Below are 287,087 nucleotides of genomic sequence, written 5' to 3'. Positions count from 1 at the left end.
ACAACTTGTCGTGTTTGGAGGAAAAAGAATACTGAGTTGCATCCATCAAACACCATACCTACTGTAAAGCATGGTGGTGGAAACATCATGCTTTGGGGCTGTTTCTCTGCAAAGGGGCCAGGACGACTGATCCGGGTACATGAAAGAATGAATGGGGCCATGTATCGTGAGATTTTGAGTGCAAACCTCCTTCCATCAGCAAGGGCATTGAAGATGAAACGTGGCTGGGTCTTTCAACATGACAATGATCCAAAGCACACTGCCAGGGCAACGAAGGAGTGGCTTCGTAAGAAGCATTTCAAGGTCCTGGAGTGGCCTAGCCAGTCTCCAGATCTCAACCCTATAGAAAACCTTTGGAGGGAGTTGAAAGTCCGTGTTGCCAAGCGAAAAGCCAAAAACATCACTGCTCTAGAGGAGATCTGCATGGAGGAATGGGCCAACATACCAACAACAGTGTGTGGCAACCTTGTGAAGACTTACAGAAAACGTTTGACCTCTGTCATTGCCAACAAAGGATGTATCACAAAGTATTGAGATGAAATTTTGTTTCTGACCAAATACTTATTTTCCACCATAATATGCAAATAAAATGAAAAAAAACAGACAATGTGATTTTCTGGATTTTTTTTCCTCAGTTTGTCTCCCATAGTTGAGGTCTACCTATGATGTAAATTACAGATGCCTCTCATCTTTTTAAGTGGTGGAACTTGCACTATTGCTGACTGACTAAATACTTTTTTTCCCCACTGTATGTATGAATGGGGGAATATGAGCAATGTTCTGGAAAAGGTGAAGGCCAAAATGTTTTCTGTTACATTTTGCACTGATGAGGAATGGATGGAAGAAGTGATCACTGTGGTCTGGGCTGAATGGGAAAGAAAAGCGATAATGAAGGAAAACGATCAGTTAGAACATTACTGGTGAATATCTGCACACTATACCTCTCTGACCTTTCCCGGCGCCTGCATACTGCAGTACTTTACTGTGCCCTCAACAGGGCAGATAAAGTACGCCTGCGCAGGAGCTGAGGGAGAAGCAAGGAGGAGGACACCATCGGTAGAAGATGGGAGGCGCCGGACCGCAACGCCCACCACACCCGCCCCCCCGGTGAGTATAAAATAACGGGTTTTTCTTTCAGGTTTCATCGGGGGCTTATCTACAGCATTACAGAATGCTGTAGATAAGCCTCTGATGGCGGTGGCCGCAGTTTATAGGCTGAAAATGGGGTGACAGATTCCCTTTAAGCCACTTAAACATTTTGGCAGTATGCTTCAGGTCATTGTCCATTTTTGAAACCCATCTCCACCCAAGGTTTAACTTCCTAGCTGTCTTGAGATGTTGCTTCAGTATTGCCACATAATCTGCTCAGGATGCCATCTATTTTGTGAATAACCCCACAACATGATGCTGCCACCCCCGTGTTTCACAGTTGGGATGTGTTCTCAGGCTTCCAAGCTAACGATGGTCATTATTACCAAAAAGTTAAATTTTAGTTTCATCAGACCACAGGACATGTCTCCAAAAATTAAGGTCTTTGTTCCTGTGTGCATTTGCAAACATTTAATCTGTTTTTTTATGTTTCTTTTGGAGTAATAGCTTCTTCCTGGCAGAGTGGCCAGGGGGCTGGCTGGCAAATTTTGACTTGGGGTGGCAATCCCAAAGCAGTAGCCCTCGAGTTGCGTAGGCGGCTAATTTTCAGCCTGCTTATCTTTGCATTAAAGCAGCAGAGGTAAAAGGCTTTTAATATAATGGTGGCTGGTACACAGAAATGTTAACTGAATGGAGCCTACCACATAGATACAGGAACAGAACCAAGCTTACTGCATAAATATGGTGTCAGAACCAAAACTACTACATAAATACAGGAACAGAAAGGAGAAGAATCAAGTTTACTAAACAGATATGTGAACAAAAACAAACTTCCTACACGAGAACAGAACCGAGCTTAGTACATCAATAAGGAGGCAGAACCACGCTTACTACATAGATACAGCAACAGAACCAAGCTTGCTACATACTGTAGGTTTCGAGACAGAACCAAGCTTACTGCATAAATATGGTACCAAAAACTGATTACTAAGTAAAGTACGGAAGCAGCCAAGCTTACTGCACAGAGACAGGAACAGAACCAAGCTTACAACAGAGATACAGTACCAGAAATGTTCTTACTACAAAGGTATAGGATCAAAACCAAGCTGACTATAGAGAAATAGGGATATAACACAATTTTAGAATACAAACTAGAAATTGCATGCTATTCTCATAGTTCTGCCATATTCATCAAACAGCAAGTTATGTTGACAAAAACTGAATACTACAAGTCTTTTAGAACATCACCTTTAAAAAAAAACAAATCCCTCAAATATACTCATTTAGTTTTAGGACATTGTTTGGAATCGGCTGTTTTTACACCCTTTGTCAAATTAACGCTCGATATACAGCTTAACGTCACAAAATCACGCCAACCTGTTTCTCTTCTGCGTGTCTCAATTGAAACAATGAGAGAAGTCGAAGAGAAAACTGGTGGCATGTGATTATTTCTATGCAATTAGCATATGGACCTGTAATGTAATGAGCTCAGAGTGTGAAAACAGCCGAATCCCAAGACCATGTTCACATGTTGAGTATTTGAGGTTTTTTTACCTCCGTATTTATAAGCCAAAACCAGGAGTGGGTGATAAATGCAGAATTGATGTTTCTATTATACTTTTCCTCTGTTCCACTCCTTGTTTTGGCTTACAAATACTGATGTAAAAAAAACTCACCAAATACTGGATGTGGCTTAATATTGTGCAATGTACTGTTAGAAGGCAGAGTGAAATCCTACAACTGTACTGTACAGGGTAACTTGTCATCTTGAGAAACGCTAGTTATCTGCTGATATGGGGTCAATCTGCAGGTAAAGAGTGGTTTAGTTGCTTTCTGGAAAAGCGTTAGCTACAGGGAGAAAATAGGCATTAGACCTTCCGGTAATTATGTTTCCAGGAGTCTGTCCTGACAACACCAGGGAGGATGTCCTTCGCCTCCTTGCAGGGACAGAAAGAGCACACAAGAGGTTAAAAACAGTCTACCCACATTCCCTCAGTGTTTTTTCCAAGTACCACACCGTGGATGATGCAACTGAACTCTTTATTTACAGAATTAAATTTACAACATATGACATAATTAATTTGGGAAGGGAACGATCCGTGCTGTCACGATGGACTTCTGGAAACATAATTACCGGTAGGTCTAATGCCTATTTTCCAGGATGTCCCTCCTGACAGCACCAGGGAGAATACCAAAGTATCCCCTTAGGGTGGGATGACTGCTTGGAGGACCATTCTCCCGAAAGCAGTCTGGTGGTTAGACAATACGTCTAATTTGTAATGTTTACAGAATGTGTCCAACCTGGACCAGGTTGGGGCCTTACAGATTTGGTTTACCGAAGCCCCTGCCCTTTCTGCCCAGGAAACTGATAACGCTCGTGTTGAGTGGGCTTTCAACCCTTCTGGGGGAAAAAACCCCTGAGACACATAGGCCAAACTGATTAGCGATGTTATCCATCTCGCGATGGAGGTTTTTGGGGCCTTCCTCCCTTTATTTTTTCCCCCAAAGAGTAAAAATAGGTTATGGTCCTGTCCAACCCTGCGTGGCCTTGATGTAATCAATAACTGCCTGGCGTAAGTCTAATTTGTGCAGGGCCCTTTATCATTTGAAGGGTTCTCTCAAAAGGAAGGCAAGATTATCTCCTGGTTTAGGTTTTGGACTGAAGCAACTTTTGGCAAAAAGGTTGGGTCTAATCTCATGATTATTATTATTACTTATTTATATAGCGCCATTAATTCCATGGTGCTGTATATGGGAAGGGGGGTTACATACAAAGTTATAGATATCATTAACAGTAAACAAATTTACAATGACGGACTGGTACAGAGGGGAGAGGACCCTGTCCTTGCGGACTTGCGTTCTGCGGGATAGTGGGGAAGAGACAGAAGGTCGGGGGTGCAGCAGCTCTGGTGGTGATGAGGCGGCAGCTCAGGCGGTGGTGAGGCGGTAGAATGGTCATCGCAGGCTGTAAGCTTTCCTGAAAAGATGGGTTTTCAGGTTCCGTTTGAAGGATCCGAGGGTGGTGGATAATCGGATGTGTTGAGGCATGGTATTCCAGAGGATAGGGGATATTCAGGAGAAATCTTGGAGGTGGTTGTGTGAGGAACGAATAAGTGTGGAGGAGAGTAGGAGGTCTTGGGAGGATCGAAGATTACGTGAAGGAAAATATTGGAAGATTAGTTCAGAGATATAGGGAGGGGAAAGGTTGTGGATGGCTCTGTAGGTTAGTGTTAGTAGTTTGAATTGAATTTGTTGGGGAATTGGGAGCCAATGGAGGGATTTGCGGAAGGGAGAGACGGGAGTGGCGAGGAGAGGTGGATTAGTCGGGCAGCAAAATTGAGGACAGACTGGAGTGGTGTAAGAGAGTTAGCAGGGAGGCCACATAGGAGAGTGTTGCAGTAGTCAAGGCGGGAGATGATGAGGGCATGTACAAGAGTTTTAGTAGATTGAGGACTGAGGAAGGGACGGATTCTGGAAATATGTTTGAGTTGGAGGTGGCAAGAGTTTGGACGTGTGGTTTGAAGGACAGGGCAGAGTCGAGAGTTGCTCCGAGGCAGCGGATTTCAGGTGCGGGAGAGAGCGTGATGCCGTTTACCATAATAGATAGATCGGGTAGGGAAGATACGTGAGATGGAGGAAAGATAATGAGTTCATTTTTGTCTAAGTTGAGTTTTAGGAAGCAAGAGGTGAAAAAGGAGGATATGGCTGATAGACACTCCAGGATTCTGGACAGCAGAGAGGTGACATCTGGGCCAGAGAGGTAGATCTGAGTGTCATCTGCATACAGGTGGTACTGGAATCCATGGGACTTTATGAGTTGTCCTAGGCCAAGAGTATAGATGGAAAATAGGAGGGGCCCCAAGACAGAGCCGTGGGGGACTCCAACAGAGAGGGGATGGGATGAGGAGGTAGTGTGGGAGTGGGAAACGCTAAATGTGTGGCCAGAAAGGTATGAGGAAATCCAGGACAGGGCAAGGTCTTTTATGACAAGGGAAGAAAGAATCTGTAGCAGTAGGCAGTGGTCAACTGTGTCAAAGGCAGAGGACAGGTCAAGAAGGAGGATGGAGAACTGTCTGTTAGCTTTGGCTGTGAGTAAGTCATTAGTAATTTTGGTCAGGGCACTTTCAGTGGCGTGGCGGGGGCAGAAGCCAGATTGCAGGATGTCAAGGAGGGAGTTAGATGAGAGGTGGGTGTAAAGTTGAGCATGGACATGCTGTTTGAGTTTGGAAGCAAACGGGAGTAGTGATATGGGGCGATAGCTGGGCATAGCAGTTGGGTCAAGGTTTGATTTTTTGAGGATGGGTGTTATGGTGGCATGTTTGAAGGCAGAGGGGAAGGTAGCAGAAGTTAGGGATAGGTTGAAGAGATGGGATAGGGCTGGAATGATCATGTTAGTGAGGTTGACGAGCAAGTGGGAAGGGATTATTCGATCCTTCCAGATTCGGAGATATGGATCTCAGATTGATAGCACCTGTATCTCGCTTATCCGTTTCGCTGTGGTGATCGCTACTAAGAATGCTACCTTCATGGTTCGATGTGATATGGGCATCTCCTGGCTCTGGGTAAAGGGATCTGAGGAAAGAGACCGCAGGACAAGACTAAGATCCCATGGGGGGGACTGACCTGATTGTGGGACGTAACCTCTGAATTGCCCTGATAAATCTTATTACCCAGGGATGGGAAGCCAAGGAAGGAGCTTAGTGCTGAGATCTGGACCTTCAGCGTGCTAGGCCTAAGTCTTTTATTAAAGCCTGCCTGAAGGAAATCTAGTATTTTTGGGATGTCTGGTTTTCCTTCCGCTGAGTCGGGCCTGCCACACTCTAGACAGAATCTTTTCCAAATTTTGTGGTATGTTGCAGAGGTTATGGGCTTTCTGCTGGGCTGAATAGTCGATATGACCTGGTCTGACAGGCCTCGAGCCCTCAGGATCTGCCGTTCAGGATCCAGGCTGTCAGGTGAAGTCTTCCTGGGTCTTGGTGAAAGACCGGCCCTTGGTGAATGATGTCTTCCCTCTGTGGAAGCAGGACTGGTCGATCCTCTGCCATAATCCCCAGGAGTGGAAACCAGCTCCTTTTCGGCCAATAAGGTGCTATCAGTAGTACTCTTGCCTGATCTTCCTGAGGATGGCTGAAATGAGAGCTATCGGGGAAAATGCGTAGGAAAGAGCCTGCCCCCACTTCTGGCTGAGAGCGTCTACCCCTTCTGGATTGTCCAACGGATTCAAAGAAAAAAGCCTGTACGTCTTGGCATTTTTCCTGTTTGCAAAGAGGTCTATGTGCGGTCTTCCCCAGTGCTGGCATAGGTTCTGGAAGATCTGTGTTCAGCTCCCACTCCGTGGGACAGCTCTTCTGCCTGCTTAAATAATCTGCCACTGTATTTTGGGATCCTTCGAGGTGGACGGCTGTTACTGATGGAAACGTCTTCTCTGCCCAGGAAAAAAATCTTCTTTGACAGGTCCTGGAGTCTCCGATGCCTTGTTCCCCCTTGATGCCGCAGGAAGGACACCTCAGTCACATTGTCCAATAGAATCTTGACGTGTTGGTTTTTTAGTCGATCTTGATTTTTTCTTGGGGCCTCCCATGTGGCGTAAAGTTCCTTGTAGTTGGAGGAAGTGGACCGCATGTTTGCTGGCCATTCCCCCTGAAGAATTCTGCCTTCTAGATGTGCTCCCCAGCCCCATTTGCTGGCGTCTATGGTGAATACGACGCATGGGGAGGTGATCCAGGAGACACCCTTCCTCAGGTTTTCTTGCTGCATCCACCACCCCAGGGATCTTACTGCTGGAGACAAGGATATCTTCCTGTCTAGGGAGGCCTGGTTATGATCGCAGGCGGCAAGTACCTCTTTTTGAAGGGTTCTTGAATGAAAATGTGCCCATCGGACACAAGGGATGCAGGATGTCATGAGGCACAAACAGTGCATTGCTACTCTGATAGAGACGCGGCCTCTTTGAAGTTCCTTCATGCTGTCTCGTATCTTCGTCTGTTTCTCTGGTGGTAAGAAGGAGGTTCTGCTTCTGGTGTCCAGTAGTACTCCCAAAAAAAATTTCATATTTTTTTAAGGCACCAAGTCAAATTTTTCTTTGTTTATGATCCAGCCCAGGAACTCTAGAACCTCTATTGTCTTCTCCTTGTGCCGCTGCAGTTTCTCTGTTGATCTTGCCACCAGGAGGAAATCGTCCAGATATGGAATGATTATTCCCTGATTTCTTAGGAATGCTACCACCTCCACGAATAGCTTCGTAAAGACTCGAGGCGCCGAGGCCAGACCAATCGGAAGACACTGGAATTGAAAGTGGCAGGTCCGATTCTGAAGTCTTACTGCAAATCTCAGGAATCTCTGATGTTGGTGAACTGGTACCTGATAGTAGGCATTTTTCAGGTCCAGGGTACACATCAGGGCATTTTTGTCTATCAGATGGACTGTGGATCTGATCAACTCCATTCGAAATCTTTTGTACGTAACCCAGGCGTTTAAGGGTTTTAAATTTATAATGGTACGGGATTCTCCGGATGGTTTCGTGATGGCAAAGAGGAACGAATAGTGGCCTGCCCCAATTTCTGCCTGAGGAACTGGAATTATCACGCCGGAGTTTGCCAGGTCCGTTACGTCTACCCACATCTGGGAGTCGTCTTTTATTCTGAGGGGGAAATGGACCTTTCGGGGGAGGGGATGAAAATTCTATTTGGTAACCCTCTGCTATTATTCTCAGTACCCACTGATCTCTTGTGATTCGACACCACTGGTCCCTAGGTTTCTTTTCCTCTGGGAACCCCTTCGTTATATCGGATGCTTTTTCTAATATATCGTCTAATGCTGGGCCAAAAACTCTTAACCCGGAGAAGGGAAGGGCACAGCTTGTTTTTACAGGCTCCGTCCCCTGTCCAGGTCTTTAATCAGACTTTTTAACCTCTTGTGTGCTCTTCCTGTCCCTGCAAGGAGGTGAAGGACGTCCTCCATGGTGCTGTCAGGAGGGACGTCCTGGAAAATTAAATTTTACTCTCCCTGCTGCCACTCATTTCCTGTCATAGCATCTGTGCAAGGAGAAGTTGCAGTCACTGCTCACTACAAAGTAATAACATCCCTGCACTTTGTGACGTCTTCCAAGGAGCCCAACCTCAAGCTGGGCTTCATAGAATGGCCAACATGGCAGCAACACATGGCCACACATCAGCATCCTGGAACTGTGTCACAGTGGGCTGATGGGAGCTGGTGAGTGTGTCCATCGACCATCGCATCTAAATGCCGCCGTCAGTGATTGACAGGAGCATTTAAATACTTAAAACAGCAGCAATCAAGGCGAGCTCTGATCACTGCAGACGCCGGCTGTGTACTGCTGCCAACATCTGCCTGATATGACTCTCCACTCTACTCTCAAGATCACATCTCACCACCTGTGCACTCGACCCGATCCCATCCCACTTCATCCCAAACCTCACCACAGTCTTCATCCCAACCCTAACCCATCTCTTCAACCTATCACTAACAACTGGTGTTTTCCCCTCAAGCTTTAAACATGCCTCCATCACACCTATCCTCAAAAAGCCCTCTCTTGACCCATCCTCTGTATCTAGCTATCGCCCTATATCACTTCTCCCATACGCCTCCAAGCTACTGGAACAACACGTCTACCTTGAACTGTCCTCCCATCTCTCTTCTTGCTCCCTCTTCGACCGCTTACAATCTGGCTTCCGGTCACACCACTCCACTGAAACTGCCCTTACTAAGGTCACCAATGACCTCTTAACTGCCAAGAGCAAGCGACACTACTCTGTCCTCCTCCTCCTGGACCTGTCGGCTGCCTTTGACACAGTGGACCATTCCCTATTATTACAGACCCTCTCATCCCTCGGCATCACAGACTTGGCCCTCTCCTGGATCTCATCATACCTAACAGACCGGACATTCAGCGTCTCCCACTCACACACCACCTCCTCACCTCGCCCCCTATCTGTCGGAGTCCCACAAGGTTCAGTCCTAGGGCCCCTGCTGTTCTCTATTTACACCTTTGGCCTGGGACAGCTCATAGAATCTCATGGCTTTCAGTATCATCTTTATGCTGATGACACACAGATCTACATCTCTGGACCAGATATCACCTCCCTACTAACCAGAATCCCTCAATGTCTGTCCACTATTTCATCCTTCTTCTCCACTAGATATCTGAAACTCAACATGGACAAAACAGAATTCATCATCTTTCCCCCATCTCACGTGACCCCCCCTACGAACCTATCAATTACAGTAAATGACTGCCCACTCTCCCCAGTCCCACAAGCCCGCTGCCTCGGAGTAATCCTTGATGCTGATCTCTCCTTCAAACCACATATCCAAACCCTTTCCACTTCCTGCCGACTTCAACTCAAAAATATTTCACGCATCCGTTCATTCCTCACCCAAGAATCTGCAAAAACCCTAGTCCATGCCCTCATCATCTCTCGCCTTGACTACTGCAACCTCATGCTCTGCGGCCTCCCCTCAAACACTCTCGCACCCCTCCAATCTATTCTAAACTCTGCTGCCCGACTAATCCACCTGTCCCCCCGCTATTCCCCAGCTTCTCCCCTCTGTCAATCCCTTCACTGGCTCCCAATTGCCCAGAGACTCCATTACAAAACCCTAACCATGACATACAAAGCCATCCACAACTTGTCTCCTCCATACATCTGTGACCTCGTCTCCCGGTACTTTCCTGCACGCAACCTCCGATCCTCACAAGATCTCCTTCTCTACTCCCCTCTTATCTCCTCTTCCCACAATCGCATACAAGATTTCTCTCGCGCATCACCCCTACTCTGGAACTCTCTACCACAACATATCAGACTCTCACCTACCATCGAAACCTTCAAAAAGAGCCTGAAGACCCACCTCTTCCGACAAGCCTATAACCTGCAGTAACCACCGATCGACCAAACCGCTGCACGACCAGCTCTACCCTCGCCTACTGTATTATCACCCATCCCTTGAAGATTGTGAGCCCTCGCGGGCAGGGTCCTCTCTCCTCCTGTACCAGTTATGACTTGTATTGTTTAAGATTATTGTACTTGTTTTTATGTATACCCCCCTCACATGTAAAGCGCCATGGAATAAATGGCGCTATAACAATAAATAATAATAATAATAATAATATGGAGCAGGCTCAGCTCCTGAACTTGCACCACACAATGACATCCCTATGGTGACATAGCTATGTCAAGATACGCAACGGGATTAATTTCACTTGTCTGTTCCTAAACGTGGAAATATAAAAGGAATTCCCTAACATATGTGAAACATCAATATTTTTGCACACCACAATGCACTATTACATACATTCATCTTACAAAAATACATAAAATTCCGGATACACAAAAACATACAAAGACATGCGTGCACACACAGTAGGCAAACATTTGCACACAGCCATGCGTGCGCACACACACAGTACGCAGACAGCAATCAATACATGAATATAATAGAATTGTAGAGTTGGAAGCGACCTCCTGGGCCATCTAGTCCAACCCTCTGCTCAAAGCAGGATTCGCTAAATCATCCATCTGTCCAGCCTCTGTTTAAAGACGTCTATTGAAGGAGAACTCACTACCTCTCGTAGCAGCCTGTTCCACTCATTGATCACTCTGTCAAAAAGTTTTTTCTAATATCTAATCTGTGTCTCCTCCCATTCAGTTTCATCCCATTGCTTCTAGTCTTTCCATGTGTAAATGAGAATAAAGATGATCCTTCTGCAATGTGACAGCCCTTTAGATATTTGTAGACAGCTATTAAGTCTCCTCTCAGTCTTCTCTTTTGCAAACTAAACATTCCCAAATCCTGCAACCTTTCCTCATAAGACAGGGTTTGCAGACCGGTCACCATTCTGGTCGCTCTTTTCTGAACTTGCTCCAGTTTGTTGATGTCTTTTTTAAAATGTGGCGCCCAAAACTGGACACAGTATTCCAGATGATGTCTGACCAAAGAGGAGTAGAGGACAATAATGACTTCACGTGATCTAGACGGTATGCTTCTAAATTTAAAAGTTCGGCCTTCTCAACATCCTGTCTTACTATTTCATCATTTTAATCCTCTAAAAATTCTATAGCATCTTTGACTTTTCTTTTACTTTTGACATATCCCCAAAATCCTTTATTATTGCTTTTGACGTCTCTTGCAAGCCTCAATTCATTGTCAGCTTTAGGATAATCTGATTTGTGCCCTGCAAGTTCTGCAGCCAGCATTATATTCTTCTTTAGATATGCCTCTTTCCATTTTATAAACATTTCTTCCTTTTTAGCATGTGCTTAAGTTCGGTGTTCATCCATCCTGGTTTCCTTAAATGCTTCCTATTCTTCCCTCTTTTCAGAATTGTTAACAATTGAGCTTTGAGAATTTCATTTTTCAAGATTTCCCATCCTTCCTGGACATTTTTGTCCTTAAGGATATCCGGCCATTGGATCCCTCCAATTCTCTTTCTGAATCCCTTAAAATCTGCCTTTCTGAAATCTAACCTTGACATCTGAGTCTTCACAGGTCTTCCTCCTCTAGTTATCCAAAATTCTAAAATAGCATTGTCGCTACCTCCTAGGGTCCCAGCCACTTTTACCTCCTCAACCATTTCCTCCCTGTTTATGAGGATTAGATCCACGGTAGCAGATCCCCTTGTTTTCTCCCCTACCTTTTGGAAGATAAAGATATCAGCAAGAGAGGATAAGAATTTCCTTGACCTGTTAGTTTTGCCTGAGAGAGATTCCCAACAAATGTCTGGATAGTTGAAATCTCCCATGACAACTATGTCATATTTTTTGGAGAACTTGGCCATTTGATGCATAAAGAGTTCATCCATATCTTCAGCTTGTAGAGGTGGCCTGTAGTAAATGCCTACAATGGTGTCCTTTCCATTGTTCTGTCCTTGTATTCTTACTCAGTTTCCACAGAACTCCCAGTCTCTGAAGCTTCAATCCGGTGCAGATATACGCATTTCTAACATACAATGCGACACCTCCTCCTCGTTTATCAAGTCTTTTTCTTGCAAATAAGTTGTATCCTTCTAGCCTTGTATTCCAATCACGTGTATTGTCCCACCAAGTTTCAGTGATTCCAATGACATATTTCTTTTCCTGCGTTAGTAGTTCCATTTCTCCTTGTTTGTTGCCCATGCTTTGTGCATTAGTATAGAAACATTTTAGTTTGTGATTGGTTTCTCTTTCTCCAATATTTTTATTATTTAGATTCTTTTGTCTTTGTTCTTTCCTCCCACTTCTAATAGCAGAATCCTCAATAGCATTTGTCAGGTGTATGGCTTTTTCTGGCCTTTTGCTTCCATTCCCACATTGTTCTAGTTTAAAGCTCTCCTGATGAGTGTAGCAAGGCGACTGCCAAATACATGTTTTCTAGTCTTCATAAGGTGCACCCCATCTCTAACAAGTAGTCCATCGTATAGGTAATTCACTCCGTGATCCAGAAATCCAAAACCTTGCTGATGGCACCATCAACGTAGCCAGTTGTTCACCTGCAGAATCTTATTCCACCTCCTTGTTCCATGGCCATCCACTGGGAGGATGGAAGAGAAGACCACCTGTGCTCCCAGTTCTTTCACTTTCTTACCTAAGTTTTCAAAGTCACTGCAGATGGTTTCCAGGTCGTTTCTTGTGGTGTCATTTGTCCCCACATGTATTAGCAGGAATGGGTAGTCATCTGTAGGTCTGAAGAGTCCTGATATCCTGTCAGACACATCTTTAATTTTTGCACCAGGAAGACGGCACATTTCTCTTGAAGTTATATCCGGTCTGCAGATAGCGGCCTCTGTTCCTCTCATCAGGGAGTCCCCCATGACCACCACTCTCCGTTTCTTCACATTTTTCTTTCTCCATCCAGGAGGATTCTTAAGGCGTACAAGGTTGCTGTTTGTGGGCAAAGTCTTATCTTGATGTCTTTCTTCATCATTCTCCTGTGTAAGAGCCTAGTACTGGTTCCTTAGCAGTATGGGCACTGACTGCCTCCCGATCCTCCTGCTTCTCTGGGTCACATGTTTCCATTCCTCTGTTTCTTCAGGTGCACTTCGAATTTCTTCTCTTTCTGTAGCATGAAGAGATAATTGTGCTCTAAGAACTCTTCACCTTCCTTAATGATCTTCAATGTAGCTATCCTCTCTTCGAGACTTTGCAACTTTTCCTCCAACAGGGACACAAGCTTGCATTTGTGGCATGTGAAGTTTGGCTTTTCCACTGGTAAGTCTGTGAACATGTAGCAAGAAATGCAGCTCACCAAATGGCTCCTGGCCTCTTCCACATTGTCAAAGAGATTTCAATGCGATGAAAAATGAGCCTGACGGCGGGCAGTTTACCGATTTCCTCTTTTCAGCTACAACGGCCAAAATCCAATGATCGTTCAGCTCGCAGAGACTCATCACTTATCTTAGAAGGCACTGGGAGCATGCAAATGATCTCGGAATTCTTCCCCTGGTTTACCAATTTCCTCTTTTTAGCTGCAACAGCCAAAATCCAGTGATTGTTGAGCTCACGGAGACTCTTCACTTATCCCAGGAGGCACTGGGAATATGCAAATGATCTCAGGACTCTTCCCCTGGTTTACCGATTTCCTCTTTTCAGCTGCAATGGCCAAAATCCAGTGATCGTTGAGCTTGCGGAGACTCTTCACTTATCCCAAAAGGCACTGGGAACATGCAAATGATCTCCTCAGGACTCTTCCCCTGTTTTACCGATGTCCTCTTCAGCTGCAACGGCCAAAATCCATTGATCGTTGAGCTTGCGGAGACTCTTCACTTATCCCAGAAGGCACTGGGAATTTGCAAATGATCTCCTCAGGACTCTTCCCCTGGTTTACCGATTTCCTCTTTTCAGCTGCAACGGCCAATACCTCAACTACCATCACGCAGACATGAACACACATAGATCCATTCAAATGAATGGGTCTGTGCACATGCCAGTGTTTTTCTCCAGACTGTGTGTCTGTCCCACACTCTGAAATGTCCGTTTTTTACCATCAGCACGGGCGGCAAAACGTCCCGCACACGGAGAACACACATTGATGTCTTCTATGTAACAAGCATCAGCACCGGAGATGAAGAGCTACAGTAAGGCTATGTGCACGTCAGGAATTCCCGCAGATTTTATGCGTTTTTGCCGTGAAAATGCTGCAAAAACATATCACGGAAAAATATGCAGCATGCTCATTCTTTTTGCGGAATTGCGGGAATTCCGCACACAGAAATGCATTGTTCTGCTTATTTTCCGCATGTGGCTATGCCCACCATGCGCAAAGTAAGCGAAAAATGTACAGATAGTACCCAGGGTCTGGAGGAGAGCACTAGGCTCTGGGTACCATATCCCTGTTTAAAAAAAAAAAAAATTAAAATAAAGAATCATGATATTCTCACCTTCCGGCATCCCACACAGCATCCCCGGGCCTCATCGATGCTCCCCTTCCCAGCTACGGTATCACGAGACCCCTACGTCATCAGAGGTCGTCGCAAGGCAGCGCTGGGAACGGGACCTGCTTAGCGGTAAAAAAAAATGCAGCATGTTCATTAATTTTGCGCCCGCGATTCTGCATACCATCAATTGAACGGCACTCATATGTCCGGATTCTTTTCATGGACTTTAGCTCAGCGTTCAATACCATTGATCCGAATTTACTTCATAAGAAAATGGTAACTCTTGGAGTCCCTCTCAACTTATGCTTGTGGATTTATAACTTCCTGACAGCCAGGATACAGAGTGTAAAAGTTGGACCATTCACTTCGGACACCTTGGTCACAAACATCGGGGCACCTCAGGGGTGTGTTTTGTCCCCGTTACTGTTTTCTCTCTATACGAATGATTGCATCTCTTCAGCAGACTCAGTAAAAATCTTGAAATTTGCCGATGATATGACACTGATTGGTCTCATCAGGGGAAATGCTGAAGACTTGGATCGGAGTGAGGTGGAAAGAATATGTGACTGGTGTAAAGCCAATAATCTTGTACTCAACACTAAAAAAAACTGCTGAGATGGTTGTGGATTTTAGGAAAGATCAACATGAGATACTTCCAATCTACATCCATGACGAAGTGGTTCTTAGGGTCACAGAGACCAAATTCCTTGGTGTTATCATCTCTCATGATCTTAAATGGGGGAAAAACGTGGATGCTGTTATAAGAAAAGCACAACAGAGGATGTTCTTCCTGCGTCAGCTGAAAAGATATGGTTTGTCTAAGAATATGCTGATCTTATTCTTTAATGCTGTCATCAGATCTGTGATTTGTTCCTCTCTGATAGTCTGGTATGGGGGAGCCACTGCGCATGACAAACTCCGCTTACAAAGGACTTTCAGAACAGCAGAGAGAATTATAGGCTCCCCCCTTCCTAAAATCCAGGATCTTTATGATAAGAGTATTCGATCCCACGCATTGAAAATTTCATCCGATCCCTCTCACCCGGGACACTCCTCATTCCAACTACTCCCTTCAGGACGTCGCTTCAGAGTCCCCAAATGCAGTACCAACCGCCATATGAACAGCTTCTATCCACTCTGTTCAACAATTAAATCGTCATGTGTAGACTATATACTGTATCTGTCTTGTTAGATGTTACTTGTTGTATCTGTTGTTATATATTATGTTGCCTCTTTGCCACAAAGAATTCCTTGTATATATGTAATATGTACTTGGCGATAATAAATTTGATTGATTGATTGTATGGTCAAAAACACTTAGGAAAACGAATGCTAAAACACTTGACAAACGCTTAGAAAAGCGCGTCAAAAACCGCATGAGTTTTCCCGGGAGCAGGGTGTGCGACTGCTCAGGAATATTGTGCTTGAAAATCGCTACGTGAGCACATAGCCTGAAGGTCCTCTGTCTCCAGCAGGAAGATGGCAGTGCAGGGCGCGCTACATTGTATCATTTTAGCAGACAGGGCTGTGTCTGCTACCTGTGATGCAGCCCCCAGCACACAAACAAGATTTTAGGGTGTGTGCACACGCTGCAGATTCTGCTGCGGATCCGCAGTGGACTTGGCCCTGCGGATCCGTAGCAGTTTTTGCTGCGGTGTACAGTACCATTATTCCCTATGGGAATTAAAGACCGCTGTGCAGACGCTGCGGAATTTTCCGTGCGGATTTTGCTGCCGTTTCAAATCCGCTGAAAGAATTGCATGTCAATTCTTTCTGCGGATTCCATAGCGGTTTACCATCTCCATTGTGGAGATGATAAACCGCGGGACAAATCCGCAGATAAACCGCAGGTCTTTTGACCTGTGGATTTAGCAAAATCCGTGCGGATGAATCCGCAGCAGATTCCGCAGCGTGTGCACACAGCCTAAAGGCGCAGTGCTGGCCCGGCAGAAGAAGCAGCCAGTCTGGCACTGCACAGCTGCTGGAGGAGCGGCCCGGGGGGGATATGCCCCTCTGCCACCCGGCCCAGCCCACCCCTAGACTAGTCCTCACACTGTACATTATAATGGCCTCCACATTAGCTCACTTGCTATATAATGGCCCCCACACTATATGAGAGCCCCCTGAAATTGTATTCACATTGGACTAATTAAATTGTGAATAAAATGTAATTATGGTTGCATTACTCTTGGTGCTGAGTTCTACTTACCGTATATTAACATTTAATAATATCCCCTGAGTTGCCCCATATACGATAATGGTCCCAGTATCGGTGATGTGAGCAGGCGGTCATGTGACCACAGGTATACAACTTGCAGTCTGTGTCGACTACACTCGGCTTCTCGCAATCCTTTTTTTATTGAAAGACGCCAAACGTATCTAGTCAGCATGTGCAAATAGCACACATGAGCTTTCATGACCGCCTGATTGCACCTGATCGGATTCATGGCAGCAGGCGCACTGCACCTTGTCATGATATCGCAGTCTGCATTCACATAGATCGAATAAAAGTCTGCAGTCAAAGTCTGGACTACCCCTTTAAAAGAGCGTGACAGGTGATGCAGGCTGCTCATGGTTTGTGCAGTGTGTATCAGCACCGGCTGTAGTGTCTCATCAGGTACGTTTGGCTCAGTAAAGCTGCGGCATTTCAGAGAAAAATATACTAATAGCTCCTGGGGAGCGAGCGGCGCTGTGCACTAGTCTTATGGACAGGTCCCCGGTGACATCTACCCGCCTGCTGACAGTGACTGACAAGTGTCTTCCTATGAGAGCGTACAACAGAGAGTTGTCAGTCACTGTCAACGGGCGGGGAGAAGTCACCGGGGACCTGTCCGTAGGACTAATGCACAGCACCACGCTGTCAGCGGGTGGGGAGAAGCTGCCAGTGACCTGTCTGGAAGTAGTGCACAGCGCCGCACTGTCAGTGGGTGGGGAGAAGCCGCCGAGGACCTGTCAGTGGGAGTAGTGCACAGCACTGCTTGCTCCCCAGCAGCTATTAAAAGTATGTTGTTTTTTTTCTGAAAAGCCGCAGTTTTACATAGACAAACACCTGTTGAGCTTCTACAGCCGGGGCTGACATGTGCTGCAGAAATCGTGAGCGTCCTGTATCACCTGTCAGGCTCCCTTTAATAACTTTATTATAATAATAAGTTACTATAACAGTATTACATATAACACAGCTTAAGCCGTGGTTACTGTATGGGACTTGTTAGGGTATGTGAACACGTTGCGGATTCGTGTGCGGATTTTTCCGCGTGGAATCTGCAGAATCCGCTGGTCAAAATACTTGCGTTGTTAGTGTGGATTTGGACTGCGTTTTTCACCTGTGGATTCCTATAGTGATATAAAGAGCCCTGACACACATCACCATCAATGAGTTTAACCCCTTCACTACCAAGGGTGGTTTGCACGTTAACTCCCAGGCCAATTTTTACAATTCTGACCACTGTCCTTTTATGAGGCCATAACTCTGGAACGCTTCCATGGATCCCGGTGATTCTGACATTGTTTTCTCATGACATATTGTTCTTCATGTTAGTGGTAAAATTTCATTCATATAACTTGTGTTTATTTGTGAAAAAAATGGAAATTTGGCAAAAATTTTGAAAATTTCGCAATTTTCCAACTTTGAATTTTTATGCCCTTAAATCACAGAGATATGACACAAAAAACTTAATAAATAACATTTCCCAAATGTTTACTTTACATCTGCACAATTTTGGAAGCAAAAAATTTTTTTGTTAGGAACTTTAGGAAGTTATAAGAGTTAAAAGTTGACCAGCGATTTCTCATTTTTGCAACACCATTTTATTTTTACGGACCACATCATATTTGAAGTCACTTTGAAGGGTCTATATGATAGAAATTACCCAAACACCATTGTAAAAACTGCACCCCTTAAGGTGCTCAAAACCACATTCAAGGAGTTTATTAACCCTTCAGGTGCTTCACAGGAATTTTTTGAATATTTTAAAAAAAAATGAACATTTAACTTTTTTTCACAAAAAAAAATACTTCAGGTTCAATTTTTTTTATTTTACCAAGGGTAACAGTAGAAATTGGACTACAAAAATGATTGTGCAATTTGTCCTGAGTACGCTGATACCTGATATGTGGGGGGGAACCACTGTTTCAGTGCATGGCAGAGCTCAGAAGGGAAGGAGCGCCGTTTGACTTTTACAATGCAAAATTGGCTGGAATTCAGATCGGACGCCATGTCACGTTTGGAGAGCCCCTGATGTACCTAAACAGTGGAAACCCCCCCCAAGTGACCCCATTTTGGAAACTAGACCCCCCAAGGAACTTATCTAGATATGTGGTGAGAACTTTGAGCCCACAAGGGCTTCACAGAAGTTTATAACGTACAGCGGTACAATTAAAAAATCATATTTTTTCCACAAAATGATCTTTTCACCCCAATTTTTATTTTCCCAAGGGTAACAGGACCCTAAAAGTTATTGTGCAATTTGTCCTGCGTACGCTGATACCCCATATGTGGGTGTAAATGACTATTTGGGCGCATAGCAGAGCTCGGAAGGGAAGCAGCGCCATTTTACTTTTTTGGCTGGAATTGAGATCAGACACCATGTCGCGTTTGGAAAGCACCTGATGTACCAAAACAGTGGAAAACCCCCACAAATGACACCATTTTGGAAACTAGACCCCCCCCAAGGAACTTATCTAGATGTGTGGTGAGAACTTTGAACCCCCAAGTGCTTCACAGAAGTTTATAACGCCCAGGCGTGAAAATAAAAAAAAATCATATTTTTTTTCACAAAAATGATATTTTTGCCCCCAATTCTTTATTTTCCTAACGGCAACAGGAGAAATAGGACCCCAAAAGTTGTTTTGCAAATTGTCCTGAGTAGGCTGATACCCCATATTTAATCTATTAAATTCTCCTCTATATAAGTGGCCATATACAGATTGGGACACTTTAGTACTATATTCATTTATCTTCCTATTGGAGTCTGATTCTTTTGTGGTATGCTATATTCTCTTTGAGTATTCCTGTTGCCCTTTATATGGTCGCATTATAATATTTGTTTTTTGGTTGTTTTAAAGCAATCGCAGCGGTAGCCTACCTCAAAACTATGGACATGAATGAACAATGCCATATCGGGTTCATTATGACCCGGACAAAATTGGCGCCACTCCACGTACACACGATCCCCAGACTGGAACTCTGCGCTGCCATCCTCGCAGTTGAGTTGGCCAAACTTATCTCAGATGAGATGAATCTGGAAATCAAAGACGCAGAGTTCTACACCGATAGCAAGGTGGTACTGGGATACATCTGCAATGAGATGCTACGTTTCTATGTCTACATCAGCAATCGGGTACTGAGGATAAGAAGATCCACCTGCCCTAATCAGTGGCACTACATATCTACTCACCACATTCCTGCAGACCATGCGACTAGATCCTTTGCACCAAGTCATCTTAAGGACACTTACATGGTTCACAGGCCCTGCCTCTTTGAACCGTTCAATGTCCCACATCAACAGGCCTGATGCATTTGAATTAGTGGATCCAGATACCGACAAAGAGCTCCGTCCTCAGATGTCAGCTCTACATACAGTGGTTTCATGTCATAACCTTGAATTTAATCGGTTCAGCAGATTCACAACCTGGAAGTCACTTGTTCGAGCCATTGCTTGTCTACTTCAAGTGGCCCATCCTACAAGTCAGCACTACCTGCAAGCCAGAGACCTTATAAAAGCTGGCATCACTGCAAGCATGTGTTTACTGCTACCAACCTGGAAATCGCCAAGGTTACAATACTTTGTGTTGTACAAAAGAACCAAATAGTGGCATCCGTTGATGCCAAGCGGGGAGTGTTCTGCCCATTCATGTGCAGCAAGTTAAATATTCTTAATGTAGTACTAGTTACAGCCTTTAGAGGTCATTAGTTACTAATTTATCTTGTTTCTGTGTACAAGAGAGAGTGTCTCCTTTAAGGAATAGTGTGTTATGCATAGAACTGCCCCCTTAGTTTTCCCAGGCAGGAAGAGATATGTACACATCTTTCCCGGGCTTTTCTTAGTGATACACTAGTATCCTTGCTTTCTTTTCACTTCAATCTCTCCTGACCAGCGGATGCCGGTAAAATTCCAATGCATTAATGTGATTGTGTTAGACAGTCTCTGTGTAGTCCGTATCTCTTAGTTTAGTTAATTCTTTACACTGCTTACAGATAGGTTGCATTTCTGTATAGAGCAGGTTAGTGTTGCAGCATGTACTTTGCCATAGCTGTGTTGTAATGTTACTGTGCAGCCTCTGTAATGTTAGTTGCTGATGTAATTGCACTCTGTATCATGCTGTTGTCTCTGTTATCTGCCAGTACTGATACACTGTTTATTCCCTTGTAGTTTTTAGCCATTGTCATCCACCATTGTTGTTCACTGTTACCAAGTTCACATCATTATCTCAATAAATACAGACTTAAGAATCCATACAGTCTTTTTACTGGTAAGTGGATGAAGGGTTTAGCCGTACACTGGAATCCACACAGCATCATACGTGGAGGAAGGCAGAAAAATCATCAACATTAACAGAAATAAACACTTGAAATAGATCACTCTGTAATGACTCTATATAATATGAGTTTCACTTTTTGTATTGAAGAACTGAAATTAACTTTTTGATGATATTCTAATTTTGTGAGAAGCTCCTGTATATGATTATTTTGATTAAGGTGCAAACAATAATGGGCAGCAGGAATAAGTCTGGCTCTCTTGACAGTTTTTTTTTATGCAATTTTTGAGTAATCTTTTGTACTGACCTTTTACAGTCATTTTTTTTTCTCCATTCAACAATGAAAAAAATTGACTGGCAGTCCATACCTGAGCTTCACACGTCCTCGCAGAAGAAACCATTTTGCAATTAAAAATGGTTAGATTAATAACATGGAATATAAAAGGGTTGCGCTCACCACATAAAAGGATGATGATACTTCGTCACCTGAAAATATTGAAAGCAGATATAGCCTTGCTTCAAGAGACACACTTGGGTAAAGGAGACTTTTTTAGAATGAAGAAATTATGGGTGGGAGAAGTTTATGGTTCTAGCTCGGTAGACAGAAAAGCAGGAGTCCTAATACTTATACATAAAGCATTGGCACACAGAGTTTCATCCGTAGAAATGGACCAGGAGGGTACGTTAATCCGTTTGAAATTAGAGATAAATAATGAGAGTATTACCCTGTACAATATATATCCCCGAACATAAATCAAAAGAAATTTTTTATGTCCTTACAGAACAAAATACTGGCTGATAGTGGTAAAAACATAATCATAGGAGGAGATTGTAATGAGGTGCTTAAGGAGGAAGAGGACAGAAAAGGGAGCTTAAGATTAAATCCAGGAGAAGGGAAGAGATATAGGGGGAAAAAAGGTTATTTGGAAGATATGATATCGAACTGGCAGCTGAAAGATGCGTGGAGAACGTCACACCCTATGGATCGGGAATTTTCACATTACTCTCATGCACACAAGACATGGTCGAGAATAGACATGTTCTTTGTGTCAGATAAGATACTACACAAAATGTGTGATGTCAATATTGAGGACATGGTAATATCTGATCATAGTCCTATATCTCTAGACTTAGCTGACGCACATCAGAAAGGGACGGACTATCTATGGCGATTTCCAGGAAACATGACAAAAGAGCAAGATTTTGTGAAACGGATGGGGGAATGGTGGACAGAGTTTGCAACGTATAATGAGGAGCACAAACCTAACCCTAGATTAAATTGGGAAACAGCGCAGGTGGTGATTAGGGTAAACATCATGGCTTACACGCAGAGAATAAAAAAGAATAAAAGAGCAGTACTTAGCAGCAAGCAGCAAAGTTAGGAGCACCTATACAAAATATAAGCACTCACTACTGGATGAGGATAAAGATAATTGGATGCGGGCCAGAAAAAATTTTGAAGAATGGGCGGAAAAAAGAGAGCAATTATATAGAAATCACTGGGAGGTAGAATTAAATAGGTATGGTGACAAAGCAGGGAGAATACTGGCTAATTTGGCTAGGGGAAGATATGTGGGTACATCTATAATGACAATTAGAGATAAAGGACAACGACTGACTAATCCCAAAGATATGAACAGAGTGCTGGGCAAATTCTATGCTAGGTTATACAAGGATGAGGATCATCAAGATGTAGCGGGGGAGACATGGCTGGGTAGAGTTGATATCCCTAAACTAACGGAGGAGGAAGTACAGGATTTAAATGGTTGCATCGCGGAGGAAGAATTTAGTATGGCAATAAAAGGACTGGGGGCCAATAAGGCTCCAGGGCCCGATGGATTTAATGGTTCATTTTATAAGGCGCTGAGTGAGAAAATAGTTCCCACGCTTAAAGATTTATATACTCACATTTTGCAAAGGGAAGCTATGTCAGAAGGGATGAATACGACCTACATAAAGCTTCTCCCGAAGGGAGGGAAGGATTTGGAAGACCCTTCGGGATATAGACCTATATCATTAATAAATCAAGATGTTAAACTTCTCTCAAAAATAATGGCAGACAGGCTGGCTAGGATACTGCCTAGATTGATATCAAAGCAACAAACAGGTTTTGTGAAGGGAAGATCAGCCATTACTAATTTTAGGAAAGCCATGTTATTGCTAGACAAGATTAGAGGGAAGCATTTGGATAAGAGAGAGGATCCAGCTATGGTCACACTGGACGCAGAAAAAGCATTTGATAATGTGAGGTGGCAATGTTTGGGTCAAGTGTTGGATTAAATAAATCTGGTAGGTCTGTTTAGACAATTTTTGGCGGTACTATATCAGAATCCCAAAGCAAGGGTATACACGCCGGGGTTTCTCTCAGATGCCCTCGAGCTGTAAAAGGGAACGAGGCAGGGGTGCCCGCTGTCCCCCTTACTGTTTAATTTGGCGATAGAACCTATGTCGAGATATTTAAGTGATTGCAGTTCCTACAAAGGGATAAAGGTGGGAAATGAGACTGTCAAAAATGCCCTATTTGCAGATGACATAATTCTGTTCATGAACAACCCAGAGGAAGATCTCCCTATGTTGCTGCTTGAAATTGAAAAGTTTGGAAAATTCTCGGGCTTTTGTCTAAATAAGTCTAAATGTGAGATTCTGTTCAAAAACGTAAAGGTAAAACGTGGCCAGGAGAGTAATATAATGGGTATCCCGAAAGCGACAACATCTATAAAGTACTTGGGAATTTATTTGGGGAGAACGCCGAAACAGATTTATGATCTCAATTATAAGCCTATCATAGACAAAATAGAGAAGGAGTGGGAGATGTGGGGAAATCTACCCCTCTCGCTGCTGGGTCGCTGCCACCTAATCAAGATGACAAGCTTTGCGAGATTACTGTACCCAATGCAAACTATCCCAATGTTAATTCGTCACGCAGATGTTCTCAGATTAAACAGGGCCTTTTCTAAATTCATCTGGAGGGGTAAAAGAGCGAGATTGGCTATAAGAACTCTAATGCACACAAAGGAGGGAGGGGGAGTGGGATTGCCAAATATTAGGGGATATAATTTATTGTGTTTAATGAGGAATGTAATAGACTGGATTAAAAAAAATGGGGCGATATACTGACTACAAATTGGAAACGGAATTTTGTGGTTTGTGGGACCTGACGGCGCTGCTACATATGCCGCTGTCACACATACTGCCAAACATTAAATATTCGGTAATATGTAAAGCTACCATTGCCACATGGAAGGCAGTAAGAAAAAAACTAAAAATGTTGTGGAGAGTGTCGAAACACCTGAATCCTTGGGCATTTCCTGCCTTTAGATTAGGAAGAGAAATAAATTATACACAGAGTGGTTGGGGAAAGGTATACAGACATTAGGGGACTTACTACATCTACAAGAAGGCCGCTGGTTGACGGGATTGGAAGTGATAGACAAATTTAAGCTGCCGAGATTTCATTTTATGTTATATAGTCAATTAAAGCATTATGTATTAGACCTCCTTCAGGATGTGAGGAAGGAAATCGATTCAGAAATATGGGAGAACTTGGTTACCAAAGACATTGGAGAAATATCTATCACCTCAATATATGGGATGCTGAGGGACATATTACGCCCTTCAGGGAAGGGCAAAATATTTCACAAATGGGAAAAACATATACATGATGAAGAACTTGAGCATAAGATTCTGCGGGGCTGGGAATTGGTAAGAAAGCATATCATCAATGAACAATGGAGAGATAGTCAGTTCAGAATAATGCATAAAACAATATTTGGCTTCAATATACCTCCGACTCCGTGGAATCCTGATAGGCAGACAAGTTGCCCAAAATGTACAATGCCACTTTCGGAATTTTTGACAGTACATCTCTGCAGAATCCTGACCCTGGCTCAATGCCAACAGGGCTTTTTCAGCTTGATCAATAGCATTAGGTTCATCATACAACAACCCCAAGGCTTGAAAAAATGCGTCCACATTAGTTAGAATAGGATCATCAGGTGTCAAAGAAAACGCCCAATCCTGGGGATCGCCGCACAGCAAAGAGATGACAATTTTAACCTGCTGCGCAGAGCTCCCCAATGAGCTAGGCTTCAAGGCAATAAATAATTTACAATTATTCTTAAAATTCAAAATTTAGACCGATCCCCAAAAAACACATCAGGAGTAGGGATCTTTGGTTCAGCAGCATGTGAATGAGCAAGATAGGCGGAAATTCCCCGCACTTCAGCAGTGAGCTGCTCCACACGATTAGACAATTGCTTAATCTCCATTAAGAAAAAATTCCTCCTACGGCCCCAGAGAAAAAGAGGAAAAAATATACATAAAAAAAAAATTCTGACACTTTTTTTTTTTTTTTGCAATTCTTTCCTGCTATTGAGTACCCTAGAATTTGCGGTATGGCTGGTGATTCTGTTATGAATGAGTCACCGGAGGAGGAAAAAACAAAAATGCAAGCTAAATCCAGAAAACCGGAGAGGTTGGTAGCTAGCGGATTGCAGACCCCTGATCCTATTCACAACAACTAACAGTAGCCATGGAGCGTGCCTACGATGGTCCTAGATGCCTCGTCACGGCCGGAGAACTAAATAAGCCTAAAGAAAGAAAGGGGAAATCTAAACTGCCCCAGAGCAGATCCCAAAGCAATAGACAGCCCTTAACATGTATTGTCAGTGAAAACACATGAAAACACAAACACAGAAAGACAGGCAGAGCAAACGATGGGGCCCAACTAACTAGATAGGAAAGGACAGAAAAGATGCTGGCTGCAATACGCAAAAACCCTACCAAAAATGTCCCAACACGTCTGATAGGAAAAACGGCCCTAAAGTCACTAGACTTCAAAATCCCTATATCAGCACTCCGATATATTCTGAAGACAGAGCAAAAGAGATTTAACTGATCAGGGACAAAAATGGAAATTCAACAAAGTCCCAGCCGGGGCTGGCTGAAAACAAAACTAAGCAAATCAGACAAAATCTCATGGAACAATAACAGAGCAAAACTTAGCTTTAGAAGACAGGAACTGAACTGGAGGTCAGAGCTCAGCAGAGAAATCACCAGCAACCCTACAGGGCGTTGGCAGCCTTATATCCACTCAGATATTTCGGATGCCCAATCGCAATCCTCCTGTTCAGGTGACAGGTCTCTCCCATCCAAATCAGTTTCACAACCTCCCTTCACCATCCGAGGGAGTTCATCGGACATCAAAGGTGAATGAGAAAATGAGCTCACATATATATATTGTGGTGTAGTAACCACTGAGTCCGCTAGGGGGCGCTGTGTGGATGTCCCAGGAGAAAGGATGAATGGCAGAATACGGAATGGCCGTTATGTATCCCAAAGTGGGTGGCTTTGGGATGGAGACTTATGTGTTGTTCAGCAATGATATTGCTGAGGTGTTGTTTCAATGTGTAAGGGAGAAGTCTCCAGGTAACTAGAGAGATGGGCGAGCCTGGTTACCTACAAACCCACCCAGGGGGTGTGTTTAAAGCACTGTCAGAAAGAGTGTGTAAATGCTTGAAGGACCTGTGATGAGGTCAGAGTCATGTGACCCGGTGGGTGTGGCTATGAACCATATAATGTGGCCAGGGTAGGTCACAGGTGGTGAATGCTTGGACCCGGTTGGTCCAGTGTGGAAGGTCCCGCTGAGATAGGGCTTCCTGCCTGACAGCACGTGTGGACGCTGTGAGTAATGGCTGCAAGTGCCTGAGAGTTCCCTGGAGGGAATGAATGTCTGCAGTGTGGAGAAGCAACCATGAGAGACCCCCGACGGGGTGAGATATAACTGAGGCCGAAAAGCCTGCGTATTGGACATTGCTAACAGAGTGAAGCTCTGTCATGGACGCTATGCCTTTTATATACTATTGGTCATGGTTTATGATGTTTAATAAACCGCATGGACTATACTGGTTTATGGAAAACCTGTGCCGGATCTGATTTTGTGGCTGCCAAGCGAGTGATCCCCTACTTAAATGACAGTGCTACCTCACAATATATATATATATATATATATATATATATATAGGGAACACTTACACAACAGAATGTAACTCCAAGTAAATCAAACTTCTGTGAAATCAAACTGTCCACTTAGGAAGCAACACTGGTTGACAATCAATTTCACGTGCTGTTGTGCAAATGGAATAGACAACAGATGGAAATTAGTGGCAATTATCAAGACACCCTCGATAAAGGAGTGGTTCTGCAGATGGGGACCACAGTCCACATCTCAGTACCAATGCTTTCTAGCTAATGTTTTGGTCACTTTTGAATGTTGGTTGTGCTTTCACACTCGTAGCATGAGACAGACTCTACAACCCACACAAGCAGCTCAGATAGTGCAGCTCATTCAGGATGGTACATCAATGTGAGTTGTGGCAAGAAGGTTTGCTGTGTCTGTCAGCGCAGTGTCCAGAGGCTGGAGGTGCTACCAGGAGACAGACCAGTAGACCAGGAGAAGGGGAGGGGGCTGTAGGAGGGCAACAACTCATCAGCAGGACCGCTACCTCCGCCTTTGTGCAAGGAGGAACAGGAGGAGCACTGCCAGAGCCCTGCAAAATGACCTCAAGCAGGCTACAAATGTGCATGTGCCTGTACAAACAAACAGTTAGAAACCCACTCCATGATGATGGTCTGAGGGCCCGACGTCCACAGATGGGGAGTTGTGCTCACAGCCCAACACCATGCAGGATACTTGGCATTTGCCACAGAACATCATTATTGGAAAATTCACCACTGGCGCCCTGTTCTCTTCACAGATGAAAGCAGGTTCACACAGAGCACATGTAACAGACGTGACAGAGTCTGTAGACGCCGTGGAGAGCGGTCTGCTGCCTGCAACATCCTTCAGCATGATCGGTACATCGGTACGCCCAGGCATTGTACAGTAGAGAGATCATACAGGCACGTGGAGGCCACACACACCCTGAGCCTCATTTTGACTTGTTTTAAGGACATTATATTCCACATTAATTTTGTGTGTGACTCCAAATCCAGGCCTCCATTGGTTAATAAATTTGATTTCCATTGATGATTTTTGTGTGATTTTGTTGTCAGCACATTCAACTTTGTACAGAACAAAGTACTCAATGAGAATATTTCATTCATTCAGATCTAGAATGTGTTATGGGTGTTCCCTTTATTTTTTCGAGCAGTGTATATATATATATATATGTCAGTGACATACAGTACAGACCAAAAGTTTGGACACACCTCATTCAAAGAGTTTTCTTTATTTTCATGACTATGAAAATTGTAGATTCACTCTGAAGGCATCAAAACTATGAATTAACACATGTGGAATTATATAATTAACAAAAAAGTGTGAAACAACTGAAAATATGTCTTATATTCTAGGTTCTTCAAAGTAGCCACCTTTTGCTTTGAATACTGCTTTGCACACTCTTGGCATTCTCTTGATGAGTTTCAAGAGGTAGTCACTGGAAATGGTTTTCAGTTCACAGGTGTGCCCTGTCAGGTTTAATAAGTGGGATTTCTTGCCTTATAAATGGGGTTGGGACCATCAGTTGTGTTGTGCAGAAGTCTGGTAGATACACAGCTGATAGTCCTACTGAATAGTCTGTTAGAATTTGTATTATGGCAAGAAAAAAGCAGCTAAGTAAAGAAAAACGAGTGGCCATCAAAGAACACAAGGAATGGACATTAGATCAGTGGAAATCTGTGCTTTGGTCTGATGAGTCCAAATTTGAGATCTTTGGTTCCAACAACCGTGTCTTTGTGCGACGCAGAAAAGGTGAACGGATGGATTCTACATGCCTGGTTCCCACCGTGAAGCATGGAGGAGGAGGTGTGATGGTGTGGGGGTGCTTTGCTGGTGACACTGTTGGGGATTTATTCAAAATTGAAGGCATATGAACCAGCATGGCTACCACAGCATATTGCAGCGGCATGCTATTCCATCCGGTTTGCGTTTAGTTGGACCATCATTTATTTTTCAACAGGACAATGACCCCGAACACACCTCCAGGCTGTGTAAGGGCTATTTGACCAAGAAGGAGAGTGATGGGGTGCTACACCAGATGACCTGGCCTCCACACTCACCAGACCTGAACCCAATCAAGATGGTTTGGGGTGAGCTGGACCGCAGAGTCAAGGCAAAAGGGCCAACAAGTGCTAAGCATCTCTGGGAACTCCTTCAAGACTGTTGGAAGACCATTTCCGGTGACTACCTCTTTAAGCTCATCAAGAGAATGCCAAGAGTGTGCCAAAGCAGTAATCAAGGCAAAAGGTGGCTACTTTGAAGAACCTAGAATATAAGACATATTTTCAGTTGTTTCACTTTTTTGTTAATTATATAATTCCACATGTGTTAATTCATAGTTTTGATGCCTTCAGAGTGAATCTGCAATTTTCATGTCATGAAAATAAAGAAAACTCTTTGAATGAGAACGTGTGTCCAAACTTTTGGTCTGTACTGTATATATATATATATATATATATATATATATATATATATATATATACACACTCACCTATATTTATATTGCAGGACCTCATCACTGGCATTTTCCCACAGTCCTGTTTCCCCTCCCTGTTGTTCTGCAGACAAGACGGTTGTCTGTTTTTATGAGCTTGGTATGGTGTGATCCCTGACCTGGGTCTGGACCATATGTGGGGAAGGGGGAATACTGGGATATGCAGGACTGTGACTCTGCCCCCAACACTCTGGCACCCGACACTCTGGCCCAGATACCTTTTTTACTGTTCATTGGGTAAGAGAACCTTGGAGATCTTTTTTTTTGCCTTACTTACAAGTGATGCTGCACTGATAGTAATTTTGATGCCTGCACAATAGATTAAAATCGGATCCAGCGCACTGATAAAAATATGTTTTTCTTGTATGCAAAAAAAACCTGAATGCGGCTTTAGGCTGACTTACCATAGGGGGCATTAAAAATCAAAGTGGCTCAGGCAGCAGGAGCTAATGTGTCATGGACACTAATGTTGTTGTACATCGTAATAATTAATGGCCTTTGTACCTTTCAATATGAGATATATTTTCCATGTACAATAGGGAGAGGAATCTACATCTGATAGAAAGGAAGATTGAGGAGGAGAACATCGCCCTACAGAACATTCATCTGACTCTGTAAGTGCTGAGACTTATTGCGTTAATAAAAGTGAAAGCTCTAGATAACAATTATCTATATTCTTACAGTTTCTCCTCTCCCCTCCCACCATGGGCTGTAACTTAGTGCGGAGCTTAGTAACAATTTACACTAAGTTACATGGAAACTACGGGAATGTGACTGGGGGACACAATAATTACCAGCAAGACAATAGAAAACACACCTACTATGCAGGGGGCTACAGCAAAGCTCTATGTAGGTGACTGAGACAGTGCTACACATAAGGCCACGTTCACTCAGTCAGTATTTGCTCAGTATTTTATATCAGTATTTGTAAGGCAAAATAAGGAGTGAAATAGAGGAAAAGTAGAATAGAAACACGTCACCACTTCTGTATTTATCACCGACTACTGGTCTTGGCTTACAATTACTGATGTAAAATACTGACCAAATACTGACTGTATGAATGTGGCCTAATACAGACATGGCTACGCACACAGTGGTACATGGAATAATAGAGCGGAAGCGGCAATAAACCAGCACTGCGGACCCTTCAGGCTGAGTTCACACGTTGCATTTTTTTCGCGTTTCCGCGGTGGTTTTAACCGCGCGATTTCGCTGTGAAAAATAAGCATCCCATGCATTCCCGCAGCATGCTCATTAATTTTGCGGAATCGTGGCGATCCCGCACCCATAGGAATGTATTGTTCCGCTTACTTCTCGCATGTGGCTGTGCCCACCATGTGAAAAGTAAGCAGAACAATTGCGGATGGTACCCACGGTCCGGAGGAGAGGAGACTGTCCTCCGGGCTTTGGGTGCCATATCCCTGTAAAAAATAGAATTTAAAATAAAAAATATTGTTATTCTCACCTTCCGACGTCCCGCGCAGCCTTTCCCGCCTCTCTCCACGCTCTCGTTCCCAGTAATCCTTTGCGAAAATGCCCGCGATGGCGTCCGTTCTCGCGGGATCGCGAAGTCTCGCGGTCATTCGCACGACGTCATCGCGAATGACCGCGAGACGGCGCGATCCCGCGAAAACGTACGTCATCGCGGGCATTTTCTCAAAGGATTACTGGGAACGGCTGCGCGGGACGTTGGAAGGTAAGAATAACACCATTTTTTATTTTTTTTTACATTTTATTTTTTACTACTGATGCTGCATAGGCGGCCTCAGTAGTAAAAAGTTGGTCACACTTGTCAAACACTGTGTTTGACGAGTGACCAACCTGTCAATCAGTTCTCCAAGCAATGCTACAGATCGCTTGGAAAACGCTAGCATTTTGCAAGCTAATTACGCTTGCAAAATGCTAGTTTTTCCGCGGGAAAATCGCGGGAATTTAAAATGCGATTTTCCCGCGGAATTCCGGAATTCTCGCTGTAATTTCCGCGAGAGTTCCGCTACGTGTGAACTTAGCCTCACTCTCAGGATCTGTAGCAGTACTAGTAGTTGGACCCCGACCAGGTTAAATAGTGGAGACGTCGCAGATTTGGTCTTAGAGTCTGTATAAAATTCTATAATAATGAATATTAATATTACTCAGCTATATGGTGGTTATAAGACAGGACTGGTGAATGCCTGGATGTAAACACATGAAAGGGAATCTGCCACCAGGTTATTGCTACCCCATCTCAGAGCATCATGATGTAGGGGCGGAGACTCTGATTCCAGAGATCTATCACTTACTGGGTTATTTGCAGCAGTTTTTATCTAATCAGTGTTTTATCGTCAGCAGATCTACCAGTTCTCTGAATACTGAGTTCAGAATAATCCCGCCTTTATCACTGATTGACAGTTTTCTGTGTCCACTGTGCATAGGCAGAAAGCTGCCAATCAATGGAGGGGGTGAGGTTATACAGAGATTATGAACACGGTGGCTCAATGGATAGCACTACAGCCTTGCAGTGCTGGGGCCCTGGGTTGAAATCCCACCAAGGACAACATCTACAAAAAGTTCATGTCCTCCCTGTGTTTGCGTGCGTTTCCTCCGGGTTCTCTGGTTTCCTTTCACACTCCAAAGACATACGTATATGGAATCTAGAATGTGAGCCCCAGAAAAGAAAGAAAGAAAAGAAGAGCCCCAATGGGGACAGTGACGACAGAGTCTGTAAAGCGCTGTAGAATTAATGGCGGTATAGAAGTGAGCAAAATAAATAAATATGGACGACTACATGGCAGCAGGTTCTACTGATAACCTAATGCTGACAAAGCAGCCCAATAAGTGACACATCACTGGATGTAGAGTCTATCGCTATATCATGCTGCTCTCAGATTAGGTGTCAAACACCCGGTGAAAGATTCCCTTTATATCTGATGTATGTATTGTAATAAGTCTATAATGAAGGAATCATGATATGAGGCATCATGTATGAAAGCTGTTTTCTATTATAGACCTAAAAAAACAAAGAATTTATTCAGCAGCGCAGCCCGATCTAATGGGATTTATCCTTTGGATACAATATCATCAGGTCGGTGACAGTCTGAAAAAAAGTCGACTCTACAGCATGCTGTACTTGTAAAAAAAAAATGCCACTGACCCCTCACTGCCTCCCCCAAAAAAAGGTAAGGTGAAGAATAACGCAGGTGTGACTCTGGCCTAAGGCTATGTTCACACGTTGCAGATTATTTGTGCTTTTGCCACGAAAATGCTCACAGAATGCATTCCTATGGCATTCCGCACATACTGTGCTAATGCTGCTTTTTTTTCCACGGTGGAATCACATAGCGGAAAAAAACGCAGCATGCTCATTCTTTTTGCGGAATTGCCGCGATTCCGCATAGAATCACCACAATTCCGCACACATAGGAATGCATGAGATCCGCTTACTTTCCGCATGTGGCTATGCCCACCATGCGTAAAGTGAGCAGATCATGTGCAGATGGTACCCAGGGTCTGGAGGAGAGGAGACTGTCCACCAGGCTCTGGGTACCATATCCCTGTGAAAAAAAGAATTCAAATAAAAAATTGAGTTATACTCACCTTCCGATGGCCCCCGCAGCCTTACCGATGCTCCCGCCAACTCCCATTCCCAGTAATGCCTTGCGGCAAGGACGTGTGATGATGTAGTGGTCTCGCAAGATGCTACATCATCACAGGTCATTGCTGCAAGGCATGACTGGGAACGGGAGCTGCCGGGAGCATCGCGAGGACCGTGACGGCTGCGCGGGACACCGGAAGGTGAGTTTATCACGTTTTTTTATTTTTTTTAACATTCTTTCTGTTTACTATTGATGCTGCATAGGCAGCCTCAATAGTAAAAAGTTGATCACACTTGTCAAACACTATGTTTGACAAGTCTGACCAACCTGTCAATCACATTCCAAGTGATGCTTCAAATCGCTTGGAATGCGCACGCGAAAATCGCATGAAAAATGCTAGTTTTCCGTGGGAAAAACGTATGTGAATTCCATGCGTTTTTCCCACGACGGGAGTTGCAGAAATGTGGACATTTCCACACATGTGCGCTTAGCCTAACAAGCAGTATAAAGGCGTGTGACTGCTACACAGACAGCCCGGACACAGGGATGACATAACTTTATTCCTGCCGGCAGCCTCTGGCTTTCAGTCATAGAGGAGTGTCCGGCACAGCTTCAGTCACCACTCAGTACACAGTGAGGGCGACTGTAACCGCTCCCCGACACTGACTAACCAGCGGCTCTGCACTGATGCACTTCTGAGCGACCTGTCAGTCAGTGTCGGGTGCGGTTACAGTCGCCACTCTCAGTGCTGTGAGCCGTGACTGCAATTCCACCGGGCACACCTGCATGACTGAAAGCCGGTGGCTCCCAGAAGAAAAACAGTTAATTTTCTCCCAGGTGATGCACTTTCAGTACAGCAGCCGGGCACCTTCATAAGGCCGGGGTCACACTTGTAAGTGTGATGCGAGTAACTCACGCAAGTCTCTCGCATCAACACCCGGCACTGCCGCCGGCACTCGGGACCGGAGTGTGCGGCTGCATAGGAATACATCCTGCTGCATGCTCCGGTCCGAGTGCCGGCGGCACTGCCAGGTATTGATGCGAGAGACTCGATCCTGACCTAACGCTATTAACCTGCAGATTAACCCAATATCTACAGATAATAGCGCTATAAGACCTCTCAGGTTCAAACTGTTAGGGTTTTTTGTTAGTTCAAGACACAGGTGGGATCAGAAGTGGCTCATAAGAGGAGAAGGAAGCAGATTTCTCCAATGAGCTATATTACAAAGCTTCTTACATTTTCTCGTACTATTGAGTTTGTGACCATTTAACATAAATGGATGTATCTTCCTTCTACAATAGTGAGAATGAGAAAAAAGAGAGAAAGAAAAAACAAAACTGATGAAGAACAGGATGATTATTATGTAAGTGCCGAGAATTACTGATCTAATATAAGCAAACCTTATAGAGCCCATAATGATAGAGACGTTTCCTTATCTCCGATGTGTGTCATTGTATTCAGGGACAGATGATATAAACCTGTCTGCACATGATACACCGTGTATCCACTGCACAGAGAGGTGATATTTACTGGGTGTCACTCATTTATCAGATTTTAGGGTAAAACGTTGGCTGCAGTGAGGGATCAGTGACCTGTCTGCAATATGAATCCCTAATCAGAGCACCACATGAAGCCCCCCACAGGCATATCATTAGCTCAAAGCCGAAAATGAAGATTACACAACAACCACAAGACGGATTTCATCACCCAACGTATCATTGTAATCAGTATAACGGCGCTGACATGACCCTGTCTGTAGGTTACTGAGTACAATCCTGCTGACAGGTTCCCTTTAACATTTATTCCATCATGAATAACATTAAGGAATAATAATACAGGAGATAATGGTTTATTCCAGTAGATAGGCGACAAACCATTTTTGTATTTTGGATTCATTACAGATTTTGCACCATTTGGCTTTCACTGGCGCTTTGTTTTCGTGCACATTCAACTTTGATGTGGTCTGTGGTCATAAACTGGCTGAGAGGAGCTAGAAAGACAGATAAAAAAAAGCTTCAAACTCTCCCATTGGACCATTAGAACAAATTCACTGACAGATTTTCAGTTAACTCAATTTGCCGGCAGCAATAGCTATTACAACACAGAAGCCATAGCAGGTAAATGGTCCAAATGTTTTAATGAAACCCAAATAGAAAAAATATTTTTTGTCAAAAATAGATTCATTCAAATAAAGTAAAAAATTGTCCCCAAAAGTGGACAACCCCTCTAACCTGTTACTGAGAGCGGCTGTACTTATACTGCGCAGCGGGAAGAGCCCCGAAACATGGGGTGACCAAGTAAAGACTCCTGCTTCCTCTGACAGTCTCTGTGCCCCCCACATCAGCGATCGCGGTGATTGGCCGGTCAATTCTGACCAGCCAATGACATTTTGTAAAAAAAAAAACGGCAGTGACAAGTGGTGACCAATAGCAGCAAGTAATATGGATAGGGTGATCGCAGCGTCATCTCTGTTTATTAACCCTTTTGTCCTCGACTGGCCAATCAACAGTTACTGACCAATTAGCACCAAAAGGGTTAATTTAAAATAACAATCACTGCTCTTCATGCCATATTTCCCTCAGTTTCCCACCACATACTGTTTCGGGGTCCATTTTCTCCTGTTACACTTGTAAAAATAAAAAATTTAGGGCTAAAACAACATTTTTGTGGTAAAATCCAACATGAGCGCCGACACCTCTGGAATGGCACCGGCAGAATGAGAGGGATTGTCCTAGTAGTGGATCATTCTATAAAGCAACTCATTAACTCACAGTAAAAACAGCCAAATGCCCGATGTTTGCTGTTTCTGGTCCTCTGATTCCCAGTCCTCTATATATGTGACGTGGACTATGCACACTGCTCTATCGGGGAGTGAGATTCTCCCCTCTACTTGTAGATGGACCAGCCCAGAGCAGGGGGCGAGTCTCAGACTCCCCAGGAACACTGTATGGAGACTCTTCCTGGCAATCACACATGAAGAGAAGGTGTAGAAAGCAGAGGAATAGTGCCAGAGAGAGGAAGCAGGAGGCCGCCAGGGGTTAGATCTGCATTATACAGTTGTGCTCAAAAGTTTACATACCCCGACAGAATTTTTGCTTTCTTAGCGTGTGTTGTCTCTTTTTAAATCATAATGTCAACCCAAAACATCCAAATGACCCTGATCAAAACTTTACATAGAATCATAGAGTTGGAAGGGACCTACTGGGCTCAAAGCTGGATTCACTAAATCATCCCAGACAGATGTCTGTCCAGCCTCTGTTTGAAGACTTTCATTGAAGGAGAACTCACCACTTCTCGTGGCAGCCTGTTCCACTCATTGATCACTCTGTCAAAAAGTTTTTTCTAATATCTAATCTGTCTCCTCCCATTCAGTTTCATCCCATTGCTTCTAGTCTTTCCTTGTGCAAATGAGAATAAAGATGATCCTTCTACAATGTGACAGCCCTTTAGATATTTGTAGACAGCTTTTAAATCTCCTCTAAGTCTTCTCTTCTGCAAGCTAAACATTCCCAAATCATGCAACCTTTCCTCATAAGACAGGGCTTGCAGACCGGTCACCATTCTGGTCGCTCTTTTCTGAACTTTCTCCAGTTTGTTGATGTCTTTTTTAAAATGTGGTGCCCAAAACTGGACACAGTATTCCAGATGAGGTCTGACCAAAGAGGAGTAGAGGGCAATAATGACTTCACATGATCTAGACTGTTTGCTTCCGTTAATACATCCTAGAATTGCATTTGCCTTTTTTGCAGCTGCATCACACTGTTGACTCATATTCAGTCTGTGATCTATTAGTATACCCAAGTCTTTTTCACGCGCTGTTGCTTAGCCCTATTCCTCCCATTCTGTATATGCTTTTTTCATTTTTATTGCCCAGATGTAGTACTTTGCATTTTTCCCTGTTAAAAGCCATTCTGTTAGTTTCTGCCCACTGCTCCAGTTTATTGATATCATTTTGAATCCTCTCTCTCTTCTCTAGTATTAGCTATCCCTCCTAGCTTCATAGTCTGATAACATGCACAGAAGTTGACATAAATGGGTTTGAATGGCTACTATAGTTAACATCCTCACCTGTGACCTGTTTTTTTGTAATCTGTGTGTATGCATAAAAGCTGAATGAGTTTTTGTGATCCAGACAGACTCTTGCATCTTTCATCCAGCCACTGACATTTCTGGATTGTGAGTCATGGGGAAAGCAAAAGAATTGTCAATGGATCTATGGGAAAAGAGATACAAAAAGATATCCAAGGAATTGATAATGCCAGTCAGCAGCGTTCAAACAGTGATTAACAAATGGAAAATCAGGGGCTCTGTAAAACAAAACCACGGTCAGGTAGACCAACAAAAATTTTGTCCAAAAATGCCAAGAAAATTGTTCGGGATACAAAGAGAAACCCACAAATAACATCAGATAAAATACTGGACTCTCTGAAAACTAGCAGTGTGGCTATTTCAAGATGCACAATAAGGAGGCACTTGAAGAAAAATGGGATGCATGGTCGAGTCGCCAGAAGAAAGCCATTGCTGCGCAAATGCTACAAATTATCTCACCTACAATATACAATACAGCACAGAGACAAGCCTCAAAACTTCTGGAACAAGGTAATTTGGATTGATGAGACTAAAATTTAACTTTTTGGCCACAACCATAAACATTACTTTTGGAGAGAGTTCAACAAAGCCTATGATGAAAAGAACACCATTCTTGCTGTAAAGCACGGAGATGGATAGCTGATGTTTTGGGGATGTGTGAGCTACAAAGGCACAGGAAACTTGGTCAAAGTTGAAGGAAACTTGAATGCAGCATGTTATCAGCAAATACTGCTGCGCATGGGACGTACTTGAATGTTCCAATATGACAACGATCCAAAACACAAAGCCAAATCGACCTGTTATTGGCTACAGTAAAGTGAAGGTTCTGGTGTAGCTATCTCAGTCTCCTGACCTCAATATCATTGAGCCACTCTGGGGAGATCTCAAGCGCACAGTTCATGCTAGACAGCCCAGGAATTTACAGAAACTGGAGACTTTTTGCCAGGAGAAAATAAAGAACCTCATGCACAACCACCATAAAAGACTTAAGCTGTCACTAATGTTAGAGGGGGCAATACACTGTATTAAGAAGTGGGGTATGTAAACTTTTGATCAGGGTCATTTGGATGTTTTGAGCTGTCATTATGATTTAAGAAGAGAAAATTCAGTAGTTTGACAATAAATGGCTTCACCCAACCACTAACCTTGAGTGGAAGAAAAGTTTTGGTGTTATCATTCATATTCTCTGAAAAATGGCCAAGAAATCATAAATTCTGCCAGGGTATGTAAACTTTTGAGCACAACTGTACATGTATTGTGGTTCTGTATTGTGAGTGGGAAGGTTGCTTTATCCCGATGATGGTGGCATGTGGTCACATCAGAAGTATAGAGTGTCTCAGAATCTGCACCAGGCTCCACCTACGGCTGTTTACCTATTTAACCCCTTACCAACATGTTTTTTTCTGTTTGCATTTTCATTTTACCCCCTACTTCCAAGAGCCATATTTTTTTATTTTTCCATCCACATAGCCATATCAGGGTGTTTGTTTTTTGTGGGACGAGTTGTATGTTCGAATAACACTATTCAATTTATCGTGTGATATATTAGAAAGCAGGAAAAAAATTCCAAGTGTTCCAAAATTGCAGAAATAAAAGGAACTTCCACAATGTTTTTGTTTTTTTTTTAACTTATAATGTTAATTATAAGGTAAAATGACCTGACAATATGATTTTCCAGGTCAGTATGATTATGGAGATACCAAACATGCACAAATAAATTAGCAAATTTTGAAAAAAAACTTCTGCTTCTGTCGACATATTCCGAGACCAGTGTAAAAAAAAAGAAATATATGTCTGTGTATATATATATATATAATATAATATATATAGTTTCAATCATCCTCCTTTTAATATTTAAGAAGTAAAGAAATAAAAAAACATTCAAATGTCCAAAAAAGTCTGATCTATCAAGATCAGAGAACGGTGAACCCAAATAGTAAAGTTGAAATAAATAATGAAAAAAAACAGTGTGGGGTCCCACCATTTTTGACAATCAGCCTTCCTAAAGCTGACAGCTGGGGGCTGGTATTCTCAGGCTGGTAAGAGTCCATGGATATCGGGCCCCCCCCCCCGCCTAAAAATAGCAGCCTGCCCTGCAGCCACCCAGAGAAGGCACATCTATTAGATGTGGCAATACTGGAGCCTTTGTCAGGCTCTTCCAACTTGCCCTGTGGTGGTGGCAAGTGGGGTTCATATTTTTTAAATCATTTTTTTAACCCTCTATTCTTAATAAACAACCTTGTTAAAGCTGACAGCTGAGGTCTGCAGATAACAGCTGTCAGTTTTGCCTGGCTGGTTGTCAAAAATACAGGGGGAAGCTCACCGTTTTTTTTTTGTAATTCTTTATTTAAAGCATAGGTGCCGGATGATGAATACTCCCATTAGCCGCCACCTGGTCTCACTGTTATAAGCAGCAGAAGGCGTCGGCTGATGGGAGTAGTAGTCCCACCAGTAAACTTTTTACCTCCAATCACAGCTGCGGGCTCACGCTGCACATAACAGCGTGGCAAACACTGGATGTTCAGGCCCCCCATTAAAGTGAATGGAGTTCGGGTTTGGGTCCGGGAACTATTCTGGTGTCTGAACCTTTTTTTACCTATTCGGCCAAACTCACCGGACCTGAACATCTAGGGGTCCACCTGTGTCTAATCAAGATATAAAATTACTTTAACTACACTTAAAAGACCAAAAAGTAAGGTCAAAATGCAAGAATATAATTTTACTGGTTGCTGTACCAACCACAAAAATGCACAAAAATAAATTGAAGTGTCATATGAGCGCCAAAATGGTATCCATAAAAATGACGGCTCAGGTCCACAGTTACAAGTCTCAGAGAATGGTGTCACAAACCAATTTTTTTACAAAGTTTTGAATGATTTTTTTTAACCACTAAATTCTAAAAAAACTTTGTAAGTTTGATATCACTGTACTGTAACTGACCTAAAGAATAATACTACCAGGACATTAATACCAAATAACGAGAACTGTAATGAATTGATTTTTTTCACCATTTTATCACTTTTGAATTTTTTTCCCATTTTTCAGTACATGATATGGTAAAATGATTGGTGTCATTAAAACATTAAATACTGTAAGTGTGGGATAGACATATGAAAAGTATCTAATACCCATGCGGTCTTGCTATGCCGCCAGTCTACTAGGATCCTGTCCCTACACAGTGAGTGCCCTCTAGTGGTGGCTCCACGGATACAAAATTGTATCAATTGTGTGTTGTAGATGGAAAAAGCTGGGAAAGTATTTGAGATGGAGACCAAGGGGAATGTGTTCACTGCTGCTCCACAAATTGCTGATATTTATACATTTCCATGTGAGATGATGATTTATGTTTCATGTACAACAGGAGAGAAATCAAACAAATGTTACAACAGAGATTAGAAAAGGAGAAGAAATAGGGGACTGCGATGGGGAAACTTCTGTAAGTGATTATTTTCCAGGAAGAAATAATAGAAAACCTGTCTGCACATACTATACATCTATCTACGCTGATAGCTGTCAGGGTGTGAAAGTCATTTCTCAGTTTAGGACGTTTATAGGACACATAAATGAGAAGAATTCTCTTTATTTGATGGTTTTTATGGGTCCCAGTAAGAGTAGACCATGAGCAGCATTCTATATGGCTCCTTTAGAAAGACACAGGTATAATTAGAAGCATGTACACTTTCTATAGGACGCCTCATTTGGGAGCTGTCTCGGGAGGTCGGCACACGTCCGATCTGAATCCTCATAGATATGGCTGATACAATAGTGGAGCCGGGAGCCGTCAGCTTCCTGGACCACCACACGGCCTGTGTTCTCCTCACTGTCTAAGGTCTGGGGCAGAAGACATAATGATGGGTCTAGATCATGTCTGCAGCCCCCGGCCACACACAGCACAGAATAGAGCAGCCTGTGGATTCCTACTTATCATGGGAACAAGGCTTTGTTGGAGAAAAAAAACTGTCACTTTTTATTGTAGATTTATTGCAGAGGTATATTAAGAAAGAAAAACTAAGGCTTCCAATACATGAAGACCGGTGATTTTTCGCTGGTGTTGATGCCGGTTGTGCTGGTGTCAGACGCTCCTGATCCATGAAGAAGTGTCTGCCTCTGTTATGAATGGGTCACCGAGGAGAAAAAAGCAAAACAAGCTAAGCCACAGAAAACCAGAGTGGTTGGTAACTATGCAGATTGCAGATCCCTGATCTTACCACACAACTAGCAGTAGCCGTGGAGTGTGCCTACGATGAACCTAGACGCCTCGTCACGGCCGGAGGACTACATAAGCCTAAAGCAAGAAAAGGGAAAACTAACTGCCCCAGAGCAGACCCCAAAGGAATAGATAGCCCCCACACATGTATTGACGGTGAAACAAGATGAAGGCACAAACACAGGCAGGAAAATAGGCTGAGCAAATGATGGGGCCCAAACTAACTAGACAGGAAAGGAAAGGGAAGACACTGTCTGCAACCTGCAAAAAACCCTACAAAAATAATGTCCAACACTTCTGATAGCAAAATTAACCCTGAAGTCACTAGACTTCCCTGTTATGAATGGGTCACCGTGGAGAAAAAAGCAAACAAGCTAAGCCACAGAAAACAAAGTGGTTGGTAACTATGCAGATTGCAGATCCCTGATCTTACCACACAACTAGCAGTAGCCGTGGAGCGTGCCTACGATGAACCTAGACGCCTCGTCACGGCCGGAGGACTACATAAGCCTAAAGCAAGAAAATGGAAAACTAACTGCCCCAGAGCAGACCCCAAAGGAATAGATAGCCCCCACGCATGTATTGACGGTGAAACAAGATGAAGGCACAAACACAGGCAGGAAAATAGGCTGAGCAAATGATGGTCCCAAACTAGACAGGAAAGGAAAGGGAAGACTGTTATGAATGGGAAACCGAGGAGGAAAAAAAGAAAACAAGCTAAGTCTCAGAAAACCAGAGAAGTTGGTAACTATGCAGATTGGAGATCCCTGATCTTAACCGCACAACTAGCAACAGTCGTGGAGCGTTCCTACGTTGGTCCTAGACGCCTTGTCACAACCAGAGAACTACATAAGCCTAAAGCAGGAAAAGAGGAAAACTAACTGCCCCAGAGCAGACCCCAAAGGAAAGACAGCCCCCCACATGTATTGACGGTGAAGCAAGATGAAAATACAAACAAAGGCAGGAAAATAGGCTGAGCAAACGATGGGGCCCGGCTAACTAAAAAGGACAGAAAAGGAAAGACACTGTCTGCAATCTGCCAAAAAAAACCTACAAAAATATTGTCCAACACTTCTGATAGCAAAATTAACCCTGAAGTCACTAGACTTCTAAACCTATATCAGCACTCTGAAATATTCTGAGATAGAGCAAAAAGAGACCGAACTAGTAAGGGACAAAAAGCCAATTGGCAAAATACTGATAAATAAGAGTGGAAATTCAGCTCAGCCCCCAGCCGGAGCTGGCAGACCTCACAAAAAACGGAATAGACCAACAAAATCAAGTGTGAACATTAGCAGAAAAACTCAGCTTTAGATGACTGGAACAGAGCTGAAAACCAAGAGCTGACAAGCCAGAAGGAATCACCAGACACTGAATAGGGCGTCGGCTGTCTTAAATCCAATCTGAGAATCCTGAAATCCAATCATCATCCTCATTCTCTGGTTGTAGATTTCCACCGATCAAACCAGCCGCACCACCTCCCATCACCATCAGAGGGAGTCCAGAAGGGGAACTCACAACTGGTGAGAATGAACTCACAACAGTACCCCCCCCTTGAGGAGGGGGCACCGAACCCTCATCCACGCCACCAGGCCGATCAGGATGGGCCCGGTGAAAAACACGAACCAATCTATTGGCATGAATATCGGAGGCAGAGACCCAAAAATTATCCTCCTGACCATAACCCTTCCATTTGACCAAATACTGGAGTCTCCGTCTAACCAAACAAGAATCCAATATTTTCTCTACCTCATATTCCACATTGCCTTCGATCAACACAGGGTCAGGAGGTGCTGCCATAGGAAACACTGGCTCAACAAACCTCTTGAACAGAGATTTGTGAAATACGTTATTGATCTTGAACATAACTGGAAGAGCCAATCGAAACGAAACAGGATTAAGAATTTCCAAAATCTTATAAGGATCAATAAATCTTGGCTTAAATTTAGGAGATGCAACCTTCATACAAATATTCTTAGACGACAACTAAACCATATCACCCACTTTAAACCGGGGACCAATGGTCCTATGCCGGTTGGAAAATCGCTGGGCCTTTTCCTGAGAAAGTGACAACTTATACACCACTTGGTCCTATATCTGCTGCATTCTCTTAACCATAGTGTTCACACCTGGGCAGGACGAAGATTCTACTTGCCCTGAAGAGAACCGAGGATGAAACCCAAAATTACAGAAAAAGGGTGACATCAAAGTGGCAGAACTAGCTCTATTGTTCAGTGCGATTTCGGCCAAGGGCAAAAATGAGACCCAATCATCCTGATCAGCAGATATAAAACATCTCAAATAAGACTCCAAGGTCTGGTTTGTTCAGTCTGTCCATTGGTCTGGGGATGAAACGCGGAGGAGAAGGGTAACTGAATTCCCAGATTGGAACAAAAGGCTTTCCAGAATCTGGAAACAAACTGGACTCTGTCGGACACCATGTTCTCAGGAATCCCATGTAACCGAAACACCTGTTGTAAAAACAAGGGCACCGACTCAGCAGAAGATGGCAACTTTGGGAGTGGTATAAGATGGACCATCTTCGAAAATCTATCACAAATCACCCAGATAGTCATTCTCTGAGAGACAGGAAGATCAGAAATAAAATCCATTGAGATATGGGTCCATGGCCTCTTGGGCACCGGCAAGGGCATCAGCAACCCACTAGAACGAGAACAGGGTTTAGACCGAGAACAAGTTCCACAGGACTGTACAAAATTCCTGACGTCACGAGATAAGGCAGGCCACCAAAAGGACTGACTCATCAAATCTCTGGTACCAAAAATACCTGGATGACCAGCCAATGCGGAGCAATGAATTTCAGACATCACTGTCTTTCTCCACTGGTCAGGAACATACAATTTTCCCATAGGGCAACGCTCAGGTTTATCTTCCTGAAATTCCTCCAGGGCGCGTCTCAAATCGGGCGAAATGGCAGAAAGAACTACCCCCTCACCTAGGATGGTAGTAGGCTCGGTCACACTAAGAGAATCGGCAAAGAAACTCCTAGAAAGGGCGTCTGCCTTAACATTCTTAGTGCCCGGAAGAAAAGAGACCACAAAATTAAAACGCGTGAAAAACAAGGCCCATCTAGCCTGTCTAGGATTCAAGCGTTTGGCCAACTCCAGATAAATCAAATTCTTGTGATCAGTGAGGACCACAACTTGATGTCTAGCTCCCTCCAACCAATGTCTCCACTCCTCAAATGCCCACTTCATGCCAATAATTCCCGATTCCCCATGTCATAGTTGCATTCAGATGGGGAGAACTTTCAAGAAAAGAAGGAACAGGGATTCATCTTAGAAGTCACATGGTCTTTTGGGGCAAAACAGCTCCTGCTCCAATCTCAGAAGCATCTACCTCCACCTGAAATGGAAGTGAGACATCAGGTTGCCGTAAAACTGGAGCTGAAGTAAATCTCTGCTTAAGCTCCTGAAATGCTGAGATAGCCTCAGGAGACCAATTCAGCACATCAGCGCCCTTCTTGGTCAGATCAGTTAGTGGTTTGACAGTACCGGAAAAATTACCTATAAATTTACGATAGAAATTAGCAAAATCCAAAAACTTCTGGAGGGCCTTCAAAGAAGTAGGCTGAACCCAATCATAAATGGCCTGTACCTTGGCCGGGTCCATTTCAATAGTCGATGGAGATAAGATAAATCCCAAAAATGAAATCCTCTGTACACCAAAGAGGCATTTCGATCCCTTAACAAACAGGGAATTCTCTCTCAAAATCCGGAACACAGACCGGACGTGTTCCACATGAGAATCCCAATCACTAGAAAAGATCAAAATATCATCCAGATAGATGATCAAAAACTTATCCACAAAGTCACGGAAAATATCATTCATAAAGAATATCATTCATAAAGGACTGGAAGACAGAAGGGGCATTAGTGAGCCCAAAAGGCATCACCAGGTACTTAAAATGTCCCTCTGGAGTATTATACGCCGTCTTCCATTCATCCCCGTGCTGATGCGAATAAGATTATAAGCCCCCCTGAGGTCAAGCTTAGTAAACCAGCAAGCACTCTTAACTCTGGAAAACAAATCAGACATCACAGGCAACGGGTACTGATATTTAACCGTCTTCTTGTTAAGGGAACGATAATCAATACACGGTCTTAATGAACCATCGTTCTTGGCCACAAGAAAAAAAACAGCGCCTAACGGTGACGAGGATGGTCTAATATGACCCTTCTCCAATGACTCCTTAATATAGGATTGCACAGCATCATGTTCGGGTACTGATAAGTTGAAAAGCCGACCCTTGGGAAATTTACATCCAGGCATCAACTTAATTGCACAGTCATAACTCCTATGAGGAGGCAAAGACGCAGACTTGCTCTCACTAAATACATGAGAAAAATCGGCTAGATAATCAGGAATATCATGAGACTGAAATGAGGTGGAGAAAATAGGAGCGTCCCTAAGAACACACTGACAACCCCAACTCACCACAGACCCAGATTTCCAATCCAAAACTGGATTATGAGTTTGCAACCAAGGAAAAACCAGAACAATAGTATCATGCAAATTATGCAGCACCAAAAATTTACAATTTTCTTGGTGGTCTGGGGCAACCCGCATCATCATCTGGGTCCAAAACTGAGGTTTATTCTCCGCCAAAGGAGTAGCATCAATACCCCTCAAAGGAATAGGCGTCCGCAGAGGCATCATGGAAAAACCACAACGTTTAGCAAAGTCCAAATCCATCAGATTCAACGCTGCTCCTGAATCCACAAAAGCCTTCGTGGAAAATGTGGATAAGGAGCAGATCACAGTAATTGCCAAAAGAAACTTAGGTTGTATACTGCCTACAGCAAATGTGTGTGCAAAACGTTTCTCTCATTTTGGGCAGACAGAAATAATATGAGAGACGTCTCCACAGAAAAAACACAGCTTATTACGCCTTCTAAACTCCTGACGTTGCGCCCTAGACAAAACTCTATCACTTTGCATAGGTTCAGACATTTGTCCAAAAGGTGGCAACTCCTCTCGTGTAGTTTTGCGTTCACGTAAACGCCGATCAATTTGAATGGCTAATGACATAGAATCATCAAGACCAGAGGGAACAGGAAATCCCACCATAGTATCTTTTACGGTTTCTGACAAACCCTTACGAAAGAGAGCTGCCAAGGCACCATCATTCCAGGTAGTAAGGACCGCCCACTTTTGGAATTTTTGACAGTATAACTCTGCAGAATCCTGACCCTGGTTCAATGCCAATAGGGCTTTCTCAGCTTGATCAATAGCATTAGGTTCATCATACAACCCCAAGGCTTGAAAAAATGCATCCACATTAGTCAGAATAGGATCTTCAGGTGTCAAAGAAAACGCCCAATCCTGGGGATCGCCGCACAGCAAAGAGATGACAATTTTAACCTGCTGCGCAGAGCTCCCCAATGAATTAGGCTTCAAGGCAAGAAATAATTTACAATTATTCTTAAAATTCAAAAATTTAGACCGATCCCCAAAAAACACATCAGGAGTAGGGATCCTTGGTTCAGCAGCATGTGAATGAGCGAGATAGGCGGAAATTCCCTACACTTCAGCAGTGAGCTGCTCCACACGATCAGACAATTGCTTAATCTCCATTAAAAAAAAATCCTCCTATGGCCCCAAAGAAAAAGAGGAAAAAATATACATATAAAAAAAAAATTTCTGACACTTTTTTTTTTTTTTTTACAATTCTCTCCTGCTTTTGAGTACCCTAGAATCTGCAGTATGGCTGGTGATTCTGTTATGAATGGGTCACCGAGAAGAAAAAAGCAAAACAATCTAAGCCACAGAAAACCAGAGTGGTTGGTAACTATGCAGATTGCAGATCCCTGATCTTACCACACAACTAGCAGTAGCTGTGGAGCGTGCCTACGATGAACCTAGACGCCTCATCACGGCCGGAGGACTACATAAGCCTAAAGCAAGAAAAGGGAAAACTAACTGCCCCAGAGCAGACCCCAAAGGAATAGATAGCCCCCACACATGTATTGACAGTGAAACAAGATGAAGGCACAAACACAGGCAGGAAAATAGGCTGAGCAAATGATGGGGCCCAAACTAACTAGTCAGGAAAGGAACCTGCAAAAAACCCTACAAAAATAATGTCCAACACTTCTGATAGCAAAATTAACCCTGAAGTCACTAGACTTCTCCTACTATATCAGCACTCTGAAATATTCTGAGACAGAGCAAAAAGAGACCGAACTAGTAAGGGACAAAAAGCCAATTGGCAAAATAATGATAAATAAGAGTGGAAATTCAGCTCACCCCCCAGCCGGGGCTGGCAGACCACACAAAAGACTGAATAGACCAACTAAATCAAGTGTGAACATTAGCAGAAAAACTTAGCTTAAGATGACTGGAGCAGAGCTGAAAACCAAGAGCTGACAAGCCAGAAGAAATCACCAGCATCTGAATAGGGCGTCGACTGTCTTAAATCCAATCTGAGAATCCTGAGATCCAATCGTCATCCTCATTCTCAGGTGGCAGATCTCCACCTATCAAACCAGCCGCACCACCTCCCGTCACCACCAGAGGGAGTCCAGAAGGGGAACTCACAACTGGTGAACCCGAGAATGAACTCACAACATGCCTCTTCATGAATCCGGGGCATCTGACGAGTGGAGGGCACCATGTTGGCGGAGCTGGGAGAAACTGAGGTAAAAATGATAAAAGCTGCAAAATATTTGTGCAACTAAAAGTTGTGCCAAAATGTTGTAATTTCTCTCAGAATTCTGGTTAAATTATTTTAAGAAATTCAGATCTTAGACTGTATCAAAAGTTAAAGGATCCATTTAAAAAAGCACATTACTTAACCCTCCATCATCCTGAGCTGATGAAAGAAGCTGCAAGGAAGCTGCTATTAGAAAGTGGCTCCCCCTGCAGTCACACTACACCTTGAGTGGTGCGATCTCCGATAGATCACCGTTGTCGGAGCATTGTGGGTCTGAGGTCGATGTCATGTATTTGCTGTTGTGAAATCTTTGTCACTACTTTTGTTTTCTTCACTTCTCCAACAGATGGATCCACAAAATCGAGACACCGACGGACATTATGTGGAAATACACCTACAATAATGTTGTTGAGCATCCATCGCTTGTAACCATTCAGTACGTACTGTATGTTATTTCTGGACACGTAATCCTATATGGCACAGTACAGTATTTGTAGTGCTCCTGCTCTTCATTGCGCACACCCGCTGCTCCAGTGCTTTCTATTCCTCTCCATTATCCAGTAGTAGTTTTACCACCACACATGATCCACTGGACTAACTAGCGGCTCAGCCATTGGGCTCATACTCCTATGTCAGAAATATGGACGAGTGCAATCCAATAAAAAATCAGATTGCACTTGGACCAATGTTATTCAATAGGTGACATCTCATCTGCGATTTTTTCTCAGCTGATCATCTGCAATTTTTTTTTCAGCTGAAATTGGACTGAGAAAAAAAATCGCAGCATGTTGCATATCTCGGATGAGACTTGCCAATACAAGTCAATGGGTGCGAGAAAAAATCACACAGCACTCGCACCATGTGAGTGCTGTCTGATATTTACGCACCTGTGTCCTTTGAAAAGCCAGCAATTCATGGCCGGTTACTGTAATATCACACTGACAGCTCACAAAACAATAGATATATAAACATAGAATACACGTGTGTATATATACTGTATATATATATACACATACATGCCAGTGTCACACAAATAAAATATATATTGTGATGCAGTATAGTATAGTAAAGTTAGGATGGTGAATTAGGGACTGGCATTATTGTAAATGGCTGGTATGTGTTGCAGAGGTTCTCTGCGCTGTGAGCCAAAATAATATGGTTATGCTGGGATTTATAGTTCCACAAGTATTTGTGTATTACTTAAAATGGTGGCTTATAGGGTTAGTCAGAGAGCTGGGCGGGAATTGACTAACCACACGTACCGCCCATCCATGGGGGTGGTTACAACCATATAATGTGACTGAGGTCTGGTCACATGGACAGAGTGTGTGTGTGTACCTTAATGGTTCAGGGTGCAAGGTCCTGGAAGGTCTGTGTTGGAAGATCCTATGAGTATGATCGGATTCCTGGAGCATGTGGTGAAACCTTGGACCTGGGTGTTGGACAAGTGTCCTGAATTGCCCCCGGACAGGCTACATGTGTATGCGGAGCCTGGGACAGCCCCACACGGAGAAAGACGCTGTCCTGTTGAGGACCTTGGACTGGCGAGGAGTCAGCCTGTGGAGCAGGAGCTCCTGAGTGGTAACCCCTGGTATGGGGAAAGAACTTTGTGCATTGACAATGGTCTGTTACTGAACTGTGCAATCACCCGGTGACTGGAGAGAGTCTAGCGTGTCTAGTGAATGCTTTGTAAAGCCACATGTGATGAAGTAATGGACTATGTGTAAGCCGGTGATGTGAAACCTGCCTTACGGTGCGGTTTATGACGTTTAAATAAAACGTATGGACTGTTTTGTGTGAAAAACCTGTGCCTGACTACGCTAATCCACTGCCAAGCGAGTGTTCCCCCAACACATGTAGTATGAAGGAGAAAAAGCGACTTGCCCATGAAATTGGAACACCACATATATATAAATTTGGTAATAGACAAAATTTATTTATCAAAAACTGACACAGACATGGAACAACACTTACTCCATAAAAACAATTAAAAACATGTGAAAAAATGCAGAAAGCAACTGGTCATGTCATAGAATAATGATGCAATGACCCTCCCACATCGAAAATCCCACAAATAGAATGTATATGTACAAAATATCCAAGAAACAATTTAACAATACACATAATCAGGATACTTGTGTTCTATAAATATGGCTATTCACAGCACCATGAAATTACATGCTAGGACTATATAAGAAAACAGAGCAAACGCCTGCACACCACTGAAGTAGTTAATTGGATACACACCGACTGCATGTTACCAAAAAGGTACCAATAAAGCGCTTTATTCTCCCTTGAGAAAGCCACTTTGCTAGTGGCGATACGCGTGGGGTTTGCTTCCCCCACCATCTTATCCCACAGCGGCACCAGGCACTTTATTCCTCTCATGCATTTTCATGCTTCAAGGAGCTTCCGCTGATTTTGGCTTTGTGCCTTCCACCTTTTTGGTAACATGCAGTCAGTGTGTATCCAATTAACTACTTCAGTGGTGTGCAGGCGTTTGCTCTGTTTTCTTATGTAGTCCTAGCATGTAATTTCATGGTGCTGTGAATAGCCATATTATATAGCACACAGGTATTCTGATTATTTATGTGTATTGTTAATTTGTTTCTTGGATATTTTGTACATATACATTCTATTTGTGGGATTTTCGATGTGGGAGGGTCATTGCATCTTTATTCTATGACATGACCAGTTGCTTTCTGCATTTTTTCACGTCTTTGTTTTTATGGAGTAAGTGTTGCTCCATGTCTGTGTCAGTTTTTGTTAAATAAATTTTGTCTATTACCAAATTTATATATATGTGGTATATGAGCCTTTTCTCCCTTCATGTCATTGGTTTTTTGACATGCCCTTGGAGAACCCCTTCTTTCTCATTTTAGCATAGCGGTGCCCTCCATTTGTCTTTTCTTGTACATATATAGTAGGCGCTACGCCACATTATATATATATATATATATATATATATATATACTGTATCTGTTATATATTATGTATACATATAATGTATACAATATGTAATATTTATATATATCATAAATAATATGTGTATATATAATATATATACATAATGTATATATACATATACACGTCAGTGACAAATACAATTAGTGTAGTGTTTGTGCAAAATTACAGACATGTATTTAATTAAAGATTATTTCATGGAAAAAAATGGCGTGGGGTCCCCCTATAATTTATAGCCAGCAGTAGCTATGCAGACAGCTGAGAGCTGATATTTATAGCCCAGGAAGTGGCTATGGATAGTGTAAACCCCCAAATACCCCCCCCGTGACAAACACCAGGTCTCAACCGTCCCAGGAAACGCGCAATTCTGGCACATAGCCTTGCTCTTCCCACTGCCCTGTAGTGGTGGCATATGGAGTAATAGTTGGGGTGTTGATGTCACCTTTGTGACATCAAGCCCCGAAGTTAGTAATGAAGATGCGTCAATTAGATGCCCCCATTACTAACTCCATATAGTCAAATAGTAAATAAAACACAGACACCCATTTAAAAATCCTTTATTTGAAATAAACACACAGACTCCTTTATTGTTCTTAATTAAACTACACTTACAACTTCTATTAGATGCGCCTATTCTGGAGCTTTGATGGGTTCTTCACACTTGCCCTGTAGAGGTAGCAAATGGGCAGCTGGTGCTGCTAATGCGACCGCTCCGACTGTAAACTACTGGGGAATGAATAGAAGCAGCCGGTGCATGCTCAGTAACAAGCGGTGATGTCAATGAGCCTGTGCGTGCTGCTTCTCCTTCATTCCCCAGTAGCTTACAGTCGAGCATTAGCAGTGCTCCACCTGTAAACTGATTAACCCTCCAAGATGGATTTACGCCGTGGGGCGTGACTGAGCGCCGGACAGGTATGGATATTGTTGGTTTATTTTATAATTTTTTACAGGAGAACGATAGCATTGATATGGAATTAGGAGTATAAGAGAGCTTTAAACACTGTGCGTAATGTATTCTTTCATTAAAATACTTAGCTCTTATTGTGTGTTTAACCCTTGAATAACTCTAGGATTAGTAATGGATAGGTGTCTTATTGACACCTCTCCATTACTAATCCGAGCTTAATGTCACCGTACAATAGAAAGGTGACATTAACCCCTTATGACGCCACTTGCCACCTCTACAGGGCAAGTGGGAAAAGTACCTGACAAAGCTCCAGAATAGGCTCATCTAATAGTTGCACCTTTTCTGGGCAGCTGCGGGCTGCTGTTTTTAGGCTGTGGGGGGCCAAGATCAATGGCCCCTTTCCAGCCTGAGAATAGCAGCCCCCAGCTGTGAACTTTGCCGGGTTGGTTCACAGAGGGGGACCCCACATTGGGTTTTCATTCATTCTTTCTCTCCTGCTCGCTGTTGCCGGCAGAGCAGCAGAGAAGAATGACAGCTGTGTTCAACACCAGCTGCCGCGGAACAGCGGCTTACAGTAGCGATTCTTCCCCGGCGGCTGTCCGTGTACACGGAGGACAGTGTGAACTGTTCTCCGTGTGCCATGTTCAGCAGGTTTTGCGGCCCTTGCTCTCTCACAAACACTGACATGTCTCCGTGTTTTGCACACGGACCGTGTGTCCGTGAAAACACATTGACATGTGCAGAGAACCATTCATGTCAATGTGTCTACGTGTGTCAGTGTCTCCGGTATGTGAGGAAACTGTCACTACACGTAGCGGAGCCACTGACATGTGAAACCGGCCTAAAGGACAGAAGCTGCTGTATGTAAAAGCTCATGTTAAAATCGCATTGCATACGGAATGCATACGCATGTCATACGGATGTTCCATTTAAAAATCGCACAGAAATCGCATGACTCTCGCATGGCACTTGTCAGTTTTTTCGGTCCGGAAATCAGACCCTTTTTTTCTCGCAGATGGGTATGAGCCCTAATAATAACATACCTGGTTTCTCAGGAATTTATATTAAAGTGCCTACTTTGTAAAAAAAACACTTCCAACTGTGAGTGGAGATGACGGGATACAGCATTCACATGGAATACATACTCTTCTATATCAGTCATTTTGATTCCTTTATCCAAGGGTGGACAGTTACATTTCCTGAGGCTGAGGGTCAACATGAGAGACTGCTCACTGTTGTGAAGGGTTAAACCAAAAGAAATTAATTCTGCTTATCACGATCATTTAGGGTCAGTGCTATGGGGTCTCAAACATCTGCAGCCACTCCATGGTGTAGTTGCCACCTCCATTTATTCTCATCCCATCCATAACTCATACCAGTCACATTCGTGTAGTTTTCCAATATTTAACAGTTTGGTTGTAGATGAGAAATCCCACAAGGACAATGATTAGCTGCAGCGGTCACGTGGGTAATCGCTAACTTCATTGCTGTAGTACAGGATGTATTATGTGAGCAATGGCTCTTATCATTTTATACCATTTTCTCCATTTTGGTCCAATTATAAAAATCCTCCTGAAAATGTCACTGTCTGAACAGTCTTATGTTTGCTTATGAGGCGGTGAAGTTTGAGTCGGGCAGTGATCGAGGTCTGTACTCGGACCACGCGTCACGGACTTCTGAATGGGGCATTAACGTATTCTAATAAATTTTAGACCCTGCAGCCCCAAGTCTGCGGCTAATCAGTGGGGTCTCTACCTGGATTCGGACATCTTCCCTGATATCGGTGGTGAATCTTAATGATTGATCATTAATAATAATAATAATAATAATAATAATAATAAATTTTATTTTTATAGCGCCGACATATTCCGCAGCACTTTACATTTCAGAGGGGATTTGTACAGACAATAGACATTACAGCATAACAATAATCACATAGATCATAACAGATACCAAGAGGAATGAGGGCCCTGCTCACAAGCTTACAGTCTATGAGGAAAGAGGTAGACACGAAAGGTGGGTGGTAACAGTTGCCCTGATTGTATGGAACAGCCATAATGTTAGGTGTGTGACAGTACGGACACAGAGGGCTAATGGAGGCATAAAGCATGTGGGAGAATGATGCGGGGAACCTGGTTATGGTAAAACTTTTGGCTCTGCCACACAGGGATAGATTAGGTTAATGTGTTGAGGTGGTAGGCCAGTCTGAATAAATGCGTTTTCAGGACACGCTTAAAATTGTGGGGATTGGGGACTAATTGTATTGACCTGGGAAGTGCATTCCAAAGAATTGGCGCGGCACGTGTAAAGTCTTGGAGACGGGAGTGGGAGGTTCTGACTATTGAGGATGCTAACCTCAGATCATCAGCAGAACGGAGGGCGCGGGTAGGGTGGTATACTGAAATAAGGGAGGAGATGTAGGGTGGTGCTGAGCCATGGAGGGCTTTGTGAGTGAGGGTAATAAGTTTATACTGAATTCTGGAGTGGACGGGTAGCCAGTGTAATGACTGGCACAAGGTAGAGGCATCGGTGTAACGATTGGTGAGGAATATGATCCTGGCTGCAGCATTCAAGACAGATTGGAGAGGGGAGAGTTTGGTAAGAGGGAGACCGATTAGAAGAGAGTTACAATAGTCGAGACGAGAATGAATAAGAGAAACAGTAAGAGTTTTTGCAGAGTCAAAGGTAAGAAAAGGTCGAATTCTAGAAATGTTTTTGAGGTGCAGATGACAAGAGCGAGCCAGTGATCGAATGTGGGGGGCAAAGGAAAGCTCGGAATCAAGTATGACCCCAAGACAGCGGGCCTGTTGCTGGGGAGTAATAGTGGAACCACACACAGAAATGGCAATGTCGGGTATAGGTACATTAGTAGAGGGAGGAAACACCAGGAGTTCAGTCTTTGACAGGTTCAGTTTCAGATATAGTGAGGACATGATATTAGACACAGCGTTTAGACAATCGCCGGTGTTTTCTAGAAAGGCTGGCGTGATGTCAGGAGAAGAAGCGTATAATTGGGTGTCATCAGCATAGAGATGGTACTGGAAACCAAATCTACTGATTGTTTGACCAATAGGGGCAGTGTACAAGGAGAAGAGGAGGGGGCCTAGAACCGATCCTTGGGGGACCCCAACAGTAAGAGGAAGATGAGAGGAGGAGGAACTGGCAAAAGATACAGTAAAGGAGCGGTCGGAGAGATAGGAGAACCAGGAGAGAACGGTGTCCTTGAGGCCAATGGAACGGAGCATAGTGAGGAGGAGCTGATGATCCACAGTGTCGAATGCTGCAGAGAGATCCAAGAGAATTAGCATGGAGTAGTGACCATTTGATTTAGCTGTTAGCAGATCATTAGAGACTTTAGTGAGGGCAGTTTCAGTGGAGTGTAAAGAGCGGAAACCGGATTGGAGAGGGTCGAGAAGAGAGTTTTCTGAGAGATAGCGGATAAGACGGGAGTGGACCAGGCGTTCCAGGAGTTTAGAGATGAAGGGAAGATTAGAGACAGGTCTATAGTTAGCGGCACAGTTTTGGTCGAGGGATGGTTTTTTAAGTAGTGGATGTATGATGGCATGCTTAAATGAGGAGGGAAAAATACCAGAAGAGAGAGAGAGGTTAAATATTTTAGTTAGGTGAGGGGTGACAGTAGGGGAAAGGGACTGGAGGAGCTGTGATGGAAATGGGTCACTGGTGCAAGTAGTTGGGCGAGAAGATGCAAGGAGCCTGCTTACTTCTTCTTCTGTGACTGGTTCAAAATCAGAGAGTGAGTTAGATGCAGTGGGGGAGGGAGGACAGTGCATGGTATGAGGAGATTGGGAGATAATTTCCTGTCGAATCTGGTCAATTTTTTCTTTGAAGTAATTGTATTAGTATTCTAATCCTGGAAAACCCCCTTATCTGTGATGTAGGAAATGTTGTGGGCCGCCTGCGTTTCAGTGTGGAGCGAGGCCATTTTATTGATGTCTATTACAACAGCGCTAACACAAATTATCTCTGTATTATGTTCTCCCTGATGCGTCCAGAGTGTCAGTTGTTCCACTAGTAGTTTTCCATTAGCGCTCACTACCCGGTCCCTGGAGCATTTTTTGGTGGAGTTGTGTGTTGGTGTTCAGTATTGCTCTTTTTAATGCATATCTAATAAAGTATGGTTTTATTGTAGATTTTCACTGTGAATATTGATCCTAATCCGCACTGTTAGTTGCACATTTACATGAGATGATCTATGTTTTATGTCCTGTAGACACGAGACCACCGAAGATGAAGAGGGGAAGACCACCACCCTGATCATGTAAGGGCAGAGAACACTGAGCAAACCTTCTAGATGACACAATGATATAGATGATTCCTCCCTCCTGTATATATTTGACTGCACAGACAGCGGCCATTTATTGTTACCGGTCACGCATCTTACATATCTGATTATTAAGAGGTTTTGGAAGAGTTTTTCTTTCTGAAGCTTCTGTGCTGCCTTCTGATTGGACGGGGCCATGTTTGGAGAGATTTCCTTTTGGATCCTGTCAAACAAATGACATAGAATTTATTTCTTTCCACCGGGTGTTTGTCTAATCCTCTTCAGACAAAAAAAAATCATCCTCATGTTAACAAAGTGGATTTTTTATAGAAATGAACTGGAGTGACTTTCCAAGAGTTCCTGAAATAATTCTTTTAGGTGAATTCTGGAGAAGAATTGCATTAAAAAAAAATTCTTAGAAAATGTTATGTGCACATCCTGATGGTGATGTAACCAATTTTTAGCATTAGGCTATGTGCACATGTTGTGTTGTTGCTGTTGTTCTCCACAGGCAAAGCCTGCCCTCTTGACAGTAAGGCCGGGGTCAGATTTGCGAGAAACCCGGATGAGTTGCATGTATTTCTATGCAGCAGAGCGCTTCGATCCGAGTGCTGGCGGCAGTGCCGTGTATTGACGTGCGAGACTTGTCTGGGTTTCTCGTAAGTCTGACCCCGGCCTAAAGAAGCAACTTACATAAAGTAGGTTTTGCTGCGTTTTTATTGTCTCTTGTGCATGTTGATAAAGTTTAGTGGCCCCAAAAGAAGCATGATTTAACTTTCTTAGATTTTTACACTAAAAAGGCAGCGAAAACTGATGCCTGCTTTTTTTTTGTTGTGTTTTTGCACTTACCCATTGTTTCCTGTGGGTGAAAAAAACACTGCAAATACACTGAAAAAATGCTGAAAGAAGTGACACACTGCAGTTTGCAAAAACGCAGCCAGTTTTCCAAATCAGTCAGGAAAATATAAAATATGTGTGCATTTGTTTTCTGAAATCACAGACTTTGCTGGTACTGTAAAATGCAGCAAAATCTGCTGTCAGCATAGCCTAAGCGAAAGTTCACAATGTGTTTTGGGTTTTTTTTACCGAGATTTTGGAACATAAACTCCAAAATCCTCTTAAAAAATTCATAACTAGGAATTTCTGCTCGTTTTCTACTCCAAAGTCTGAGGAAAAAGACTTTGTATGAACACACTCTTGAAGAGAACCTGTCGGCCATATTGGCGCTGTGATACTGATAAAATAATACCTCTGGTGAAGTGAGTTTTGTGGAATCAGGCTTTGAATATTTCTTATAATCACAGCTTTGTGCATCAGGGCGAGACTGTGAGATGGGACTGTGGATAGGGCCTTCCGCTTTTGCCACGGCACCTACACTGCTCCTGTTGTCTTTATTGTCCTTCTGGTTTAGACTTTGCACCAGTTTTGTCCTAGCCCCGGGTGTCACTTGTGCACATTGATCTCCTGGCAGTCTTCAGGGAAATGACCCAGTGGCGCATTGGCAGATTGAGATCTCAGCTCAATGACAAGCCAAGATCTCAATCTGTGCATGTGCCACCACTGGCGCCATTTATTGAAGACCCCCAGGAGGTCGATTTTGTGCATGTGATGCCACCAGCGCCATTTTGCTAAAGACTGCAACCAGATCAATGTGCATCAACACCGCTTTTGGCGAGGACGGCACCAGCATAATGACTCAACCAGGAGGAAAACGAAAGATATGAGCCGTGGCAGAGCTGAAGACCCTACCCACAGTCCCCCCCCCCCCCCGATGCACTAAGCTATGATTATGAGAAAACTTCAAATGCTGATTGCACAAAATCCACAAAACCGATTTCTTCACCACAGGAATCGTTTTAGTCAGTGTCACGGCGCCAATATGGCCATGCGTGTACTTTTCTTAGAAGCATCCCGCTGACAGGTTCCCTTTATGGTCTGGTAAAATGCTTTCCCCTCATTGTTGCAGTACTTATACCTTTATTTTTCATCATGATTAACCCCTTTAGCCCCCAGGGTAGTTTGCATATTAATGACCAGGCCAATTTTTACAATTCTGACCACTGTCCTTTTATGATGTAATAACTCTTGTGACATAGTATACTTCATGATAGTGGTAAAATTTCTTTGATATGACTTGCGCCTATTTGTGAAAACAACAGAAACTTGGCAAAAATTTTGAAAATGTCGCAATTTTCCAACTTTGAATTTTCATGCCCTTAAAACAGAGAAATATGTCATGCAAAATAGTTAATAAATAATATTTCCCACATGTCTACTTTACATGAGCACAATTTTGGAACAAAAATTTTTTTTTGTTAGGAAGTTATAAGGGTTAAAAGTTGACCAGCGATTTTTCATTTTTACACCACCATGCTTTTTTTAGGGACCTCATCACATTTGAAGTCACTTTGAGGGGTCTATATGATAGAAAATACCCAAAAGTGACACCATTCTAACACTGCACCCCAGATGGTGCTCAAAACCACATTCAATAAGTTTAACCCTTCAGGTGCTTCACAGGAATTTTTGGAATGAACATTTGTTTGTCACAAAAGATTTACTTCAGATCCAATTTTTTTTTATCTTGCCAAGGGTAACAGGAGAAATTGGTTCCCAAAAGTTGTTGTCCAATTTGTCCTGAATACGCCGATACCCCATATGTGGGTGTAAATCACTGTTTGGGCGCACAGCAGAGCTTGGAAGGGAAGGAGCACCGTTTGACTTTTTCAACACAAAATTGGCTGGAATTGAGATCGGACGCCATGTCACGTTTGGAAAGCCCCTAATGTGCCTAAACAGTGGAAATCCCTCAATTCTAACTCCAACCCTATTTTCAACACAACACTAATCCCATCCCTAACCATAACCCTAACCACAAACCTAACTCTAACTTTAGCCCCAACCCTAACCCTAACTTTAGCCCAAATCATTTTAGCCCAACTCTAACCCTAATGGGAAAATGGAAATAAATACATTTTTTTATTATTATTTTTCCCTAAGGGAGTGATAAAAGGGGGTTTGATTTACTATTTTTTTATTTTGATCACTGTGATAGGGTCTATCACAATGATCAAAATGAACCAATAGAATAAAATCTATTGTTTCCAGGTGCTGATCGGCAGATCCCGGCAGCCGAGACCCTGGAGAAATTCTGCTTACTGCAACGCTTCTTCCCTGGCGCTCGTCCATGTGGTACTGATGCGGCACACATGTGCCGCAAGTATTACACACACGGACACTGACCTCCCAACTACAGGAAATATCAGGACGTGTGAAAGAGGCGTTTTAGCGGGTTTTTATATTTGGCAGCTGTCACACGCTAAAAGACGCTTTTCAGCTTCAACAATTTTATTGAAATGAAAACATCACTTAACATGAAATACAATCACAGAGTACAAGGATCCCCTCGCAGGGGGAAATACATAGAAAGAAAAAGGCACTTAAAATCATACGGTATCCTTGACTACAGAATCTTTGTTTAGAATATGTGTAGAAAGACAGTTATAACACAACTAAGTTAAACTTAAAGGGATGGGAAGGGAAAGTGGGGAATTTAAAGTGTCGATAATACGAGATATACCAACATGGGACACCAGTGTACCTGCTTTAGAGTCTCTGATTGTAAGGAGCCACTGCCATGCCAGTATATTATATAGATAAAGATATCATTTTGGAAAGGTCATCATCTCTATGTGCCTGAATCCAAGGATCCCATTTACCTCGAAAGTTTTTGAAAGAATCAGATCTGATGGCTTCTATTTTCTCATATAACTATCAGATTGACCCTTCTCCTCACCTGCGTAATTGAGAGCGTACTAGTTTTCCATCTGCTGGCTATGTGATTTCTTGTTGCCATAGCAATAAAGTCAACGAGACGGCAAGTCCTATTGTTAGCATTGATTGGTCTGTCCCCCAGCATAACCGACGGTGACAGAGGTAGTTTCCTACCGAAGATAGTATCAATTAATTTTACTACATCTTTCCACAGAGACTTCACTATCGGACATGTCTACCAAATATGGACATGTCTACCAAATATGGAGTATCTCCATCGACAGTGCACCCTCTAAAACAGTTGCCAGGAACCGAATGATAAATATTGTGCAGGAAGCTAGGTACATAGTGTATTCTAAAAAACAATTTAAAAGAAGTCTCAGTAAGTGAAGCTTGATTACTGCCCCTCATTATATTTTCATAACATCTGAACCACCGTTGAGGTGTTTGGGAGATTCGTAGGTCTGCCTCCCACTGCTCCATAGTCTTCAATTTCAGGCCATCTCTGGGTTTGTTAAATATAGAATAAAGATGGGATATAAGGTCATTGCCAAGTGGGTCATACAGACATTTTAGTTCGTATGTTGTAGGTTGTATGTTTGAGGAGCCAACCATTAGGTTTTGAAGGAAATGAAAAATTTGTTCAAGTTGGAAAGTCTCAGACCTCGGGACTTGATATTTTGCGATGAACTCTTGTTTTGACTTTAGTTTGAAGTGGGTAGTTAAATTTTGTAGCCTAGTTAGCTTATTCTGCTGCCACCATACGTGGTTTCGGGATGTAACTCCTGGTGGGAACATGGGATTATTAAACAGGTTCAGGAGGGGAGAGGGATGAGATTGCAACGCAAATTGGAACCTATTCGCTCTCCAGATTTGCAGGGAGTGAAAGGTATATGGCGAATGTAAAGCCAAATCTTTCGGTAAAGGCCCCGTGGCCCAAATTAGGCTCTCTAAGGATTAAGGTGCTATTTGAGAATTTTCTATTTGCGGCCAGATAGGTGTGTGTTGTTGCGCATTTACCCCTGCCAGCTGGGCGATCTGAGCCCCCCTATAATAAAGAGTAAAGTTTGGTAGCGAGACTACTCCGTCTTTTGTGTCTAAACAGAATTTGTTGGGAAATACGGGGCTTTTTATTGTTCCAGACAAAACGTAGTATATGTGAGTGTATCATTTTGAATGTCATTAGGGGTATTGAAATAGGCAAGGATCTGAACAGATATAGAAATTGAGGCAAGGTAACCATTTTAACCGAGTGCACCCTTCCCAAAAAGGAAAGAGATGGGGATGACCATTTTGACAAAGATTGCGTTTGTTTTTGGAGGAGGGGAGCGTAATAATATTTAAATAGTGTGGGCTTAGATAAAGTAAGGTTAATTCCTAGATATGTAATGTAATGCTTTGCATGTCGGAAGTGAAAGTTCTTTACTATTGAAGCTTGTTCGGCAGGAGGAGTGTTCAGAAACATAATCTCTGATTTATCGATATTGACCTTTAAGCCTGAAATTTCCTCAAAAGAATTAAGTGTATTTAAGAGATTCGGCAGGGAAATATGGGGATTTGTCATGGTCAAAAGTAGGTCGTCGGCAAACAGACTGACCTTGTATTCATGTCTATCTATAGTTTGGCCTGTGATATCAGGGGTAAACGGATCTTCTGCGCTAGTGGTTCCATCACTAGAGCGAATAGGACTGAAGATAGGGGGCATCCTTGCCTGATTCCTCTGCTGATAATTATTGGTTCTGGAGTGGTCGAGGGTAAGTTTAAATAGGCAACCGGAGTATTGTATAGAAGTTTAAGTGAGTCGATTAATTGTTGTGAAACCCCCATTTTGTGCAAGATATTAAACATATATGACCAAGTAACGGTGTCAAAAGCTTTCTCTATATCTAAAGCTAGCAAGGTTAAGGGGGTTTTACGTTTGTTGGCGTTATGTGTAAGGTTTAGGTTTTTACGAATATTATCCGGGGCTTGTCTGGTTGGGATGAATCCAACCTGATCTTTGTGAATAAGACTAGGTAGGCATTTATTAATTCTATTGGCTATTATGGAGAAAATCTTAACATCCACGTTCAAAAGGGATATTGGCCTGTAATTTTTTGTGAGCAATGAGTCTCTCCCTTGTTTTGGGATAAGGCCGGGGTCACACTGGCGAGGAATACGGCCAAGTGAGAGGTGCTAAAAGCATGCATTAGACACGGACCAATGATTCTCTATGGGGTCCCTCGCACCAGGCGTATATTTCTCATCCGTATTCTAGGCTCCGTGCCAATCGCAGCATGCTGCGATTGTCAGCGTACTATGGCCGTAGTACGCCAATGCAAGTCTATGGGTGCGCAAAAAATACGCATTACACACGGACCACACATGTGACTTGCGAGAAATACGCACCAGGTGTCTTTTAGCAAAGCCGGCAATTCAGTGCGCTATACAGTAAACTCACACTGACAGGTTTAATAAAGAAACGAAAGAATAGATATATACACATAGAATATATATATATATATATATATATATACATTCTATGAGTATATATCTATTCTTTGGTTTGTGTTATAAAACCTGTCATAGGGCTCCATTATATGTCCATTTTGCAAGGTGACGAGAAAATCTCGCCATACGGATGCCATACGGATTGCATACGGATGCTTACATGCGCAAAATACGCGACCACACCTTGATTACGGATTACATACGGAGCACTGTTTAGGGGCCATTGATCCGTATTACGCATGTAAAATACTGACCGTATTTTGCGTTGGTTAGTGTGACCCCGGCCTAACAGTGATATGCGCCGTATAGAATTCCGGCGGCATTGTTTGGCCAGTTAGCATATTATTGCAGTATTCTTGTATATGTTTTAATAAAATATTTGAATTTTTTTTATAATATAATGCGGTCAACCCATCGGGGCCCGGAGCCTTCCCAGTTTTAAGATGGTTTATAGTAGATGTGATTTCCTCTTCAGTGATGGGGGAATGTAATGTATCAGCGTAAGCCGGAGTTAGGGAAGGTGGTGGTACATTAGCTAGAAAATCATCCAATTTGGGCAATGAAAAATTTGTGCTATCAGTGTATAGTTTTTGATAATAAGTTTGGAATATTTTGTAAATTTTGCTCAGGTTAAAAGTAGTTTGGGATTGTTCATCTTTTATAGAGAAAATAGAGTTTAATCGTTGTTTTAATTTTCGAGCAAGCATTCGGTCCATTTTATTAGAGAACCGATAGAATGTCGCTTGCATCCACCTGATTGCTCTTTCCGTACGAGTCGTTAGCAAAGTGTTTAGCTGAAATTTTATGTCATAGATTCGCTTAGTTAAGTTTAGAGAGGGGTGTGACTGATTGGCGGTTTCTAATTTATAAAGTTAATTCTCGAGAGTCAATTGCTCCTTAAGACGATTCCTCTTTTTTTGAGATGCTATCCTAATGAGTACACCAGTGATATATTTTTTTATGAGCCATCCAAACATTACCCATAGAGGTGTCAGGGGTGATATTAGAATGGAAGAAGGCATTGAGCCCATGTTCGACCATTATTCGCGTTTGAGGATCAGAAAACAAAGATTCATTCAGTCTCCACGTATACAGACGTGCAGTTTCCACGCTTAATTTAAATACAGAGAGTACACTATCATGGTCGGACCAAGAGGAGTGGACATGTCTGGAATACATCAATGAACGTATGTTTTCTGAATCAGATAGAATCCAGTCAATCCTGGAGTATGAATGGAAAGCTCTAGAAAAATAAGTATAACCTCTGGATTGTCCATGAGATTCACTCAATGTATCAACCAGATGATGAGCTTGCAAGATACCATCAAAGATAGTTTTTTTTTTTTTTTCCCTCCTTGACATGTCAGGCCTCCCCTTATTAGAGCTATCAAGGGTTGGGTTTATAGTTAGGTTAAAATCGCCTCCCCATATGAGAGTGTCATAGGATATGGACCTTAAAGGTTTTGCAATAGATTTGTTTTCATTTGAAATGTCGGGGGTGCATAACAATTCACAAGTCAGATTCGCCTCTCCTGGACCGTGCCCCAAATGATTATATATCTACCCACTGTGTCCACGACCGAACCCTATGTATGAATGGGAAGGAATTATGTAGCAACACCTCTCGTTTTTTTATCATGGGTAGCAAGAAAAAATCTCGAGTAAAGCTTTGGGAGATGAGTTATTAGAGAAATGAGTTTCCTGTAGGAAAAGCACATCAGGGGAATGTTTCTGGTAATCAATAAAGGCGCGTTTTCTTTTTATCGGGGAGTTGAACCCCCTAACATTGTGCGATAGTACCTTATACATTAGGTATGCATAGAGATATTCTAATGAATTTTCTAATTAAACTACGACCTGGAACAGGCATTTTCACCTTAATCACAAATTCAAAAATATTTTTACATCTCATCAACACTCTTTTAGGAAAAGGAGGGAAGGGTAACAAAAAATACAAGAGAAATGGTCACAACCAATGACCAGTTTGTGGGCTATAGTGCGCCGGCCCACTATCAGTGGAACCATAGGCAGTAACAGCCCAAAATGGAGTGGCATATTTACTCCAGGGGCACAAGACTCCACTAATGGGAAAAGGAAACAATATTATTCATTAATTGTTATAAAAAGCATCAAATAGTAATACTAACAGAACGATATCTCGGCATTTTGGCCTCTCTTTGAGAATATTCCAGCACATTCGTCAATAGTGGACTCAAGAAATAGACTTTTTGTTATGCTGTGATTTACTGAGTCTAGCATGGCGAACTTCCGTCCACTCTCTGCGCGGTCTCTGTCTCTGTGGTAGGGCTCCCGAATCAGAAATTGGGATGCCTGCTTTCTCCAGTGCTTTTCTCCCTTCCTCGTAATTTCTTGGAGAATAGGTGGAGTTGCCGTAGGAGAAAATTAAAGCATGTGGGAATCCCCACCTGTAGTTAATCTTTGCTTTTATTAAGGCTAGAGTTATATCTTTCATGGCTTTTCTCCTTATTAGAGTTGCCGGGCAAATATCAGGAAACAGAGATACGGTATCTGGGACATCTGGTAAGTTGTTCAGTTTTCGAGCAGCGGATAGAATCAGGTCTCTGGATTCTTCATGGTGCATTTTAAGGACAACATCCCTAGGTGAGGCATCAGATTTTGGACCTCCCAAGGCCCTGTGGATCCTGGTTATTTTTAAAGAATTAGGGTCTGCTTGGGGCAGGAGGGTGCAGAAGAGATTTGAGGCAACCTCCATTAGATTGGAGCTACTTTCCGGTAGTCCTTTAATTCTGATATTGCCTCAGCTAGATCGGTTTTCCAAGTCCTCACACGTTAGCTCTATGAACTCGAGTCTAGCATCTTGTTTCTGTAGTTGCTCTCTATTATGTTCAGTGGCATCTGCTGTATCATCCATTCTTCTTTCCAAATCATTTGTTCTTTGAGCAATATCTTGGATTTGCTGCATGAAATTGCTTACAGCAGAAGATAACTCAGCTCTAAAAGTTTTCTGAATGGTAAGCCAGGAGGTCCTCCATTGTCATTGGAATCATGTTTGCTGGAGTAGTCAAGTTAGTTTGCTGTGACCTCTGGGGGGGAGCTCCCGGTGTTCAATGAGGTTGCTTGTGACGCTGACATAGTGCGATTAGCTGGTTTTGTACGTTGAGTCATCAGTTGTGTGATCGGACGGGTATTCCTTTCTGATGTAGCAGATTTTTTGGGACGCATTGCTCAGAGACCTCCTGCGTTCTGAAAGTTATCGCATGACAATTACTTATATAGGTGGGTGCATACTTGTGCCCGTGGTGACAGATCTAGTGTTCCATAATTATAGTCCACCAGGATCGTCCATGCCCTCCGTGATGGATTTTAGCAAGACATGGGGTAAATGTTATAGAACAAAGTATGCCTCTGGTGCAGTTCTGCTGCAATACCCCTTTTATTTTACAGGAGTAAGGGGGCGTATGAGCCTGTTGGTCAGAGTAACAGCCCAAATTAAGAAAACAGACAAAAGAGAATAGGTAAAAGAGAAGAAAATATTCTCTCTTCCTTCTTTTTAAGTATGTGCAATTGCATCAAGAAGCCAGCAGGTGGTCCCCAGCCTTTATACCTAAAGACAAGGTATCACTGGAGATTATATGAACTCTTCTCCTTCAATTGGGGACTTGGTCGAACTTACTGTATAACCCTCTGATAGCCAGGGTCGGGATACAGCAGGGCTCCCGCAATCTTTTCAGGCACTCTGCTACTCAGAGAGGGTCCCACTAGTGTGCCACAATATGGCTCCTGCTGTCCTCCTGCAATATGGAGTGGTCCCGGGTGTTCCTGCAGCCCCAGCCAGTCACCCATCTCCAGGGCACAGCACGCAGCTAGCCTCCTCCTCACCGCATTCCCGGTGTCACCTCCGGATCTATCACCGCTCATGCCACGGGTCGTCCGCCCACTCCAGGCCGCGGCTCCGCCGGATGTATAGGCCGCAGCAAGCTCCGCGGTCTCCCTCGGTGCGCTCGGCGTCCAGGAGAGCTCCCCCCGCGCGATCGCCAGATGACAGCAGAAGGTAAGCGGCCAGTTTTCTCCCACCGTCGGTCTCCGGTCACAGGAAGGGGGCCTCCGAACCTTCAGCATCACAGCAGCCACGATGTGATCCGGGCAGGCTTCAGGCCTGAAGCTAGGCTGCGAGTGGGTTCTTCGTCCCGAGGCACCGGGTGGACCCAGAACCAACGGGGGTTATCCTCCAGGTCCCTTCTAATGTATCTCGGTCCCCAATGACGGCGGATGGGCTATAGGGAGCCCTGAATCAGGCAGATTGTTATTTTCCTGAGAGGAGCTCAGGCTGGCACGTCCCGCTCCTTCAATCGTTGGCCACACCCCTAAAAGACGCTTTTTGTCACAAAAATTAGTTTTTGCATCATCACATTTTGAGAGCTACAATTTTTCCATATTTTGGCTCACAGAATCATGTGAGGTCTTGTTTTTTGTGTGACAAGTTGACGTTTTTATTGTTGTAATTTTAAGGCACATGACTTTTTTATCACTTTCTATTCTGATTTTTGGGTGACAGAATGAACAAAACCCAGCAATTCATGAATTTCTTTTGAGAGGGGCGTTTGTACCGTTCCACGTGTGGTAAAATTAATAAGGCAGTTTTATTCTTCGGGTCAGTACAATTAGGCTAGGTTCACATAGCGTTAATGCAGTCCGTTCAACGCATAACATTGACGGACTGCATTAACGCCATATCCCTAACTAGATCGCGTTATGCGATGACGCAGCTTCTCCATTTGCGCCAGCAGTGACGGACCCTTGAATGCTGCACAGTGTCCGAGGGTCCGTCACAGCATGACGGCACTTCGCTAATGCAAGCCAATTTTGACATGAGTTAGCGATGCGCCACGTTATAGCAGTCTATAGCAGCATTAACGGATGCGTTACATCACATTAATGCCGCGGTGTAATGCAATCCGTTAGACAGACTGCTATAATGCAGTGTGAACCCAGCCTTACAGCAATACTGTTAGGCTGGCGGAACGCACCAAATAATGAAAGGTGCTAATGAGGTGCGTTCGCAGCCTGGGGTCCACCGTGCAGCGATGGAAACTGCTGCTAGACAATGACGGATAGGGTAGGAAGTAGCTGGACACCGGCGGGTAACCTCAGACCCGACGCGTGCAAGGACAGAATCTGTTACCTCACAGAGTCTGTACGAGCAAACGCATAAGCGTAACCTGTTGAGCATCACAGGTCATGACTCAAAGTAAATTACCGCTCAGAGCGGGTACTATGTCTGCCCTGGCGGTCGCCACTAACCAGCGTAAGCACAGTGCTGGAAAGTGCACCTAAGTGCGCACGGCGCCGCTCAGTCAGAGACTGCGGTATCTGCAGTAAGTGATGCCTGTACTGACTGCCGCCCTCAGGCGCTACAGGAAGGAGAGCTGAATACACTGCGGTGCTAAGCAGTGCAAATGCTCGGTACTGACTCTAACTATAAGACCATGACTCATGTGTATCAAAGGGAGGGAGTCTTAATGAATCAGTCACCAGTCTCAGACATCCATCATCATTCATACCTCTAAACAATGTAGAATCAATGTCTATCATAGCGCATGGCGGGGCGGCTATGCGAACCTTTTATAGCAGCGTCCATCTGGGGCCTTCCTGATGGTCCAATCTGAGCTGGAGAAGGACCTAAACATGTGACCTCCAATCTCCAATGGGAGATCATCCCATGGGCATGCTCTGTGGACCAAAAGGAGGACTTAGTCCCTGGAATCATTCGCTGCTGACCAGCATGCGTTGCTATAGCTGGACCAGAGGTGGCAGCAACAACCAAACCCACAATGTTGGTGTGGGCAGAGCACCGGGATCGACGAGTCTGCTGAGCAGGCTCCACTGCGGCTGGAGAGGATTGGGAGACTGCTGAAGGCAAGGCTTGGGATTCCTGCTGTGCAACGACAGGATCCCGACGCCTAACAAATACCTCATTTATATCATTCTTTTATGTTTTGGAGCTTTTATATAAAAAAATCTATTTTATAGAAAAAAATAATTGTTTTTGCGTCACTTTATTCTGACAGCTATAACTTTTTCATTTTTTTGCTGATGACCCTATATGGCGGCTCGCTTCTGCAGGACTGGATGACAATTTCAGCTGTACCATGTTTATTCTTTTTGATTGTGTGTTATTCCACTTTTTGTTCGGCGGTATGATGATGAAGCATTGTTTTTTGTCTTTTTTTATGTTGTTCACTAGTAGGTTTAACTAGTGGGACACTTTTATAGGTCGGGTCATTATGGGCGCGGTGATACCAAATATGTGTACTTTTATCGTTTAGATTTTTTTCTTGATTTATTTAGTGATAAAGAAAATCAATATTTATTCTATTATTTTACAAAATATTTTTACAATTATTTAAAAAACATTTTTTTTACTTTTTTTTATCTTTTACATTTTGTCCTACTCTGAGGCAATCATTTTTTGCAGGTTGATCGCTTCTATAGCATACAGATGAAGCAGCATCTGCATGCTATAGAAACTGTCAGCGTTGCAAGTTGCTGCACTGACCTGAGAGACCTCATGATCATGCACTGCGCATGATCGGGAAGTTTCTCAGCTTTGGCAACCCGGATCTCATCATGACGACATTGGGTTACCATAGCAGCGATCAGAGACCCTGCGGCTGCCAGCCCTCTGCCTGCTCCGGGAATGCTGCTATCGTGTTCAAACGCAGCATTTCGGGGGTTAAAGTGCCGGGAGCGGTCTTATTATAGTAGTGGAACTAGTGTCTTGCTGGCCTGCGCACTAGACTGTGTCAATTCAGAGCCAGCAATGGCTTGGGCATGTGATCTCGCACAGGGGAGAAAGACCCATCTAGGGACGATAGGGAGTGCAGGGATCAGACTCAGGCTTATGTTAGGAGGTGAACCATCTCTTTTCTCCCTATTGCCAGTGTTTCCTTGTACATCTTCCCTGGAGTTGTGCAGCATGCCTGGCGTCCTCTCGGCCCCCGTGTGACATTCAGGCCAGATCACTATGCATACTCAGCCAACCAGTCTATGGAGAAATAAAGTAGAGCCTAAACTATGCGTGCTCGACTGATAGCATTGGATCCATGAGATGGCAACATGAGGGGCAGTTTACCAAAAGGGGAAACTTACAAGTCAGTTGCATTGGCATACATTAATAAATATGGCATTAACTTTGTACATACTGTACATATGATTTTGGGAGTACCCCTTTAACTGTATGGTTATTGAAACTTAGCTGCTTTGCATTAGCAAATTATGTAGTAAATAATTTATTCATTATTGACCAGGATAGCTAGATAAGAAATAAAAAAATATTGTTCATCTGTTACATAAAGGGGTTGTTTTGTCACATCACAAGATATTGATTACCTATGCTTAGTATAGGTCATGAAAATCAGATTAGTGGGGGTCCAACACCTGGCACCCACTGATCAGCTGTTATAAGCTCTAGCTGAATATAAACACATTGAATAGAATCCGACTCAATGAATAGCGGTCATAACCAGACAATGCAAATCTGGTCCTAGATCACCTTATAACAGCTCATTTTGGGGAAAAGATTGTAAGGATAGCTCATCAATATCTTTTTATTGGAATGTGCTTAACATTATTTGTTATATCTACACTCTATATAGCAAAGAAACCTCCATTTAACGTCGACCAGCAACAACACCAGCCGCCTGTTCCACATGGCATCGACCAGCACCACCACTAGCCGCCTGTTCCACCTGGCAGCGACCAGCACCCACCACCAGCTGCCTCTTCCACCTGGCAGCCACCAGCACCCACCACCGGCCGCCTCTTCCACCAGGCACCCACCACCACCAGCCGCCTCTTCCACCTGGCACCCACCACCACCAGCCGCCTCTTCCACCTGGCACCCACCACCACCAGCCGCCTCTTCCATCTGGCACCAACCACCACCAGCCGCCTTTTCCACCTGGTACCAACCACCACCAGCCGCCTTTTCCTCCTGGTACCAACCACCACCAGGGCACCAACCACCACCAGCCGCCTCTTCCACCTGGCACCAACCACCACCAGCCGCCTCTTCCACCTGGCACCAACCACCACCAGCCGCCTCTTCCACCTGGCACCAACCACCACCAGCTGCCTCTTCCACCTGGCACCCAGCACCACCAGCCGCCTCTTCCATCTGGAAGCGACCACAATAAAAATATATCTGACACAAATTTAAATAGGTTGTCTGACCCTAAAATAATTTTTTTTAAGATTCTCTGTGCTCTATTGTAATTTATTTCATTGCCTGCACTGTTTGCCTACATGCTCAGCAGAGGCGCAGCTAGGACTTTAGCTCAGGGGTGGCAAAACATCTGATTGAGCCCCTAAACAGGTAACCCTGATTACAACTATAGTGGCGCACTCTAATTGTGGGCGTAGGGGAACCACAGCTGATGACCATGGTATTACTGAAATCTCATTGAAATAACAACACTGTTATTACTGCCATATGGTGCTAGATATCACTACTGCAGAACATAATGTATAGGAGATTACAGTACAGTTATAAATAGTGACTTACAGGTGATGTTCTTACTGATGGAATCGTTCACTTTTCTCGTCATTTTCATCTGGCCCAGACCGACTCGACTTCTCCAGCCAGGACTCAGCTGTATATATTACAACAAAGACACATATGATTTCTCACATTTCCAGCACCGTCCCCAACTATTCCCAACTTGCACAAACAACTCATCCTGCTGATACCCCAATACTGGACCGCGTCTGCCGTATGTGTTCCTATTTATACACCTGCTGTACAAAAACAGAGCTCCACTTACTGCCCCACATAGTAATGCCACCTCTGTGCCCATGTGAAAACAGTGTCCACATTTGTTCCCTAGAAAGAAATGCCACATTTGACAGTCATAAAACAGAGTGCTCATGTAACAATAATGCTTCTTAAGTTCCCACTTAACATTTAATAATGTCGCGAGTCTCCTCATGTTCAGCTCCCCTATACACGGTGTGAGGGGCCCACAGCTTCCATATAGACAGTATGATGGGCCCACAGCTCCTCCATGGACAACATGAAGGGCCCACAGCTGTCCTATACATAGCAGGGTGGATCCACAGCTCTCCTATGCACAGTATGAGGGGCCCACAGCTACCCTATACACAGCAGGGTGGGTCCACAGCTCTCCCATGCACAGTGAGGGGCCCACAGCTACCCTATACACAGCAGGGTGGGTCCACAGCTCTCCTATGCACATTATGAGGTGCCCACAGCTACCCTATACACAGCAGGGTGGGTCCACAGCTCTCCTATGCACAGTATGAGGGGCCCACAGCTGCCCTATAAACAGTATGATGGGTCCGCTGCTCCCTCAAACACAATATGACCCCCACAGTAGTCCTCACAGTGTATAATGGCCCCCACAGTAACACCCACACTAAATAATGGCCTCCAGACTATCTAATGGCTTCCACTGTAGCCCCAATAGTATATATTAGCAGTCACAGTGAATTGGCGTCCATACAAGTATGGCTGCAGACGCTGCAGGGCCCACACAATTGCCAGACATTCCTCCATCGTGGAATAGGCCACTTCCCTCGGCAGGAGCTTCCGGCTCAGGTACAGAACGGGGTGTTCATGGCCCGTAGTGTCGACTTGGCTGAGGACAGCACCGAGGCCGAAGACGCTGGCGTCGGTCTGCACTACGAACGGCCGCGTGAAGTCGGCTGCCTGTAGTACAGGAGAGCTAGAAAGGGCGGTCTTGAGCGCCTGGAAAGCTGTCTCACAGGCGACTGTCCAGTAGACTGCGACGGGCAGCTTCTTCTTGGTGAGGTCCGTCAGGGGCTTGGCCAGGGCATTACAGTGTGGAACAAACCTCCTATAGTACCGGGCAGTCCCCAAGAAGGACATCACCTGCTTCTTGGTCCTGGGGGTGGGCCAGAATGCGATGGCATCCACCTTCCCGGTGTCCCAGGTAGTGGACCTCACTCATACCCAGCTGGCATTTTTCCGGCTTAATGGTCAAGCCTGCTCGCTGGATCTGCCCGAGCACCTGCGCCAGGTGCTCTAGGTGATTCTCCCAGGTGGGACTGAAGATGGCAATGTCATCCAGGTACACGGTTGCATACCCTTCCAGTCCCTCGAGCAGCGTGTTGACCATCCTCTGAAAAGTGGCAGGGGCATTCTTCATGCCGAATGGCATCACCGTGGACTCATACAGTCCGAATGGGGTGATAAAGGCAAAGCGTTCCCGTGCCCCAGGGGTCAGGGGAATCTGCCATTACCCCCTGCTCAGATCCATGATGGTCAGGTACTTGGCCCCGGCCAGCTGATCGAGCAGGTTATCGATGCGCGGCATTGGGTACGCATCGGTGACCATCACAGCGTTGAATCCCCGGTAGTCCACGCAGAACCGCGTAGTTGGGTCCTTTTTAGGGACGAGGACTACAGGCGAAGCCCACGCGCTGTTGGACGCTTGGATCACCCCCAGCTTCAGCATCTCGTCTATCTCTTGGCGCATGTGCTGCTGCACCTCAAGAGACCCAATATGCTGAACGCCGGATCAGGGGGTGATTGCCGGTGTCCACGTCATGGACGGCTGTCTCAGTCCTTCCGGGCAGGCTGCTGAACAGCTCCCGAAAGGGGAGTAGGGTGACCCCCAGCTGGGAACGTTGGTCCTCTGAGAGCTGGTGGCCAACCCCCACATCCTCGATGGATCCACTCACCTTGGCTTGGGTGAGCAGATCCAGGAGGGTTTCTACCTCTCCTTCCTCGGGAAGGTTGCACACTGGGTGGGCACAAGCCTCCCGCTCATGATGGACCTTCATCATGTTCACGTGGAAGGCCTTCCTCCTTACACGGGCTTGGTCCACGGTGACCAGATAGGTGACAGCGTTGAGCCGCTGGTGCACGAGGTATGGACCCTCCCAGGCCGCTTGAAGCTTGTTTTGAGGTACGGGGACCAGTACCCACACCTTTTGACCCACCTGGTAGGTCCGCTCACAAGCATTCTGGTCGTACCACCGCTTCTGGTCAGCCTGGCTTTGGGCCATATTGTCATGCACCAGCCGTGTCAAGGCCATCATTCTGTCTCGGAAGTGCACAATATACTCAATGACCGACTCTCCAGGGCTGGCCAAATCCCCTTCCCATGCTTCCTTCACCAGAGCAAGGGGCCCCCGTACACGTCGCCCGTACAGGAGCTCAAAGGGGAAGAGACCTGTTGAGGCCTGTGGGACCTCCCAGTAGGCAAACAGCAGGTGTGGGAGATACCGCTCCCAGTTTCTCCCGTGGGAGTCGAGCAACATCTTCAGCATCTGCTTTAAGGTGCCACTGAACCGCTCACACAGGCCATTGGTCTGTGGGTGGTACGGGCTGGCTACCAGATGTTGCACCTGTATCTGCTTACAGAGAGACTCCATCAGCTGCAACATGAACTGGGTCCCTCGGTCAGTGAGCATTTCCTGGGAAGACCCCACTCTGGAGAAAATCTCCAGTAAGGCAGTGGCCACTTTGTCGGCCCGAATGGACGACAAAGCTACCGCCTCCGGGTACTGGGTGGCATAGTCCAATACCATTAGTATGAAGCATTTCCCGGAGCGGCTGGGAGTGGATAGAGGTTCAATGAGATCCACAGTCACCCTCGAGAAAGGCTCTTCGATGATGGGCAGAGTTACCAGTGGGGCTTTGGGGCGCCACCCCGCCTTCCCCACCCTCTGATAGGTGTCACACGAACGGCAGAAGGCAATCACCTCGGTCCTCATTCCAGGCCAGTAGAAATGCTGAGCTAGCCTGGCCCTGGTTTTAGTGATCCCTAGGTGTCCGGCCATGGGAATCTCGTGTGCGATCCGCAACAATTCCACCCTGAACGGATAGGGTACCACTGTCGGTCCCTGGGCCGCGCCTCCGGTGAACCCTGCTGGACCGTACGCGGTACAGCCGTCCCTGGTCCCAGACCACTCCCTCGCGGTCGGACTCCAGGAGAGGCTGTGCCGCCCGCTCCTTGAGAGCTTTCAGGCTAGCGTCAGCTTCCAACTCTGCCTGAAATCCCTGACTCGATGTGGCAAGATTTGACAAAACTGCCACATCCTCTGTCAGCTCCCCGGGATCTGTCTCCTGGCCGCTGACTCGGCAGCCACTTGGTCAGAGAGGGGGAAACCGTCGGACCTCTGCGAGGCTCCTTGGGTCCTACTCCTGGTAACAGCGGCCACGACCGCTGAGACCACAGGTAGCGCCTGCTTCCCCTCGGCCCCCGACCAAGTCACTGGGTCAGGCAGACTTCCCTGGCCTCCTGACATCCCGGGTGCGGGGAACTCCTGCCCTGGGGTCTTACCTGGTGGCTCCTCTCCCGGGACGCCCCCTCCCCCCATGGCCTGTTCCTCTTTCTGCATAGGCCCTAGACTCAGCAGGCTGGATTCACTTAGGGGCCCTACACTGCCCATAGCAGCCCCTCCCTCCACCTCTGAGCTCTCCCCTGCAGTCTTCTCACCTGTCCTCACTGTGAGCCTTGTGTGTAGTGTCAGTGCATGGCTTACCATCAGGTTTCACTCCCTCCTCCACTGGAGGCACATTCAACACATTAACATTCACAGTAGAGTCATGACATTCTTGAGGAGCTGGACTTGGGGGTTCAGTGGCCACATACTGAGACACTAGCCGCCCCAAATCGGTCCCAAGCAACACATTGGCTGGAATATTTGGCGTTACTCCCACCTCCCGCATTCCCCTCCCAGCTCCCCAGTTCAAAAACACCTTGGCAACGGGCAGCGCCTGTCCAACGCCTCCAATTCCAGAGACGGAAAGGATTTTCACAGGCACCAAGTCTTGAGGGGACACCACCTCAGGACATACCAGGGTTTGTTCAGCGCCTGTGTCCCGCAGTCCCATGACCGCTGAGCGGCTGATGGTGATGGGTTGGTAATTGTCCAGGGACCTCCCACCACCACCTCCCACACACAAAACAGTGGACGGTTTCTGGGACAGGGATGGGGCCTTCTGGCGCTGGGGACACGCAGCCTTAAAGTGTCCAGGCTGGTTGCAATGATGACGTCTGGGTTCTGCTCCTGGCCTGGAGAGGGCAGCAGGGGGTACACCCCTTGCACTCTGGGGGGCTGAGGGGACAGGGGCAGGATTGGGCTTACCCCCTCTCCAGGTGCTGCTGGCAGGCTTCTTTGGCTCAGACGCCCTGTTGTTGGCAGACTCGTCTGCCAGGGCAGCTGTAGCAGATGCCCCCTTTGGTTTCCGGTCACGGAGGAACTGCTGGAGGTCCTCTGGGCAGTTCCACAAGCACTGCTCCGTGACGAACAGTTCCTGGACCTCCTGGCGGGTGGTGAGCTCTAGACCCGAGGTGCAGTGTTCCGCAGCTCTCAGCAGTGCCCGCATGTGGTCGGTCCAGGTGTCCTTTGAGCCCCGCTGCAGGCTCCGGAACTTCCTGCGGTACGTCTCCGGGGTGAGGTTGTAGTGCTGGATCAGGGCCTGCTTGATGCTGTTGTAGTTCTGCTTCTCCCCGGCAGGTAAGTCCCCCAAAACATCCAGGGACTTACCCCTCAAACGGGGGGGGGGTTCAGGTACCTTGCCCACTGATCCAGGGCCAGATGGTGTTGGAGGCAGGTTCTCTTTAAGGCCAGCAGAAAGGAATCCAGGTCTCCATCCTTTTCAAGCAGGGGGGGGAAGTCCTCCGCCCGGACCTTGGAAGCCTTTGTCCCCGGTGGGGGTGGAGCGTCCAGCGGGAGCCCGTGCTGAGACATCTCCAGTCTGTGCCGGCGCTCCGCAGCTTCACGGCGTTCTGCAGCCTGCAGCACACATTCTGCATGCTCACGCTCCGCTGCCTTCTCTGCCGCCACCAGGAGTCTGTCATGGGCGTCGTCATTACCAGCCTCGAGCTGTGCCATAGCCGCTTGGAAAAGGGCCTCCGATCTGGACAGGCTGGGGCGGGCAGGTGGTGGACAGTCCACTGCAGGACTGAGCACAGGGGTATGGCTCCTTGGGGAGCCCTGGCTGAGCTCCCTCTCGCCTTCATTGGTATTGCCCTCCACTACCTCCTCATAGACCATAGCATTGGCCTCCCCCTTTACCTTACTCCTGGTGCCTTCCGCCATCTTGGGAACCTCTGGTTACTGACACAGCTGCAACCCTGACCTCGCACACAACTTATTATATTTACACCTTGACCGTCTAGTGCTGGGATGACCTCAAGACCCCAACAGTGAAAGTTACCGCTGGTAGTCTTTAGTGTCTGGGAGTAGGGGTCCCACGCACACTATTACTCTGATCCCACCGCTGCCACCAATGTGGAGGAAAGACCAGTTCCTCCCGCGTCACCAATGTGACGTAACTACACAGGCACAGCTCTCCGGCGCCCCCTTTGTCTCTCAGGTCAGTAAGGCAACTGCACCTAGAGCAAATGGCCACCCGGGAGGATGTCCTTTGACCCGCTGGGTATTCTAAGATCCGTAATCAGAGTAAAAGCATCAGCCCAAGATTAATTTTATGGTTTAATTGCCTTAAGGGCGCACTAGATAATTACAGAAATATACAGTAAGCTATACAACGGAATTACAGTGGATTTGCAGTCAGAGTAAAATATAACAATAATGGTACAAGACTTAGATATTAAGCTGGAGGTCAATTTACCAGGTTGTATGTGGATGCCGGGAGCTCTGCAGTCCATAGGTACAAGAATCTTAGTTGCCAGACAGACCCCAAAGTCTGTCGCCAGTTCCTTCTTAGATCATCATTTGGTTCTTCTGTGTGAGACTGTCTGCCATGTGTTCCTAGTTCTTAAGCATGCTGGGTTCCTCCCCCGTGTCAGAGGGTGGGCTAATAATCTCCATCCTTCAGCTCCCTGCAGAACTTATTCCAATATCTAAGAAAGGGGGTAACTTCCTAAAGGATGATCGGATCAGGACACGAGAGGTACCAGTGAATGCGGTTTGTTTTGCCTGTCGTGTGAAAGAGCAAACATGGCCCCATTGGGTTGCTGTGGAGCGCCAATCTCTATATCTCAGGTCCCAGAGCCCTCACCGACTCAGGAGTCGCACTGCCAGATGCGCGATTTCCTCAGGGTCACGCAGATATTTTTTATGAGTATATAAATCGAAAGGTGTGCTCATAATCCATGATCCTAGGACAGAGTCGAAGAGGCTGGGAGAGACAATGGATGTGTATTTCTGGGTTCAGCTGGCAGGTGTATTCTAAGTGAAGCCCCCAGGCACCTTCCTGCCCCATGCTGGCGTGGCTCCTACTCAAGCTTTGAGGTTCAGTTTTGGCCTTATCTCATTATCATACTAAAAGGCCTTGTTATTCAACATTGGAGCACTAAATCCTGTTTTCTTCAATATGCTTAGAGGCCCGGGGGGGGGGGTAGGAGCAGTTAGCTGCCTGTAATTCTTGTGAACTCAGACCAAAATGGACAGGCCAAGCTCAGACATGAGGCGAGCATTAGGCCCCATATCCAAGATGGCGGCTGCTCCTTCATCACAAAGTCATCCAGAATTCCAGAGGTGGATGAAGCTTGTTGATGGTTGTAGGGTTTTTGTTTAAAAGTATGTCCAACTTGCCTTTTTTCTCCTGTTTTTTTGTGTTGATCCAATACACACAAAGGAGATAAACTTGTATATAACAAAACATGTGTAGTGATGAGTGAACATACACAGATAAGGTGTTATTCAGGCACACTCGGGTGTTGAGTGTCTTCGGCGACTCCATGCAGCTGCGTATCTCGTGGCTGTTAGCTGCAAAACATGCAGGAATTGCCTACCAAATGCAGCTACGGAGACTCGAACATATTTTTTGAGCACGCTGAATACCCTCGGTTAGCACACGAACAAGCTTAGATAACACCTTATCCGAGCCCATTCGCTCATCAATAAATATGTGTAATTGAAATAATTCTCTGGGAGAAACACTTCATTTTCTGGAACAATGTCAAGGGTGCCAACATTTTCAGCCATGCCTGTGTACACATTAAGCACATGTATCCATATTACGCACACACATTTCGCTCACATATACACAGTTCACACATACAGTTGTGGCCAAAAGTATTGACACCCCTGCAATTTTGACAGATAATACTCAGTTTCTTCCTGAAAATTATTGCAAACACAAATTCTTTGTTATTATTATCTTCATTTAATTTGTCTTAAATGAAAAAACACTAAACGAATTGTCCTAAAGCCAAATTGGATATAATTCCACACCAAACATAAAAAAAAAAAAAAGAGGGTGGACAAAAGTATTGGCACTGTTCGAAAAATCATGTGATGCTTCTCTAATTTATGTAATTAGCAGCACCTGTAACTTACCTGTGGCACCTAACAGGTGTTGGCAATAACTAAATCACACTTGCAGCCAATTGACATGGATTAAAGTTGACTCAACCTCTGTCCTGTGTCCTTGTGTGTACCACATTGAGCATGGAGAAAAGAAGACCAAAGAACTGTCTGAGGACTTGAGAAACCAAATTGTGAGGAAGCATGAGCAATCTCAAGGCTACAAGTCCATCTCCAAAGACCTGAATGTTCCTGTGTCTACCGTGCGCAGTGTCATCAAGAAGTTTAAAGCCCATGGCACTGTGGCTAACCTCCCTAGATGTGGACGGAAAAGAAAAATTGACAAGAGATTTCAACGCAAGATTGTGCGGATGTTGGATAAAGAACCTCGACTAACATCCAAACAAGTTCAAGCTGCCCTGCAGTCCGAGGGTACAACAGTGTCAACCCGTACTATCCGTCAGTGTCTGAATGAAAAGGGACTGTATGGTAGGAGACCCAGGAAGACCCCACTTCTTACCCCGAGACATAAAAAAGCCAAGCTGAAGTTTGCCAAAACTTACCTGAAAAAGCCTAAAATGTTTTGGAAGAATGTTCTCTGGTCAGATGAGACAAAAAGTAGAGCTTTTTGGGCAAAGGCATCAACATAGAGTTTACAGGAGAAAAAAGAGGCATTCAAAGAAAAAAACAAGGTCCCTACAGTCAAACACGGCGGAGGTTCTCTGATGCTTTGGTTTTGTTTGCTGCCTCTGGCACTGGACTGCCTGACCGTGTGCATGGCATTATGAAGTCTGAAGACTACCAACAAATTTTGCAGCATAATGTAGGGCCCAGTGTGAGAAAGCTGGGTCTCCCTCAGAGGTCATGGATCTTCCAGCAGGACAATGACCCAAAACACACTTCAAAAAGCACTAGAAAATGGTTTCAGAGAAAGCACTGGAGACTTCTAAGGTGGCCTGCAATGAGTCCAGACCTGAATCCCATAGAACACCTGTGGAGAGATCTAAAAATAGCAGTTTGGAGAAGGCACCCTTCTAATATCAGGGACCTGGAGCAGTTTGCCAAAGAAGAATGGTCTAAAATTCCAGCAGAGCATTGTAAGAAACTCATTGATAGTTACCGGAAGTGGTTGGTCGCAGTTATTTTGGCTAAGGCCGGGGTCACACTGGCGAGGAATACGGCCGAGTGAGGCGCTAAAAGCACGCATTAGACACGGATAAATGATTCTCTATGGGGTCCCTCGCATCAGGCGTATATTTCTCATCCGTATTCTACGCTCCGTGCCAATCGCAGCATTCTGCGATTGTCAGCGTACTACGCCCGTAGTACGCCAATGCAAGTCTATGGGTGCGCAAAAAATACGGATTACACACGGACCAGACGTGTGACCTGCGAGCAATACGCAGGTCTTTTGGCTGGTGACAGGAAATGGGCCAATCCATCATCAGGAAGCCTAGACATGCAAATGAGCTCAAAAAGCGCTCCAGACATCCAGGAAGTACGCCTCCACAGAGTACAGCAGCAGCATGGCGTCCACTTACATAAATGTGGAGATGTTAATAGTCCTGGTGCAGGAGCGTCACGAAATCTGGGACCAACGCGATGCCAATTATTCAAACCGGGCAAGAAAGGAGGCGTCATGGAGGTGCATCTGTCGCCAGATGTACCATGACTTTGGTGACCGACCACGTGAGGAGCAGCATAAAATTCTTAAGTACAAGCCAAAACATGAATAACCTTAGCGCACAACAAAAAAGGAATATAGAATCAGCACCCCCCTTCCTGTGCATGTACTTTTTGCCTCATGAGGCCGTTAGATATGGATGTGACACGTGGATTCACACAGCCATAATTTGGGTTTAGGCCACAAGCTCCTCATCCTCCTAGACAAACCAATTATTAAGTGTAGCTAAAGAGACCCTGTTTATCTGCCCAATTAGATTTGCCACCATGGGTAGAAAGCACACACCCCAGAAGGCCCCATGCCTAGACTACTGGTAGCAAATGTGACCTATCAAATATGTGAATTTGACAATATTTCCTGTCACATTGCAGTGGAAGATGTGATGAAACGCTGGCGAAGCATCCGGGACCAATACCACCGGGAACGCCAGCAGCGGTCCAGGAGTGGGGATGCGGGATACGTAAAAAGAAAATATATCTATTACGACCGGCTCTCCTTTCTCGCCCCAATTCTGGGTCTGAAACCGTAAGTAGATACCTCACACCACATTACACAAATACTTTACAGGGCCAAAAATATTGACGTATTTTTGCCTCTGTTCTATTTCATAACAGAACTCAATCCAACCTTACGGATCGAGGAACGGCCTCAGAGACAGAGCCCATAATTGATCCTGTAGGGGATGATGTGGCTGGCCCATCTTCTCCCCCTACAAGAAGCATGGCAGAAGATGAGTCATCACAGGAGAACCCATTGGCTGCCCAACACACACCACCAGGACGGTCTGCTGCTGCCCCATCACCCATCCTGGAAGAGCCGGGCAACTTGAGCAGCAGCCCAACTGGCCATATCAGGGGATCCCCACAGGCTGCTGTTACATCCCGGCGAGCCCGAAGAAGGCGCCAAGTCACTGTTCAAGAGAGCAGGACCAATGTGGACACAGGGGTGCTAAATTATTTATGTCGAGTAACTACAGATGATGGGGAGGAGGCCTACTCACGTAGCCTGACCCTTTATCTCCGTGCCCTTACCCGTGGTCAGGCTCCGTATTAGGGGATGTTTTCAGATCCTGCTTGATGCAAGCACCCCCCCAATACCCCATATGAGCTTTTCGAATATCTGGAGAGGTGGCAGCTTTCCCCCAGAAATCTAATGCGCATGAGACCATCCACACAGATGCTTGCTCAAGCAGGGTCCGAACATTCTCTAATACGTGGGCCTACACCTCACCCCGTTCCTCCCCCTACCCAACCTTCCAAACACCAGCAACAGATTTCTGGCTCTAGCCAACCCCACCAATATGGCCACTTAGTCCCACCCAGTGTTGGAGGCTGGTCCCAACCTGGTTGGGGACGACATGGCTATATTGGTGGGTATGAGACACGGGCCTACCCGCCCCAACAAGATGCCCCTCAGCAGTATTACTATGGCCACTACCCCCAACAATCACAGGAGGAAGGTCACTACCAACAGCATGGGCAACAGTATGCACCGACACAGGGCGATGTTGCTCAAAGTAGTCAGCAGAAACCACAGGCTGCTCCTCCGCCTTCTCCTTCCCCAACATTCCACAATTTATAAGTGGCTTAAAACATGGACTTAGTAAACCCATACTGTATATGACTGTTGTTAATTGTTTTGATGGGAGGAGATGTCCAGTGTGTTTGAACTGGTGGTTAAAATCCCAAGGCAAAGTCAAAAAGAGGTTTTATCCAGCAGCAACATGCGCTAAAACAGATAACATTTCTTATGACGGTTTTCAAGTCATATGATTAAGACACCATCACAGGCAAGGCTACCTTATGTGTTTCTGATACATATTACATGTCTGTAAAAAATACAATATTTCACGGGGCTATACTGGCAAAGTCAAAGGATCAAAATAGAGTACTCACTTGAAAATGCATAGAAAAGGCGTGCTGTCCATATTCTCTTAGTCCAATTTAGGCCAGCTAACTATATTCCAAAATCAACGCAAACAGCCTCAAGACCATCACGATCTATGTATTATCAAGTCAGTCTTCTATTTTGATACTTTGACTTTCCCAGTATAGTGCGGTGAAATATTGTGTTTATTACAGACATGTAATATGTGTCAGAAACGCGTAAGGTAGCCTTGCCTGTCATGGTGGCTTATTAATATGATTTGAAAACATTCATTATAAATGTTAGTCTTATCTTGTGTAGCTCATTTTGATGATGGATAACTCCTCTTTTTTACTTTGGATTCCAAATGTGTACAGTTGCAATGTTGTTATTGCACTATGTATGTTGTAGGATATGTTAGTAATTTTGTTTGAACAACAATGTTGAAATATGCCAAAAGCACAATTTGGGCCATTGCCCAAGTTTTTCATAGGGCAAGAATATGTTTGCCTTACAAACTTAAAAAAAACCAAAAAAAGGCAAAAGTAAAAATTGGCCAACTACACTTTACGTCTGTCTTAATTGTCCAAACCCATATCAAAATACGCGTACCAAATCAAAGCAACAGAGATTCAAAAGGGGTAAAAATATATATATTTTGACACACATCAAACCAACACTGCCAACATAGATCCAGCATGCTCTTGCCAAGAAGGTTCCCCCTGAGGTGCCATAAAGTAATTAGTGAAATGATCACGCACATTGAGGCCAGAGATCGGTCTACGTTGATGGTTGATAGGTGGTCTCACCCTACACACATTGTCAGGCCTACGCACAACACCAGCAGAGGAGGAACAATCATGTATCCTGGTGAAGTTATGAAGTACCACACAGGCTTTCACTACTTCATTAACATTTTGTTCACTCAGCTGAATGTCAGACTGGAGTAGCCGCCATTTGGCACAAAGAATGCCAAAGGAACACTCCAGCAGTCGCCAAGCACGTGATAGGCGCAACTTACATATCCTGCGCCTGTGGTGAAGGTTGCGACGGGGATATGGCCTCATGACATTGCGCGCTAACTGAAAGGCATCATCTGCCACAAGAACATAAGGGACAGATTCTTGAGTGGAGCCTGGTAGCTGGCGTGGTGGTGGTAGATCAAAATGGTGGGGGCGTAGCCGCCGAGCCATAATGGAAGTATTGAAGACTCTAGAGTCTCCGTCCTTCCATAGGCCCCAATGTCAACAATTATAAACTTGTATTGAGGGTCGGCCAGAGCCAACAATACAACAGAAAAGTATTGTTTATAATCGAAGAATTGGGAGCCAGAGTTCGGCGGATTACGCCCCCGGATATGTTTGCAATCAAGGGCCCCAATACCATTTGGAAACTGGCATTCTTCCTCAAAGTCCCTTGATATCCTCAACCAGTCTTCCATCCTGACCTCGGGCATGACGACTTGATATAGTCTTGTCCATATTTCAATACATATTGACCTGACTATGCCAGAACACACACATCTTGCTTAGCACAATGAGTGATATTCAGTCAATATTCCACCCAACATTCGTGTCTGTAAGTTGAAACATATGTGGACTAAGATGAGGGCCTAAAACTTACTCCATGAAGGCAAAAATTCAAACTTTGCCCAACACATCATGATCATAGAGAATGTGGTTGTGTAGTACATACCGTATTGTGAGTACAAGTCGCTCCTCTGCAGATATAGCTTTGCGCATCCTTGTATCCTGAAAGGTTATCCAAGGGCGCAGTGTCTCCAAGAGTGTAGCAAATGTTGCAAGGCTCATGCAACAGTATTGGTAGAATTTGACAGGATGCTCCCACAGAGAATAATAGAGGGGGTGAAAATGACCTCTTGTGAGTCGTTGCCTCAAAAGTGGATGTACCCACATGCGTCTCCTCCTCCGCGGATCCACTATCACTGGGTATGGTTGGCCAAAGCATCATGACAAAAGCCAGTTGAAGAGAACCTGCTCAGTTGTGTTGAAAGTCAGACTGTCTGACATGCTGCACATACCACAGCAACACACCTAGTGAAGGCAAGGTGACAAATGGACAGAATTGAGGCTGCCACCTGTTCCTGAGCCAATAAATACAGTGCAGGCTAATGTTTTAAATAGTTAGTAGGCCTCAAAACCGTTAAATGTCCATTTTGCAAGGCTGCGAGAAAATCTCGCCATACAGATTGCATACAGATGCTGACATGCACAAAATACGCGACCGCACCTTGCTTACTGATGACCTACGGAGCACTATTTAGGGGTCATTCATCCGTATTACGCATGTAAACTACGGACCGTATTTTGCGCAGGTTAGTGTGACTCCAGCCTAAAGGTTGTGCAACCAAGTATTATGCTGAGGGTGCCAATACTTTTGTCTGGCCCATTTTTGGAGTTTTGTGTGAAATGATCAATGTTTTGCTTTTTGCTTCATTCTCTTTTGTGTTTTTTCATTTAAGACAAATTAAATGAAGATAATAATACCAAAGAATTTGTGTTTGCAATCATTTTCAGGAAGAAACTGAGTATTATCTGACAAAATTGCAGTGGTGTCAATACTTTTGGCCACAACTGTATACACATACTTTACTCACAATTCTAGCTTACGCACACACATTATTTACACGTACACACATTATGTGCATATACAAATATTGTGGACACGCATTACTCACACTACATACACACACTACTCACACAAACTCTGTACACGTGTATACACATTACTCACAAAAACTCTGCATACGTGTATACACATTGCACACACATTACTCACACTCCGCACACGTGTACACACATTACTCATACTCCGCACACATGTACACACATTACTCACACTCCGCACACGTGTACACACATTACTCACATGTGTACACACATTACTCACACTCCGCACACGTGTACATACATAACTCACACTCTGCACACATATACACACATTACTTACACTCCGCACACGTGTACACACATTACTCTCACTACGTACACGTGTACACACATTACTCATACTCCGACAGTTTGTACACATTACTCCCACGTGTACACACATTACTCATACTCCGACAGTTTGTACACATTACTCACACGTGTATACACATTACTCACACTCCGCACGTTTATACACATTACTCACACTCCGAACACATGTATACACATTACTCACACGTGTACACACATTACTCACACTCCGCACACGTGTACACACATTACCTGTATGGATGAGGACAGAGCCTTAACCCCTTAATGTCCATTGACGTGCACAGTCCATCATGGGCGGTTGTAAGTTACCGCACCAGGACGGACTGTGCACGTCATCCCTTTGAACTGTCACGGCGTGTGAACACGCCGTGACTGTTCAGTGCCGACAGCTGTTTATGATGGCTGAGAGGCACGGCAAGGGGGGCAGGGACCCTTGCAGTCAGTCCCTGCACTCCAAGCGCTGTGACGGGTCAGTCAATCTGAATGACCAAACACAGCAGCGATCGGGCAGGAGAGGCTGAAATTTCAGCTTCTCCTACTCAATCAGTGCAGGAGCTCAGAGGTGCAGTGGTTGAGCGTCCTGCACTGACAGCCAGGAGCGGCGCCCCTGCCTGTTAACCCCCTGAGTGCTGCGATCGAGCGCAATCGCAGCGTTCAGGGGTGGAGGCAGAGGTTAGGGGGCTCCCTCTGCCTCAGGTCGGCATCCCTGCGATGTAATCGCAGGGCCCGACCTGTGCCATGATGACCCGGAGGTTGTCATTACACCTCCGAGTCATTCAGCTATGGAAAGCTGCTGAGACCATGCTCACAGCATGGTCTCAGCAGCTCTCAGCATAAGGAATAATACATTACAATGCTGGAGCATTGCAATGCATTATACCTAAAGTGAAAGCGAAAGTCCAATGAAGGGACAAGGTGAAAAAAAAACATTTTTTGAAAAAATATGTAAAAAAAAATAAAAATTTTTTTCCAAAGCAGTATCATCATACCGCTTGGAAAAAGTGCAATAACACGTGATCAAAAAGACGGATATAAATAAACATGGTACCGCTGGAAACGTCATCTTGTCCCGCAAAAAAAGAGCCGTCATACAAAAAAAAGTTATAGCTTGCAGAATAAAATTATGCAAAAATAATTTTTTCTATAAAAGTTTTTGTGTAAAAAACACCAAAACATAAAAAACGATATAAATGAGGTATCGCTGTAATCATAGGGACCCCAAGAATAAAGCTGCCATACTAATTTTACCGCACGCGTAACGGTGAAAAAAAAACAATTCCTGAATTGCTCATTTTTGTTCATTCTACCTCCACAAAAATCGGAATAGAAAGTGATCAAAAAACGTTATGTGCCCGAAAATGGTACCAATAAAAATATAAGCTCGTCCCGCAAAAAACAAGTCCACACATGACTGTCGGCTGGAATATGGAAAAATTATAGCTCTCAAAATACGGTGATGCAAAAAATTCTTCCAAAAAAAAAAAAAAAAAGCGTCTTTTAGTGTGTGACAGCAGCTAAACATGAAAAAAGGATCTAAATCTAGTATCGCTGTAATCTCACCGACCCGAAGAATAAAGTAGACTAATCACTAATACCACACGAGGAACGGCGTAAAAAATAAAACCAATTCTTCACCTTTTGTGGATTTGTGCATTCTGCCTCCCAAGGATCGCAGTAAGGCGATCACAGTGGTTTACCCCCACATATGGGGTATCAACGTACTCAGGACAAATTGTACAACAACTTTTGGGGTCCGCCAAATCAGAGGCTCTACAAACGCAACATGACTTCCCCAGATGATTCCATTGAACTCTGCATTCCAAAACGGCGCTCCTTCCCTTCTGAGCTCTGCCATGCGCCCAAACAGTGGTTCCCCCCCACATATGGGGTATCAGCGTAGTCAGGACAAATTGCACAACAACTTTTGGTGTCCTATTTCTCCTGTTACCCTTGTGAAAATAAAAATTCGTGGGCAAAACGATCATTTTTGTGGAAAAAATTATTTTTTTCACGGCTCTACGTTATAAACTTCTGCGAAGCACTTGGGGGTTCAAAGTGCTCACCACACATCTAGATAATTCCTTGGGGGTCTAGTTTCCAAAATGGGGTCACTTATGTGGAGTTTAGGTACATCAGGGGCTCTCCAAACACGACATGGCGTCCGCTCTCTATTCCAGCCAATTTGACATTCAAAATCTCAAATGTTGCTCCTTCCCTTCTGAGCCCTGCCATGCACCTAAAGATTGGTCTTCCTCCCCGAATGGGGTATCAGTGTACTCAGGAGAAATTGTACAACAAATATTGTGGCTCATTTTCTCCTGAAACCCTTGAAAAAATAAAAAAAAAATTGTCCAAAGATAAATTTTGGGGAAAAAAGTTAAATGTTCATTTTTTCCTTCCACATTGCTTCAATTCTTGTGAAGTACCTAAAGGGTTAATGAACTTCTTGAATGTGGTTTTGAGTACCTTGAGGGGTGCAGCTTTTAGAATGGTGTCACTTTTAGGTATTTTCTATTATATAGAGCCCTCAAAGTGACTTTAAATGTGAGGTGGTCCCTAAAAAAATGGTTTTGTAAATTTTGTTGTAAACATGAGAAATCGATGGTCAACTTTTAACCCGTATAACTTCCTAACAAAAAAAAATTTTGGTTCCAAAATTGTGCTGATGTAAAGCAGACATGTGGGAAATGTTATTTATTAACTATTTTTTGTGACATATCTCTGATTTAAGGGCATAAAAATTAAAAGTTTGAAAATTGCAAAATAAATAAACAAGTCATATCGAAGAAATTTTACCACTAACATGAAGTACAATATGTCACGAAAAAACAATGTCAGAATCAGTGGGATCCATTGAACCATTCCAGAGTTATAAGCACATAAAGTGACAATGGTCCGATTTCAAAATTAAGGCCTGGTCTTTAATGGGAATCTACCACCCTTTTTTTGGCCTATCAGCTGCCGGCATCGACATCAGGGGCTTATCTACAGAATTCTGTAATGCTGTAGATAAGCCCCCGATGTAACCTGAAAGAGAAAAAGGAGTTATGTTATACTCACCCGGGGGGGGGGCGGTCCGGTCCGATGGGTGTTGCGGTCTGACGCCTCCCATCTTCATACGATGCCGTCCTCCTCTTCCCTTCCTGTAGTGGCTCCGGTGCAGGCGCACTGCTCTGCCCTGTCGAGGGCAGAATACTGCAGTGCGCAGGTGTCAGACCTCTCCCGACGCCTGCGCACTGCAGGACTCTGCTCTGCCCTCAACAGGGCAGAGCATTGCACCTGGGCCGGAGCCACTACAGGAAGGGGAGGACGGCATCGTATGAAGATGGGAGGCGCCGGACCGCAACACCCATCAGACCGGACCACCCCCCGAGTGAGTATAATCTAAGGGCCCCGTCACACACAGCGAGATCACTGATTTTGTGACGCATCAGCAATCTCTCCAGCGATATCGCTGTCATCCATCAGCGGCCGCCCCCCCCCCGCCGGGTATCGCTGATCATGCAGGAACATCCTGGGCCATTTTTTGATCGTTGGTCTCCCGCTGGCCAGCGCGCATCACTGCATGTGGCAGCGAGAACCCAACGATCAGTGACGCTGCACGCTGGTATCCAACGTAAACAGTGGGTAACTAAGTGCCGCGCGGCTCTTGGGTACCCGCTGTTTACCCTAGATACCAGCTTGCTTGCTGGTCCTGATCGCTGGTGAGTCTATGTGACAGGTCACCAGCGATCAGCCTATGTCCCTGCGATCCCATCCCTGTCAGATCGTTGGTGGGATCGCTGGGACATCGTTGTGTGTAACGGGGCTCTAACTCCTTTTTCTCTTTCAGGTTACATCGGGGGCTTATCTACAGCATTACAGAATACTGTAGATAAGCCCCTGATGTCGATGCCGGCAGCTGATAGTCCAAAAAAAAGGGTGACAGATTCCCTTTAAGGCCTCATACTCACTGGCGATTAAATCGGATTGCACTCTGACCCATGTTAGTGAATGGGTGACATCTCACTTGCGATTTTTTTCTCAGCCAAAATTGGTCTGAGAAAAAAAATCGCAGCATGCTGCGATTTCCGCCAATAGAAGCCAATGGGTGCGATTAAAAAAACGGACCAAAAACGGACCATCCGTTTTTAATGGATACATCACCATTCTGTGGTATAGAACACTGTAAATGGTCCTGTAAGTGACTGTAGAAAAAGAGTGGCTGGGAAAAAAAAAGGATGAAAACCGGATGGAAAAATAATAAAAAAAAAACGCATAGAAATCGCATGACCCTAGCAGAACACTCCACCCTTTTTTCCAGTCCAGAAATCGGACCGGTTTTTTAATCGCCAATGGGTATGAGGCCTAACCTACAAAATGGCTTGGTTGTTAAGGAGTTAACACACATCTGTTACCAACAACAAACCCAGAGCTCCGCACACAGCCTGTGGGGTCGCACTGAGCCCCCGCAGCGATGACGCCGTGAGCAGGCCGCAGGCTGGAATCCGAGCCTTCCACTGACGCAGGTCGGAGATTCAGGTGTTCGCTGCTCGTCACATGGTCGCTCCCGCCTTCCCACATTCTGCACAGGACAGACACAGTTCTTACTTTTGGGGAAACTTCGCTGGAAGAAGCCTCATTTTTGGGTTATTTGACCTTTGGTGTTTTTTCCCCTGAAACCTTTTTTGCCACTCGCATAATATGGGCTAAAGGCAGAAGTAACCCTGCGCCATTGTGTCCTGCACCCACCGCTCTAAGGTCTCCTCACTAGGGGTCCCCCGGGCACAGCCGCAGGGCCGCCGTCACTAGGCAGCAGCGCGCACAGCCGCCCCCGGCCGCCACGATGCTGCTGAGCCCGACCTGTCCCGGCTCTGTCGCTGCGGGGAGGAGCTGACTGTGGCCGGTACACAGAGCAGCAGCACTGATGGGGGAACCTGCATTACTCCCCCAGCTTCTCCCGGGCTCCTCCCCCCACATATGGACGGGACCCTCTCACATCACATGGCGGGGTGAGGCCGGCCGAGCATGATGTGTAGCTGGAGCGCAGCCCCTCCTCCTCCATCCTCCTCGTCATCCTGACGGAGAGCGGTGGTGACAGCACGAGGAGACCTGATACCCTGCGGGGACGGTGGCTGCCCGGTGAGTGCCGCTACCTGAGCCCGGTCACCAGTGTGCTCTGTGGGCTTTGTGTTCAGGGACAGTTCTCAAGGCTCCGAATGTAGTAGTCAGTAATGGAGGAGTCCTGTGTGATCTCTGCTAATGTCACCTCTTACTCTATTACCAGACTGGCACCGCCATGGTAAGAGCCCCCCCTGTGAGCGGTGTCACCGCCATGGTAAGAGCCCCCCCAGTGAGCGGTGTCACCGCCATGGTAAGAGCCCCCCCTGTGAGCGGCGTCACCGCCATAGTAAGAGCCCCCCTGTGTGCAGCGTCGCCGCCATGGTAAGAGCCCCCCTGTGAGCGGCATCGCTGCCATGGTAAGAGCCCCCCGTGTGCAGGGTCACCGCCATGGTAAGAGCCCCCCTGTGAGCGGCGTCACCGCCATGGTAAGATCCTCCCTGTGAGCGGCGTCACTGCTATAGTAAGAGCCCCCTGTGAGCGGCGTCACCGCCATGGTAAGAGCCCCCCCTGTGAGCAGCGTCACCGCCATGGTAAGAGCCCCCCCTGTGAGCGGCGTCACCGCCATAGTAAGAGCCACCCTGTGTGCGGCGTCACTGCCATGGTAAGAGCCCCCTATGAGCAGCGTTACCGCCATGGTAAGAGCCCCCCCTGTGAGCGGCGTCACCGCCATGGTAAGAGCCCCCCTGTGAGCGGCATCGCTGCCATGGTAAGAGCCCCCCGTGTGCAGGGTCACCGCCATGGTAAAAGCCCCCCTGTAAGCGTCGTCACCGCCATGGTAAGAGCCCCCCTATGAGCGTCGTCACCGCCATGGTAAGAGCCCCCCTGTGAGCGTCGTCACCGCCATAGTAAGAGCGCCCCTGTGAGCGTCGTCACCGCCATAGTAAGAGCCCCCCTGTGAGCGGCGTCACCGCCATAGTAAGAGCCACCCTGTGTGTGGCATCACCGCCATAGTAAGAGCCCCCCTGTGAGCGGCATCGCTGCCATGGTAAGAGCCCCCCGTGTGCCGGGTCACCGCCATGGTAAGATCCTCCCTGTGAGCGGCGTCACTGCTATAGTAAGAGCCCCCTGTGAGCGGCGTCACCGCCATGGTAAGAGCCCCCCATGTGAGCGGCGTTACCGCCATGGTAAGAGCCCCCTCTGTGAGCGGCGTCACCGCCATAGTAAGAGCCACCCTGTGTGCGGCGTTACCGCCATGGTAAGAGCCCCCCCCTGTGAGCGGCGTCACCGCCATAGTAAGAGCCCCCCCTGTGAGCGGCGTCACCGCCATAGTAAGAGCCACCCTGTGTGTGGCGTCACCGCCATAGTAAGAGCCCCCCTGTGAGCGGCGTCGCTGCCATGGTAAGAGCCCCCCGTGTGCAGGGTCACCGCCATGGTAAGAGCCCCCCTGTGAGCGGCGTCACCGCCATGGTAAGCTCCTCCCTGTGAGCGGCGTCACTGCTATAGTAAGAGCCCCCTGTGAGCGGCGTCACCGCCATGGTAAGAGCCCCCATGTGAGCGGCGTCACTGCTATAGTAAGAGCCCCCTGTGAGTGGCATCACCGCCATGGTAAGAGCCCCCTGTCAGCGGCGTCACCGCCATGGTAAGAGCCCCTCCCCCCTGTGAGCGGCGTCACCGCCATAGTAAGAGCCCCCCATGTGAGCGGCGTCACCGCCATAGTAAGAGCCCCCCTGTGAGCGGCGTCACCGCCATGGTAAGAGCCCCCCCATGTGCGGCGTCACCGCCATGGTAAGAGCCCCCCCATGTGCGGCGTCACCGCCATGGTAAGAGCCCCCCCTGTGAGCGGCATCGCTGCCATGGTAAGAGCCCCCCGTGTGCAGCGTCAGCGCCATAGTAAGAGCCCCCCTGTGAGCGGCATCACCGCCATGGTAAGAGCCCCCTGTGAGCGGCGTCACCGCCATGGTAAGAGCCTCCCTGTGAGCGGCGTCACTGTTATAGTAAGAGCTCCCTGTGAGTGGCATCACCGCCAAGGTAAGAGAACCCCCGTGTGCGGAGTCACCGCCATGGTAAGAGCCCCCCCCGTGAGCGGCATCACCACCATGGTAAGAGCCCCCCCCCCCGTGTGCTGCATCACTGCCATAGTAAGAGCCCCCTGTGTGCGGCGTTACAGGGCGGTACCGGAGCCCCCTGTGTGCGGCGTTACAGGGCGGTACCGGAGGCCCCTGTGTGCGGAGTTACAGGGCGGTACCGGAGCCCCCTGTGTGCGGCGTTACAGGGCGGTACCGGAGCCCCCTGTGTGCGGCGTCACCACCATGGCAAGAGCCCCCCTGTATGCTGCGTCACCACCGTAGTAAGAGCCCCCTAAATGCGGCGTCACCACCATAGCAAGAGCCCCCTGTGTGCGGCGTTACAAGGCGGTACCGGAGCCCCCTGTGTGCGGCGTTACAGGGCGGTACCGGAGCCCCCTGTGTGCGGCGTTACAGGGCGGTACCGGAGCCCCCTGTGTGCGGCGTTACAGGGCGGTACCGGAGCCCCCTGTGTGCGGCGTTACAGGGCGGTACCGGAGCCCCCTGTGTGCGGCGTTACAGGGCGGTACCGGAGCCCCCTGTGTGCGGCGTTACAGGGCGGTACCGGAGCCCCCTGTGTGCGGCGTTACAGGGCGGTACCGGAGCCCCCTGTGTGCGGCGTTACAGTAGCCCATGTGACATTAGACCTAGTAATCCTCACCAGTAATATATTATCACATGTTGCTCCCTGTAGACGTCGCATATAGGAGCCGCGTGGTTTCTCTACTCTTTTGAACTTCAACCTTTTTAAAACCTGAATAGGAGCACACGTGTTCTAAACGGAAACAGGTAACGTTTGATTTAGGCACAACGTAAAGGATTTTTCTCATTTTAATAAATGTGTCTTGTTGGACAGTGCTGATAAATACAAGCAATTGTATAATTTACAGCTTTGTAAACTTTTCAACTGCTGAGTCACAAGTTTTGTGACGCAACAGCGATCTCACCAGTGAGATCGCTGTGTGACACTCATCAGTGACCGACCCCCTGCCGGGTATCGCTGATCATGCTCGAATGGCCTGGACATTTTTTTGATCGTTGGTCTCCCGCTGGCCAGCACGCATCGCTGCGTGTGGCAGGAGGGAGAGCAGCGATCAGCGAGCTGGAGCTTAGTAACCCGCTGTTTACCTTGGTTACCAGCTCCCTGCACCAGCGTGCTGGTATCTTAACGTACACTGCGGGTAACTAAGCGACGTGCGTCGCTTGTCACCCGCGTTGTCGCTGTCCTGATCGCTGCTGAGATCTTCCTGTTTGGCAGCTCACCAGTGATCATGTAGCGACACACCAGTGATCCTGACAAGTTCATATCGTTGTCAGGATCGCTGGTGAGTCGTTGTGTGTGGCGGGGCCATTACAGGCAGGTTGTTACTATATCCTGCCTGTTCTGCCCAGCCGCAATCTAGGCTGGCACAGTGGTCACAGACCCGTCAGCGGGGCAGAATAGAAGCCGCTGATAAAATCCGTTTTTTACTCTTCGCCACGACAGCACCCACTGGAGGTATCGGATCCGCCCATTTGGAACAGGAAACCCTACAGGAAAGATAAAAGGGGCGGTCCGTCTTTCCTCCTCAGTTTTGGTTTCCTGTTCCAAATGGAGCAGGATTCTGCAGGATCTTACCTGGGCCATGCATCCGCCTGTGCGGTCTCCTCGGGAACGGCAGGGGCTGCGGTCCGGAAGCAGCGTCGGGGGAGATTCCGTTTGACGGTTCCCCCCTCGTCTGGTGGCATAACGGTGATGTCCGGGTCCGGGGAGGGCCGCCCGGTCTTACCAGCGAGCGGGCCGGTCTGGCATCCGGAGGCAGAACACCCCCCCCCCCCCCCCATCGGTGGAGATACAGCGTGGGAGGTGAAGCCATGAGCGCGCGAACCGCGCGTGTGAGTAGCGGTGGCGCAGGAGCCGGCCGGCGCCCAACGCTCCTATACCCCGGAAGTAATGGTTGAACTTCCGGGGTAGGATGGCGATGACGCGGCGCATGCGCCCTGACACAGGGCGACTTCCGGGGGCACGACAGGAGTGAAGCTAAAACAGCGCTGCAACGATGGAACCATGTCGTCCCCCACGGAGCCGCAGGCCCCAGCAGGGGATTCAGCTGGGGGCAATTCCACCAGGGACCGCAGCGCCAGGACAGAGACTGCCCGCAGGAGCGAGGCAGCAGAAACCAGATCCAGACCGTCTCAGCCATCCGACCCGGTATTAAGCTTCACTGGGTGAGTGTGCAAAGTATATACTCTACCTATTAAGCTAACCTCCTCCCCCCCCCCCCTCTCTTTACCTTTGACCTCCCACTTCAGTCAAAGAAAAAGCTAAACATAAAGAATGCGCATTATGTTCAGAGCCTCTCCCTGACTCCTACCCCAAAAAACTCTGCAAACAATGCATGAAAGAAACCAGGGAGGGGTCGACGATATCTTCTAAAGATATCCGAGCCATAATTAGGGAGGAGATACAAGCCATCAACCGCGCCAGCACTCCCTCAGAGTCCAGTCATAAGAAACAGGCCGTTGTTAGTTCAGTGTCAGAGGAAGAACAGGAGTTAAATTCAGGCTCCGCATTCACGTCCTCATCGTCATCCTCGGAGATGGAAGGACGCGCATGTTTTCCACTGGACAGCGTAGATAACCTAGTAAAAGCGGTTAGAAATGCTATGGGGTGTGAAGAGGAAAGGGGAGCCCAAACCGCGCAGGACATTATGTTTGCGGGATTGGCAGAAAAAAAGAGATCATTTCCGGTGATACCGGCAATTAAGGACCTCATCAAAAGAGAGTGGGAAAAACACGACCAGAGGGGTTTTCTCCCATCAGCCTCAAAACGGAAGTATCCGTTCACTGATGAAGACCTATTGAAATGGACTAAAATACCAAAGGTGGATGCCGTCATAGCCTCCACTTCCAAACAGACCTCGATCCCGGTCGAGGACGCAGGATTGTTAGCAGACCCATTAGACCGAAAGGCAGAATCTTCGCTCAAAAGGTCCTGGGAGTCCACCACCGGGGTATTCAAACCTGCAATAGCCAGCACATGTACTGCTAGATCAATGCTGGTATGGCTAGATCAATTAGACCAGCAGATCGAGCAAAGAGTGTCAAGGGAGAAACTGCGTGCAGCCATCCCGTTGATAAGAGGTGCAGCTGCCTTTATGGCAGATGCTTCAGCGGACACCCTAAGACTGGCAGCGAGGTCGGCAGCCCTGGTGAATAACGCCAGACGCTCGCTGTGGATAAAAAGCTGGAAAGGGGACGCACAATCAAAATCCAAAATTAGTGCAACCCCATGCGAGGGTGAGTTCCTCTTCGGGAAAGCCTTAGACGAAATTCTCGCCAAGGCAAAAGAGAGGAAAAAGGCCTTCAGTGATTCTCCCATTCCGTTTTATAGGAAAACCTTTAAGAGACGGCCATTCGGGAGAAGAAGACAGTCGGACAGAACGAATAGATGGGCCACGAAAGACGAAAAGCAGAAGGGTACCATCTTCAGAGGGCCAACATATAGGAGAGATAAAAATTAAGAGTTTAAACCCACCAGTTGGGGGTAGATTAAAATTTTTTATTACCAAATGGGAACAAATTACGTTAAGCCCATGGATTTTGAACATAATCAAGGAAGGAATAAAGATTGAATTCCTTCAGATCCCTTATGAATTCTTTGTTATAACTCGCCTTAATTCCTCAGTTCAGCAAAAGGCTCTCGAAGACGAGATTCGAGTCCTACTAGCTAAAAAAGTTTTAGTTGACGTCCCTGAGGAACAAGAGGGTAGAGGCTTTTACTCTCCCCTGTTTTTGGTTTCTAAACCAGACGGTACGTTTAGAACCATTATTAATTTAAAGAAGCTTAATTCATTTATAAAAAATTATAACTTCAAAATGGAATCAATTAGATCCACTATAAAGCTTCTTTTCCCAAATTGCGTAATGGCAGGGATTGATTTAAGAGATGCTTATTATCATCTCCCTATTCACAATAGATTCCAGAAATACCTAAGAGTCGCAGTGGAAGTCGAGGGCAGGATTCGTCATTTCCATTACGCGGCCATGCCCTTCGGGCTTTCCACGGCACTAAGAATATTTACCAAGGTGATGGCAGAAGTGATGGCCTACCTTCGCCAAAAGGACACACTGATCGTGCCGTATTTAGACGACTTCCTAATAATTGGGAATTCAGTCAAACAATGTACCGAACGCGTGACTGACGCAATCTCCTCTTTTCAGAGCCTTGGCTGGATCATCAATATCCAAAAGTCCAGACTCGATCCACAATCTCTCCAGACATTTCTAGGATTTCAGCTAGATTCCTTGACCCAGAGATGTCTACTACCTCAGGTAAAAATCACCCTCACGAAACAAAAAATACGAGCAGCTATAGATAGACCACGGGTGTCCTTGAGAGGAGCAATGTCACTATTAGGATCACTAAATTCTTGCACCCCGGCAGTCCGGTGGGCCCAGTACCATGTCCGTACACTACAACACCAGATCCTCCAAGAGGATAAGCGACATAGTGGTCATTTACAGAGCAAAATAACCCTGTCACAAGAAGTCTTGATTTCTCTAGAGTGGTGGTTAGATGATGACCATTTATGTTCAGGAGTTCCATGGGTTATAGTTCCATCCTGTATCGTAACCACCGATGCCAGTCCACAGGGCTGGGGAGCCCACATGGAGAATGGGTTTCATCAGGGAAGGTGGAATAGAGAGGAATGCGAGTACTCATCCAATTTAAAAGAACTGACTGCAGTGTTCTATGCGCTATACAACTTCCTTCCGCAGCTCTAACAGAAGCATGTCAGGATCCTATCGGACAACACCACCACAGTGGCCTATATAAACAGACAAGGAGGAACTCGATCAGAGACTCTGATGTCTTCAGCGGCAAGAATTTTAAACAGCAGAAAACTATTTTTTGTCCCTCTCGGCCCTTCATATAAGAGGCGAGAGCAATCAAAAGGCAGACTTCCTAAGCTGACACACTCTACGGCAAGGAGAGTGGTGCCTCAATCAGAAGGTCTTCAGGGACATAGTAGCCCTATGGGGACAACCCGAGGTGGACCTTTTCGCCACAAAGGAGAACAGGCAGATAAAAACATTTGCCTCCCTATCTCCATCAGATCACCCAGACATACTAGACGCCCTTCTAGCTCCATGGAATTTCAACCTGGCGTATGCGTTCCCTCCATTGATCCTCCTACCTCAAGTAATTTGGAAGATCAGAGACGACAAAGCAAGGATAATCTTAATAGCACCGTTCTGGCCAAAAAGACCGTGGTTTTCGTGGCTGCAAATTATGTCAATAACAGATCCTTGGGTCCTTCCTTCGACTCCCAACCTACTCTCCCAAGGCCCCTTTTTCCACCCTCAAGTGGTCAGCTTGCACTTGACGGCGTGGAATTTGAGAGGCAGTTATTGAGGACAAGAGGATTCTCTGAGTCTTTAATTACTACACTACTACAAAGTAGAAAACAGTCCACAACCCAAATTTACACTAGAATATGGAAAAAATTTCTTCAGTTCCATACAGTACCTCATACAGCAGAAGTTCCGATAATCCCAATCTTGGAATTTCTGCAGAAAGGGAAAGACTTAGGCTTAGCAGTAAATACGCTAAGAATACAAATATCGGCATTAGGAGCACTATATGGCCATAATATAGCAGGCAACAAGTGGATAACTCGATTCATTACAGCATGTGAACGAATAGCTCCAATCCACATACCCTCCGTCCCTACATGGGATCTAAATCTGGTCTTAGACGCCCTAACGGTAGACCCCTTTGAGCCGATCAACACAATACCCTTCAAATACTTAGCACTTAAAATGGCCCTCTTGGTAGCACTGACCTCAGCTAGAAGAGTGGGTGATATCCAGGCCTTGTCAACAGATCCACCTTTTTTTCAAGAATACCAAGACAGATTGGTATTAAAACCAGACCCTGCCTACCTGCCAAAAGTGGCAACAAAATACCATAGATCTCAGGAGATACTCCTCCCAACCTTCTATAAAAATCCCTCTACTCCGGAAGAGCAGAAGTTCCATACTCTGGACGTCAAAAGAACTGTTCTAAAATATATTGAGAGGTCCAACAGTTGGAGGCAGAGTAGGGCCCTATTTGTTTCATTTCAGGGCTGTAAGAAGGGGTATGGAGTCACGAAGAGCACCATTTCCCAGTGGATCAGAGAGGCCATTCGTTTAGCCTACTCCGCAAAAAACGAAGATCCTCCAGGGAACATCAGGGCGCATTCCACCAGGGCAATGGCAACTTCTTGGGCGGAAAAGGGAGATGTTCCGATTGAAACTATATGTAAGGCGGCAGTTTGGTCATCCCCTTCTACCTTCTATAACCACTATAGACTTGATCTTTCATCAACCTCTGACTTAAGCTTTGGCAGGACTGTCCTTGGCACGGTGGTCCCACCCAGGTGATGGTCTCTGGAATCTCTCCAGTGGGTGCTGTCGTGGCGAAGAGTAAAAAGCCGGATTACTTACCGGTAATGCTCTTTTAATGAGTCCACGACAGCACCCGCTCACTTCCCTCCCTAAAGATATCAATAGTTAAGGTATATCAACCAAATAATGGATAAGAAAGATGTTAAAATAAGAGAACATTGCCTAATCCCTGGCGGTCCTTCTGGTACTCTGAAACGTAAAACTGAGGAGGAAAGGCGGACCGCCCCTTTTATCTTTCCTGTAGGGTTTCCTGTTCCAAATGGGCGGATCCGATACCTCCAGTGGGTGCTGTCGTGGACTCATTAAAAGAGCATTACCGGTAAGTAATCCGGCTTTTTATATCACATAATTAAAAAAAGAATAACGGAATGACCAGACAGATTAAAATGAAATACCCAGTCTGACGCGTTTCTGCCGTAGCCCTATGTTTCCACGGTCAGGATTTGACGCAGGTAAATCTGCACCTGAGGTCACTGGCAGGTCACCTGCATTTTTTGATGCATTTTTTTTCATGCGGATTTCTATGCGTTTTTTTGTAAGCTAAATAAAGATATGTTATTTAACAACAAAAAAAGATTTGTGATGTCATTTCTCGTCCAACCTCCTCTTTAACATTTGTCCAACCCATACTCCATTACACACAGATAGTTCTATAGATAGACAGATATGTGATAGAAGGAATGAGATGGATATGTATCTATCTCATTCCTTCTATCTGGGTATTCTGTCAGTTCTCGCTATAATACAGCAGTTTTTGTGGTAAGCGAAGTTATCGCGAGAATTCGTCAGCGGGACAGGTAAGAACTTTTACTTTAATTAGTAGACATGCGTAGTAAGCTGCGTTTACACAGTTTCTACGCATGTGACTAATCATTAGATGAGGTTTTACAAACGCATGGGTCATGCACATACAGTGAACAAGTCAGTAAGACAGTGTTCACACCACCAAGAGACAGGAACACAATACAACAAACGTGAAAAAATGCTCTGCTGTAAAAAAAAAAAAAAAAAAATTTTCAACAATAAACAGCAAGTGCTAGTAAAATGATGATAGCAAAACAGGGTATTTAGTTTATACGTTTTTTGCAAAAAATGTATGCCAAGCCGCTCTACCAACACCAAGGTATACCCCTCAGAGCAGTCCTATCCAATGTATTTAAACCTGACCATGTGAACAGTATCTATATGAGCAGGATTCAGAGAGGTAATGTCTGATGTGGGCATGCTTGTGTAAGGCTGATTTCACATTTGCGTTTGATTTCACATTTGCGTTTGGAGGCGCAGCGGAAACTCCGCCCCCTGCCGTGTCTCCTCCGGTCAGCTCTGCCTATGAGCGCATGACGCTGCATGCGACATCAGTACCTTATTTTTAGCATTGGGTACACAGGCCGTGCGCAGGTATGCTTTTGCCGGCGCATGCGTCCTTTTGACGGTGCGCCGACCTGTGCCAAACGCAACCTGTTGCGTTTTGGTGCGCTCGGCGCCTCCAAACGCAAATGTGAAACCAGCCTAAGACTGCTTTATATGTGCATGGCCCACATGAGAGGGTTGGAGTCCTCCCAAAAACTTTCAGAAGAATACAAACGCATGGGCCATGCACATACAGTGAACAAGTCAGTAAGACACATCTAATGATTGTCTATGGGAAATTTACGGTGCGATGACGGAGCGTTGTCGCATTGTAAACAGACATGCTCCGTTCTGGAAAGACACGCCGCTTGTCCGTTTACGTGGGTCTGCCGCCTGCATATTTGAACGCATAGTGGAGATGGGATTCATAAAATCCCCTCCACTGTGCTGTAACATCTGGACGCTGCGAATTGGTAACTGCGGCTGTATGCAGCATCAAACGCAGCGTTTCCTGACCGTGGGAACATAAACTTAGTCGTAGAAGCAGTACAGTGCGCCTGCGCCGGAGCCACTACAGGACGGGAAGAAGAGGACGTCATCATATGAAGATGGGAGGCGCCGGACCGCGACACCCATCGGACCGGACCGCCCCGCCCCCTCCGGTGAGTATAATCTAATGTGTTTTTCTTATCTTTCAGGTTACATCGGGGGCTTATCTACAGCATTACAGAATGCTGTAGATAAGCCCCTGATGTCAGTGGCAGCAGCTGATAGTTAAAAAAAAAAAAGGGTGACAGATTCCCTTTAAGAGCGGAACTACGGTACTATATGGAGGTTGAACCCCTTGTGACATCATAATACAATTAGTATATCAGTGTTACAAAAAAATCAAGGACAAAAAGTACAAGATGAACATCAATATACTGTAACGATTACCTATGAAATTACTGTATAAAAATTAAGACAACGTTGTGCTGAAAGATGATGCATGCAAACAGTCAAATCCCTTTTTCAGACTATCGATATTCCTATCAATGATACATGGTTAGCCATCAAAGGTTTTTTTAAATGTGCAGGCAATAAATGCAATATGTGTAAACATGCAATGAAAATACATAATATTAATGATCATTACTCCATTAAAGGGAATCTCACCCCATTTTTGGCCTATGAGCTACGGCCACCGCCATCAGGGGCTTATCTACAGCATTCTGTTATGCTGTAGATAAGCCCCCGATGTAACCTGAAAGATAAGAAAAACGAGTTATATTATACTCACCCGGGGATCAGGTCAGATGGGTGTCGCGGTCCGGTCCGGCGCCTCCCATCTTCTAGAGATGACCTCCTCCTTGCTTCATACTGCGCTCCTGCGCAAGCGTACTTTCTCTGCCCTGTTGAGGGCAGAGTAAAGTATTGCAGTGCGCAGGACCTTCCCGGCGCCTGCGCACTGCAGTACTTTACTCTGCCCTCAACAGGGCAGAGAAAGTACACCTGCGCAGGAGCGCAGCATGAAGCAAGGAGGAGGACGTCATCTCTAGAAGATGGGAGGTGCCGGACTGGGCCGCGACACCCACCGCGCCCAATGTAACCTAAAAAGGAAGAAAAACGAGTTATACTCACCCAGGGGCGGTCTGGGTACGGTCTTGGTCCGATGGGTGTTGCGGTTCGGTCCGGTGCCTCCCATCTTGTAGCGATGACGTCCTCTTCTTTACTTCCCGTCGTGGCGCAGGTGCACTGCTCTGCCCTGTTGAGGGCAGAGCAGAGTACTGCAGTGCGCAGGCGCTGGAACAGGTCAGAGAGGTACGGCGCCTGCGCACTGCAGTACTTTACTCTGCCCTCAACAGGGCAGATAAAGTATGCCTGCGCCGGAACCACGATGGGAAGCAAAGAAGAGGACGTCATCACTACATGATGGGAGGTGCCGGACCGCGACACCCATCCGACCAAAACTGGACCCAGGGTGAGTATAATCTAACTCGTTTTTCCTTTCAGGTTACATTGGGGGCTTATCTACAGCATTACAGCATGCTGTAGATAAGCCTCTGATGGCGGTGTCGGCAGCTGATAGTCCAAAAATGGGGTGACAGATTACCTTTAAAAATTAACTTTAATCAAATATTTAAGATAATTATCACAGTTAGAGAGCTGAGCTCAGAACAGACAAACACTTAGGCTATGTGCACACGTTTTGGCCGCAGCAGAACTGCAGCAGTTCTGCAGACAGTGTACAGTAGCATGTTATCCTATGGGATTTACAATCTGCTGTGCACATGCTGCGGATTTTTAACTGCGGAAAAGCTGCGGGTTTGAATCCGCAGAAAGAATTGACATGTCAATTCTTTTCTGCGGATTCTGCTGCGGTTTACCATCTCCATTGTAGAGATGATAAACCGCAGGCTAATCCGCAGGTAAAACCGCAGGTCATTTTACCTGTGGTTTTACCTGCGGTTCCGCAGATAAAAAATTCACCGACCAATCTGCAGCGTGTGCACTTAAGGGGGTTTTACACTAAGCGATATCGCTAGCAATATCGCTAAAACGTCACTGATTTTGTGACGTAGCAGCGATATTGCTAGCGATATCGCTATGTGTGATACTTACCTTCGACCGGCTCCCCCGCTGTCCATCGCTGATCGCGCGGCTCCATTTCTCGTCGTCTGCTTCCTGCTGTGTGAGACGAGCGACGCTGGACGCGGGCGGGAGGACGTCAGGATTGCTGTGTGTGAAAGGTGAGTATCGTGCTCTGCGTCGCTGCTGCATCGCTGTGAGGTCTTTCTATGTGAAAGCTCACTAGCGATCATTTAGCGATGCACCAGCGATCCTGAACGGGTCGGATCGCCGGTCGGATCGCTGGTGCATCGCTAAATGTAAAAGGGCCTTTAGCCTTATTCACACTACAAAAATTCCTGGGTAGATAAGGTGCTCACTACTATCAGTATTTTCAGCAGCTTGTAAAGATTAAATGCAAAATCAGAGCTCCAAACATAATAAATCTCCAAAATGCATGCAGTACATTGATATAGTGCTCCATATTACCAGTACTCAAGAAGAATGGTTCGATCTCGCCTCACTTTCTATTTGCACTAAGTTCCTGCTGGATTGGAAGACCGGGTTAACAGCTTCCAAAAAGGTTCTTTTCTACTGTCCCTGTTGTGCCCAGCGTAGCTCCCGTCCTTACAAGGGCAGTACCCAAGTGTATGTCCTATAAAGAACCGTATCCCTCTGAAGTGATATGGATACCATTTGGATATATGGAATTGTGTCCGAGTGATATCTGTTTTTTTTCGTACGTGAACCTCATATCAAAATCGGACATCTCTCCACAATTTTCCTTGGAACTCCTGGTCTCCAAAAATTTAGGGACATGTGAGAGGCCCCATAGACATCACAGGTACAAGTGCTATCTGTGAGAACCATGGATAGCGCTCGTATGTGAAAATCGGACATCTGAATGAGACCTTAGGCTGTGTGGTGCAGGCATTGATGGCATGTTTGATACAAGCAAAACAGATTTTTTTAAATTAAGTTTCATCTGTAAATACTGGTAGGGCGCTCACACTTCCGATTGCACATTCCTTTGTCTGTTCCATTTACAGGAGTTCAAAAAGGATGCAAATGAACTAATGCAAAACAGATGCAGATGGTCCCTCTTGATGATTTTGGGATCCGCCTGAGTTCTGTTATGCAAATCTCAAAAACTGACCGTCACATCCAAACATAGACTGTGTGAACAGGTGGTTACCTAGAGTCACCAGCTCATATATAATCAAATAAATAAGGTAGCACTCTGTAGCGCCATAGCATGCAAACATGAAATATGAAAGTTGAACTGCATTATTGCACTAGAAATATGAAAAATTAAGAGTGCTTCTCGCATAAATTGGCCAATTCATGTGTTCCTGGAAGCCACGTTAAGGCGATTCTTGTTTTCCAGGGCCTAACACTGCCAAACCTATCTTAGACTAAAGTCTTCATGTGTATGGGAATCTGTGAATCCTCTCTTGGACTGAAATCTATATCTTTGTGGAGGGGAGGGTCCTGCTGTGATTAAAAACGCTAAGCATTCTCAATTTTTCATATTTCTAATACAGTAATGCAGTTCAATTTTCATATTTCATGTTTGCAAGCTATGGCGCTACAGAGTGCTACCTTATTTATTTGATTATACATGAGTTGGTGACTCTCGATAAGCACCTGTTTACACCTAGTCTATGTTTGGATCTGACGGTCAGTTTTTTGAGATTTGTATTCATTAGCCTTCTGACTGAGCAATCCGCCTCTTAAGGCCCCGTCACACATAGCGATCTCGCTAGCCAGATCGCTGCTGAGTCACAATTTTTGTGACACAACAGCGATCTCACCAGCGAGATCGCTGTGTGTGACAGCGATCAGCGACCGGCCCCCTGCCGATATCGCTGATCGCTGCAGGAAAGGCCAGGACTTTTTTTTGGTCGCTGGTCTCCAGCTGGCCACCACGCATCGCTGCGTGCGACAGGCGGGAGACCAGCGATCTGCTGGTAACTAATGTACACATCGGGTATCCAAGGGAGGGCATTCCTTAGATTCCCGATGTGTACGTTAGTTACCAGCGCGCTGATGCAAGGAGCTGGTAACTAACGTACACATCGGGTATCTAGGGACGCACGTCCCTTGGATACCCGATGTCTACGTTAGTTACCAGCTTCCTGCATCAGTGCGCTGGTTACTAACGTGCACAGCGACGCTGGGCTGATCGCTGGTGAAGCTGTCTGTTTGACAGCTCACCAGCGATCACATAGCGATTCACCAGCGATCCTGACAAATTGATATCGTTGTCAGGATCGCTGGTGAGTCGCTATGTGTGACTCCAGCCTTAGCCTCAGGCATTTTTAATCACAGCAGGACCCTCCCCTCCACAAAGATAAAGATTTCAGTCCAAGAGAGGATTCACAGGTTCCCATACAGATGAAGTATTTAGTCTTAGAGAGGTTTGGCAGCGTTAGGTCCTGGAAAATGAGAATCGCCTTAACGTGGCATCCAGCTACACATGAATTGGCCAATTTATGTGCTAAGTATTCTCAATTTTTCATATTTCTAGTGCAGTAATGCAGTTCAATGTTCATATTTCATGTTTGCAAGCTATGGCGCTACAGAGTGCTGCCCTATTTATTGGGTTCTGTTGTGCATCAGTTTTTAGAATGGAAGGAAAAGTTTGGTGTGCTGCGCTTCTTCCCTTCTAACAACTGACCACAATACAGGACCCATACAGCCCCCCGAATAATAATGAGGCCTCTCTGCTCCTGTTTGTATCAGTTTTATAACACATCCATTTTAAATTCTATTCCTCTAAATGGAAGTGTGAACATAGCCTAAATGCATGTGGTTACGCCACCTGTGTAAACCCATACTATATAGGCAGACCACTTCTGGACATAGTCCAGCGGAGACGTAACCCATGTGTTAGTCAAAGGTGGCGCTTACCTGTATGTTGGAGTCCTGTGCCAGTGCTGGTTAATCTGTGATTCATGTGATCTAAGAGGGTTGGGTGGTAGATTTGTACGGTTGGTTCTGTTTGCAGTAGATATTGTAGACACAGGACTAGAAATTTTTCTATTCATTTTGTGTAATATGGGAACCATCGGGAAAGCCCTCACTGGTAGTTCTCTAATTTCAGTTTCTTATCATAAAGCATATCTATGGGTTGTTGGAGAATCTACTGTATAATATATCCAAAAGAGAAGTGCTTGAAGAAGTTCCACACTTGGAACAAAACGTTGCTCTGGCATCATGGTTCAATAAACCATTGAATATTGGACTATGGAGTGCTGCCTTTTTCTCTTTTGGATACTTGAGATTTGGTTGTGCCTGAGAGGCTTTTTTGCCCTTAATTTTAGGTAAGCTGGTGCTAGGTTGATACTGCCAGTTAGGCCGGGGTCACCTGTGAGAAACGCGCACGAGCCTCGCGTCTTAATACCCGACACTGCTGCCAGCACTCGGACCAGAGCGCTCAGCTGCATAGAAATACATGCAGCTGCACACTGCGGTCCCGAGTGTCGGCGGCAGGGCCGGGTATTGAGACGTGAGACTCGTGCGAGTTTCTTGCAAGTGTCGCCCTGGCCTTAGAGAGGTGCTTGAAGCTGGATGCTATATTGTGCGGGGAGTGCTTGATGCGAGAATACTAAATGTGGGTAAAGTGGGAACCCTCAGCTATACACACGCGGTCAAAATTGTCGGTACCCCTCGTTTAATGGCAGAAAAACCCACAATGGTGACAGAAATAACTTGAATCTGACAAAAGTAATAATAAAAAATCTATGGAAATGAACAAATGAAAGTCAGACATTGATTTTAATAAATAAATTGTTTAAATAAATTATAATAGATTTTGAACCATGCTTCCACAGAATATAAAAAAATAAAACTCATGAAATAGCCCTGGACAGAAATGATGGTACCTTTAACATAATAAGGGAACACTTAAACAACAAAATGTAACTCCAAGTCAGTCACACTTCTGTGAAATCAACACTGATTGTGATTTAATTTCTCCTGCTGTTGTGCCAATGGAATAAGCAACAAGTAGAAATGATAGGAAGGTCACTAACATCCATGTGTCTGCTCAGTAAGAGTGTCTAGTGTTCCCTTTATTTTTTTGAGCAGTGTATTTTGTTGCACAACCTTTTGAGGCAATCACTGCAATCAAACGATTCCTGTAACTGTCAATGAGACTTCTGCACCTCTCGACAGGTATTTTGGCCTACTCCTCAAGAGCAAACTGCTCCAGTTGTCTCATGTTTGAAGGTTGCCTTTTCCAGACGGCATGTTTTAGCTCTTTCCAAAGATGCTCAATAGGATTTAGGTCAGGGCTCATAGAAGGCCACTTCAGAATAGTCCAATGTTTTCCTCTTAGCCATTCTTGGGTGTTTTTAGCTGTGACCCATGACCTGCGACTGAAACCAAGCTTTCTGACACTGGGCAGCACATTTCTCTCTAGAATCCCTTGACAGTCTTGAGGTTTCATTGTGCCCTGCACGGATTCTAGACACTCTGTGCCAGATGCAGCAAAGCAGCCTCAGAACATAACAGCGCCTTCTCCATGTTTCACAGTAGGGACAGTGTTCTTTTCTTGATACTCTTCATTTTTCCATCTGTGAACATAGAGCTGAGGTGCCTTGCCAAAAAGTTCCACTGTTGTCTCATCTTTCCATAGGACATTCTTCCAGAAGCTTTGTGGCTTGTCAACATGTAATTTGGCAAATTCCAGTCTGGCATTTTTTATGAATTTTTTTTTCAACAGTGGTTTCCTCCTTGGTTGTCTCCCATGAAGTCCACTTTGGCTCATACAACGACGGATGGTGAGATGTGACACTGATGTTCCTTGAGCTTGAAGTTCATCTTTAATCTGTTTAGAAGTTTTTTTGGGCTCTTTTGATACCATTCGTATTATCCGTCTCTTTGATTTCTCATCAATTTTCCTCCTGCGGCCACGTCCAGGGAGGTTGGCTACAGTCCCATGGAGCTTAAATTTCTGAATAATATGTGCAACTGTAGTCTCAGGAACATCACACTTCTTGGAGATAGTCTTATAACTTTTACCTTTTAACATGTTTGTCTATAATTTTCTTTCTAATCTCCTGAGAGAACTCTTTCCTTTGCTTCCTCTGGTCCATGTTGAGTGTGATACACACCATGTCACCAAACAGCACATTGAGTATCTGTAGCCCTCTATACAGGCCCACTCACTGATTCCAAGATTGTAGACACCTGTGATGCTAATTAGTGGACACACCTTGATTTAACATGTCCCTTTTGTCACATTATTTTCAGGGGTACCATCATTTATGTCCAGGTCTATTTCACAAGTTTTTGGGTTTTTTTAATTCTGTGGAAGCATGGTTAAAAAGCAATGTCTGACTTTCATTTGTTCATTTTTATACATTTTTGATTTATTATTACTTTTATTTGACACAGGTCAACTTACTACAGAAAAACTCTTTCTAACATATAACTTTTATTAAGTTTAGTAATAAAAAAGACAAGAAGTCTAATGAAAAAAACAATTAAAAGAGTACAAAGGGGTTAAGGAACGCTCGGGTGTAAAAGATATGTATATCAATTTATCCCTCTAGGCTAACAATATTACCAGTATAATATTTATCTGGCTGATATATATCTCTGCTTGAGGCTGTGTGCCCACGTTGCGTTTTTATAAGTGTTTCCGCAGCATTTGAGCTGGATCTGACACTGCAGAAACGCTTAAAAGAAGCTTTCCATTAAATTTAATGCATTTTTGGCTTTTTGTGCCAATGCATGCGTTTTTAAACGCTCAGAAAACGCTTAGCGGCTAAAAACGCAGCATGCTCATTAATTTCCGCATTGCTCCGCGTTTTTAGCCATTTCCAATGTTCCCAGAAACCGCGTGGAAAAAAACGCATCAAAACCGCGTGGTTTTTGTGCACAAATCGCGCCAAAAATGCGCGGTTTCTGGGAAAGAGTCCGGTTTTCTGAGTGTTTAAAAATGCTAACGTGGGCACATAGCCTGAAAAACAAAATGAGCACGCAGAGATTAGCCCGCAGAGCACCACGCCTCAAATATAGCCCTATCAGTCAATTTATTCCCCAAGAAATATATCATAACAGTGATATTAATAGTTGTGCTCAAGAAATCATCAGTTTCACTCAGCCGACGTGCAGAAATGAGTGATCTGACCCTAGATGCATAACTGTCTGAAAGTCTACCTAGATGCTGAGGTCGTCAACCTAAGATCGCGAGAATTGGCGCCCCTGCTCCTGCTGCGAGCACAACACCCGAAGAGCGCCTCCTGAAGAAGATTAATCAAAACGTGCGTTGGGGCGGCAGGGACTCTCCAGGTACCACATTCATTGTAGTAAGTTGCTCTTCGGGTGCTGTGCTCGCAGTACGGATAGGCTAGTTTTGGCCACCCATCTACTTATATTTTGCTATGCCACCAGGTTTTATTTATTTTTTTGCTAGCACTTGGCTCTTTAACTATGATCATTTTCACTTTGTGATCTTCACAGTATTACCACTTTACTGATTGTTCCTCCAACTTCAGTCAGCTTGTCTTGACTACTATACTTGGATTCATTTGTGCTACAATCTTGGTCTTTATCTTTTTGCTGTTAGGTACTTGCATATTGCTGCCATATGTATTAATATTCCTTACTATTGCATTTGCACATTGCACTTTTTTGCTATTTCTGCTAAAGTGTATGTGGTCATCATTTGCATTTTTTGCTGCAATTTACTTGTTTGTTGAATATTTTCATGTATTTTCCACTTTATTTGGTAATCTGTTCCCTGCATGTTTGGTGTACAGCAGCTTCCTTAATGTGTTTATGTAAGTGTTACATTTAATAAAATTATAATTTCTAAGGATTATACTCCATGGTGGTGGTTCATTCTCCTCCTGCCTTTTCAGGTGTTTGATTTTTATTATTACTTTTGTCAGATTCAATTTATTTCTGTGACCATTGTGGGATTTTCTGTCATTAGCACATTACTTGCCAAATTAGCAATTTTCTTTTTTTTTTTTTTTTTTTTAAATGACAGATTTTTAATGATTTGGGTCCTAATGAATCAGAAGCATAATTTGCCAAATTTTTACAAGTACGGATTTTTCAGAAAAGGGCGTCCCAATTTTGGGACATTGGCAGAAAGTGATAGCAAAAATTCAGAAAAGATAGAACTTATTCAACTTTATTTTTTTGCTTACAAACTATTATGCAAACAATATGTTTATGCACTTTTTTCAAAATATTATATTACAAAATTCTCCAAATAACTCAGTTAAAGGAATGGAATACAGCAAAACACTTAGCATGAAGGGGAACATCACACCGTTTGCAAATTCTGGTTGTTTTTGTCTTACATAAAGCACACCTTCTTTGTGTAGCAATTGGCTCTATCAAATGATTACCAGGATCAAATCTGACGTCATCACTAACTCGGCCACCTAATAGTTTACTCCGTTGAGGTCCACATCACTTTGGGGTTGATTGTGTTCTTTTGCGGCCAATGCAATCCTCCTCCTTACACTTAGCAGTGACACACTTTCTTCTGGATTTGCCTTTTGATATGCCCTCCAGGTGTTGACAACGGCAATGTCTATCATTTGAGTGAAAAGGGGCCACCACCGCTTTTTGGAACGGATTCTGACACGTTACAGGGAGATTTGTTTGTCCAATAAATCAACTCCCCTCATGTGGGAATTATATTCCTGAACCATCAGCGGCATTGAGATTTGGACATGTTTTTTCTGTTTTTGAGAGTACCTACGAGCTGTTGACAAAGGCTCTATTGTGCTGAAGTTCGTGCCAAACATGACAACCTTATTATCCTTCCATTTCACCACAAGAATGTTATCTGCTTTATCAAACCGGTAATCACAAAATTCTCTTTCCTTTTGTTTTTCAATCTCCTTGCTTGGCATAAGAGGACACTGTTTTGTGCAATTTTCTCTCATAGTGCCAGTAGCTTGGATGTTTTTGTTTTTCAGCATCACCAGAGCATCAATACTTGTAAAGAAATTGTCAAAAAATAACTTGTAACTGAATGACTGGGAATTAAGAATTACATTTGTAAGTTGTGAAATTACTCTCAAGCCTAACGGTCCTTCTTCTTTGTCAGACTTACCACAGTATGGCACAAATTTGTAGAGGTAGCCGTTGGAACTTCACAGACACCAAATTTTGTAGCCGAATTTTATTGGCTTACCTCGCATGTACATTTTTGTAGGGTGTTTGCCATAGTAGCGGACCATCATTTCATCTAAGGAAAGTTCCTGGTGGAATACACCAAATTTCCGGAATTCTTTCCCCTGTTCTTCAAAGAATAAACTAACTTTGTACATCTTGTCAGACTTGTCAATTTTAGAATGGTCATTTATGTGTATATATTTTTTAATTTCCCTAAAACGGTTCTTTGACATTGCTTTGTACACCAATGGAACTCCCTCATCTTGATTTTTGTTCCCAGTACATGTCCTCTTGGGGGAGAGGATGATATCCAGACAGTAATAATATGCCTAAGAAAACTTGTAATTCTTCCTCGCTGATGGAAAAGGAGGGTTTATTTTTTTGGTTTGCATACAGCATGCTTTGGGTCAAAATAATATCCATAACATCATGGGAAAAAAAACTCTTCAAATACTTAAACTTCATTTTTATTTTCTAAAAAGTCAAAAATGTTGCTTATTTCGAACGTATCCTGGTCCGCACTGCTTGTTGGTTGACATTTTTTCCATTTTGGAGTTGATGCACATTATAATATTTCTGTTGCATTTTTTTTTTTTTTTTTTTTCTTGCTCACAACTGGTTTTGAAGTTTGATTCCTTGGTCGTTTTCTGCTACTGGTACTTGAAGTTCCTGCTGAGGTGGATGGTAAATTCTCAGTTGATGCCACCTCAGGAGCCTCTTCAATTTCTGTTGAAGTGTGCAATACCTCCAAAGTTCCTGCTATATCATTCAATTCATGAGCAAGAAGCTCATTTTCCTGAAAATCTTCCTCATCAGTTGCCTCATCAGGGTCAGGGGGCACAATCACTACTTCAACATCAGAAACTTCCTCTTCTTGGTCATCTAATTCCTCAAGATAACCTAGTATTTCATCAACAGTAAGTCCTTTTTTATATCGATATGCCATGCTCTTACTGCTGATACAACAAAAACAAAAATTAGTATAGTAACATTTAGAAAATTATAGATAAAAATATATATTATTTAAAAAAAAAAAAAAAAAAATTTTTATATATATATATATATATATATATATATATATATATATATATATATATATATATATTTCACTATCCATTCATAAAACAAGCTAAATAAACAGTTGTGATGAATAAAAACATAAAATACCAACCTTATTATACTGTGATGTGATCGTAAACAATGTCTGACAAGCCAGCAAGTTACAGGGTCTGTTCTCCTGAGTGTCTCCAGTACAGCTGAGATATCAGGTTTCACAAAGCATATATAGTCAGAAAGGTACTGGGGAAGGGGGGTGGAGGGGTGAGGGATTTCCAGACTATCTGTTAAGAAGGAAGACATGAAACTAAAAGACCTCGTCCTGCTATATCAGTTGTAAATGATTTAGGGTAATGTATAAAACCTAGTGAATCAAACAAAAATTTCCATGTAAGAAAAAACATCGAAAATAGATGGGACGGCAATTTCACTTGAATATAACTCTGGCCTTGGTAAATCTACATCAATGCCATTGCATTATATACCTTCCTTCAAGTATAAACATTAGTTCTAATAACTTTGATCACAGAACTGTGATTTTTAAATAATAATTTCAGCTTATGATCCTAATTTTGAAAAAACCTCGAAAATGGGTACTTTGAAAGCTCTCTGGGTGGAAGAATATTCAATTAAAAATGACAATGACATGATTTCCTGTTTTGAAAACATTCATTTTACAAACACAACACAAAAAATTGGACCTAATTATAAAATCTTAGTTGCTAGAAGCAAAAGATTAGGCGTCCCAAAAAAAGGACATTGGTAGATAATGGGTTCGAGGGGTACCAACAATTTTGACCGCGTGTGTAAGTATATTGCCTGTAAACAGAGAGGGAAGAGTACACGGTCTTGTGCCTTCTGTATAGCGTTTGTCATTATACTGGTAATGGATGACTCTAGGTGTCAATGCTGGGTTGAAGAGGGTAAAGGTGCACCTGAAGTGGCTCGTGGCCAACTCTTAGAGCAGAATGTGGCTCTCCGGGTAGGAACGGTCGAGGACCACTATTCTAAAGGGCATGTCACACTAAGCGATATCGCTAGCAATATCGCTATAACTTGTGACGTTATAGCGATATTGCTAGCGACATTGCTGTGTCTGATACTTACCTACGATCCGCTCCCCCGCTGGTTATCGCTGATCGCGCGAGGACGTCCAGGACTGTTTCTCGTCGTCAGCTTCCTGCGGTGACGACGAGCGACGCGTGGAGCCGGGCGGGAGGACGCAGGATCACCTAGTGTGACAGGTAAGTAGCGACCCCCGTCCCCAGCGATGTCGCTGGTGAGATCTGCCTGTGTGGCAGCTCACTAGCGACCACTTAGCGATGTACCGGCGATCCTGACCGCGTCATATCGCTGGTCGGGATCGCTGGTACATCGCTAAGTGTGACAGTACCTTAAATGAACAAAATATAGATGGAAGGTGCAGATTGTGTCATTTTATGAAGGTTCTAATGTTATGTCACCCAGAACTAAGATTGCCCATAGTAGACACTCATAAAGTGTATATATTTCCTCAGTGCTCTGTCATCAGCATTGGTGGGAACTTGGATTTATTTGGGCCATGCCTTTCATGGGAGAATTTGCTGGCCATTGAACAACTGCAGCAGATTGTGCTTCAGGAGGAAGTGCTGGTACCATCGTGCGCTCTCTTTCTTTGTGAAGTCCTTTTTTCACACATTGTTTTTATCATTGTTACAGATTTTAAATATTTCTCGCCTGGGTTCTGGAGATGGTTGAACATCACAATGAAAATGAGACAAGTGGAGGCAACGATATTGAATTTGAGATCGGACCATGCGCAAACTCTGAATCCTATGCTGCAAATAAGCACAAGATTGAGGTACCAATGGGGCAATTATCTTACTTTTAGCCTTTGGTGGATTTATTCTTCAAGCACTTCAGGACGCAGCTAGTTTACATTTTTCCTCTTTAGTTTATTTTTTCCTCCTGTTCCAGATTTTTTTTATTTTTTTTTTTTTTTAGCTACAAGATGGCTCATTTTTTGCAGCACGAGTTGAAGTTTTGAATGATTGTTTTAATTTTACCATGTAATTTACAAGTAAGCAGGAAAAAATCCAAGTGCTGTGAAATGGTAAAAGGAAATAAAACAATGTCTCCATAGTTTTTCTTTAAACGGAATCTGTCACCCCTGGGACAGTTTTCCGATATTACTATGGGCATACAGGTGTTAAAAATGTTAACCCCTTTACCCCAAGGGTGGTTTACACGTTAATGACCAAGCCAATTTTTGCAATTCAGACCCCTGTCACTTTGAGGTTATATCTCTGGAACACGTCAATGGATCCCGGTGATTCTGAGATTTTCAGGACATATTGTACTTCATGATAGTTTTCTTCGGTATGACTTTCGTCTATTTGTGAAAAAAAAGCAAAACGGAAATTTGGTGAAAAATTGGAAAATTTTGCAATTTTCAAGTTTTCATGCCCTTAAGTCATCAAGATAGGTCACACAAAATAGTTAATAAATACAATTTCCCACATGTCTACTTTACATCAGCACAGTTTTGGAACCAATTTTTTTTTTTTTGTTGTTAGGAAGTTATAAGGGTTAAAAGTTGACAAGCGATTTCATATTTTCCAACAAAATTTACAAAACCATTTCTTTAGGGACCACATCACATTTGAAGTCACTTTGAGGGGTCTATATGATAAGATACCCAAAAGGGACATCATTCTAAAAACTGCACACCTCAAGGTACTCAAAACCACATTCAAGACATTTATTAACCCTTCAGGTGCTTCACAAGAAATTTTTTTGAAAAAAAAAAAATAACATTTAACTGTTTTCACAAAAAAATTGACTTTAGATCCAATTTCTTTTATTTTGACAAGGGTAACAGGAAAAAATGGACCGCAAAGTGTGTTGTGTTATTTCTCCTGAGCATGGCGATACCCCATATGAGGGAGAAAACCACTGTTTGGACGCACAGCAGGGCTCGGAAGGGAAGGAGCACCATTAGACTTTTTAAATGCAAAATTTGCTGGAACAATTGGCGGATGCCATGTTGTGTTTGGAGAGCCTCTGATGTGCCTAAACAGTAAAAATGCCCTACAAGTGACACCATTTTGGAAACTAGACCCCTCAGAGAACTGATCTAGATGTGTGATGAGCACATTAAATCCTCAGATGCTTCATAGAAGTTTATAACCTTGAGCCGTAAAAATAAAACAAATAAAATTTTCTCCACAAATATGTTTTCAGCAAAATATATTGCATTTTCATAAGGGGTAACAGGAGAAATTGCACCATACAATTTGTTGTGCAATTTTACCTGAGTTCGCCAATACCCCATGTGGAGGAAAGACCAGTTCCTCCCATGTCACCAATGTGACGTAACTACACATGCACAGCTCTCCGGCGCCCCCTTTGTCTCTCAGGTCAGTAGGGGAACTGCACCTAGAGCAAATGGCTGCCGGGGAGGATGTCCTGTTACCCGCTGGGTAATCTAAGATTCGTAATCAGAGTAAAAGCATCAGCCCAAGATTAATTTTATTGTTTTAATTGCCTTAAGGGCGCACTAGATAATTACAGAAATATACAGTAAGCTATACAATGGAATTGCAGTGGATTTTCAGTCAGAGTAAAATATAACAATAATGGTACAAGACTTAGAGATATTAAGCTGGAGGTAAATTTACCAGTTTGTAGGTTGCATGTGGGTGCCGGGAGCTCTGCAGTCCACAGGTACAAGAATCTTAGTTGCTGGACAGACCCGAAAGCACAGGCCGCTTCTCCCCTTGGCAGATCTGTCCCCAGTTCCTTCTTAGATCAACATCGTCTGGTTCTTCTGTGAGAGAGTGAGGGTCTCTGCCATGTGCTGCTAGTTCTTAAGCATGCTGGGTTCCTCCCCCTGTGTCAGAGGGTGGGCTAATAATCTCCACCCTTTAGCTCCCTGCAGAACTTATTCCCAATATCTAAGAAAGGGGGTAACTTTCAACAGCAAGATCGGATCAGGACACGAGAGGTACCAGTGAATGCGGTTTATTTTGCCTGTCGTGTGGAGAGGAAACATGGCCACATTGGGTCGCTGTGGAGGGCCAATCTCTATATCTCAGGTCCCAGAGCCCTCACTGACTCAGGAGTCGCACTGCCAGATGCGCGATTTCCTCAGGGTCATGCGAATATTTTTTATGAGTCTATAACTCGAAAGGTGTGCTCATAATCCATGATCCTAGAATGGAGTCGAAGAGGCGGGAGAGACAATTGATGTGTATTTCTGTATCCAGCTGACAGGTATATTCTAATTCAAGCCCCCAGGCACCTTCCTGCCCCATGCTGGCGTGGCTCCTACTCAAGCTTTGAAGTTCTGCTTTGGCTTTATCTCATTATCATACTAAAAGACCTTGCTATTCAACATTGGAGCACTAAATCCTATTTTCTTCAACATGCTTACAGGCCCTGGGGGGGGGGTTAGGAGCAGTTAGCTGCCTGTAATTCTTGTGAACTCAGACCAAAATGGACAGGCCAAGCTCAGACATGAGGCGAGCATTAGGCCCCATATCCAAGATGGCGGCTGCTCCTTCATCACACCCCATATGAGGGAAAATACTACTGTTTGGGCAAACGGCAGCCTCAGAAGAGAAGGAGCGTCATTTGGCTTTTTAAATGTTAAATTTTCTGGAATCATTAGCGGACATCATGTCCCATTTGGAAAGCCCCTGATGTATCTAAACAGTAGAAACCCACCATAACTGACCCCAGTTTGGAAAGTGGACCCCGCAAGGAATGTGTGTAGATGCATAGTAAGCACCCTGAAACCCCCCCCCCCAGGTGCTTCACAGATGTTTATAACGTCCAGCCGAGAAAATAATAAAATCACATTTTCCTCACAAAAATGATGTTTTAGCCCCAAGTTTTTCATTTTCTAAGAGCTAATAAGACTTTTTTTTTTAATTTTTTTATTTAAACCATCTGAGGTCCATTTTCCTGAGTGTGTCAATACCCTATGTGTAATCAGGAAATATTTTTCAGGCACAGTGCAAAGCTCAGAAGGCAAGGAACACCAGATTTTACTGTTAGGCCATGTGCACACGATGCAGATTTGCAGCGTTTCCGCAGCGGATTTTACCGCGCAGAAACGTTGCATATCCGCATTGTGATGTACAGTACCTTTAAAATGAATGAAAAAAAAAACCCGCTGTGCAGACGCTGCGGATTTTTCCGCGCGGTTTTCGTGCGGTACAAAATCCGCAGCATGTTACTTCTTTTGTGCGGTTTTCTATCTCCCCTGTCACCAAATCCGCAGGGGGAAGACCGCAATGGAAAACCGCACAAAAACCGCATGAAAACCGCGTGAAAAATGGAAGAAATCCGCAGGAAAAATGCAGGTCATTTGACCTGCGGTTTTCTTCCATTCTGCACGGAAAAATCCGCAGGGCTCAAAACTCCGTCTGCACTCAGCCTTATGGTTTGCAGGTGCCATGTCTCACTGGGAGAGACCATGAGATGTCAGAACAGCAGAACCCCCCCCCCCCCCCATAAGTGACAACTCTCAATGAATTCATCTAGGGGTGCAGTGATCATATGCTGTCACAGAATTTTATAAAAATAACTACATTTTTATCAAAATTTAGTTTTAGTTCCAGATTTTACATTTTCACTCAAGAAGTGGGTAAAAATGGCACCAAAATTTGTCCCACAATTTCTACTGAACGTTCAATACCCCTTATGTTGCTGTACAGTACTACTTAACCATGCGAAGAGACTCTAGAGGAACGGAGCGCTATTTGCCTCCTGGAGCACAGATTTTCCTAGAACAGTTTGCAGACCTCATATACAGAGCCCCTAATTGCTAGAAGAGCAGAATCCCTCCCTCAAGTAACCCCATTTGGAAATTATAACCCTTTGAGAATTTATCTACAGGTGTAGAGCTGATTTTGACTCCATGGGTATTTGCCAGAAACAAGCAGCAATGAATGTTACTGAGTGAAAAGTGCAAACTGCCGCTGTAGGGACCAGTACGTTATGCCTAGATCATTTTTCTGGAGACATGCAGCTGTAAGTTAGACGGGCTCTCATCGCTTCAGAAATGCCAAACGTGGATGCTATGTGGTTTAGGTACACTGCGGGGCTCAGAAGGGGAGGGGGCTTTTGGATTTGTGAGCACAGAATTTGCTGAATTTCTTTTGGCGGGTGAGGAGCCATTTTGCTTTTCCAGAGTCTTTATGCTACCTGTAACGTGGAAGCCCCCTATATTTCCGTTACAGATGCTTTTCTTGTGGATTGAGTTGAAATTTTTATTGTGAACATTTTACATAACGTTTGTGATCACATTTATCTGGCGCTCTACGCTGAACACTTACTTTGGGGTTTCCATCTAAATTTCTGAGTGATGTGATTCAGATGAAACCTCCAAGGGATCCATTCGCTATAATGAGGCAGCAGAGTTACTCTGGCCTCTGTTCAGAGATGTCCTTCTTTTCAGAAATGCACAAAATTGTGGCAGAAAACGCTTTTATGCAATCCTAAAAAGATGGACACCGCCAGACCACAGGTCAGAAAGCGTCCACAGAGCCTCCATCTGCCTCATTATAGGGTTCCTTCCGCCAGAGGTTCTGTCTGAATCGCGTATTTCAGAGATTTACATGGAAACCTTGGCGTAAGGGCTCAACGCAGTGTGCAGGATAAATGTGCGCCAAGCCGGTTTTATCTATTTTTTACGCCGTTCCTCATGCGATATAAGTGATTAGGCGACTTTATTCTTCGGGTCGGTGTACTTTATTCTTCGGGTCGGTGTGATACCAGATTTATATTGGGTTTTTATGTTTGGCTGCTGTCGCATTTTATTGCAAAAAATAGTTTTTGCTTCACCACATTTTGAGCGCTATAATCTTTCCATATTTCGGCTCACAGTCATATTAAGGCTTGTTTTCTGCGGGATGAGTTGACGTTTTTATCGATACCATTTTCGATCCCATGACCTTTTTTTATCGCTTTCTATTTTTGAGAGGCAACATGAAGAAAAAAATTTTACGAATTTCTTTCTTTTTTGGGTGTGGTGGGGATTATGCCGTTCGATGTGTGGTAAAATTGATAAGGCAGTTTTATTCTTCTGGTCAGTACGATTACAGCGATATCTCATTTATATCGTTTTCTTATGTTTCACAATAAAAACTTTTATAGAAAAAAATAATTAATTATTTTTTGCATCCCTTAATTGTGAGAGCTATAACTTTTCTATTTTTTAACTGATGGAGCTGTATGGTGGCTTGTTTGTTGCTGTATAAGATGACATTTTCAGCGATACCCTGTTTATTTAAATACCCTCTTTTTCATCACGTTTTATTGCACTTTTTATTTTTCGGTATGATGATAAAAGCATTGGGTTTTTTTTTTTGCCTTATTTTTTTTTTTTTATGGCTTTTACTAATGGGGTTAACTAGTGGGGCAGTTTTATAGGTCGGGCGATACCAAATAAGATGTACTTTTATTGTTTATATATTTTTTTATTAAAATATTTATTTGTAGATACAATTATCTTTTTTTTTTTTTTTTTTTTTTTTTTTTTTAAATATTTTTACAATTATTTAAAGCATTTTTTTTTTTTTTTTTTTTAACTTTTTCCCCACTATGGGACTATCATTTTTTTTGCAGGCTAGTCACTTCTACAGCATAGGGATGCAGCAGCATTTCCATGCTATAGAAACTGTCAGCTCTGCACTGACAGGGAGACGTTCTGATCATGCACTGTGCATGATGACCATGTTTCCTAGCTCTGGTGACCCGGATATCAGACGACATCCTGTCACCATGACAATGATCGGAATCCCGCGTCGTGCCGCAGGGTGTCTGATCCAAAGGCACAGGGGCTGTCAGCCTCTGCTGGCACCCGGAATGTTGCAATGGTGTTCAATTGCAGCATTTCGGGGGTTAAAGTTCCATGAGCAGTCTTAGTGCCGGGTGTCATCTGTCTGAATCGGGGCGATTGCGCGGACGTAATAATCCTTCCTGCCACCTACACAAGAACGCTGAATACTCGGACCATAGGAAGAGGTACAGATTGTGGAGCTAGTGCAAGGCGCATGCGTGGGATTCAAGCACCACAACATCACGTCACAGGTCAGTGTGACGTGCATGGGAGGGGGGTGATAGTATAATGAAGAGCAGAGGCAGGGATTTATCCAGGCACCACACACCCCGGAGCCTGGAAGAAATCATTAGCATATTGAAATAAGTCTTATTTAGACAGCAACTATGAGGCATACAGGTAATAACATTTTTATTACCTGCATACCTATAGTAATAGCTGAAAACTGTCCCAGGAGTGACAGATTCCCTTTTAGAAGCCCTACTACTCTGCCCTCATTACCTGTATTAATTGCACCCGTTTGCGCGCTTTACCTGTATAAAAGACACCAGTCCACCCACTCAATCAATCACACTCCAACCTCTCCCCCATGACCAAGACCAAGGAGCTGTCTAAGGATGCCAGGGACAAAATTGTAGACCTGGCTGGGATGGGCTACAGGACAATAGGCCATGAGTCAGTATAGGTATGCATCGTTCCCTTATGTGTCTGATGGGGGAATCTTTTTGTTCCCGGAGAAGGAAAGGAATTCTTTTCTTGGCTATACCTCACTCCTCCTCCCTTTTTTTTTTTTTCCTTGGATTATTTACCTTGCCTCTTGGTCCTGGTGCGCGCATCTTGGGGTGACTCTGCAATCACATGACTGGACTCACACTCATGTAATCCATGTGGGTGGTGTTCCCCAGGTCCTGTGGCCAGGTTGCTGCCTTTGATGTGGACACGCGATGCGCGTTCCCAGATCGGTGGGATGGCATACTCCGCAGTGGATCCAGATAGGATCCGCCAGAGGCCCAAACCTTTCTGTGCACATTATTAGGACATTAGATTTGATATAAACATGGTAATTGTGTATGGACACTGTGGAGGCAGGAACCAAAATACAGGACCTTTTTACATCATCCTGACTAATTAAAGATCTGGTGTGTGTGTATGGTGATTGGTGTATTGATGAGTTAAATACCTGTGTGTGTCAGTGTGATATCACTCCTAGAAAAAGGCTATCTGCCGAAACATACGTCAGGCTGTTAGGTGTGCGCCTAAATCTCAGGTAGTATTTTATCAATTTATTTTTAGATTTTTTTAGTAGGACTTTACATAGGGGTTTCTCTGGAACTTCACAAAGCATTTTCTTTGTGAACTAGCTACTCACTAGGTGTTTAGCCCTCATTTTCTAGTCCTAGTTTGTACATACTCTACCCTTTATTTACACCTGAGAACCAAGGGAGTACACAGAACATATGATCCAAAGGAAAGAACTGTGGGACAAGTTGTGGAAGAATAAAAATACCTTTTATTGAACTAACATGGTATACAGTAGCACTACATGCAAAAAAGTGTCCGCACTTTAATAAAAGACTAAAAATTCATATACAAAAATTAATAAAATATAGATTTTTTTTTAATTTTTCTTTTTGGATTTTATTTTTAAGATTCTGTCTCTCACAGTTGACATGTACCTATAATAAAAATTACAGACCTTTCCATTCTTTGTAGGTGGGAAAACTTGCAAAATCGGCAGTGTATCAAATACATATTTTCCCCAATGTATATCCTTCAATCGACACTTAATTTTTGCCAGAGCTGTATGTTTACATAACTGTGCAAATGGATCTATATGAATTAAGAGACCACTGCAAAATTTTCAGTTTACCTGATTTTTCTCAAGCACTAAATTTTGTATTTATTTTCAGAAAAAGAGAAATGGTCAAAATAAAAAATAAAATTCAGTGCTTGCAGACCTCAAATAATGCTAAGAAAACAAGTTCATAACCATTTAGAAACAACAATACTAATGTTTTAACTCTGAAAGAGTTCAGAAATCAGTATTTTGTGGAATAACCATGATTTTAAATCACAGCTTTCATGCGTCTTGGCATGCTTTCCATCAGTCTTTAACTGCTTTTGGGTGACCTTATGCCACTCCTGGTACAAAAATTTAAGCAGTTCTTCTTTGTTTGATGGCCTGTGACTATCCATCTTCCTCTTGATTGCATTCCAGAGGTTTTCAATGGGGTTCAGGTCTGGAGATTGGGCTGGCCGTGACAGGTATTTGATGTGGTGGTCCTTCATCCGCACATTGAATGACCTAGCTGTGTGGCATGGCACATTATCCTGATGGAAAACCAGTCCTCAGAGTTGGGGAACATTGCCTGAGCAGAAGGAATCAACTGTTTTTCCAGGATAACCTTGTATGCGGCTTGATTCATACCTCACAAAGATTAACCTGCCCAATTCCAGCCTTGCTGAAGCATCCCCAGATCATCACCGAACCTCCACCAAATTTCACAGTGGGTGCAAGACACTGTGGCTTGTATGCCTCTCCAGGTCTCCGTATAACCATTAGACAACCAGGTGTTGGGCAAAACTTATTACCTTACTCCAGTCCGCTATGGTCCAATCCTTATGGTCTTTGGCAAACTTCAGCCTGGCTCTCCTTTGCTTCTCATTGATGAAAGGCTTTTTTCTACCTTTACATGACTTGAGCCCTGCCTCTAGGAGCCTGTTATGAACTGTTCTTGCCATGTACTTCACCCCAGCTGCCATTTGCCATTTCTTTTGAAGGTCATTTGATGTCCTTCTGCAGTTGCTGAGTGACATTTGAATAAGATGACGGTCGTCCCGGTCAGTGGAGAGTTGTTTTTGCCCTATGCCGGTCTGTAGCTTTGTAGTCCCCAATGTCTGCTGCTTGACCTTGTTGTAATGGACTGCAGTCTTAGAAATTTTAACGATGGAGGCAACATGATGCTCACTGTATCCCTCTGCTAGTAAAGCCAGAATTGAGCCTTTCTTTTCTTCACTCAAGACTTTTCTTTTCAACTCCTTTGGCATGGTTAAAAGTTATTTTTTCATTCCTGTTACTTTTGCTATCCAGCTTGTCCTATGGCAAGAGGATTGGGAACACCACAGCAGGGTTTTTTCTACTTTCCTTCATTAAATAAGATTTGGTTCAGGTGATCACCTAATCAGAAGCACATTAAGTAGAATGAGGTGTACTGTGGTTGGAATTCAACTGACGCTGGAATGGGATGACTGTCAGACATATAGAGAAGCTGATTTTTATAAAACTGTGCAGTGGTCTCTTAATTTTTGCCAGAGCTGTGTTTTCCAGGCAACACCAAAACCTGTGAATTACTGGTCTGATGCCTTAAACTGGAACTGCCTAACTGTGGAAGTTGGCACCCTAAATATGGTTGAATTTTGACATGCAGGTCCATGTGGCAATGTACTTAGTATTTTTCACATTAGTGAGTAGCAGGGCCATTGTTGTATTTTGCAGCTTTGTATTTGTGATAGAAACCTATTGCTTTTACACTGTAAACTGCTATGTCTATATATAATATATGATGTTATTCAAGGACCTTTACACAATTTAAAAAAAAAAAAAAAGTAAAAACTGTTGATACTACTAGGTGTGGCATGATCTCACTGAGATAAGTGGTTGGCTGACACAAGTACACTTGGTTGGCATGTTATCGCAACAGGAAAAGTCAAAAATTTAGATAAGGGTGCTGAAGGTGTGGCATTGAAGCAGAGGAGGAGGACGTACAAACAGGCTGTCTTCTCTGATGTCTTGATGGTTCCTTTTGCCTCCTTATGAACTCTTACCATGGGAGGGAAACGCATCGAGGCTGTTGCAACATCTTTAACCCTTTAACGTCCAATGACTGGCATAGCCCGTTATTGGATGTCTCCCCCGCTTTGAGGGCCCCGGCTGTGAGCCCGTATCAAAGCCGGGACATGTCAGCTGTTTTGAACAGCTGACATGTGCCCTCAATAGGCGCAGGTGGAATCGCGATCCACCTGCGCCTATTAACTAGTTAAACGCCGCTGTCAAACGCTATCGGGGGTCAGCGATGCATTGGCATTACAACCAGAGGTCTCCTACATATATGCAAAACAGAAGTCGTGGAGACACCATCACATGTTTCGCAATGCAAGCAATGACTAGCCAGGTCTTTCCCCGGGAAGGAACAACCACGGGAAGGGCAGTCTCCAATTAAGGAAACCACCTATGCCAAAACATGGTATCCATCCACAGACAGCTGTTTCGGGGTATTTGCCCCTCATCAGTGTGGAGTAGGAAACTGGCTAGTAGGAGCAATGCCTAGTAGAAGACTGTGTAAAATGATGATGATTGACCTCATGGAGATCAACATCCAACACTGCGGAGACACCATCACGTGTTTCTCAACGCAGTGATTCTAGAGCACTGCCCCCATCCCTTATGGGAAATATGCAAAATATGCAAAACAGAAGCCGCGGAGACACCATCACATGTTTCTCAACGCAAGCAATGACTAGCCAGGTCTTACCACGGGAAGGGCAGTCTCCAATGAAGGAAACCACCTATGCCAAAACATGGTATCCATCCACAGACAGCTGTTTCGGGGTATTTGCCCCTCATCAGTGTGGAGTAGGAAACTCCTACATATAGGCAATCTGCTCATCGCCTAAAAGTAGCAGAGCCAATCAAGTATGGGATGCTTCTAGCCTCCCATGGAGGCTATTGAAGCATGCCTAAATTAAAAAAAAAAAAAAAGTTTTTTAAAAAATATGAAAAAAAAATAAAAGTTTAAATCATCCCCCTTTCACCCCATTCTAAATAAAACAATTAAAAAAATCATACATATTAGGTATCGCCGCGTTCAGAATTGCCCGATCTATCAATAAAAGAAAGGATTAACCTGATCGCTAAACGGCGTAGTAATAAAAAAAAAATCAAAATCCAGAATTATCTTTTTTTTTTTTTTTGGTCGCTGTGACATTGCATTAAAATGCAATAACGGGCGATCAAAAGAAAGCATCTGCACAAAAGTGGCATCTTTAAAAACATCAGCTCGGTGCGCAAAAAATAAGCCTACATCCAACCCCAGATCACAGGAGATGTTACGGGTCTCAGAAGATGGCACAATTTTTTTTTTTTTTATTTTTTTTTTAAAGTTTGCAATTTTTTTCACCACTTAGATAAAAAAGAACCTAGACATGTTTGGTGTCTATGAACACGTAATGACCTGGAGAATCATAATGGCAGGTTAGATTTAGCATTTAGTGAACCTAGTAAAAAAAGCCAAACAAAAAAACGTGTGGAATTGCACTTTTTTTGCAGTTTCACCGCACTTGCAATTTTTTTCCCATTTTGTAGTACATGACATGGTAAACCCAATGGTGTCATTCAAAAGTACGACTCATCCCGCAAAAAACAAGCCCTCACGTGGCCATATTGACGGAAAAATTAAAAAGTTATGGCTCTGGAAAGAAAGGGAGGGAAAAATGAAAATGCAAAACAAAAAATACCCTTGGTCGTTAAGGTTTTTTTTTAATTTACACACTCAAGTTTGTGATGTAGTGTTTTCTGGGAATAGTGCAATAGGTGGTGCCTTATTGATCTGAGTTTGTATGAATCACCCCAATAACCTTTTAAAGGTATATGGCAAAATTGCAGGTGCAACGTGGTAATTAACATTAAGGCTAAATACCGCAATATCAGGTGCCTCAAAAAGCATGTTTAAAATTTACTGGTATTATATTGCTCATCTTTATCATCATCTTTATTTTTATATAGCGCTAACATATTCCGCAGCGCTTTACAGTTTGCACACATTATCACTCACGCATAAGGTATTACATCTTCTTGGGTACACTTGGCTCTATAGGGCACAGTGCAATGCCAAGGACAAGCTGAATGATTATTGAGCTTTCTTATTGATTGTCATATGCACTTTAGCACTTTTCACCCGTATTCTCTTCATAAAGCGCCATGCCTTTGTCTCTCTCACCCTCTTCTGACGTTTCCCTCACTCCCCTCTTTTGATCAAAACAGACAGTTGGAGGGAGAGTATATAGGAGAAGCGAGGGTGAGCCACCATTGAGCGGGGGTGCCACATTGCGTACAAGTTAGGGCACTGCCAACCGCCGCAGCAAGGTAGGGACAATTTAGTAGGGATGTCTGAGGGCAAGTTACACTGGATTAAAGCCTACTGGTAATCCCTGGAGTGATTTATCTATCTTACTGTTTAGTGAAATTATATTTATAATTCTTTTGGCAGTGATCTGCCTATTGGTCATCTATTGAATGGTATTCAGGTGAAATATTTGTATGATTGTTTTAGGACAGGGGTCCTTTATCAGAATTTTGTCACTTTCACCCCTGAGCGCCTTTAATAAACCCTTTCCCTTCTGCCCTCCACCCCTCCTAACCACCGCTTGTACCTTTTACACATGGTATCCACTATCCGGTTGGACATGGATATCTTGGTGGATTTAGTCCTGTGGTATGACCAGACATTGTTTCTTGATAGATAGGGAGTAACAGGGTGATTATAGGGTTAGCCATTGTTGAGCGGGGAGGCAGGGCTGGCGTTAGTGTCAGGCAGACCAGGGAGCTGCCGAGGGGCTCCCAGCCAGTGGTGTGCCGCTAATAGCGGCACATCACGCAGCTGCTATGGGGCCCGCGAGTCAGGGGGGCCCGCTTGCCGCCAGTGCCGACCCCCCCCCCCCTTCCCGTTCAGCATTCAACTATACCGGCGTCTATGACGCCGGTGCAATTCAAAGCAATGATGGAGGAGACAGCGTCCCATCATTCCCCTCTGTCTGACACGTCATCGTGCACCCACTGTGTGCAGGGCTGTGCAACTGCTGACCAGAGCTGAGCCGGGAGCAGCGTGGGGCACGAGGAGAGGTGAGGACTGTTTTTTTTTGTTTTTTTTTTAAATTAAATATATCAGTGCATGAGTACTGGACTGTGGGGACATTCTTGGGGGGGGGGGAGGGGGCTACATTATATTCTATGAGGGAGGATTGCATCATACTCTTTGATGGGGCTACATTATATTCTATGCGGAGGTGGGCTGTGTTATATTCTATGGGGGCTGTATTATATTTTATTCTGTGAGGGGTGATTGCATCATACTCTGAGGGGGCTACATTGTATTCTATGGGGGGATGCATTATATTCTATGGGGGGCTACATTATACTCTATGGGGGGCTGCATTATACCATATGAGGAGGGTTACATTGTATTCTATGGAGGGACTACATTATATTATATGAGGGGGCTGCATTATATTCAATGGAGGCTGCATTATACTTTGAGGGGGCTACCATATGTTCTATGGAGGAGCTGCATTTTATTCAATGGAGGCTGCATTATACTCTGAGGGGGCTACCATATGTTCTATGGAGGGGCTGCATTATAATCTATTGGGGGTTACATTATATTGTATGGTGGGGCTGCATTATACTCTATGGGGTGGCTGCATTATACTGTATCGAGGACTATGGGAATACATTATATGAGGAACTATGGGGTGCGGTATACTATGGGAAGTGAATTGTACTACATGGATGACTATGGAGGTGCATTATAGTATATGGAGCACTATGAGGAGTGTATTATACTATATGGAGGGCTGAGGAGTGTATTAATAATAATAATAATAATAATATAGAGCCATTAATTCCATGGTGCTGTACATGAGAAGGGGGGTTACATACAAAGTTATAGATAAACAAATTTACAATGACAGACAGGTACAAAGGGGATAGTACCCTGTCCTTGCGGACTTACATTCTACATTATACTATATGGAGGCCTGAGGAGTGTATTATACTATATGGAGGCCTGAGTAGTGTATTATACTATATGGAGGAATGAGGAGTGTATTATACTATATGGAGGACTGAGCAGTGTATTTTAATTTATGGAGGACTATGAGGAGTGTATTATACTATATGGAGGACTGAGCAGTGTATTTTAATATATGGAGGACTATAGGAAGTGTATTATACTATATGGAGAACTGTGGGGCACATTATATTATGTGGAGTACTATGGGGTGTGCATTTTACAGTTTGTTGGCATGTCATCGCCACAGGAAAAGTCAGAAAGTTAGATAAGGGTGCCGAAGGTGTGGCATTGAAGCAGAGGAGGAGGATTCATCAAATTAGTTAAAGTTTCCACATTCTCTGCCTTTTTAGTATTTTATTTATTTTTTTAAACTTTTGGCAAATCTTTTAAGAAGCACTTTAACATCATGCCATATGCTTAACCCCTTACTGCCATCGGACAGTATAGAACTTCCGATGGCAGTATCCCCTCTTTGATGTGGGCTCTGGCGGTGTGCCCACCTCAAAGCCGGGACATTTCAAAACAGCTAACATGTGCCCGCAATAGCTGCGGGCGGAATCGCGATCCGCCTGCGCTATTAACTAGTCAAATGCTGACAGCAGTATTTAACAAGTGCTTCCGGCCATTCAGCCGGAGAACATTGCAGCTGATCTTAAACAGAAGACCTTAGATAAACTAAATACCATCAATATCAGAGATCGACTGCCAAGGCTCAACAAAAAACACCACAAGACAGTGTGCTAGAAGATGCCTCAGCAATCATGGAAATGCTTGGCTACACAACCAGCAAGAACAAGAGTACCCCCCTTGGAAAAGAACTGGAGACAAAGATCAAGGTGACACGAAGGGAAGTCGGCCAACTAACAGAAATGAAGGATGGGTGTAAAGATCATGAATAAGACCAAGCTTGACAAGTACAAAGGCCTGACCCCCAACTGAAGCACTAGACTGTTAAACAAAGGCTTACAGCGCTCGCTGCAAGACTAGGGAGATACACTAGAGAAGCTGAGGCCAAGAAGATAAATGGCCTGTTCTCCACAGAACTGTCCAACGTGTACTTGCTGCATCATACTGTATGAGGGGGCTGCATTATACTGTATGAGGAGGCTGAGGGTGCTACATTATACCCTGAGAGGGATGCATTATACTCTGTGGGGGGGACTGCAGTATACTCTTATCAAGAACCATGGGGAGTGCATTACACTATATGTACACTATGGAACCTTCTTTATAGTGTTTCGAGGACTATCTGTCTCCATCACTCTTCCTCAGCTGGTGTAAAGAATCTATGGAACAAGCATTGAATGACCTCAATATTGTCAATCGCGCTCGTTTAATGGCCTCAACTCAGTGCATGTAAATACAACAGAAATCTTTGTGTGGTGATGCAAAATGTTAGCATTTGGGGCTCCACGATCCCCATGCAAGTTCCTAATTGGAGGTTGTCTTTACAGACACCACAAGGTGGTTTGCACATTAAAGGGAATCTGTCACCTATTTTTTCATATATAAGCTGCGGCCACCGCCATCAGGGGTTTATCTACAGCATTCTGTAATGCTGTAGATAAGCCCCCGATGTAACCTGAAAGAGAAGAAAAACGAGTTATATTATACTCACCCAGGGGCGGTCCGGGTCCGATGGGTGTCGCGGTCCGGCGCCTCCCATCTTCTAGCGATGACGTCCTCTTTGCTTCCTGTCGTGGCTTCGGCGCAGGCACACTGCTCTGCCCTGTTGAGGGCAGGGTACTGCAGTGGGCAGGCGCCGGACCTCTCTGACCTATCCCGGCGCCTGCACACTGCAGTACTCTGCTCTGCCCTCGACAAGGGCAGAGCAGTGCGCCTGCGCAAGAGCCGCAACGGGAAGCAAAGAAGAGGACGTCATCGCTAGAAGATGGGAGGCACCGGACCGCCCCAGATGGCCCACAACTCGTATGACATCCTCCTCTAATCTCTGTGCTGTGACAAGCTAGAAGTGAGGGAATGTATTTCCGTTTTGTATGCGTTCTCCAGCCTCTGTGTATATATTGCTCCATGTCTTGTTTAGTAGCGATAAACTCAACGCAGTGTTTCAAATCAATGATCGCATTCCCCATGTCGGAATCCTCTGTGGCTGGGGGGGTAAATTCCCCTGTAAAGCAAGCGCTGCTTTGTATGTGGGCTTTGGTGAGAGTACAGTGAGACTCGAGGAGCTGTTTTCTTGTGAGGCCGACATTGAGAGAGAAGTTAATGCATTACTTACGGACGTGAGCTGTCTGGCATGATGAGGGTTAAGACTGCTTCTTGTTCCATGCTGAGGTCGCCCTGGCATCTGCTCTGGAAGAGGAGCCCTCTGATAAGAAACACTGCATACCAAACATGCTGACAGAGGTGAGGCCCTCAGATTAACCTGTGATCTCAACTTTCTTTCCCATAATGGAGGGTATGCGGGAGGCTGTAAATTGCTTATTTATTTCCCTAGGAACACGGTCTGAAGGGAGCTCCCCTTGTGTTCGTCCTCTCTGTGCCATGCCCCATTATATGATGGGTTTTTTTTTTGTTTGTTTTTGTGGGTTTTTTTATGTAAATATTTTATAATAGCCATAATTTTAACTATATTGCTTATCATTAGTAAAATTTGTTTAAATACAGTCATATGTTAAAGTTTGGGCACCCCTATTAATGTTAACCTTTTTTTTTTTTCTTTATAACAATTTTGGTTTTTGCAACAGCTATTTCAGTTTCATATATCTAATAACTGATGGACTCAGTTATATTTCTGGATTCAAATGAGGTTTATTGTACTAACAGAAAATGTGCAATCTGCATTTAAACAAAATTTGACCGGTGCAAAAGTATGGGCACCTCAACATAAAAGTGACATTAATACTTCGTAGATCCTCCTTTTGAAAAAATAACAGCCTCTAGTCGCTTCCTGTAGCTATTAATGAGTTCCTGGATCCTGGATGAAGGTATTTGTGACCATTCCTGTTTACAAAACAATTCCAGTTCAGTTAAGTTTGATGGTCGCCGAGCATGGACAGCCCGCTTCAAATCATCCCCCAGATGTTCAATGATATTCAGGTCTGGGGACTGGGATGGCCATTCCAGAGCATTGTAATTGTTCATCTGCATGAATGCCTGAGTAGATTTGGAGCGGTGTTTTGGATCATTGTCTTGCTGAAATATCCATCCCCTGCGTAACTTCAACTTCGTCACTGATTCTTGCACATTATTGTCAAGAATCTGCTGATACTGAGTTGAATCCATGCGACCCTCAACTTTAACAAGATTCCCGGTGCCGGCATTGGCCACACAGCCCCAAAGCATGATGGAACCTCCACCAAATTTTACTGTGGGTAGCAAGTGTTTTTCTTGGAATGCTGTGTTTTTTAGCCTCCATGCATAACGCCTTTTTGTATGACCAAACAACTCAATCTTTGTTTCATCAGTCCACAAGACCTTCTTCCAAAATGTAACTGGCTTTTCCAAATGTGCTTTTGCATACCTCAGGCGACTCTGTTTGTGGCGTGCTTGCAGAAACGGCTTCTTTCACATCACTCTCCCATGCAGCTTCTCCTTGTGCAAAGTGCGCTGTATTGTTGACCGATGCACAGTGACACATCTGCAGCAAGATGATGCTGCAGGTCTTTGGAGGTGGTCTGTGGATTGTCCTTGACTGTTCTCACCATTCTTCTTCTCTGCCTTTCTGATATTTTTCTTGGCCTGCCACTTCTGGGCTTAACAAGAACTGTACCTGTGTTCTTCCATTTCCTTACTATGTTCCTCACAGTGGAAACTGACAGGTTAAATCTCTGAGACAACTTTTTGTATCCTTCCCCTGAAAAGCTATGTTGAATAATCTTTGTTTTCAGATCATTTGAGAGTTGTTTTGAGGAGCCCATGATGCCACTCTTCATAGGAGAATCAAATAGGAGAACTACTTGCAAGTGGCCACCTTAAATACCTTTTCTCATGATTGGATACACCTGGCTATGAAGTTCAAAGCTCAATGAGGTTACAAAACCAATTTAGTGCTTCAGGAAGTCAGTAAAAAGTAGTTAGGAGTGTTCAAATCAAGAAAATGATAAGGGTGCCCATACTTTTGCATCGGTCAAATTTTGTTTAAATGCAGATTGCACATTTTCTGTTAGTACAATAAACCTCATTTGAATCCAGAAATATAACTGAGTCCATCAGTTATTAGATATATGAAACTGAAATAGCTGTTGCAAAAACCAAAATTGTTATAAAGAAAAAAGGTTAACATTAATAGGGGTGCCCAAACTTTAACATATGACTGTATTTAGCACAGTTCCCTTATCAGAGCTCAGTCATGACTATAAATAATATGTTAGCCAATGGAAGTCAGAATTGCTTTTTAGGCTATGTGCCCACGTTGCTTTTTTGAAGCAGAATATTCCTGAGCAGAAACGCACACCCTCTTCCCGGGAAACCGCATGCGTTTTATGACGCGCTTTTGTAAGCGTTCTTGACACTTTTGTTAAGCGTTTTAGCATGCGTTTTCCTATGCGTTTTTGCAATACAACTGTATGCGGAAACGCACGCATTTCCGCAAAATTAGGCTATGTGCCCACGTAGCGATTCTGAAGCAGAATAAACCTGAGCAGAATCGCACGCCCTGCTCCCGGGAAAACGCATGCGTTTTTTGACGCGCCTTTGTAAGCGTTTGTCAAGCGTTCTTGCATGCGTTTTCCTAAGCGTTTTTGCCCATATAATTGATGGTATGCGGAATCACATGGGATTTCGCAAAATTATTGAACATGCTGCGTTTTTAACCGCTAAGCGTTTCCGCAGCGGTTAAAAACGCACCATTGGCACAACATGTGCGTTTTTCACTAAAAAATCAATTGGATGCTTTTCTTAAGCGTTTCTGCAGCAGAATCACTTGTCTAATAGCGCTGCAGAAATGCTTAAAAAACGCTACGTGGGCACACAGCCTAAGTGAACATGGTGCATTTTTTTCCGCTAAGCGTTTCCGCAGCGGAAAAAAACGCACCATTAGCACAACATGTGCGGATTCAATTATGATAACATGGGATGCTTTTCTTAAGCGTTTCCGCGGCAGAAACGCGCATCTAAAAGCGCCGCGGAAACGCAACATGGGCACACAGCCTCAGATATAGACTAAATGATCATGCTGGTGATGGTGGAGCATAAACTCCTAGTTCAGAGCGGGTTCCTACATTATATAATGTGGTTTCTGTTCCTCTCTAGGGTGAGAAGCTGGATACAACAAAGACAACTGATGGGGCACCTCCTAATGAACAAAGTGCACTGATAAACAGTGAAATCCTTCCCCCCCATCAGGATTCTACAACCAAAGCATGTCTGAGAATAAAGAAGTTTTGTGCTTGTCCTCCTCAAGGGCTTCTTCCCCTTATTGTTACCAATGGTACACAGATATAAGTAACATTCAATATTATATCTTATTGTACATTTTCCAGTTTTGTGACTGATGATTGAGACTGTACTTATATTTTCTGTTTGCAGTAACTATGATCGTACTAGTCTGGGCTGTCATATGGTCAATAACTGGTCCCGAGTGTTTACCTGGTGGAAATCTGTTTGGAATTCTAGCTCTACTTCTTGCTGCTTTTATTGGGGGCAAACTTGTCGGTCTTGTTAAGATAAGAAATCTACCTCCATTGCCTCCGCTGCTTGGTATGTACAAGTTGACCACTTATCCTTCTATAATATATACAGCATATTTTTTTAATGATTTTCCAATTTGTTATATGGATATACATGTGTAAATAAACAACCATTGTTGACTGGTCAGAAGACCTGTCAGAAGGTTTAACCCCTTAGCGATCGCCGATACGCCTTTTAACGGTGGTAATTAGTTAAACCACAGCGCCGCTAATTCACGGCGCTGTGGAGAAAGTGAATAGCGCCCCCCAGTGTCAGATTTTCTCCGTTGTCTCGGCAGCTGGGAGTAGCCGAGACCCCAGAGAACATGAATCGGTCGGTTTTTACTGACCCCGCTTTTGCGATCGCCGTTATTAACCCTATAACGGCGACCGCAAAAAAAAAAAAAAAACCCGCGATTTTGCATTAAATTTCTCTTTCCTCTGATGTGATCGCACATCAGAGGAGAGAGAACTAGGGTCCCCGATTCCCCCCCCCCCGGTACCTCTCTGTGGTCCAGGGTCCCCTCCCGGTGGTCCCGCGTCCTCCGGTGGGCGCCGCCATCTTGGATCCGGAAGAAAATGGCGGGCGCATGCACAGTGCGCCCGCAGGGAATCTGCCGACTCCGGCTGGCAGATTCCATTCATTCATTTTGATCACTATGATAAACTTATCATAGTGATCAAAATAAAAAAAATAGTACATAACACCCCCTTTTATCACCCCCTTAGTTAGGCCAACATAACGAAATAAAGAAAATATTTTTTTTTTTTTTCAGTTCTCCATTAGGGCTAGGGTTAGGGTTAGGGCGAACTAGGATTAGGGTTAGGGTTGGGATTAGGGTTAGGGGTGTGTTGGGGTTAGGGTTGGAGCAAGAATTGAGGGGTTTCCACTATTTACCAACTTTGGGGGTCTATATTGGGGTCTAAAAAATCACTTTTGTGGAAATAAAAAAGACTATTTTCACGTCTCTGTGTTTATAAACTTCTGTGAAGCGCTTGGAGGTTCAAAGTGCTCACCACACATCTAGATAAGCTCCTTGGGAGTCTAATTTCCAAAATGGGGTCACTTGTGGGGGGTTTCCACTGTTTAAGCCCATCAGGGGCTCTGCAAACGCAATATGACGCCCGCAGACCATTCCATCAAAGTCTGCATTCCAAAATGGCACTCCTTCCCTTCCAAGTTCTCCTATGCGCCCAAACAGTGGTTCCCCCCACATATGGGGTATCAGCGTAATCAGGACAAATCGCACAACAACTGTGGGGGTATGATTTCTCCTGTTACCCTTGTAAAAATAAAAATTTGGGGGCGAAAAGATCATTTTTGTGGGAAAAAAAATGTTTTTTATTTTCTCGGCTCTACGTTATAAACTTCTGTGAAGCACTTGAAGGTTCAAAGTGCTCACCACACATCTAGATAAGTTCCTCAAGGGGTCTAGTTTCGAAAATGGGGTCACTTGTTGGCGGTTTCCACTGTTTAGGCACATTAAGGGCTCTCCGAACGCAACATGGCATCCGATCTCAATTCCAGCCAATTCTGCGTTGAAAAAGTCAAACGGCGCTCCATCACTTGCGAGCTGTGCCGTGTGCTGAAAAAGTGGTTTACCCCCACATATGGGGTATCGGCGTATTCAGTTGAAATTGTACAACAAATTTTGTGGTTGATTTTCTCTTTTAACACTTGTGAAAATAAAAAAAATTGATTCTGAAGTAAATTTTTTGCAAAAAAAGTTAAATGTTAATTTTTTCCTTCCACATTGCTTTAGTTCCTGTGAAGCACGTAAAGGGTTAATAAACTTCTTGAATGTGGTTTTGAGCACCTTGAGGGGTCTAGTTTTTAGAATGGTGCCACTTTGGGGTATTTTCTGTCATGTACACCCCTCAAAATGACTTTAAATATGATGTGGTCCCTAAAAAAAAAAATGGTTTTGTAAATTTTGTTGTAAAAATGAGAAATAGCTGGTCAACTTTTAACCCTTATAACTTCCTAACTAAAAAAAATTTTGCTTCCAAAATCGTGCTGATGTAAAGTAGACATGTGGGAAATGTTATTTATTAAGAAATTTGTGTGACACATCTCTCTGATATAAGGGCATAAAAATTTAAAGTTTTAAAATTGCAAAATGTTCAAAATTTTCGCCATATTTCCGTTTTTTTCATAAATAAACACAAGACTTATCGAAGACATTTTACCACTAACATGAAGTACAATATGTCACGAAAAAAACAGTCTCAGAATCAGCGGGATCCATTAAAGCGTTCCAGAGTTATAACCTCATAAAGTGACAGTGGTCAGAATTGTAAAAATTGGCCTGGTCTTTAAGCTGCAAACTGGCTCTGTCGCTAAGGAGTTAAATTGATGGTGGTTTGAGTGCTGAGACCCCCACTGACTGCTGAAATGAAAGAGCAAATGCGTTCAGCCAAGTGTTGCTTTACTCTATACTGAAGACGGGCTCACAGGCTTTCTATTGATCTTCTGTTTTGTCTCTGAGGTGTGCAATGTTCAGCTGGGTGCATTTGACCCTCTACTTTGTGTCTACTTCCCGACCTTTGACACAAGGTATGTGTCATGAAAGTTGGTGACAATCCGACCTGTGATGCATATGCTGTGTCACGGGGGGATCGCGTTCCTGCGGGTCGGGTGACCAGGGTCACTCAAAGGTCACCCGACCCGCAGGCACAGGACCCTTTGTGCTTCACCCCAGGGGGGGTGGCTTAGCCCCCCTAGGGCTATGATCGCTCTGATTGGCTGTTTCGCTTTTAACAGCCAATCAGAGCGATTGTAATATTTCACCAATGAAATTTGGTGAAATATTACAATCCAGCTATGGCCGATGCTGCAATAGCATCTGCGATGGCTGGAGACCGAGATCCGACCCCCCCTCCTCCCCCATGACTGATGGGGCCGATCGGACACGGCAATCTGCCGCCGCCGTTAACATCTGCTCCCCTCCCCCCGGTACCTCCTATGTCCCTCTGGCCTTCCCAGTGTCCCACCGTCCCAGATCATGGGCGCCGCCATCTTGGGAAATGGCGCCCGTCGTGCTGCAGATTCATTCATTCATTTATTCATTCATTCATTTTGATCACTGTGATAAAATCTCATAGTGATCAAAATAAAATAAAAATAGTAAATAAACCCATCCTTTATCACCCCCATAGGTAGGCACAAATAATAAAATAAAGAAAATATTTCTATTTTTCCATTAGGGTTAGAATTAGGGTCAGAGTTGGAATTAGGGTTAGGGTTGGACTTAGAGTTAATGTTAGGGGTGGGTTGAGGTTGGGATTAGGGTTAGGCTTGTGGTTAGGGTTAGAGTTGGGATTAGGGTTAGGGGTGTGTTGGGGTTAGGGTTTTGGTTAGGGTTATGAATTAGGGTTAGGGGTGTAACAACCCTGCTGGCATCACTGCATAGCCTCCCATCCCCCGCACACCAACTTACTTACTGCTTCAAGCCATGCTGTGAATTCTGTCTGTTGCTAGCCCTGCGCTCCGTGCCTCTGCTCTCCTGTATGCTTCCAAGCTATGTGTGTATAGGGGGGCGGCGCCAGAACTCTCTGGTTCTTATGCAGTCGAGGTGCACCTTTGTAATCTGTCCCTGACCAATCACGATGAGCCCTTGACTATTTAGTTCCGCCACACCAACTAACCCTTGCCTGTGCAATGTCTCAAACTCAGTTAGCTCCTTGCTGCTGAAGTAGCCAGGCCCTGTCCTATGTCTTGCCTTCTCTGAGAGGCTTTACTCCTAGCTTTGTCTTCCACACTCTGGTTGCCCGCCAGGAGGCTATATCCTGGTCCCTGTCTTGTCCTAGCTTTGTCTGTGTACCTTGTCTGGTACTTCCCTGTCCGCCTGCCAGAAGGCTGAATATCCTGGTCCTTGAGTCTTTGTCCCTGTACCTTGTCTGAACTCTGTCCTACCCCTGCCTCCTTGTCTTTGGCTTCCTTCCCTGCTTTGTCTTTCCTTGTGTCCTCCCAGTCTGTGCCTCTGCATCCTTGCAGCTCTGTCTGTGCCTCTGCATCCTTGCAGCTCTGTCTGTGCCTCGGCAGCCTTGCAGCTCTGTCTGTGCCTCGGCAGCCTTGCAGCTCTGTCTGTGCCTCGGCAGCCTTGCAGCTCTGTCTGTGCCTCGGCAGCCTTGCAGCTCTGTCTGTGCCTCGGCAGCCTTGCAGCTCTGTCTTCTCTGCTGCTGCAGAGCTTCTTGCTGCAGCTTCTCTCCGCAGACCTTGTGGTTCAGTTTTTGCTCCGCTCCTGCTGTCGCTGCAGAACCTCTTTCTGCAGCTTCTCTCCGCACTCTTGCGGCTCCGCCTACTCCGCACTCTTGCGGCTCCGCCTACTCCGCACTCTTGCGGCTCCGCCTACTCCGCACTCTTGCGGCTCCGCCTACTCCGCACTCTTGCGGCTCCGCCTACTCCGCACTCTTGCGGCTCCGCCTACTCCGCACTCTTGCGGCTCCGCACTCTTGCGGCTCCGCACTCTTGCGGCTCCGCACTCTTGCGGCTCCGCCGGCTCCGCACTCTTGCGGCTCCGCCTGCTCCGCACTCTTGCGGCTCCGCACTCTTGCGGCTCCGCACTCTTGCGGCTCCGCACTCTTGCGGCTCCGCCGGCTCCGCACTCTTGCGGCTCCGCCTGCTCCGCACTCTTGCGGCTCCGCCTACTCCGCACTCTTGCGGCTCCGCCTACTCCGCACTCTTGCGGCTCCGCCTACTCCGCACTCTTGCGGCTCCGCCTACTCCGCACTCTTGCGGCTCCGCCTACTCCGCACTCTTGCGGCTCCGCCTACTCCGCACTCTTGCGGCTCCGCCTACTCCGCACTCTTGCGGCTCCGCCTACTCCGCACTCTTGCGGCTCCGCCTACTCCGCACTCTTGCGGCTCCGCCTACTCCGCACTCTTGCGGCTCCGCCTACTCCGCACTCTTGCGGCTCCGCCTACTCCGCACTCTTGCGGCTCCGCCTACTCCGCACTCTTGCGGCTCCGCCTACTCCGCACTCTTGCGGCTCCGCCTACTCCGCACTCTTGCGGCTCCGCCTACTCCGCACTCTTGCGGCTCCGCCTACTCCGCACTCTTGCGGCTCCGCCTACTCCGCACTCTTGCGGCTCCGCCTACTCCGCACTCATGCTCATATTCCACTCTCCTTTCCGTACCCGTACCTGCACCTCCTATTTGAACAGGACCCTACCTGTTCCTCCATATTCCATTCCTTCCAGTCAGTACCCGCTCCTGCTGTGTGAACAGGACCCTACCTGTTCCTTTGCACACCACACCTCCCTGCCCTGTGTCTCCAAGCCGTGTCTGCTTGCCCTGTGTCTCCGAGCCACGCCTGCTTGCCTAGTGTCTCGAAGCCACTTCTGCTTGCCCAGTGTCTCAGCCGTGCCTGTCATGTCTACCTGCCTGCCTGTCTGTAGCTTCTATCTATCCAAGTGACTTGTCCCCGAGTGAGATCAGCATCCACAGCCAGACACCACCCTGGAGTGGCACCTGACAGCTATCTGCCGCACAAGCTTGACCTCACCATCAGAGGCTCCAGTGAAGACCAAAGTAGCTGTCGTAGTCACGCCCCTTCCAGGGTAGTCTGGTTTGTGGCTCAGTGGGGCCACAAACCCCCGGCTTGCGTCAATCAGCCAAGGCGCAAGCTTGACAAGGGGTGTGTTGGGGTTAGGTTTGGAGTTACAATTGAGGGGTTTCCACTGTTTAGGCACATCACGGGGTCTCCAAACGCGACATGGCGCCACCATTTATTCCAGCCAATTTTGCGTTCAAAAAGTCAAACAGTGCGCCCTCCATTCTGAGCCCCGACGTGTGCCCAAACAGTGGTTTACCCCCACATTTGGGGTATCAGCGTACTCAGGAAAAATTGCACAACAAGTTTGGGGGTCTAATTTCTCCTTTTACTCTTGGGAAAATAAAAAATTGGGGGCTAAAAAAATTATTTTTGCGGAAAAAAATGATTTTTTATTTTCACGGCTCCACGTTATAAACTTCAGTGAAGCACCTGGGGGTTTAAAGTGCTCACCACACATCTAGATAAGTTCCTTGCGTGGTCTAGTTTCCAAAATGGGGTCACTTGTGGGGGGTTTCCACTGTTTATGAACATCAGGGGCTCTGCAAACGTAACATGACGCCCGCAGACCATTCCTTCAAGTCGGCATTTCAAAACGTCACTACTTCCCTTCCGAGCCCCGACGTGTGCCCAAACTGTGGGCCCCCCCCCACATATGGGGTACCAGCGTACTCGGGACAAACTGGACAACAACTTTTGGGGTCCAATTTATGCCGTTATCCTTGTGAAAATAGAAATTGTGGGCTAAAAATAATTTTTTGAGGAAAAAAATGATTTTTTATTTTCACTGCTCTGCGTTATAAACTTCTGTGAAGCACTTGGGGGTTCAAAGTGCTCGCCACACATCTAGATAAGTTCCTTGGGGGGACTAGTTTCCAAAATGGGGTCACTTGTGGGGGAGCCCCAATGTTTAGGCACACAGGGTCTCTCTGAACGCGACATGGTGTCCGCTAATGATTGGAGCTAATTTTCCGTTCAAAAAGTCAAATGGCGCTCCTTCCCTTCCGGATCCTACCGTGCGTCCAAACAGTGGTTTATGACCACATATGAGGTATCGGTGTACTCAGGAGAAATTGCCCAACAAATTCTAGGATCCATTTTATCCTGTTACCCATGTGAAAATGAAAAAAATTGATGCTAAAAGAAAATTTTTGTTGGAAAAACTAAAATGTCCATTTTTTCCTTCCTCATTGCTTTAGTTCCTGTGAAGCACCTGAAGGGTTAATAAACTTCTTGAATGTGGTTTTGAGTAGCTTGAGGGGTGCAGTTTTTAGAATGGTGTCACTTTTGGGTATTTTTTGCCATATAGACCCCTCAAAGTGACTTCAAATGTGAGGTGGTCCCTAAAAAAAAAAAAAAAAAAAAAAAAATGGTATTGTAAATTTTGTTGTAAAAATGAGAAATCGCTGGTCAACTTTTAACCCTTATAACTTCCTAACAAAAAAAAATGTTTCCAAAATTGTACTGATGGAAAGTAGACATGTGGGAAATGTTATTTATTAACTATTTTGTGTCACATAACTCTGTTTTAACAGAATAAAAATTCAAAATTTGAAAATGGTGAAATTTTCAAAATTTTCGCCAAATTTCTGTTTTTTGCACAAATAAATGCAAAAATTATCGACCTAAATTTACCACTAACATGAAGCCCAATATGTCACGAAGAAACGTTCTCAGAATCGCTAGTATCCGTTGAAGCGTTCCTGAGTTATTACCTCATAAAGGGACACTGGTCAGAATTGCAAAAAAATGGCCAGGTCATTAAGGTCAAAATAGGCTTGGTTATGAAGGGGTTAATGGTGGGGAACTTGGCACTTGGACAGTCTCATTGTCAACAGTTTTATGAAAATGCAGTTACACTTTAACTAAGAACACATTCCTAATACTTGAGAATCTATGTAAAGCCTCATTCACACTTCCATGATAAAAATGGTACCAATGTTGTTATCAGTGTTTGGTTCATCTGTCCATTTTTACCATTAGGGTGTCACCTGTGTTTTTTCACAGAAGGATAAATAAATTGCAAAGCTTCCCCTATCCTAGAGCAATAGACTTGTATTGGCACATTTCCTGGAAAAAATGAGCTTTGAGCAGACATACAGGTGCTTCTCACTAAATTAGAATATCATCAAAAAGTTAATATATTTCAGTTCAATGCAAAAAGGGAAACTCATATCTTATATTGAGTTATTACAAACAGTGATCTATTTCAAGTGTTTATTTCTGTTAATATTGATGATTATGGCTTACAGCCAATGAAAACCAAAAGTTATTATCTCAGTAAATTAGAATTATTAATGAAAAAACACCTGCAAAAGTTTCCTAAACATTTAAAAAGGTCCCTTAGTCTAAGTAGGCTCCACAATCATGGGGAAGACTGCTGACTAGACAGATGTCCAGAAGGCAGTCATTGATACACTCCACAAGGAGGGTAAGCCACAAAAGGTCATTGCTAAAGAAGCTGGCTGTTCACAGAGTGCTGTATCTAAGTATATTAATGGAAAATTGGATGGAAGGAAAAAGTGTGGTAGGAAAAGGAGCACAAGCAACCGGAATAGCTGCAGCCTTGAAAGGATTAAGGAAAGGCCATTCCAAAATTTTGGGGCAATTCATTGCTAATGGAGTCATTGCTTCAAGAGCCACCACACACAGACGTATCCAGGACATTGGCTACAAGTGTCGTATTCCTTGTGTCAAGCCACTCGTGACCAATAGACAATGCCAAAAGCATCTTAGCTGGGCCAAGGAGAAAAAGAACTGGACTGTTGCTCAGTGGTCCAAGGTGTTGTTTTCAGATGAAAGTAAATTTTGCATTTCATTTGGAAATCGAAGTCCCAGATTCTGGAGGAAGAGTGGAGAGGCACACAATCCAAGCTGTTTGAGGTCTAGTGTGAAGTTTCCACAATCAGTGATGGTTTAGGGAGCCATGTTATTTGCTGGTGTAGGTCCACTGTGTTTTATCAAGACCAAAGTCAGTGCAGTTGTCTACCAGGAAATTTTAGAGCACTTCATGCTTCTCTTTGCCAACAAGCTTATTGGAGATGGAAATTTAATTCTCCAGCAGGACTTGGCACCTGTCCACACTGACAAAAGTACCGGTACCTGGTTTAAAAACAACAGTATCACTGTGCTTAATTGTCCAGCAAACTCGACTGACCTTAACCGCATATTTACCCCATAGAGAATCTATGGGGTATTGTCAGGAGGAAGATGAGAGACACCAAACTCAACAATGCAGACAAGCTGAAGGCTGCTATCAAAGCAACCTGGGCTTCCATAACATCTCAGCAGTGCCACAGGCTGATCTTCTCCTTGCCATGCCGCATTGATGCATTATTTGATGCAAAAGGAGCTCCGACCAAGTATTAAGTGCATTTACTGAACATTTCAGTAGGCCAACCTTTCGGATTTTAAAATCCTTTTTAAAGCTGGTGTTATAAAGTATTCTAATTTACTGAGATAATGACTTTTGGGTTTTCGTTGGCTGTAAGCCATAATCATCAGCATTAACAGAAATAGACACTTGAAATAGATCACTCTGTTTGTAATGTCTCTAAATAATGAGTTTCACTCTTTGTATTGAAGAACTGACATAAATTAACTTTTTGACGATGATCTAATTTTGTGAGAAGCACCTGTATAATTCGTGAAAAAAACACTGATATGTGAACAGCCCCATTACTTATAATGGGTATGTGTTGTATTCGTGAAAAGCATGAATAATACAAGTGCGTCCAAATGAAGCCTAAAACATATGTTCAAATTCATGCACAATTTCACATATACAATAAATCTGCATAAAGAGTTGAGTAAAACTGGGTGAGACTAAAAGCCATTCTTCTCATAGCTTCATATTCCATGGATTGATCTGTATTTTTTATCAAGGTATTTTCAGGTAGAAGAGCGAGTACATTATCTTTGGGGTCAGCGTCGAAGTTTATCAATTTCAGCTCTAATGGTCTTGCCACTTATTTCAAAGAAAAAGATGGAATTTCTTACAAGAGATAGGATTTTCCAGAACCCACGACAACACTCATGAAAGATAAGCAAAAGAACCATGCGGAAACGTACCCTAACAGTATATTTGAGCAGACTTTGTCCTAATCCATTCCGGAGGAATTTCAAAATGACTTTGACCGGTGTTCCATCCTTTTATATCTGCCAATGAGTTAATCAGAAATTTTCGACAAGTCCTGCTATAGATTCTTGTTGATACGTTTTACTATTCTGCAGTAATGTCAAGATCAAATTTGACAAAAACGCTCTATCTTCTTGTAGGTTCTTTTTAATATGCCATGCTGTCCAATGCCAGTTGGACACTTGAGGATGTAGAATTGGATCCTGAGACAGCAGGTCTTGAATCTCCGCCATTACTCGTGTCTTGGCAATGTACGTCGTCCTCATCCATGAAAACCCACACCTCTCTGGCCAAAATATCGCTGAGGATTACCCTTGTTCGGTCTTCCCTGATCTTTTTCAGAACTGATGAAATCAACACAATAGGGGGGGGGGGAGCATAGGCTAGACTGCATTCACAATTTTTGAACAAGATCTTCTTGACTTGCTATTCTGCCTGTCTGCAACATGATCTATGTAAGAGAGCTCCCATAGGTCCACATTCTGACCAAACATTGATTCAAAGTCCATTTCTTCTGCTTCAGATGGACGCGACTTTTGATAGTCCACCCAGCAATTTTATTCCCCCTTTATGTGAAGAGCTGTTAGGGATGAGAGGTGGCACTCCACAATCCCATAGATCTGATTGGACACACTCATTAGCGATCTGGACTTTGTTGCCCCTTGATAGTTTATGTAGGTGACAGTTACCCTGTTGTCTTACAGGATTCTCACATGTTGACCTTGTATGGACGGAAGTAACTCTCTTAATGACTTTCTTACTGGTAAGAGCTTATTTAGGGTGGAGAAATCAGATTTTTCTTCATTCATTGGTCCTGGACCAGGAGATCCCCAGATGTGCACCCCATCCTTGAGGGCTTGTATCTATTGTAATGACCCGAGAAATCTGATTCATGAAGGAAAATCCTCTAGACAGGTTTTCTGCCTGTAACTACCAGAAGAGAGACTGAGATGGTTGTTGTAAAACTAACTACTTTTTTATTTAACTGACCTTTCAATGAATACTTGTTTAACAGGATATCCCATTTTAACACGAGTGTGTTCTTAACAAAGGCATTGCCTTCCTCAGAGGTATGATCGGATTGTTTATTAATTTCAACACCTGGCAAGACGCCCAAACCTCCTTCACCTCTGGGAGATAACTCTTAGTGTGTCTAGTAGAAGACCAACAAAAATCTATACTCTCTCTACTTTCTTGATTGAATAGCCAACTTAAATGTGTCAAGGTATCTCTGATTTTTGAAATCGGAATCCCACAGTGCTCGACGGATCTGCCAACAATCAAGAAATTGTCGAGGTAAGGTATCGCCAGTGAATCTTTCTTCCAAAGGTGAACTGTCATCTCGGCTACAATTTTAGCAAAAATCCGAGGGGCCATCGACAAGCAGAAGTGAAAGGCCCAAAACTGAAAATGCTTGATCTGTCCCTTTGTGCTGAGAGCTACCCTTGGGAATCTCTGGTGTTCCACATGAACTGGAACATGATAATTTGCATCCTTTAAATACATGACTGCCATATAGCAATCTGGAAATAGAAGTTTTATGGATGATCGTTTAGTCTCCATTTTAAACGATCTGATTGTTAAGAATATGATTAGTTTCTTCAGGTTTATTATGGTCCTGAAGATCACAACTATTTTCTTAACTAAAATAGGGGAATGTAAATACCCCTCTTTTTCGGTTTGTCCTGGAACCTCAATGAGGACCTTTTTTTTTTTTTTTTTTCCCCTTTAATTTCCTCCTCTAGTGCCAGGTGATTGGTACTGTTGTAATATAACTTACCTGGAGAATCTTACTTCCAGGTCATTTTGTGGTGCAATGGACAGCTTAAAAACAAAACACAAAAGTCCGTGGCAGAATTGCATTTTTATTTCACCATTTTATCACGTTTGAAATCCCACCCCCCGACCCCGTCCAGCACATTGTATGGTAAAATGGATGGTGACATTCAAAACTACAACTAATCCTGCAAAAAATAAACCCCATACAGCTATTACAACATAAAAGTAAATAAGTTATTACTCTTGGAAGAAAGGGAGGAAAAAAACAAAAGTGCGAAAATGATGAATCGCCCATTCTTAAAATGTTGTAATACAGGTTGTTTTTCTTCATAGGTATGTTACTTGCTGGCTTCCTTATACGAAATATTCCATTCATCACAGATCAAGTGCAAATCAGTTATAAGTGGTCTGCTGCTTTGAGAAATATTTCTTTAGCGATCATATTGGCACGTGCTGGGCTTGGACTGGACCCAAAGGTAAGCGTTACAGCACCATCCTGTGTACAAAATACTACTCATTTCTTTAGACCTATACTGCATATCTCCATAATTCATATTGTTTAAACAGAAATTATTCACTTATGTCCCAAAAAATCGGGGGCAGCACACCATTCTCAGTGATTAAGAGCTTCTGTTTATTAGCCCATCATGGTAACTTGGTTAATTAGTGCTTGCTCTTGTGCTGCTATGATTAGTGCGTCTGTGCTGTCTCGGAGTCTAGCTTTCTTGAGCCATTGGTAGGATTTCTCCATGTCAGCTTCTCCATGTCAGATTCTCCATTATCTGTCGATGGTACATCCCATGCAGCGGCTTCCATCTCTTCTTTTGGCCAGCCCACAATTCCATCAGGGTATCTGATAACTGGCAGGGCATATGTATTGATGGCGCAAATTTTTTTCTTCCCATTTGAGCTGGCTCTTCAGGACCTGTCTTACACTTTGATGGTATTTGGATGTTGCTTCTTTCATTGCCTCCTCATCATGGTTACCCTATCCCTGTGGGATTCCGAGGTACTTGTAGCATGTCTGGACATCTGCTATGTGCCCTGCTGGTAATTCCACTCCATCAGTCTTGACTACCTTGCCTCTCTTTATTACCAACCGGCCGCACTTCTCCAGTCGTAATTTTCAACTACCGCCATAACTACTGCTGCCTTGCTCCTCTGCCGGTGTCTAATTACAGGGCCAATTTGCCACTACCACTTCATAACTACTGCTGGGCAATTACAGGGTCAATTAGTATCTGTTTACTCTACAATACTCCAGGACGCCTTCTTCACTGCCAGATAACTGCCAAATAGACTCCTTTACCTGTGCCAACATGAGTCATAACAAAAAGTATGCCAATGCCAGTGAAAGGAAAGCAGCTTTAGCAGTACGACAAAAACAACGCCGTGCTAATGAGACTCCTGAGGAAAAACACCATCGCCTTGAGAAGATTAAGGCTTATAAACGCCGTCGTCTCACACACGAATCCCCTAACTCTAAATCTATTACATTGGCTGAAGAAGCCTCTACACGCCATCACCGCCGACATCAGACGGCCTCTTCCTCATCATTATTATTAGACTCACAACAGGATGCTTCCACATCAGCATGTGGAACAAGTTACTACCACACTTAATCCTATATGCCGTTCACTGACATAACTAATAAGCAATCTGTTTCTGCCCTATCAATACCACCATTAGTCAATACCAACGCACAGTTTCTTCACATACAAGCTGCAGTTAGCCCGCAGAAAGTGCAACCAAGACAAATATACGATGGTCTCAAAACTAGGCGCACCCCATCGGTTGGACATGCACTTCTACTACAACCTCACATTTTCACTAATGATGAAAATAGTATTACCGAACACAGCTGTGGTGACATGACCCATGTATGTGAGCATTGCGAAGCTTTGCATTTTGTAGCAGAGATACCTTCTGATAACAACTTTACGCTCTCCTGTCAGAAGGGTAAAGTCCATGTACCCATACTACAATATCCTGATGTCTTTACACGTTTGCTGAAAGGGCAAAGTGAATTTAGCAAAAATTTCATGGATAATATTCGAAGTATTAACAGTTCCTTTGCTTTTGCCTCCATGGGTGCAAATATTTCACCACCTCCTGGATATGGCCCATACTGTTTCCGCATACATGGCCAGATCTATCATAGAACTGGAACACTACATCCCTCAGATGACCAGCAACGCGCATTTGCCCAACTTTACATTCTCGATACCACTACCGCAAACGAACAACGCTTACGATGTAAAGAAAATCAAAAATGTCATCCTACATTGATGAACATTATTGCCCTTCAAATCCAAACTATTAATCCTTTTGTGGAAGCTTATCAAATGTTACGTGATGTGGAAGAACAAGAAAAAATTAAATCTCTACAAAACGGAACTGTCATGCCAAACATCACTATGGCTATTAAACAAGACCGTACTCAAGACCCTCGACGCTACAATAATCCCACTGTCAGTGAAGTAGCAGTCGTGTTTCAAAATAACAATGGTGAGCCACTAATGTCCACTCGCAGGATTTCAGAATACTCAAGATGGCATGGCCGCAAGAACATGTCGCCGGCGTGGACAATGTCGGGATCCAGGATGGCGCCGGCGGAAGAAGATGTCGGGGATCGTGGAGCAGCGACGATGACGGTGTGGGTATGAGAGACGGAGTGAGAGGGTCGTATGTGGAGTGAAAGAGTGAATGGACGTGAGTGGAGGTGGTGAAAGGTGAGAGGAGTGTGTGTTGAGGCGGTGTGGTGTGTTGAGGTGTGTGTGTATTGAGGGTTAACATGGCAAGAGGTGTGTCACTATCCTCTCGATGCGATAGCATCGGGCCTTAATCTACTATAATAAATGCGCTAAGCAGCTTCCGGGTTGTAACAACTTCCGTCCAGTTGTAACTGGTGACGTCACAGCACACCTCTTGCCATGTTAACCCTCAACACACCACTCCTCAACACACACTCCTCTCACCTTTCACTATCTCCACTAATGTCCACTCGCAGGATTTCAGAATACTCAAGATGGCATGGCCTCAAGAACATGTCGCCGGCGTGGACAACGTCGGGATCCAGGATGGCGCCGGCGGAAGAAAATGTCGGGGATCATGGAGCAGCGACGATGACAGTGTGAGTATGAGAGACGGAGTGAGAGAAAGGGTCGTATGTGGAGTGAAAGAGTGAGTGGATGTGAGTGGAGATGGTGAAAGGTGAGAGGAGTGTGTGTTGAGGAGGTGTGTGTGTATTGAGGGTTAACATGGCAAGAGGTGTGTCACTATCCTCTCGATGCGATAGCATCGGGCCTTAATCTAGTATCATATAAATGCTCCTGCAAACCTCTCTCTCAATTTGCGAATAGTGGATCCTACATATTTTAATTTGCACTGAGTGCATTCAATAATGTGTATAACATAATTAGAATTACAATTGAGAAAATCCCAGATTTTGTATGATTTATTATTCGTTGCATTATAAAAATTGAGAGTTTTACTAGAATATGGACAAGTTTTACAAGAAGGGTGTCGGCATTTGTGGTAACCTATTGTCGATAACCAATTATTAGTGCAAGAATTTTCTGCGAATCCAAAAAACTAGGAGATAAAAAATTCCCCAGAGTGGGCGCTTTCCTAGAAACAATTTTAACACCTTCTCCCAACAAGTTGTCAATAATACTGTGGTTACCCTGCCTGGACTATAGACCGTGCAATTAAAATTACAAAAAATAAATCCAGAGAATTTCTTATCAATTTGCATAATCGTTCACAAAAAATTAATACTTTTGATTGTCCTACGTTGGTATTAACTTATAGTTCTTATTTTCGATCTATTTTGAATATAAATCAACAAAATTTACATATACTAAGAAGTGACAGTATTATTGACAACTTGTTGGGAGAAGGTGTTAAAATTGTTTCTAGGAAAGCGCCCACTCTGGGGAATTTTTTATCTCCTAGTTTTTTGGATTCGCAGAAAATTCTTGCACTAATAATTGGCTATCGACAATAGGTTACCACAAATGCGGACACCATTCTTGTAAAACTTGTCCATATTCTAGTAAAACTCTCAATTTTTATAATGCAACGAATAATAAATCATACAAAATCTGGGATTTTCTCAATTGTAATTCTAATTATGTTATATACATTATTGAATGCACTCCGTGCAAATTAAAATATGTAGGATCCACTATTCGTAAATTGAGAGAGAGGTTTCGGGAGCATTTATATGATATCTTGCATAGTACTACCAGACATTTGTCTAATGTTTCCAAACACTTCCTGTCTGCACACAATAGAAGTGTTTTCTTTTTGCAGGGTTTACGCCAGGGGTGGGGAATCTTTTTTTCTGCCAAGGGCCATTTGGATATTTATACCATCCTTCGGGGGCCGTACAAACTCCGCCCACAAAGTACATCCTGACTCTGGCACTGGTTTCATGACTTAATCTTTCATTGCATGCCCTTCAATGTTCAGTAGTGAACACTGCGTGTGTGTGCTAACAGAGCAAGAAGAAATTAATGAGCTTGTGGCAATCCAAATACAGCTCCCTGCCCAAGAATGCAGTCCCTGAGAATCTGCTCGGGGGCCTGATAAAAGGTCATCGAGGGCCGTAAATGGCCCTGGGGCCTGAGGTTCCCCACCCCTGGTTTACGCAATCGAACGTATCAGAAAACATCCCAGAGGAGGTGACCGAGAACAAGTGCTACGTAACAAAGAAGCATTTTGGATTTTCTTGTTGGACACGTGTACCTTCAGGTCTTAATTTAAGAAAAGAATTCTTGTTACATTATTGATTTTTTTGTGGGTTTTTTTGCATACTGATTTAACTTATTTATTTTTATGTACATATGTCATTTTTTTATACTTTGTGTTTTTGCATTGGCTGTAACAAATTTTGTAATTATTACCTTCACCTGTCTATCTTCTTTATATTATACAATGTTTCTCTCAGAGCTCAGCCTGAGTTTAGGAACCTCGTGTTCGAAATGCGTCCAGGTGCTCTGCAGATCAGTCCAAGGTAATTCCCTTCTTGGGTATACCCAAATGAACATAGTTGAGAAAAAAGGGCTGCTATCTGTTTTACTGAATTGTGAAATAAACTCTTAATATTTTTATTCCTTGAGCTGGATTTCTATTTTTTTGGGGGGGATACTTTTAACGTTTACAGAGACAGCTCCGTGCTCGGATTGAATCCTTTTATAAGAAGAAACAGTTGGGGGTTAGCTGAAATAACTCTTTTTGTATCCATGGAGAATCATAATGGCAGGTTAGGCCTCTTTCACACATCAGGTTTTCGCCGTCAGGCGTGATCCGGCGCTTTTGACAAAAACCGGATCCGGCGAAATGCAATGCCGGATCCGGTTTCCCCCCCCATTGACTTGCATTGGAGCCGGATCGAGCCGGATGGCCATGCGTTTCATCCGGTTTTCGCCGGATCCGGCAATGTGTCGCGATCCGGCGTCTGGAAAAAACGGCTACTGTAACGTTTTTTGTCTCCGGCGAAAAAGCCGGACACGCCGGATCCGGCGTGTCCGGCTTTTTCACACAATGAAAGCCTATGAGCGCCGCAATGCGCCTAATCCGGCGTCAGCCGGATCCGGTGGCCGGATCCGGTTTTTTTGGTCTGAGCATGCTCAGTAGCTCTGCCCACAAGACACATATAAAAAAGCAAGACAGTGGGACCCTCAGCCACACCCAACATGCCACCCAAGACAAGAACCAGGTGCAGGAGAAGGCAGGAGACATCTGCAGCAGCACCATCAGCACCACCACCACCCCAATTGGAGCAGCATGCTGAACAACGGGAGGGGAGTCCAGCAGCAGATGAGAGATGGTAATTATCAAATCCCCCATTCCTCCAAACTAGGGCCATGGAATATCAAGATATTCATTGGCCCTTTGTTTCTCTTTATTCAACAGCCGCCCAAGAGATGCAGCAGCAGCAGCAATGGCAGCAGCAGCAGCAGCAGCAATGGCAGCAGCAATAACACCACCCACAGCCATGGAGTCTGGCCAGCAGGAAGACAGCACATCTTCTTCTGGGAGCCCTCCCTCGCATCGTCAGCGTTTGACGGTAAGTTTTTATTTCCAAAATCCATCATCTCTGTAATATATGTCTATTCATTGCCTTTTATTTCAAAACAGGAATCACAAGATGAAGAGGAGCTCCCAGAAGAAGGAAGGGGTGGACAGACACCTGGAGTGGGCTCACAATTGGTAAGATTTTTGCATCAAACGCAGAAACACAACATCACACTACACACAACACATAGAAAACAATGTTCTGCAGGCCACACACAGCAAACAAATGCCTACATCCAAAGACATAACATTTTTTGTTTTCTTCTCTAGTCTTCCCAATCTGGTGCTCGGCCAAGAGGTCCTCGCAGTGCCTCCCAGGGTCGTCGGCGACAGCAACGCGGCGGTCACCAGCGTGTAAGTATAAATATTTTTGCTTTGTTTTTTTGCACTTTTTATTTCATTTCTTTTGTGGAGGCTAATTATGTTATTTTTGTCTTTTTCTTTAACAGCCTTCACAGCGTACTCCCGACTCTGACGGTGAGGATGGAGGTATTGATGTGGACCACCTCATCGATCTCGTCAGAGAAAGGGAGCCACTATGGAATATGGCTGACCGCCGCCATGCTGACCTTATCGTTACCCGATGACTCTGGGAGGAAATCTGTTCGCTCCTTGTGGACCGCTGGGAGGACCTCGATGCTCGGGCCCAGATTAAAGAGCGTAAGTATATACAGTACCGGTTGCTTGATTTAAACCAGTGTTTCCCGAACTCCAGTCCTCGTGGTCCCCACGGATCATGTGTTCAGGATTTCTATTTACTTTGGAAATCCTGAAAACATGACCCCTGGGGACCATGAGGACTGGAGTTTGGGAAACACTGATGTTGTATACTAACCACTTTGTCCTTTCTCGTTTCAGGGGAGAGAATTGTGAAGCGGTGGCGGTCTGTGAGGGATCGTTTCAAGAAGGAGTTCAATAAAGAGATGCGGGCCCCGAGTGGATCTGGAGGACGCAGGAGCAAGTACAAGTACGCACGAGCCCTGTCGTTCCTCCGGGATACAATGGTCACCAGAAGGTAAATATTACACACCACATGTGACAAAAAAATGTTTAGATGTAACTTTTTTTTTCAGCCAGGGCCATACCATGTCACTATTTTAATTGGGTTTTTTCTCTTTATTCCACAGCACGGTGAGCAGCACTCGGGAGCCTGCACGATTGGACCCTTCTGAGGCGATCCCTGAGGAGACCGGCACCGATGGACACTTCGACCGCCCCGGTACATCTGCACCTTCCCAGCCTTCCCACACATTCGACCCATCTGTCCCATCCACCAGCACAGGAGCATCGTGGCCGCCTACATTACATGAAGCTGCTGGTGAGGAGATCGCTTTCCCTTTACCCCACCCTTCTGCCCCTGCCACCTCTAGTACACCTGCGGGTACTGGGCGGCAGAGGGGTCAGGAAAAGACTTATGCGCCAGAGTTCTTGCATCTGAATGCATCTTTCCAGAACTGTCTAGAAGTCTTGTCAGAGCAAATCTCCGCAGGCTTTCAGCAGATCAACTCCAGCATTCTGGAGGTGAAGACACTTCTGCAAACCATGCATTCAGAAGCAAGATCTTCGCCAAACCACACCTTTTTCAGGTCTGTTGTGGAGCGCATGGAAACGCTCTCTCCTACCCAGCAGATGCATGTAATGCATTCATGCCACAGTGCTCTCCAGCACGTTACCTCCCAACCTCCTCCTCCCACCACAGTAGTTCCTCCACCTGCACCCCCTCCAGCCACTTTCCATCCTCCCCCTCCTATTACATACCATCCACCTCCCCAGTACCAGCCACCTCCCCAGTACCAGCCACCTCCCCAGTACCAGCCACCTCCCCAGTACCAGCCACCTCCCCAGTACCAGCCACCTCCCCAGTACCAGCCACCTCCCCAGTACCAGCCACCTCCCCAGTACCAGCAACCTCCCCAGTACCAGACATCTCCCCACTTCCAGCAACCTGCCCCGTACCAAACTCCTTCCCCATACAACTTGCCATCAACATCATCTGCTCCTACAGTCCCTGCCCAACCCTCCACTCCACCGCCCACCACCTCTTCTGCCTCCCACATGTCCACCCATTCTGTAGCTTTTTCCACACCTTCACCTCTAACTGTTCCTTCCCCACCACGATCCCAGTCCTCTCTCCACACTCCCAGTGTAGAAGTGTCCCGCAGCCCCTCCAGCAGTATTTCCACCCCACACTACACCGAGTTGTAATGTTTTTTTTTAATAAAAATGCCCATTTGTTTGTTTTCAAACATTTATTCAAAAAGTTTTTTTAACTTTAAAAACATTTTACAAAAAAAAAAAAAATTTAAATAAAAGTTAAATTACTTTTACAATGGTTGTCTGTCATTTCTTTCTGCGGCGAAATATGTTTACAAAAAAAGGTTAAATAATTTCAAAGGTCAAAAGGTATTCAAAACCTGGTATATAACTGTGGGTAAATTTGACCTTTTTGCCACAGTTGTGTTCCTGGTTGTGTTTGAAGCAAAGTATTTCACCTAAAAAGTTGTGTTTATTGTTGGTGATTTCCTAACAATGTACACAACTTTTGTTAAAAGGTGAAATACTTTGCATAAAACACAACCAGGTACACACCTGTGGCCTAAAGGTAAAAATAGTAAGACCATGACAAGATAGCCAACTTTGGTTGGCAAAGGTATATACTGTTGGTACACAAGTTTGGTTAAGGGCACAAATCCTGCCAGTGTACTCTGCCTTGAGGTGACATAAAGTATAGTGCAAAATTGTCCCTCATTACTGAAACAGTCACAGAACTTCTAGTGGTAATGTCATGGTAATCTTGCATGGTGGTTTCTTCAGAGGTGTCCTCAATGGAAATGGGTTCCTTGCAGATAACAAAATTGTGGAGTACCACGCAAGCTTTGATCACCTCGTCCACAGTTTCTGTCTTGAGGTTGATCGCAGTCAATAGGACCCGCCATTTGGCTGTCAGAATACCAAAGGTACATTCAACCATTCTTCTTGCTCTTGTGAGGCGGTAATTAAAAATGCGTTTTGTTCTTGACAATCCACTGCTAGAGTACGGTTTCAAAAGGTGTTCTGACAGCTGGAAGGCTTCATCCCCTACACAGACAAATGGCATAGGTGGACCAGATGTTTGCGGCAGCGGTCTAGGGGGTGGGAACTGGAAGGTGTTTCCATACAGTTTACGCCCCATGGCAGACAGTTTGAAAACTTGAGTCATTGGAGCGGCCATAGGCCCCAATATCAACAGCAATAAACTTGTATTCCGCGTCAGCGATGGCCATGAGGACAATGGAAAAATATTTCTTGTAATTGAAATATTCCGATCTTGATCCGGCTGGCTTTACAATGCGGATATGTTTCCCATCCACAGCGCCCAAGCAGTTGGGAAACTGACATATCTGTTGAAACTTTTCTGAAATTTCAATCCACCTCTCTGTTGTGGGCTCTGGTAAAAACTCTTCAGCTAAGGAGTCCCACAGTGCACGGCATGTGTACTTCACTATTCCAGATATGGTGGAAATCCCGAGTCTGTACTGGAAATGCAGTGACGAAAGGGATTCTCCAGTTGCAAGAAATCTGTGGGGAATTAAAAAACAATAAATTAGTTTAAAATCACAGCATTACATACCAAAACTCACCTATAACACTTGGAGATACAAACTACCACCAACAAGATTGCAGTGAAAGTGTGCTCTGATGCGAGCACATCCAATAAATGTGGCTTACCTTAAAGTCACCATCAGACGCTCTGCGGGTGAAACGGAGAAGCGGCAATAGGTGTCCGCTTTTCTTATGAGGTGTGCAATGCGCTCCACCAAGTAATCAAAATTCTCCATTTTCATCCTAACATATCCAAATAATTTCTCCGGGTTTCGTCTAAGGTCCATGCAGAGTGTAGAATAGACCCCACGCGTCATTCTCTTGAGGCTGTGATGGGGTGGATCCACAAACGTCGTCTACGATGCCTGATGCGCTGCTGTCAAGCTCTCTCCTTCTCCAGAACAAGCACCCTCAAACGATTGGCCTCCGCTGTAAAATCCGCCAAATTCTTCAAAATATTTCCAATCACAACATCCATCTTCGCCAGTAACTTGCTCTTCTCTCCAACCTGCACTTTCTCCTCTCCAACCTGTCAAAGAAGGGCTGTAGGAACATGCTATATATAGTTTTTCAGTAGCCAATCCCGTTCGGAAGGCCACAAGGGGCGATTTTAAAAACCGGATCCGGCGTAATCCGTCGAAAAACGGAACAAAAACCGGATGATACGGATCCGGTTTTGTCTATGAAGAACAAGACGGATCCGGCAGAAAAACGGATCCGTCACATCCGGTTTTACGAAATATTTGCCGGATCCGGCGCTCCGGCACGACGCCGGATCGCGCCTGACGCCGAAAACCTGATGTGTAAAAGTAGCCTTAGTTTTAGCATTTAGTGAACCTAGCAAAAATAAGCCAAGCAAAAAACAAGTGTGGGATTGCTCTTTTTTTTTTTTTTTTTTGCAATTTCACTGCACTTGGATTTTTTTTTCCCCGCTTTCGAGTACACAACATGGTAAAACCAATGGTGTTGTTCAAAAGTACAACTCGTCCTGGAAAAAATAAACCCTCACATGGCCATATTGACAGAAAAATAAAAAAGTTATGGCTCCAGGAAGACGGGGAACGAAAACGTAAAAACGAAAATTCCTCCGGTGCCTAAGGGGTTAATTTATTTTCCATAGGGCAGAGCCGGGATTTGGACCCCAGTCTCCCATGTCGTACTTGGGGCCCCTTTAAATTTTTCACTCTTTGTTACATTGCAGCCATTTGGTAAATTCAAAAAAGTTTTTTACTCTGTCGCCTAATTGGGGGACACAGAACCTTGGGTGTTATGCTGCTGTCCACTAGGAGGCGACACTATGCATAATCTGAAAAAGATTAACTTTGGCTCCTCCTCTGCAGTATACACCCCTGGACGGCGTCAGCCTTCTCCAGTTTTTGCTTAGTGTCGCAAGGAGGCACACCTTTTTTCTTCCGTTTTTTTTTTTCCTTTTTTCACGGAAATACAGATGAAGAAAAGTGGAAAAGTGGGTCTCCAGCGAGACTCCCGGCATGGCTCCCTCCTCTGTCCCCTATTAGGGGTACCCGGTTGAGGTCGAGGTGGTCTTTTCCCCATGTCGCTCCCTCCCCAGTCCCTCGGGTCCTGGTTCGAGGTCGAGACCCCCCTCCTTCCTCAACCCCTTTAAGGGGTCTGGGTTGAGGTTGAGGCGAGGATGAAGACCCCCTGACGGTGCCACGCACCCTCCCTAATCCCCCGCAGGGGGTATTAGGTTGAGACGCCTCAGGTAGGGTCGGAGATCAGGCAGCATTTCGCAGCTTCCAGGGACCCCAGGCTGGCTGAGGGATCCTGTTGGGGCCGGGGGGAGGGTGCGGACTGGATGGCACAGCAGAGACAGGGTTTTTCTGCGTCCCTGTCTCTGCAACAGCAGCGGCTCCATAGCGCTTCAGGGGCACCCCATACAAAAACCGCTACCCCTGCTACCCCCACCGCTATCCAGTCGACCATTCTGGGGGGGCCTGGTACAAATCCGCCCCGCCCCGGACTACCGCGCCGCTCTGGAGCCCTCCTGGGCATCAGGCTTCTAATTAAGGCCGCGGCTTCAGCCTAGCTGAAGCCGCCGCCTTTTCCCCGGCCCGCCCCCCGGATGACCAAAATGACACGCTGGAGTGTCATAGAAGGGGCGGATTGAGGCAGAAAGGGCACGTTTTTACACAGCCCAGCGCGCCCTTTTCAGCTCTCCGCCCCCTCCTCCCTCTCCTCAGAGCCCCGGTGGCCATTTTTTCTGGATGAAATCCAGGAGAGGAGCATCACAGCGGTCTCCGGGGGGGCACAGAACTTGGATCTGTCGGCGCTGGACCTAGGGGCACACCGGTGGGGTAAGCTCACAGCTGGGTTCTCATTACTCAGCTGTGAATCTATACTTCCTATAAGGCTTTCTGTGGGTTCCCTCTGCGTAGCCACCCCTGTACGATCCCTTATAGCCAGCCTCTGTGCACTATGCCGGGCTCAAGGAAGAGAACCAGGCAGGAATGTTTCTATGCATTCTGCACAGCCTGCAAAGCCACGCTCCCTAGTGGCAGCACGTATCCGCACTGCCGGGACTGCATCCAGAACTCTGGGTCAGAACCCCAGGGAGTCCCTACTGACGCTTCAGTGTCACAGGCCACGCCGGAATGGGCAACTCAGATGTCTCAGTCTATGTCACAGTCCATAGACAACCTAACTGCTACATTACTGCAAGCTCTGCAGAGTCGGGCCCCGGCTATGGACGGTACACAGCAAACGGACAGCTTGTCTCAGGAATATGCTGCTTCCGACTCTCACGGACGTAAGCGGACCCACAGGTCTCGATCACCTAAGTCGCACTATAGCACAAGGTCGTCCCCCTCTAGGGAGAGACAGCGTCATTCCAGGTCTCCTGGGCAGTCCCCTGCCACAGACAGACAGTGCAATTTACCACAGGGATCCCCCACCACAGAAGACCCCCGCCCCAGGTCGCCCTCCAGGGATCACCTTGGCGAAGCACAGGATTCGGAGGGCATCTGTGACTCCGACTCAGATAATGAAACGGTCAGGTCCGTGGTACCTTCTCCCCCTAGCAATACAGCGCTAGTTGAGGACATAATTTCTGCCATTCATCGGGTGCTAGAAATTCCAGAGTCGCCCCCGGAAGTCCCAAAACATAGGATTTGCTTCGAAAGTGTTCAAAAACCACCTAAGGTCTTCCCTAATCACGATGAGTTTGAGAAAATACTTACCAAACAGTTTGCGCAGCCTGACAAAAAATTCGCTAATCGCAAATATTTGGAAGCGAAGTACCCCTTCCCACAGAAAGACACCAAACAATGGACAGATCCACCTGAAGTGGACCCTCCGGTTTCTAGGCTAGCAGCGCAGACTTTACTCTCTGCCGGATAGCTCAACCCTCAGGGACGCAGCAGACCGGCAAGTAGAACGCATGGCTCGTTCTATTTTCGAAGCGGCAGGCGCCTCTCTGGGCCCTGCATTTGCTTCAGTTTGGGCATCCAAGGCCATCCTGGCTTGGGCCAAAAAACTACAGGATGGTCTTCAGGCTTCAAATCCTGAACTCTCGGACCAAGCGGTCCAGATGGCAGTGGTAGCAGACTACACGATTCATGCAGCCCTGAATTCCGCCAGAGGTGTAGCGGGAATAGCATCAAACGCCATCACGATCCGACGCATCCTCTGGCTGCGAGAATGGAAAGCGGATGCGGCCTCGAAGTCCCTCACGCGACTTCCGTATTTTACTGGAAGACTTTTCGGCGAAAAGTTGGACACCATGATAGCCAATGCCACTGGGGGTAAGAGTACCTCTCTCCCTCAACTAAAACCGAAACGCACGTTTAAACGAAGAAACCAGACGCGATTCCGATCCTTTCGGAATTCCTCAGGCTGGTCCGTTTCGCGCCCAGTGCAAAACCGCAACCATTCTCCACGCAGAGACAACCCACGGACTCAGCAGCGACCGGACAGGGCTTGGCAGTCGAAAGCAGGCCAAGCGAAACCCAAGGGAGGAAAACCTCAGAACTTGACTTCATCATGACTCGAGACCTCCGGAAGACACCCCACCAGTAGGCGGCCGACTTTTACTCTTTCAGCAAGTCTGGCTGCCTATTACAGAAGACAGGTGGGTCAGGGAAATAGTGTCTTCCGGATACAAGATAGAGTTCACTTCCGTTCCACCGAACCGGTTCTTCCTTTCTGTTCCTCCAACACCACCAGAAAAGGCTCATGTTTTCCACCAAGCGGTTTCCTCTCTCCTTCAATCAGGAGTTGTGGTGCCGGTTCCCGCGAACGAGAGATTCCGAGGATTCTACTCAAATTTGTTCATAGTCCCCAAGAAAGGAGGCGGCGTCCGACCCATACTGGACCTAAAACAGCTCAACAATTACGTACGGGTCCGTCATTTCCGCATGGAGTCCCTCCGGTCCATCATTGCATCCATGGAGCAGGGAGAATACCTCGCCTCCATAGACGTACAGGATGCGTATCTCCACATACCAATTGCTCCCGCCCACCAAAGGTTTCTCAGGTTCGCGGTCAACCAAAACCACTACCAGTTTGTCGCCCTTCCGTTCGGACTCGCCACGGCTCCAAGAACGTTCACCAAAGTCATGGCGGCCACCATGGACGTCCTGCACTCAAGAGGCATCCTAGTCGTCCCGTACCTGGACGACCTCCTCGTCAAGTCTCCCACTTTCAAAGACTGCGAGGTCAGTGTCTCAATCACTCTAGACACTCTGAGTCGCCTGGGATGGCTAGTCAACCTACAGAAATCGTCGACCATCCCAACTCGGACTCTAACATTCCTGGGAATGGTATTCGACACCGCCAGGGGCCTGGTTCTCCTTCCCAAGGACAAGACACTGGCCATCCGTCTGGGAGTTCGCACACTCCTTCGCAGTCCTCCTCGATCTCTCCGGTTTGCCATGAGAGTCCTCGGCCGGATGGCAGCAGCAATAGAGGCAGTGCCATTTGCCCAGTTTCACCTCAGGGTCCTTCAACTAGCCATGCTCAGATCTTGGGACAGGAACCCCTTCTCCCTCGACAGGGAGTTCAGGTTGACGTCATCAACCAGGAGGTCCCTGCATTGGTGGCTCAAACCAACCTCGCTTACACGAGGGAAGCCATTCCTCTCAGGACAATGGAAGATCCTGACTACCGATGCAAGCCTGACTGGCTGGGGGGCGGTGCACCTACATCACAGGGCACAGGGCAAGTGGTCACCGAGGGAAGTGACATTGCCAATCAATGTTCTGGAAATCAGGGCCATTCTCTTGGCACTGAGAGCCTTTCATCACTTGCTTGCAGCCTCGCACATACGGATACAGTCGGACAATGCCACGGCTGTGGCATACGTGAACCACCAAGGCGGGACCCGCAGCGCCCAGGCGATGAGAGAAGTGGCTCATATCCTCCGCTGGGCGGAGGACACAAGGTCGGTACTTTCTGCGGTACACATTCCGGGTGTAGAAAACTGGGAAGCCGACTTCCTCAGCAGGCAAGGAATGGACTCGGGGGAGTGGTCTCTCCATCCCGAGATTTTTTACCAGATCTGTCAACGCTGGGGGACCCCGGATGTGGACCTAATGGCACCCCATCTCAATACCAAGGTTCCCAATTTCATGGCCAGGACACACGACCCGCGGTCGCTCGGAGCGGATGCCCTGGTCCAGGACTGGTCCCAGTTCCGACTCCTGTACATTTTTCCACCCCTCCCCCTAATCACCAGGGTCGTGAGGAAGATCAAGCAAGAGGGAGTTCCGACCATCCTCATCGCGCCAGACTGGCCCAGACGTACTTGGTACGCCGACATCGTCCAACTTACGGCAGACGCCCCCTGGCGTCTACCCGACCGTCACGACCTTCTGTCTCAAGGTCCGTTCTTCCACCAGAATTCAGGGGCTCTCAATTTGACGGCATGGCCCTTGAAACCTGGATTCCAACCCAGGCAGGTTTTTCACCGGCAGTCATTGCAACTATGATCAGGGCAAGGAAGCCTGCTTCCGCCAAGCTCTATTATCGTACCTGGAGAGCTTTCTTTTCTTGGTGCGAATCTCATGGACAAGTCCCACTCCCTTATTCCCTCCCGAAGGTACTAGGTTTTCTTCAATCGGGCCTAGATGCCAAGCTATCCTTAAGTTCGCTTAAGAGTCAGGTGTCGGCGCTTTCAGTCCTTTTTCAAAAGCGCATTGCTATTAAACCGCAAGTAAGGACTTTCATCCAGGGAGGTTCCCGATTGGTTCCTCCCTACAAACGTCTGCTGGATACGTGGGACCTCAATCTGGTCCTGACAGCATTGCAAGCTCCACCCTTGGAACCTCTTAGAGGAGTTCCACTCTCCATTCTGTCTCAGAAAGTGGTTTTTCTAGTGGCGATCACCTCGTTACTCAGAGTGTCGGAATTGTCAGCACTTTCCTGCAGACGGCCTTTCCTAGCCTTTCACCAGGACAAGGTGGTTCTCCGCACGGTACCATCCTTCCTTCCGAAGGTTGTGTCCAACTTTCACCTTAATGAAGAGATTTCACTGCCTTCCCTTTGCCCGATTCCGGTTCATAGAGTGGAGAAGGCTCTGCATACGCTTGACCTCGTCAGAGCATTGCGAATTTACGTGTCCAGGACTGCACCTTTCCGGAAATCTGATTCCCTCTTCATTCTTCCGGAAGGTAGTCGCAAGGGGTTGCCGGCTTCCAAGGCTACCCTTGCCAGGTGGATCAGGTCCACCATACATGAGGCCTACCGACTTAACAGTTCCCCTCTTCCGGCCGGTATCACGGCACACTCTACACGGGCAGTAGGGGCCTCCTGGGCCATTCGGCATCAGGCTTCAGCACAACAAGTGTGCAAGGCGGCCACTTGGACTAGCCTACACACGTTTACGAAACACTACAGTGTTCATACCCAGTCCTCAGCGGATGCGAGCCTGGGTAGACTGGTTCTGCAGGCGGCAGTACCCCAAGTCTAGGGGACTGTCAGCACAATATTCGTCCACTGCTTCCCACCCAGGGACTGCTTTGGGACGTCCCAAGGTTCTGTGTCCCACAATTAGGCGACAGAGTAAAGGAGATTTTTGTGTACTCACCGTAAAATCTCTTTCTCTTAGCCTTTAATTGGGGGACACAGCTCCCACCCTGTTGCCCTTATGGGCCGTTGTCTCCTGTTGAGTTCTCATATTGTTCTTTGAGCTCGTACATAGTAGCCTTCTTACAGGCATGGTTATGTTATTTGGTTACGTTCCTCCTTATGCTTTGGCACAAAACTGGAGAAGGCTGACGCCGTCCAGGGGTGTATACTGCAGAGGAGGAGCCAAAGTTAATCTTTTTCAGATTATGCATAGTGTCGCCTCCTAGTGGACAGCAGCATAACACCCAAGGTTCTGTGTCCCCCAATTAAAGGCTAAGAGAAAGAGATTTTACGGTGAGTACACAAAAATCTCCTTTTTCTCATTAATGTACACTCTGCACCCCATCTAGACTGAAAAAACAAATGTAGAATTTTTTGCAAATTTATTAAAAATGAAAAACTAAAATATCACATGGTCATAAGTATTCAGACCCTTTGCTCAGACACTCATATTTAAGTCACATGCTGTCCATTTCATTGTGATCCTCCTTGAGATGGTTCTACTCCTTCATTGGAGTCCAGCTATGTTTAATTAAACTGATAGGGCTTGATTTGTAAAGGCACACACCTGTCTATATAAGACATCACTGCTCACAGTGCATGTCAGACCAAATGAGAATCATGAGGTCAAAGGAACTGGCCAAGGAGCTCAGAGACAGAATTGTGGCAAGGCACAGATCTGGCCAAGGTTACAAAAGAATTTCTGCAGTACTGAAAGTTTCTAAGAGCATATTTGCCCATGGACGGGATAGTACGTCATAGCGATCAGCGGCGCTCACGTAGTGAGCGCCGCTGATCGCGGCCGGGTGTCGGCTGATTATCACAGCTGACACCCGGTGCTATGTGTCAGGGGCGGTCACGGACCGCCCCCAACACGTTAACCCCTGGCACACTGCGATCAAACACGATCGCAGTGTACCAGGGGTTTAGGGAAGCATCGGCAGGGAGGGGGCTCCTTCCGTGCTTCCCTGCGACCCCCGCAGCAGCGCATTGTGCAGCGCTGCTGCGGGGGCCTCCTTCCCTGCAGGTCCCCGGATCCAAAATGGCGGCGGGGGCCTGCAGGGAGCCGGTTTCCTAAGTGCCTGCAAAGCGCAGGCACGAGGAAGCCTTCTGCAGTGCCTGTGACAGATCGCTGATCTGTCACAGTGATTTGTGATGTGACAGATCAGCGATCTGTCACATGACAGTTATGTCCCCACTGGGACATTGTAATAAAGTTAAAAAAAAAAAAGTATAAAAATAATTTATAAAAAAAATCGCTAAATAAATGTAAAAAAAAAAATTCCCTAATTCATTTTTTGGAAATAACAAAACGAACAAAAGTACACATATTTAGTATCGCCACCCTATAAAACTGTCCCATAGTTAACCCCTTTATTGAACCCCTTAAAAAATAAAAATAAAAAACGAAGCAAAAAATAAAGCTTTTTCATCATACCGCCAAACAAAAAGTGCAATAACGCACGATCAAAAACACAGATATAAATAACCATGGTACCGCTGAAAACGTCATCTTGTCCCGCAAAAATTGAGCCACCATACAGCGTCATCAGCAAAAAAATAAAAAAGTTATAGCTCGCAGAATAAAGCGATGCAAAAATAATTATTTTTTATATAAAATTGTTTTCATTGCATAAAAGCGCCAAAACACAAAAAAAGACACAAATTAGGTATCGCTGTAACCGTATTGACCCGAAGAATAAAATCGCCAATTTTACCGCACGCGGAATGGTGTAAACGCACCCCCCAAAAGAAATTCTTGAAATGTGGTTTTTGTTCATTCTGCGTCTAAAAAATCGGAATGAAAAGCGTTCAAAAAATGTCACGTGCCCGAAAATGGTACCAATAAAAACGTCAACTCGTCCCGCAAAAAATAAGACCTCACATGACTCGGTGGATCAAAATACGGAAAAATTATAGCTCTCAAAATGTGGTGATACAAAAACTATTTTTACAATAAAAAGCGTCTTTTAGCGTGTGACAGCTGCCAAACAGAAAAACCGCCATAAATAGTAAATCAAACCCCCCTTTATCACCCCCTTAGTTAGGGAAAAATAATAAAATTAAAAAAATGTATTTATTTCCATTTTCCAGGACGTCAACCTGACAGCACCATGGAGGACTTCCTCCTCCTCCTTACAGGGACAGGAAAAGCACACGAGAGGTTAAAAGGTCATGTCCCACCCCCTCTCCCTCAGTGTTTTTCCTGTACCTGCATGGAGGGACACACGAGAGACTGCGCTGAACTTACCGGAGGGGCTCAGGGGTTCGTGCGGCCAGTTCAATCCTTCCCCTGTCAAGAGGTCCCGGGGCCAAAACTCTCCGAGGGGGAGTCCCTCTGCTCCAAAGGCCAGGAGCAGGACGATGCTCCTGGAGGGAGTCATTCCTCCCTATGGGAGGCTCTCGGCTCCAGGATTCACCGCCATAGCAGGCGATGGTCGGCTCCCCGTAGGCGGCTGGCAGGAGGATGGTGCGATCGGCGCCGGGAGGAAGGAGCGGCGGCCCCAGTAGACCGCCATAGCAGGCGGGAGGCGGCTCCCCCCAAGCGGCTGGCTGAGCGGGCATCGGCGGCAGGAGCATAGCGCAGCCCGGGCAGGAAGTGGAAGAGGCGGCCTATTGCGAGAGTTCGCGCGTCACGTCCAGTGACTTCACACACCGGCCTTGAATCCCAGCGCGCGCGCTCCTGAGGTCCACATCGCTCTGCAGAATTGCGCAGGATGGAAGGAAACGCTCCAGCAGGTGGAGGGGTAAGTGCGCATGGTGCAGACCACCCTCCCCCACCCATCCCCGCAGCCCAGATCTGAGTAGGTGCCCCATTCTGTATTATTAGGAGAAGGGAACCCCGGCAGATATCCCCCTCTGGGGTGAAGGACCCGGCAAAAGCCACCTCCAAATCGTTTCGATGCCCTGTATGTAGGATAAAGCTGCCAGACACCTATAACAAGACCCTATGTGGACCCTGTACCTCAAGGGTTATAGGCGAGGAACAGCCATCCCTCCTTTCCGAAATGAGATCTCTGATAAGGGAGGAAGTTCAGGCCTCTACAGCCAGCCTCGCACTGCATCAGTCCCCCAGCCCAGGGCCGAGTCGCAAGCGTCCAAGGTGGGAAGTAGACCCAGTTTTGGAAGCAAGCCCCAGTGAGGAGTCTGACTTCCGGGATTCAGATCAGGAGGAAGAAGGCGAGATCCTGGGGGATAGACAGGATCAGAGCAGGAAGTACCTGTTCAGACTGGAGGACACGGACGAGTTGGTCCAGGCAGTCAGAAATACTATGCAAATAGAGGAAGTCCCTAAACCACAGTCCAGACAGGACTTAATGTTTGGAGGACTGGTGGCCTGGAAACAGGTAGTGTTCCCCGTAAGTGAACACATCAAGACAATGGTCCAGGAGGAGTGGAAAGAGGCAGAGCGTCGGTTGATACTCTCCCGAGACTTTAAAAATAGACTGCCTTTTGATCTCGAGGAAACACGGGCATGGGAGGAAGTCCCTAAAATAGACGTTCCAGTTGCCAAGGTTACCAAGAAGACGGCCATCCCATTCGAGGACTCATCAGGTCTCCGAGACCCGATGGATAGGAAGGCGGACGTCTTGTTAAAGAGAACATGGGAGACGTCGGCGGCTCTTATTAGGGCCAACATAGCAGCCACCTAGGTGGCCAGGTCTGTTTTTGTGGATGGTGCAGTTGGAGGAACACCTAACCAACAAGACCCCTAGATCAGAGATCCTAGCATCACTTCCTCTCATGAAATCGGCCACGGCATTCCTGTCGGATACGTCGGCTGAGTCAGTGAGGTTTGCAGCCAGAAACAGCTCCCTCTCTAATGCGGCCCGAAGAGCAGTCTGGCTTAAATCCTGGTCGGGGGATAACGCTTCTAAAGCAAAGCTATGTGCCATCCCCTTCTCGGGCCTGAGGGTATTTGGTCCAGCCCTAGATAACATTCTAGAGCTAGTGTCCGATAAAAATAAGGGATTCCCGGAGGAAAAACCCAGACGGCCCCAGTCCTTTCGGAGAGGCTCCTTCTCTAGGAGACAGACTGAATTCAGGGGTCGGGCAAGGTCCAATAGAAGCTCCTATAGGAGCTCCTTCAGCCAAGGTGGGAGGAACAAGGGTCCCCTCTTCACATCAACATCTAGATCGAGGAGGCAATTACACCATAGGTATTGGGGGGAGACTTCGCAGCAAACTGGTCCCGAGTCACCCACAATCAGTGGGTCCTCAAAACCATTGCAGAAGGCTACAGTATAGAGCTTTATTCACCTCCCCCCCGACAGATATATTGCCCCCACTGTCGTCCCGGAGGACTCCGCAATGTGGACGGATCTACAGGACATGGTCAACTCAAAAGTCATAGTACCAGTTCCCCCGACGGAAAGAGGAAGAGGGCACTACTCTTCCCTGTTTTCGATCACAAAACCATCCGGCAAGGCCTGCACTATCGTAAACATGAAACCACTGAATGCCTGGGTCAGGTACAAGAGATTCCGGATGGAATCGATCCGATCCGCAATCATCCTAATAGACAGGGATGCTGTCATGTGCACCCTAGACCTAAATAAGGCATACTACCAAGTCCCTATCCATCCCTCATCCCAGAGGCTACTAAGGTTTGTGGTCAGTTTACCAGCCCGGACCTGCCACTTCCAGTTCCAGTGTCTTCCTTTTGGGTTGGCTTCAGCTCCCAGAATCTTTACAAAGCTGGTGGTGGCCTACCTGAGAGATCAGGGTATCGTGATCATTCCATATCTAGATGACTTCCTACTGGTGGCAATATCCAAAGAAGCGCTCATTCGAGACAGGAACCGAGCAACTACCGTAATGGAGTTCCTTGGCTGAGTGATCAATTGGAGAAGTCGGACCTGAGGCCAGAGACCAGAAAAGTATTTCTCGGAGTCCTTCTAGACTCAGCCGACAGAATATCCTGGCTACCCGAGCGGAAGTAGAGGACTATTCAGGCCAGAACCAGAGACCTGTTGAGGCGTCAATGCTCCATAAGTGAGGCAATGGAGGTCTTGGGCCTCATTACGGCCTGCATCCCGTGTGTCCGATGGGCCCAATTCTACTCGAGAGCATTACAGAGAGAGATCCTTGCAAAGTGGGACAGAAGTCAGGCGTCGCTAGACAAACCCCTAAGTCTGCCAGAACGAGTAAAGGAGTCGCTTCGGTGGTGGACACAGTCCAGAACCTTCAAGTGGGCGTACTATGGACAACCTCTCCATACGTGGTAGTCACCACAGACGCCAGTGCGTGGGGATGGGGAGCCCACATAGAAGGGAAGATCTTCCAAGGAAAATGGCCAGTAGACATAAGGACCAGATCCTCCAATTTCAGAGAGCTCTTCGTGGTCTGGGAAGCGTTGCAGCGAATCCAGTCGGTACTAAAGAATCGTCACGTTCGCATATTATCCGACAATATAACGGCAGTGGCATTCCTGAAGCATCAGGGAGAGCCCAGACATCAACCACTACAGGCCCTGGCGGGAAAAATATATTCGCTTGGGCAGAGCGAACAGTCCGATCAGTGACCGCAGTACACTTAGAAGGTTCCCAGAACAAAGTAGCAGACTACTTGAGCAGACAACAGATCCACCCGACAGAGTGGGAACTGAACGTGGAAATCTTTGACCATCTTTGTCAGCGTTGGGGGACCCCCAGTATAGATCTTTTCGCAAGCCGAAAGAACTCGAAGGTCCCCAGATTCTACTCCCTGAATCCGACGGACCACCCGGAAGGCGTAGACGCCCTGAGTCAGACTTGGGGAGAATCCCTCTCTTATGCGTTCCCACCACTGGCTCTCATACCGGCAGTGCTCAGGAAGATACGCGAGGACCACGCAAGAGTGATGTTGATCGTTCCATACTGGCCGAAGAGAAGCTGGTTTCCCCTTCTAGGAGCCATGGCAGTAGGAAATCCAGTCAAGCTACCCCTGTGGAAGGACATCATCCACCAGGGCCCGATCCACCACCCGAACCCAGCAAGACTCCACCTATCAGCTTGGATCCTGAGAGGGACATCCTGAAGGCAAAGGGGTTGTCGGATCAGGTCATATCCACCCTACAGGCCAGTAGGAATCCGGTGAAATCCGCAATCTATTGAAAGATATGGAAAAGATTCTGTCTGGAGGGTGGCAGGTCCGATCTTGTGGCAGGCACCCCTGACCTTCCTAGCATACTAAGCTTTTTGCAGGCAGGGTTTAATAAAGGCCTTAAGCCCAGCACTCTAAAAGTCCAGATTTCGGCCTTGAGCGCCTTCTTCGATTACCAGTTAGTTTCCCATCCCTGGGTATTAAGATTTATAAGAGCCACGCAGCGCCTGCGCCCCACGATTAGGCAGCTCACCCCGCCTTGGGACCTGGGCCTGGTACTCAGGTTTCTCTGTACAAACCCCTACGCTCTCGGCGAGAAAATAACCATCTCTGCTCTCACTCGTAAAACGGCCTTCCTGGTAGCCATTACCACAGCCAAAAGAATAGGGGAGATCCAGGCCCTGTCCACTAAAGACCCATATCTCCAGATAAGAGATGACCGTATAATCTTAAGGTCAGACCCGGCATTTACCCCAAAGGTAGCCTCTTCTAAAAATTTAAACCAAGAGATAGTGTTACCATCTTTCTGTGATAATCCCCGTAATAAAAAGGAACAGCGTCTTCACTCACTGGATGTGAGGCGGGCAGTTCTAGACTATCTAGAGGCCACCAATAGCTGGCGCATCGACCCAAACCTGTTCATCCTTTTTGGGGGTAAAAATAAGGGGAAAAAGGCCTCTAAGGCATCCATCGCGTGCTGGATTACCTCAGTAATCTCTGACGCCTACCAAGCCGAAGGCGCCAACCCGCCAGATTCCATAAAGGCCCACTCTACAAGGGCGGTATCGGCCTCATGGGCCGAACGGGCGGGGGCCTCGGTTGATCAAATCTGTAGAGCAGCAACCTGGGCCAATCTTAATACATTCTGCAAGCACTACAAGCATGATGTGTTAGCTGGTCAACAGACCGCATTTGGGAGAAAAGTTCTCCAGGCGATAATCCCACCCTGAGGAGGTGCTTTGGTACTCTCCATGGTGCTGTCAGGTGGACGTCCTGGAAAATAGGTATTAGACCTACCGGTAATGATGTTTCCAGGAGTCCATCCTGACAGCACGGGTAGTTCCCTCCCTGTTTGTTATACTACGTTGTATTGTGTTATGTCATATGCTGTAATATGATTGCTTCATTAAACTGTTACTAGCATCATCCACCTTGTGGTACTTGTTAAATCACTGAGGGAGAGGGGGTGGGACATGACCTTTTAACCTCTCGTGTGCTTTTCCTGTCCCTGTAAGGAGGAGGAGGAGGACGTCCTCCATGGTGCTGTCAGGATAGACTCCTGGAAACATTATTACCGGTAGGTCTATAATCTATTTTCCCATTAGGGTCAGGGCTGAGATTAGGGTTAGGGGTGTGTTGGGGTTAGGGTTGGAGTTAGAATTGGGGAGTTTCCACTGTTTGGGCAAATCAGGTGCTCTCCAAACGCAACATGGCGTCTGATCTCAATGCAAGCCACTTCTGCATTGAAAAAGTCAAATGGTGCTCCTTCCCTTCCAAGCTCTGCCATGCGCCCAAACAGTGTTTTACCCCCACATATGGGGTATCAGCCTACTCAGGACAACTTGCAAAACAACTTTTGGGGTCCAATTTCTCCTGTTACCCTTAGGAAAATAAAAAATTGGGGGCAAAAACATTTTTGTGGAAAAAAATGATATTTTTTATTTTCACGACCGGGCGTTATAAACTTCTGTGAAGCACTTGGGGGTTCAAAGTGCTCACCACGCATCTAGATAAGTTCCGGGGGGGGGGTTTAGGTTCCAAAATGGGGTCACTTGTGGGGAGTTTAAACAGTTTAGGCACATCAGAGGCTCTCCAAATGCGACATGACACCCGCAGACCATTCCATCAAAGTCTGCATTCCAACACGTCACTACTTCCCTTCCGAGCCCCAACGTGTGCCCATAAAATAGTTTTCTCCCACATATGGCGTATCTGCGTACTCAGGACAAATTGGACATCAACTTTTGGGGTCCAATTTCTCCTGTTACCCTTGGGAAAATAAAAAAATTGGGGCCTAAAATATCATGTTTGTGGAAAAAATGATTTTTTTATTTTCACGCCCGGGCATTAAGCCCTTGGGGGTTCAAAGTGCTCACCACACATCTAGATAAGTTCCTTGGGGGGTCTAGTTTCCAAAATGGCGTCATTTGTGGGGGGTTTCCACTGTTTTGGCACCTCAGGGGCTTTCCAAACACGACATGGTGTCCGATCTCCATTCCAGCCAAAAAAGTCAAATGGCGCTGCTTCCCTTCCGAGCTCTGCCATGCGCCCAAATAGTCGTTTACACCCACATATGGGGTATCAGCGTGCTCAGGACAAATTGCACAATAACTTTTAGGGTCCTGTTACCCTTGGGAAAATAAAAATTGAGGGTAAAAAGATCATTTTTGTGGAAAAAATGATTTTTTAATTGTACGGCTGTACGTTATAAACTTCTGTGAAGCCCTTGTGGGTTCAGAGTTCTCACCACATGTCTAGATAAGTTCCTTGGGGGGTCTAGTTTCCAAAATGGGGTTACTTTTGGGGGGTTTCCACTGTTTAGGTACATCAGGGGCTCGCCAAACGTGACATGGCGTCCGATCTGAATTCCAGCCAATTTTGCATTGAAAAAGTCAAACGGCGCTCCTTCCCTTCTGAGCTCTGCCATGCGCTGAAGCAGTGGTTCCCCCCCACATATCAGGTATCAGCGTACTCAGGAGAAATTGCACAATAACTTTTGCAGTCCAATTTCTCCTGTTACCCTTGGTAAAATAAAAAAAATTGGACCTGAAGTAATTTTTTTGTGAAAAAAGTTAAATGTTCATTTTTTTTTAAACATTCAAAAAGTTCCTGTGAAGCACCTGAAGGGTTAATAAACTTCTTGAATATGGTTTTGAGCACCTTGAGGGGAGCAGTTTTTAGAATGGTGTCACTTTTGGGTATTTTCTATCACATAGACCCCCTCAAAGTGGCTTCAAATGTGATGTGGTCCCTAAAAATAAAATGGTGTTGTAAAAATGAGAAATCGCTGGTCAAATTTTAACCCTTATAAATGTTCCTAACAAAAAAAAATTTTGGTTCCAAAATTGTGCTGATGTAAAGTAAACATGTGGGAAATGTTAATAATATTAGTGTGCGCTTGGAGCACTCAAAGAAGAGGGAAATCTAAATTGGGTGGTTATAGAAGAAAAAAAAAAAAAAAAAACCTCTTATAAGTGCTCTTTATGTAGCTGGATGTAGCGAGAAAATAGCAATTAGTAATAGTCAATTGTAAGACCTCAGAAGTAGTGCTTAAGGGAAAAATATATATAGATGCTGGTGGCAATCTTAGTTCCAACCTGAACAATCACAAACTAAAAAGGCATGAGTGAGGGTAAAAGCCTGAAATCACTGAACAGGTTATATACTGCAGGGTAATTCTCCCTGATAGTAGCTTAAAAAAAAAAAAAAAAAAAAGTCAAAGTCAAATTGCAGCCTGTGAACGGCTGTGCAGATTAGCCGCAATTGTAAATGCACAAGTCAGAGAGCGGTACCTGTAAAGATAATGCGATGCGAAGTCCTCACTCCAGTAAGCGGTGCAAGTTAAAATAGCGCTTTTTGCTCCAGCGCTTGGAAAAGGAGGGGGGGTTTGTACACTGGGGTATAGACGAGTTACAGGGGCTGCCCCGGCCGGTGGCAGCCTCCTGTCAGTGTACCTCCAGCTGTGGAGCAGACGTGAGCGGCCTCTCGTGCTCCCGGCGACTGTGAGCTGCTCCAGGTATACAGGACCTTCGTGATGTGAGTCAACACATGACCACGTCAGTTTCACTTGCTGGTGGTTGCGACGGGGACCAATGGACTTTCCAACATGTTTCAAAGACTAACTGTCTTCTTCCTCAGGAGAGCAAAAAGCGCTATTTTAACTTGCACCGCTTACTGGAGTGAGGACTTCGCATCGCATTATCTTTACATGTACCGCTCTCTGACTTGTGCATTTACAATTGCGGCTACTCTGCACAGCCGTTCACAGGCTGCAATTTGACTTTGACTTTTTTTTTTTTAAGCTACTATCAGGGAGAATTACCCTGCAGTATATAACCTGTTCAGTGATTTCAGGTTTTTACCCTCACTCATGCCTTTTTAGTTTGTGATTGTTCAGGTTGGAACTAAGATTGCCACCAGCATCTATATATATTCTTTTTCCCTTAAGCACTACTTCTGAGGTCTTACAATTGACTATTATTAATTGCTATTTTCTCGCTATTATCCAGCTACATAAAGAGCACTTATAAGAGGTGTTTTTTTTTTTTTGTTTTTTTTCTATAACCACCCAATTTAGATTTCCCTCTTCTTTGAGTGTTCCAAGCGCACACTAATATTATTCGTTATTTTACCTTATTTCTTTGACACCCTTGTGACAGGTGTCTTAGTGTTTGCTGCTGGAATTACACTCATACACAAGCGCCACTGAATCTCCATTTGTATGTGGGAAATGTTATTTGTGTGCCATATCTCTGTGATTTAAGGGCATAAAAATTCAAAGTTGGAAAATTGCGAAATATTCCAAATTTTCAAAAATTTTCTGTTTTTTCACAAATAAACGCAAGTTATTTGAATGAAATTTTACCACTAACATGAAGTACAATATGTCACAAGAAAACAATGTCAGAATCACCGGGATCCATGGAAGCGTATCAGAGTTATTACCTCATAAAGGGACAGTGGTCAGAATTGTAAAAATTGGCCCGGTCATGAACGTGCAAACCACCCTTGGGGGTTAAGGGGTTAATAGAGAAACACTATCAAAATCAATAGAATATGTACCATGTTACATGGATCAGACATTGATTAGCAGTAAATGTATATTCTGACTGTCACACTCATGAAACTTAGATGTGAAATGCACGTAGAATAATTTTTTTTATAAGGCCTGTTTCACACTTCAGTTTTTTGTGTCATTTAAAATCCGCCAAAAAGGCGGAAAGCGGATCCATTCCTAACTGATGTGAACAGATGCCACCGGATCCATTTTTTTGACGGATCCGCCGAATGAAGAATTTTAAAGGAGCCACTGCCTGGGAAGGAGAGAGAGAGAATTTTTTCTGTCTGACAGAAATGATTTCAGGGTTAAATTTCCGCCTGACATCATTCCTCCGGGCATACGCACTATAAAGATGCGGATCCTTCAGCACAAAAAAAACGTTACATGGTCCGTCCAGGCATCTCTGTGGACGCAAAAAAATTGACGGATCCGCAAAAAAACGGATCCAACGGATGGCCATCCGTCAAGATCCGCCGGTAATGCAAATCAATGGGGGAAAAAACGGATCCGCCAAAAAAAATGGCGGATCCGTTTTTTTGCAAAAACGGCGTATTTTGACTGATGGTCAAAAACGGAAGTGTGAATCAGGCCTAACCAAACATCATCACCTTTTATTACATTAATCTGTGTTTTTTTGTTTTTTTTTTGTAGGCCCTAAGAAAATTGAAGGCTGTGTGCTTACGACTTTCATTTGGTCCCTGCGTCATTGAGACTTGCTCAGCTGCTCTCTTCTCTTACCTTCTCATAGGACTGCCACTGACATGGGGATTTATGTTGGGGTAATGATTCTTTTACTTAATGTACATCTGTTCACTGGTTTATGGTTTATATGTAAGGATGACTTCAATGCTTTACCTCTAATAATATTAGCCTTGCAAAGTTGGCACTTACTACACCTTCAATATTGATAGCACAAGTGCTCGCTGACTGCATATTATAGGGGTCAAAAGTGTGTACCTCAGTTTTCTGGTGTAAAACATTTTGAAAAAATCTCAAAATTATTGTGTTGCGCAAAAACTTTGCAACTTTTGACATTTTTACGCCAGTTTTAGTCATCTCCATTGGATGGAGTTGGGGCAGAACGGTCGTGTGGCAAAGCCACCCCTAATACAAAACTTGAGGCAAATAATGCATTGTCACAGCGCCTCTCTCTGCACCGGCCACAGAACATGCTTAGAATACTCTCCTTAGTGTCAATTAGTGGCTTCTTTTGTCCATACAGATTATAAACTAAGATGAAAAATATATATGATACTTTCCCTTTTAGTTGAGTAAAATGGTCCTAAATAAAAAAAAAAATTTCTTGTATCATTATCCCAATGAATAAAAAAATAAGCATTTTTTATACTAGAATGTAAATGCCCTCTCCTAGTGTATCCTCACCCATTCCCTGTAGACTGTGAGCCCTCGCGGACAGGGTCCCCTCTCCTTCTGTACTTTGATGTCCCTTGTCTTGCACATGTTTATTGTACTTGTCTATACTTGCCCCTTTTCACATGTAAAGTGCCATAGAATAAATGGCGCTATAAAAATGTATAATAATAAATGCAACCCAGATATTACATGAATCCTTATGTTGGCTTTGACTAGTTTTGTTTTAGGTGCCGTCTCCCCTGCTGTTGTTGTACCTTCTATGCTACTTCTGCAGAAAGAAGGATACGGGGTGGATAAGGGGGTCCCAACATTGCTTATGGCTGCTGGAAGTTTTGATGACGTCCTTGCTATAACTGGTTTCAATACATGTTTCGGGATGGCCTTTTCATCAGGTAAAAATAAACATGCACTTCTATATTGTTCTATAGTCCCCATAAAACAATGTAAGAATACCCAAATGTTATAAAACTATGTGGATTTAACAGAATTTAGTTATGGTCAAATCTGAAAGGTATAAAATATATATATTTTCTTACTACACGGTGGGTCATTTATATGAATAGACCTAAATAAAATGGGAATGGTTGGTGACCCAGATTGGCGCGCTGAATTTGCAGAATGGGCAAAACAGAAATTGGAACAGGACCCTCAGTTTACACAGAACATTTTATTCAGTGACTAGGCAAACTTTTTGGGTGGGCCATTTATATGGCTACACCTAAATAATATGGAAATGGTGACAGTTTTCTTGTGTAGGGTGCCTTGCATTGAAATCTGCTGCAATGACCCGGGTACTGCGTTCACCAGACATCAACACACTTTCTATAAGCTCCTCACGTGTTAACCTCTGCAACATGTCAATGGCTGTAAACAAAGAGAAACTTGTAAATAACTCATAAAAGAATAAAGTTATGTTAAAAACAAGCAAACCATTGTTTTTCTTGTGAAATTCTCAATAAGGTTGATGTGTCACATGACCCTCTTCCCATTGAAAAAATAAAGCTGGATTCAAAATGGCCAACTTCAAAATGGCCGCCACGGTAATCGCCCATCTTGAAAAGTTTTCCACCTCCCATATACTTATGTGCCACAAACAGGAAGTTGATATCACCAACCATTCCCATTTTATTTAGGTGTATCCACATAAATGGCCCACCCTGTATAATGCCACACCTTACAATAAAAATCTCCATATAGGAGAAAGTCTATGATTTGGGGTCAGTCAAATGCACATACTAGGCTATGTGGAAATGGAAGTGAAAAATGTTTGACACGTATACCAGGTGAGTGGGAATAGGCAAAAAAAAAACAGCTCAGAAAAGATGCCCCGCTGATGTGTTAATATCCTAATATGTGATTATTTTAAAAGGAAAAGCCCCATACATATTTTGGAACTACAGTTAATCTGCCCTCCCTGGAGATGTGCTTACTTACATACATTGTTGTATAGCTGTAAAAAAAAACCCAAAAAAACCTAGGTCCTTAAAGTTCGGCCTTACGCTATTGTGGATTCCCTTGCTCGGATTTCTAAGCCGAAGCTCCCTCTGGTGGTTACTGAGAGTAGTGGATCTGGCCAGGTTGATGGAAGTTCCCCACCTGACAACGATAATTGGGAACCTGGGATTACTGGCTGGGAGCATATAATTGAGCTGGCTGCTCTTGATGGTTGCTGGTGATTTCCTCCTTGTGCAATTGGAGTTCTTTTGTCCCCTGCCTGATCTGCATGGTTCAGTTAAGTGATTCTTTTGCTAATCCTTTGCATCTAATTTGGTTGTGCCTTTTTTCTTTGCTTTCTGCTTTTTTGCTGGGGTTCAGCGTACTCCCTGCTGGGGGCAGTGCTGGGCCCTGCTCCATACGTTACAGCTTGTGTCGGTTTGTTCAGTCCCCTGTTATGTTAGTATCTTTCGCTTTGCTTCCAGTTTATACCAGAGTGCTGATCTAGCGGGTGTGAGGTCGTGTGGCCTCAGGTTTTTTGTATATCAGGAGTGTTGGATTTTTTTGAGTTTTGTGCGTGATTGCAGACAGTATCTTTTCTGTCCTGTCCTGTCTAGACAGATTGGGCCCCACCGTTTGCTCAGTCTGTTTTCTGCCTGTGTTTGTGTCTCATCTTGTCTCACCGACTATATATGTTTGGGGGCTGTCTAATCCTTTGGGGATCTGCTCCGGGGCAGTTTAGATTTCACCTTTCTGACTTTAGGCTTAGTTAGTTCTCCGGCTGTGACGAAGCGTCTACGGCATCGTAGGAACGCTCCACGGCTACTGCTAGTTGTGCTGATAGGATCAGGGGTCTGCAGTCCGCTTAGTTTTCAACCTCTCTGGTTTTCTGGTGGCTTAGCCTGTTCCTGCCATCCTCCTCTGTGACCCATTCATAACATTACACCACCAATTATAAATTCTTTATCACAAAATTTTCTATAACCCAAAATGCCATTCAGAAAGTAATTCTGCTCTGATCAACGCCCTTTTAAGGGAAGTTTAAAGGGTTTGTTCATTATAAAAAGAAAAGTATGTTTTCACTCTGTGACTGCTGAATTTCCCGTGAGGATGGTTGGTCCCATGACCACACGTATGCAATTTGCATACCTGCGGTCACATACCGACTAGGTTTTCCTTCACTTCCCAAAGTTCTAGTGCAGGAGAGTCTAGTTGGCATGTGACTGCAAGTATTGAGGTCTCAAGTTTGTGGACACGTGACCACCCACCTTCATGGTGCATACAGGTGAATTATGTCTCTGTGTGCAACGCACACAGTCACGATCCGACAGTCTGAAGTCACATAACCTTCCTACAGACTTCTTTTTAGACAGATGTCATAGAAAACATTAAAATCCATAAGTCAACTCCAGAAGGAGAAAAGGCTTACAATCTAAAACCCTCATTGAAGTAGAATAACACAGTTTACATAGGGTGAATGAAATTGGTGGTAGCTAAGAAGTGACACAACTGATTAAAACTCCTTTTGAAGCCTAGACTCTCTGCCGTGGACAGGCAATTAAAACAGGATATCTATTGTGAAAAGTCATAAAGACTGAGATTTGTAGATTCGAGAGGAATGGAAGCAAAAATGCAATAACTTTAGCGGTAACTATTCTCTTCAGAGGAAAGTGGACATTTGGGCATCGGTGGAAACTTTTGAATATTGAGGTTTGTATAGATCCGATATAGATGGGTATTTGCTGTTTTTACTGTATACTTGTGGTCTTTCCCGCTGAAGAAGTCATTTGCACTTCGAAACTCATAGAATAAACAACCATTTCATTTTATATCCTGGGATATACGTCTCATTAACTATCGACAAGTACAGAAACAAGTCACAAACCTTTTCTTCCATCCTTTGCTGTGTTGAATGCCAGAAGATACATTGCCGTGTAGCCATGATCAATGTATACAGACGTTTTCAATCAGATTGCCTCCATCCACAAAGCTCTGAAGCCAGTGCAGTAATGTTAGGTTTAGTTATTTTCTTTTGTTTATCCCCTTATTTTGGGTAATTGTATAGTCTGTATTGTTTTGTCTCTTTTGTAAAATCTTTTGTATATTTTTTAAACACTGGCTGTCTTTCTGGATTAAATATAAAATTTAATAGTTCTGTTCCTCTTGTTCTGTAAGCTGCAACCCGAAACCATACACTACCTGTCGAGCGTCCAGTCGGCCTGTAAGCAATTGGTGGTAGCAGCAAGTAGTTAGTTTTGTTATTGAGGAGCTGGCAGTGACCGTACCGGAGGAATATACATACATTCTATGCTTTGGAATTGCAGGTATATATACACCATATGCTCACTGTTAGTTTTCCAATAACTTTCTTAGTAGTGGAAACATCCTGCTGCCTCCTCCATTAATCGTTGGTCAATTGTGTAATTGTCCTTACGATAGGGGGCAGCAGAGGGCTGCTCATGAAAAAAGGTAACAGTGCGGTGGGTTCAGCGTGATCCCCTGGCTTTGATCTTTCACAACAGGAGAACCTCTTTAACATTACAAACCTATGGACTATAGTGTATCTAAAAGCATCTTTTGTGGGCAGTAATTGGACAAGAGTAAACAAAGGGAATGTATTCATAAAATAACATATTGTTTATATACAGGTTTTTAGTTTTCATTGTATTCTCTTAAATTAGCAATTTTTTTTCTTATCACAATCTGTTTTTCCCTTCACCCATGACGGCACACCTGAGAGGGATCCGCCCCGCCAGGACAGGAACCTACTGAGATATAAGGGGCGGCACCTCTCCCCCGCTTCAGTTGGGTTCCTGTCCTGGAAGGAATCCCACTGTCGGACGGTGCCTGTCATGGGCGAAGAAAAAAAAAAAAAAAGGACCCAGCCCCGTCCCGGCGCGGGAAGAACAGGTATCTTACCTGTAGCACCGGCCGTCGGGTGCTGGAGGCACAGTCCCCGGGCCCTTCGGGGCTCCGGGCTCGTGTGGGCGCAGGTGGGATCCCCGGTGGCTCCTGGAAGCCCCCACCGCGCCGCCCTCCCCTCGCGCGCACCCGCATCTCAATCCCCGAGGCGTCTGACAGTGGAGGGACGCAGGCGTCTTCCAGCCGCTGACGTCGGCAGCGCAAAGGATTGTGGGCGCGCCAGCTGACGTCAGCACTAGGCGACGGTGTCATGGTTCCGGGTGCGATGCCGGCTTTCTGAAGCGGTCGGCAGGCGGTCCCAGGGGGGAGGGGAGCAAGGTGAGCGGAGGCAATCACCAGGACAGAGAATATTTAAATGAGAGCAGCGGCGGGGCAGACGGTGCAAGTATGGAGTCAGAGCAGGAGAGGTCCTTGTCTCTGCCGCCCTCACAGCCCTCCGGCCGCAAGCATGGAAGCCGCTCAAGCAGCAGCCGCCCCAGCCGCAGGTCGGAAGAATCCTCGAGATCCAGAGAGCACAGCTCACGTGCTCTGACGCAGCCTCCTAGTCCGGTATCCTTGATTACGGATGGTGAGTGATCTTCGTGAATGCTAGCATTTATGTTAATAGGGTTTCTCTGTGTATGTTTGACCCCATAGGAAAGGCCCAAAAAATCAGGAAGCAAGAAGAATAATAGGGACTGTGCTATATGTAAAACAGTAAATACCTTTTGTGGTGACCTATATTCCTTATACCAAAGAAGGTTCCACACCATGGCACATAAAAAGTTATCTTTATTTATTAACAATGCAATTCAATAATTAAAAAGAAGGTGCTAGACCATAAAGAGAGACAAAACAGACATAGAAGCATCACTTTACAGAACATTTCATTATGCAAATACATTCTCATATGTTGAGTATCGCTGGAAGGGATTAACATGATTTTTGCTTTCTTTTATACTCATCAGCTGACTATCCTTAGACATGTCCTGCTATATGGGGGTATCACACCCTCCTAAATTCCCTCAGTTAGATACCCATACTAAGCCCAACATAACCCAATACCATACAATAAACGTAAGTGTGACTATAGTTGCATACCATGAGCTGATGATGCTTCCTGGAACGTCCCTCATGCCCCGATGCGCGTTTCGCTGTGCTTCATCAAGGAGGCGCACACTTACGTTTATTGTATGGTATTGGGTTATGTTGGGCTTAGTATGGGTATCTAACTGAGGGAATTTAGGAGGGTGTGATACTCAACATGGCACAAGATAACTTTTTATGTGCCATGGTGTGGAACCTTCTTTGGTATAAGGAATATAGGTCACCACAAAAGGTATTTATAGTTAATTTGTGGCACATTTCCCAGTTCAGGGATGTTGCTAATTGTTTGGGCAATTTGGTGAATATTATATATAAAACAGCCCTAGCGAGAGACTGGCAGAAAGACCTCTGCGCCAGTTGTATTCAGCGAACTATGGCGGAAGAAGCGCCTACTTTCGCGGCTAATCTGATATCGGTCCTTAGATCAGAAATGGAGGGTTCAATTAAGACCCTACTGAAAAAAGGGAGGAAACCTAGGAAGGATCCCCCTAGCTCTCCCTCAGATTCCTCTTCGGCCTCGTCTCAATCGGAACAGGCGTCCTCCTCAGACTCCTCAGACAGCGACACAGGGGGTAAGCAATGTTTTCCGGTGGAAGACACAGATGTTCTCCTAAAGGCCATTAGAACAACGATGGGCCTACAGGAAGAGAAAACGACAAAAACCCTAGAAGATGTTATGTTTGGGGGGCTCCAAGAGAGAAAAAAACGGACCTTTCCAGTGAACGAAAAGATCCAGGCGTTTATTGAGAGAGAGTGGAGGAAACCCGAAAAATCAGGGGCTGTTCCCTCCACCTCTAAGAGGCAATACCCCTTTGAGCACAAAGATGCGGAAATATGGTACAAGGTCCCAAAAATAGACACAGCGGTATCCAGGTCTTCTAAGAAATCGGCCCTGCCCCTGGAAGACTCAGGGGTTCTTAGGGACCCGCTAGACAAGAAAGTGGCCTCATATCTGAGGCATGCATGGGAAGCAACAGCGGGGGTATTAAAGCCGGCGATAGCAGGCACCTGCACGGCACGCTCCCTGATGGTCTGGCTGCAGCAGTTGGAGGAAAAGCTAGCATGAAGGGTTCCAAGAAAGAAGATATTGGCGGATATGTATCTCTTGCATGGGGCAGCAGCTTTTTTAGCAGACACCTCGGCGGATTCTATGAGGTTGTCGGCTAGGGCGGCAGGATTATCAAATGCTGCTAGACGAGCACTTTGGCTTAAAGGCTGTCCAGGAGACCTGCAGTCTAAGGCTAAACTGTGCTCCCTCCCCTGTGATGGTCGGTTCTTATTCGGGAAGAGCCTAGATGATATCCTGGAAAAGGCAAGCGACAGGAAAAAAGGCTTCCCTAGGTTCCCGACAGAGCAGAAAAGACAGCCCTTTCAGGGGGGTGGAAGGTTCAATAGGGGGCGTCCTCCGGTCGACAGAAGGAAACGGGAGGACAAAAGAAAAAAAGAGTCGGGATTTATGTTTGGTGGGGGTACCTCCACCTCAAAAAATCACCTCAATGACGCCAGTATGCCAGTGGGGGGGAGATTGCCACTCTTTTCCCAGGGCTGGGAGAAGATCTCCTCCAATACCTGGATCCGAAGTGTCTTAAGAGAAGGCCTGAAAATCCCCTTTATTCACCAGCCGAAAGCCGTGTTCGTGGTTACCAGAAAAGCGCCCGAAGAACAGTTGGCCTTGGAAGCGGAGATCCTGAACCTAATAGACAAACAGGTCCTTTACTTAGTCCCAGACACACAGAAGGGAAAAGGCTTCTATTCACCACTTTTTTTTATAAAGAAACCGGACCAATCGTTCAGGACAATTATAAACCTCAGAGGACTCAATCGGTGGATAGGGAATCAGACCTTCAAAATGGAGTCAGTGACTACGGCCATAAAGCTACTACATCAAGATTGCTTTATGGCTGTAGTCGATCTGAAGGATGCATATTATCATGCATTACCATCCAGATTACCAAAAATACTTGAGGGTAGCGCTTTATATCCAAGGCGTACTGAGGCATTTCCAATTCAGAGCCCTTCCGTTTGGCATATCCATAGCCCCGAGCATTTTCACCAAGGTCATAGCGCAAGTAACAGCCTTCCTCCGAATTCACAATACAGTCATAGTCCCCTACCTGGATGATTTTCTCATAGTGGGCAACTCAGAGAACCAGTGTACTGCACAGCTAAGCCAGGTGACCGACACCTTACAAGAATTAGGGTGGATAATAAAATTCAAAAAATTTAAAACTGCAACCCCTAAAGCAACAGACCTTCCTAGGATTTATCCTGGACTCAGAACAGCAGGTGTGTCTGCTTCCGGAGGCCAAAATAGAGAAGGTACGGAATATGGCTTTGTCTGCCCGAAACCAACCTCATATGACATTGAGGAAAGTGATGTCTCTACTAAGGCACCCTGACGTCCTGTATTCCGGCGGTCAGATGGGCTCAATTTCACACCCGTCAACTCCAGTGGGAGATACTAGCAGCACAAAGATCGCTAAAAGGGCTTTTAGAAGGAGGTCTGGAGCTTTCATTAGAGACCAGAGACTCTCTCAGCTGGTGGCTGGACAGTACAAACTTGGCTGCAGGAATAGCTTGGGACAAACAGGTGACAGATGTGATTCTAACAGATGCAAGCTCCTTGGGGTGGGGGGGCACACCTAAGGGGTCGTGTAGGCCAGGGGTCCTGGACACCTCAAGAAAGGAGGGCATCCTCCAATCTGAGAGAATTGTGGGCAGTGAGTAAAGCCCTAACCCACTTTTTTCCCCTACTCAGGGTCCGCAATGTCCGCATCATGTCGGATAACAAAGTAACGGTGGCATACATCAACCACCAAGGGGGGACAAGATCTCACTCCCTAATGAAAACAGCAGACGACATCCTGGGCAAGGCGGAGCAACACTTACCCTCCTTAACAGCCTTACACATAAAAGGGGCAGAAAACATAGAGGCCGATTTCCTGAGCCGCAATACTCTGAGGCAAGGAGAATGGGTCCTAAATTGGTCCGTTTTTCAAAAAATAACGCAGCTTTGGGGGGAACCAGTAATAGACCTCTTTGCCAAGAAGCACAACAGGCAAACACAAAAGTTTTGCTCTCTAAACCCGAGGGAAAATACATGGGCAGTGGATTCTTTACACATTCAGTGGGACTTCAAGCTGGCCTATGCGTTCCCCCCCCCAGACGCTCTGCTCCCAACAGTGGTCAAGAAGATCAGGAGCGATCAAGCCAGAGTAATTCTGATAGCCCCATTTTGGCCAAAAAGGCCCTGGTTTGCTCTACTTCGAAAAATGTCCCTCTCCGATCCATGGGTTCTGCCAGAAATCCCGGACCTTCTAGCCCAGGGCCCGATATTCCACACCCAAGTCAAGGGATTCCATCTGACAGCGTGGAATTTGAGAGGGCGCTTTTAAGGGGTAGAGGTTTCTCTTCAGGGTTGGTGACCACCCTGCTTAAAAGTAGGAAACTGGTGACGACTAATATCTACGGCACAACATGGAACAAATTCCTACAGTTCTTAGGTAAGCCGTTAGAAGAAGAACCCCCGATTAGTGCCATCTTGGAGTTTTTACAAGCAGGATTACAGCTGGGGTTAGTAGTAAATACGCTTAAGGTTCAGGTATCTGCATTAGGGGCACTCTATAACTGCAACTTGGCAGCAAATAGATGGATAGCCAGATTCATCAAGTTCTGTCATAGGGCTAAGCCTATTCTAATACCCAGGATAGCTCCCTGGGATTTAAACTTAGTGCTAGAGGCCCTTACAAAGAAACCATATGAGCCGTTACATCAGCTTACCATAAAATTTCTGACCCTAAAAACAATCATTTTAGTGGCCCTTACATCAGCCCGTAGAATAAGCGACCTGCAGGCTCTCTCAGTGAATCCACCCTACACACAAGTTTTTCAGGACAGGGTGGTGCTAAGGACAGACCCCGCTTACCTGCCTAAGGTAGCGTCAGATTTCCATCGGGATCAAGAGATTATCCTCCCATCCTTCTGCGATAATCCAAAGAATCCAGGGGAAGAAAAATTCCATAGTTTGGACGTTAAGAGAGCCCTGCTTGAATACATATGTCACTAGCCAATGGAGGAGGTCCCAGTCCCTATTCATAGCTTTTCAGGGTGCCAGGAAAGGCTATGGGGTTTCAAAAGGGACTATTGCTAGATGGATTAGGGAGGCCATTAGTGTAGCCTACACAGCTAGTGATATCCCGATTCCTGACGGCATTAAGGCTCACTCCACCAGAGCCGTGGCGACCTCCTGGGCTGAAAAAGCAGAGGTATCGATTGAACAGATTTGTAAGGGCGCTACCTGGGCCTCACCTTCAACCTTCTTTAAGCACTATAGATTAAACCTATCCTCCTCTGCTGACTTAACCTTTGGTAGAAGGGTTGTGCAAGCGGTGGTCCCTCCCTAAGGTGTTTCGAAGTCTCCAAAAATCTCTGATGTGCTGTCATGGGTGAAGGGAAAACCACCATGGTTACTTACCGGTAGCCGGTTTTTCCGGAACCCATGACAGCACCCGTATATTCCCCCTCCTTTTCACCGTATGGGTGTGCACGTTTAGTAGGGTGCTTTTGTGTAATGTGGTGTTGGATTAGCATGTACTAACCGGGAAGTCCTCTCAATGCTCTGTAACCAACTGAAGCGGGGGAGAGGTGCCGCCCCTTATATCTCAGTAGGTTCCTGTGCTGGCGGGGCGGATCCCTCTCAGGTGTGCTGTCATGGGTTCCAGAAAAACCGTCTACCGTTAAGTAACCATGGTGGTTTCACCTTCCTAACCAGGCCAAATTTTGCAATCCTGACCAATGTCACTTTATATGGTAACAACTCTGGAACGCTTCAACGTATTCCAGTGATTCTGAGAATGTTTGTTTTTTTGTGACACATTGTACTTTATGGTAGTGGATGAAGATTCCGGATGAAAATTTTGTCATGACCCCCCTTCGATCCTCTTCGGAGGAAAAAGAGGCCCTGGAGTGTGAGGTTTTGGACCTGGTGAGCAAAGCCGTTCTCCAGGAGGTCCCCCCTCGAGAAACGAGGGAGGAATTCCACTCCCCACTATTTCTGGTAAACAAACAGATCATATAGGACAATTATAAACTTGAGAGAAATGAATGGGTATGTAAAAACACAAGTTCAAAATGGAGTCAATAAAGTCAGCCATCAAAATTCTGGTTCCCAATTGCTTCATGACGGTTCTGGATCTCAGCGACGCGTATTACCGTGTCCCAATACACGAGGACTCTGAAGTTCCTCAGGGTGGCAGTCTCCATTAAAAGGAGAAGTAAAATTTTTCCAGTACAACGCCCTTCCCTTCGGGTTATCGGTAGCCCTTCGGGTATTCACCAAGTTAGTGGCAGAGGCTATGGTGCACCTGAGGGAACAGTACATTTTGATTGTCCCCTATTTAGATAACTTTCTGGTAATAGGCGACTCGGCTCAAATCTGCAGGGAACAACTAGACAGATTAATAAGTACCTTGGTAGTCAAGGCTCGAGCCAAAGACTGTAGTAAGGGTTCCTAGGACTGATATTGGACTCACGGAAAAGGAAGATTATAGATTAAGTATAAAGAGCCTCACAAAACCCATCCATGACTTTGAGGATGGCCAAGTTCCTGCTGGGGGTCCCTGACAGCTTGTTTGCTGGCGGTCCAGTGGGCCCAGATACACACCAGAGACCTCCAGTGGGAGATTTAAAAAAACAAACAAAAAAACAAATCTCACTAAAAGGTCCTTTGGAGGGGTGCATGTCTCTGTCTTCAGCTACTATTCGTTCCTGGAGTTGATGGGAAAATGAGCAATCTTGCCAAAGGGGTCCCTTGGGTGACAAGTGTCCAGAGTAGTAACCACGGATGCAAGCCCTACTGGGTGGGGGGCTCACCTGGGCGTCAAAGTTACTCAAGGGATCCGGAGGTGGCAGGAGTTCTAGAGGTCCTCACACCAAAAAGAGCCACTGGCGGTGAATTATGCCCTGATAGAATTCCTAGATACCCTGTGACGTCATCATGTACGGATATTTCCAGACAACCAGATGATGGTAGTGGCCTATCTAAACCATCAGGGGGAACCAGGTCACGGGCCCTGATGAACACCACATGTCAGATTTTCAGGTTGGCGGAAAACAATCTCCTATCCCTTTCGGCACTACACATTCGGGACATAGAGAATCACAAGGCAGACTTTTTGAGTCGCACTCTGTTAAGACAAGGCAAAGGGGCGTTGAAGGAGTTTGTTTTCAATCAGATTGTAGAAATGTGGGGTCTCCCAGTCATAAATCTCTTCGCCAATATTGACAACAGGAAGGTTGACTCTTTTTGCTCCCTAGATCCCAGAGGGAACCCTCAGGCTCTAGACACCTTTATGATCTAATGGAATAAGAGCCTGGCCTATGCTTTTCCCCCGGTCATTCTCACCCAGTGGTTCTAAGGGAGGACAGTGCAAGAATAATACTGATAGCCCCCTTTTGGCTACGAAGAACTTGGTTCTCCTGGCTAATGATGATGTTTGTCACCGTTCCTTGGGTTTGCTGGAAATACCGGACCTACTTTCTCAGGACCTGGTGTTTCACCCTCAAGCAGCGAACCTGCATTTGACAGCATGGAATTTGTTGAGGGATGGAGAGTTTTCACCAAATGTGGTCTCCACCCTGCTCAAGAGTAGGAAAGCTTTCACCACTAGAGCTCACGGTAAAACCTGGAGAAAATTCTTATCCTCCTCAGGAGTGAGAATCCAGGATGGAGTACCTATTACGGCAGTCCTGGAATTTCTGCAGAAGGGGTTGGAACAAGGCCTAGTGACCAGCACCTTAAAAGTTCAGGTAGCAGCTATAGGGGCCTTATATAATCAGGACATTGCAGGCAACCATGGATAGCGCGATTTATTAGAGCCTCGGCTAAATCTAGGCCCATTTTCAGCTAAAATTAAGCGCCATGGGTTCTAAACTTAGTCCTATCAGCCCTAACAGATCCTTCCTTTGGACCTCTGGATTTGGTCCTTAAAACGGTCCTCCTAGTGGCTTTAACATCAGCCCGGAGAGTAAGCAACATACAGGCCTTACCTGCAGGCCCTTCCTTTACTAAGATCTTAGAGGATAACATTATTTTAAAACCTGACCCCGCTTACTTGCCCAAAGTAACATCTTGGTTCCACTGATCCAAAGAGGTAGTCCTTCCTTTTGTTCTAATCCCAAAAATAGGGAGAAAGATGTAGAGGTGTTTGGTTCAGTACCTAGAGTCCACCCAGGGATGTAGGAAGGAAGGATCTCTGTATGTTTTCAGGGGACTAGAAAGGGATTCAAGGCCTTCAAAAGTACCCTGGCGAGATGAATAAGAGATGCAATATCATTGACCTACTCGTCTACTGGGAATGTCACCCCGGAGGGTCTGAGATCTCATTCCACAAGAGCAGTGGCAACCTCCTGGGCAGAAAGGTTGGAGATATCAATAGAACAGATATGTAAGACTGCCACTTGGTCATCACCTACTACCTTATTCAAGCACATATTCGGCTGGACCTAGCCTCTTCTTCTTGCCTAACCTTTGGAAGAAGGGTTCTATAGGCTGTGTTCCCTCCTTTTTTTTTTTTTAAATTTGTTTATTGAACCTCAGGACACAAAGAATGTACAACATACATAATGGCTTATGATAACAAGCATTATATATAGCACACATGTTTCCATTCATTGTAAAATACAATGCAAAGAGATTGCACACTCTTATAAACAAGGTAATATGTACATATCCTTCCAAACATACATAAAGGATAATTGGCTATACATTTTCCAGCATGTATATCAATCCAATTTCACAAGCCTTGTCGTATCATTCAGAAATAAAGTCTAACTAAAATTCCTAAACCACAACTACCATTACATCAACTAGTATCTACTATTTCCGCAGCTTGGTCTCCTATATCGTATTATGTTGCATGTGATGTCTCAGCCTTGCAAAGTAAGATGAGAGGAATTCCACCTCTCCCAAATCTCTTCAAATTTACCTGGGCATTCCCTATTTTGGTATAACGTGCGCTCATATGGAACAATCGAATTTACCAACTTGATCCAAAATCTAAGGGAAGGACATGAACCCCCCATCCACCGCAATGCCAGCACCTTCCGTGCCATAAACAGCGTTTCGCACAGGAAGACCCCAGTATAGCGATCCCAAATCTCCTCCTCCCATACCCCAAACAAGTAGACCAATGGCTCTAGAGGGACAGGGGTTTGTACCAGGGATGTCAGTAGTGTAGTCACCTCTTTCGAGTAATGTAGGATAGTGGGACATTGCCACACCATATGAATAAAATCCGCATCTGGCAAGTGACATCGCAACCATTCTGATGATTGAAGCCGACCCATCCTAAAAAGTTGCATCGGAGTCAAATATGATTGATTTATTATATATAATTGTATCATTCTGTTATTAATAGATGGTGCTACTCCAATCTGAGATTCCAGAATCTCCTCCCACTCCTCTTTGCGTATTAGGGATGAGTCGTTCCCACTTCCTCTTAATAGAGCTTATGGCCGATTCTGCCCCTACTGACAGCATGTATGTATACAAAGAGGATATGAGACCCTAGGGACCCTGCGAATTAAGGATTCCTATCAGAGGTAAAGATGAAATAATACGGCCCACACCCCTACCCCTCATATGTGATTGAAGAGCCGATCTCAGCTGCAGATAGCGAAAAAATTGAAATCTCGGAATATCATGTGTGACGTGTAATTGTTCAAAAGACTTTAAGATCCCTTGGTCATACAAGTCTCCCATTGAAGATACGCCACACTGAATCCAAAAAACGGTGGATGGGTGATTCAACAACCCCGGAAAATAGTTACAGTTGTGGCCAAAAGTATTGACACCCCTGCAATTTTGACAGATAATAGTCAGTTTCTTCCTGAAAATGATTGCAAACACAAATTCTTTGGTATTATTATCTTCATTTAATTTGTCTTAAGTGAAAAAACACAAAAAGAATTGTCCTAAAGCCAAATTGGATATAGTTCCACACCAAACATAAAAAAGATGGTGGACAAAAGTATTGGCACTGTTCGAAAAATCATGTGATGCTTCTCTAATTTGTGTAATTAACAGCACCTGTAACTTACCTGTGGCACCTAACAGGTGTTGGCAATAACTAAATCACACTTGCAGCCAGTTGACATGGATTAAAGTTGACTCAACCTCTGTCCTGTGTCCTTGTGTGTACCACATTGAACATGGAGAAAAGAAAGAAGACCAAAGAACTGTCTGAGGACTTGAGAAACCAAATTGTGAGGAAGCATGAGCAATCTCAAGGCTACAAGTCCATCTCCAAAGACCTGAATGTTCCTGTGTCTACCGTGCGCAGTGTCATCAAGAAATTTAAAGCCCATGGCACTGTGGCTAACCTCCCTAGATGTGGGCAGAAAAGAAAAATTGACAAGAGATTTCAACGCAAGATTGTGCGGATGTTGGATAAAGAACCTCAACTAACATCCAAACAAGTTCAAGCTGCCCTGCAGTCCGAGGGTACAACAGTGTCAACCCGTACTATCCGTCGGCGTCTGAATGAAAAGGGACTGTATGGTAGGAAACCCAGGAAGACCCCTCTTCTTACCCCGAGACATAAAAAAGCCAGGCTGGAGTTTGTCAAAACTTACTTGAAAAATCCTAAAACGTTTTGGAAGAATGTTCTCTGGTCAGATGAGACAAAAGTAGAGCTTTTTGGGCAAAGGCATCAACATAGAGTTTACAGGAGAAAAAAAGAGGCATTCAAAGAAAAGAGCACGGTCCCTACAGTCAAACATGGCGGAGGTTCCCTGATGTTTTGGGGTTGCTTTGCTGCCTCTGGCACTGGACTGCTTGACCGTGTGCATGGCATTATGAAGTCTGAAGACTACCAATAAATTTTGCAGCATAATGTAGGGCCCAGTGTGAGAAAGCTGGGTCTCCCTCAGAGGTCTTGGGTCTTCCAGCAGGACAATGACCCAAAACACTTCAAAAGCACTAGAAAATGGTTTGCGAGAAAGCACTGGAGACTTCTAAGGTGGCCAGCAATGAGTCCAGACCTGAATCCCATAGAACACCTGTGGAGAGATCTAAAAATGGTAGTTTGGAGAAGGCACCCTTCAAATATCAGGGACCTGGAGCAGTTTGCCAGAGAAGAATGGTCTAAAATTCCAGCAGAGCATTGTAAGAAACTCATTGATGGTTACCGGAAGCGGTTGGTCGCAATTATTTTGGCTAAAGGTTGTGCAACCAAGTATTAGGCTGAGGGTGCCAATACTTTTGTCTGTCCCATTTTTGGAGTTTTGTGTGAAATGATCAATGTTTTGCTTTTTGCTTCATTCTCTTTTGTGTTTTTTCATTTAAGACAAATTAAATGAAGATAATAATACCAAAGAATTTGTGTTTGCAATCATTTTCAGGAAGAAACTGAGTATTATCTGACAAAATTGCAGGGGTGTCAATACTTTTGGCCACAACTGTATTATTCCACAGGGCCATTTCAGCTATAAAATCTTTAAACCCAATTACGTTCTTGATTTATCTCCATATTAATCGTGCCAGCCGGAGCAGGGGTAGCAGACGTGGGACATTAGTTTTCTCCAACTCAAGGAAACCTATTGGGCAATCCGCTTGTGCAGCGTGAAGCAAATGACTTTCAGAATTGGGGAGGCAATTACCCGGCATCCATTTACTTAAAGCTTTAGCCTGCCCAGCTAAGTAGTATAGGAAAAAATCTGGCAACGCCGCCCCACCTCCCTTCTTTGGTCTTTGTAAAGTGGACAATTTAAGTTTGGGCCTAGTTTTCCCCCATATAAAGGACGCGACCAGGGAATTGAGATTTACAAAAAAGGACCTGGGCACCGCTACCGCACTGTGCTGAAGGGAGTTGCTAAATTTATGGAGTAATATCACTTTAATGAGGTTAATGCGTCCAGCCACAGATAATGGGAGCCTACTCCAGGATGCAAATTTAACTTTAACTAGTTCCAGCAATGGGTGGACATTAAGTTGTAGATCTAGCGTACTATTGTGAGATATGTGGATGCCCAAATATTTAAAACTAGATACAGTAGACAGCGAGGAGAGAGCCTCCAGCTGGGGCATCGGGGCATGGGAAAGGGGTAGCAGGGCAGACTTTTCCCAATTTATATGTAAACCTGAATATTTACTGAATCTATCTATAAGGGATATCACCTGTGGCAAAGTTTCTTCCACATCATTCAAGAATATCACCATGTTATCTGCATATAGGCCTATGGTATCCACCCGACCTGCTATATCTATACCTTGGATGTTAGGGGAGGACCTTATATGTATTGCTAGTGCCTCAATCACAAGGGCGAAGAGGGCCGGGGAAAGAGGGCAACCCTGATGGGTTCCCCTATGTAATGAGAAAGACTCAGATATAGAGTTATTTACTATAATACGGGCCTTGGGTTTCATATATAATATTTTGATCCATGTTATAAATTTATTGCCAAAGCCATACCTTTGCAAACATGCGGAGAGGAAAGGCCATTCAAGAGAGTCAAAAGCCTTGGCAGCATCTAACGATGCCAATGCCCATTTGTTGTCTGGCATTAGGGAGCTATATTGGACTATTGACTGGACTCTTCTGATGTTAATGGAAGTACTTTTACCAGGCATAAAGCTCGTTTGATCAGGATGTATAAGGTTCAATATACCGTATTTTCCGCTTTGTAAGAGGATATACATTTGCGCTGCCACTGAGGGTACTTGCCGCGGCACTCTGTGCCCTGATGCTGCCGCTGCGCTGTCCGCCACCGCCGCGCTCCTGTCCCCCGGTGGTTTCTTCCGCCCCACCGCCGCCGAGATTTCAGTGCCGAGATGTCCGTCTGCGCATGCGCGGCGGCCATTTTCCAGGAAGAAAGCAGGCATGGAGCGACAGAGACCCCCCCACGCTGAACGGGACAGAGCGCGGCGGCGGCGGTGGGGCGGAAGAAACCACCGGGGGACAGGAGCGCGGCGGTGGCGGACAGCGCAGCGGCAGCATCAGGGCACAGAGTGCCGCGGCAAGTACCCTCAGAACGGGACAGAGCGCGGCGATGGCGGCAAACACCGGGGGGACAGAGCGCGGTGGTGGCGGTAAGAACCGGGGGAGAGCGCGGCGGTGGTGGCAAGCAGGCACCGGGGGACAGCGTGGCGGTGGTGGCAAGCACTGGGGGACAGAGTGCGGCGGTGGTGGCAAGCAGGCACCGGGGGACAGAGCGTGGCGGTGGTGGCAAGCATCAGGGGACAGAGGGCGGCGGCAGTAACAGACACCGGCAGCGGCACGCTGCACATCAAAACACCCCCTCATCCCAGCAGCAATGTTCCACTCCGGCCTCCTCCATCACCACCCCTGGAAAGCAATAAGACGCATGGATTATAAGATGCACCACCATTTTATTAAAAATAAAGTTTTTTTCCTATTTTTCTCCTCAAAATTTGGGGTGCGTCTTATAATCCGGAGCGTCTTATAAAGCGAAAAATACGGTAATTGAATTCAGTCTGGTAGCTAGGATCTTGGTGAAAATTTTATAATCCACATTTACTAACGAAATGGGGCGATTGGAATGTGGATCCTAAGAGTCCTTCCCCTCCTTCCGAAGCACTTTGATGTTAACCTCATAAAACGACTCAGGCATAGAATTCCCTTCCCAAATTCCCCAAAATACCTTCACCAAAAGTGGCGTCAATATATCCCAGTACTTCCTATATAATTCAATAGGAAACTCATCATGTCCAGGGGCCTTCCCAGAAGCCATGTCTGTCATAGCATTTTCTATCTCCTCTGCGGTGAACACAGCGTCCATAAGGGCTCGCTGCTCAGGATCTAATGTGGGGAATGATACATCTGACAAATAGTCTAAACACCCCAAAGTGTCAGTCACTTTTAGATTCATATAGTGACTTGTAGTAGTCCTGAAAACAGCCAAGAATCTCCTCGGTCGAAGACACCAATATACCATCCGCCCTACGAATCTGTAATATTGTGTTAGAGGTGTTAATTTGGCGCACCAGATAGGCCAAGAATTTGCCCGTCTGGTTCCCCAATTCGAAATAGGATTGACGGGTAAAGAATAGTTTACGCTTAGATTTAGTGTCCACATGCTGAGTATATAACCTCTGGGCAGCCAACCACTCAATCCTGTTCCCACTGGTTTGGTTGGATATATATGTAGACTCTGAGTCTTTCAGTCGTTGCTCCACCTCATCATCCTTTCTTGAGGTTACCCCCTTAATATAAGAGATCGTGGAGTACAAACAGCCCCTCAGGTATGCCTTAAGGGCATCCCAAAATAAATTAATATCTTGAGGTTCCGGGTGGGACGCGATGAAGCAATGCAACTGATCAATCGTTCTGTTAGGAGGTCCCATCAATTTTAACCAGAAAGAATTCAACTTTCAAGCTTTTGTTTACTTGCCCATATTTGAGTTTAAGGATGACCGGACTATGGTCTGAGATCCCCATACTTCCATGCTCTATATCCGTCACTCACATTGCCAGACCGCTAGAACCAAATATGTAGTCTATGCGTGATAGAGAGCGTTTAGTGGATGAGTGTCAAGTATATTCCCTTAACTCAGGATGACGCACCCTCCACAAATCCAACCACCCGCCACCCCCCATAAATAATGGCAACGGGGTTGTAGTCGGTGGAGAGGACCCCCCAATCACTCCATCATCCAACCTCAATTCATCAAGGCAGTTGTTCATGACCATGTTAGTCTCCCATACAAATAACATCAGTGTCTGGGTAATTAAGGGGAAAACTCATTGCCTTCTGCAGAATGGATATATGAGCCGGGGGGGGATTATAAATACATAAGACCACATATTTCCTGGTGTTAATGCATGGACAAAAATAAAAAGACCCTCAGGGTCCCTCAGAGTCTCCCTAGCTTCCCATCTGACGTCTTTATGTACCAACAGTGAGACCCCTCTCGAGTAGCTGGTGTGGAATGTATGGACAGACCATTGTACCCAAGGCTTCTGTACGCACCGCGCTGTATCCCTAGTCAGGTGCGTCTCCACCAAGGCCACAATGTGATGCCGATAATGTATGACCTGTGAGAAAACCTTGATCTTTTTTCGAGGAGTTTTTATACCCCTCACATTCCTTGTCATACATATCAACTCAGACCCCATGTTTTACTCCGCTGAATATGGTGCATAATATTACGCGGGCAAAATTTAGAGACATCACCTAGAGACTGAAATTGTTGTCGACTGCAATTACTACCTAAAAAAATACAAAAAACCACTACGGAAAAAAACAAAGTGAATAAACAACAAACAACACGGGAGCAGAGTCCTGTACTCCCATCACGAAGCAAACAAGGGGATACCATCACTGAGCCCAGTGTCCGGTATTGTTGGTAACTTGGACGCTTTCGAGTAAAGCTCCAATCAGCTGATTAATAGAAAAATACCAACTAGCCATAGATACGTTGGGATTCCTTTGCAGCAGACTCTTTGTGAGACCGTAGCCACTCCGCCGCCTCCGCTGGATCTGTAAAAAACAAAGTAGAACCCTCGTGGACCACCCGGAGCCGGGCCGGGTAAATCATCGAGTACATAACATTCCTCTCCCATAGATGTCTTTTGACCTCCGTAAACTGTGCCCGTTGTTTCTGGAGTTCCATAGAGAAGTCTGGGAAAATGGAGATCGTGGCATTGTTGAACTTGATAGGACTCTTTTGCCGCACCAGACGCAGAGCCATGTCTCTATCCCTGCAGTTGAGGAGACGCGTCAAAAAAGGTCTAGGTGGGGCTCCAGGAGGAAGAGGCCTAGTAGGGACCTGTGAGCTCTTTCCACCGCAAAGATTGGGGACAATTTGTCTCCCATGGTATTTTTAAGCCAGTCTTCTAGGAATTGCTCCGGGTGTTGTCCTTCCAAGCGGTTCGGCAGACCAATAATTTGGATATTATTCCGACGCATTCTATTCTCCAGGTCATCTGCTTTTTGCCTCTACACGTTCATAGAGCCTGCCACTTTCGTTAGTTTGGCTTCCATGGGTGTGATGGTGTATTCTACCTGGGATACCCGCGTCTCCACCTCCGTAATGTGGCCCTTCATGGCTTGCATGTTTTGTCGGAGGCGTCCCACCTTGGTGTGCACGTCCTCTTTCTTCCCAGACAGTGACGTCCTGGTTAAGGAGATAGCCTGCATAAGTTGTTCAGACGCCTGCTTAAGGGTTAATTCCTCTTGCTCACTCTCCTCCCCACCCTCAGAGGGGTGGTTCTTACACTGAGCCTGTGAGGGATTATTTTTAAGAGATCTTGAGCCTTCAGCATGGTCTATTCTGGCATATTCCTTCAGCTTTTCAGCCGCCCCAGACCCCTTGGAACGACTCATTTCAATAGCAATAGGGCACAGCCGGATATCAGAGACAGTGCACTCTGGAGTCCCCTGAATCAAGGTTATAGACGGAGTAAAATTATCAAATGGTGGCTCCAGGGTCCCAGGAGCAGCACAGACCTGCAGAGTCACACAGGGAGGCAATGTCCAGCTCCGGGCAGCAGACAAGGGCCCATATAGCCCGGAGAGAGACCCTCAGCACCCCACAGGGACAGCAGTCAGAGAGGGATCCAAGTCTCTACAGTAATGGCGCTGGCAGGCCAGGTGATATAGCAAAGAGGGGGACGTGGGGCCCAGTCTTTCAGGGCACACACCACTTGTCCCTCACAAGAATTCAGGGTGTCTGCTCACCGTCTGTCAGCGCTGCAGCAAGGGAACCTGGCTCCGCGTCTCAGGCAGAGCGCGCTCCTCCAAGATGGCCTCCGCCCCGTGTAGGCCCCGCCGGCGGCCCTGGTCTTCACAGCCGCATGCACCCAGGAATCCAGCCCCGCTCTCCTGTGGGGCTCCAGGAGCGCCACAGAGTCCAGAGGGGTCCGAGGACTAGCAAATGTGCCGCAGAGGTAAGGATCTGCTGGCCGGATGTCTTCAGGATGGCAGGAGCTCTTGGCAAGCGCGTCCTTACTCAGTCGCTACATAGCCACGCCCCCCCCCACTGTGGTCCCTCCTTAAGTTACAATTCTCTGTAATTCTCTCCGTGGTGCTGTCTTGGGGGAAGGAGAAAGACATAGTTACTTACTGGTAGCGGGATTTCTCATAGACCATGACAGCACCCTTTTATTCCCTCCCATCATGTATGGGTGAGCACATTTTCACTGTTTGTGTTGTGATTTATGTATAACACCATGTGTTTCTGATAAGTAATGTGATAGAGATTTACAGTGCCTTGCGAAACTATTCGGCCCCCTGGAACTTTTCAACCTTTTCCCACATATCATGCTTCAAACATAAAGATACCAAATTCAAGTTTTTGGTGAAGAATCAACAAGTGGGACACAATTGTGAAGTTGAACGAAATGTATTGGTTATTTAACATTTTTGTGGAAATTCAAAAACTGAAAAGTGGGGCGTGCAATATTATTCGGCCCCTTTAACTTAATACTTTGTTGCGCCACCTTTTGCTGCGATTACAGCTGCAAGTCACTTGTGGTATGTCTCTATCAGTTTTGTACATCGAGAGACTGAAATTCTTGCCCATTCTTCCTTGGCAAACAGCTCGAGCTCAGTGAGGTTTGATGGAGATCGTTTGTGAACAGCAGTTTTCAGCGCTTTCCACAGATTCTCGATTGGATTCAGGTCTGGACTTTGACTTGGCCATTCTAACATCTGGATACGTTTATTTGTGAAACATTCCATTGTAGATTTTGCTTTATGTTTGGGATCATTGTCTTGTTCGAAGACAAATCTCCATCCCAGTCTCAGGTCTTTTGCAGACTCGAACAGGTTTTCTTCAAGAATGGTCCTGTATTTGGCTCCATCCATCTTCCCATCAATTTTAACCAGCTTCCCTGTCCCTGCTGAAGAAAAGCAGGCCCAAACCATGATGCTGCCACCACCATGTTTGACAGTGGGGATGGTGTGTTCAGAGTGATGAGCTGTGTTGCCTTTACGCCAAACATATCGTTTGGCATTGTTGCCAAAAAGTTTGATTTTGGTTTCATCTGACCAGAGCACCTTCTTCCACATGTTTGGTGTGTCTCCCAGATGGCTTGTTGCAAACTTTAGACGACACTTATGGATATCTTTGAGAAATGGCTTTCTTCTTGCCACTCTTCCATAAAGGCCAGATTTGTGCAGTGTACGACTGATTGTTGTCCTATGGACAGACTGTCCCACCTCAGATGTAGATCTCTGCAGTTCATCCAGAGTGATCATGGGCCTCTTGGTTGCATCTCTGATCAGTCTTCTCTTTGTTTGAGATGAAAGTTTAGAGGGATGGCCAGGTCTTGGTAGATTGCAGTGGTATGATACGCCTTCCATTTCAATATGAGCACTTGCACAGTGCTCCTTGGGATATTTAAAGTTTTGGAAATCATTTTGTATCCAAATCTGGCTTTAAACTTCTCCTCAACAGTATCACAGACCTTGTGTTCCTTGGTCTTCATGATGCTCTCTGTGCTTCAAACAGAACCCTGAGACTATCACAGAGCAGGTGCATTTATACGGAGACTTGATTACACACAGGTGGATTATATTTATCATCATTAGTCATTTAGCACAACATTGGATGATTCAGAGATCCACAATGAACTTCTGGAGTGAGTTTGCTGCACTGAAAGTAAAGGGGCTGAATAATATTACATGCCCAACATTTCAGTTTTTGAATTTCCACAAAAATTTAAAATAACCAATAAATTTCGTTCAACTTCACAATTGTGTCTCACTTGTTGATTCTTCAACAAAAATTTACATTTGGTATCTTTTTATGTTTGAAGCATGATATGTGGGAAAAGGTTGAAAAGTTCCAGGGGGCCGAATACTTTCGTAAGGCACTGTAATTGTTGTCAATAACCTGTAGGTCCTCCATGCTCTGTAAACCTACTGATGCGAGGGAGAGGTACCGCCCTTTTATCTGTAGGTTTCCTGTCCCTGAAGGGCGGATCCCCTCTCTCCGTGGTGCTGTCACGGGATTTAAGAAATCCCGTTGCCAGTAAGTAACTATGTCTTTTTGTGATGCACCTGGGGATTTAAGGCGCTCACCACACATCTAGATAAATTCCTTGAGGGGTCTAGTTTTCAAAATAGGGTAACTTTTGGGGGATTTCCACTGTTTAGGTACATCAGGGGCTCTCCAAACGCGACATGACACCTGCAGAACATTCCATCAAAATTTGTTCCAAATTTTTACATCCTTGAATCAGAGAGTTAATTTTGAAAATTGCTAAATTTTCGCCAAAATCCTGATATTTTCACAAATAAATGCAAGTCATGTTGAACAAAGTTTACCACTATCATGAAGTACAATATGTCAGGAGAAAACGGAATCAGTGGAATCCGTTAAAGCGTTCCAGAGTTATCTCATAAAGTCACACTAGTCAGAATTGTAAAATTTGGCCTTGTCAGGAAGGTGAAAACAGACTTCGGGTGAAGGGGTTAAAGGAAACCCACCAAAATGTAATACATGTTGTAATGCTCAATAGCCACATGGTTTTGTGTCTTTTTTTTTTTTTTTTTTTTTAGTCATATTTTTTTTTGTTATTTTAACAAACATTTTCTAAGCAGAGTTTTTCTTTATCTGCTTCAGTATTCATACAAGAGCACAGGTACAGTATACGATAATCTGTAACACAGCAATCATTGTGCCTTCTTTTCTAGGCTCCACATTTAACAGCATCGTCCGAGGGGTGTTGGAAGTTGTTGTTGGCATTGCAGCAGGCGTTCTCTTGGGATTTTTCCTTCACTACTTTCCAAGCAAAGATCAAGTAACTACCTTTTTAATGTATATACCTAGTCTTCATTCATGTACTGTGTGGTTGTGGATTGACGCAAATCGTACAATGGCCTTCATCGTTGCCAAAGCAGTGAATGGTCCAAATTAATTTAAATAGGACCTGTGTACTAGACTACTTTGGTGATGTACAGTCATAGTTAAATTGACAGTTTAGAAACACCATATTGTTTCTTATTTAAAGGGAGCTTGTTACTAGATCAGGGGGGCACAACCTTTTTTAGTCTGAGGGACGCACTGTCCTCATTTTCTACTTTAAGTGAGCGCAATAAAATGTAAGTTGCTTTGTGCCCTACTAATATGGCATTGGCACCCAATCACTGGCCATTGGTTAGTTGGTTGACCTAGCCCAGCATTGGTTGACCCAGCCAGGGTCCTGGGTTCAAATCCAACCAAAGACAATATCTGCAAGGAGTCTGTATGTCTCCAGTGTTTGGTGGGTTTCCTCCGGGTACTCCGGTTTCATCTCATACTCCAAAGACATACTGATAGAGAATATATATTGTGAGCCCCATGGGTGTCAGTGCTGATAATGTATTTAAAGCACTGTGGAATTAATGGAGCTATATAAGTGAGAGAAATAAATATAATCCTTTTAACCCCTTAATGACCACTAATACATCTTTTAACTGACCTGAGATATAAAAGAATAGCATAACCATACAAGTGACAATCAAGCAGCTGTTGACTGTACACTATAGCTGACAACTTGCTGTATCAGCCATGGTCATTGTTGGCATCGGCCATATCTGTTAAACCCATTAGATGCTGCTGTCAATAATGACTATATCATATAAATGGTTAAAAGAGTGTGGGGGCTTCCTCTTTATCCCCATCAGCACCCTGAGATCATGATTGTGTAGTTCTGATGTTTGCCATGGCAGTTCATGGCCAAATAACGGCCTTAGAGTCTCACAGCTACAGCGGCCTGTTCAGAAGTTACCGACTTTTAGGTGGTAAAAATACACTTTTTCATTTCTATCATGCCACTTTGTATTAATTCCTGAAAAGCACCTGAAGGGTTAATAAACTACCTGACAGCAGTTTTCAGAATGTCAGGGGGTGTTGTTTTTAAAATGGTATCACTTTTGGGGGTTTTCCAAATATGTAGGACCCTCAAAGTCACTGCAAACCTGGATAGGTCCCTAAAAAAAGAAATTTTTGTAAATTTCCATGCAAAAATGAAAAATTGCTGCTACATTTTTAAACCTAAAATGCTAACAAAATAAAATAACATTTTACAAATGGTACTGATGTAAAGTAGACATGTGATAAATGTTATTTATTAATGTTTTTGTGTGGTATGACAATCTGAATTAAAGGGATAATCATTCAAATTTTGAAATTTGCTAATTTTTTTTACATTTTTGTCAAATTTCTGATATTTTTTATAAACAAAAACAAGACATATCAGTCTAAATTTGCTATTATCATAAAGTTTAATGTGTCATAAAAAAAGTCTCAAAATCACTGGAATTTGTTGAAGCGTTCCAGAGTTATTACCACATAAAGTGACACTGGTCTGATTTTTAAAATTTGGCTCTGTCACTAAGGGGTTAAATTGCTCATTATTCCCTAGCTCAGACCCTAGTCTATTTTGTGTTATCAATCACCTATCAGACATGCCAAGCACACACACCGCTCACATCAGACACTGGCAGCGCACTCATGCCTCTCACATATCAGATACATGAAGCACACATTTCTAACATATCGGTACTGGTACGTCATATGTCAGGCCCACTTCTTTCCCAGCAGATGATGGTTGTGTTATTCTGCCATCATCTGCATCTAAAGGCACGAGTGGAGCAAAGCTGCACTCGCAGCTGTTAACCTGCTAAATCCCGCTATCTGAAATTTGTTCTAGACACTTGTAACTAATAAGTTGTAACTCCCCGCAATACAATCATGGAGCGCCTATGGTTTAAAATACCATCTGGAGGTCTCCTGAAGACGGTGTTACTATGAAGGCCAGACCATGACTGACGTTTATAGAAGACCGTTATATTTACAGAGCTTGCTTTGGTATTGTTGACTATACTACAATCGATTGGCTGACGACAAGTTCAAGTACCCTAAAGGGACTACAAAATACAGTATAAAAAAAAAAAAGAAAATGAACAATAACCCCCCCAATTAAAAATAAATTAAAAAAAATACACTTTATATACTTTACTGAAATACGTAATCATATGAGAAATCCTAAAAGTTTCTCTCTAAGGAAGTGAACAATCTATGTCCATTAAAAAATGCTTGGGTTTTGTGCACATGGTGCCTGAACCTTTTCATTGTCGATGTGCCTTGAAATTTACTGGCCTAAACAACAGATGAAAGGCCCAGATGAATGCACTGCATAGGCTTACAGTGGCATGTGTTGCCATAGGGGGGGTACATCTCTTTGTGCCATGTTATTGTTTTTTATACAGAAGGAAAGGGGAAAGAAAGAAAAACGCTCCCTGAAATACACCAATGGAAGACCAAAGGACACTGTAGTGCCCAGAGATATATGTAAAGGGGTTTGTCCACTACTTGGACAACTCCTTTTTAAATGAAGTAGAGCCTGTTGAAAAATAAAAACATATACTCATCTCCCATAAAAAACGCAGTAACCACGAGGCCGGGACTCGTATAACATTATGGCACGTGAGCTCTGCAGCCATATCGGTGACTGCTAGTGGACTGCTGTTCGTCCGAGGGAGGTGAGAGCGCAGCAGCACGGTAGTGTCTGCTGATTGGCTGCAGATGTCATGTGGCTTAACAATGTCACCTGACCCATCACACAGACATATCCAGGACATGGGCTACAAGTGTTGCATTCCTTGTGTCAAGCCACTAAGGACCAATAGACAATGCCAGAAGCGTCTTACCTGGGTCAAGGAGAAAAAGAACTGGCTGTTTTCAGATGAAAGTAAATTTTGCAGTTCATTTGCAAATCAAGGTCCCAGAGTCTGGAGAAAGAGTAGAGAGGCGCACAATCCAAGCTGCTTGAGGTCTAGTGTGAGGTTTCCACAATCAGTGATGGTTTGGGGAGCCATGTCATCTGCTGGTGTAGGTCCACTGTGTTTTATCAAGACCAAAGTCACCGCAGCCATCTACCAGGAAATTTTAGAGCACTTCATGCTTCCCTCTATCGACAAGCTTTTTGGAGATGGAAATTTCATTCTCCAGCAGGACTTGGCATCTGTCCACACTGCCAAAAGTACCAATACCTGGTTTAAAAACCATAGTAACACTCTGCTTGATTGGTCAGCAAACTCTCCTGACCTTAACCCCATAGAGAATCTATAGGGTATTGTCAAGAGGAAGATGAGAGACACCAGACCCAACAATGCAGACGAGCTGAAGGCTGCTATCAAAGCAACCTTGGCTTCTAGAACACCTCAGCAGTGCCACTGGCTGATAGCCGCCATGCCACATTGAAGCAGTAATTGATGCAAAAGGGGCCCCAACCAAGTATTGAGTGCATTTTCTCAACATACAGTTGTGGCCAAAAGTATTGACACCCCTGCAATTTTGTCAGATAATACTCAAGTTTCTTCCTGAAAATTATCGCAAACACAAATTCTTTGTTATTATCTTCATTTAATTTGTCTTAAATGAAAAACACAAAAAAAATTGTCCTAAAGCCAAATTGGATATAATTCCACACCAAACATAAAAAAGAGGGTGGACAAAAGTATTGGCACTGTTCGAAAAATCATGTGATGCTTCTCTAATTTGTGTAATTAACAGCACCTATAACTTACCTGTGGCACCTAACAGGTGTTGGCAATAACTAAATCACACTTGCAGCCTGTTGACATGGATTAAAGTTGACTCAGCCTCTGTCCTGTGTCCTTGTGTGTACCACATTGAGCATAGAGAAAAGAAAGAAGACCAAAGAACTGTCTGAGGTCTTGAGAAACCAAATTGTGAGGAAGCATGAGCAATCTCAAGGCTAGAAGTCCATCTCCAAAGACCTGAATGTTCCTGTGTCTACACAGTACAACAGTGTCAACCCGTACTATCCGTCGGCGTATGAATGAAAAGGGACTGTATGGTAGGAGACCCAGGAAGACCCCACTTCTTACCCCGAGACATAAAGCCAGGCTGGAGTTTGCCAAAACTTACCTGAAAAAGCCTAAAACGTTTTGGAAGAATGTTCTCTGGTCAGATGAGACAAAAGTAGAGCTTTTTGGGCAAAGGCATCAACATAGAGTTTAGAGGAGAGAAAAAAAGAGGCATTCAAAGAAAAGAACACGGTCCCTACAGTCAAACATGGCGGAGGTTACCTGATGTTTTGGGGTTGCTTTGCTGCCTCTGGCACTGGACTGCTTGATCGTGTGCATGGCATTATGAAGTCTGAAGGCTACCAACAAATTTTGCAGCATAATGTAGGGCCCAGTGTGCAGTGTGAGAAAGCTGGGTCTCCCTCAGAGGTCATGGGTCTTCCAGCAGGACAATGACCCAAAACACACTTCAAAAAGCACTAGAAAATGGTTTGAGAGAAAGCACTGGAGACTTCTAAGGTGGCCAGCAATGAGTCCAGACCTGAATCCCATAGAACACCTGTGGAGAGATCTAAAAATGGAAGTTTGGAGAAGGCACCCTTCTAATATCAGGGTCCTGGAGCAGTTTGCCAAAGAAGAATGGTCTAAAATTCCAGCAGAGCATTGTAAGAAACTCATTGATGGTTACCGGAAGCGGTTGTTCGCAGTTATTTTGGCTAAAGGTTTTGCAACCAAGTATTAGGCTGAGGGTGCCAATACTTTTGTCTGGCCCATTTTTGGAGTTTTGTGTGAAATGATCAATGTTTTGCTTTTTGCTTCATTCTCTTTTGTGTGTTTTTTTCATTTAAGACAAATTAAATGAAGATAATAATACCAAAGAATTTGTGATTGCAATCATTTTCAGGAAGAAACTGAGTATTATCTGACAGAATTGCAGGGGTGTCAATACTTTTGGCCACAACTGTACATTTCAGTAGACCAACATTTCAGACTTTTTTTTAAAACTTTTTATTGAAAGATTCCACAAATTAATACAACAAGCATAGATATTGCAGTATAAAAATACAGGTCAGACTATCATTATTATCCAAAGTGAATATAGAAGCATACTTTCAACAATAAAGTAGAGTGAACAAGTGCTACAAATAAAGTATAACATTTCTACAAAGCATTGCATCATCAACCAACAGATTCTTTATTAGCATTTGAGTCTGTATTTATTCAGATTGTGATGGATATTTATTGTTAAGGCCTCTTTCACACTTCAGTTTTTTTACGTCAGTCAAAAATCCGCCACTTTTAGAAAAAAACGGATCTGTCCATTTTTAGGCGGATCCGTTTTTTCCCCCCACTGATTTGCATTAGTGGCAGATTTTGACTAATGGTCGTCCGTTAGGTCAGTTTTTTGACGGATCTGTGAGAATTTTAGCGGCTCCCGGGCGGACCAGACGGACACTGCAACGTTTTTTTTGGTTGACGGTCCGCTATTTTTAACTGCGCATGCCCGAAAAGTGAAAGCCGGGAGCAGTTTTAACCCTGAAATGCCATCCCGGGAGCAGCTAAAATTCTTTCTCTCCTCACCTCGCACGTTCCAGGCCGCCGCGCGATCTCCAAGTCGCGGCCGCCGCATGATTTGCATATCGCGGTCTCTTTATATCTCACCGCTTGCCTTCTCCCACAGATCCGGTGCCAGCGTGGTCCGCTGCCATCTGTCCGTCACTGAACGGAGACGGATCAGTTGCTGGTAACCTATGGCGGATTTCAGCTGACCGCCGAAGACGGAGGTATGAAACAGGCCTTAGATCATTCATAGCATCACTTTCATACATAGAAGAAGGTGTCTTAGGGGCTATACCGCGCAATTGATGAGGTTATAACATCCGGCGCCAGATGTGTCAAGGGTGAATCGCATCATCTTTCCCAGATCTTGTGGAACTTTTGGGGCCCCCTCTGTCTATACAATATATTTTCCTATGGAGTGACATCATTCACTAATTTTTTCCACTGGCGAATTGAAGGAGATTTCCCTCCCATCCATCTCAATGCGATCGCCTTTCTGGCCATAAATAGCACTTCCCGGAGGAATATTCTATCATGATGAGTCCAACTTTCCTCATCCACTACACCCAAAATACAGAGCTCTGGACGACATTCAACCGGTATTCCGATTATCCGTTCCAAAGTAGGTATTACGTCATTCCAATATCTTTGAATGACTCTGCAGTTCCAAATAGAGGTGCGGACTTTTGGCATCTTATCTCCACACCTATGACATTCATCAGTTGTTCTTCTGCCAAATGTATATAGCCTACTTGGGGTTAAATAGGATTGATGAAGAATATGCAATTGAATTAACTTATTGTTTGCTGCCGGATACACCACCATATGCGCCTCTAATGCGTCACCCCATTGATCGTCTGCAATAGATGGGATCAAGTGCTTCCACTTACCCTCCACAGCTAGTTTAGTGGATGTGATCCTAGAATTTAACAGGAAAGTATATAGGGAGGATATCACACCTGTGGGCCCCTGGGATGACAATACTCCTATCAACGGGTATTTAGAAATTCGTCTTCTAGGAAACGAGAATTGACATTGTATGGCGTGTCTCAAATGCATATATCTTTAAAAATCTTTATGGGGAATCTCAAACTTGAAATGAAATTGTTCAAATGATAATAAGGTTTAGTCCTCAAAAATCTGATTGAGCGACACTACTCCGTGTCGCTTCCAGAAAACCCGGATCCTGCAACTTCTGAAGTTGCGAAAATTCAGGATTAGCACATATTAGAGTCACCCCCACCTGATCAATGAACTGTACGATATGTTTACTCTCACCAGACCTGTAGTGCTAAATTATGTGTGAACAGCAAGCCCCGAGATGGTCTGTATGAACCTTCTAATATTGCCCATGGCGTATGTCCTTCCAAAAAATATATAAGATGAGATTCTGCATTATTGAGTCTATCTTGAATTAGCCAACATTTTAGGTAACGTAGTTGACCAGCTAGGTAATATAAAAAAAGGTCAGGCACTGCGTATCCCCCTGCTTAGGTCTCTGTAGGGAGCTAATACTTAATTTAGGTCTGGATGAGCCCCATATAAATGTTGCCATCAGGCTATGCAGCTTCCCAAAGAAACCCTTAGGGACCCGGATTGATGTATGTTCTAGCATATATAAACACTTTGGGAGAATTATCATTTTGATTAGTCCAATCCTACCTGCTACAGACAGGGGAAGTCGGGACCATATCTCAAACTTTTTCCTCATCATATCCTCCAGGGGGTATATATTGTCTCTAAGGTCATCAATTGGGTTTTGATTAATTGTGATGCCTAAGTATTTTTAAATTTAGAAACTACCTATAGATCGGATAGCGTATCTATGGTTATATTATTAAGGAGTGGCATGACTACAGATTTACTCCAGTTAATTTTAAGGCCCGACAATTCTCCGAAACTATTAATCAGATCAATTGCTCTAGGAAGGGAACGTTCAATTTCTCCCAGGAAAAGTACAAGATCGTCAGCATACAATCTGACCTTTTCTGCCTTAGAATTCATGTGAATTCATGTTAATTCCCTCAGTCAAAAGATCTTGCCTGATTCTAAATGCAATTGGCTTGATTGCCAGAGCGAAGAGCATTGGGGATAGCGGGCATCCCTGTCTAGTTCCTCTACCCAGATCAAAATACTCTGATAGAATGCCATTCACCAGAATATTAGCTCTCAGCATATGATAAAGTAATTCAATCCATCCACAAAACTTATCAGTAAAACCAAATCTTAGGAGTACTCGCTGCAAAAATCTCCACTCCAATGAATCAAAGGCCTTTGCAGTATCCAAAGAAGCTATTGCCCAGGGCCTTTTGTATTTGTGGCCTATCTGTGTTAGAACCTGTACTCTTCTAATATTGGAGAAGGAGGATCTTCCCGGCATAAAGCCAGATTGGTCCTCATGTATGATACTCAATATTACCATTTTGAGTCTATTGGCTATTAGTTTTGTAAGAATTTTATAATCAGAATTAAGTAAGGATATAGGATGATAAGAACCACACTCCTCAGCAGGCTTATCAGGCTTTGGGATGACCACAATAGTGGCATCATAAAAGGATTGAGGAAGTGAGCGTTTTTCTAGTGCCTCAGAAAAAGTTTTCATCAGAATTGGCCCAATTTGGTCTAGGTATCTTTTATATAGTTCTATAGGTATACCATCAGGTCCTGGAGTTTTTCCATTAGAAAGAGACATGACTGCCCCCTGAATTTAATCTAGAGTAATCTAGAGTGAGCTCCCTGTTCAGGAATGCCCGCTCTTCGCGAGAAAGTCTAGGGAACTCTATCTGGTTTAAATATTCATCAATTTCTTCTGTAGTATAATTTAGTTGGGAGGTGTACAGCTCCCTAAAATACTCCTCGATTCTGTTTGCAATTTGGTCAGATCTGAGCAACGGGGTCCCCTCCCTTGTATTGATGTACAATATAGATGATGATATTTGGTTTTGCTGGACGATGTATGCTAGAAATTTGCTTGATTGGTTACCCAACTCAAAATAGGTTTGCTTAGTAAAAAAGAGTCTCCTCTGGGCTTTTTCCTGCAGGTGTAACAGATACTCCCTCCCCTTCTCGAGCCATCTGTGCAAGGGATCATCGGACGGGTCATTAATATATTCAGTTTCCAGGAACCTACACTCATCAGCCAGCCTCTGTTCCCTAACATGGGATTCTCTTTTAATATACGAAATCGTAGACCTAACACACCCCCTTAAATATGCCTTAAGTGTGTCCCACATCACCAGTCTATCCGGGAAATCAGTATGGTCTGTTATGAAAACATCCAGTTGGTCTGTTATTCTGTCTTGTTCCCCTATAAGGGATAACCAAAATGGGTGTATATGAAATCTTTTAAATCTATCAGAGCCATCTAGATGAACGCACATCACCAATGGGGCATGATCTGATATTGCCCTGGGAAGATATTCAATCACACGCAAATGCATGATCAATTCTGGACAGACAACGAACGGCCGGGGTATAACAGGAGAATTCTTTCTTAAGAGGGTGTTGCTATCTCCATAAATCAATCCAGCCCATCTCTTTTACAAAAGCATCTAATGTGTTGTGGCCACCAGGTCCAGAGTTCCCGGCTCTCATTCTATCCAGATAAGTATCAAGAACCATATTGGAATCACCCATGCACACCATTTTAGCATCAGGGTACTGTGACACAAAAATTGCAGCCTGTTGTAGTACATCTAGTTTGGCCGGCGGGGGATTATAGATATTGATTAACACATAAGGCACCATGTCTACGAAGGCATATATAAAAATGAACCTACCCTCTGGGTCTTTCTTAATCTTTTGGACAGACCATCTCAAGGATTTATGTACCATAACCATTACCGCCCTGGAATAGGACGTATGTGTGGCGTGCTTCTGCCATTGTATCCTGGGCTTGTTTGTTCTCGACATAGTATCTGGTGTCAAGTGGATTTCCTGTAGACATATTATGTGCGCATGTACTTTATGTATCTGTGAGAATACCATATTCTGCTTCCTAGCACTCCCCAATCCCCTAATGTTCCACGAAAGGAGTTTAAGTGACGCCATGTAGACCTCGTGGAAAATTTATATACAGGGTAACATTCGTTCCTGGAGTATTGAATTCCACCACATACAGACCATCCACAGGTGATGAGATATAGATGCAATTCTGGTTTTAAACTAGATTAACAATTAAACTAAAGATTTTTGACCAATAGTGGTTGTCAAAACAAAACAAGAGATGCCCATGAACTTCTCTAAACTGAAGCATAGGAAAAGTCTTCGCTACCCCCTCCCCAGTCCGAACCACCAATAAGAAATATATCGACTTAAATGCATATCATAACTTCTGACTCCCCCAACTTCCTTATTTCAAAAAAGAGCATCTCTGGATTGGCCCATTCCCCCAGTTTTTGTTAGACCCAAAGGGTAACCAGGTTCCCGAACCAGGCAGTATAGCACCGACGCCCCAGTATTGGACGCCACTGCCACGCTCCCATACAGCCTCATAGCATCCACTCCCCACCCGGAAAACAGGAATTTAGGCATCAATGTAAAATGGTCACATCAGGATATAGTATCCAGGCGGAGCGGGAGGAGGGGGAAGGACACAGTCGCATTAATCAACCGATACAATGGTATCTTATCAAAATTATTCATGAAACACTAATATTAGGAATATAGCTATCAGCCATTTGGCAGCAACTCAGTTAGGGCATCCACATAGATCACCGCATTAACAGGTATTATCTTTACTACCTTGAGCAAAGTCTTCTAGCAGCAAATAACATTAGAGATGTAATCCTTAGCCACCACAGTGGCATTCACATAGGTCATCACATTAGCATGGATCATTTTCCCTGGTACTGGCAAAGTCATATAGGAACAAATAATATTGGAAATGTAGTAATTGACCATTTCGGTATTAGAAGTTTAATTGTCAACCATTATAGTAACTCAATTAAGGCATCTACATAGGTCACCACATGAATATATATTGTCCCTACTATTTCTACCAAAGTCATATAGGAACAGATAGTAGTAGAAATGTACTCATTAGCCACTGTGGTAGCCTAGTTCAGAAACACGTATGGGTCATTATATTGACATATATCATTACTACTTATGAAGTCTTTCTCTCTTGGAGATCCACTCCTCCACCTCCGCCGGGCCCTGAAAGATTACTTTCTCACCATCCACGACCCTTAATCTGGCTGGGTATGCCATTGAATAGATTACATTAGCACTTTTAAGACGTTTCTTGACCGATGTAAATGAGGCTCTTCGCTTCTGCAAATCTGCTGAGAAATCTGGGAACAACATCACAGTAGTGTTGTCATATTTAATTATCTGAGCCTTTCGTGCCAGTTGCAAAATATTGTCTGTCTTTCCAGTTAAGAAATTTGGCTAACAAAGGTCTAGGAGGGGCTCCAGGGGGATTCAGTTTCCCAGGCACTCGGTGCGCTCTCTCCACCACGTAAGCAGCAGAAAAGGTGGCGTCCGGAAACAGAGTACGGATCCATCTCTCCACAAAGTCACTTGGGTTATTACCTTCAGCCCTTTCCGGCAATCCAACAATGCGGATGTTATTTCTCCTCAGTCTATTCTCGAGATCATCATGTTTTTGTACACACAGCTCCATTTTTTGTTCCCATACTTGAATATGCTCAGGCAAAGGTGCTGTTTGGTCTTCAAGACTCGAGATTCTATCTTCCGCCTGTCGGATTTTGTCTCCTAAATTTGACATATCGTTGCGGCGGAGTCCCAGATCTGTTTTAACCTCCTTGATTTTCCCTGTCAGGGAGGCTGTACTGCCTTGGATGGCAGTCATCAGTTGTGCAGATACTTGTTTCAGGGTGGGTTCTGTATCCATACTCTCCGTTTCTTGTGATATTGATACCTCACCCTGAGCTGAGCCGCTAGGAGATTTCTGCATGGCCGTTGAGTTACTGCCTCTAGCATATGACTTAAGCTTATCAGCAGCTGATTGTGCCTTGGAGGGGCCCATGATGCCATCTAAGAGATATGTATATATTATAGGAGAAAATCTCATACGGTCAGGAGATAATGGTGGTGGTTCGGACTTTAATAGAAGAGAGAACGAGAAAACCTACAAAGTCATTTCTCTATTGAATTGATAGCATGTGCAACAGGCATACTTTCCAGAAGGGGCACTAGGTAGCAGGAGAGTGCTGCTTATAATAAGACAAAGAGTTTAATGTTCTCTCAGCAATCCATATGAGGTGGTAAACTTGTTTAGTGGGGAGAAAAGGTTTTGCAGCCACTGTGCTCAGACCTGTGCCTCTGTCAGGCCCTCCCACATGAGGCAGGAGGGAGAGAAAATGGCGCTCACCCCCACCAGAGCGCGGGAAATTTGGCGCCAATATAATCTGCAGATAATCTGTCCGATTCCTTGGCACTTATTTCCACTATAGGGAAGTTAACGGCAGTGTCCGATTCTGGCTCAGAGCATTAAGCATTCCAGCTTCACACAGTAGCTGCTTTCAATAAACTGCTTATAGCGCTCGACCTCCACTCACTGCCTCCCAGACCTCCGGATCCTAGCTCCCACAGGAACCGGGGGGAAAGAGTGATGCCCGCTTTCTCTTACCAGGGTCCTGAGCGCTCCACAGCAGGCAGAAGTGGGCCAAGTTCCGCAGCCTCCCGGCTGTCAGTTTCACTCCAGCAGCCTCCGCGTCCCTGCGCCTCCTGACCCGGGCAGTCACGCAGCCGCCAGTCACTCACCGGAGCCTGCTCCCTTCACCCAGCCTTCACCTACCGGAGGCCGCCGACCGCCGCTGCGGTTCACACTCTAGCCTTTCGGGCTGTTGCCGGTTCTCTCCTCTCCCCAGCTCGCTTCCACTGTACGGTCCGCAACTTTAGACCGCGGCTCCGCCGGAAGCACTGGCTACAGCACCGCGGTCCTCAGAAACCTCCAGCCACGTCACCAGAATGCCTCGGGCAGATACCGGGGATGGCGGGCGCCCAGTATTCCTGTCACGGGGTCCCCACAGGAGGTAGAGGCCGAGCAGGGGTAGCCGCAACCGCAAGGGCAACGCGACTCCAGCAGGCCCAGGCCCCAATCTCTATTCGCATCCAAATATGCCCACATGAGCTAGGGGAGCACAGATACCGGAGGATGTAGTCTCCAAGTGCACAACTGGGTCCGGATGCTACACAGATGAGGCTCCAGAAGTCAGATAATGGCCAGATTGTGAGCAGGGTTCCAGGAGCTTCCAGGAGTACATCATGCTCCTTCAGCTGCTAGCCACGCCCCCAACATTTCAGATTTTAAAATCATTTTTCAAGCTGGTGTTAAAAAATATTCAAATTTACTGAGATAATGACTTTTGGGTTTTCATTGTCTGTAAGCCATAATCATCAACATTAACAGAAATAAACACTTGAAATAGATTAGTCTGTTTGCAATGACTTTATATAATTTGAGTTTCACTTTTTGTATAAAAGAAATGAAATAAATTTATTTTATTATGATATTCTAATTTTGTGAGAAGCACCTGTACCTTTTGATCGTTGTCGCCAAAGAGTTCTATTTTAATCTCATCACTCCACAGAACTTTTTTCCAAACTGCATCAGGCTTCTTTAGATGTTCTTTTGCATACTTCTGACACTGAATTTTGTGGTGAGGACGAAGGAGAGGTTTTCTTCTGATGGCTCTTCCATGAAGGCCATATTTGTGCAGGTGTCTCTGAAGAGTACAACAATGTACCACAACTCCAGAGTTTGCTAAATCTTTCTGAAAGTCTTTTGCAGTTAAGCAGGGGTTCAGGTTTGCCTCTCTAGCAATCCATGAGCAGCTCTCACTGAAATTGTGCTTGGTCTTCCAGATCATATCTTGACATCCACTGTTCCTGTTAACTGCCATTTCTTAATTGCATTTTGAACTGAGGAAAGGACAGCTAGCTGTGGGGAGGAGGACTCCCAGACAGTGAATGGGCAGGTACCCAGGGGACCGCCATCAGGGTTCCTGAGGGAACGATACTGGGAGGACAGTAAAGGGAAAGACTTGACTGAAGTTGTCAGGGAAGCAGGGGGCGGGGCAAGCTTAAAAGGAGCAGGGGCGCGCTGAAGTGGCAGTTGATAGAGAGCTGGACAACAGACAGGAAGCTGTGTGAAAGAGAGGACCAAGGGAGCGGACGGTGTGTTTTGGAGAGACCGGGAGGGGTCTGTGAGGGGAAAGCTACGGACTTACCGTCCAGTGACACGTGAGAGATTTGCACCGGCGGCCGCTCTCTGCATATGGTCGCATACAGACACTCCCGCTGCTTCCCACCCTGTTGTGACAAGGCCGCTACCTCCAGTGACCGCTGCGACGACAGATCATTCCGTTACAGCGTCCAGGGCACTACCCCCCTGCCTTCTCCCACAGCTTCGGCCCTGTCATCACCGGCCCCAGGGGGCGCCACCTCGCTACAGGCGTCCGTAGAGGCCCCCGTCCGGTTTGCTGAGGGACACTGGGCAGAGATTGGTGAACGGTTATATTTAGAGACTGCGTCACTACCGCGCTCCACCGGCATAATTTCTTCAGGGCCTGTTGCGCCCCACCGGCATAATTTCTTCAGGGCCTGTTGCGCCCCACCGGCATAATTTCTTCAGGGCCTGTTGCGCCCCACCGGCATCGTTTCTTCAGGGCCTGTTGCACCCAACCGGCATCGTTTCTTCAGGCCCTGTTGCGCCCCACCGGCATCGTTTCTTCAGGGCCTGTTGCGCCCCACCGGCATCATTTCTTCAGGGCCTGTTGCGCCCCACCGGCATCGTTTCTTCAGGCCCTGTTGCGCCCCACCGGCATCGTTTCTTCAGGCCCTGTTGCGCCCCACTGGCATCGTTTCTTCAGGGCCTGTTGCGCCCCACCGGCATCGTTTCTTCAGGGCCTGTTGCACCCCACCGGCATCAGTTCTTCAGAGCCTGTTGAGCCCCACCGGCACAGTTTCTTCAGGGCCTGTTGCGCCCCATCGGCATTGTTTCTTCAGGGCCTGTTGTGCCTCACCAGTACAGTTTCTTCAGGGCCCGACGAGCTCAAACCTTCCCGGAAGATCAAGGCGTCAAGGCAGTCGCATCAACGACCTCTAAGCGGCCGCATCTGCAATCCCGAGCGACGCATGGAAGGATAAGTGGACTTCAGAAATAATTGTTATAGTTTGGCCATAGTCTGGCCTCTGACACCCAGATTAGCCGGATTACTTTCAGTTACACAAAAAGAAGTACTGTTTATTTTATTTGAGTCCCTGCGAGGACAGATAGTTTGTTACCCTGTTTTGCCCGTTGAGCATAGACCTAGTGGCTTCAATTTATAAAAGTTTATTATACAAGTCATACCCTGTCTCGTGTCTCGTCACTGCATCCTGAGAACCTGCTAGAACCCTACATAGCAAAGCATCTTCAATCTTCTTATAGCCTTCCCCTGCTTTGTGGGCCTCCACCATTTTCAGTGTGCTAGGCAGCTGCTTAAAATAAAAAACCATGGCTGCTGTTTTTTGGCACAAGGATAGGTAGGCTGAGTTTTTATAAAGCTGAGAAATTTGTATCACTGGGCCTTTACTAACGATAATGGTGAACAAGCCATAACCCTAACAGGCTAATTAAGGCCTGAAACTTTGGTCAAAGTTATCTGAGCACACAAATCTTCAAAGGTGTCCAAACTTTTGCATTGGCCAATTTTTACCTTTTTAATTTTAAAATTTAAAAAGTGACTATATATTTTACCTAAAATACAAAGGAAATGTGTCATCTTTAACTTTAGGCCTTTTAGAGATCATTTCATCTTCAATTTGTCTAACTGTTCACAATAACAGTACTTTTGACTGGGGGTGTCCAAACTTTTACATGGCGCTGTATAAGTCATCGGTCGTGTCCCTGCCTGTGATGCGGGCTCCGGTGCTGAGTTCGCATCTTTCCGTGCACATGACAGTTGATTTGATCAGCTGTCATGTGCATCTAACAGCCGAGGGTGGAATTGCGATTCACCTGCGGCTGTTAACATGTTAAATGCTGTCACTCTCACGCAAACGGGAAGCGCCTCACAAGACACACCTATTGGCGTCTGTCATGTGATCGTGTGCACCGATGAGTTGTTATGACAAACAGGTGCCTGCGGAAGACCCCTGTGTCTGTCAGTGAGAGCCTCTTATGAACACCAGCCTAAGACCGACATTGATATGAGATCAGGATTTATGCTACACATAGCAGGGCACAGATAATCGGAAGATCACAGATTCATTCAAGTCTCCTAAGGGAACAATTGAAGAATGTAAAGAGTAAGGCTGGAGTCACACTAACCTGCGCAAAATACGGTCCGTAGTTTACATGCGTAATACGGATGAATGACCCCTAAATAGTGCTCCGTAGGTCATCCGTAAGCCAGGTGAGGTCGCGTATTTTGCGCATGTCTGCATCCGTATGTAATCCGTGTGGCATCCGTATGCAATCCGTATGGCGAGATTTTCTCGCAGCCTTGCAAAATGGACATTTAACGGTTTTGAGGCCTGCAAACAATTTAAATCATTAGCCTGCACCCTATTTATACAGTCTGAAACAAGTGGCTGCCTCCATTCTGTCCATTTGTGACCTTGCTTTCACGAGGTGTGTTGGTGTTCTTTGTGCAACATGGCAGAGGGTCTGAGATTCAATACAACTGAGCAGGTTCTCTTTACCTGGCTTTTGTCACTGCGCTTTGGGCAACCATACCCAGTGATAGTGGATCCGCGGAGGAGGAGACGCATGTGGGTACATCCACTTTTGAGGCAACGACTCACAAGAGGTCATTTTCACTGCCTCTATTCTTCTCTGCGGGAGCATCCGGAGAAATTTTACCAGTACTGTCGCATGAGCATTTCCACATTTGATCGACTCTTGGAGACAGTGCACCCTGGGATAACCTTTCAGGACACAAGGATGCGCAAAGCGATATGTGCAGAGGAGCGACTTCTACTCACAATACGGTATGTACTACACAACCACATTCTCTATGTTCATAATGCGTGTGCTAAATTGTTTTTTGGCCTTCTTGGACAAAGTTTAATGCCCACATCTTACTCCAAATATGTTTCAACTGACACACCAGAATGTTAGATCTAATATGTCCTGCATATCACTTAGTCATTGTGCCACCAAATATGTGTGTGTTATTCTATCTCAATTCCTACCAAGTTTGGTCGGCATGTAACTGATTTTTTTTGGACTTTAGGCATTCTAAACTTAACAATTTCTGTTGTTCTACAGCTTCCTGTCCACTGGCCTGTCTTATGCCGCCCTCCACCATGAGTTTCTCATAGGAAAATCAACCATTTCAGGCATAGTGAGGTCTACATGTACAGAAATCTGGACAAGACTCCATCAAGTGGTCATGCCCGAGCCCAGGATGGAAGACTGGTTGAGGATATCAAGGGACTTTGAGGAGACCTGCCAGTTTCCAAATTGTACTGGGGCCCTGGATGGCAAATATATCAGGGTGCGTAAGCCGCCGAACTCTGGCTCCCAATTCTTCAATTATAAACAATACTTTTCTGTTGTATTGTTGGCTCTGGTAGACCCTCAATACAAGTTTATAATTGTTGACATTGGGGCCTATGGAAGGACGGGAGACTCTAGAGTCTTCAATACTTCCTTAATGGCTCGGCGGCTACGCACCAACCAGTTGGATCTACCACCACCACGCCAGCTACCAGGCTCCCCTGAAGAATCAGTCCCTTATGTCCTTGTGGCAGATGAGGCCTTTCAGTTATCGCGCAATGTCATGAGGCCATATCCCCGGCGCAACCTTGACCACAGGCGCAGAATTTTTAACTTGCGACTATCACGTGCTAGGCGACTGGTGGAGTGTTCCTTTGGGATTCTTTGTGCCAAATGGCGGGTACTCCAGTCTGCCATTCAGTTGAGTGAGCAAAATTGTGATTGAAGTTGTGAAAGCCTGTGTTGTTCTGCATAACTTCACCAGGATACATGATTGTTCCTCCTCTGATGGTGTTGTGCGTAGGCCGGGCAATGTGCGCAGGGTGAGACCACCTATGAACCCTCAACGTAGACCGCTCTCTGGCCTAAAAGTGCGTGATATTTTCACTAATTACTTTATCTCACCTGAGGGGGCAACTTCTTGGCAAGAGAATGCTGTGTCTATGTTATAATTTATTTCTTTAATTGTGTCTAAATATATATTACTCCACCCCTTATGATTCTATGAGTGTTTCATTGCATTGGTTAGTGTATGTTAGTATGTTGTGAGGGATTGTGAAAAATCACACAGACGTTAACTAGAGTTGACAAATTTTTAGTTTTGCCTTTTTTTTTTTTTGGTTTGCTTAAAGGCAAACATAATATTGCCATAAGAACATTTTGGCAATGGGCAAAATGACCCTTTGTGCCTTCTTTAACTTTTTTGAAAAGTAACATTACATAACAAAACACAAAAAAATATTAGGCAATAACAACATTGCTTCATGACAAGATTAAACTAGATTTGCCAAAAAAAGGTGAGCTCCATCACCAAAATAAATGCTCAAAGATAACACTCACATTTCCTCATGTTTTCCAATCATAGAAAGATTCCACCATGACAGGCAAGGCTACCTTTTCACACAGATATTACCTGTCTGTAGAACAGAGAATATTTAAGCATGCTATACTTGAAAGGATGAAAAAATAAAACTCACTTGTTAAGACATAGAGAGAGCGTGATATTCTGAATGCTGGTCGCCTTGAATAGTTTTAATAGAGATTGCTACCAAAAAAGGTGACTACTTCACTAAGGCCAGCACGCCTTTCCTAGGCATTAGCAAGTGAGTAGTGTCTTTTCATCCTTTCATTTTACAGTATAGCGCATTGAAATATTCTCTTTTGTACACACATGTAATATCTGTCTGAAAGGCGTGAGGTTGCCTTGCCTGTCATGATGGATTGTTTCATATGTTTGGAAAACATTGTTTAAAAATGTTGGTGATGGAGAACACCTGTTTTTTCCTTTATATTTGGAGCACCAGTTAAAACCCACTGGACATCTCCCGCCATCAGAATCATAAATCCTCATAGGTTGGGGAAGGGGAACGTGGAAGAACAGCCTGTGGGTGCTGCTGGACACTGTGGCCAACATCGCCCTGTGTGGGGCCATACTGTTGCCCATGATGCTGGAATTGTCCTGCCTCCTGGGACTGTTGGGGATACTGGCCAGAGTAATGATGATGGTGAGGGGCTTCTTGTTGGCTCTGGTAGGCACGTGGCTCATACCCACCAAGATAGCCAGATCGTCCCCAACCAGGTTGGGACCAGCCTCCAACACTGGGTGGGTACAAGTGGCCATATTGGTGGGGTTGGCTTGAGGCTGACATTTGGGGCTGCAGAATAGAAGGTTGGGTAGGGGGAGGAAGGGGTTGAGGTGTTGGCCCACGTATTAGGGGCTGTTCGGACCCTGCTTGAGCAAGCATCTGTGTGGATGGTCTCATGCGCATTAGATCTCATATGGGGTATTGGGGGGGGTGCTTGCATCAAGCAGGATCTGAATACATCCCCTAATACGGAGCCTGATCTCATGGGTAAGGGCACAGAGATAAAGGGTGAGGCTACGTGCATAGGCCTCCTCCCCAACATCTGTAGTTACTCTAGATAAATAATTGAGCACCCCTGTGTCCACATTGGTCCTGCTCTCTTCAATAGTGACCTGGCGCCGCCTTCTTGTTCGCCGTGATGTAAGAGCAGCCTGTGGGGAGGCCCTGATCTGGGCAGTTGGGCTGCTGCTCAAGTTGCCCGGCTCTTCCAGGATGGGTGATGGGGCAGCAGCAGACCGTCCTGGTGGTGTTGTGTGTAGGCCAGCCATTGTGTTGTCCTGTGATGCCTCATCTTCAGCCATCCTTCTTGTAGGGGGAGAAGATGGGCCAGCCACCTCATCCCCTACAGGATCTATAATGGGCTCTGTCTCTGAGGCCGTTTCTCGATCCGTAAGGTTGACTTGAGTTCTGTTATGAAATAGAACAGAGCCAAAAATACATCAATATTTTTGTCCCTGTAATGTATTTGTGTAATGTATTTGTGTAATGTGATGTGAGGTATCTACTTACGGTCTCAGATCCAGAATTGGGGCGAGGAAGGACAGCCGGTCATAGTATATGTACTTTCTTTTTACATATCCAGCATCCCCACTCCTGGACCTCTGCTGGCGTTCCCGGCGGAACTGGTCCCGGATGCTTCGCCAGCGTTTCATCACATCTTCCACTGCAATGTGACAGGAAATATTGTAAAATTCACATATTTGAGAGGTCACATTTTCTACCAGTAGTCTAGGCATGGGGACTTCTGGGGTGTGCTTTCTACCCATGGTGGCATATGTAAATGGCCAGATACACAGGGTCTCATTAGCTACACTTAAAATAATTTGTTTGTCTAGGAGGATGAGGAGCTTGTGGCCTAACCCCAAATTATGGCTGTGTGAAGCCACGTGTCACATCCAAATGTAACGGCCTCATGAGGCTAAAAGTACATGCACAGGAAGGGGGGTGCTGATTCTAGATTCCTTTTTTCTTGCGCGCTAAGGTTAATGATGTTTTGCGTTGCACTTACGAATTTTATGCTGCTCATCACGTGGTCGGTCACCAAAGTAATGGTACATCTGGCAACAGATGCGCCTCCATGACGCCTCCTTTCTTGTCCGGTTAGCATAATTTGCATCGCGTGGGTCCCATATTTCGGGACGCTCCTGCACCAGGACAATGAGCATCTCCACATTTATGTACGTGGACGCCATGCTGCTGCTGTACTCCGAGGAGGCGTACTTCCTGGATGTCTGGAGCGCTTTTGAGCTCATTTGCATGTCTAGGCTTCCTGATGATGGATTGGCCCATTTCCTGTCACCAGCCAAAAGACCTGCGTATTGCTCGGTCACACGTGTGGTCCGTGTGTAATCCGTATTTTTTGCGCACCCATAGACTTGCATTGGCGTACTACGGGCGTAGTACGCTGACAATCGCAGCATGCTGCGATTGGCACGGAGCGTAGGATACGGATGAGAAATATACGCCTGGTGCGAGTGACCCCATAGAGAATCATTTGTCCGTGTCTAATGCGTGCTTTTAGCGCCTCTCACTCGGCCGTATTCCTCGCCAGTGTGACTCCGGCCTAAGAATAAAAATTGGTAAAAATATTAAACACAAATCGCCCCCTTTTGCCCCATTCAGAATAAAGCAGTAAAAAAAATGGATGGAGTGTAACATACAGTATATACAAAGTTATATTCTAGTAACTGTATTAATAAATCACCTTTTTCTAAAAGAAATAGATTGTATATAAAAAAAAAGTTAGTAATTCACCTTTTTGTTCCTCTTTAACAGGAGAAGCTGAAGTGGAAAAGGTCTTATCTCATTTTGGCACTGTCCCTGTTTGCAGTTTTTGGCAGTCTTTTCTTTGGCTTTCCTGGTTCTGGAGGATTGTGTACATTGGTGATGGCTTTTCTGGCTGGCTTTAGGTGGTCTGGAGAAAAGGTAAGCTCACAGTGCTGTTTTACAATGAACTGAATACAAATCAGTTCGTAGTTTGACTTGGAAACAGAATTGACCACAAAATATACATTTTTACAGTGTAACCAATTTATTAGGGAGAACCGTTTCTTTGGAGACCTATTTTCTTTGTTGCCATTTGAGTATTTGAAAGAGTTGCTCATGCAGAATAATCATTACTGCCACAGAGACCTGTGTGAACTGAACTGTTAAGACGAGCAGGATTCAAAATACACACCTCAGTCAGTGAGCTGCCAGAACATAGATGTTATATGAAATTAACACCTGAATGACCGCTGATACACCTTTTCACGGCGACAGTAAGGATACTAAAACCACAGCGCCGCTTTTTAACAGCGCTGAGGTTTAAGGTTATAGTGCCCCCCCCAGTGTCAGAATTCCTCCGGGGTCTTGGCTGCCGAAGGTAGCCGAGACCCCAGAGAACATGGTTCGGGTCGGTTTTTACTGATCCCAGTGTTGCTATCGCCGTTATTAACGGTGTAACGGCCTCAGCAAAAAAAAAAAAGTTCAATTTGACATTTAATTTCTCTCTCCTCTGATGTAATCGCACATCAGAGGAGAGAGAAATGGGGTCCCCCAATCACCCCCCCCATTACCTCTGGAGTCCCACCATGCCCCTGTGATGTCCCCCGGCGTCTTCTTCCGGGATAAAATGGCGGGCGCAGTGCGCCCGCCAAGATCTGCCGGCCAACGCCCGTCAACAATAGGAAATTATTTTTTATTGGTTCTGTCACAATGCGACTGGCCCTGCGTGACGTGACTCGACGACCGGTCGGTCACCAAACAACAAGGGGACACTGGGGAAATAATTACAACGGTGGGCCCTGCTATAGGGAACGGGGAAAGGGACACCACCTGCACTCTGCTACGGCTGCGTCCTGGACTCACCTGACTTCCTTATACGGTTTCTTTCAAACCGTCGCCGAGCAGGATACCTTAGCCCTCACTTGCCCTGCACCTATCCCTCAATAGGGAATTGGTAAGTGCGGACACTGGTCCCACCGCTGCACTAATACAACACCACGGGAAAATCACAGACAAGGTTAAACAAAACAAAACTTAGCATTCTCTGCTGCCAATGCACCATGCAGCAGAGTAAGGCTCCTAGACTCAGCTTTCAGCAGTATCACCACTGCTCCAGAAAGCTCTTCTCTTCAGCAGAACCACCACGGCATCAGGTAGCTCCAGTCTTCACCACGGTTGTTATCCAAAAAGGACCTGTCATAACCAACAGCCAGCTGATGCACCAGGTGACCTTATATAGGAAGGTGAGAGTGGTCAGCACCAGCAGACTAAACATGTAGTAACACCAGCGGCCACCGGGGGGAAAAACTGACATTAACCCCCGATGGCCTGAAAGGAAACAAGTTTATATCTGAGAAGCCCAAACTGACACAGATCCAAAAATGGATCGTGATAGGGTCTATCACAGTAATCAAAATGAACCTATCACAGTCATCAAAATATAAAAAATAGTGAATAAAACCCCTTTTATCACCCCCTTAGTTAGGGAAAAATAATGAATTAAAAAAATATATATTTATTTCCATTAGTGTTAGAGTTGGGCTAAAGTGCATTGGGCTAGGGTTGGGTTAAAGTGAATTGGGCTAAAGTTAGGGTTAGGGCTAGAGTTATGGTTGGGATTATGATTAGGGGTGTGTTAAGGTTAGGTTTGTGGCTAGGGCTATGGTTAGGGGTGTGTTGGGGTTAGGGTTGAAGTTAGAATTCGAGGGTTTCCACTGTTTAGGCACATCATAATAGTAAATAATAATAATCTTTATTTATATAGCGCCAACATATTCCGCAGCGCTTTACAGTTTAACAGTTTCAAAACACATGTCATAATTAACAACGTTAACAATACAATAATTAAAGCGAAATAAGACGACCCTGCTCATGAGAGCTTACAATCTACAATGAGGTGAGGGAGATACAAAGTACAGGTGTGTATTTACAATTGTATATTTACAATGAAGGTCCAGCCATCTTGAGGGAGTGAAGGATGGATGGAGATAGTGAATGGGCTACACACGCACACTTACACACAGAATGACTTTGATTAGTGAACGTGATAAGCCGCTATGAAAACATGTGTTTTGAGGGAGCGCCTAAAACTATGCAAATTGTGGTTAGTCCTAATTTCTTGGGGTAGAGTATTCCAGAGGATAGGAGTAGCACTGGAGAAGTCTTGGAGTCAGAGTGGGTGGTACGGATTAGTGCAGAGGTTAGTCGAAAGTCGTTTGCAGAGTGCAGCGATCGGCTAGGCCGATAGACAGAAATGAGGGAGGAGATGTAGGGGGGTGCCGCACCGTGGAGAGCTTTGTGGGTGAGAACACCAGGGCTCTCCAAACGTGTCATGGTGTCTGATCTCAATTCCAGCCAATTTACCACATATGGGGTATTGGCTTACTCAGGACAAATTGCACAACAACTTTTGTGGTCCAATTTCTCCTGTTACCCTTGGGAAAATAAAAAATTGGTTGCGAAAAGATTGTTTTTGTGAAAAAAAAAAAAAAAAAAAAAAGATTTTTTATTTTTACGGCTCTATAATGTATAAACCTCTGTGAAAAATTTGGGGTTTCAATGTGCTCTCCACACATCTAGATAAGTTCCTTAGGGGGTCTACTTTCCAAAACGGTGTCACTTTTGGGGGAGTTTCCACTGTTTAGGCACATTAGGGGTTCTCCAAACGCGACATGGCGTCCAATCTCAATTCCAACCAATTTTGCATTGAAAGTCAAATGGCACTCCTTGCCTTCCGAGCTCTGCCATGCGCCTAAACAGTGGTTTACCTCCATATATAGGGTATCGGCGTACTCAGGGTGCATACATTCACATGTCCTGCGTACCCAATGTTAAAAATAGGTACGCAGGATGCATGCAGAAGTAGGCAGAGCTAAATTGAAGAAGTGTGGAAGTAGGCGGAGCTTAACGGAGGAAGTAGGCAGCCCTCCACTGCTCAGCCGAACGCTAATGTGAAACCAGCCTTAACAAGAGCTTTTTTTCTTTTCATAGAAAATACAAAGCTGCACTCTCGATTGTTTAGAATGATACATCTAGAAAATTGGAACTGCATTACTGCCATAGAACATTGGTTAAGTGCTATATTATGTACATGTGAAATTTTGTAAAATTGGAAATGCAAAATTTGCTATAGGAAAATTTACAGTAAAAAGAAGGTACTTATCACATAGTTTGGCCAATGTATATGAGCCCAACTGCAACATCAATGCACCTTATGTTAGGCGTCAGATTTCTGCCCTCGCTATACAGGAATCAAGACCCTCACATTCTGCAGTCTCCTGCTCTTTGTCTACTGCAGAGGAGATTGCTTTGCAGCAACTCTCTCCGGAGGCTAAGTCCTTCGTTCCATCCTCTGAGCATGCTCGTGGGACGATCTCCCATTGGAGTTCAGGGGTCAGGTGCTCAGGTCCTGCTCCTGATTCCATTGGTTCAGCTCAGAGTTCTGGAGACTTCCGGAAGGTCCCGTTTGCTATAAAAAGTGCGCATGGCTATTCCACCATGCGCTACTATAGTCATACTTGCTGCTGTGTGTATGTTGATGGATGCATGTTCTGGTGAATGACTCATTTGAAACCCCATTCCTTTGATAATACGAATGTGAGAAGGATTGAGTTTAGCCAGTGCCAGCGCGCTATTGCTCCACGGACACACCTGCTGGCCTCCAACATCGCGCCTGCGCTATTTGCGGTGTTACACTGCAGTATTCTCTACGCCGCGCTGCTGTAGCAGCTTTAACTTGCGTTTGCAGTTGCAACGCTAGGCACACGAGTATTACGGTAGGTCTAGACGGAGTTAGTGCCGTCATCTAGGGCTTCTGTGACCAATTACCGCGTGTGCGTCGCTGAGTCCCTGTGCCTCTAACAGGCTCAACGTCATTATAATTTTCCTTTGTGTTTATAATAGCTCTGTGAGTACAACAGAGTTTGCTTGGTGCACCTGGGTGACATCTAACCCTGTGCACACTACCACCAGATTGCTCTGCCACCACCTAGCAGCGGTTTTAACAACTACCGCACGGTGGACCCCGAGCGGCGAACGCACTTCATTTATATTTTTTATTTAGTGTGTCCCGCCACTCATAACACCTTATAGTTGGGTTGCTGTCCTGATAAGTCACCTCTAAAAGCATACAATATATGGGACAGGAAGGAACCAGCTAGTTAAATCCACCTGAATCTGCTGGAATTGGGCGTGGGAGTGCACGTCACATGAGTTTGCTACAAAGGTGTCTTATCAGTACAGGGACCCAACTATAAGGTACGCATTGACATTGCAGTTGGACTCCTATACATTAGCCAATCTATGTGCTAAGTACCTTCTTTTTACTGTACATTTTGCTATAGCAAATTTTGCGTTTTCAAAATTTCACATGTACGTAATATAGCACTTAACCAATGTTCTATGGCAGTAATGCAGTTCCAATTTTCTAGATGTACCATTCTAAACAATCCAGAGTGCAGCTTTATATTTTCTTAGAATTGTTATGTTATCTGGCACCTATTCACACTAGTAGGGATGTGCTGGTCAGTTTTTCCTGTCTATGTAAATTTTGTGATTGTATTATTGATTTGTATGAGCCTGCTTGGCAATAGGTGTGACTGCAATGCCCAAAGCTTCTGCTTAGTAGGATTGCCTACATTTGGTTGTTACTTGCCTTATTCCTCTTCCCCAGGCTGCTTTGTGACCATTCTAACCATGTACTTTCCTTTTACAGACAGTAGTTGAAGACATTATTGCAGTCGGGTGGGATATTTTCCAGTTATTGCTCTTCAGCTTGATTGGAGCAGAAATATCTGTTTCCTCATTAAGGCCAGAGACAGTTGGTAAATATGATCTCACAAAATATCATCCAGTTACATTTTATATCTACTGGAAGAATGCTGAATAATTCATAGCTCAGTATAAGATATTATTAATTTAAAACTAGTTTGAGTTTCACACTAAGGCCGGGGTCACACTTGCGAGTGCAATGCGAGAAACTCGCACCTCAATACCCGGCACTGCCGCCGGCATTCGGGACCAGAGTGTGGTGTGGCTGCATGTCTTTCTATGCAGCTGAGCGCTCTGGTCCGAACCACCGGCGGCAGTGCCGGGCATTAAGGCAAGAGACTCGTGTGAGTTTTTTCGCATTGCACTCGCAAGCATGACCCCGGCCAGGGGTGGACACAGACTGTCGTGGGCCCCTGTGCAAGAAATTTTTTGGGCCCCTACCCTTCATAGGGCAACAAAGTTATTTGTTGTTATCTAATATTGAGGCTATGCAGGGCTGGATATAATATCTGTAGGGTGCTGCTGGGCTGTATTTATTATTTGCCAGTTGCAGCCTCCAAGTTATATATACAGGCCAGCACAGCCTCCAAATAACATTTATAGCCCAGCACAGCCGCCAGTTAATATATATACAGTCCAGCAACAGCCTTCAGGTAATATATACAGCGCTCAGCACAGACTCCAGTAATATATACAGCGCTCAGCACAGACTCCAGGTAATATATACAGCCCAGCACAGCCTCCAGGTATTACACAGTGCCTTGCGAAAGTATTCGGCCCCCTGGAACTTTTCAACCTTTTCCCACATATCATGCTTCAAACATAAAGATACCAAATGTAAATTTTTGATGAAGAATCAACAACATTTGGGACACAATTGTGAAGTTGAACGAAATGTATTGGTTATTTTTAAATTTTTTTGGAAATTCAAAAACTGAAAAGTGGCGCGTGCAATATTATTCAGCCCCTTTACTTTCAGTGCAGCAACCTCACTCCAGAAGTTCATTGTGGATTTCTGAATCATACAATGTTGTCCTAAATGACTAATGATGATAAATATAATCCTCCTGTGTGTAATCAAGTCTCTGTATAAATGCACCTGCTCTGTGATGGTCTCAGGGTTCTGTTTGATGCACAGAAAGCATCATGAAGACCAAGGAACACAACAGGCAGGTCCGTGATACTGTTGTGGATAGGTTTAAAGCCAGATTTGGATGCAAAATGATTTCCAAAACTTTAAACATCCCAAGGAGCACTGTGCAAGCAATCATATTGAAATGGAAGGAGTATCATACCACTGCAAATCTACCAAGACCCGACCGTCCCTCTAAACTTTCATCTCAAACAAGGAGAAGACTGATCAGAGATGCAACCAAGAGGCCCATGATCACGATGAACTGCAGAGATCTACAGCTGAGGTGGGACAGTCTGTCCATAGGACAACAATCAGTCGTACACTGCACAAATCTGGCCTTTATGGAAGAGTGGCAAGAAGAAAGCCATTTCTCAAAGATATCCATAAGTGTCGTCTAAAGTTTGCAACAAGCCACCTAAGAGACACACCAAACATGTGGAAGAAGGTGCTCTGGTCAGATGACACCAAAATCAAACTTTTTGGCAACAATGCCAAACGATATGTTTGGCGTAAAGGCAACTCAGCTCATCACCCTGAACACACCATCCCCACTGTCAAACATGGTGGTGGCAGCATCATGGTTTGGGCCTGCTTTTCTTCAGCAGGGACAGGGAAGATGGTTAAAATTGATGGGAAGATGGATGGAGCCAAATACAGGACCATTCTTGAAGAAAACCTGTTGGGAGTCTGCAGAAGACCTGAGATTGGGACGGAGATTTGTCTTCCAACAAGACAATGATCCCAAACATAAAGCAAAATCTATAGTGGAATGGTTCACAAATAAATGTAACCAGGTGTTAGAATGGCCAAGTCAAAGTCCAGACCTGAATACAATCGAGAATCTGTGTAAAGAACTGAAAACTGCTGTTCACAAATGATCTCCATCAAACCTCACTGAGCTCGAGCTGTTTGCCAAGGAAGAATGGGCAAGAATTTCAGTCTCTCGACGTACAAAACTGATAGAGACATACCCCAAGCGACTTGCAGCTGTAATCGCAGCAAAAGTATCCGCAACAAAGTATTAAGTTAAAGGGGCTGAATAATATTGCACGCCCCACTTTTCAGTTTTTGCCTTTCCACAAAAATTTAAAATAACTAATAAATTTCATTCAACTTCACAATTCTGTCCCACTTGTTGTTGATTCTTCACCAAAAATTTACATTTGGTATCTTTATGTTATGTTTATGTGGGAAAAGGTTGAAAAGTTCCAGGTCGAATACTTTCGCAAGGCACTGTATACAGCCCAGCATAGCCTCTAAACAACATATATAGCCCAAGACAGCCTCCAGGTGATATATATAGGCACCCCCGTTTTCCTTTTGTTTCATAATGCTCTCCCCCATATGCGGTCTACTTTTGGCATAGTGCTTCTCGCCCTATGTGACCCCCCAGTTTATGCTGCTTCTCCCCATGTGCTCCCCCCAGTTTATGCTGCTTCTCCCCCTATGTGTGCCGCCCGATTCATGTTTCTTCTCCCCCCCCCATGAGCCGCCCATTCATGAGCAGCCAAGGCTATGCTTCTCCCCAGGCCAGGGGCCCCCCCATTCATGAGCAGCCAGGCCATGCTTCTCCCCAGGCCAGGGCCCCCCCCCTTTCATGAGCAGCCAGGCCATGCTTCTCCCCAGGCCAGGGGCCCACACATTCATGAGCAGCCAGCCCATGCTTCCCTTCTCCCCAGGCCAGGGGCCCCCCATTGATGAGCAACCAGACCATGCTTCAGTTCTCCCCCAGGACGGAGCCCCCCAAAAATCATGCCTGCCATGCTTCATTTCTCCCCCAGGAGCCCCCAAAATCATGCCTGCCTCGATCCCAGTCCCTCAGTCCTGCTCAGCTCTGGTACTCTTACCTGGAGCTGGCAGGGCAGGCCAGACCAAGAGGAAACATCCACTGTCTGCACATTCCTGAGCTGCAGCATTTAGTTATGGGGCACGACACACAGTGACTTCACAGACACGCTGGCGCTGCGGCTGCAGCCACCGGCCGGCCGGCGCCACACGCACAGTGAGTGACAGTCAGTCTGTCTCCTCCTCTGCTCCCCCACAGTGGCAGCACAGCACTGACGCTGATCTCATCTCAGGGCTGGCTCCTCTGCATCGACGCTCGCACTCTCAGGACCCGCTCCCATGCGCCTCCTGCAGCGCTGCTCTCCTCCTTGCGCCTCAGCTCTGCGGCTCTCCACATGGTAAATTTGAATAGGTAAATAATTAGCATGGATCCAAATATTCAATTTGTCAATTTAACAAGATAGTGGCAATTGTTAAGAAGTACCTTCCCATTTTAAATACTGACCCCGCTACACAGAAAATTCTTTCAAAGGGTGTTAAATTTGTATCAAAACGTGGGGTTACTATCGGCAACTATCTTTCACCCAGTGATCATTCGTCTAATAGGAATTTTCATAGGGAAGCCCAATCCACATGGCTTGCCACATTGGGCTCATATTGTTGTGGCCATAAAACGTGGCGCCTGCAAATATATGGTTAATTCCAAAAATTTTTCTTCTTTTCAGACAAATAAGACCTATGATATAAATGTTCTCATGAATTGCAGTAGTACTAATTTGGTGTACCTCATTTGCTGCGAACAATGCCGTCTGCAGTACGTGGGATATACACCACGCGTTCGCTCTGCAAACGTTTATCGGAGCATATTTAAGATGCTCAAAATCGTACTACACGTACTCCTTCGGGTGCATCTCGACATTTTTTGCAAATGCATGGGGGTGATGTATCTAATTTAAAAGTTATGGCTATTGATAAACCAAATCTAAAATTCAGAGGAGGTAATATAACATATGAATTACGAAAATGTGAGGCGCGGTGGATTCTGTGTTTGCAGACAAGAACGCCTGGTGGTTTAAATTTGAAAAATGCTGTTTTTTATATTGAAAAAAAAACATTTTTTTTTTTTTCTTTTTCTCTTTTTGTTTGGGTCTCATACGTTACAATTCTGTTTATAATATATACTGGGTTGGTTGCATTTATATATAGATGGTTTGATGGTACTCTTTGCAAGCATATGATCTCTTGAGTTTATTTGCAGTTCACATTGAGTTAATTCATCAGGTGCATACTGATTTGTCTTCAGTTCCTAGCGCAGGATATATGGTTGGGAATTTTTAGTACCGTATTTTTAGCTTTATAAGAGGCTCCGGATTATAAGACGCACCACAAATTTTGAGAAAAATAGGAAAAAAACGTTTTTTTAATAAAATGGTGGTGCCTCTTATAATCCAGGTGTCTTATCGCTTACCGGGGATGGTGGCTGCGGTGAACTGGGGTCCCAGGGTCGCTGCTGGAGGAGGAGGCAGGAGTGGGGTGATACTGCAGGCCGCAGGAAGGGATGAGAGGGTGCTCCGTTGTGCAGCGCGCTGCCAGGGGGGCTCGTGCTGCTACCAGGGGGGGTCTGTGCTGCTGGCAGGGGGGCTCTTGCTGCTACCAGGTGGGGCTCATGCTGCTACCAGGGGGGCTTGCGCTGCTGCCAGGGGGGCTTGCGCTGCTGCCAGGGGGGCTCATGCTGCTGCCAGGGGGGGCTTGCGCTGCTGCCAGGGGGGGCTGTGCAGCAGCCCGGGGCTCTGCCCACATTTACCGGGTGTCCGTCGGCGCTGTGTCTCCGGGTCCCCAGCCATGTCTCCACGTGCCCAGCCGTGTCTCCGGCTCCAATCCCGAGGCTCTGGCGACATTTTGCGACAGGCCAGACCCCCGGGGCTCCACCTCGGTTCCCTCTGTTTGGGGCTCCGGCAATATGGCGGCCGCTGCCGGGGGCGGCGCATGCGATGATGGTGATCTCGAGAGATGAGATTTCATCGAGATCTGTCCCGAGATCACTATCAGCGCATGCGCTGCCCCCAGCGGCGGCCGCCATATTGCCGGAGCCAAAACAGAGGGAACCGAGGGGGAGCCCCGGGGCTCTGGCCTGTCGCAAAATGTCGCCAGAGTCACGGGATTGGAACCTGAGACACCGCTGGGCACGTGGAGACACGGCTGGGCACCCGGAGACACCCACAGCGCCGACAGACAGCCGGACACCCCTGCGGCCTACACCTGGTAGGGTATATCCTCTCTGTAAGACGCACCCCCATTTTCCCCCCAAGTTTGGGGGGGGGGGAAAAAGTGCGTCTTACAAAGCGGAAAATACGGTGTGTGTGTATATTATATATATGTGTATGTGTGTATATATATATATATATATATATATATATATATATATATATATATATATATATATATATATATATATATATATATATGTGTGTATATATATATATATATTGAGTACGGTAAGTATTCAGACTCCTTTAAATTTTTCATTCTTTGTTTCAGTACAGCCATTTGGTAAATTCAAAAAAGTTCATTTTTTTCTCATTAATGTACACTTTGCACCCCATCTTGACTGACAAAAAGCAGAAATGTAGAAATTTCTGGAAATTTATTAACAAAACATAAAAAAAAAAACCTGACATATCACATGGTCATAAGTATTCAGACCCTTTGCTCAGTATTGAGTAGAAGCACCCTTTTGAGCTAGTACAGCCATGATTCTTCTTGGGAATGATGCAACAAGTTTTTTCACACCAGGATTTGGGGATCCTCTGCCATTCTTCCTTGCAGATCCTCTCCAGTTTCAGTTCAGGTTGGATGGCGAACACTGGTGGACAGCCATTTTCAGGTCTCTCCAGAGATGCTCAATTGGGTTTAGGTTAGGACTCTGGCTGGGCCAGTCAAGAATGGTCACAGAGTTGTTCTGAAGCCACTGCTTTGTTATTTTACCTGTGTGCTTAGGGTCATTGTCTTTGTTGGAAGGTGAACCTTCGGCCAAGTCTGAGGTCCAGAGCACTCTGGAAGAGGTTTTCATTCAGGATTTCTCTGTACTTGGCCGCATTCATGTTTCCTTCAATTGCAACCAGTCGTCCTGTCCCTGAAAAACACCCCCATAGCATGATGCTGCCACCACCATGTTTCACTCTTGGGATTGTATTGGGCAGGTGATGAGCAGTGCTTGGTTTTCTCCGCACATACCGCTTAGAATTATCACCAAAAAGTTCTATCTTCGTCTCATCAGACCAGAGAATCTTATTTCTCATAGTCTGGGAGTCCTTCATGTCTTTTTTAGCAAACTCTTTGCGGGCTTTCATATGTCTTTCACTGAGGAGAGGCTTCCGTCGGGCCACTCTGCCATAAAGGCCTGTCTGGTGGAGGGCTGCAATGATAGTTGATTTTGTGGAACTTTCTCCCACCTCCCTACTGCATCTCTGGAGCTCAGCCACAGTGATCTTGGGGTTCTTCTTTACCTCTCTCACCAAGGCTCTTCTCCCACGATTGCTCAGTTTGGCTGGACAGCCAGGTCTAGGAAGACTTGTGGTGGTCCCAAACGTCTTCCATTTAAGGATTATGGAGGCCACTGTGCTCTTAGGAACCATGAGTACTACAGAAATTCTTTTGTAACCTTGGCCAGATCTGTGCCTTGCCACAATTCTGTCTGAGCTCCTTAGCCAGTTCCTTTGACCTCATGGTTCTCATTTGGTCTGACATGCACTGTGAGCTGTGAGGTCTTATATAGACAGGTGTGTGTCTTTACAAATCAAGTCCTATCAGTTTAATTAAACAAGGCTGGACTCCAATGAAGGAGTAGAACCATCTCAAGGAGGATCACAAGGAAATGGACAACATGTGACTTAAATAGGAGTGTCTAAGCAAAGGGTCTGAATACTTATGACCATGTGATATTTCAGTTTTTCTTTTTTAATAAATTTGCAATCATTTCTACATTTTTTTTCGTCTAGATGGGGTGCAGAGTGTACATTAATGAGAAAAAAATGAACTTTTTTTGAATTTACCAAATGGCTGCAATGAAACAAAAAGTGAAAAATTTTAAGGGGTCTGAATACTTTCCGTACCCACTGTTATTACGCATATGAAGAAAATTAATAAATGAAAGCCCAAACAATGGCAATTGCAATATTCCTTTCACCATTCCAACCCAGAAAAGAATATTTTCCTATTTTTCAGTATGTTAGTAAATTAGTAAATTAAATGGCGTCAACACTGCAACTTGTCTTGTTCAAACCGGTTCCGAAATGTTACCGCTCTTGGCAGATTGGGGTAAATAAAACAAAAGTGAAAGTACTAAACTGGAGGGAAAGGGGTTAAGATGGTTCTGAGACAAAGCAAGAAATTGATCATGAGTTCCAGGAAACAGGAAGAACAGCTGCCTGCCTTATTCAGCAAGTGTGTACTACTTTTTCTTTTTTTAATTTTACACACAATATTTTCTCCATTTACATTTAAGGATTGTGTATTGCTACGCTTGGAATTGCATTGCTCGTACGAATATTCTTCAGTTTCCTGATGGTGTCCTGTGCCGGTTTCAATATGAAAGAAAAAATATTTATTTCTTTGGCATGGATGCCTAAAGCTACAGTTCAGGCAAGTATCAGTAACTATGCCGAGTACAATAACACAGCAAAAGTTGTTGGGTTTTTTTGGGTTTTTTTCTTGAAATACACTATGGAATTTGCAATATTTATGATAAAAACCCTTCATTGTGTATTCACAAAGTACATAATAGATCGTGAAATAAAAAAAATACCCACAATTAGATGTGTTAAAAAACATGTTCCAGGGCTGAGAGAACCTTATAATTGTGTTCCTGCATCTTGATTCAGTCATGTAAAACATTTTAAAAACAAACCGAATCCTCTGCAATCCCATGCTGTAATAACTACGTACCAGGAGCTGTGGTATGATCAGACCATGTTCCTGTACAGTCAGACACAGCAGGGACACAGTTATAAGATTATCCAAGATCAATTGATTAAAATGTACTTTGTTGGTGAAACAACCCCTTTAAGGCAAATGAAAATGTAAGGTTAAACTAACATTTATTTAAATCCTAAATGCGTCTGATCTCTTTTATAATATACATGCTAGGGTACTCAAACGAGCTGTCATGAGGTTTCACTGCCACGGATTCTGACACAATGTGTCATTAGTGACATCTGCTTCAGAGACTGGGCTAGTCCCTGCTCTACTGTGCATGGGTTAGTTGCCAATTTCCACATATGCTGAGTAGGATCTTATCACTGTGCAGTATTCTTTTTAGTGCACAGTGACATTGCACTCCATCGCTGGCTCTGGTGAGAGTAAACAGCCGGTAAGAGAGCGCACTGTTGCTGCACATTATAAGGAGAATACCTTTTGCTTTTTTTATTAAAAAAAAATATCCGATCGTCAATATAATTTAAAAAAATCTAAAAAGGCAATAAGTTATGCAAATAATATGCTAATATAGCTATCAATAAAGAATCGCCACCATAAGATGCTCCATAGAATATGCCCCATAAGAGGCTCCATAGAATATGCCCCCATAAGAGGCTCCATAGAATATGCCCCCATAAGAGGCTCCATAGAATAGGCCTCCATTGATTATGCCCCCATAAGATGCTCCATAGAATAGGCCCCATATGATGCTCCATAGAATAATCCCCATATGCTGCCGCTGCCGCAAATGAAAAAAAAAATGACATACTCACCTCTTCATCGCTGGGGGACAGGTGCCGGTGTCGCTGCTGGCTCAGGACCCGGCATCTGAGATATTCACCTGTCCCCGTTCCCACGCTGCTCGCTGCTGTCTGCCGCGTTGTCTGTCAGTGATGTTCAGGCAGCAGAGGGTGCGGCGCGCCCTCTGACCTGAACATCACTGACAGAGGACGCAGCAGACAGCAGCGAAGCAGCGTGGGAACGGGGGGCAGGTGAATATCACATATACTCACCCCCCCTCTGGCCCGTCTCTGCAGCCCCATTCTCCCAGGTCTCTGGTGCCTGCCTTCAGCGGTCACGTGGTACCGCTCATTAAAGTCATGAATATGCGCACATTCATGTCTTTAATGAGCGGTACCACGTGACCGCTGAAGGCAGGCCCCTGAGACCATGAGACAAGCAGGGGGGGCTGCAGAGACGTGCTGGGGGGTCAGTATGATCTGACACCCCCGCCGACCCCCTGGCGTATATGACTCGTGTATAAGCCAAGAGGGGGACTTTCAGCCCCAAAAAATGGGCTGAAAATCTCGGCTTATACGCGAGTATATACAGTAAGTCCAGAAAACAAAGGTTTTTATTTACTTTCAAAGCAGTCAGTAGCCATCTAAAATAAGCAAACAAATAATTAAATTTTTTAATAAAACTAGAATTCTGGTGATAGGTAATCTAAGTATTTGATCAGTGTTTTTATGTTTGTTTTTAAGCCAAGATAAGTAGTTATTTACTGAAAAAAAAGAGAAATTGCTGGTCACAATACAGATGTACTACAGCGTGAAGTATAAAGACTGGGACCACACACAGGCGCCTCCTTTTTTTTTTTTTTTCCCCCGTCTAATGGGATTTCTTTCAGGGTGGAGTGCACTTATAGAGGACTAATCTAAAAAGGATCAGGAATGGATTAAAAAGATGGATTTTGGAATCTGAACTGAATATCTCCCCCTCACTAGAGCAATGGCAAGACGCTCTTAAATACTCTCAAGCTTCATCGATCTCGATGATGTTGCAGGAATCATACTACAAAATATTTGTGAGGTGGTATTATACCCCATCGAGACTGTTCTTTATAAATCAAGACAACTCCAGTTTATGTTGGAGAGAATGTGGAGAAGTGGGAAATCTATACCACATATTTTGGGGTTGCCCAAAAATTAGGACTCTTTGGGGTGAGGTATCTGTTCATATAAATACGTTTTTGGGTAGGAATTTAGCTATTTCCCCTAGCATGGCGCTGCTCTTTTTAGACCTAGAACATTTAGACTTCCCAACCATACTCATGATAGCCCATATTTTATCGGTGGTTAAGAACTCTTTAGCAGCATACTGGAGGAAGATTGAACCTCCAAAATTTGAAGATATACTTCGTAGTCTGTTGATACATAGTGCATTGGAAAGGCGTTTTGCTATAAACAACAATTTCCTGGAAAAGTACGATAAAAAATGGGGAATATGGAATGGACTTTTAGATAATTTTGCTTAGTGTTTAGAACATAGTTCTATATGAGAAGATCCAGATGAGACCTATTCTGAACATTGACTGTAGCTTTAGTTCTAGTTATTAGATTAGGGCTTAGTTTTTAGTTTAGTTAGGTTTAGGCCTCAGTAATTTTGATTACAGACTACATTTCATTGTATTTCACAACGGACTTTTAGCATTTGGACGTACCTGGTAAACTGTGAAATGTCTCGGATATTTTTCATGTGTTACATATGTATCGGTCATAAATATCATGTTACTCTGAGTTCTCTAATGTAATACCCTTTTGTTTTCCTTCCTTTTCCCCCTCCTTCCTTCCCTTTACCCTTGTGTCATTTTTATTGTAAAATTATAATAAAAAATGTTTGGTAAAAAAAGATGGATTTTTGGTAGTCACCATAAAATCTTCCGTGGAGCCTTCATTGGGGGATACAGGTAACCATGGCTGTGTGCTGCTGTCACTAAGAGGTTGACACTTTTTTGCCTAGAGTTAGCTCTTCCTCAGCAGTATAAACCCACCAACAGACAGTCAGTTAAAGAGCAGTAAGAGAAGCATTTGTAAATCCAAAACTATTAACAGGCCCAACCTGAGCATAAACCATGTAGGGTGCTGTGTCCCCCAATGAAGGCTCCAAGAAAGATTTTACGGTGAGTACAAAAAAATACATTAACCTCACAAAAGTCTGAAGGGAAGACCGAGGTAGCTGCCTGAGATGCAGAGGCCTGGTGGCAGATTGCCCAGGAATCCTCCACCGCTAGGGTGGAGTGAGCCCTTACCCCCGGAAGGGGAGTTCTGCTCTTAACCTGATATGCTTCCAAGATAGCTGAATGAATCCAGCGAACCATAGTAGACTTAGAGGCTGGGAGACCCTTAAGCCGCCGCTCAGGAATGATAAACCGAGAGCGGGCCGAAAAAGAACTGTCTTAGAAAGGTAGTAGCGAAGAGCTCTGACCAGATCCAGATTGTGGAGAGACCTTTCCAGGGGATGAACTGGGGAAGGGCACAGGGAAGGCAGAACGATATCCTCATTAAAGTGGAAAGAGGAAACTATCTTCGGAAAAAATGAAGGAACCGGTCTGATAACAAGAAAAGGAGAACAACAGGAAAGTGCCGTTAATTGCGAAACTCGTCTGTTAGACGTGAACGTGTCGTGCCCGCCATGTCTGTTATGCCGCATGAACCCTGGAGCAGTGTGCACGCGCACCGAACTATCATGCCCACCATATCTGGTATGCCGCATGACTCCTATAGCAGTGTGCACGTGCACTGATCTATCATGCCCGTTATGTCTTATGCTGCAAGATCCCTGGAAGCAGTGTGCACACGCACCTCGTGACTGTTGTGCTGCAAGATGCCTGGAGCAGTGTGCACACGCACCTCATCTCATGGCTGCCTGCCATTGCCAGTGCGCATGTGTGTTTTACCTCATGGCTACATGCCATTGCTGTGTGACCATCCATCTCTGCTCTGCCTGCTGTTATCGTCACTATGGTCCAGCAGAATCTGATCCAGCAATCCTCCTTATGGTCCTGCACACCCTGATCATGTGACCCTCTCTTTGTTCCAGCACAGTCTGATCCAGCAATCCTCTCTATGGTCTTGGAGGACTCGACCATGTGATCCTTTCTAGATCCTGGAGGAACTGAACCGGAAGTCCTTCCCTGGTCCTGACCCGGAAGTGCAGGTGCTAACGCGCTATATCAGACTGCCCCTTCCTATGGTCGGTGCCTGAGTATCGTGTTGCTTCCCTGCATGGTTGCTTGGTCTGCTGGGTCGCTCCCTGTATTCTGTGCCCCTGCACTCTGCCCTGTAGTACATCTCTGCACACGTTCTGTGCTTGTATTCTGCCTCTTGTCCCGTGCCATGTCTTGTGTTGTCTCTCATGCCGTGTTTTGTCCTTGTTATTCTTAGACTTCTTCCTCTGTTCTCTGCCTTAGCCTGTTTTGCTATGTCTCACCTTAGCTATTCTTAGACTTGTAGTCCTTCCTCTGTTCTCTGCCTTGCCTGTTTCACCATGTCTGGCCTTTGCTATTCTGAGCCTTTTAGTACTTCCACGTTCTCTGTTTCTGCCTGGTTTTTCTTACTCTGCCCTATGGTGCTCTCCAGCACATTCCATGTCTAGTCTCAAGGTTCTGCCTTGACCCGGCTCTGGGCTTCGGCCTACACTCCGCTGCTAGACTCTGTCCTATGGTACTCTCTTGAACACTTCCAGGCTAGTCTCAAGGTTCTCCCTTGACCCGACTCTGGGCTTCGGCCTACGCTCCGCTGCTAGCCCTATACTCTCTCTGTCCCGGCTCTGTGCTTCTGCTTACGTTCCGCTCCTTGTTCTGTACTTTGCCTAGCCTTGCATTGCTTCTTGCCTTGTTTCTTCGTGTGCCCTTTGCATGCACCTGGCCTTCCCTAGCCCGCCTATTTCTGCCTCAGCCGTGCTCGTCGGACAGTGACAGCTGTGTCGCCTGTTATGCCTCAGCCGGGTTCTCCTCAGTCTTGCCCGTCTGTCTGTGCCTCAGCCCGACCAGCTAGCCAGTGCCTCAGCCGTGCTCTCTGTGCTTCCTTGCACCCACGCTGTCTCTGCACTGTGCATTGCGTGCCCTCTTAGCACGCGCAGGCCATAGCCTGCTCCTTGGCATACCTCCCCATGCTTCTCTAAAAGTACGCGCAGGTCTTGCCATGTACCCTGTCGTGCCCTCTTGTGCGCACAGGCCTTAGCCTGAACCCTAGCGTGCCCCTCTGAACGTGCAGGACCTTAGCCTGAACCCTGGCGGCTCCTCTAGCGCGCCCAGGACTTTGGACCTTGAACCCTGGCGTGTCCCTACCCACGCACAATGTTTCGTACTTTGAACCCTGGCGTGTCCCTACACACGCACCATGTCTTGTACTTTGAACCCTGGCGTGTCCCCTACACACGCACCGTGTTTTGAACCTGGCGTGTCCCCTACACACGCACCTTGCCTTGCACCTTGCCCTGGACCCTGGTGTGCCCCTAGCATGCACCCTGTCTGGAACCATGCCTTGGACCTTGGCGTGTTCCCTAACACGCACCATGTCTGGAGCTCTGTCGTGCCTCCTTGCCTGAACCCTGCTTTGCCTGCCGGATGCCCGGAACCTGCCGATCGCTGCCAGAGATCATAAGCCTGACGACTGCGGCCTGATGTCTGGCGCTGATCTCCGCAGCCTGATGCCCTGATCCTGTCGATCGTTGCCAGCTGTCCGGAGTCCGATGCCATTGAGCCTTGCTTGTACCTAGGCCAGCCATCTTGCACGTACCATGCCATGGTCCGTGGCGTGCCACGCACGCACCTTGCTGTGTTTTCCTGTTATCACTTTTGCACCTGTTGTTACCCTGAGTTCGCCTTAATGAAGATACCTTGAACCCACGCCTTGTCTTGTTTCCTGCACATACCTTGTCAGACACTCGTGTCTTCCTTGAGCCGGCTGTCTGGTTCCAGCTGTCGTGGTGGCTCACCCCCTTGGTCTTGCCCCTGACACTCCCTGTATAGGGGGTGGTTCCTCACAAGGTCAGCTCGCCCTCGGTGGGTGGGTGCCACGACTCAGAGGGTCCACTCTAGAAAATGACTCAGCGATAGCTGACTCTGTCACAGAACGCCACCAAGAAAGCAACCTTCCAGGTGAGAAAGGAAGCTGTAACGTCCTGGATGGGGTCAAATGGAGAGTCTTGAAGAGCAGATAGGACCAAGATAAGACCCCATGGATCTACCGGAGGCTGATAAGTTGGAGCCAGGTGGGCAACCCCCTTGAGAAAGTTCCTGATCTGGGGTCATGACGGCAGCTCCTTTTGAAAAAGAATCGAAAGAGCTATCAGATCTACATCGGGAGCGCCCCACTTCTGACAGATCTGGGTGAAAACTTTGGGGTTCAGTGACCAGTCGCCTGAGGCAAGACCCTGCCGACTTAGAAAATCGGTGGCCCACCTTTCTACCCCCCGGAATATGAACCGCCGAGATTACTGTCTGGTGATTCTCTGCCCAGACTAGGATCCTGGATGGATCTGCTGCATGTTCCCACCACAGAGCACTGACACTCAGCTCACACTTGCAGCAGAGCAGGAGATGAGTGTCATTAGCATATCACATCCGTTATGATACGTTAGTGGGACCCCGGCCTTTAGCTGACTTAGGAGACTGTGATATTCACTATATATAGCATTGCTGTAGCACTGCTGTATATAACACAAGCAATCAGATGATCGCAGGTTCAAGTCCCCTAATGCAACTAATATACAGTAAACAGAAATAAAGGTTAATATGAACAAAAAATAACTTCAAATCACCACACTTAAATTGAAGAAAAACCACAGATTTGGTATCATTAAATTTGTAAAAGTCAAGAAAAAAAGTTGTTTTTTCATCCCTTGCAATAACTGAAAAATATGGAAAAACAGGCAATCAAAACATTATATCCACCCCAAAATTATATAAAAAAGCATCCTCTCGGGGCACAAAAACAAGTCCTCATACAGCTCCATATCCTGAAAACTGTAAACGCTACAGCTCTGGGAAAATGCTGGCACAAGCAAAAACTTTTTCCTTTACAAATTTTGACTTTTTTCACCACTTAAATAAAATAAAAACTGCAACTTTGGTATTGCAGGTTTATGGTAAGATTAACGCTGTGTAAAAAAATATATAGAATCAAAGAATGGCAGAGTTGGAAGGGACCTCCAGGGTCATTATGTCCAACCCCCTGCTCAAAGCAGGATTCACTAAATCATCCCAGACCGATGTCTGTCCAGCCTCTGATTGAAGACTTCCATTGAAGTAGAACACACCACCTCTCATGGCAGCCTGTTCCACTCATTGATCACCCTAACTGTCAAAAAGTTTTTTCTAATATCTAATCTGTGTCTCCTCCCATATATACTGTATATTTGCTGAACTGGATGATGTCATTCAAAAGTGCAACTCTTCCTGCAAAAAACAAGAGTTCATAAAAAAAATGTGGGGAATAAGAGGAGGGAAAAAATTTAAAAAAAATCAGCAGATTCTTAAGGGGTTACATTAGTGCTATTTTGTAGACTAAATAATGTGGTTGCCTTCTAGTTTAACACAATTTTGAACGACCTTGTATTGTTTCTTTCAGGCTGCCATTGGCTCTGTTGCCCTGGATATGGCGAGAAACACTGGAAACAAACAGTTTGAAGCATATGGCATGGATGTGCTTACCATAGCTTTCCTAGCTATTTTAATCACTGCACCAATAGGCGCTTTAATCATTGGTATGACAGGGCCAAAAATGCTCCAGAAATCAAACCCATGCACAGGTTCAGAAGAATCCGAGGTGACCAATAACAGGACAGAAATCTCTGGCCCAGTCTGACATACAACTCACTCTGCTAATCTATTGGACAATTTACATTTTTTTTCTAAGATTTACGGTGCAGTGCCAGCAGTAAGAACAATTTTATATTTTTTATGAAATGTATTAAATAGAAACGAGTAAAAAGATTCACACTACCCTGGTGTGGCTTCCACTCCATGGCGGCTAGACCCGGGCAGTACAAACGTCCTTGCCTGGACCATGGTAGTGCGAATCTTATATCTCATCTCTAGTATTTAAAGGGAACCTGTCAGCAGGATTGTGCTCAGTAACCTACAGACAGTGTCAGGTCGGCGCAGTTATACTGATTATAATGATACCTTGGTTGATGAAATCCATCTTGTGGTTGTTGTTTAACTATTAAACTACAAATAAAGATTAATGATATCCTTGTGCTTTGTGGGGGTTCTTCATGTGGTGCTCTGCTTACATTTTCATCTGTATGGCTTATGACAGGTCACTGATCCCTCAATGACCTGCCCCCTAGTTTACATACTGAATAAAAAAAATCATTCATTTGGCAGGCGGCGGCACATGCGCTGTAACGTGATACAGTAGAGAATATGCTTGTTTTCGTTTTATTTAGACATCGTTTTGTTTGAAAAATAAAAAAAATCGTAATCAAACTGGCACCGGTGCCGCTCCTGCGCAGTAGCATCTATCGCGTTCCGATAGATGCTATTGCGCAGGCGCCGCCATCTTGATGGAGCCTAACTTTTTTTTTCAACACCAAAATGGAGCACGCAACGCCAGCGTAGTAGCATCTATCAGAAGGATGCTACTGTGCAGGCACTGCCGGTGCCATCGTGATTAAGAGTTTTGTTTGAAAAAATTATATCTCTAAATAACACGAAAACAGGCATTATCGACCGTATCATGCTACAGCGCAGGTGCCGACGCCGCCACCTGCCTCATGAATGGGATTTTTTTTTCAGACCATATTATATTCGGTATATAAAATAGGAGGCAGATAAGTGACCTGACATAATTATACAGATGAACATGTAAGCATAGCACCACCATCAGGTGTTGCATACATATAGAGGGTTATTTTTACCAGCTCTCTCGCTATATCTGCTGTTACTAAAGAATGATTATATACTGCGTCATATTCATGGCTCACAAGAATCATTATATAAGGCCTCTTTCACACTTAAGTTGTTTGACGTCAGTCAAAATCCGCTGTTTTTAGAAAAAAATGGATCCACCTTTTTTTTTTTGGGCGGAATCCGTTTTTTTCCATAGACTTACATAAGTCACGGATTGCGACGGATGGTCGTCCGTTGCATCCGGTTTTTGACGGATCCGTTATAATTTTGGCATCCGCTGTCTTGAGTGGACGGACAATGAAACGTTTTTTGCCTGCGTTGACTGTCCGCCACGTGCTATTGTTGCAAAGCGGAAACGGATCTGTTTTTTTCACACTTTGGCGCATTTCAACTGACGTCAAAAGACTGAAGTGTGAAACAGGCCTAAGAGAGGAAGAGGACTGCAACCCTATAGCGGCACCTGTTGGAAGCCGCAATCTTTCAAGTCACTATCGACCCTTTAAGGAGTCTTGCATCATTCTGGACATATTTTTTACTTGCTGTAGATTCTGTGAAAATTACATTTTTAGTCGCATGGATTTTGTTCACTTTGTTAAAACTGTCACGACGTCAAAATTAAAGTTTCCTATGATGGGGCGTGGCTATGTAGCGGCTGAGAGAGGACGCGTTCAGGGAGAACTCCTCGCATCCTGACAAATCCTGTCAGCGGACCCGTGGTTCCGCGGCATACCTGGAGCATACGTGGAGCACCTCTGGACCCCCGCGGGAGGCCGAATCTCGGTGTGCAGACAGCAGTAGCGGCCGGCGGGACCTGCACGAGGTGGCGGCCATTTTCAGAAGCGCGTGCTCTGGCTGTGAGAGACGTTGCGCTGGCCCCCTCCTCACAGCGCTGACAGGACGGTGAGCACCTATTCTGTGGATCTGACATGGAGAAGCGGTGAGCGCTCTGGAAGATTGGGCCCCACACTCCCCTTTATTAAGCTACCCAGCTGGTCAGTGCTATTACTTTAGGGTCCTCTGGACCCATCCCTGGCTGCTGTCTCTGTGGGCACTGCGGTCCCTCCCCGGCCATAAGGCCTCTCGGTTACTACTTAGAGCCGAATTTTATCCTCCTGGGTGACCCTTCTGCTCTTTGCTGCCCCTGGGACCCTTATCATCATCATATTATAGCGCTACTGTGCTTGTAACTTGGACCTGGGAATCTCCTGGACATACCATTTCAGTTGCCCGGCTGTGCCATATTGCTATTGATAATGAACCGCTCCAAGGGGGCAGGAGCAGCTGAAAAATTGAGAGTTTGCTAGACCTGACCATTCTGACACCACACGGTCCCTCAGAAATAACCCCTCACAGGTTCAGCGTAAAAACCGCCCCTCTGAGGGTGAAGAGGAGAGTGAGCAGGAGGAATTAACCCTCAAGCAAGCATCTGAACAACTGATGCAAGCCATCTCTTTAACTAGGACATCGCTGACTGGGAAAATAGAGGACGTGTACACCGAGGTGGGGCGTCTTCGACAAGATATGCAGGCCATGAGAGGGCGCATTACGGAGGTGAAGACAAGGGTGTCCAACGTAGAGGACACCATCGCACCCATGGAAGCCAAGCTTACGAAAGCGGCGGGCTCGGTAAACGCATGGAGGCAAAAAGCAGATGACCTGGAGAATAGAATGCGTCAGAATAACATCCGAGTTATTGGTCTGCCGAAACGCTCGGAAGGTCAACATCCGGAACAGTTTCTAGAAGATTGGCTCAAAACTTCTCTGGGAGATGAATTCTCCCCAACATTTGCTGTGGAAAGAGCCCATAGGGTCCCTACAAGACCTCTTCCTCCTGGAGCCCCACCTAGACCTTTTTTTGGCGGGTCTCCTCAACTGCAGGGACAGGGATGCGATTCTACATCTAGCTGGACAAGAGTCCCATTAAGTTCAACAATGCTACGATCTCAATTGTTCCAGACTTTTCCATGGAACTTCAGAAACAATGAGCACAATTCATGGAAGTCAAGAAGCGGCTCCGGGAGAGGAATGTCGTGTACTCAATGATCTATCCGGCCAGGCTCCAGGTGGTCCACGAGGGTTCTTCTCTATTTTTTATGGATCCGGCGGAGGCGGCTGAGTGGCTGCGGTCCCGCAAAGGGTCTGCTGCGAAGGAATCCTAATGTTTCTACTGTTAATCAGAATTCTTTTCATTGATGGTTTGATTGGAGCCTTTTCCACGGACGCCCGGATTACCAACAATACCGGACACTGATCTCAGTGTTGGTATCCCCGTGTCTATTTCGTGATGGGAGAGCAGGACTTTGCTCCTGTATTGTTTGTTTATCCACTTTGATGTTTTTTTATAGTGGTTTTGGTTTTATTTGATTTTAGGTATACTTCGCAGCCAGCAGCAGTTTCAGCTTATGTGTGGTGTCTCTAAATTTTCCCCGGGTACTGATGTAGGCCATATCCAGCGGAGTAAATATGGGGTCTGAGATGATATGTATGATATGGAATGTGAGAGGTATAAAAAAAACCCCGGAAAAAGATCAAAGTCTTCTCGCAGATTAGACATTACCGCCCTCACATTGTGGCCTTGGTGGAGACGCACCTGACCAGAGATAAAACTCGGTGTGTGCAGAAGCCTTGGGTACAATGGTCTGTTCACGCATTCCATACTAGTTACTCGAGGGGGGTCTCACTGTTGGTGCATAGAGATGTTAGATGGGAAGCCAGGGAGACCCAGAGGGATCCTGAGGGTCGTTTTGTCTTCGTCTATGCATCAGTAAATACCAGGAAATATGTGATTTTATGTGTTTATAATCCACCTCCGGCTAATATGTCCATTCTCCAGAAGGCGATGAGTTTCGCCCTAAATTATCCGGATGCAGATGTTATCTGTATGCGGGACTTCAATATGGTTATGAGCAATCATCTTGATAAATTGAGACTGGATGATGGAGTAGCTGGGGGGTTCCTTCGCTGGCAGCAACCCAACTGTGGCTATTTATGGGGGGTAACGGGTGGCTAGATTTGTGGAGAGTGCGGCATCCTGAGTTGAGAGAGTATACCTGCCACTCATCCACTAGGCGCTCCCTGTCGCGCATAGATTACATATTCGGAGCCAGTGGTCTGGCAATGTGGGTGGATAGTGTGGAGCATGGCAATAGAGGGATCTCAGACCATAGCCCGGTCATCCTCAATCTTAAGTACGGGCAATTAAATGATAGGATGGTTTGGAAGTTGAACCCTTTCTGGCTGAAACTGATAGTAACCCCCGATAGAACAATCGATCAATTGCATTGTTTCATTTTGTCCCATCAGGAAACTCAGGATATTAATTTATTTTGGGGTGCCCTTAAGGCATATCTGAGGGGCTGCTTATCCTCCACAATATCTTATATTAAGTGGGTAACCTCAAGAGAGGATGATGTGATGGAACGGCGATTGAAGGTTTCAGAGGCTGCATACATATCTAACCAAACCAATGGCAATAGGATTGAGTCGTTGGCTGCCCAACGATTATACACCCAGCACATAGACACTAAGTCTAAGTGCAAATTATTCAATGCTCGCCAGTCTTATTTTGAACTGGGAAACCAAGCAAGTAAACTTTTGGCCTATCTGGTGCGCCAACATAATACTTCTAATACAATATTACAGATCCGTAAGTCGGATGATTCGTTGGTGTCTTCAACCGAGCAGATTCTTGGCTGCTTCTATGATTATTACAAGTCATTATATGAATCTAAAAGTGGCTCTGATAATTTGGAGTGTTTGTATTACTTGTCAGATGTAACATTCCCTATCTTAGATTCTGATCAGCGAGCCTTTATGGACGCTGAATTCACTGTGGAGGAGATAGAGAATGCTATAGCGGACATGGCCTCTGGGAAGGCCCCTGGGCCAGACGGGTTCCCTATTGAATTGTATAGGAAATACCGAGACATATTAACGGCACTTCTGATAAAGGTATTTCGGGGAATATGGGAGGGGGAATCTATGCCTGAATCCTTTTACGAGGCTAATATCATAGTGCTTAGGAAGGACCCTTTGGAATGTGGCTCCTATCGTTCCATATCGTTAGTAAATGTGGACTATAAAATCTTTACTAAGATTCTCGCCACCAGATTAAATTCGATTATACTGAACCTTATATATCCTGACCAGACAGGCTTTATGCCTGGTAAGAGTACTTCAATTAATATCAGACAAGTCCAGTCAATAGTCCAATATAGTTCTCTAATGCCAGACAACAAATGGGCACTGGCGTCGTTAGATGCCGCCAAGGCTTTTGACTCTCTTGAGTGGCCTTTCCTCTCCGCATGCCTAGAGAGGTAAGGCTTTGGTGATAAGTTTATAAAATGGGTTAAACTACTGTATATGAAACCTAAAGTCCATATTATTGTGAATAATTCCATATCTGAGTCCTTTCATTACATAGGGGGACCCGTCAAGGGTGCCCCCTTTCCCTGGCCCTCTTCGCCCTTGCGATCGAGGCACTGGCAATACGCATAAGGTCTTACCCTGGCATTAAAGGTATAGATATAGCGGGTCGGGTAGATACCATAGGTTTATACGCAGATGATATGGTGATATTTATGGATGAGGCGGAGGAAACTTTGCCTCAAGTGATTGCCGCCATAGATAGATTCTGTAAATATTCGGGCTTATATATAAATTGGGTAAAGTCTGCCTTGTTACCCCTATCCCATGCCCCGATGTCCCGACTAGAGGCTCTCTCCTCGTTGTCTATTGCATCTAGCTTTAAATTCCTGGGGGTTCATGTATCCCATAACAGCGCGCTCGACTTACAACTTAATATCTGCCCACTGCTGGAACTGGTTAAAGTTAAATTTGCAACCTGGAGCAAATTACCGCTGTCTGTGGCCGGACGCATCAACCTGATTAAAATGATATTACTTCCCAAACTTAGCTATTCCCTTCAGCACAGTGCCGTAATGGTACCCAAGTCCTTTTTTGTGAATCTTAATTCCCAGGTCACGTCTTTTATATGGGGGAAAACCAGACCTAAACTTAAATTGTCCACTCTACAGAGGCCTAAAAAGGGAGGTGGGGCGGCGCTACCAGATTTCTTCTTATATTATTTGGCTGGACAGGCTAAAGCCTTAAGTAAATGGATGCAGAGTAATTATCTCCCTAATTCTGAAAGTCACTTGCTTCACGCTGCAAGAACTGATTGCCCACTGGGTTTCCTGGAGTTGGAGAGGCCTGGTGTCCCTCGTTTACTGCCCCTGCTCCGTCTGGCACAATTAGTATGGAGGCAAATTAAGAAACTGGATATAGGGACATTATAGCTGAAATGCCCCTATGGAAAAATGCCTATTTTTCGGTATTACTAAGTCACCCGTCCACTGATTTTTGGACTCAACATAATGTCTCCTTGATAGGAGACTTGTATGATCATGGGACCTTAATGTCTTTTGAGCAGATACAGGCTAGACATGATGTCCCGAGATCTCAATTTTTCCGCTATTTACAACTAAGATCTGCTCTTCAGTCGCACTTAACTCACAGGGTCCATAGGACCTTATCTCCGCTTTATATACAGTGGGGGAAAAAAGTATTTAGTCAGTCAGCAATAGTGCAAGTTCCACCACTTAAAAAGATTTGGTCAGAAACAAACAATCAAGATTTCTGGCTCTCACAGACCTGTAACTTCTTTAAGAGTCTCCTCTTTCCTCCACTCATTACCTGTAGTAATGGCACCTGTTTAAACTTATCAGTATAAAAAGACACCTGTGCACACCCTCAAACAGTCTGACTCCAAACTCCACTATGGTGAAGACCAAAGAGCTGTCAAAGGACACCAGAAACAAAATTGTAGCCCTGCACCAGGCTGGGAAGACTGAATCTGCAATAGCCAACCAGCTTGGAGTGAAGAAATCAACTGTGGGAGCAATAATTAGAAAATGGAAGACATACAAGACCACTGATAATCTCCCTCGATCTGGTGCTCCACGCAAAATCCCACCCCGTGGGGTCAGAATGATCACAAGAACGGTGAGCAAAAATCCCAGAACCACGCGGGGGGGGACCTAGTGAATGAACTGCAGAGAGCTGGGACCAATGTAACAAGGCCTACCATAAGTAACACACTACGCCACCATGGACTCAGATCCTGCAGTGCCAGACGTGTCCCACTGCTTAAGCCTGTACATGTCCGGGCCCGTCTGAAGTTTGCTAGAGAGCATTTGGATGATCCAGGAGTTTTGGGAGAATATCCTATGGTCTGATGAAACCAAACTGGAACTGTTTGGTAGAAACACAACTTGTCGTGTTTGGAGGAAAAAGAATACTGAGTTGCATCCATCAAACACCATACCTACTGTAAAGCATGGTGGTGGAAACATCATGCTTTGGGGCTTTTTCTCTGCAAAGGGGCCAGGACGACTGATCCGGGTACATGAAAGAATGAATGGGGCCATGTATCGTGAGATTTTGAGTGCAAACCTCCTTCCATCAGCAAGGGCATTGAAGATGAAACGTGGCTGGGTCTTTCAACATGACAATGATCCAAAGCACACCGCCAGGGCAACGAAGGAGTGGCTTCGTAAGAAGCATTTCAAGGTCCTGGAGTGGCCTAGCCAGTCTCCAGATCTCAACCCTATAGAAAACCTTTGGAGGGAGTTGAAAGTCCGTGTTGCCAAGCGAAAAGCCAAAAACATCACTGCTCTAGAGGAGATCTGCATGGAGGAATGGGCCAACATACCAACAACAGTGTGTGGCAACCTTGTGAAGACTTACAGAAAACGTTTGACCTCTGTCATTGCCAACAAAGGATATATCACAAAGTATTGAGATGAAATTTTGTTTCTGACCAAATACTTATTTTCCACCATAATATGCAAATAAAATGAAAAAAAAACAGACAATGTGATTTTCTGGATTTTTTTTTCTCAGTTTGTCTCCCATAGTTGAGGTCTACCTATGATGTAAATTACAGACGCGCCTCATCTTTTTAAGTGGTGGAACTTGCACTATTGCTGACTGACTAAATACTTTTTTGCCCCACTGTATGTACATGCTGTCGGTGGGAGCAGAATCTGCCATAAGTTCTGTTAAAGGGAAGTGGGAAAGACTCATCCCTAATACGCAGGGAGAGGAGTGGGAAGAGATCCTGGAGTCTTCGATCGGAGTATCACCATCTATTATTAATAGAATGATACAGTTGTATATAATAAACCAATCATATTTGACTCCGATACGACTTTTTAGGATGGGCCGATTCCAATCATCAGAATGCTTGCGATGTCACTCACCAGATGCAGACTTTATTCACATGATATGGCAATGTCCCACTACCCTACAGTACTGGAAAGAGGTGACGCTATTCTTGTCATCACTGGTGCAAGCTCCTGTCCCTCTTGAACCACTGGTCTGCTTGTTCGGGGTATGGGAGGAGGAGATCTGGGGTCACCATGTTGGGATCTTTCTACGTGAGACGCTGTTTATGACACGCAAAGTATTGGCACTACGGTGGATGGGTAGTTCATGTCCTTCTCTTAGAACTTGGATTGACTTGGTAAACACGATTGTCCCATACGAGCGCACGTTATACCAGAACAGGGGATGCCTGGGTAAATTTGAAAAAATCTGGGAGAAGTGGAATTCTTCTCATCTCACTTTGCAGAATGGAGACATTGCATGTGAGACAATATAGTGCAAGGCAGTAGGTTGCTAATTAGTAAATGTAGTTGTAGTTTAGGAACTTATAATTAATCTACGTTATCTGAGCGATATAATAAAGGCCTGTGAGATATGATTGATGTACATGCTTATAATGTATAGCCTGTTGTTCCCTGTATATGCTTGGGGGATTATGCATATATTACTCGTATATTAATAAGAGTGTTCAATTTTTGTTTAGTATTTAACAAAAAGACGGTAGTGTGTATGCTCTGTACAATGTTCACAACCACAAGCAAATATGTATGTTGTATATTACATCCTTTTCTTGTTCTGAAGTTTAATAAACGAATTTAAAAAATAAAAAGTTTCCTATGGTTCACACAAATTAAATTTATTTTACTCATACCATTAATTCCACAGTGCTTCAGACATGGGGCACACTATCTAATTTCCTTATCAGTATGACTTTGGAATGTTGAAGGAAGCCACCAATCACGGGAAACAGCCAGACTCATTGCAGATGTGGGATCTGAACCTGGGACCCGAGTGCTGCAATTCTAACCACTGAGCCACCGTTTTGCCCAAATTCAGTGTTTCTTTTAATAAATGTCATATTAATCACTTTCTTTCGGAAACACTAGGTTTGCTATTGGTCCAAGAAATAGTTTGTGTAATCCAATTTAGACGTGAATGACATATTACACAATTTGCTACCAGTTATTGATGGACCTTGTTACTCTTCAGTTACAATACTTTACTGTTCCAGTGTTCCAGTCACATCTGTTTAAGGCCTGTTTCACATTTCAGTTTTTTGACGTCAGTCAAAATCCGCCACTTTTAGAAAAAAACGGATCCGCCCCTTTTTTGGCGGATCCATTATTTTTCCCCATAGACTTACATTAGCGGCGGATTTTGACTGACAGTCGTCCGTCTCACCCGTTTTTTTACGAATCCGTCAGAATTTTAGCGGCTCCCGGGCGGAGGAAACTGACTCTGCAACGTTTTTTTTTTTCTCTTTCTCTCTCTCTTTAAGTTTCAACCTCTTGCTGGCTGCTGCGGATCCGTATACATAACGGATCCAGTGGCATCAGTTTGGCCCATGACGGAGACGGATCCGTTTTTTAACCGCCTGGCGGATTTTGACTGACCTTGAAAGACGGAAATATGAAACCGGCCTAAGACACGGCGACATGGCTGTCCAAAATGCACGGAGACCAATATACTGGCTTCATTCTCATGTCAGTGTAAAATCCCTATTAACCTGAGAAAGAAAACAGAATTTCACCGGAAAAACAATGGTGTGCTTCATATTAACATAACAGTCCGACATTTGCCTTCTTATTTGAAAAAACAATATAATTCCAAGAAAAGTTGCATTCAAGATGGCCACCACGCTTTGTCATTGCCTAACCGGTTACCCTTCACACCCACAGCTTGTGTCCAAGACGGGATCAAAGCTCGCCAAACTGTTTTCATTTTAGATGGACGTTTGCTCACATAAAGGGCACCCTATATACTTCATAAATTACTGGAACAGCTTGTGAAGCCTTATACAAAAATCAGACTTTTAGTGTTTGTCTGCCCTGCTTAGGTCGGTGTCAGACTTGCAAGAGTCTCGCATCTCAATACCCGGAACTGCCGCCGGCATTCGGGACTGGAGTGCCAGGTATTGAGATGTGAGACTTGTGCGAGTTTCTCGCAAGTCTGATCCCAGCCTTACTGAAAGTGTGGCTACAGGGAGAAAATTAAGTTATTCTGCTCGCTTCCAAATAATCAGGGCGGTACAGGGAGCAGTTAGTCACCTCTCATTATACTGTGAGCGCACAGTTATCTATCCATGGCACATTGGCAGCCTGTTCTGCAGAGCGTGTGTGCAAAGCAGACTGTGAAAGTGACATACAAGTTTGGTAATACATGATATTCCAGTGGTATAAAGTCATACCCTGTGATAGGGAGAGGGTTAAATTAAACCTTCACGGTTGATCCAGTGATTTCCAAATTATTCCACAGAGTGTTGCTAGCAACTCAAATGACCACACGGAGATGGGGGTCTCTGTACGGGACGATCCAAAGAGATTGCTAAACCCATTTATTTTAGTCACTTCTTTTATAATATTTTGCTTAATTATGCAAAGTTCTCAACTACCAATAGCATCATTTCACTTTATAAGCCAATAATATTGCAAGATAACCGGAAACTGCATATAAGTCCGTATTTACATAGCATAGAAAGTAGCATAATGGCATATTCTTCAGAGTAATATACCCCCCGGTCCCTTATCTTGCACCTGATGAGGAACAGTTTGGTTTCATGACAGCCTGAACTTTTCATCCCAATTACAAAAATTTATCTTACAGCAACAAGAATGGAGAAACTAAACCTTCAGAGAATGGAGAAAACGAAACTTCAGCTCTGATTTTAGTTTTAACCCTTCACACCTGCACGTGACTACATCCGAAAATACATTTTTTACATTTTTTTTCTGCAACACCCAGTGAGTCAACAGTGACCATCCACCAAGGAGAGGTGAGAAGGGGGGAAAATGGGAAAATAAGAAAGGGTGCTGTCATGGGTTCTGGAAAATTAGATTAAGGGTAAGTTAAAATTTTTCCCATTCCGCACGACTGCACCATGGAGAGAGATTTTGGAGGAATCCCTTCGGGAGGGACCACTGCTTATAAAATCTTCCCGAAAGCAAGATCCCCAGCACCTAAGTCCATCCTCTAGTGCTTGAAAAAAAGTGGAGGGTGAAGACCACGTGGCAGCCGTACATATTTGTTCCAGAGATGCGTTAGCGCTCTCTGCTCAGGATGTAGAGACAGCCCTTGTAGAGTGTGCTTTTATATTATCGTGGGGGGGACACCTCACGAAGTGAAGGCCAAGGCAATCCATGTTCTGACCCATCTGGCTATAGACCCTTTGGATGCAGCCTTGCCTCTCCTGTGACCCTGAAAGAGAACAAACAGGGAGATAGATTTCCCATATTCCCTGGTTGACTCTACGTATTGTATATGGCATCTCTTAATAACCAGAATGTGAAACTCTCTTTCCTGCTCATTTTTAGGGTTATCACAGCAAAATGGCAACATTATCTCCTGAGATCTGTGAAAGGTGTTACCACCTTTGGGAGAAAGGCTTGGCAAGACCCGAGTAAAGGGTTGGTTGACCAATAGTGCCTGCAGCTCCCCCACCCTTCTAGCTGATGTAAGGGCTGCCCGAGGGGTCAAAAATCTTAATTGAGTACTCATAGGGGCTCAAATGGAGATTTGACTAAAGCTATTAAAACTAGGTTTAGTTCCTAAGGGGTGGCTCGTGGCTGTCAGAATATCCCAGAGCGACTGACTGCCTTGAAAAATGTTATCAGGGAGTGATCTGCAGTGTGGACTTTAAGGGTACTCTTTTGCAAACCCCATCTCCCACCCTTTCTGTAAAAATTCTATAATAGGAATCCAGGGGACCTGGCTGTTTTTTAACAGGTCTACCCCTGAAAAGGTTAGGAATTTTCTCCATATTCTAGAGATGTCTGATGAAATTTTTTTCCTACACTTCATTAGGGTGTAGATTAACCCATCTGAGCATCCTCAAATCTAGCCGCTAGAAACCGCCGCTCAAGCTCCATGCCATCAAATGTTGATCCCTAACATTGGGATGTAATATGAGTCCCCTGGGATAGGAGATCTTGGATTTCTGGTAGTACCCATGGTTACACCACTGCCAGACAACTTAGCCAGGTGAACCAGGTTCTTCTGGGCTAGAGGGGGCTATTAATACTGCTTTGGCTTAGTCAGACCGAATTTTCCTGAGAACTATTGGAATCAAGAAAAAGCATAAACTAGCTCTTTTGTCTATTTGTGGAGAAGGGTGTTGACTCCATAAGGGAAGTCTTTTGGATCCAGAGAGAAGAACCTTCAAGGTTTTTTTTTGTTTGATTTTCTTGCGAACAAGTTTGAAGTTCCCCTCAGCGTCTGACTATTCTTTGAAATATCTCCGGGTTTAGGGACCACTCATCCTGATCTACCATATAACGACTGATGTAATCCTCCCCTTTTAGATAATTTGCTGATAGTTTTCTTCCAATAAAGTCATTATATTGTCTGCTTCTGTCATGAGACCTTATGCTCCTTTGCTTGTTTATATACATGACTGATGTTTTGTTGTCTGACAAAACTTTGACATGTTGGCAGCCTTTTATCTCTGGTAAGATTTTTATAAGTGCCAGCCTGATAGCCATTAGTTCTTTCCTGTTGGAAGATGCATCCAGCAACTCGACACCATCCTCCTTGGAGAATTCTTCCCTCTGTGTGCTTCCTAGCCTAAAGGGCTTTCGTCCATGGTGATTATTTGGACGTTTTTGATTTCCTAATTAACTCCGCCTGACAAGATGCCACCACCTTTTGTCCAGATTTCCTTCTGTTTTTTTTCCTCTCTTTCAGCAGTTCCCACTAAAGGGTTCTAAAGTGGAACCTTGCCCAGGTTACGGCTGGGATGGAAGATGTTAAGATCCCCAGGATTGACATAGCCCTTCTTAAGGCAGTCACTGGGTATTTGACCAATTTGGAAGTCAATCTAAACACTTTATCTTTTCTTGCGGAGAAAATAAGTTTCCCTCTTTGCATCCAACAAAATTCCTAAAAATTTGTTATGTTTTTTCCATGATTTTTTAAAGTTTATTATGCATTCTACGGCGTGCAGTTTCTCCCTTACACGTCCCACCGCCTCTTTGCATTCGGTTTCTTACTTCCTCCACGATGAGGATATTGTCTAAGTACGTGATGAATAAAAGTCCTTTTCTCTTATATGTGCTGATATTTCTGCCACTATCTTTGTGAAGACCCTTGGGGCCATAGATAAGCCAAAGGGGAGAACCAGGAATTGTAGGTGTGTAAACCGTCCTTGTATGTTAATATAGAAGAAAACGGATGGCACGCACCAGTAAAAATCACTCTTTATTCCAATACTTTAGAACATCAGCGTTGGGAGGAGGGGAAGAGACGACGGCCGTTTTGCGCTGCGGTAGCGCTTCCACAGCACGAAATGGCCGTTGTCTCTTCCACTCCTGCTCTCATCATCCCGACGCTGATGTTTTAAAGTATTGGAATAAAGAGTGATTTTTACTGGTGAGTGGCATCCGTTTTCTTCTATATTGGCATCTATTGTGGCGGTTTGTTTTGGAGAGGCACCCTGGCTCACGGAGCATTCATTGCTAAATGTATGCTTGCAGCTTGTCTGTGCAACACCTGTGCATTGAGTGGGTTCCCTTGCTGTGCAGATTTACATTTTCTTGGAGTAGAGTATTTCGTCTTTGTATGTTGACTGTCACCGTGAGATATTTTTTGATGTCTTTGAAAAATAGGCACATACTGGTAGGCGTCTTGGAGATCTACTGTATAGTGGCCATAAAACATCATGGAAGGAGGCGTGCCTTGACTGCATAGAGAAGAAGACATGCTTCATCTGAGATCCATCTGACCACCTTTTGAGGTCCCCCAACCCCCAGGGTTTGACTGAAGCCCTCAGGAACATTGTGGGAGGTTCCCTGAATCAATTGTGCTGCTGCCGGCAGTCACCTGAGGGAGTGAGTCCATGAGAGCCAGAAGTCAGGATCTGGGCCGGGCGCCATCTTCTCCCCGGGCTCTGGACATCAGCACTCGCAAGGAGGGGATCCCTGGTGATCCAGCGGTGAGTTCATCAGGCTCTGCGGCTGCTGTGCACGGTCCTCAGACCTCCCCTCTGCTGGGGGCCCATCCCGCCACTCTTCCCGGCAACTGAGGCATTCCACCTGGAGTCGGCCCACCGGCTCTAACCTAGCACGGTATCCTCCCTCCTCTTCTTACAACTACCTCACCCGACAGGGGCCTGTCCTGGTTCTCCTCACTGGCGGTGGGGATCCCTCTGGCCCGGGCGACTCCTCTCTGCTGTGGTGACGGCGCTGCTGGATTGACGCGCCGCTTGGGGGTACCACGTCCTCTGCGTCTTCTCTGGCGCCATCTTGGAGAAGGCGAGTGGGGAGGATGCTGCTGCTGCTCTGCATGTGGTCCTTGGGACGACGGTGAAGGTGCAACTAGCTGGTGGTGGTGAGTAGTGCAGTTCCAGCTATCAACACTGCTACCCTAACGGTTCTCTGCTGACGCCTAGTGGGTGCTCAGTATAACTGCTACTAAATAAAGGATTTCTGAAAGGCTCCTGGGAGCGGGACATCTAGTATGACCGCATTTTAAATCGGTTCCTACCTATCAGGGCTGTGGAGTCGGTAAGCCAAACCTGCGACTCCGACTCCTCAATTTCCCTTACACCGACTCCACGACTCCGACTCCCACACATATTGCTTATATTTAAGTCAAAAATTTATTGTAGTACAATGTGAACCTCAGACATTTAATCATTTTTAATCAAGATATTTAGATAGAATATATATTGGTGTGCTACCCGGTTTTCATTCTTTTTGGTACAGATACGATATGGATAGACAGATATGGATAAATGGATAGATAGAGCAGATTTTTAATCTGCTTTTGCTATTGAAAACATTATCTATGAGCTCAAAAACCTTTCAGGTGATGCGGTTTTTTAAAAAGATGATCAACTTTTGCAGCTGAAAAACGTATCCTCAAAAAACACAGGAAAACCGCTGTGTGTGAATGTAGCCTTAGATCAGGAATAGAACAGCCATTTATAGGTCATTTCATAACTTTCCCAAACTCCTATGAATAAATATTCAGCACATCCTGCATTGAATTACTGTACCCAATTTATTATATATTTTAGGAGTCGGAGTCGGTCCATTTTATACCGACTCCGACTCCACCAAAATGAGCACCGACTCCACGACTCCGACTCCACAGCCCTGCTACCTATAGTCCAATTTGTAAGATATCATCATTACTGCTGTTTTCCTGGAACTGTGGCCTTTTCTTCTTTCCCCAGGAGCTTTGTGTGTGGATCACACATTAAAAAGAAGGTGCCTGTAAACCACGCTAGGCTGCTGGTGTGGTTTTCCTGACATCTGTTTTGGCTGGTCACGGGAGGGACATTGGGACTATCACCCAGCACATTGCCTACCAACTACATAACCTTTCTCCAGCTTGCTAGCTGGGGATATTTGTGGCACAGGCATGTCACTCCTTGCCTGCCTGAACCCCGCCGTTTAAGACTATGATGCTGTAGCTGAACTACTACAGACTTCCTACTTTTCAACCCACTGGGACTTGTAATATGTTATTCTGATAATCACTAGAGTTGAGTGACTTTTGGTTTTTTAGGGTCGCGTTTCGTTTCGTGAAACCCGACTTTTCCAAAAGTGGGGTGGAGCAAGATCGGCCGATTATAGGGAAAAGTCAGGGTCGTCCCGAAACACGAAACCCAATGTAAGACAATGGGGAATAAAAGTCGGCAGTGAGAGGAGGACAGGAAACACACCTACAGTGCCCATTTGAATGCCAAAAGCATCAACTCTTCTTACTTAAGCTTGTCAACCTTAATTAACTTCATAATACAAGTTACGCACTGAAAAATGGGGGTTATTTGGCTAAAGTTGTGGGGGGGAGGGCTGGCTGCAGGTTTTCATGTGCCCTGGGCGAAAGAGCGCCCCTTTAACACATACCACAACTCATCATGCTCCGATACGGCAGAGAAATAGCGGTATAGTACAATGAAAAATACTTCACTTTTTACATCTCATGACGAGGCCCATCTATTTCTTCATACAGAATCATTGGTCCCATATAATGTTTGAAACAGTATATGATGAGCTCCACATAATGCTACAGTATATGTTGGTCCCCATGGATGAAGCTCCACTGTCTTATGGGCCCAAATAATGCTCCAAACATAATGGGCCCCATTTCTAATGCTCTAGTGTATAATGGGCCCTGTAAATGCTGCTCCAGTGTCTGATGTCCACCTTTGGAATGTTCCAGTGTATGGTGGGCCCCATCTATCATTCTCCAGAGTATAGTGCTCCCCAAAAATTGCTGTCCCAACATTGAAAACAATCAAATAAGTCTCCTCGCTAGGGAATCCCTGTACTTGTCTGGACTCCTCGTCGTCCCCATCTACCATCTCACTGCACAGTATTTCAACTTTGCAAGTGCTGTGATCCTGAGCAAGCAGGGGGGGCCCACTCGTTGGCGACGGCACTGGCACAGGGCCCCTGATAGTATGGTGGTGTGTCTGATGGCGGGTGGGCCGAACCTGCACTTTCATCTGCAGCTTCCTCTTTGTCACCGTGTAAGATGGAACTGTATATGGGAAGGGTAACCTGAGTTTCATCAGGGTCAGATTCAGGCCGTGTAGCGTGGGAGGGGAATGTAGTGGTCTGGGTCAATGTACCAGCAGATTCATCGAGCAGTGGCTGGGCATCAGTGCACTTGTGTCGCCCCCAGGAGTACGGTCGCCACAGTGGCATTACCTTCTTCCTAGGGAGTGTGATGTCATGCTTGGGAGCAACGAACGATCTCTCTAGCAGGTTAACTGATTGGGCGGCGTTATTCCCACGAGTCATGACCCTCCAAACAGCGTTCATGAAGGCAAAGTGTTTGTTTTACGTGGGCAGTATGGTTGCAAAGCTGAACCTTAAAGGAATGTCCAGAAGGGCACCACCAGGAGTGGAGCCTACGGTTAAATTCGACTCCACCTGGGAAACCTCAACCATGCCTGATACTGAACAGATGCACACATTGCAAGCTTAATTCCGTTAACGAACGAGACTCCGTCATGCCCCGCGGTCCGAGTCCGGCTTACTAGAGGGACACGTGAGGCTCTGGCACATGAGATTGGCCAATAACTGGTGTGTCATGCCCTTACATGTCCGTGGCTGCATGTGCGCTACACTGAAAAGGCCAGCGTTTGTCGCTTACAGGTGCAGATAACCCGCTGAACAACGTTAGTGATGGGGATCACTGATTACAATTATTACCCGCGAACAATGATTTCCCAGTAAGTGCAGGTCAACCGCAGTTCCGGAATTAGGCCTAACCGTCATTCCTGAAAAAATGAAAAACTTACGTGTGCAAACCACAGGTGCTGTAGCTTGCTTAACAGCTCGCCAGCCGTTCTCACGCCCAGTATGGATTACACGTGATTGCACAAAGGTGAGAAAGGGTACCGTATCCCCAGATAACATGTATGGATAGCGTACACATTCAAAATATAGGTCTATACATCAGGAGGCAGGCTCAGACGGTGTTAGGCCAAGTATGGATTGCACGTGATTGCACAAAGGTTAGAAAGGGTACTGTATCCCCAGATAACATGTATGGATAGCGTACACATTCAAAATATATGTCTATACATCAGGAGGCAGGCTCAGACGGTGTTAGGCCCAGTATGGATTGCACGTGATTGCACAAAGGTTAGAAAAGGTACCGTATCCCCAGAAAACATGTATGGATAGCGTACACATTCAAAATATATGTCTATACATCAGGAGGCAGGCTCAGATGGTGTTAGGCCCAGTATGGATTGCACGTGATTGCACAAAGGTTAGAAAGGGTACCGTATCCCCAGATAACATGTATGGATAGCGTACACATTCAAAATATATGTCTATACATCAGGAGGCAGGCTCAGACGGTGTTAGGCCCAGTATGGATTGCACGTGATTGCACAAAGGTGAGAAAGGGTACCGTATCCCCAGATAACATGTATGGATAGTGTACACATTCAAAATATATGTCTATACATCAGGAGGCAGGCTCAAACGGTGTCAGGCACAGTATGGATTTGACGGCCCAGACTACACAGCGGAGGAGCAGGGAGAGGTAAAGATTGCAAATGCTGGGGCCCTGCCCAAGCAAGGGGGGCCCACTCGTGGGCGTCGGTACTGGCACTGGGCCCCTCATAGTACGGCGGTGTGTCTGACGGCGGGTGTGCACCACCACCGTCAGAGACACTTGATTGCACTATGGGGGACCTTGTGCCAGTGCCCGCGCCCAAGAGTCGGTCTACCCACCTGTCCAGGGCAACGGCACTCGCACGGTGTCGTGCGCTAGGTGGTGACCCCGGCCATGGGGGCGGGAGGCAGCACAGTTAGGGAGTTTTAGAAAGTGGCATATGTTGATGTTGGACATTCAGCTGATGCAAAAGGTGAAATAGGTCAAGTCCAAGGAAGAGGTGGACCAAAGCAAGCCATTTTTCTGTCACCCTATGTGTCATCAGGGGAAGGTGGGACAAAATCCTTGGAAACCCATGCGTGGTTCATTTTAATGAAGGTTAGATCATCCACATTTTGGGTTGACAGACGGGTCCTTTTTTCTGTCAGGATTGATCCAGCTGCACTGAAGACTCTTTCCGATAGCACACTTGCAGCTGGGCAAGCGAGCTCCTGTGAGGCATATTGTGCCAATTCAGGCCAGGTGTCCAGTTCAGCGGCCCAATAGTCAAAGGGGAATGACCTGTGTGGGAGAACATCGATATGGGAGGAAAAGTAGTTTGTAACCATAGTTGACAACTGCTGTCTCCTGTCACTTTCCATCGATGCAGTATTACCAGTTGTGTGAGGGGTACTTGAAAAATCAGTCCACAACATTGTCATGAAACCCCTGTCTCCAACGCCACTTCTGCTGTGTGCACCACGAACACCTCTGCCAAGCTGACCCCGGCCCGTACGGCTTGTGTGAGAACCATCACCGCTGCTGTGTGCTGGGAATGCCTCAAGCAACCGATTTACCAGAGTTGCTTGTTTATTAGCCAATATTAGGTCAAGGTTCTCCTGTGGCATGATGTTTTGTAATTTGCCTTTATAGCGTGGATCCAGGATGCTGGCCAACCAGTACTCATCATCGTTCATCATTTTGGCAATGCGGGGGTCCCTTTTTAGGATCTGCAAGGCATAATCTGACATGTGGGCCAATGTTCCCGGTGTCAATGATGCACTGCGAGTGCTGGTTGGAGGAGCACTTTCTGGCAAATCCACATCCCTCCAGTCACGCACAAACCCTGTACCAGACCTTGCCACGCCAACATTTTCACTTGCCCCACGAGATGCATCCTCCTCCCCTAAGTAATCATCCCCATCATCCTCCTCCTCCTCTTCTTCCTCCACCTCGTCCAGGAGAGGTCCCTGAGCAGACAATGGCTGAATGTCATCAAGGATTCCCTCCTCCTCTTCCTCCTCATCAACATTGGCTGCAGAAGCCTGCTCCTTAAGGTGCGTCAAAGTTTGCATGAGCAGACGCATAAGTGGGATGCTCATGCTTAGGATGGCGTCGTCTGTGCTTACCAGCCGTGTGCATTCCTCAAAACACTGAAGGACTTTACAGAGGTCTTTCAGCTTCGACCACTGCACACCTGTCAGCTCCATGTCTGCTCTCAAAGTGCCTGGCCGTGTATCCTCCCACAAATGCATTATGGCCTGCCTCTGCTCGCACAGCCGCTCCACCATGTGCAGGGTGGAGTTCCACCTTGTTGCAATGTCGATAATGAGGCGGTGGTTGGGAAGGTGGAGCAATCGCTGCAGCTTCTGCATACGAACGGAGTGTACAGGCGACCGGCGGATGTGCGCGCACAGTCTTCGCTCCTTCTGGAGCAGGGCTGTTAACTCCGGATAATTTTTGAGGAAGCACTGCACCACCAGGTTCAAGGTGTGAGCCAAGCAAGGTATGTGGCTGAGTTTTGAAAGGGCTATGGCTGCCACAAAATTACGGCCGTTATCACTAACTACCCTTGCCTGCCTCAAGATGTACACTGCCCAGCCATGACTCAGTTTGTCGCTTCAAGTACTCGGCCAGCACCTCGGCGGTGTGTCTGTCGCCCAAACACATCATCTGCAACACAGCCTGCTGACGCTTTCCACTAGCTGCTCGATAGGGGGACACCTCGTGTGCAACAGTGGCAGCTGCAGATGGAGTGCTCGTACGACTGCGCTCTGTGGACGAGCTTTCGCTTCTGGAGGAGGAGGGTCGAACGCCTACAGCCAACTCTTTCCTATACCGTGGGCTAGGCAGCACTGTCCCACCACCGCTGTCCCCTGTGGACCCTGCATCCACCACATTAACCCAGTGCGCAGTGATGGACACGTAACGGCCCTGGCCATGCCGACTGGACCATGCATCAGTTGTGAGGTGCACCTTTCCGCTCACTGACTGCTTGAGTGCATGGACAATGCGGTCTTTCACATGATGGTGGAGGGCTGGGATGGCTTTGCGAGAGAAGAAGTGGCGACTGGGTAGGTCATAGCGTGGTACTGCATAGGCCATGAGTTCGCGGAAAGCTGCGCTTTCCACCAACCGAAAGGGCATCATCTCAAACGAGATTAGTTTGGCAATGTGGGCGTTCAAACCCAGTGTACGCGGATGAGAGACTGAGTACTTTCTTGACCTACTCATAGTGTCTGGGAGGGTGAGCTGGACTTGAGAGCTGCATATGGTGGAAGTAGCAGTGGACAGGGCGGACTGAGAGAGGGTTGATGATGGTGATGGAGTTGGTGTTCTTTCTGATGGCCTAGAATCAGTCTTTCGTTGATATAACAGTGGGATTCCCTGACTGCTGTGGCCTTGCAACGGCACCTCAACATTTGCTGCTGTGCTAACCGGTGGGCTTACAGTGGGGGAAACAATGTAGCGTTGCTGACTACCTTCGTTGTGATCAGTTGCACATGTGGCACTTGAGGTTTGGTGTTGTGTCCACGCTTGCAAGTGCATGGTGTTTAAATGTCTAAGCATGCAACTGGTATTCAAATTTTTCAGATTTTTCCCTCGGCTAAAGGTCTTTGCGCACTTCTTACAGATAACCTTGGCCTGATCATGAGGATTTTGTTCAAAAAAGTGCCACACTGCACTCTTCCTACTTTGGCAGACATTTTGCGGCCTAGCACGCTGTGATCTTTTGACCCTCTGGACAAGCTGTCCAGCAACTCTTTTGATTTTTGGAACCTGTCTTTGGAGTGCTCCGGGCCTGCCAGATAACAGCTGTTGCAATGTCGATGTCTGCTGTGGATGCTCCTCATCTGAGCTATTGGAAGCAGCACCCTCTTCCCCCAATGGATGCCAATCTGGGTCAACAACTGGGTCATCCATCACCTCCTCTTCTATGTCATGTGCACCTTCCTCTGTGTCACCGTGTATGGTGGTATAGTGTGCGGGAAGGGGCACCTGAGTCTCATCAGGGTCAGAATCTGGCTCTGTACACTGCGAGGACAATGTAGTGCTCTGAGTGAATGTACCAGCAGAATCATCCATCAGCGGCTGTGCATCAGTGCACTCCATGTCAGATTCATCTTGGCCTGGGTAATTCACCATTTGACTTGATAATCCAGGCATGGTATGTGAAAACAGCTCCATGGAGTAATCAGTAGTATGGCCTGCGTCATCCTTCAATCTTGGTTGGGGTGAAGGACACAAGGAAAGGTGTGGTTCATGAACATGAGCCTCCAATGACGACTCAGTGCTTTTACTTTTTACAACTGAAGAAGAGGAGGCGATAGAGCTGGAGGCTGAGTCAGCAATGTAAGACGAAACTTTTTCCTGATGCTCTGGCTTTAAAAGCGGTTTGCCAACTCCTAGAAAACTAAGCCTTCGAAGCCTTATGGAGCCAGACGATGACGCAGGCTCAACACCTCCTGCATTCGGTCCTATTTTGCTCTTGCCACTACCATCAGATCCACCACCAACACCATCATTACCAGCTGCCAACCCCCGCCCAATTCCACGGCCTCTTCCACCAGCCTTCCTCATTTTTGGTAGAAATGTAGACAAAATCCAACAAACTATATAGTAATGTAAAACAAGGTACAAGGTGTCTATAGGACAGGGGAGATTTTGAATTTCTGCTCACACTAGTGGACACTGGACACTTTTGGATTGTGTGAGGCCAACTGAATATCTGAGCGCTATGTCACAGGCTCGATGGCACAGCTGTGACCAAAGTGACTAGAGGATAAGTGAGATTTTGAATTTCTGCAGACACTTGTGGACACTGGACACTTTTGGATTGTGTGAGGCCCACTGAATATCTGAGCGCTATGTCACAGGCTCGATGGCACAGCTGTGACCAAAGTGACTAGAGGATAAGTGAGATTTTGAATTTCTGCAGACACTTGTGGACACTGGACACTTTTGGATTGTGTGAGGCCCACTGAATATCTGAGCGCTATGTCACAGGCTCGATGGCACAGCTGTGACCAAAGTGACTAGAGGATAAGTGAGATTTTGAATTTCTGCAGACACTTGTGGACACTGGACACTTTTGGATTGTGTGAGGCCCACTGAATATCTGAGCGCTATGTCACAGGCTCGATGGCACAGCTGTGACCAAAGTGACTAGAGGATAAGTGAGATTTTGAATTTCTGCTCACACTAGTGGACACTGGACACTTTTGGATTGTGTGAGGCCCACTGAATATCTGAGCGCTATGTCACAGGCTCGATGGCACAGCTGTGACCAAAGTGACTAGAGGATAAGTGAGATTTTGAATTTCTGCAGACACTTGTGGACACTGGACACTTTTGGATTGTGTGAGGCCCACTGAATATCTGAGCGCTATGTCACAGGCTCGATGGCACAGATGTGACCAAAGTGACTAGAGGATAAGGGAGATTTTGAATTTCTGCAGACACTTGTGGACACTGGACACTTTTGGATTGTGTGAGGCCCACTGAATATCTGAGCGCTATGTCACAGGCTCGATGGCACAGCTGTGACCAAAGTGACTAGAGGATAAGTGAGATTTTGAATTTCTGCAGACACTTGTGGACACTGGACACTTTTGGATTGTGTGAGGCCCACTGAATATCTGAGCGCTATGTCACAGGCTCGATGGCACAGCTGTGACCAAAGTGACTAGAGGATAAGTGAGATTTTGAATTTCTGCTCACACTAGTGGACACTGGACACTTTTGGATTGTGTGAGGCCCACTGAATATCTGAGCGCTATGTCACAGGCTCGATGGCACAGCTGTGACCAAAGTGACTAGAGGATAAGTGAGATTTTGAATTTCTGCAGACACTTGTGGACACTGGACACTTTTGGATTGTGTGAGGCCCACTGAATATCTGAGCGCTATGTCACAGGCTCGATGGCACAGCTGTGACCAAAGTGACTAGAGGATAAGTGAGATTTTGAATTTCTGCAGACACTTGTGGACACTGGACACTTTTGGATTGTGTGAGGCCCACTGAATATATGAGCGCTATGTCACAGGCTCGATGGCACAGCTGTGACCAAAGTGACTAGAGGATAAGTGAGATTTTGAATTTCTGCAGACACTTGTGGACACTGGACACTTTTGGATTGTGTGAGGCCCACTGAATATCTGAGCGCTATGTCACAGGCTCGATGGCACAGCTGTGACCAAAGTGACTAGAGGATAAGTGAGATTTTGAATTTCTGCTCACACTAGTGGACACTGGACACTTTTGGATTGTGTGAGGCCCACTGAATATCTGAGCGCTATGTCACAGGCTCGATGGCACAGCTGTGACCAAAGTGACTAGAGGATAAGTGAGATTTTGAATTTCTGCAGACACTTGTGGACACTGGACACTTTTGGATTGTGTGAGGCCCACTGAATATCTGAGCGCTATGTCACAGGCTCGATGGCACAGATGTGACCAAAGTGACTAGAGGATAAGTGAGATTTTGAATTTCTGCAGACACTTGTGGACACTGGACACTTTTGGATTGTGTGAGGCCCACTGAATATCTGAGCGCTATGTCACAGGCTCGATGGCACAGCTGTGACCAAAGTGACTAGAGGATAAGTGAGATTTTGAATTTCTGCAGACACTTGTGGACACTGGACACTTTTGGATTGTGTGAGGCCCACTGAATATCTGAGCGCTATGTCACAGGCTCGATGGCACAGCTGTGACCAAAGTGACTAGAGGATAAGTGAGATTTTGAATTTCTGCTCACACTAGTGGACACTGGACACTTTTGGATTGTGTGAGGCCCACTGAATATCTGAGCGCTATGTCACAGGCTCGATGGCACAGCTGTGACCAAAGTGACTAGAGGATAAGTGAGATTTTGAATTTCTGCAGACACTTGTGGACACTGGACACTTTTGGATTGTGTGAGGCCCACTGAATATCTGAGCGCTATGTCACAGGCTCGATGGCACAGCTGTGACCAAAGTGACTAGAGGATAAGTGAGATTTTGAATTTCTGCAGACACTTGTGGACACTGGACACTTTTGGATTGTGTGAGGCCCACTGAATATCTGAGCGCTATGTCACAGGCTCGATGGCACAGCTGTGACCAAAGTGACTAGAGGATAAGTGAGATTTTGAATTTCTGCAGACACTTGTGGACACTGGACACTTTTGGATTGTGTGAGGCCCACTGAATATCTGAGCGCTATGTCACAGGCTCGATGGCACAGCTGTGACCAAAGTGACTAGAGGATAAATGAGATTTTGAATTTCTGCAGACACTGGACACTTTTGGATTGTGTTAGGCCCACTGAATATCTGAGCGCTATGTCACAGGCTCAATGGCACAGCTGTGACCAAAGTGACTAGAGGATAAGGGAGATTTTGAATTTCTGCAGACACTTGTGGACACTGGACACTTTTTGATTGTGTGAGGCCCACTGAATATCACAGCGCTATGTCACAGGCAGAAATTGGCTAGTGTATCACAAACTACAAGGTGTATGTAGAATTGGGCAGAGTAGGAATCTCCCTAGAGTGCAGGTCTGTAAGAACGGAACATGTCCTCGACTTATTCTCACAGAGTGACACAGATAGCTTCACTGTGGCTGTGATAACAGCCGTTACACGGTACTGTGTGAGGAGCGTACACCGCTGTATGGTGTGAAAAAATGCACGCTCAGTACCTCAGCAGGACAAAAAAAAAAAATTGGGATTGCTTTTAAAAAAGCAGTTTACAGAGCAGTGGGTAAACAGCAATGCAGCTGTCAGGAAGCCTTAGAAGGCAGCCCAACACCACTGATACACCACAATATAGCCTCCCCTTGCACTGCACACACAGTGACTGGTGTGTTGTACAGGCACAATCGCTAGCAGCAGAAGCAGTTTTTTTTTCTTCTTCCCTGCCTAACACTCTCCCTACAGAATCAGCAGCAACCTCTCCCTATGCTAAGATCGGCAGAAGTAAGATGGCGGTCGGCGTGCACGCCCTTTTATACCCCCTGTGACGCCCACCAAAGCAAGCCAATCACTTGCATGCCCTTCTGAAAGATGGTGGTGACCCGTGCCTATGTCATCACGTTGCCCACAGTGTCCGTGGAACCTGATTGGCTGAAAAAGAGCGCAAAACAAACTTTTGAAACGCGACTTTGGCGCGTAAGTCGCCGACCTCGTGGCCGACCTCATCCTAGGGTCGGGTTTCGTTTCATGAAACCCGACTTTGCCAAAAGTCGGTGACTTTTGAAATTTTTCGACCCGTTTCGCTCAACTCTAATAATCACCCCTGTTGCCTTCCATCCGGCTACCTCCCGCCTGACTATGGGGAGTTGTAATGGACAGATATCTAACAAAACTTCAAACGGAGAGATCTACCCGGTCAAAGGTGCTGCCGCCACCCAACACGCGATCTCAGGGATCATTGGGAAAATGGTAGCAAATAATTCTTTATTAAAACACCCTCCCTTCCTCTCCCCCCCCATTTTTATTCTTGTTTATTTTTGATTCTGATTTCCAGCTTAGCATCTTGTTTTTAGCCTTTACTTTGGCAATTCAGCTACTGGGCTCCTTATAATACACTTTTCCTTGTCTTATTTTGATGGGGCGTTTTATTATTATTTTTTCTATTAAGGGTTATCCTCTCTCTATTTATTTTTGCCCCACCAAGCACACGCGGATCGGCGCACGCGCAGCAGGTCTCTGCAGCCATTTTGCTGTATTCAACTCAGCTCACTGCTTTTGTATTGCTCTGCCGAGCGCGCGCTGACTGGCGCATGCGCAGGACATTATCCAGCGGCCATCTTGGTACACCGCTTCCAATACCTCATTTTTTCACTCTGCGATTGCGCAGACTTTGCCTCTCTCTTTGCTACACGCCAGTCATGGTCTTTCTTCCCTCACACGCCGATGGCTCCCAGCTGCTTCCTGTTTGTCATAATCGAATTCAGGTATTTATTTCCAACCACCCACACTGTCTACCGCTCCTGATGAAGCCAGCTTGACTGGCGTAATGCGTTGGGCATTTCTCCTGTGCCCCTGCCTTCCCTCCCCATGCCTCTCCACCCACACTGCATGAGCGTTCTTGGTCTTCTCTCATCCATGTAGGCATTTGCCTCTGCGACACAGGTTGTATGCGGTGCTTTGCCCCTTTCATTCTGGGGTAATCCCTTATTTCATTTCAACAGCAGAGCAGCACTTTGCTGCATTTAGTATTCGGTCTCTGCAGTGTTGAGTTCATGGGAATTAGGCTGCATATTTTAAGTACACTTACATTGTGGAATATTGTGCACCACTTTAACCCTGACATTTGTTGGTCTGTACAAAATATTGTGTATGTGGGGTTATTGCAGGGGCTTAACCCTTATGGGTTTTGGTATAAATATGATTTCATTTTTGCAGTTTTAATTGTTTTTAATGGTCTTTTTGTGTGTTCGGGTGTTCTAATAAAGAATTATTTGCTACTATTTTCCCGGTGATCCCTGATATGTACATGCTTCTTTCTCTCTATATGGTTTCATGGTTTTTTAGCATGTAACAGGTGATCCTGTACAGTGGTGCCCTCTACCGTGTGTTAATTCATCATTTTGTTGGGGTTTTCTTGTGTTTTCCTCTTTCCTTGGAGGAGGCACACTGCTTTTATATATATTTTTTGCACTTGTGGTATTTTACCATTTATGACTGGATCTGTCGGACAAGGAAACGGCTTGGAGCCAGAGGGCTCAGGGAATCTTTGATACGGGCAATAGCAGTCCAGTTCAGTCAGCTAAGGCCGGTGCACCGTCAAAAGTGCGCAGCACAGGTCAAAGCGCAACTAGCGCACGGCCTGCGCACGATCTGCGCACCCTATGCTAAAGATAGGGTGCGCCGATCGCAGGCGCCGCTGTGCGCTAGGAGGCGGCGCTACAAGGAAGGGGCGGGCACGCCGGGCAGAGAGCCGGATCGGGGGCGGAGCTACCCCCGGCCGTGCGCGCGCTGAAAATGCGCTAATGTGAAACCGGCCTAACAAAGATGAGGGCTTCAATACAATTACTAACGAGTAGACTAATTTGCACAAATCTCTCACTAAAGTATGGTGGAACATAAGGAGCTTGGAGGAATATAAGGTCACAGGTCTGGTGCCACGTGGCTTGCGGGTGCAAATCTTCCCTGCTTGGGAAGTTGACGAGTCTTTTCAGAGTACGTGGGAGGCTAGATTGGTTGAATGCTCCCTTACACTGATGGATATGCCGATAGCACACGATCAGGCCATATTAGCTAAGTTGAAGGAGGATATTAAATCCAGGGAAAACAAACTCTTGACATTTGATCCCCCTTTGGTCACATCTTTTAAACAGCAACTCAAGACAGTGATCGATAAATTTGAAAAAGAGATCATTGATGGGAAACACCAGAAATTCCAGCATGACAAAACAGATTTCAATAATGGTCGTGCCTTTAAATGGAGTCACCAGGGCAATAAGCGGGTAGTCTCCTTTCAACAAAATACCCATAATGAAACCAATTCCAGATACGACCAATCCTCCAGCGACTTTTTTATCATCAGATCAAAGCGATCTAGAAGGGACTGTAGGAGGGGCAGACGTAAGACTAGGTGGCACAAGGAGAAGGAACAGGGGCTACAAGCAGTTGTCCCCAGCTTACAAGCGGGAAACACGTTACAACTACAGGAAACGGTGACCACCCTTTCCTCCCCGCCTGTGCTGGAAGTGCCACAGGACACATGTAATTTGCAAATTATCAACTTGACATCACACACCCTCACTATGGCAGAGAGATCTGTCATAGAACGAGGGCTTACGTTTGCCCCTATGAATACGTTGGACAAATTTACCCTTGTGAAAGATGAATACTTGTTCTGTCATCAACTTACATTTAAATTGTTATTCCACCATCCCTCAGCGGACAACCTCCCCAATGACGAAACGCAAGCACTTAGAGATCTGATGGACCTTTTCCACGAGAATGAGACACCTTCCTCTAGAAGAAAATGTACTGGCTGTCTTCCCTCACAGGCCACATCTTCACTCTCCCTTTTCCCAGCGGTTCATATTTTCTTCACCAATGTATGCCGGGACATCCAAAATCTTCGTCTGGATGACACCAGGAACCAGAACCTGAGTAAGGCTGAGTATAAAGCACTTTTTGACCTTCATAATAACAAGGAGTTCCTGGTCCGTGAAACTGACAAGGGGGGCAATATAATCCTGTGGCCCAATTCCCTTTATCTGCAGGAAGTAATGCATCAATTACAGGTCTCTTCATGTTATACCCGTCTTCCAGCAGTTCCTACCGAGGTTTTCAAAGAGAAACTGGATCGATTAATTGGACAAGCCATACGTCATGGCATCATCAACAAAAAAGAAGCTGAATTTTTGACCACTGCTGACCCTGTAGTACCTACCTTCTTCCAAAGGTACATAAATCTTTAGAAAATCCACCAGGTAGGCCTATAGTCTCCGGCATGGGGGGGTTGTTCGAAAAACCTTGTACCTACCTCGATTTCTTCCTACAACCGCTGGCTACTGCTCTTAAATCTTATATACGAGACTCGACACATCTTATCCAAATACTTAGTAACCTTTGTTTACCACCACATACTTTGTTGGTCATGCTTGACGTTGAGTCTCTGTATACAAGCATTAGTCACGATCTTGGTTTGGAGGCCGTTTCATACTATCTTAAACAAAATCCCTTGGGTGATAGGGACCATGATCGGTTTCTTCTTGATTTGTTTTTCGTTCTCAATAAAAAAAATTTTGTCTTTGACAGAAATTTTTATAGACAAATCACAGGCACCGCCATGGGAGCACGATTTGCTCCCACTTATGCAAACTTATTTTTGGGGTGGTGGGAGGAGCTTGTGTATCAACACAAGGACATCAACGCATACTGTTTTCAATGGCTACGATATATTGATGATGTGCTGTTTTGGACAGGCTCAGAAGAAAGCTGCAGGCAATTCATCATGGAGTTGAACACCAATCAATTCAACATCAGATTGACTTCTAACATCTCTTGCACTACGGCTGAATTCCTGGACCTGTCTCACCTTGGAAGGTTCGCACATTTCCACCAATCTATACCGTAAGCCAACAGCTACTAACAGCCTATTACATTACACCAGCTTTCATCCCAAACACCTCAAAAACGGTATCCCTACAGGTCAATTTGTCCGACTAAGCGGAACTGTAGCAATGTACCCGACTTCTTGTCGGAAGCACGATCATTGACAGACCGTTTCAGATGTCGTGGTTATCCCAAGAAGGTTATTTCCTCTTCGTACCAAAGAGCAAGAACAAGCATACGCTCTGAGTTACTCCAGAGAAAGACATGTGAGTCCTCTAGACCATTAGGCATTGTTACCACCTTCAATAACCACTGGCGGGATATCCGAAAAATCCTAGATCATAGTTGGGGTATCTTACTCAGTGAACTCAAACTGTCTCGGCATATTTCTGCCTCCCCTAACCTGGTAGCGCGACGAGCTCGCAATTTGAAGGATTGGCTATGTCATAGCCACTATATTCGTCCAACTGTCAGATGAAACAGAGGCTTTAGGGTATTTGGCGCTTATCCTTGCGGGAATTGCAATATCTGTCAACATATGATCGCTCAAGACAGTTTTTCACTTTCTATCTTCCCCTTCCAGATTAAACCTAAAAGAACCTTTTTCAACTGTAAGACACGGAATTTGGTCTATGCCCTTATTTGCAATTGCCCGAAGGTCTATGTAGGGCAGACTACACAAGAATTTCAAAGGAGGTTACAGCAACACCTCTCTTACATTTCAACAGCAAGGACGGATCGCGAGAAAGGTAAAAACATTTCCTCGGTGGCAGCACATTTTTTGGATGTGCATCAGGGACGAATAATAGGATTGAAGGTGATGGGTCTGGAGGAAGTGTCAACTAACATCCATGGGGGCAACACTGTCCAGAAACTTCTTAGATGTGAATCCAAATAGATTCACAATCTTGGCAGCCTTACACCTAATGGGCTTAATGAAGAATTACTCTTCACCAGTTTCTATAAACAACTTTGATTCCCTCTACACACACAAAATCCCTCCCTCCCCCTCTGCCTGCCACTGACTCTGGGGACTCAAACAAATTTTGCAACATTTTTTTTTTCCCTGTTTTTTGGTTTTTTAATTTTTTATGATTTTTTTTTTTTTTATCTCAGATTCTGATTATTCAGGAATTTGTCACATTTCTGGCTCCCGGCATACGAAGAGAGTTGATTTAACTGTTTTGGACAAATTGTACCCATGTATATTGGAATCTCTATATATTGGGTCAAATTAGTCGGAACATCGTATACCCTGGTTATGGAACCTCCCTTCCCAACTATTCCTTTTGGAGGCCCTCCATCTGGGACTCTATTTATTGCAACCATCTCCTTGGGTTGTTTATGGTTCTGCACCATATTTGGAAACGTCTCAGTTGGCTGCTTATTATTGGACAACATTGACCCAATATGTGATAGAGGTTTTCTACATCCGACCTGACCAGCCGGGACACTCTATCACGGACATGTGTATTTTCTTCATACAACCTTTTTGGTAGCTTTTTTTATGTCACAATACATTGAGAGCGCCCGCTTAGCTGTTGGGACCACAATGACCTGTACTGTTTCCGGAAACTCTTATATATAATACATTGATATTTGCATCATGACTCTCTATTACTACTTCATTGTAGATTTAATATCTTGTATTATTAAATTAAGTATTGGCTCTTTACAGTTTTCCGGATTGTCCCTACTGGATTTACGGTCCCTCTGCCATTCCTTTTTTTTTCCTCCCCTTCCTCTCCCCCCCTCCCCCATTTTTATTCTTGTTTATTTTTGATTCTGTTTTCTAACTTGGCATCTTGTTTTTAGCCTTTACTTTAGCAATTCAGCTAGTGGGCTCCTCCAGTGTCTATATTAGTTCCAGGTCTCCTCCATTTTAGAATTGGGTATACTAACAAGATTACAAAATGGAATTTTTTTTCATTATCTCTGTTGATATGCAGATGAACTTGGTTCTATCTGCTTAAAAACCATGGTTTTTTAACTATACTATAATACACTTTTCCTTGTCTTATTTTGATGGGGCGTTTTATTATTATTATTATTATTATTATTATTTCGGTTAAGGGTTGTCCTCTCTCTGTATATATTTTTGCCCCACCAAGCACGCGCGGATCGGCGCACGCGCAGCAGGTCTCTGCAGCCATTTTGCTGTATTCGACTCAGCTCAATGCTTTTGTATTGCTGCTCTGCCGAGCGTGCACTGACCGGCTCATGCGCAGGACATTATCCAGCAGCCATCTTGGTACACCGCTTCCAATACCTCATTTTGTCACTGCGATTGCGCAGACTTTGCCTCTCACTTTGCTACACGCCAGTCATGGTCTTTCTTCCCTCACACGCAGATGGCTCCCAGCTGCTTCCTATGTCATAATCGAATTCAGGTATTTATTTCCCACCCGCCCACACTCTTGTCTACCGCTCCTGATGAAGCCAGCTTGACTGGCGTAACGCGTCGGGCATTTCTCCTGTGCCCCTGCCTTCCCTCCCCATGCCTCTCCCCCCACACTGCATGAGCGTTCTTGGTCTTCTCTCATCCATGTAGGCATTTGCCTCTGCGACACAGGTTGCATGCGGCGCTTTGCCCCCTTTCATTCTGGGGTAATCCCTTATTTTATTTCAACAGCAGAGCAGCACTTTGCCGCATTTAGTATTCGGTCTCTGCGGTGTTGGGTTCATGGGAATTAGGCTGCATATTTTAAGTACACTTACATTGTGGAATATTGTGCACCACTTTAACCCTGACATTTGTTGGTCTGTACAAAATATTGTGTATGTGGGGTTATTGCAGGGGCTTAACCCTTATGGGTTTCGGTATAAATATGATTGCATTTTTGCAGTTTTAATTGTTTTAATGGTCTTTTTGTGTGTTCGGGTGTTCTAATAAAGAATTATTTGCTGCTATTTTCCCGGTGATCCCTGATATGTACATACTTCTTTCTCTCTATGTGGTTTCATGGCTTTTTAGTATGTAACAGGTGATCCTGTGCAGTGGTGCCCTCTACTGTGTGTTAATCCAACAAATGATCTCCACCCACAATGCACAAGAGCAAACCCGTCTTGAAACCACCTCAACACTACTAAAAGCTCATGCCACCAACCAGCTTCTCCACTGCCCGCATCACATATGAAAGAAAATCTGTCCCCGCCACAACTCTCCCCATCATCGAGTTGCTCTGAACCTTCTATGCAAGACCCTGCACAGGCAACTTTGGTGGCCCAAGGTCTCTAAACTAATGTCATTGTTTGACAAAAGATTTGATGTGGTCCATGCCTTCAGCAATACAGCCATGGCTCAGATTACCACTAAAGGTACTGTCACACTAAGCGATATCGCTATAACTTGTGACGTTATAGCGATATTGCTAGCGATATCGCTGTGTGTGATACTTACCTACAACCTGCTCCCCTGCTGGTTATCGCTGATCACGCGAGAACGTCCAGGACTGTTTCTCGTCGTCAGCTTCCTGCAGCGCTTCCTGCTGTGACGACGAGCGGCGCGTGGAGCCGGGCGGGAGGACGCAGGATCGCCTAGTGTGACAGGTAAGTAGCGACCCCCGACCCCTGCGATGTCGCTGGTGAGATCTGCCTGTGTGGCAGCTCACTAGCGACCACTTAGTGATGCACCAGCGATCCTGACCGCGTCATATCGCTGGTCGGGATCGCTGGTACATCGCTAAGTGTGACAGTACCTTAACTCTCAAAAATAACAGAACTGGAAAATAGTTCAATCTGCTGAAACGGAGCTGGCAGTATCGGAGACCTTTCTTCAGCAAAGTCAGACCTTGGAACGAGAGATGCACGACAAATTGGAGGACGTGGAAAACAGAGACCGCCGCAGCAATCTACGCTTTGTGGGCATCCCAAAATCAGTGGGCGGGGAAGGTCTCATGAAATATCTTACCAAGGATCTCCCTGCCACCAGCTCGATGACGATAGAGCGAGCACACAGAATGGGCCCCCCCAAAGCCTACCCAGACCGGTTATAGCTAAATACCTTAACTGGGCTGTGAAAGAAAAGGTCTTAAGGGCATATTGTTGACAACAAGAACTAGCTAGCCATGATTCTAGTCTTCCAGGACTTTTCAGCAGCCGACACCCAAAAGCACAAAACATTCATTCCTGTTTGTCGTCTATTGAAAGGTTGAAAGGAAGATTTGATTTCAGCTGCTATACCCAGCCAAAAATTCAGAATGGAGACTGTGTATCTATCTATGAAGATCCAGAGATGGCATACAGAGGATTCCAACGCTCTAGAAATGTCGCAGTGGGATGATTTACGAAACCTGATATATATGTTATTTTTCACTCTAGGAGGACTGGTGTTTCTGTTCTCTTTCGTGATGGCACGGCTCTCCTAGTATATTCCTGGCGAGCTCCCACCATGGATTTGAAAATTTAACTATGTTTTTTTTATTTTTCTCTGTTACCGCTATCCTCTTGTGTTTCCCTTCTTAGATCAGATATCAGTACGTACGGGACCCACCTTTAATGACACCTTCAATATCTGTTCATGCCCGTGGCTCGCTGGGACTGAAAAGGATAGACACACTGTACTACTGGGTGCCGCGCTGACCTCGCCCTGGGACCCAGAATGAGTATACCCCAGACATCAAACTGACACCATTTACACCTCACCACACTTACGATTCTTGTCGTGGAGCGTGCAGGCCTCAACACCCCCCTCAAACGAAAAAAAAAATTCTAAGTCACATAAAACGATTCCGATCAGATGTGATCTTTCTTTAGAAGACGCACTGGAGGGCTGACAAGCCTAATAAATTATCAGCACTCTGGATAGTGGACTGTTAGGGTACCGTTACACCTAGCGATGCACCAGCGATCCCGACCAGCGATATGACGCGGTCAGGATCGCTGGTGCATCACTAGGTGGTCGCTAGTGAGCTGCCACACAGGCAGATCTCACCAGCGACATCGCTGGGGACGGGGATCGCTACTTACTTGTCAGACGTGGCGATCCTGCGTCCTCCCGCCCGGCTCCACCCGTCGCTCACCGTCACAGCAGGAAGCGCCGCAGGAAGTGGCCGACGAGGAATGGTCCAGGAGCTTCTCGCGCGATCAGCGGGGGAGCCGGTCGGAGGTATCATATGCAGCAATATCGCTAGCAATATCGCTGCAACGTCACAAAATCGGTGACTTTACAGCGATATTGCTAGCGATATCGCAGTGTGTAACGGGGGCTTTACACTACTTCGCACACTTCATTATTATGCGGAGTGGCCATGCTTATTAAAAAGGGCCTGTCATGTTCCATTCAAGACTATCAGCGATAGCCAGGGTAGATATCGGATTTTGAAAGCAGACATAGCCGGTAAAGTATATATCCTAGTCAATCTTTATATGTCTAACTGTGAACAACACCACTTCTATACATCACTTCTTCAGATTCTTTTGAGGCTTGGACCGAGCCATCTTGTAATAGGAGGAGACTTTAATTAAGTGCAATGTCCTGCTATAAACCACTCTCAGCCTTCCCCACAAACCTCAGTGGCCACCACCTTTCTTCTATACTTTATGGAACAACTCTCACTTTGCGATTTGTGGAGAGTTATGAACTCTACAGCCAGACAATATACATGTAATTCCCTTACCTACCAATCCTCATATTGATTACTTCCCCAACACTGACTCTTGAAACCACCCAATTTTATTCTCAGACCATGCTCCTATTTCCATATCTTTGACTTTAACAGACCCAAGCCCCCAGGCACGGCATTGGAGGTTTCCATCCTACCTGGCAGAGTCGGTTGACTTTAAAATCTTCCTCAAGTCTCACTGGAATGACTTTCCAGATGACAACATCATCTATACTGATGATGTTCCTTTGCTCTGGGCCACTTCTAAGGCTATGAGAGTCCATATCATCAGTTATCTGTCATGTAGGAGGAAACTGTATAAAAAGAAATTCAATGTCTTGCATGCCTCCCTCCTTCAAACTCAGACAACACTTGCCCTGTCTCTTTCCCCTGATGCACAGCATGCTTATTCTATGACCAAATATCTCCTGGACGCTTTCATACATTCTTAGTCGCATTGGCAAGTTCAATTAACCCGAAATAAATTTTACCGCTGGGAAAACAGGACGGACAAATTACTAGCTACCCTAACCAAAAATAAACAATCCTACAAACCAATTATTAAACTAAAGAACCCTGCAACAGGCGACTATCCAGGAAGAGATCACACAAATTTTTAGTGAATATTATGAAGCTCTATATAGAGCCTCCCCTGCCAATCCCCCAGCAATTTACTCCTTCCTGAACCTTATTAACCTGCCGTCACTGACTATCAACCAACCAACCAATGATGTTGGACTCGGAGATCACAGAGGGACAAGGCGAGACAGGCCATACCAGGCGCATCTAATGGTAAGACCCCAGGCCCTGATGGTTTCTCTGTGGAATACTATAAGATTCTCTCCCCTGACTTGGTACCCATTTTGACTAATCTCTTTAATGAAACCTTTCTCCAGGGAGCTTCATTTCACAGACTCACGCACAATACTAAACCCCAAGTCTAACAGAGACCCACTATTGCCACGATCCTATCGCCCAATCTCACTCCTCAACCAGGACTATAAACTTTTGGCGAAGATCCTGGCTAGCCGGCTGCAGAAGTTGCTACCTGGTCTCCTATGTGAGGCTCAGACAGGATTTACCCAGGGACGGAGCAAATATACTCATGGCGGTCGCAGCCACGGTCCTGGCTCAAGACACATTGAGACTGCCTGCAATGCAGATGAGTCTCAATGCCAAAAAGGCCATTGACAAAGTGGCATGGCCTTCTCTATACAAAGTCCTGGGTAGGGGAAACTTCGGTCCAAAGTTCCTACAATATGTCCAATACCTCCATGCAAACGCTTATACCCATGTGTTAGTTAATGGAAGGAGCACCAACAACTGATCTTTTTCAGGGAGTTAAACAGGGATGTCCTCTGTCACCCCTCTTACTCAATCTTTCTATAGAACCCCTACTGCGCCATTTATGGCAGACCCCTACCTGTGAAGGGCTTACGATGGGTACTAGAAAATTGAAATTTGCGGCATTTGCAGATGACATTCTGCTGGTGGTAACCAACCCCAGAAGGTTCTTACACCCTCAGTTGGGGGATGTGGGAGGCTTCGCGGGCTACAATATCAACTGGGATAAAACATTAGACATTATAACCTCTGGCATCCCTGTTCCGGGTGGTGGTGGACTGGCTGAGAGGAACATCTTATTATGCCCAATATGACCTTGAGTGCTGTTTTACTCCGGGGCTGGCTCTCCCTGCCTTTCTACATCTCCCTTATACTGAATTACCGACTGAAGAGCGAATTAATCCATTCTTAATATCTACATGGAGGGCATGGCAGAAACTACGTCGACATTTCCAGCTCTCTCCCTGGATGTCTCTTTTCTCCCTCTTATTGGTAATCCCCACTTTCAGGATAGACACTCTCACCCTGTCTTCTACCAGTGGTACTCCCAATGTATAACATCTATTAAGCACTTAGTCCACCCCAAGGACGACAGATATACACAATAAAGGAGTTGAAATGTATATATCCCACTGCCATATTCCCTCCCTTCCAATACTTGGAAGGTAAAAGGTACGTAACAAAAGTACTAACACATCTTTCTGAATACGAATGGAAACCTTCTTACTTAGATGGTTCACTAAATCTAACTCTCCATTTGGTCAAATAGCAACTAATTACAAATTCATCCATGCAGCCCTGGACTATGAACAATTCTAATTTCCACTAACAAAATGGCAGACTGAAGACACCAGCTTGTCCTGTAACACCATTCTGAAAGCTCTAGACCAGACCTACAAATTCCTCCCTTCAGCCCGTTTTCTAGAAGTGAGACTAAAAATCTGTCATGACTCCTACCTGACCCCACAGAAAGGTCATAGAATGAGGCTGTACACAACTTCTAAATGTTTTAAATGTCATACCCCAGAGGCCAATCTGTTTCACTGTTTGTGGGCATGTCCGGTCATTAGATCATTTTGGGAAAGAATACGGCAATACACCGCTACACACCTGACAAACTTTGTTACTGACAAACATTTATGAGCCATATTTGGATACTTCAAATAGGATAGCTATGCTTGTTCTCCAGGAGCCCATAAACTGTTGCATTTGGTGGTGGCAGCCGGTACTAAGGCTATTTTACAGAAATGGATCCATGATCATGCTCCTCCTTTCAAAATCTTCCTAGAGAAGCTGTCATACTTGCTTCAAGTGGACTGGGATGAGGCCTCTTTACAAAAAGAGGGAAGGGTGCAGGCCTTTCTCGAAACTTGGGAAAGGTTCATCTCTATGCTCCCACAACGCATTCAGAACGATATCAAGACCTCTTTTCAGCCGACGATCTGGTACAAGGAGCAACTACTATTGGGGGAGGTACCTGTCTAATGATTTCTCTAGGTGAACCGCTGCAAGGAGACATTCCGGGATGTTTGGGGTGTCGGTGGATCCTGAACTTAAAGTTGGACAATTATGCTAAATGTCTGACGGGTTAACACTATACTTGTCTCTGACATGTTTCCCTCCCCTGGTTTTTAGTGATTGTCTTGATATACTATTCTATGTACCAATGCCACCTCTAATGATGAGGTTTAGATATATATGCCTCAAACATTATCTGCATTAATATGTTTTTGCATTCAATAAAAAGTTTAAAAAAAAAAAACATCCTGGAAACAATAGTTGTACTATTGCCTATAGTCTCCATTTTGAAGCATCTGGGCATAGAAATTGCTTTAGGCGTTTTAAATTTACTATTTTCCTTAATGATTTGTCTGGCTTTTTCCTTAAGAATATGGGGCTGTAGAATCCTTTCCCCTCCTCTCTTTGGCACATGGGTGAGGACCCCCTTCTCCAAGACTGACCTTATTTCCTCCTCTAGGATCGCTTTGATTTACCCCTAAATGCTGATCTTTTGCGACCACATCTTTCTGGTGGGTGAGAGGAATTCTAGTTTTAGCCTCTCCCTTATCGTGCCCAATATCCAAGGGCTAAGGGAAACCCTTTCCCAGACAGGAAGAAACTGACTCAGCCTTCAGCCTACATGGGGCCTGGTGTCATTGTCTTTTTTTTTGGAAACCCAGATAAAAAATAATCCCCTTGCGAGGTCTTTCCTTTATTTCTAGACTCCTTCCATCTTGCTTCCTTTTGTTTAGGGGCCCTTTTCCTTTATGGATGCACTATGCCATTTCAGGACGTGCCCCCAAAAGACGCCCAGCTCCATTCAGGGGATTCACTATGCCATACCAGGCTGTGCCCCTGGAGTGCATCACTACGCCGGCTCCCAGCAATGCACTGTGCCACCAGATGTGATGCCAGCTGCTGGATTCCAGGGAAGCACTGGGCCACACTAGGCAGTGCCCCTGGAACTGATGTCAGTCCACTTCTGCCATCTCTCAGGAATGCACCGTGCCAGGTCAGGCCATGCTGCTGGGGAGATGTCCGCAAATTCCAACTCTGCACAAGCCCAGGGACACCACTCTGCTGGAATCAGGTAATCTTAACTCCCCCAGAGCAATAATGTCTCCACTGAAGCATTCTGGAGGGCTCTGCCTTATAAAGCTATAGAGTTTCATATCTTTGAGGTGGATCCTCTCTCTCCCCATTTTGGAGAATGGGAAAATATAATAAATCTTACACTGACAAAAAAAACCGGCGCCAGTGTGTACTTTAACGGCTGCCAGAGAGCTTGAATCCAATCACACCCCATCTGCAGGTTAACAATTGGGGACAGGTTCCCTTTAAAGAATTCTCTACAGAAATGTGTGTTCAAGTCAAAATGGAAAACTGTAAAAACTAGAAGATATTCAGATTTGGTGCTTGCTTTATTTTTACCTCTTAGGTCTATAGTATAAGAAAAAATGACAATTCTATTTACACAATAGAAACAGCAAACGTCTACATATTAATCCATAATTATAGAAAACATTTAGAAAAATTTAACCCCATTAATGTGGCACTTGTGATAGCCGTTCAAATAAACTAGGCAGTGCTGACATCTGCAACACCACAGCTAGTCTACTAAACTCCTAGAAAAATAGGTTAAATAAAGAGTATAGACTGCACCAGTGGTAATGGATATCTTCTCTAGATCACAACAAAAGGACCGCATTATAAACGCTCAAGTTACTTGCCGGAATGGTTTGGCTTTGATGCCTGTGCCAATTCTTACTAATGTAAAACTGAAAGTACCAAAAGCCTCTCTCTGTGGTATCAACGGTGTATAGAGGTGTTACCTGTCAATGAAATTTTGGCTCTGATGATAAAGATACTGCTGTAAACTCTTTCTAAAAGACAGGAAGTGTCCAAAAAAGCTCCAGTGGCCATTGTGAAAATTGGAATTTTGTTTTTTTATCTTGGGAAAAAAAATACATGTAGCACAAAATGTGATATAAGCTGTCAATTTCCCCCTTTACAGCAGAAAGTGTTGAATACTTACAGAGAACAAGTGAGAGCAGCGAGCACCATCAACTTTCTGCTCTTTTATACCATTTATTCCCTATTTTTCAATATATTTGTGCCTAATTTAAAATAAGACAATTGGAGCTTTTAGTTCAGTGCTTTGAATAATAATATAAGTATATAAAAGCACCGGTCCGTGTCTTTTTTATTGCAGTGCTGGAGAGGTTCCACTAATCTAAGTTCCCTGCACTTAGTGTCATACTTACCAGTCACCATCATCTTGTTATCAGCGCTGCTCTGTATGGTCTACAGCAGTCAGGCCTGCCGTATCGCTCCAGTGCTTGCTGGGCGGTCTGGATGTCACTACTCAAAATCGAGGGCTCTTATAGACTTCCATTAAGAGCTTGTCTTGTTACCATTACCTCTAATTTCCGTTTAATCAAAAAATGTCACAAGATGGCAGCTTGGGACAAAAGCGGCGCCAGGAACAGCTTAAGACGGCAGCTGGGAAGCTTAATACTAGGGTCAGGGACCTAACATTCATGGCACCACTCCAACCCTTTACTTTGATTGAACAGACGTGTTAACAAGAGTCCCTTTAAAAAAAGAGAATCTAGTCACTGCCTACTTTACAGACACATAACATTCATTTTGAGGTTGTAAGAGTTTTACAAGTGCAAAGAATAGGACAGACAGATCCAATAATTGGGGCTCACGCCTCTTAGGGTACCGTTACACTAAGCGATGCACCAGCGATCCAGACAACGATATGGATCGCTGGTGCATCGCTAAGTGGTCGCTAGTGAGCTGCCACACAGGCAGATCTCACCAGCGACATCGCTGGGGACGGGGGTCGCTACTTACCTGTCAGACGCGGCGATCCTGACGTCCTCCCACCCGGCTCCACGCGTCGCTCGTCGGCGCCACAGGAAGCGCAGCAGGAGGTGGCCGATGAGAAATGATCCAGGACCTTCTCGCGCGACCAACGATGAGCAGCGGGGGGGAGAGGGTAGGAGGTACGTATCACATGCAGCGATATTGCTAGCAATATCGCTGCAATGTCACAAAATCGGTGACTTTACAGCGATATCGCAGTGTGTAACGGGGGCTTTAGGCTAGGCACTGTATCAGTTTTGGGTAAAGCAAACCGTTTTCTAAGTACAGGCCATCATTAATCCAAGATTTCAATGGGCAGCACGGTGGCTCAGTGGTTAGCACTGTAGCCTTGCAGCGCTGGGGTCTTGGGTTCGAATCCCACCAAGGACAACATCTGCAAGGAGTTTGTATGTTCTCCCCATGTTTGCGTGGGTTTCCTCCCACAGTCTAAAGACATACTGATACGGAATTTAGATTGTGAGCCCCAGTGATGATAATGTGTGCAAACTGTAAAGCGCTGCGGAATATGTTAGCGCTATATAAAAATAAAGATTATTATTATATTTCAAGGTGGACAGAAACAACTCAGTCTTGAAATTATTTTATAAAACTAGATCGGTATATTGGACCAGGTCACAAATTCGTAAGCGATGGCAAACTGACATTTATTATACTTCTTTCTTTTTGAGTATGAGTGGACCGATGTTGTCTCCCGTTAACTCATTGTGCTTGTTATGGGAACCATCACAGACTGGAAACTGTGGAGAAAATTAAAAAAAATATTCAGAAACAGGGCATTACTGAAGAATAACACCAACCAAAATACAACATATATTAAAAAGCAAGAGTGATAGGCAATGTAGAACAAAACACAATCAGCAACTTAGAAGAGGTGCATCAACTAACCCGAAAGAAAAAGACTTGAAGACAACCTGACAGCCCATTTTTGTAATGTAAAGACATGGTTGTACTGGCGCTGTAATACTGATTACATTGCTACCTTTGGTGAAGACATGCACATGCAGCGGCACGGTGGCTCAGTGGTTAGCACTGCAGTTTTGCAGCGCTGGAGTCCAGGGTTCAAATCCCACCAAGGACAACATGTGCAAGGAGATTGTATGTCTCCAGTGCTTTGTGGGTTTCCTCCGAGTACTCCGGTTTCTTCCAACACTTCAAAGACATACTGATAGGGAATCTATATTGTGAGCCACATCGTGGACAGTGCCAATAATGTCTGTAAAGCGCTGTGGAATTGATGGCACTATATAAATGAGTAAAATAAATAAATAGTAGTTATTTAGTCACCAACTGAAGTTTCTGCCAATTAGGTTTTGGTACACAGGGGCCGGATTGTACATTGGATCTTCTCCCTTTCTGTGATTCCCTACCCCTTGGCCTGCCTACGGTTTTTGAATAACAGGTCACTGAAAAAGTCACCTGCCTTCTGTTTTGAACAGGAGATTTCAAACAAGGGAAACGGAGGAGTTGGGGAATCAGACAAGGAGCAGACGTTCCCCACCCCCACCCGATGCACAGTCTAGCAGAAAACGTCAAATGGTGATTAAAAGGAATCTGTCAGCAGGCGTTTGCTACATAACCTGATGACAGTATGAGAAAGGGTCAAAAAGCCTGATTGCTTACCGGTAATGCTCTTTATGAGCTCTTTAATGAGTCCACGACAGCACCCACTTGGAGAGAGTGATCCGCCCATAGGAACAGGAAACCTACAGAGATAAAAGAGGGCGGTCCGCCTCGCCTCCTCAGTTGGATTTCAGAGTACCTTGAGGACCACCAATTATTAGGCCATTTCAGTATTTTAGTTTATCAATTTTATATCTAAGAAGGTGTATATACACTGTTAACTTCTAGGGAGGGTAGTGAGTGGGTGCTGTCGTGGACTCATTAAAAGAGCATTACCGGTAAGTAATCCGCTTTTTACCCTTCGCCACGACAGCACCCACTTGGAGAGACTTTCAGAGACCTTCACCTGGGAGGGACCACTGTGCTGAGGACCGCTCTACCAAAGGCTAGGTCAGATGAGCATGATAGATCAAGCCTATAGTGGTTATAAAAGGTAGAAGGCGTTGACCGAGTTTCAGCCTTACATATAGACTCGATTGCGACGTCTCTCCTCTCTGCCCACGAGGATGCCATAGCTCTGGCGGAATGTGCACTGATACCCTCCGGAGGATCTTCATTTCTCGCGGAATATGCCAAACAGATCGCGTCTCTGATCCACTGAGACAGGGTACCCCTTGTGACCTCATATCCCTCCTTTTGGCCCTGGAAGGAAATAAACAGAGCCCTACTCTTCCTCCAGCTGCTAGACCTCTCTATGTATTGTAAAACTGCTCTTCTAACGTCTAATGTATGGATTTTTTCTTCATCTGGAGTAGAAGGGTTACTAAAGAATGAAGGGAGGTGGATCTCTTGCGACCTATGAAATTTCCCCGCCACTTTTGGTAGGTATGAGGGGTCTGGTTTTAATATCAGCTGATCCTGGAATGTTAACAGGAACGGGGGTTCTATTGAGAGTGCTTGTATGTCGCTGACTCTTCTGGCTGAAGTTAGTGCCACTAGCAGTAGTCTTGAGAGATAGGTGCTTCAGGGATATTGAGTCTAACGGTTCAAAGGGGGGACATGTTAGGGCATCTAGTACCAAATTCAAGTCCCAAGGAGGAACTCTGGGTATGTGTACTGGTTCGCTCCGCTCACAGGCCAAGATGAATCTGGCTATCCATCTATTGCCTGCCACATTATAACTATAGAGGGCCCCTAAAGCAGACACTTGAACTTTTAGTGTGTTGACGGATAGTCCTAGATCTTTCCCTTTTGCAGAAATTCTAGAATTGGTGTTATCGGGATTTCTCTAGAATCGGGAGCTGTGTGAAACTCTAGGAACTTCCTCCACACCCTGGTGTAAAACTTTGTAGTAGCCAATTTTCGACTCTGCAGGAGAGTATTGACTAACCCTTCCGTGAACCCTCTTGCTCTCAACATTTCCCTCAAGTTCAAAGCCGTCAAGTGAAGATTGAGGATGGAAGAATGGCCCCTGATAAAGGAGCTTGGGGGTTGAAGGAAGCACCCAAGGGTCTGTCACTGACATTGCTTGCAGGCATGAAACCCATGGCCTCCTGGGCCAAAATGGCGCTATTAAGATAATCCGCGCCTTTTCTGCCCTTATCTTCCTGATGACTTGCGGCAGTAGCATGATTGGGGGAAACGCATATGCCAGTCTGAGCTGCCACGGGGCTAGGAGGGCATCCAGAATTTCCGGACGGTCTGTTACGTTCAGAGAGGCGAACCTTCGCACCTGTCTGGTGGCGAAAAGATCTATTTGGGGGAAGACCCCATAGTGACACGGTGTGTGAATATTTTCCGGCTCAGGCACCATTCTCCTTGCCGTCGCGTATGGCGGCTTAGAAAGTCTGCTTCCAAATTGTCTGTTCCTCTTATGTGGAGAGCCGAGAGACAAAAATTTCTTTTCGGCTAAGGACGAGATCTTTCTTGCGGAAGACATTAAGCTGACTGATTGAGTTCCGTCTTGCCTGTTCAGATATGCGACCACTGTGGTGTTGTCTGAAAGGATTCTCACGTGTTCCCCTTGTAACTGTGGAAGAAAATGATATAATGCATGACTAACCGCATTCAGTTCTTTTAAGTTTGAGGAATCCTGTCTCTTGCTTACATCCCACAGGCCTTGGGAGAAGGTGCCTCCCATATGAGCCCCCCATCCTGTAGGGCTGGCGTCGGTAGTAACTATACGGGAAGGTGTTATCACCCATGGTACTCCTCCCGATAGATTATCATCATCTAACCACCACGCTAGGGAAGTTAGGACCATCTCGGATTAATTAATTTTCTTTACCAAATTCCCTCGGACATGGGTTTCCTCTAAGAGAATCTGATGTTGTAGTTCCCTGGTGTAGAACTGGGCCCACTGAACTGCCGGGATGCAGGAAGTAAGGGACCCTAGGAGGGACATTGCTTCCCTCAAGGACATGCATGGTTTGTCTATTGCTAACGTGATCTTTTTGATCATTGCAATTTTTACCTGTGGCAGTAGACATTTGTTTTATGGAGTCTAGTTGGAGACCCAGGAAGGACTGCATGGATTGTGGCTCGACTCTGGACTTCCTGAAGTTTATTATCCATCCTAGAGCCTGTAGGGATAAGATTGCGTCAGCAACTCGTCTATTACATTGTCGAGTTGAGTTCCCGATTATTAAAAAGTCATCCAGATAGGGTATTATCAAAGTGTCATTCTGGCGTAAGAAGGCCATCACTTCCAGCATCACCTTTGTAAAAACTCGTGGTGCGATGGAAAGGCCGAATGGCATGGCTGTGAACTGGAGATGGTGTATGGTGCCGTCAAGGAGGACCGCAACTCTGAGGTATTTCTGATACCTGTAATGGATGGGAAGATGATAAGCATCCTTTAGAGCTAAGCCCGCCATCATACAATTGGGGAAGAGGCGCTTAATTGTAGATCTAATAGATTCCATCTTAAATCTATGATTTTTAATAAATGAATTTAGTTTTTTCAGGTTGATTATAGTCCTGAATGAGCCATCTGGCTTAGGCACCAGAAAAAGAGGGGAGTAAAATACTCTCCCTTCCTGTCCTTCGGGCATGTGGACCAATACTTTTTTTGTCCAGCAAGCTTAGAATCTCAACTTCTAGGGCCCGCTGTTGGATTGGCGAGTTGAGAGATGTTATGATAACGGAGTTACGGTGCATGTGGCGGAACTCTATCTTTAGCCCCTCTCTAACAATGTCCAGAACCCAAGGGCTGGTTGTGATTTTTTCCCATTCTCGAAAGAAAAATTTTAGTCTTCTTCCTACTGAAGGGACTGGCTCCTTAGCTCCTGTCTCTGTGGAAGGAGGATCCTTTAAACATGGCACCTTTGTTCTTTTTCTCCTTTGTGGCCCAACGATTTTGATTTTCCGCTGGCCTTCCTCTGCCAAACGGTCGTCTCCTAAACGCCCTCCTATAAAATGGGAGAGAGGGGTTAGGGAAGTCCTTTTTCCTTTCTTTTGCCTTGGTAAGGATTTCATCTAAGGTTTTTCCGAACAAAAACTCACCCTCGCAAGGAATAGCACAGAGCTTTGCCTTGGACTGAGTATCGCCTCTCCAGCTTTTAAGCCCCAGACTACTCCTGGCGTTATTAAGTAAGCCTGCTGTCCTGGCTGCTAAGCGTAACGAGTCAGCAGAAGCATCTGCAATATACGCAGCCGCGCCATGGATCAAGGTAATAGCGGCTCGTAGTTTGTCTCTGGAGATTTTTTGATCTATTTGCTGGTCTAGTTGATCAATCCAGACCAGCATAGAACAAGCCGTGCAAGTACTAGCTATTACAGGCTTAAACGTGCCGGTAGCTGCCTCCCATGCTCTTTTTAGTGAGGCATCGGCTTTACGGTCAAGTGGATCTTTTAGTACACCTGCGTCCTCTACCGGTAGGGCTGATTGTTTTGAGGTAGAGGCGACTGCCGCGTCCACTTTCAGGACTTTAGACCATGTTAACAATTCCTTGTCACTGAAGGGGTACCTTCTTTTTGAGGCTGAGTGGAGATAACCTCTCTGGTCCTGCTTCTCCCATTCTTTATTAACCAGGGCTTATGGCTGGTATAAAAGGAAAGGCTCTCCTCTTCCTATCCGTTAGTCCTGCAAACATAATTTCTTGTGTTGTTTGCGGCTCCCTTGTCTTTGTGCACCCCATGGTGTTTCTCACGGATTTAACCAAGTTGTCCATGTTTTCTAAGGGGAAACACGAACGCCCCTCCATATCTGAGGAGGATGATGATGTGGATGCGTTGGAACTATCACTGCTTCGTCCTCGTCAGAGTCTAAGCTAACCACAGTCGGAGTCTTAGTATGTATGGGTGTACTGCTAGACTGGGTTAAGGCCTGTAACTCTTCCCTTATTATAGCCCTTATGTCTGTGGCTGATGCCTGTTTTGCCGTTTCATTAATGCATTTTTTACATAGCCTTGTGGTGTAAGAGTCTGGTAGGGGGACGTCTACAAAGGGTACTCTTTATTTTTTGATTTCTCTTTTTTCTCAGCCTGAGGAGACATAGCGAAGGAGAGAGGAAGAAAGAGAGAAGTATTTATCAGCTTGATAGGCAGAGAGTCGTCCACTCACCCAGAGAAGCTGTAGGTACCGGATCAGGAGGCTTGTTGGTGTGGCTTCTGTCCGAGGAACCTCCGCCCGAGTGGTTCTTGGATGCCGCTGTATCACCTGCCTGGGGATGCGTGCTCTGTCCTGGGGAAGACATGCTTTCACGCGAAACTCAATTCCCTGGAGTTTTTTGTAAGCTCCACCATCTCACCGGTACCTCCCCCTCCCCTGGTGCGCATCCTTGCTTTAGGCGTGGCTAATTAGCGCGTGCCCAGCCTGCTATACAGCCGCCGGGCCGCGCTGCAAATTAACATAGTCTCCATCTTTTTTTTTTTCGCAGCTTTTGCCAGGAGGGGGCGGGGAGCGCTTTACCATGCCTGCATGAGACCTCGGGAGCCGCGCGTGCGCCTTGCCGCTGGAGAACCTCCGGTAACCCAGAAGTTCCCCCTTACTATTTCCTGTGTCGGCGCTGCATGTGCGTCCTGCCTCCGGACGCTGAAGCCTTTAGGAACGCTGGAGGCTGCATCAATTTCCTCCGGTTACGCGCTCCCACACGGACCGGGATGGTTTCTCTCCAGACCCTGGTGGCGTGTAAATTTGCAGGGGAACCCCGGTCGGCCTCACCCAGACCCGGCGTTTCTGCCCA

The 287,087-nt window shown here is 45.2% G+C and overlaps 2 protein-coding genes and 1 long non-coding RNA gene across 6 annotated transcripts in view; 2 read left to right on the top strand and 1 right to left on the bottom strand.

Moving 5' to 3' along the window:
* Positions 1 to 34,301: 34,301 nt before the first annotated feature.
* On the top strand, positions 34,302 to 70,555 carry LOC141086093 (uncharacterized). The gene is made up of 5 exons (XR_012231505.1): positions 34,302 to 34,363; positions 40,451 to 40,525; positions 48,319 to 48,408; positions 56,075 to 56,122; positions 70,027 to 70,555. It is a non-coding gene; the product is annotated as an uncharacterized lncRNA (long non-coding RNA).
* A 19,020-nt stretch (positions 70,556 to 89,575) lies between these two features.
* Positions 89,576 to 239,553, top strand: LOC141086092 (sodium/hydrogen exchanger 9B2-like). 4 transcript variants are annotated; one of them, XM_073571786.1, is made up of 12 exons: positions 89,576 to 89,700; positions 113,536 to 113,677; positions 132,727 to 132,904; positions 133,003 to 133,173; positions 144,948 to 145,090; positions 172,879 to 173,006; positions 173,818 to 173,993; positions 197,704 to 197,810; positions 218,701 to 218,850; positions 223,625 to 223,733; positions 231,105 to 231,241; positions 238,930 to 239,553. In XM_073571786.1, the coding sequence occupies exons 2-12, from the start codon at positions 113,567 to 113,569 to the stop codon at positions 239,164 to 239,166; spliced, it is 1,647 nt and encodes a 548-aa protein (XP_073427887.1). In that variant the 5' UTR covers positions 89,576 to 89,700; positions 113,536 to 113,566; the 3' UTR covers positions 239,167 to 239,553. The 4 variants fall into 4 exon arrangements, with proteins under 4 accessions (XP_073427887.1, XP_073427889.1, XP_073427888.1 ...); XM_073571787.1 differs by having other exon boundaries at positions 89,686 to 89,820; XM_073571785.1 differs by lacking the exon at positions 89,576 to 89,700 and adding an exon at positions 90,136 to 90,313.
* Positions 239,554 to 280,905: 41,352 nt separating this feature from the next.
* CISD2 (CDGSH iron sulfur domain 2) overlaps positions 280,906 to 287,087 on the bottom strand; it is a 16,623-nt gene continuing 10,441 nt past the window's right edge. Inside the window, exon 3 of the mRNA XM_073571784.1 lies at positions 280,906 to 281,078. Within this exon, the coding sequence (XP_073427885.1) occupies positions 280,989 to 281,078 (90 nt within the window). The 3' untranslated portion in view covers positions 280,906 to 280,988. The remainder of the gene's footprint in view (positions 281,079 to 287,087) is intronic.

Source organism: Dendrobates tinctorius, unplaced genomic scaffold, assembly GCF_039654945.1.
Source record: "Dendrobates tinctorius isolate UK_male_01 unplaced genomic scaffold, ASM3965494v1 ptg000030l, whole genome shotgun sequence".
In the NCBI taxonomy this organism is placed as follows: Eukaryota; Metazoa; Chordata; class Amphibia; order Anura; family Dendrobatidae; genus Dendrobates; species Dendrobates tinctorius.
Note: the sequence above shows the minus strand (reverse complement) of the source record. Positions and strands in the feature narration are given on the sequence as shown.

Excerpts from the sequence above, each read along its gene's own strand:
- LOC141086092 (XM_073571786.1), top strand. The coding sequence starts at position 113,567 with ATGGTTGAACATCACAATGAAAATGAGACAAGTGGAGGCAACGATATT. Across the intron at positions 113,678-132,726 it reads CAAATAAGCACAAGATTGAG|GGTGAGAAGCTGGATACAAC; the intron begins GTACCAATGGGG and ends GTTCCTCTCTAG. Across the intron at positions 132,905-133,002 it reads TCCCCTTATTGTTACCAATG|TAACTATGATCGTACTAGTC; the intron begins GTACACAGATAT and ends TTCTGTTTGCAG.